The 267519-nt window shown below is 46.4% G+C and overlaps 4 protein-coding genes, 1 long non-coding RNA gene and 1 pseudogene across 8 annotated transcripts; 3 read left to right on the forward strand and 3 right to left on the reverse strand.

Moving 5' to 3' along the window:
* Positions 1-36356: 36356 nt before the first annotated feature.
* Positions 36357-79652, reverse strand: SLC25A17 (solute carrier family 25 member 17). Of its 2 annotated transcripts, none has more exons than XM_043968962.1 (9): positions 79439-79652; positions 60046-60106; positions 57527-57593; positions 56655-56806; positions 43135-43251; positions 42189-42334; positions 41926-42021; positions 38569-38651; positions 36357-37408 (listed from the first exon to the last, which is right to left on the reverse strand). In XM_043968962.1, the coding sequence occupies exons 1-9, from the start codon at positions 79490-79492 to the stop codon at positions 37261-37263; spliced, it is 924 nt and encodes a 307-aa protein (XP_043824897.1). In that variant the 5' UTR covers positions 79493-79652; the 3' UTR covers positions 36357-37260. The 2 variants fall into 2 exon arrangements, with proteins under 2 accessions (XP_043824897.1, XP_043824896.1); XM_043968961.1 differs by having other exon boundaries at positions 42177-42334.
* Positions 79653-86689: 7037 nt separating this feature from the next.
* On the reverse strand, positions 86690-114564 carry ST13 (ST13 Hsp70 interacting protein). Of its 2 annotated transcripts, none has more exons than XM_043969333.1 (12): positions 114154-114564; positions 100386-100443; positions 98019-98094; positions 97850-97920; positions 96277-96343; positions 95534-95618; positions 95186-95296; positions 93956-94058; positions 93278-93394; positions 91529-91577; positions 89358-89491; positions 86690-88082 (listed from the first exon to the last, which is right to left on the reverse strand). In XM_043969333.1, the coding sequence occupies exons 1-12, from the start codon at positions 114261-114263 to the stop codon at positions 87954-87956; spliced, it is 1110 nt and encodes a 369-aa protein (XP_043825268.1). In that variant the 5' UTR covers positions 114264-114564; the 3' UTR covers positions 86690-87953. The 2 variants fall into 2 exon arrangements, with proteins under 2 accessions (XP_043825268.1, XP_043825269.1); XM_043969334.1 differs by lacking the exon at positions 114154-114564 and adding an exon at positions 113371-113460.
* A 288-nt stretch (positions 114565-114852) lies between these two features.
* Positions 114853-153538, forward strand: XPNPEP3 (X-prolyl aminopeptidase 3). Of its 2 annotated transcripts, XM_043969335.1 has the most exons (10): positions 114855-115081; positions 123005-123121; positions 132394-132801; positions 133982-134184; positions 136787-136849; positions 138163-138276; positions 139976-140061; positions 140811-140991; positions 143587-143707; positions 150444-153538. In XM_043969335.1, exons 1-10 carry the CDS (start codon positions 115018-115020, stop codon positions 150608-150610), a joined length of 1524 nt encoding a protein of 507 aa, XP_043825270.1. In that variant the 5' UTR covers positions 114855-115017; the 3' UTR covers positions 150611-153538. The 2 variants fall into 2 exon arrangements, with proteins under 2 accessions (XP_043825271.1, XP_043825270.1); XM_043969336.1 differs by lacking the exon at positions 123005-123121 and having other exon boundaries at positions 114853-115081.
* Positions 153539-158938: 5400 nt separating this feature from the next.
* Positions 158939-170511, forward strand: RBX1 (ring-box 1). The gene is made up of 5 exons (XM_043969158.1): positions 158939-159074; positions 160691-160769; positions 165357-165427; positions 167828-167913; positions 170327-170511. The coding sequence occupies exons 1-5, from the start codon at positions 158997-158999 to the stop codon at positions 170337-170339; spliced, it is 327 nt and encodes a 108-aa protein (XP_043825093.1). The 5' UTR covers positions 158939-158996; the 3' UTR covers positions 170340-170511.
* Positions 170512-170593: 82 nt separating this feature from the next.
* On the reverse strand, positions 170594-171049 carry LOC122729986 (annotated as a pseudogene).
* A 36706-nt stretch (positions 171050-207755) lies between these two features.
* Positions 207756-247079, forward strand: LOC122729383. The gene is made up of 3 exons (XR_006353323.1): positions 207756-207843; positions 213733-213926; positions 246689-247079. It is a non-coding gene; the product is annotated as an uncharacterized LOC122729383 (long non-coding RNA).
* Positions 247080-267519: the final 20440 nt, after the last annotated feature.

Consider the following 267519-nt stretch of genomic DNA (forward strand, 5'->3'; position numbering starts at 1 on the left):
AAGGCTGGATTTGAACTCAGGTCCTCCTGGCTCCAGGGCTGGTGCTCTATCTACTGTGCCACCTAGCTGCCCCAAATTGGAGATTTAGTGGTGGGGTTGGAAGTCAGACTGCCCAGGGAGTTAGTAGGTGGGGAGGAAGAGGAAGCAACAAATGCAGCCAATTCTTTCTAGGAGTCTTAGCGGTAAAAGAGAAGAAAGACATGAATATCATTTGAGGAGTTGGCAGGGTCATGTGACAGTTTTTGTTCCTTTGATTCTCTTTCCATATCTTCTTGTCACAAGCTGACATTTTTGTTTTGTTTTGTTTTTTGCGGGGCAATGAGGGTTAAGTGACTTGCCCAGGGTCACACAGCTAGTAAGTATCAAGTGTCTGAGGCTGGATTTGAACTCAGGTCCTCCTGATTCTAAGGCTGGTGCTTTATCCATTATGCCACCTAGCTGCCCCTACAAGCTGACATTTTAAACAAACAGAAGTGGAGACCATGGCTAGGCCTCTGATGTTTTCGCATTATACTAACATTAGCTCTTGGTCTCCAATAAATACTTCATTTTCATATTTCCATTTGGAGAGAGCAGAAGCAGCACTGCCTGATGCTAGAGAAAATGGTCCCTGGATGCTGCTCCCTAGCTCCTTTCTGACTGGGGGAGGGTTCAGGCACATCCCACTATACTCAGGCTTTCTTCTGCCCATCATGCACTCTCTCCCCTCCTCCAAAGGATGTGTCCTTGATAGATCCCTGTGACTTACCAAACCAAAACCTACTTGTTCACTCCTTTCCCAGCCTCTGATTCTCTCCACCCTCCCTCAGAGGCCTTCTCACCCTGGAAAGTCCCCAGGGCCCCCTTCTCCCAGAACCCCCATTGAGGAGGGCCAGCCATTCTCTCAACTTGTCTGCTCCCAACTCTGCTTTACTGTGCTCCCAAGTGACCCCTTTCTCCCTGCAGCCCCTCTTGGCTGTGGTCCTGACTCTCTCTGGACCTTGAGTCAGCTGCCCCCTCACGCTGAAACATCCCTCTGCCCTGTCAGTCTCCCTCCCTACTGGAGAGCTCCTTCCAGGGCCTCCATTATGAGGTATAGGCCAGGCCAGCTTGGCACCAGCCCCTCCTGGCTGTCCTGCTCACTGTGACCCCATGTAGATACCTTCTCCTGCCTTCTCTGTCCCCCCCCCTCCTTTTCATTCTCCTCTTATGGGTTTCTTCCCCCATTCAAAATTAAGTTACTTTAAGACAGAGTCCATCTTTTTCTCAGCTTCTTTTCATATTTTCATCCCTTAACATATTGCCTGGTACACAGTAAACACTTAATAAATTCTCCTGGACCAAAACACAACTCTCTTATAAACTCTCTCCCTATTAGAATGTAACCTCCTTGGGGGCAGCTAGGTGGCGCAGTAGATAAAGGACAGGCCCTGGATTCAGGAGGATCTGAGTTCAAATGTGACCTCAGACACTTGACACTAGCTGTGTGACCCTGGGAAAGTCACTTAACCCTCATTGCCCTGCAAAAAATTTAAATTAAATTAAATTAAAAATTAAAAAAAAAAAGAACATAACCTCCTTGAAGGTAGGGGCTGTCTTGCTTTTTGTATATATATCCCTAGGGCTTAAATGTTCATTCATCAATTCAGGAAAAATCCTCCTATTCCTGTACATCTTAAAATTTTAAACAACCATGGATGTTACATTTGATTCAAACATCTACCGATGTAATTAATGGCCCTGGCAGCGAGGTGGGCACCCACTTGTTGACCATCGCGGCTTGTGGTCATCTTCCACTGTCTATGTGATCAAGGCCTAAGAGCCCTTCTCCACAGAGCCAAATGCCTGCCCCAGGCACCTGACGATGCCATCTCTCCCCTCCACCCCCCCCCCAACCTTATCCCAATCCCATCAACATGGAATGCGATATTTTCCACTCCAGGTGTGAAAGGTAGCAATGAATTTCATAGGCCCGGAGGGACCCACCCTCCTCCAGAAAATAGAGATAATAATAACACCTCCCTCCCGGGATTCTTGTTAAGTTCCAATGAGATAATATTTGTAAAGTGCTTAACTTAGAACCTGCTATTTTGATTATGAGCCAACATTTAAACATATAAATAAATGCTGCTGAGGTTGCACAGAAATAATCTACTCTTCTTTTTATAATTTCTCCATTAGCTCAAGCACTGGTTAATTAATCTTTTTAAAATGTACAAGTAAACCCATATCTCCGATTCTTCTGATTTTCTTCTGATTTTATTGTATTCATCAATCAAAATAAGCATTTATTAAGTGCCTACTTCAATGACCCCAGTACTGTGCTGGAAGCTGGGGCTACCAGTATAGAAATGAAAAGCCTCTGCTTTCCAGGCATCAATTCAAAGTAAATGGAGTCTGTACAATTTCTGCCCTTCTAAATTTCCCTGGAGCTTCTCTATACACAGGAATATGATCAATTTCTGTGAACATTTCAAGGGCATTTAAAAAAATTGCTGGGGAACTGGAGAAGACTTGCGAGGATGGGGGGGGGGCATCTGTCCCATATATGTGTGGTCTCCACCTTCAGAACAGAAGACCCTTAGGGGCAAAGACTATCTTTGTTTGGTTTTTGTATTCCCATCACTTAGAATGGGGCATAATATATGCTTTTTCATTCATCATTTAATGCACTCAGCCTTGACCACTGGAAGAGGGAACAGTCATATTCTGCTCAGCCCCAGAAGGTACAACCAAGAGTAATTGGGAGAGGGCAGCTAGGTGGCACAATGGATAGAGCACCTGCCCTGGAGTCAGGAGTACCTGAGTTCAAAGCCAGCCTCAGACACTTGACACTTACTAGCTGTGTGACCCTAGGCAAGTCACTTAACCCCAATTGCCTCACCAAAAAAAAAAAAAGAGTAATTGGGGGTGGGGTAGGGAAACAGATTTAGGTTTGAGGTCAGGAAGAACTTCCTGAGCAGGATAGCTCTCCCAGAGGGGGGTGGTAGGGGGTGTTTGAGAGGATACAGTCTTCCCCACTCTGCCCCTGGAGGTCTTCATGCAAAGACTGAATGACCACAGGCAGGGCCAGTGCACTGGAGTGGGAACTGGTGTGCAGGTGTGTACCTTGGGGGCCAGCTGATCTAACCCCTTCATTTTGCAGGAAAGGAAACTGAAACGCTGGGATGTCAGAGGCAGGATGTGAACACTGGTCATCTTCTGATTAACAGGGCTCCCATAAGGAATAGCAATCAGTCATTCAGTGAGTATATATACTTTTATTAAGTACTCACTCTTTGCCAGGCCTATGTGCTCTGAAATTCTCCAAGAGCTGCAAAAAGTTGGCATGTATATATGTCTGTGTGTATGTATGTATGTGTGTATGTGTATGTATATATAATGTGTATATAAGCAAACACATATACGTATTCATATGTCTGTGTTGTTTACTTAGACACACATGCACACCCATGTATGAAAGAACTTTGATTTGGCCAACACAGGGAACCACAAGTGTGGGAATTCCCTCTGCCTACACAGATTGCTGCACATATACGACTTGGCAGGGAGCCCTGTTGAGTTATCAGAAACACTCAGAGGGGGGCAGCTAGATGGCGCAGTGGATAGAGCACCGGCCCTGGATTCAGGAGTACCTGAGTTCAAATCCAGCCTCAGACACTTAACACTTACTAGCTGTGTGACCCTGGGCAAGTCACTTAACCCCAACTGCCCCACAAAGGGAAAAAAAAAAAAAGAAACACTCAGAGGATCAGAACTTGCCCTGGGGTCACTGGCTCTTAGGGGGAGCTTAGCAGAGCACTTGGATCCATGTCTTCCTGTTTTCAAGTCCAGCACTCTCCACTCTAGTCCCTGTGGTGCCTTGAGGTATATGCCTATGCCTATACATATACACACACATATATGCATATGTGTGGAGATATGTGCATGTATACTTGTTGTTACTGCTTAGTCCTTCAGTCATGTCCGACTCTGTGACCTCATGGACTACAGCACGCCAGGCCTTTCTATCCTCCATGATCTCTCCACAGCTATCCCAGCTCTTGTTCATTATCTCTCCATCTCATCCTCTGCTGTCCCCCTCTCCTTCTGCCCTCAATCTTTCCCAACATCAAGGTCTTCTCCAAAGAGTGCCAGCTTCTCATTATTTGCACTTCAGCTTCAGTATCTGACCTTCCAGTGAAGGGCCTGAATGAAATCCTTTAAGTATTGACTGATCTGATCTCCTTGCTGTCCAAGGGGCTCTCAAAAGCATCACGATTTGAAAGCATCAATTCTGCGGGGTTCAGCTTTCCTTACAGCCCACCTCTCACAGCCATGAATTGCTACTGGAAAAGGCATGGCTTTGACTATACAGACCTCTGTCAGCAGGGTGATGTCTCTGCTTTAGTCTGCTGTCCAGATTTGCCATAGCTTTCTTTCCAAGGAGCAAACGTCTTTTAATTTCATGGCTGCAGTCAACACCCACAATGATCTTTGAGCCCAAGAATATAAAATCTGACACTACTTCCATTTATTCTCCCTCTATTTGCCAGGAAGTGATGAAACTGATTGCCAAGATCTTGGGGGGTTTTTGTGTTAAGCTTCAAACCAACTTTCACACTCTTCCTTTTCACTCCCATCAAGAAGTCTCTAAATTCTTCTTCACTTTCCTCCATCAGAGGTAGCATCTGCAGATCTGACATTGCTGATATTTCTTCCAACAAGCTTAATTCTGGCTTTTGATTCATCCAGCCTGGTATTTCCCATAATGTACTCTGCATCTAAGTTAAATAAATAAGGGAACAATATGCAGCCTTGTCTTACTCCTTTTCCAACATGAATCCAGTCAGCTGTTCTGTGTTGGGTTCTAATTGTTGCTTCCTAGCCTGCATACAGGTTTCTCAGGAGACAAGCAAGCTGATCTGGTCCTCCTATCTCTTGGAGGACTTGCCATATTTTGTTGTGATCCACACAGTCAAAGGCTTTAGTGTGGTCAATGAAGCAGAAGTAGATGCTTTTCTGGAACTCCCTTGCTTTCTCCATAATCTGGAAAATGTTGGCAATTTGGTCTATACATGTGTATATACACAGACCTAAATGTGTACATCTTACATATGTGTATATATATATATGTATATGTGTGTATATTCAAAATATACACCTACACACATATAGACATACATATAGTCTACACATGTGATTGGATAACTCCACTAATATAATTGGTTTTTTCTCTCTTAGCTTAGAGCCTTAGATGGTTACTTGGGGCCCTAAGAAATTAAATGACCTACCCAGGGTCACACAGCCAGTCTGTATCAGAGTGACATTTGAACTCAGTTCTCCCTGATTCTGAGGGCACCTCTCTATTCACTCTCCTGGGTTAATGTGACAGGTAAACAGATCAGTGGCCATGTGATGGGATCTGAGGAAGGAGAGAATGATAACAGATGGGGGAGGGGGGATCATGCCAGGGTGCCTGGACAAGCTGGCACATGAACAGAGTTTTGAAGGTTTCCAAGAATTGACCCTAAAAGGAAGAGGGAGGATGTCGCAGGCAAGGTGTGGGGGGAGGAAATGCCATCTGCTCTGGGGCTGGGGGCTTTCGTGTCTCACCCACCAGCCGAGCCACTTACAACAAAAACCATGATCTCTGTGACGAGCTTCTTACCAACGGCAGCTGGATGCTTCCCTCAGTAAAAGGAGGCACTGATATTTCCAAAGCAGCATTGGGGAAAAAGAAGCTCATGCCAGGCAGAGAAGAAAGAAATTAACAGGGGCTCTCCTCAGCAGGAGGGCCAGGTTGCCACAGCAACCAGCTACCTCCCAAGTCCACTCATTTAGGGCTTTTGAATTAGGTTTCCTCGTGTGTACAACTTGCAGCATCCCTGGTTCCTCCATTCACCAGCCAGCCCACCAGCCTGCCCTTCTTCTGGCGGGGGTGGGGGATTCAGAGAATGCCCCCTCCAGTCTACCTTCATCCTTCCCTTGGTTGTTTGGTACTACATTTATATTCTTTTGATAGCGAGGAAGCAAGATGGGGCAGCATTCCACCCCTGAGCCAGTTAAGCAAAAGCTGGAAAACTACATGAGGTTCCAGATCTAGTGTTGGAAGGGGCCTCAGGGGCCACCCATTCCAACTCCCTCACTTTACAAGTGGGGAAACTGAGGCACGATGACCTGCCCAAAGTCACACAGGCAGCAGGTGGCAGAGGCAGGTTTTGAACCCAGATCCTCTGATTCCAGAGGCAGCCTGGTGCTTTATGCCATCTAGCCTCCTTTAAAAGCAGGTACAGGGTGGAGAGGGTGGTAAGGGAGAGGATCCCTAGTCAGTAAATATGATGAGAAGCCTGTTAGTGCAGTGAGGGTTGGGAGATCTGGGCTTAAATCTAAACCTGGGCACCCACTAAGTGTGTGACCCTGGGCAAATCATTTCACCCTGTCTGCCTCAGTATCCCCATCTGTAAAATGAACTGGAGAAGGGAACAGCAAACCCCTCCAGCATCTCTGCTCAGAAAATCCCCAATGGGGCCACAACTGAAACAGGACTGAACACAGAAGTACTGGGAAGGCATGTTTCATTAGTTTGTTGGCATTTCCCGCTGAGTGCCTGGTGAGTCATTTTGCCTTTCCCACCCCCACCAATACAGCAGGGGCTGTATTCTAGCTCAAGCTAGAAGACCATCTTCCTGGTCACCCTTTGACCCTGCAAAGTCTCCCTCCTTGGCATTTCCTTCTTTCAAGTCAACCGCTCAATAAGTATTGATGTCATTGATTTCCCCTTCTATCCTCGCTTGCAGGGCAGTAACTCCTGAAATAGTAAAGTCAGACACAAGCTAGAACTTATTTCCCAGGGCATAGGGAAGGTGCCAAATGCGAGAGCTTTCTCTCCACACCCTCCTAGTGGGTCTTAGGATGCTGGCCACCTACATGGGGGAGGGCAGGGCCTGCCGCCCCCCACCCAATGCCGTCACTACCCCAAGAGTGATAGCTGGCATGGTGGCCTAGGAGCTGTTCCCACAGCAGTGGCTCTGTGACCTCCATGAAGTGCGCAATCTGCCCCCGGGGCACTTACATCTCTACTCCATGAGGGTCCTGAGGGGAAAAGGGGGCTCAGGGACCATCTGGTCCAACCCCCTCATTTTATCAGTGGGGAAACGGGTTATGGGGGAGAAATGACTTGTCCAGAGTCATACAAGGAGAAACTATGGAGGCTAGAGCTGAACTGGGGCTCCCTGACTCCACATCCGCCACACTACTGCCTCTCTCTGTCTCTGATCCGTCTTCATTCAGCACTTGAACATTTGCATACAAGATTCTTTATCTCATCTGATCCTTAGGAGCTGTTAGTATCCCCATTCAACAGATGAGGAAACTGAGGCCCTGGGACAGGGAATAACTTGCTTCTCCTTGTTAGATAGCCTTCTGGTCATCACTACCCACGAGCACTAATACAGGGACACATATGTTCCTCAGAGGTTTCACTGCTACCAGGGAAGAGATCCAAAGAGGAGCATGAGGGGAAGAGAGTGTCCCCAGAGTTCATGGGGTCCTCCTGATGCGCCTGTTTATAGACAACATTGTACAGATTGTATTGTCCTGCATGAGATCCTTAATCATCCACAGAGGAAAAACCAAGTGGATGAGAATATTCTGTGTCTAGTCATTTATGTGCAGTCAGAGGGATAATCTGGCCTGACCATCAGTGTGTGTATGTATGGTATATATACACACATATATGAGTTAACAAAGATAAAGTGCTTTGTAAAACAGAAAGCACTATATAAATATGAGTGAAGACAACAAAGACAACGATGTCAATGACGACGACGATGATTGATGGCTCGCTTTATGTAGCATTTACCATGTGTCAGGCACTGTGCTAAGCAATGTACAATCATTATCTCATTTGATCTTCATAACAACTGGCAAGGTAGATGTTATTATGATCTCCATTTTACAAATGAGGAAATTGAGGCAGAGGTTAAGTGACTTGCCAACGGTCACACAGCCAGTACAGGTCAGAAGCAGGGGCTTAATACATTTTTATTGAAATGAATGGGGTCAGGAGCAGCTAGGTGGCGCAGTAGATAGAGCACTGGCCCTGGAGTCAGGAGGACCTGAGTTCAAATCAGGTCTCAGACACTTAACACTTACTAGCTGTGTGACCCTGGGCAAGTCACTTAACCCCAATTGCCTCACCAAAAAAAAAAAAAAAAAAAGAATAAATGAATGGGGTCATAGGGTCATAGATCTAGGAGAAGAAGGGACCTCAAAGGCTGTCTAGTCCAACCCCTTTATTTTCTTGAGCTGAAGTATTTTACCCAAGTTCACACAGGAAATTTTGAAGGTAAAATTTGAACCCAGGTCCTCGGACTACAGAGTCAGGGCTCTTTCCACTGTACCTCATTGATCTTTGTGCTTTAGGGTCCCTCATATGAAGCCCACTGACAATGTGTAGCATTAATGATGCCACACCAGACAATCAACAGCGAGTGCAGAGCACACTCTGGATTCCTGATTGCATCCCAGAGACCTAACAGTTCTTAATTCCCAGGCCTCCGGGTCTAACAAGAACTCTGTCCATATACACACCACATGTGCACATACATTCACACGTGTGCAATGCACACACCCCATATACACACTCACATCCACACTCATGCACCCACACACCCCTCATACTGTTCACATAGCATCCATATACAAACATGTATACACTTACACACACATACTCATACATATAACATACACACTCACAGTGTGTATTCACAAATATCCACATATTCACACACATGCACAGCCACATATCCCCCACACGCATACAATCAGTGAGAATCCAGAGCTGAGTCTCTTGAATTTCATCTTCTGACAGAGGCCAGCATCCGGCCTGCTACAGCCTCAGCCCCTGCCCCCTTCCCTCCCTCCCCTCCCTCCCCCAATCCCCCCTCCCCACTGGCTGATGTGATCAGTTTTCTGGAATGTTCTTCTCTCACGTCCCCAAGCTTACGTAGCCCTGAGCTCATTCCAGGAAACATTTAGGTCACTTGGTGACGCTCCCTCACCTCCATCCACCCCCACAAAACAGCAGAATCATCCAAGCTATTTTTAGGCATTTCCCTGCTTCCTTTCCATCCTCTGGGGCCTTAGATCTCATCCTTTGTCAGGGCTTGGCAAGGTATCAAATGCCCCTGAGAGATGTTCCAGGAAGCAGGTCTTTCCCATTTCCGTGGGATCCCCAGGGCTGGACGACCGGTCAGTTCTGGGGCTGGCAAAGACATCTGACTTCTCTCAGATCACCGTAATATTCTAACTAAAGCTCAGGTCCTGCTGACCGCATCGCCTGCGTCTGCCCAGCAAACTCCAGCTGCTCCCTAGAGCCTCCAAGATCAAATATAAAATGCCCTGCCAACCTTTCTGATCTTATTACCTTCTCCCCACCACCCACTCTCCGATCCAACCATAAGGGCCTGCTTGCTGTTCTGTATACAGCACACCCCATATTTCCAGCCTTTGCATTGGCTCTGCCCCACACCTGGAGGGCTGGCCTTCTCATCTCTGCCTTTAGGAATCCCTAGTTTCTGTCTTCTTTCTTGGTTTCACCAACTGCTCAGGCACTCCCTCTCAAAACCACCTTTCATTTATTTGGGATATAGTGATGTGTATGTATGCTAATGTATATGTATATATGTACACACATATACACACATACACACACACACACACACACCCCAACATCCCATTAGAACATAACCTCTCTGAGGGCAAGAACTGTTTCTTTTTTCTCTGTGTCCCCAATCATCTAGCATAATGCCTGCAACACATGATTAGAAGGCTGGCTCAGCCTCGGTCCCCTTAGGTCCACCCAGAGTTGACCTCTGCAGCTAGACCAGAATTCTCTAGCCCACAGGAGCTGACGGAGGAGGTGACACTGACCCAAGCCTGAGTCTAAGGCCTTCCTCAGAAACTTCAAAACATAACAAGTTGATACTCCTTCCTCTAACCCAAGGAAAGGCGATACTAAGAAAATATGTTTTCAGGGAGATCTCTCCCTTTCACCCCCTCTCATGAGGCAGTGCCAAGTCTAGAGATGCAGGACCTGGGTTTGAATGCTTGCCTTTGTTGCTTACTATATGTCAGAGCCATAACCAGCATTTTTTCTGCCTAGGGCAGGCAGCACCAAATGTGTCCATTGGTCATTTGGGATGGAAGATGGTGAAGTGTGACCTCTGGGCTACCAGCAGGCCATTACTGGAGAGGCTGCCCATGGGGACTGGAGGAACTCACCTGGATGGAGAAGCATCTGAGAGCTTCCTATTTTAACGAATGATTATTGGTATCTGGGCACTAAGTCTGGTCCAGTCCCACTCTGCTGAGGTGCTATGAGCGCCCACCACATTCCGGCTCTCCAGTTCTTCCTCTGACTTGGAAGGGGAGGAACATGGCTTTCAACTGCCACCTTACCATTCATTACCTGAATGACCTTGGGCAAGTCATTACCTGTTTTGGGCCTCAGAGGCCTTTGAGGTTCCCCAAGCTCCAAATCTAGGATCCTGTGATTCTCCATCCTTCCCTTCTCTCTGTCTCTTACTTCTTGCCTTCCTTTTTCCCTCTCTTTTTCCCTTGTTTCCCTCCCTTCCCTCTCTCCTTCCTTCCTCCCCACCTTCATGTCCTTTCTTCTCTCCCTTTTTCTCTCCCTCCTTTCCTCTCTTCCCTCCCTTCTTCCCTTCTCTCCCTTCCTTCTTTTTTATTTATTTATTTATTTTGTTGGTGAGGCAATTGGGGTTAAGTGACTTGCCCAGGGTCTCACAGCTAGTAAGTGTCAAGTGTCTGAGGACAGATTTGAACTCAGGTCCTCCTGACTCCAGGGCCGGTGCGTTATCCACTGCGCCACCTAGTTGCCCTCCTCTTCCTTCTTGCCTTTCTTTCTCCCTCCCTCCCTTTTTCCCTTGCTTCCTTCCCTTCCTTCCTCCTTTCTCTCATTTCTTCCTTCCTTCTTCCTTCTCTCCCTCCTTTCCCCCCTCCCCTCTCCACCTCTTCCTTCTTTCTCTACACGTGTCCAATGCTTGGGGGTCCTATAGCTAAAGCAAGTCAAGTAGCAAATGCAATCCTGTACTTGATTGAAATCCATGGTTCAATCTCAGGAGACGAGGGCCAGGTTGAGAGGCAAAGATTCTGTGGAGCCCCAATGGATGCCAGGCCCATTCAATGAAACACTTAGTGAAATCCCCCTCATTGTCTGGTTGAGAGGCAATCACGAGGGAGAAGAAAAGCCCCATCTTTCTGCATCAAAAGCATAATCCTGATCAAAGAGATTGTTGAGGGAAAGCCAAGGTCGACATGGTATTTCCTTTGAGGAAAGGAAGATGGAGAGTCGTTCTCTTCTTTTAATGAAAAGCCTCAGAGAAATTTGTGAAATTAGGATGAAGCATCACAAGCATTCTCCTTCAAAAACCATCAAGGCCACTGATGGCACAGTGAATAGAGCTCTGGCACTGGAGTCAGGAAAATCTGAGGTTCAACCAGGCCTTGGGCACTCCTTGGAATCCTGGGTAAGTCAATTACTTCTCTTTGCCTCAGTTTCCTCGTCTGTAAAATTGGGGTAATAATGGCACCTACCTCTCAGGGTTGTTGTGAGGATCAAGTGAGATAATGTTGGTAAAGCACTTAGCTCTATGTAAATGCTTATTCTCCTATTAAGTGAGCAGGTTACCAAGGTGGTGGTACTGGGTGTAGAATGAGGCATACACAGTCAGAGTCTGGTTTTGGGGGTTTTTTACCTTTTTTGTTAGGAAGAAAGGTTCTTTGGGGGTATGAAGTTATTGGGATGTAAACAAGATGTTTAAAAATGAGTGTGTGGGGGCAGCTAGGTGGCGCAGTGGATAGAGCACTGGCCCTGGAGTCAGGAGTACCTGAGTTCAAATCCAGCCTCAGACACTTAACATGTACTAGCTGTGTGACCCTGGGCAAGTCACTTAACCCCAATTGCCTCACTAAAAGAAAAAAAGAAAAGAAAAGAAAAAACAAAAAATGAGTGTGGGGGGGGCATCTAGGTGACGCTGTGGGTAAAGCACTGGCCCTGGATTCAGGAGGACCTGAGTTCAAATCCAGCCTCAGACACTTGACACTTACTAGCTGTGTGACCGTGGGCAAGTCACTGAACCCCAATTGCCTCACCTCCCCCCCCCAAAAATGAATGTGTGTGTGTGTGCTGACTACTTTGAAATTCTACTTGCTTCTGCTTCCCTTCCCCAAGGCACATATTCCTTTCATCTAAAAACAAATAAATGAAACTCAAACCCCACCCAAGAAAGTCTGGAGAAAAGAAGATGCGTTTGCAGACAGAGTTCAGCCTGCTCCTTATGGGAATTGGCTTCATTGCCCTTTTCCTCTGAGTCAGTCACTAATGGAGCCGTTTGCTAATAGCCAGGAAAGTCTGAGGTCTATTTAACGAGATCCCAGCGGCCCATTTTTTTCATCTTTTTCCCTTTTTCCTAGAGGCATTCTCCTGCTTTAACGACCCAAAAGCATAATGAAGGGAGTGATTCACACCAGGGTAAAGAAACTTGGAAGGAAGCAGACTGGAGTCCTCTCCACAAAGCAGCCTCAAACCCAAGAGAGTGAGAGAAGAGATCAGACAGAAGAAGGGAGGACAGGGGCGAGGTGGGAAGGGGAGCTCAGAGCCATTTTAGGCTTTCCTGGCTGTGTCTACACCTTCCCACCCCCTCATCCTCATAGCAAAATGGAAGGAACTCAGAAAACAGAGAAAACGATCTTGGGAACTTGGAGCCCCAGAGCCATTCGGTAGTTGTTGGGTACAAGGAGGAGTTCTGGGGAACACTCATCATAAACTAGGGTATTGAGACCACGGTGCTGTGATCACATTGCAGACTACTCCAGGCATCGAAGCTCATGTTTCCATGAAGACTGAAGGTTTCCAAAGCACTTCCCCCAAAACGCTGAGAGGTGGGGAGTGCAAGCATCATTGTCTCCATCTTGTAGATCCGGAGACTGAGGCACAGATAGATGAACCTTGACCAGGAGCATATATTAAGGAAGTGTCAGAGCCAGACTTGGGCCCCAGGTCTCCTGTATACAAACCCAGCTTGGAAGATGTCCAGGGCTTCCAGACGGTCACTCTTGATTAGCTGAGCAGTCAGCTCTCTGGAGGATACTGCCCGTCGGTCACAAGGGGGTCTCAGAAAGTGAAGAGAAGGCTACTAGGACAGTCTCTCGCCCCTGCTGCAAACCTCTGAAAGGCCCAGCCTGCCGAGGCAGTAATCACACACTGTAGATGTGAGAAAGGTGCCCTGTTGAATCAGAGAGAGGGTAGGCCTCGGTCCGTTAGACTCGGATGGAACACATCCTGGCCGTGTGACCATGCACCCTGGCCTGCTCGTTGTGTCTTGGTAGAGGGAACGTCCTTACTGGACGGACTCTATGCCAATGACCCCAGATCAAATCTCCATACATGATTTCATCTGAGCTACACAACAATACTGGGAAGCCAAGAGTACAAAGGTAATAATTTCCATTTCACAGATTTGGTAACTGAGGCTCAGAGAGATTCCATGAATTGCTCATTGCTCACAACATTAGAGCTGGTTTGGAACCTGGGGCTTCTAGATGCCGGTGTCGGCTTCTTTCCCCTGTACTTATATGGAAGGATCCTGGGATGTAGATACTGGAGGCTCTTCAAAGACCATCGAGTCTTTGTTGTTCAGTTGTTCGTTTTCAGTTGTGTCTGACTCTTTGTGACCCCATTTGGGGTTTTCTTGGTAGAGATACCAGAGTGGTTTGCCATTTCCTCCTCCAGCTCATTTTACAGACAAGGAAACTGAGGCAGACAGGGTGAAGTGACTTGCTCAGGGTCATACAGCTAGTAAGTGTCTAAGGCCTGATTTGAACTCAGGAAGATGAGTCTTCCTGACTCCAGGCCTGGCGCTCAATCCACAGCATCACCTGGCTGCATCTAGTCTAACTCCCTCTATTTATGGATAGGAAGACAGAAGCCAAGAAAGGGAAGCAATTAGCCCAAAGTCACACAGGCAGTCACTTCAGAGAGGGGCTTTGTCATAACATGGTATAAACAGAACATTAAAAAAAAAAAAAACAATCATGGGGCAGCTAAGTGGCACAGTGGATAAAGCACTAGCCCTGGAGTCAGGAGTACCTGAGTTCAAATCCGGCTTCAGACACTTAACACTTACTAGCTGTGTGACCCTGGGCAAGTCACTTAACCCCAACTGCCTCACTAAAAAACAAAACAAAACAAAACAAAACAACAATATTGAAAATATCGATGGCATGAGAATCTTGGTCCAAACATGCTGTATGTTTGTATGCTGGATGTCCTCCTCCAATGGCTCATCATGGCGGCGTGGCGGCCTCGAGTTCTGGAAGGCAATGCCAATGGCTTCAAAGCTCTGACAGGTCCTGCCAAGCATGGCAACATCGTGTACCAGGAAAGGGGGTAATGGAATGGAACACCAGATCTGGAATCAGTTCAATTCAATTTGACAAGAAGTTATTAAGCGCCTACTGTGTGTTTTATATTCTGGGGATGTAAGGAGAAAACTGAACGAGTCCTCATTCCCACGGATCTTCCATTCTAAGTGCCAATTGATTGATTATTGTTGGTGTTGCTCTTGTTCATGGAAAGAGCCTTTTGACATAGGGCCAGGGACCCTAACTTGTTTTTGCCTCCTGGACCCCTCTGGCAGTTTTGTAAATCCCTCAGATCCCTTCTTAGAATCATGTTTGTTTTTCTTTTTTAATTCATTACATAGGAAATCAATTATTCTGAAATGCAGTTATCAAAAACATTGATTTTTCCAAGTTTACAGACCCCAGATTAAGAACGCCTGCGTGAGGGCAAAAGTCCTGAGAAGCCTGTCCCGGGCGTCTCCGTGCATCCAGGCATGAAGCATGACGACACACAACTTGGGAGCTGGGAATTTTAAAAGACATGTTGGGGAATTTGAGAAGATTTAGAACTGGGAGGGATCTTGTCCCATGCCCTCATCTGACAGCTGGAGGCCCAGAGAGGTGAATTCTCTCAGCCAAGGCCACACAGACAGCAAAAGGGGGGGGGGGCACTCAGGCCCTCTCCTCACAGGGCCCAGGATTTTTTCCTCGGTCTATGATGCTGTGACTGCCCCAGGAGCTTCCACAACTCTTGCTGACCTTGGGCGTTGATTTGATAGGCCTGTGTCTTGACAGGCCCCTTCTCCAGCAGACTCAGCATTCCTACAGAAATGTGGTTTGGGGAGGGAGAGGCATTTCTGCAGCCCTGGGAGATTTTCTGACATCATTTCCCATCCCCTAGATTGAAGGCACTCAAGATGCAGCAGCAGGGCCAAGGCTGGTCCTGGGCCGGCCTTGTAACCTTCCGGCCCTCATCATCCCCTTTCAGCTCAGGAAGAGGTTGCTTGGGGTGACACTCATTCTGCTCTAAGTAAATGGTCCCTTTTCACCATGATAATGCTTGCAATGGGATGAAGACTGGGGATTGCGCCAATCCTGCAAGGTCACTGCGTGGATCAAATGAGGTAATAGCTAGAAAGCACTTGGTGAACTTATTGGTCTGAGTATAGTTCTCCACAATCCAGAGATCCAGGGAGCAGAAAAATGGGGGCTCAGAGCAGTAAGTCTAGAGTAGAAATGAACCCAGAGCCAGGCACAAAATCACTAAGGGGCAGAAAGGACATGTGGCAGCCTGGGAGAGTAGATGGAGGAGCACTCATCTCAGCGTTGGGGAGGTCTAAGTTCAAGACTGGGCATTGAAGCATCCTGTGTCATCCTGGGCAAGTCAACACAACCTCGCAGGCCCTGTCTGAGCACCAAGGCACTGAGAGGTATCATTTCCTGCCCTTGGGTAGCTTACATTCCAACCGAGTCCTGAGACTCATTCCTCTTTCCCCCAGAACATGCCTCTCCAGTGATGGTGACATGTCTTCTATCACCAGGCTTAGCAACAGAAAGGCAAAGTGTAAGAAGGAAAAAACCCAAACAAAACCAAGAGCACAGTTAATCCCTCCACTGTCCCTGCAGGCTTTAAAGCCCATCACCAAGAAAAGAGAAATTAAAGTTACAAATGTCCCTGAATGAGGCCGGCAAAGGCTTTGGTTGCTATGACTACCGGCCAGTGTCTAAGGGAGCCCTCCAGGTCCCATGCGCTGGGTCTGTCTCTGAAAAGGCCACCTGTGTCACCCTGTGTCTGGGAGCTCCCGGGCTGGATGCCTGCATCTCAGCCTCATGCAAGGATGCTCCCCCTACCCCCTTGAAATGTAATTAATAACATGCCAATGGAAAATATGGGAATGACAGCCCTGGGAGTAATCAAAATAATGGGACCATTTCACTCTGTTATAAATCAATCAGGTGAGCTCATTAGATGAGGGGAATAAACACCTCCCTCCCCCCCACACACACCCCTGACACTCATCCAGTAATTATCTGGTGAGCAGCAACCTCAGTGATTAATCGCAGGCCAGACAGAGGAGCCCCCTCAGACATTTGCCAGGAGAGGCCCTGGCTCTGGTGGCAAACAAGACCTGCTTTGTTCAGATGTCTCTAATCCAATAGCAGTCAGGAAGGAGCATGAAGCCTTTTCATCCTACAAGTGACATAAATGACTTCAGGCGGCCCAGCTGCAGTGGGAAGAGAAGGGAAGTAAATGTGGAGGCAGATGACCCAGAGGGATTTGAGGGTGCTACTGCTAGAGATAAAGAGACCTAAGAGGCTACGAAATACAATACTCCCATTTTACAGATGAGAAAAATGAACTCGAGAGGGGAAGGGACTTGTCACATGGTCGTAGTGTCAGAACCCAAGTTAGAGGGTTTAGAGCTGAAAGGGATTTCGGAGGCTATTTCATCTACCCTTTCACTTTACAGAGAGGGAAACTGAGGCCCAGGAATGGGACCAGACAGCAGGTGCAGTGGGTATGGTGCTGGCTTTGGTGTCTGAAGACCATTTCCACCCCTTCCACCTACACTGTGGCCATCTTCACCTCCCTTCCACCAGAGCCCTGACCTCCACCCCTGGGATGCTTGTCTCTGAGAACCCTCACCACATCCTTTCTAGAGCCAGGTCTCTCGGTCACTTCCATCCACGTCTACACCATGTTACCCCATGCCTACTCCTCTGCCCCCACTTCCCAGCTCCTCTATGTGAGCCATCCTTCCCCAATCAAATGTAAGCTCCTGGAAAGCAGGGACTCCCTTACTGGCTTCCATCTCTATCTTATCCCCAGCACTTAGCCTGGTGACTGGCACACAGAAAACAATAACTAGATCCGTCTGATTGATTTATACCAGAGTGAAATGGTCCCATTATTTTGATTACTCCCAGGGCTGTCTGTCTCTCTCTAAATATATATACCTTTCTTTTAATCTGTCTTTCCATCTATATCTATGTCTGTCCATCTACCTATTTGTCTGTCTATCGGCCTATCTTTCTATCTATCATCTCAAATGAGGGAAGTGGGAGGAGCAGAATGACAGACAGTTCAGCCTGGCTCTCTCCCACCACTTTTCCCACAAAGATTAAGAAGGGCCCCAGGGGGGCAGCTAGGTGGCTAAAGCACTGGCCCTGGATTCAGGAGGACCCGAGTTCAAATCCGACCTCAGACACTTGACACTTACTAGCTGTGTGACCCTGGGAAAGTCACTTAACCCTCACTGCCCCACAAAATAAATAAATAAATAAATAAATTAATTAATTAATAAAACAAAGGGCTCAAATTAGATGGTCTTTTAGTTACCTTCAAGCTTGATGTCTATAAATGATTTGTGCCCTACCATCTAACCACACCTAGACAGCACAGTAGATATAGTGTTGGACCTTGAGGCAGGTAGACCTGAATTCAAATCCAGCCTAAGACACTAGTTGTATAACCCTCAGTAAGTCAATTGGTCAGTAAGCATATATCAGGCACCCAATATGTATCCACACTAGAGAGTCAAAAACAAAAGACAGGGGAGCAGCTAGGTGTCATAGTGGATAGAGCACCGGCCCTGGATTCAAGAGTACCTGAGTTCAAATCCGGCCTCAGACACTTGACACTTACTAGCTGTGTGACCCTGGGCAAGTCACTTAACCCCCATTGTCCCACACACACACAAAAAAAGACAATGGTTGCCCTCAAGGAGGGTAATCTAAGTGGGGAGACAACGTGCAAATGTTCAAGCTAAAGACAGGATAAATAGGAAGTAACCAAAGAAGACCCTCGAATTGAGAGGGATCAGGAAAGGCTGCCTGGAAAATGTAGGATTGGGGCTAGGACCTGAAAGAAGCCGAGTTGAAGAGGGAGAGCACTCCAGGTAGCAGGTATAGCCAGAGAGAATGCCTGGAGCTGAGGGAGGGAGCCTCTTGTTTATGGAACAGCTGGAGGCCAGGGTCACCGGATCTGATCGAAGGGTGCACGGTGGGAAGGAAGACTAGAAAGGGAGGGAGGGGCAGCTAGGTGGCGCAGTGGATAGAGCACCGGCCCTGGAATCAGGAGTACCTGAGTTCAAATCCGGCCTCAGACGCTTGACACTTACTAGCTGTGGGACCCTGGGCAAGTCACTTAACCCCAATTGCCTCACCAAAAAAAAAAAAAAGAAAGGGAGGGGGGGGGGCTAGGTTCTGAAGGGCTTTGAATGCCAAACCAGAGCATTTTATATTTGATTCTAGAGGCAATAGAGAGCCACTGGAGAATATTGGCTTAATGGAAGATGGGCTGGAGTGGGGAGAGCCTCAAGTCAGGCAAATCCCCGGCAGTGGCTGCAATAACCCAGATGTGAGATGGCGAGGGCCCACACCGGGACGGGGCAGATTCTAGAGCTCCTACAAAGGTGAAATCAATAGGCCTTGGCAAGTCACTCAATCCCTGTCTGCCTCCGTGACCTCACTTGTAAAACAGGGGTCTTGTTAGAACACACCTCCCAGAGTTATCGTGAGGTTAAAATGGGATAATATTTGCAAAGTGCTTCGCAAACCTCAAAGTGGTAGAGAAATGCTCAGTTCTTCCATCATAGATTTGGAGCTGAAAGGAAGGTCCCGGAGCCCCACCCTCTCATTTTACAGGTGAACAAAGTCCAGGGAGGTTAAGGGGCTTCCTCTGGATCCCACACACAGCCCAGGTCAGGGGCCTGGGTGTTCTGTAGGCATTGTTTCTCCCTGTTGTATTTTAATTCCTCGAGAGCTTTTCTATTAGTCTCCCTGTTGTTTAATTCTTGGCATATAATAAGCACTTGATAAATGTTTCATTCATTCATTCATTCACTCATTCTCCATGGTTCATGTCTCAGCTCTGCTATCTGGCTGGGCCTCAATTCCCTCTTTTATAAAATGGAGTTGTTGGGCTAGGTGTCCTCGAAGGTTCCCCCCAGCTCTAAATCCTGGTCAGAAGGGTGAGAAGCCCGTCTCACAGGCCTGGCCAGTGGAAATAGAGAGAAGGGGAAGGGGAGGGCCTTGGTCGTGGCTCTGTTGCTTCTCCCTGTGTGAGCCTGGGCAGTGGAGGGCTCTTCCCCTGGCTGGCTGGCCTTGTAAAGTGAGGGGAGTGGAAGACATTCTCTCCAAGGCCCTGCCAGCTTCAGATATTCTAATCTAATTATGCTGTGGCTCAGAGGATGTTAGGATGGGGGGGCAGACCTTGGAGACCACCCGGACCCAGGTTTTTCACAGCCCTGCTTGGGTTCTGGAGCTGGCTTGTCAGGCCTTGGGGAAATTATTGATTTGTTTTCCATGCCTTCGGTCTCTGTGAGCACGCTTGCTAATTCAGTTCGATCTCTCTTTGATTCTGGCTCTGTCTAAGGACACCTAAAATGTATCCTGTAGCAGCATGTTTGTCTCCAAGTGTAAAATCGGACCTTGCTAGAAAGCGGGGAGAGCACCGCTTTGGAGTCACGGGACCTGGGTTTGAATCTCACCTCTGCCTCTTTATATTTAGCAGCAGTGGTAGTGGGTGAGTCACTTCCCCTCTGAGGTCAGTTTCCTTCACCATACAATGATGGGGTTGGACTAGACCTCTAAGGTCCTTTCCGGCTCTGATATCCTAAGACTTTTCTTCAGTGCCTGCTGTATACATGAGGTACCGTGCTTGACCCAGAGGATGTGTGTGTGTGTGGGGGGGGTACTCGAAAGTCTGCTGGATTTAGCAATGGTAGTTTCCTAGCCGAGTGATGCTGGACAAAGCACTTCTCTTGTCTGGGCCTATGACGTGAGGAGATTGGAACTGAAGCCATCCACCTTTCCTTCCAGTTCTAAATGACCCATCCTGATGCTTGGAGTTTACCTTCCTTTCCCAGGGTTACTGACAGAGCAGCGCTAAGCACTAAGGACATGGACATTTTCCCTCCTTTTCTTCCCTTCCTTCTTCTCCACGTGACGTTCCCCTACCCTCCAACTCTCCTGCCAAGATTTGCAGTCTTCTTTGCCTAGCAGACCAGCAACACTTTTGGCCTTGGAATCAGAGTATCTGGGTTCATCTATGGCAGCACTTCTTATAGCATCAAAAAATGGAATTAAAATAATAATACTGAGAGTGGCTAATATTTATATAGCACCTACAATGGACCAGGCACTGTGCTGAGTGCTTTACAATTATTATTATCATTTGATTCTCACAACAACTCTGGGAGAGAGGTGCTATTATTAACCTTGTTTTACAAATGAGGAAACTGAGGGAAGCAAGGGTTAAGTGACTTGCCCGGGGTCATATAGCTAGTAAGTGTCTGAGGCTGGATTTGAACTCAGGTCTTTCTGTGTTAAAAGTAAAAAGTAAAAAGTCAGTCAGCAATCAAAAACTAAGCACTTCCTTAGGTTGCAAACACTGTTGTTGTTAGTCCTTAACTCTCAAAGAGGACCAAGATTGTGGTTGTGTTTGGTCCTTCATTCTTTTTTTTTCTTTTTTGGTGAGGCATTTGGGGTTAAGTGACTTGCTCAGGGTCACACAGCTAGTAAGTGTCAAGTGTCTGAGGCTGGATTTGAACTCAGGTCTTCCTGAATCCAGGGCTAGTGCTCTATCCATTGTGCCATCTAGCTGCCCTGGTCCTTCATTCTTGAAGAGGATCATGACATTGGGGGACGTCCTCACACTGAATTGGATTTAAGTGAGAGAGAGCTCCACAAGGTCACCAACCTCACTCTCTCCTCCAGAGCCCTCTGTGTCCAGTGGCAAAAAATACATCAGGATGACTGGAGATGGCTCCGGATGTTTAAGGCAATTGGGGTTAAGTAACTTGCCCAGCGTCACACAGCTAGTAAGTATCTGAAGGTGAGATCTGAACTCAGGTCCTCTTGACTCCTGGGCCCATGTTCTATCCAGTGTGCCACCTAGGTGCCCCACTGTGCTAAGCACTGAGGGAACAAAAGAAAGACAAAAATAGGTGACCATAAGTTGGGGAACAGCTAAACAAACTTCGGTCAGTGAATGCAATGGAATATTACTGTGCAGTAAGAATATGATGAATGGGGGGAGTCCAGAGAAGCACAGGAAAACTCCTATGAACTGATGCAAAGTAAAGAAAGCAGAGCCAGGAAAACAACAGGCTCGGTGACTACAACCACATAAATGGAAAGAACAATAAAACAATGGAGTCTGAGTCATAATGGCCAAGCTCAGCCCCAGAGAAGAGAAGGGAGGTCCTCCTTCCCACCCCCTTTTTTGTTTGTTTTTGTGGGGCAAAGTGACTTGCCCAGGGTCACACAGCTAGTAAGTGTCAAGTGCCTGAGGCAGGATTTGAACTCAAGTCCTCCTGAATCCAGGGCCAATGCTTTATCCACTGAGCCACCTAGCTCCCCCACCCCCTTTTTTACAGAGGTAGGGATGGCAGGTGCAGAACTCTGCATTCAAGGCTGAAATTGCTAGATTCATTGGTTAGTATTGCCGAGCTGCTTTTAAAATTCTCTTCTAAGGGATGGCTGCCCAGAATGGAATTGGGGATGAATATGGTCATATAAAAAGGACATCAATAAAAATAGTTTTTTAAAAGAAGACCCAAGGATAAGCCCTGGCTCAGGATCCTGGTGACCTTAGGTGACTGTCTTCACTTCTCTGAATCTCCATTTCGTCATCTGCAACAAGGCAACTATACTGCTTGTACTCACTAATTTTCACAGGGGTTGGGAAGAAAATTCTCTTTCAACCGTAAAGCCTGATTGACGTGTAAGCAGCTGCTGTTTTTCCCTGGAAGCATTTCTTGCAGTTTTTAAAAAGGAACGCTTCTGGTTTATCAAGGAAAAGAGAACGAGCCCTTCCCTCCTTCTACCTTCCCTTCCTCCTTCTTTCCCCTCAGAGAGAGGTAGAGACCAGGCTGCATTTTTGCCCTCTGCTTGTAATCTGCTCTTAGCTTCCTCTTTCATAGTCCAGGACATCCCCCTATTTCTGCTTCTCCCATTCCTGAGAGTTATACCTTCTGGAAGTCGCAATGATAAATTAGGGACAGTTAATCCTGCAACTGAAGGAATGATCCCAGGGAGAAAATGTACTTCCTCTTCACCTCAGAGGTGGGGGGGATATGGGTTTGGAACATTCCATATTACCGTCAGACCTGGTTGGCACAGAGGATGCCTGCCTGGTGCTCTTCCCCATGTTGTCTTTGATGTGATCCCCTGGTCCCTGGGGACCCATCAGGAGTTCTCTGTGTCATGCTAGCAATAAGGAATGAGAGTGCAAGCCCAGCAGATGTCCCAGTCCTTCACACGAGGGCCTCCCCATCACCCCTCTTATTTTTTTTTGGCGGAGCAATGAGGCTTAAGTGACTTGCCCAGGGTCACACAGCTAGCAAGTGACAAGTGGCTGAGGCCGGATTTGAACTCAGGTCCTCCTGAATCTAGGGCCGGTGCTTTATCCACTGTGCCACCTAGCTGCCTCCCATCACCCCTCTTATAAAGAGAAAACACAGACTCAAGAATTCAAAGATTAGGCAACTTAACAGATCCCTCCACCACAGCATGGCAGAGTCAGAACAGACCTTGGAACAATGGCCAGGCACCGAGAGAAGGTTTAGCTCAATCGTTCTGAGACAACACTCACTGTCCCTGTGATTCCCCGGCCAGAACACCGCTCCCTGCCCACTGCTGTGTTGTCTTCACCGTTAAAATGGAAGTGCCCTGCGGGCAAGAACGATCTTACCTCCTCTGCTTATATCCCCTGCACTAACCAGAGTGTCTGTATCCAGCAAGAGCTCAATAAATGCTTTTTCATTCATTCACTCATTCCACCATGTCTACCAGAGCAAGTTTAAGAGAGAGTTTTTGTTGCACATGGTTAAAACAAAAGCGAGGTCTGTGAGGCAGGTATCTGGAACATTTGCCTGAGCAAGAAAATTCTGATGCTTAGGATATCCAGCAAACAAGACACTGTCATCCCATCTGGCCATGTCTGGACCTGGCACGTGATGTCAGCGAACTGAAAGAGGAGAAAGAATAATACCAGTGGACACTGCCGTCAGATGTCAGAGGGCACCAGCCCAAGGCCAGCCTCAAGCTGGACTTCAGCTCAGAGGGGATGATTAGAGATAGTAGAGCCAGGGGAAACACAAAGCACAAAAGCAGGAACGGGCACAGGGCACGATGTAGAGGAAAGAGTGAGCCTGGGGAAGCCCAGCTGGCCGCTGCCTCCAGGGCAGCCACCGAGGTCCAGCAAACTACAGATGGGATTAGAGATCCAGACCCAGAAAGGAACTCAAAGGCCATCTAATCTGGCTGCTTCATTTTACAGAGAAGGAAACTGAGGCCCACAGGAAGGGAATGACCTGCCCAAGGCCTTAGAATCATAACTACAGAGCAGGGAAGAACCTTAGACTCCAGTCTAAACCAACCTTTACTGACAAGGAAACTGAAGCTGATAAAGGTTAAGTGACTTGCCCAGGGCTATCCCGCTAAAATGTGGCTGAGGCAGGATTTGAATTCAGGTCTTTCTGTCTCCAAATCTAGCATTCTGCTAGCTGCCTATAGCTAGGACCTAATCTAGAATTTAATCACCATCTCAGAAAGAGACAAAGATACAGACCAAGATCAAAATATAGTGACAGAAACAGAATGAAAGGAGGGATGGAGGAAGGGAGGGAGGGAGACAGAGAGACAGAGAGACAGACAGAGACAGACAGACAGAGAGGAGGGAGGGGCAGAGGAGGAGAGCACCTTGCCTGAAAGGATGACAAGCGAACACCAGAGACAAACAAAAGGACTGGGGATATGTGATCAGGAAAAGGAGCAGCATCACACGTCAGCCTGCCTCTATAAGGAGACAAAACAGGTTTTAACTAAGTGGCTGATAAGGACAATCTTGTGCATACCTAAGCAGGAGAGCAGGTGTGTTTTACATGCTACAAACACCAGCTGGGTCGATGCCACTTCAGGTCCAGAGCTCGATCAGGCCCAGGTGTCTGCTGCAGCTAGGCCAAAAGCTCCTCCCCATGGACCACACTATGCCCCCACTGGTTCTCTCTGCTGCTCTGGGCTCCCCAATTCTCCTCCTTTACCTGTCTCCATCACCCTGGGAGCTGGGAGGCTTCCAGGCCTAGGCAGGCCAGTAGAGCCACAACTTGACTTGGCCAGAGATGCTGTAAGTAAGCTCTTTGAGCACAGGGACTGAGTGGAATTCCATCTTGTTCCCAGGAGGCTCTCCAACAATATTCTCTGAATTGAAATGAATCTGCTGGGAGCTGTGGGAATGAAGCTCTGGCTCACAGAAAACAGGAAGAGACCTTAAGACCAGGATCATACAGCTAGGAATTGTCTAAGGCTGGATTTGAACTCAGGTCCTCCTCAGTTAAAAGTGGAAAGTCATTCAACAAGCATATTCTATGCACTTACTAGGTACCAGGCACCTACTAGCCACTGGGGATACCAAGGAAAAACATGAACTTGGGGTCTAGTCCCTGCCCCGGCCCCAACCCAGGATGAGGGACATGGGCAGATTTCAAGGAGTCTGTGAACTCGGATGGGAAAATAACATCTTTATGGTGATGATGACAGTGATGGGGGTGAGAATGACGAGGACCATGATGGTGATGGTGGCTTACAACCGTTTAACCCTTAATGGTTTACAAAGTGCTCCGCAGAGATTATCTTATTTGCCCTTCACACTAATTCCAAAGCTAAGCACTATTATTATTCCAGTTTTACAGAAGAGGAAACTGAGGCTCAGAGAGATCACAGATGCAGAGCTGGCAGGGGCCTCACAGGCACCGGACGGCCTCCCATCAGGTGATTTGCCCAGGGTCCCGTGATTAGAATTGTGGAACCCCGGATGCAGAAGCGGCTTCAGAGACCATGTAGTCTAACCACCTCATTCTACTGACAAGGAAATTCAGGCCCAAGGACTGATTCAAGGTTAAATAGTTCATAAGTGTAAGAGGACCCTGGGCCCAGGTCCTTTGACTTCAGAGTCAGGGGGGAGGACTTGGGCCCCTGATTCCAAATCTCACCTCCTTTCTCCTGCCCCAGGCCCCATAGCACACTTCAGTAAGCCCTTGTGGAAACGGCCAGAGGAGGTGCGTGGTGCCTAAGCTCGCTCACCAGTGCACTGCAGAGGCATCTGCCTAATCATCACATGTGTCAGGTGACCGTTCTTCCCCAAGCCGTGCCCATGCTGAAGGACTCCAGTGACAACAGCGGCTCTGCAGAGGAGGACTGATTTGGACCTTGCCAAGGCTGGATGAAGGAGAGGCAACTGGGCAGATGCCCTCTGAAGAAGCTATGGGGGGGGGCAGCTAGATGGTGCAGTGGATAGAGCACCGGCCCTGGATTCAGGAGGACCTGAGTTCAAATATGGCCTCAGACACTTAACACTTACTAGCTGTGTGACCCTGGGCAAGTCACTTAACCCCAATTGCCCCGCAAAAAAAAAAAAAAAAAAAAAAAAAAGAAGCTATGGGGGGATGTGGATGAAGGGCAATAGGAGGGAGGGGGAGGCAGGAACAAATATTTATTAAGTGCCCCCTACTATATGCAAGGCCTGATTGATCTTTGTTAAATGACTGGACAATCCTGGTGTTTGTGGGAATCTTTCATTTTGTTTTGTCTTTCTGCTCTCCAAGGCTTAGGGGCACCTAAGTGTCCCGGTGAATAGAGAGCTGGGCCTGGATTCAGGAAAATCTGAGGTCAAATTCAGCCTCAAACAGTTACTAGCTGTGTGACCCTAGGCAAGTCACTTAACTTGTCTGCCTCAGTTTCCTCCAGTGTAAAATGGGGGTAATACTTGACGCACAGTAGGTGCTTAATAAGTGTTTGTTCCTTTCTTCACTTGTTACAGAGCCTGGTACATAATAGGCATTTAATAGATGCTTTTTTGGTTGGCTGACTGACAGGACTGGGTAACTGATTAGATCTGTAGCAGTAACACTAAGTTTCTCTAATGCAGTCAGTAGCCTTCCCAGCCTGCCATTCACTTGGCAAACAACCATTTATTAAGCACCTACTGTATACCAGGGTCCAGACTAAGGGGACACTGAGGATACAAAGAAAGGCGAAGACAGTCCCTGCCCTCAAGGAGCTCTCAGTCTGATGGATGAGACTACATGTCAATAACTAGGTACACACAAGATACAGACAAAACAGGTGAAAGGTCATCTGGGGAGGGGGGACCAGGAAAGGAAACCCTTCTGCAGAAGGTGAGATCTGAGCTGCAGGAACCACCTACTTCTTCTTTCTCACCTCTAAATCCTTTCAGGAATGACTCGACTCCTCGTGGGCTCTTCCTTGGATCCAAAGGACACATTACCCCTAGAGATGCTCCTGATGCATGTCAACATGGTCCAATTGGGAACAGCCATGAAGGGGCTTTGGACAGCACCCGGGATATAGTAGGCACTTAACAATAAGAGCTTGTTGACCAATGACTGGCCCTGGAAGTTTCAACAATCCCATAACCTGACTCTCCTTGGAGGGAAAAGAAGGGGGGCAAGGTCTATCGACACCCACATGAGCTACTGGTGATGGAAATTGGGCTCTGGGAAATTTCTAGATGGTTCAGACCTGTCTAGTTTCATCTGCTCTCTGCCTTTTCATCATCTCTCTCCACATAAAATAGCTTCTCCCAGAGGGTAAGAAGGCAGGAAGGCAGCTGACAGTAAATCAGTCAATTTAGCAACTTGTCAGTAGCTAACAGTAGCTGGGAAGCGGGGGAAATGGACTAAAATGAACTTCTTGAAACAATTTACGCTCAGTCCCTGTCTCCAAAATCCCTAGAAACTGGGCGATGCCAGAGGCAGACAGACGCATCTTCTCCATCAGCCTGTGTTTGGGTGAGGGAGCATTCCCTTCTCTGGCTTTTATGTAGGAGCTGAATTGAGTAAATGTTGTCACTTCGATGGCTCCCTGGACTCTTTCAAAGTCACTTTTCAAGCCAGAAGATCTTTTTCTCCCGCCTAATTGGGGAAGACTTGTCCCTTCTCCCACTCTGGGCATCTAGACCTGAATAAAGCATCCTGTACAGAGAGCAGGCTCCAACTGCCCCCTGGTGGCTTCAAGGTTCACCTGTCCCTAGGTCAGCAAAAACCAGGGGAGCATCCATTCCCCCAAGGAAAACAGGGAGCTGGGTTCTTGCCACCTTTAAAATGAAAATGTTTTCTGGGATGGAAAAGTTCTCCTGGGATAACTTGGGGAAGCTTCCTTTGACCTCTATAATCATTCCCATCAAGATATAAGATTTAGAAATGGGAGGGACACTTACGGACATCCAGTTCTGCTGAGCAAACAGGCCTGAAGAGGTTCCTGGGGTCAGAGAGTAGGAGATTTGGAGCCAGAAGAGGTCTCAGAGGTCATCTACTCCAACTGAGGCCCAGAGACATGAGGTGACTTGCCCAAGGTCACTCAGGGAACAGTAGCTGAGCCAGCTATCTATCATTCTTTCCCCTGCACAGAGAGAAATGCTCCTTAACACAGTCACTGAGGCTTGGTACTTTGCGTTATAGGGGAGCAAAGGCAATGATGATGGGGTCTCTACCCTCCTGGAGCTGACCATCGTCAATGACCACAGCTAGAATGCAGGTGCTCAAAGACGCAGCCTAATATCAACCCAATGGGCACGGAGCCCAGGTCCCAGTGTTCACCACTCTGACGGCCCCAGCTCACCCAGAGCCCCTCCTGCCCATGTCAATGAGACAAACTTGAAAGGTTTTTCTAAAAGGCAGATGCTATTACTGTTTGCTGTCACTAAAACTGCAGACCCCGGATATTCTATTTTCACTTGCCTCTGTCTTATCAATAAGGCTGTCGGTTCATTGACCGAGTCTGGACTGTCTAGCCCTCAGAGACCATGTAGTCCTGGGTCCTTGACCCCTCTGGTGGTTACATCTGATGAAGTGACAGAGCCTTTTTCCAGGTCATGTTTTAGAATGCAAGAAATAAAATCCATAGGACTACAAGGAAAACCAATGATACTGAATTACAGTTATCAAAATTTAAAAAAAAAGTTTTTTGGTGAGGCAATTGGGGTTAAGTGACTTTCCCAGGGTCACACAGCTATAAGTGTCAAGTGTCTGAGGCTGGATTTGAACTCAGGTCCTCCTGAATCCAGGGCCAGTGCTTTATCTACTGCACCACCTAGCTGCCCCCTATCAAAATATTTTTTAAAGAAAGCTCAAAAACTCCATATTAAGAACCCTTAATTCTGATCTAACCTCCTCAAATGACAGAGGAAGAAATGGAGGTCCCCAGTGACTCATCTGAGGCACTGGAAGACCTGAGTTCAAATCCTGCCTCACACACTTACCAGATGTGGGACCGTGGGCAAGTCATGGTGCCACTATCTGCCTCCATTTCCTCAACTGTTAAATGAGAATCATAACAGCACCTGCCTCCCAGGGTGGTTGTAAGAAGCAAATGAGAGAATACTTTTAAGTGCTTAGCAGATCTACTGGAACAGAGTTGGCTGCATGTAAATGTTGATTTCCTTTCTTCCTTCCTTCCCAGGTCACACAGCTACTAAACAGTAGAGCCAGGATTCGAGCCCAAGTCCTCCGACTACACAAGTACAAGGAGGGGCAGCCACATCCAAGGCCATTCATCTGAGTAGGGAGGAATGATGGCACCACTGAAAGATCCCAGGCTGAAGAGTCTGGGGATCAGGGGGCTGACCTTGCCTGACAGCTACCTAGGGGACTCTGGGCAAACCACTTAACCTCTACTGGCCTGAGCTTCCTCCTCTATAAAAGATAGGGGAAGATTACACGGCCTCTAAGGCTCCTTTCAGCCCTAGATCTAAAATCCTATGATAATCTGGATATTTGATTCATGTTAAAGAGGGGCCTCACTGACACAGTGGATAAGGTACTGGGCCTAGAGGCAAGAAGATGAGTTCAAATCCTGCCTCAGACATTTACCAGTTGTATGACCCTGGACAGGTCACTTAACCTCAGTCTTCCTCAGTTTCCTTGACTGTTTGTTGTTGTTTTGACTGTTTGTTGTTGTTGTTGTTGTTTTGTTTTTTGGTGGGACAATGGGGTTTAAGTGACTTTCCCAGGGTCACACGGCTAGTAAGTGTCAAGTGTCTGAGGCTGGATTTGAACTCAGGTCTTCTTGAATCCAGGGCTGGTGCTTTATCCATTATGCCACCTAGCTGCCCCTCCTTGACTGTTAAATGAGGAAAAGAACAGTATCTACCTCCCTGGGTCATTGGGAACATCAGATGAGATAACATTTGTAAGAATTTAGCACATAGTGAGTGGCTAGGTGGTGCAGTAGATAAAGCACTGGCCCTGGATTCAGGAGGACCTGAGTTCAAATCTGGCCTCAGACACTTGACACTAGCTGTGTGACCCTGGGCAAGTCACTTAACCCCCATTGTCCCACAAAAAAAAAAAGGAATTTAACACATAGAACGTGCTAAATAAATGCTGCTGCTGCTACTACTACTACTATCCTACTATTTCTAATACTATACCACTACTACTACTACAACTACACTATATACTACTATACTATTACAATACTACAACTATTATACTGCTATGTCACTACTATACTATACTACTATCACACTAAATACTACTACTAAACTATATATTACTCTTATACTATTATAATACTACAACTACTATACCACTACTATACTATACCATCACACTATATACTACTACTATACTATTACAATACTACAACTACTATACTGCTATGCTACTATACTACTATCATACTATATACTACTACACTACATACTTCTTTTTTTTGTTTTGTTTTTGTGAGGCAATTGGGGTTAAGTGACTTGCCCAGGGTCACACAGCTAGTAAGTGTTAAAGTGTCTGAGGCTGGATTTGAACTCAGGTACTCCTGACTCCAGGGCCGGTGCTCTATCCACTGCGCCACCTAGCTGCCCACTATATACTTCTTTATACTATTATAATACAACTACTATACTGCTACTATACCTTACAATACTATTATATCACTACTACTACTGCTATAATACTACTATACCACTACTATTATATACTACTACAAGGGGCAGCTAGGTGGCACAGTGGATAAAGCACTGGCCTTGGATTCAGGAGGACCTGAGTTCAAATCCAGCCTCAGGCACTTGACACTAGCTGTGTGACCCTGGGCAAGTCATGTAACCCTCATTGCCCCACAAAACAAAAACAAAAAACCAAAACAAAACATACTACTACAGTACTATTATACTACTATAGTACTACTATTATACTACTATATCACCATCACTACTACTACTACACTACAACTGCACCACTACTACACTACATACTTCTATACCACCACCACCACTAGTACTACACACTCCTCCTCCTCTTCCCCTTCTCAAACCTGATTTGTAGGATACCAGGCATCCTTCTATACATCTCTCCCCACATTAACAGGTAGTATTGTATAATTGATGTTATATTGGTTTCCTTTGGAGGGAAGGAGAGAATTTGGAATTCAAAAAAAAATTTTAAATGAATGGCAAAAATGTTTTAATATTGGGAAATATTTAATGAATAAAATATATATTTAAAAACAGATAGCTTTGAGGGGAGGGAGTACTGAAGCTAAAACTGGGGTAGGGGATGAGGACAGTCAGCCCACAGCCAGTCCATAAGCAACTATTTAGTGCTTACTACATGCCAGGCATTTTGCTAGGTGCCGGGCATCCAAAGAACGGCGAGAGCTCTGGCCACAAAAAGGGAAAGTCCATGGGCAAACCTGCTCTTGCTGCAACCCCCTGAGGGCCTCCCAGGCCTGGTAAAGACCTACTGTTTTTTCATCACATTTCTCTCCTTTCAGACAAACCTATTCAACTTAGGTTGGAGAGGATCCCATGGAAAGGCTGAAATGGAATGCTAAGAAACCAACCAACAAAAAGGAGATGAGAAGATACCTGTCTCTGTGCTTCTTGGCAGCCGAGGTGGGGGCCTATGGGTATGGAACAGTGCATATAAGGCTCAACTATTCCATGTATCCTCTGTGTGTCTGTGCTGTCTCTCATGAACTCACATAGGGGATACACGATGTTAACAAAAGCCACAGATGATACTGGGAAGCTGGAAGATTTCACTGGCACCAATTAGAGGCAGAGAAACAACTAACTCCCCAAACAAAGCAGGCATGACAACAAACATTCTTGGAACAAGTGTGAAAGAGTTCATCTGGCAAAAAGTAATGTGGAGGCCCTTGAAGGGCTTATTCCTGGGGGATGAGGAAGGGGCAATGGCCCTCCCCCAACCCCTGGGCTGCTTAGGACCACCTCTGTCCACCCCACCCCACCCCCATTGACTTGTGAGGCCTCCATGATGTAGGCCCCACTGTACCTCTCAGAAGAACAGAAGAGGCTGGAGGGCAGTCCTGGTTTCATTGTTGCCTCTGGCCCATCTGGCTCCAAGTGACCATTTCACTGGTGTCAGGAACTCTGGGTGGGGAAATTCTCTCTACTAATGGAACAGGTGACTGTTTTTTACTTCCAGCCTCTGAGCTGCCTGGCAGCCACACCCAGCCAGCATGTGTCAGAGTTAAGACTCAAACCCAGGTCTTCCTGCCGCCAAGGCTGGCTCCTTACCCCTAGGCCGGGCTGACTGACACATCTGTCAAACTGAACTGATGCTGAATCCCAGCTGGAGGCTGATTCACCTAACGTCTCTCAGATGTCTGCGAGGGCAATCATTCCTCATCGTGCTTTCTATCACTCCTCTTGCTCTGTTTTTGCACCAATTTCTCCTGGTCACACCAAATACAGAACAACTGTCTAAGGACCTTTCCCCTCCCCTGCCCCAGCCTACCAACAGGTGACCTGCTCACTGAGCAGACCAGAAAGGGGCCTTTTCCTCACCTCATTGCCTAATTCTCTTGGGGCCCAAGATGCTCTGACCCCACATCCCCACTTCTGCTGGAGGTGATCTGAGCCCCCTCTCACTCTGAACTTTGAACCCCCTGGCTCTACCCTTGCCCCCCAAGGACCCTGGGGCCTTGCTCTCTGCCCTAAACTGAAATGTGAGCCTGCACCCCACCCCCCGCACTGGAATGTGAGGGCCTGAGAGCAGGAACTGTCTCGATTTTCGCTTAGCACACAGTAAGCACTGAATAAATGCATCTCTGTGCCACTCCATCTTCTCAATTCCAGCTCTCTGTCCTGTCACTTCTCCAGTTCCCTTGGCTCTTCCCATGCCTCCTAACTTGCTTCTCCCCCCCCCCCCATGTTCCGCTGAGCACGCCTTTGGGGGCCAAGATGGATTGCTCTTCTGTGGGTCAGGCACGAGTTAGTCCTGCCATAAAACCAGGCTCTTCTTCTTTACTGAAATCCTGACTGGGCTGGCTGTGGCAGCCAGCATCCTTGTACTACCTACCCATGAATGCCCGGAGCGACACAACCCATCCCTACCCAAGGCATCTCTCAGACCTTCTGATGGGAATAACTTAGATGGAGCAGGGCCGGAGAAGGAGGAGAGAAGAGGGGAGGCCTCAGCTGGGAGTCAACAGTTGTATGCCTCGGCCCCAGGTGGCTGGCTGACCACCACGGGGAACTCTGAGTCACTGGTCCAGCTGGGGACAAACGGCTCTGTTTGCTTTATTGCAAAACCAGTTTATTTTTCACTGACTTGAGTTAAATGTGGTGTACTTAGGGTTTTATGTGAATATTAAATAAAACCAGCTTCCTGGTAATAGAATTGGAGGAATGCCAGGATGAGGAGAAAGCCAAGATTAGACCAACCGGGAAACAGGGACTTGGGGCCTGACTGGCCCTCTCCATAGGTGGGTGCCCTCATCAGCTCATCACTGCCTATCCACCCTCCATTCAGTCAGTAAAGGGATCTTCCCTCATGACCTCTCCCCTCCCCCTTTTACCTTACTCCCCAACCCATATTTTTCTTTTTCTTTTTTGTGGGGCAATGAGGGTTAAGTGACTTGCCCAAGGTCACAAAGCTAGTTAGTGTCAAGTGTCTGAGGCTGCATTTGAACTCAGGTCCTCCTAAATCCAGGGCTGGTGCTTTATTCACTGCGCCACCTAGCTGTGCCCCCAACCTGTATTTTTCAATCCAATGACACGGGCCTCCTGGTTATTACACAAACGAGACCCTCCATGTCTCAGCTTGGGGCATTTTTTCTGGCTGTCCCCGGTACTTAGAACTCTCCCCTGCTTCATCTCGGCCTCTTGGCTTCCTTTCAGTCTATACTAAGATCCCACCTTCTACAGGAAGCCTCCCCTAACTCCCCTTAACTCTAGGGCCTTCCCTCTGTTCATTATTTCCTACGTATCCTAAAGCTTGCCTGTATATATTTGTTCTTTCCCCCATAAGATTGTGAGCTTCTTGAGGGGAGAAACCGTCTTTTGCCTCTTTGCATCCTCGGTGCTTAGCACAGTGCCTAGCACATGGTAGGCACAATGTTTATCACTGACGGACAGACTGGGAGTTCAGAAATTCAGCTCGTCATCAATCTGCCAATTAAAAGCAGGGTGGTGTCACCTGCTTCCCTACATCAGAAAGAGGTTGAAACCTTAGGGTCAGATCATGTGCAAATTCTACAAAGAAAAACCTGTTCTCCCTGCCCAAGCCTGGGTTCTTGTCTGCACTCAGCACAAAACTTCGGCCCAGGGAGGGTGAGATAGTGATCGCCCGGGGCACAAAACCCAGAGTCTCCAAAGCCGCCTCCTCCGGTTCTCAGAGTAAAATCATTCTCTCCCTTTCAAATTGAACAGATCAGAACATACGATCCACAGAGAGTAGCTCTCAAGACAGGCAATGAATACAAAGAAGATGAATTTCCATCTAGCGATGCCGTCATTTCCAAGGCTATCAGTCCTCTCTTCAGGGGAGATGTCTGTCACCAGACAGGGCCTGGAAGAAATTGTTTTCGCCACCTCGGCCCATTGATGGGCAGCCGACAGGTTCCGACTCACCCAAATATCTCATTACTGATTCTAGCCTGCACCTTGTCAGAGCCAGCTGTCCGCTGTGGCCCAGCCATTCCTGTAAATGATGGTGGAAATATCGCCCTTGATAAAACAGGCAGAAAAGAGAGCAGGGAACAAGTGATTTGGGAGGAAGCCCAGAGCTGTGCCCAACCTGCAGGCCTAAGGCGGGATTCCAAAATGGCTTAAGCTTCTCTCCAAGAACTCAGCATCAGGAAAGCCCTGAGGGAGGAGAAACAGCAGTGGGGGGAGAAAAGGAAGGGAGAGAAGGAAAAAGGGAGGAAGGAAAGAAAAATGCAGGAAGACAGTAAGGAGAGATGGAAGGGGAAAGGGAGAAGAAAAGAAGGGAAGGAGGTAAAACACACAGGGAGAGGGGGGAAGGAAGAATAACGCCAAAAACACTTTTATGCATATATATTTTGGTTCCATTAAGGAACCAAAGAAATCAAGTCTGTAAACAATAGGAAGTAAGGGAGGGGGCTTCCTTTTCAGCGTCAGTTTGTGTGGGAGCTTGTGTTTTTGCTCAGTCCAAGATCACTCATTTTGCCTAACTGCAATTTTCTGGAAAATTTAATAATTTGGAGCCCATTCTTAGCCTGATAATTGCTTCTGTTCCAATTACCACAGGAACTAAAGCAGAGAGAAAGAGAAAAATGTCCACCCCCAGACTGAGGCCAAACACTGGGGCCCACTAGTGGCCTCATTATCCTCTGGCTAACTCCCACAGAGGGTCACAGGCTTATCAGAAACAATCAGAACACACAGTGACTGGAAATCACGGGCCACGTTCTGGGAACAGGAACATGAAAACATGGGGTGCATTCCGCCAAGCCCCAGAATGTAGGGAGAGGAGCCAGCATCCAAGCACCAGACACTCCAGGTCTGCTGCTGAGAAGGTGCTTGTTAGTGATTGAGGATGCTTAACCTGCTTCACAGACGGCTAGCCTGGGCACAGCCTGGCCTTCATGCGGCGTGCTGGGAGCCAATGGGGCCGCTGCAGGTGGGGCCCCTCCTCTTCTCCAAACTCTCTGATGTATCCGTCACCCTCTCCCCAGGCTCCTTGGGAGGTGATGCTGTTCTGGGAGAAGCGGCACACTTTGGCTGCTGGAGTGAGGTCTCCAAAATGGCACCGGGAATCAGATGGAGGTTTGCTTCCAAGACGTCCTAAGTTTACGAAGGAGCCCAGGGCTCAGGGTTGAAATCACGTCAACACCAGCTGCTGGGAGTCAGAGACCATGGATTCACGGCCTGGCTCTGCTACTTACCACCTAGGGCAGCTAGGGAGCACCATAGTGCATAGAGCTGTGGGCCTGGAATCAGAAAGACTCATCATCTTCCTGAATTCGAATCTGACCTCAGATACTTCCTAGCTGTGTGAGCCTGGGTAAGTCACTTAACCCTGTCTGCCTCAGTTTCATCTGTAAAATGGATGAGGACAAGGCCCCTTCCAGCTCTAAGATCACTTAGGCACGATCTCACATGGTGTAGCGGAAGCCTTTCTTTGGTCTTACCCAGCCAGGGGGTGACAGCAGCCAATTAGAACAGCATCACTGTGGTACTTTCTATGAAGTTGGACCCCGCAAGCCAGAAGCTTTTGGCAACCTGATTCTAGATGAAGATCTTGGAGGTGAACACCACCAATGAACAAGCCATGTTTCTACACTGACTGGAGCTGGAGGAGATGAACAAAGACCCCAGGCCTGCCCACCTGGACACCAAGAGCCTCCCCAGAGGTGCCCTCACCTCCACTCTCTTCACTCCACACACCTTAGGGCTGCCTGAAGCCCTTCCACAGCCCAGGGCAGCCCCATCTTGTGCCAGCACCCACCCTGCTCTCTAGGCTCTGGCCAAGCTGGACATGTCCTTCAGTGTCCTCCCTCCTTTGCTTCCTTCCGCATCCAATCTCCATCCCTCATGGTGCTGCCCACTGCCCGGGAACTTTCTGCTGCCTTTACTATGAAAAGAGAGCAGACACCACAGCCACATGGGCAGGCATCTCGACCTGACCTAACTACTGGCACTGTATCTTCCTCCCAGGGATCAGTCTGCACACAGGACATGTTGGGTAAGACTTTATTGGAAAATCATAAAGTGCCATATCAATATGCCCCATTCGATGGCTCCCCCTGCTGTCACACGGAGCTGCCGTGTGGCTGGATGCGCTTAAAAGCTTCTCTGTCCTAAGGTCTAGCAGAGACAGCTGGCCTTGGAGCCAGAAGACCTTGGACATAGATCGCCCGAAGGACCCTGGGTAGGCTAGTTCTGGGCCCGGGGCTCTAGGTAGCCTGTGAGCACAGCAAGCCACGGAGGTGCTGACTCACACTGGCAGAGGGAGGGTCCTCACTTGGGAGCTCCCCATATGAATCGGGGGCCAGTCCAGGTCTTCTCCCCAAGGAAAACCTCTCGGGGGGGCTGGGGAATCGGGGAGCATGGGAAGAATGGCCATGGGGTCAGAAGGAAAGACCACAACAAGCGAAGCTTAGATGAGAGCCCAACGAAGGCCCCGTATCCTCAAGGCGTGGGGGGAGGGCGGCGGGATGGGAGGGGGCTGCGGCCACGGCCCTATGAGGGGCACCCTGGGAGCAGCAGGGGGAGGGGGAAAGGACCTGTCCCAGAGACGGCAACAAGGCCATGGAATGAGCCCAGCCAGAGACCACGGAGGAACCTGGGAAGAAAGTCTAGAGCCCAAGGGGACAACCGTGCCACCCTACTAAAGAACCCACCTAACTTGTAAGAAATGACTGTTTTCACTTGCAGATTTTTAATACAGTTTGCTATTTCTTAGAGACCCTCAGTCCAAAAAATCAAACCAACCACAACAAAAGTTGGTAGCAGTCCGGCAGGCCTCAGGCCACGTGTCATCTCAGCCGCTTCCAGAGCCAGGGATGGGGGGCAGCAGGTGTTGGAGGGGACATCCCCATCCATGGAGGAGACCCCAGCCTCAGCCCTCCTGCTATCCCCTCTCAGTGCCTGTGACTACTCTTCAGCCCCATGACTGTGAAGGTGGCCGCGGTCAGCTTCTCATAGACTAGGAACATTAGGGCAGCGGTGAGCACGGTCTGTAGCAGCTTGGCCTCCAGGCCTTTGTAAAGACCCATTACTCCAAAGCGCCTAGGAGGAAACAGGGGGTAGGGTGATGCAAAAGCAGCCTTTGGAAGGACACATTTCTGAGAAGAGGGTGGGACGGATGGTGCCAGAGCGCAGAGCCCTACATTTGCCCCCAGGTCAGGAACAGCCACAGAGAGCCGGCCCATCCAGCTCAGGCTCTACCGCTGAAACCTCGGCGCCTACTTCCAATCTCTCTAGAACGTGGGACACCGGCTGGGGGGATGACTGGCCATTCTAAAACTATGAATGGAGGAGACAGTGGGGCCCTGACAGGGCCATATTGAAAGGGATTCAGACTGTTAGAGGCAGAAGGCCACAGTGATGCCCAAAGCAGAGCTGCCTTCTCCACCTGCCAACAACGGCAGAAAGGGGACAAAGCTTCCAGCAGAGCAGAGTTCTGTCTCACCTCCCTGGCCCCTCTGGGCGCCACACAACCCGACCTGGGCCAAGACTGGCTGCCAGAATCCAGGGCTGAAGAGCTAAGCCATCTGTGAAGAGACTTGGCAGCAGCTGGGGGCCACTGCTGGCCCGTGGCCAGAGGTTTGAGAGGACGGCCACACTGGCCACCAGGCCCCAAACTGGGTTTCCTGGGACAAATCACGTGGCCTTGGTGAATCCGTGCTACCCCCAACTGTCCAGTCTACTGAGGCACAGCGCCCAATGACACTCTACTGAAAAGGAAGAGAGGCACCAAGGGGAGAGGCGGCTTCATTAGACCGCCATCTGTTTTCTGTTGGCTGGGGAGGCCAGACGAATGAACGCATCGTTCAATGCTTCCTTGTGCAGGCTCGGCGGCAGGGCTCCAATGGACAGCCTTGGCTTCTATGGAGACCCTATGCTTCTGTTCTCACTTTTATGGCTGGGGGGGAGGAGGGGAGGGAAGGAAGAGATGGCCTAGTTAGATGCCTCTGCCCAGGAGAAGTCAGGGTGAGAAGACCCATGGAGGCCTGGGAGAGCAGCAGAGATTTCGATATGGACAGTAAGGAGCACTCTCACAGAGTTCTCTCTTTTTTGGGGGGGTGGGGGGGCAAGGGGGCCCACATTTAAGCCTATTTTGGTACATAATAAATTTGGAGTTTGTGAAGGAAGAGAAGCCAAGGGATGCAGCACGTCCCTGCCCCCCAAACACAAGAGAAGGCTGGGAGGGGCAGGGAAGGACTCACCTCACTCGCTGGTGAAGAAGGTAAAGAACATTCCGAAGGCTCCCTAATCTTCTGTTTTCAGGGTTCAGCCTGTGACGTCCAAACTGGGGAAAGGATGCAGAGAGAGAGGCCCAAGGAGTTATTTTTGAGCTGCATTCACCTTCGTGTCTACAGAGGGAGGAGTTGGAGGCTAACACAGTGACAGCGTGCAGTAACGAAGATGATGGCGAGGGGCGCATCTCCTCCGTGAAGTGGGTCAGAGAAAGCTGGGAGAGTCTCTCCCCAGCCCTGGCTACGAATCCTGCCATGATCATTCCTCCTTTTTTTCCTGTTCTTTCACCTGAGGCTAATCGACAGAGAGCTGGAGAAGTGGTCCCTAAAGTGGTGCCAACTGTGACTCGGGGAGCCACTGGACCGACGGCTTCCATCTTCCCAGGGCCCATGGGCCCTGATAAAAGAATGGGATCTGGCAGACGCCCAGGGGCCCCACCTGAAGACTGATTTGGAATTGATTGAATTGGGTGAGACTGAGAGACTGACTGAGAACCTACTTAAGCTTGATAAAAGTGAGACCGTGCCTTGCTGACCCTGAGTGGGATTGTAGTTCTCAGAGACTGTGGACTACGACATCATCAGGAGAACACCCTCACCCAATCAGTTTGAAGGACTTCCCCTTTCAGGGAGGGAGACAGGAAGTAGGAAGGTGAGGGCGGCTCTCTGGATCATTCTCTTTTTCATCTGAGACTTTGGCTTGGCAGCAGAGAGAGAGAGAGAAAAATAGAGGGCTCTTTTCATCTGGGACATTGGTTTGGCAGCAGAACTTCACGTGGGCTGCTAGGAAAAGCAAGGGTTTCTCTCTGGCTATCCCGCATAGATCTAAGCTAGGGTTTTCCATTCTTTCTCTTCACTGACTTCTTTTTTTGTTGTTGTTTTGTTTTTGGTGAGGCAGTTGGGGTTAAGTGACTTGCCCAGGGTCACACACAGTTAGTAAGTGTTAAGTGTCTGAGGCCGGATTTGAACTCAGGTCCTCCTGACTCCAGGGCCAGTGCTCTATCCACTGTGCCACCTAGCTGTCCCTTCTTCACTAACTTCTAATACACTTTAATAAATACTTAAGGGGCAGCTAGGTGGTGCAGTGGTGCAGCACCGGCCCTGGAGTCAGGAGGACCTGAGTTCAAATCTGGCCTCAGACACTTAACACTTACTGTGTGTGACCCTGGGCAAGTCACTTAACCTCAACTGCCTCACCAAAAACAAAACAAAATAAAACAAAAAACCAATAAACACTTAAAAGCCTAAAATCTTGCTGAATTTATCAGTAATCTTAGCCAGTTTCCCCCCCCCAAAACTGGGGGGGGGGGCAGGTTAGGAGCCACATTAGATTTTAAACATCACATGAGCCAGAGGGCAGGCCCGGCAGATGTTCTCTGAGCAGCATCCCCTAGCAAACAGTGCCAGGCTTGTCCTTAGCTGGGGACCACATGGCTGGTCCTCTCCAAGTACGGGCTCCACTGGCACTGACTGGGAGAAGTCCAGGCCACCAAGGGCCAGAGGAGGACCGCTAGCAGGCACAAACATTTCTGTTAAGTGGCCATTTGGAAAGCTGTGTCATCCATCCATGTTCCACTTCTCCCACATGGAACTCAAAATGAACCTACTTCATTCAGCCCCTGGCTAAGCTGGAGAGACTGCTGGAGCCTCAGCTCCTGTCCAGTGCCCAGAACTGCTGACACCCAGCTCATAGATCACCTGCTGTGTTGGGATGGAGGAGAGCAGTCGGCCTCATCTCAGTTTTCTTTTGCAATTTCATTAGTGGGTCCTTCCTCCACCATTACCAGCTATCACAGCTCATCTGTGCCTTGGCAGGTGCCCCCCACCAATTCATCTCCCTGGGGCCAACATGTTGAGACCCTCTGCCCATGGCGCCAGGCACAAAGGCCATCAGGGTACCAGACTGTTCAGATCTGCTGAAGCCTGCCCTGGCATGTCCTTGGAGAAGTCAGAAGAAAAGGTGGCACGGGAGCAGGACATGAGGGCAGAGAGGGGATTATTTTTCTTTTACTTTGATAACCAATTATTAAATTAGGATTAAGGGTTTTCCTTTCTATTTCCTCATTCAGGGATCAGCCCCTATAGGTCATTCGGCGAGTCCCAATCCTGGGGGTACTGCGTGATGTTGGGGAGGACCCCACCCAACGGGATGTATAAACAGGATCTAATGTAGGTGAAGCACAAGCCCAGTGTCCTTGCACCCCTTCTGCTGGAGTTGAGGGTATCCTGGCCCATGAAAGAGACAATAGGCCAGAGTGGTTGGGTAGAGATGGATTCCTTGGTCCAGACTCCTGGAGGCAGCTGAGTCTCATGACCAAGCCACGTTTTCAGCAGGAGGGGCTGAGGGCTTTGTGCCCACCTCCTCATCTGAAAGTCCACCCCTTCATTAAGCATTCCCCAGTCAGGGCTGATTTTTAGCTTTCAGGGGCACCCCCTTTTCTAAAGGTATTTAAATATTCAGTGATCTCCAGTTTTGTCTTTCCTTACCAAGAGAGACCATGGACCATCAATCTACTGATTATCAGCCAGCCTAATTATTAACTACCCAGAAACTCGGTCTCTCGGGCTTTCCATTCTCAGGGCGACACTGGGAGGTCTGAGAACTCTCTGTCCTCAAAATGTAAAGCTATCTCCTGCTCAAGTCTTCTGAATCTGGGATTTCTAAAACCCCAAAGCAAGGCTCCATCTGACTCAAAGGGAACCTGAGCAGTGAAGAGCACCAAGAGAGGAGGCACAGACTGGACATGGGACACGTGTCTGTCCTGTTGCCCCCAGCCACACCTGCCCTCCAGTGTTTCTGGGGAGGGTAGGCGGGGCCTAAACCCCTGTCAAGATCGAGGACACGGATTTGACCTATGCCAATTTCCCCCCAGTCAACTGTTTCCCTTCTCATTTATTTTTTGGGCAGGGCAATGAGGGTTAAGTGACTTGCCCAGGGTCATACAGCTAATAAGTGTCAAGTGTGTGAGGCTGAATTTGAACTCAGGTCCTCCTGAATCTAGGGCCGGTGCTGTATCCATTGTGCCACCTAGCTGCCCCTCCCTTCTCATTTTAACTGTACTGATTTTCATTCTACAAAACCCTTCCAATCTTGTGGCATTCAGTCTGTTTCATCATCCACGTTCTTCTCTATCCCTTGTGTGGCATGAACTCCTCCCCCCCTTTCTCTCCTTTGTTGATGGTGTGATCTTTTTATGCCTCTGCCCAGTTTCCATCTGGACATGGTGGGACATGGAAGGCAAAGCTTTCTTATTTTCCCTGCAGTTCTTGTCAAATGCCAAGGCCTTACGCCCTGTAGTTGGGGCTGCTGCCCCAAGCCATACTCACCCTCAAGATGGACTGCACTGTCTGCATTGGGTAGGTGACCGTGGTGGCGATGGCCTTGGCAATGGCCCCGATGACAAACACGTTCAAAGAGGAAAGCTGCCCAGCAGAGGGAAGAAAACTGAGTTGAGCCACAAGGGCCAGGACCAAAAGCCTACCCCCCCCCACTGGCTCAAACCAGAGCCCCCTGTGTCCTCTGGCTTAGAGGGAGAAGACCTCACAAGGGAGGCCTGGCTCCCACATGTGGTCCATACCTGTGCCCGTACCTGCCCCTGTCTCTTCAAGAGCTGCCTCTTGAGCCCTTCATAAAACATGAACTGGATGGCCGGATTGAAGACCAGCAGAAGGGAGGGAAGCGTGCCATTCCACAGAGCCAGGATCCCTTCGTCTCGCGTGATCTGGTGGAAGGCATCTGAAGAAGAGGAGACAGGAAGCTCCGGCACCAATGGGCAAAGGGCAGAACCGCTCCTCGCCAGCAGCCTGGGGACCAGCTGATCAGAGAGGCCCAGGCAGGCCCCTGACATGGGAACCAGAGATCGGGAGACAAGAAGACTCCCACTGGCTGTGTGACCCTGGGCATGTCCCAGCTCTGTTCAGGGCCCAAGGCAGCTCTCTGGGGCTCTGAGGTATGGGGAAGGTGCCGACCTGCACTGGAGAAGGGCCCTCCTACTAAGGAGGTCACAGGCCCCTCCTTATCCCTGCCTTGGCCCTGGAGCTTTAGGTGATACAAAGGGGCTGGCAAAGCCTGTCTGAGATGCTTGCCCAGGGGCCACCATTTCCTAGCCAGAAGGTGTGGCTGGTGCCCCTTCCCACATGGGGCAAGCACGCTTAATTCCAGCACAAGTCCAAAGTAATGTGCCAAGCAAGCCCTTGGGAGAGGTCTGACCAGTGCACAAAGAGCCCGCTCCTGCTCTCCGCTGGCCGTGCCCCTCAGGGCAAACACTCAGGGACTAGAAGTACAGGACAGACAGACAGACAGCTACCCCGGGGAACAATACCTACATCCACAAAAGGAGTGTGAAGGGGGCAGCTAGGTGGTGCATGGATAGAGCACCGGCCCTGGATTCAGGAGCACCTGAGTTCAAATCCAGCCTCAGACACTTGACACTTACTAGCTGTGTGACCCTGGCCAAGTCACTTCACCCCAACTGCCTCACCAAAAAAAAAAAAGAGGTAAAATGAATGTGAAGCCGCCACCTGGAAGATGCTCACCTAAGATGCCCTTGTAGTTGGTAGGAACAATGTCTTCATTTCTGAACTTGGCCCCCTGCAGCTTCAGCCGTGTGTTTACCACCCACAGTGGGGTGGTCAGGAGCACGTTGACCACACCTGCATCGGGAAAGCAAACAGAGGCGGGATAAGGGAAGTGTCTCTGCTCACGCAACCACCGCAGACAGAGACCAACATGAAAGCCGTGACTGTGGCCTGTGTCTCACTGGGCTGGGCTGCGGGGTGGGCAGGCGGGCAGGACACACAAGCCTCTACTGTTAGAAGCGAATCAGGAGGGAACATGGCTAGTGGGAGATAGAGAGACCCAGAGAGATGGAGAGACACAAAGATACAGACACAAAGATACAGACAGATGGAGAGACACAGAGAAAGATACAGAAACAGAGAGACACAAGCACATGCATAGACAAAAAAAAAGATGGAGAGACAGAGAAAGACACAGAGACACAGAAACAAAAAGACAGAAATAGATGCATACAAAGTCCCAAAGATCAGAGAGAGACACAGAGACATAGAGATAGACACATGCAGAGACAAAGATGATACGGAGAAAGAGACAAGACACACAGAAACAGACACAGACAAAGTCACAAAGACAAGAGAGAGACAGAGAAAGAGAAAGACAAAACACATGCAGAGACAAAAAGAGATGGAGAGAAAGAGACAGAGAGAGGACAATTAATAGCACTCTGTCCTCAATGGCAAAGCAGGGCACAACCTACGTCCCTCCCACAGGCGCAGGAGCACCCACACTGCTCTGGATGCTGGCCATGATGCACTTGGGCATCTTGACTTGGGGCTGTTTCAGAGAAAAACCTCTTCCACTTAGAAAAGAGGAACGTGAGGACAGGCAAGAGTGGCTTGCTGGCCGTGCAGTAGCAGCAACACAATAGCGTGCAGACGCTTTCATGGCTATGCCCCTGATCTGAGTGAGAGTCAAGTCTTCACCAAGACAAAAGGGAGATGAAGTGAGACACGAGGAGGGCACAGTAGGCAGAAGCCCTGGCTCTCCACAGAGCGCCCTGCCACACATTCTCACGCCCATTCGGCCAGGCAGGCAGCAAGCACTGGGGCCAGTTGTCACGGGCAACACGCTCTACTTGCTCCTTACAAGATTCGGGAGGGGCAGGGACCCGGGTCCTACAGGGAGGCCTTGGGCTGGAACAACACAGTGAGGTCAGGTGCTTCTCTTTTAGAAACACACCATCCCAATTTAACATCATCTTGAGACTTTACCATATTCTTTTAAAGGATGATCCTGAAATAATTAACAAAAGGAGAGTGACATTTACTAGGGCCCCAAAGGCAAGACATATCCAGCTGGCTAGCTTAATGCCAATGAGCCAGCACCAGGCAGCAGGACCCCAGAGAGCAGCAGAGTCGCTGAAGCCGCAGGATATGAGAGCGGGTGCACAGGGAGAGGGGCTTCCTCAAAGAACCCCACAGAAAAAAAGAAAAAAAAAAGCCCTGGAGACTCTGATGCACAGAATTACAATGACAAGGCCGCTGACCCAATCCCTAAGAGCATCCGATGACGACTGAAAACACTGGTAAAGTGGCAGAGTCCTGGTGCACTCTGGGTTTGCTGGGGCTCTGCCGAGAGAGTGCAGGCCTCCCTCAAACTCCCCTTGCTCGACGTTGTCACAGTGGCCTGGGCGTGACCCTAGGTCCTCAATACAAGTCCTGGCCAGCCCACCCACCTGGCAAGGGCTTCGAGCATGGACCAGTCCTGGGCCTGTCTTTGAAAGACCAGCCCCACTGTCTTCGCAGAGGTTCAAGCACCAGGCGATGAGTTGTTACTATAGCAACTCTTCTGCCAGCTGCCTCAGAGAGATGTGCACACATGCCCTCCTCAGCAGACCAGAAGCTCCTGGAGGACAGGGGCCATTTCCCTTGTGTCTTTGGGCCTGGAATGCTTGGGAAATGTAGGCAAGGGCACAGGCCCAGCAGTGAGTGCCTCATTAGACAACACACACGACCTTCTGGCCTCACAGCCTCCCAGCTCTACACAGATTCAATCAGGCTTTATCATATGTCCGGCAGGGGCTGAAGTCCAGCCAGGGCCTTCTGCTGAGCAGTGTATCTCATGGTCCTGGAAAAATAAAAGCTAACAGAAATATACCTCACTCCCCTCAGGAGAGAGGTGGGGGCTAAGGGGTCAGAGCACTGTGTACACTGTGAAGTGAAGAGCTGTATTTGCTATGAGGGAGGGTTTGATTCCTGGGCAGGGGGAAGGGACCAACAAGCTGATTTTTTAACAAAAAGTAAACATGAATCTAAGGCTGGGGGTCCACCCCACCCCAAATGGACATGGAAAGACCAAACTCCTCCCCTGAATCACTCAATCAACAGCCAAGTCACTGAGATCCAATAACCTGGGGCTGGAGAAGGCAGCGCTGCCTGCCCCAGCCCCCAAATCTCAAAGCGGGGCGAGGGGGGGGGGGCTGGACTTCTCCCGGAGCCAGGAGCAGTGTCCTGGGGGCACCAGTGACCCAAGGATAAGCCAGACACCCTGGGGAAAGGCAGCTGGGGCCTCTAGAAGGAGCCTAGCACAAAGTGACACCGAATGAAAAGAGAGAAGAGCTTCCAGCAGCAGGAGCCACATGGGCTCTAAGCGCCATCTCGCATTTCCCCTGGATTCCGGATGTAATTGCAGACCCCAGACTCTCAACTGCTCTGGCCTCTTTAACAAACGTTCTTAACAAAAAGCTAATTCACTCCATCCCACAGACAATTAATGGGGAGCACACCAATGGGGGCTTGTGCGCAATAGTGCTAGGAACCAGCCACCCTGTGGGCCAGGCCCCAGCTCGCCAATGCCAGGGGGAGCTGGGGAAAGTAGCGGAGGAGGGAGCACTACACAGATCATCAGTGCATCTCCCTGGATCTCTGGAATCGTGCCCACAAGTTGTCTGCTCTGCCTTAAGCTTTCCCGGCTACAGGAGAAGGAACCACAGGAAAGGCAGGCAGTGCCTCAAGGCCAGGGCACTTGTCCCTGAGGTACAGAGTGAACCCCCAGGGCCGGGCAGCACCACAAGGCAGCTGCAACGTTCTGCTCCGGAGGGCTGACTGCAGAGTTTGAACAATAGCTGTTCTTTGAAGAGAACAATGCTTGGTTCTCACACTGCCTATTATACCATGATGAGGCTCCCAGCAGGAAAAGCAACATTTTCTCTAATTACTTTGAGAAGATATTGGCAATAAGATTAAAAAACCCCAAACAACAGTTATTATGAGAGAGAAAAAGGCCTAAAGCAAAGAACAGTCTTCCACTTCAACAACTCCACCCCCTCACTAGCCCCCTTCAGTTAGCTCATTTGTATAAGGAGGTGCTTGCATCAGCTGACCTGCCAGCTCCCCAGAATTCTATGGCCTTGGTGTGCACAAGCCACTGTGGCCGGCAAAGGGAGAGAAGGCCGGCCCTGGGGAAGTCCAATCTTACGGGGCAAGGTGAAAAAGGGTCAAGTTGACAAAGCGAGGTGGCTGGACTGAAAATCTAATGTCATTGTTTCACTTGCATCTAGTCTGTGAATCAACATCGGGATAATCTCCAAGACAGCACTCGCCTAGCAGTAAGGCTCAGTTTCTACAAACACACAGGGGTTCACAGCAGGGCTTAAGGCCCAAACGGTGCGAGTGGGTAAAAGGGTTCAGAGACTCCATGATCAGAGGGAAGGCGGAGGAGTGAATACAGAGTCAGGAATACCTGGGGCAGAACCCTGCCTCCGACACAGTGAGGTGTGAGACACTTAGCGGCCCTGTGCCTTGGTTTCCCCAAACTTACCTCATAATACTTTTGTGAAGCTTGTTGAGGTTTAAGCCTCTCCTAACCTTAGGGTGCTGGAGAAAGGCCAGTTATTATCATTAGAGTAAAAGAAGCATTTCATTGCAAGTTAATTCCCTACTTTACCTCTATGGAGGAGAATTTATGACCAAACAAGAGATACAGAATATCATGAAATGCAAAGCAGATGATTTTTATTACATTAAATTAAAAAAAGGTTTTGCACAAACAGAAGTAATGTAGCCAAAATTAGAGGGAGGCAGAACTGGAAAACAATTTTTAGAGGCAGTGTTTTTGAAAAAGGCCTCATTTCTAAAATACATAGGGAACTAAATCAAATTTATAAGAATGCAAAAAAAAGGGGGGGGCAGCTAGGTGGCACAGTGGATAAAGCACCGGCTCTGGATTCAGGAGGACCCGAGTTCAAATCCAGCTTCAGACACTTGACACGTACTAGCTGTGTGACCTTGGGCAAGTCACTTAACCCTCGCTGCCCCTCCACCCCAAATTTATAAGAATGCAAGTCATTCCCCAATTGAGGAATGGTCAAAGAATATGAACAAGCAAGTTTCAGATGAAGAAATCAAAGCTATTACCATATGAAAAAATGTTCTAAGTCACTATTAATTAGAGAAATGCAAATTAAAACTACTCTGAGGTACCACCTGACACCTATCAGACTGGCTAAAAAGGAAAATAATAAATGCCGGAGAAGCTGTAGAAAAAATGGAACACTAGTGCATTGCTGGTGGAATTGTGAACTGATCCAACCATTCCGGAGAGCAATTTGGAACTATGCCCAAAGGGCTATAAAACTGTGCATACCCTTTGACCCAGTAATACTACTAGCAGGTATAAATCCCAAAGAGATCATAAAAAAGGGTAAAGAACCTACATGTACAAAAATATTTATAGCGGCTCTCTTTGTTGTGGCAAAGAATTGGAAATTGAGGGGATGCCCATCAATTGGGGAATTGCCCGAACAAGTTGTGGTATAAAAATGTAATGGAATACTATTGAGCTATAAGAAAAGACAAGCAGGGGGGCAGCTAGGTGGTACAGTGGATAAAGCACCGGCCCTGGATTCAGGAGGACCTGAGTTCAAATCTGGCCTCAGATACTTGACACTTACTAGCTGTGTGACCCTGGGCAAGTCACTTAACTCTCACTGCCCCTCAAAAAAAAAAAAAAGAAAGAAAGAAAGAAAAGAAAAAGAAAGAAAAGAAAAGCAGGTAGATTTCAGGAAAAACCTGGAAAGACTTAAGTGGACTGATGCTGAGTGAAGTGAGCAGAGAACCAGGAGAACATTGCATGCAGTAACAGCAACATTGTGTGATGATCAACTGTAATAGACTTAACTCTTCTCAACAATACAATGGCCCAAGACAATTCCAAAGGACTCATGATAGAAAATGTTCTCCACATCCAGAAAAAAGAACTGTGGAATCTGAATGCAGATTGAACCATACTGTTTCTACTTTTTTTGGTTGTTTTTTTTTTTTGAGGTTTTTCCCTTTTGTTCTGATTCTTCTTTCACAACGTGACTAATGTAGAAATAGGTTTAATGTAATTATACATATATAACCTATTTCAGATTGCTTTCTGTCTTGGGGAGGGTGGAGGGAAGGGAGGGAGAAAGAAAAATTTGGAACTCAAAATCTTATAAAAACAAATGTGGAGGAAAAGACATTAAATGCACAGAGCTCCTGATACAATTACCCCCAAAACAGCAATAAAAGAACCCCTGGAGCAGAAAAACCCACAAAAATACAGGCTGAGATTATTTCCCAGCCATAGACAGATTAAAGGGGGCCGTGCTGAGCTACCGGTAAATTCTAACCCTGCGATCTCGCCGACAGAGACCCCAGTGGTTGGGTGAGAGGGCTGAATGGCTGGCTGGGGAGGAAAGTGCAGGGGTGTCAAGCAGGATCCAGGGAGGAATTCAGCTGTCCCACCCCAGGGGGGAACCAGGAAGAAATCCTGAGCATCGGGAGGCCCAGGTGGGGGAGGGGCGCAGGCTCGTCCAAGCTAAAAACCACACCACAGAAAGCTTTGCTGGTTGGTTGTTTAGTATGTTGGCTTGAGGTTATCTTCAGACCAGAGAACAGGCCAGGCAAGAGAAAAACCTGCCCTCCCTCAAACCAAAACACCTGGGACCCTCTGAAGCTGGGGACAGTAGTGTAGCCTAGAATCAGGGCCCCCCCCAGTGGGGAGTTAAAAGTCAAGTAAAAGAGGGCAAGATGAGCAAGCAAAGAAAGTTCAGAACTATAGAAAGTTTCTTCAGCAACAAGGAAGATCAAGGTGTACCCTCAGAAGAGGACAACAACATCAGGGCCCCTACATCCAAAGTTTCTAAGAAAAATATGAACTGGTCTCAGGCCATGGAAGCTCTCAAAAGGGACTTTGAAGAGAAAGTAGGAGAGATAGAAGGAATATTTAGAGAGAGAGAGGAAAGAATGGAAAGAGAAATGAGAGTGATGCATGAAAGTCATGAGAAAAAAGTTAATAGCTTAAAAAGTCAAATGGAAAAGGAGATAAAAAAGCTGTCAGAAGAAAATAATTGCCTAAGAATTAGGATTGAACGAATGGAAGCTAGTGACCTTATGAGAAATCAAGATACAATAAAACAAATCCAATTGAATGAAAAAAAGAGGACAATATGAAATATCTCCTTGGAAAAACAGCTGACCTGAAAAATAAATCCAGGAGAGATAATTTGAAAATAATTGAACTACCTAAAACCAGGACCAAAATAAGAGCCTAGACATCATCTTCCAAGAAACTGTAAAGGAAAATTGCCCTGATATTCTAGAAGCAGAAGCTAAAATAAAAATTGAAAGAATCCATAGATCACCTCCTGAAAGAGATCCCAAAGGGAAAACCTCCAGGAATGTTATATTCCAGAGCTCCCAAGTCAAGAAGAAAATATTACGAGCAGCTAGAAAAAAGGAATTCAAATACTGTGGAGCTCCAATAAGGATAAAACAAGATCTAGCAGCATCTACATTAAAGGACCAGAGGGCATGGAATATGATATTCCAGAGGGCAAAGGAACTGTGACTACAGCCAAGAATCACGTACCCAGAAAAACTGTTATAATCTTTCAGAGGAAAAAATGGGATTTCAATGAAAAAGAGGACTTTCAGGCATTTGTTATTAAAAGACCTGAAGTGAATAGAAAATTTGACTTTCAAATACAAGACCCTGGAGAAACATAAAAAGGTAAACAGGAAAAAGAAACCATGAGGGACATTAAAAGGTTAAACTGTTTACATTCTTACATGAGAAGATAATACTTCCAACTCATAAGAACTTTCTCAGTAAGGAATACACAGAGGACACAGATCTGAACTGAATAGGAAAGGATGATATCTGTAAAGCATTCATTTTTTGTTTATCCTTGTTCTTTGTGGGGCAAACAGGTTGGGGTGTCTTATGTCTGGGGCCAGATTTGGGCTTGGGGCCTCCTGAGTCCAGGGCTGGTACCTTGCCCACTATGCCACCTAGCTAACCCATGATGACATCTTTAAAATAGGGTAGAGGGGTAGGAGGAATAGACTGGGGGAGGGGGAAGAGAAGAGGTGGACTGGGAAGAGGTAGCTCACATGAAGGAAACAAGAAAAAAGCTTGTAGAGGGGAGGGGAAGAGGGGGAAGGAATAGGACAGTGAGTGAACCTTACTAACACCAGAACTGGCTCAAAGCAGGAATAACATACATACTCAAGTGGGTATGGTAATATATTTTTGCCCTGTGGAAAAGTGGGTGGAGGAGATAAGGGGGGGATGGGAGAAGAGGGAAAGGAGGGAAGGGAAGTTGCCGGGAGGGAGCTGTAAAAAGCAAAACACTTTCGAAGAAGGTGAAGATGTTCTGCATAACAGCACATGTATGATATATATTGAATTGCTTGATTTCATAGGGAGAGTTGAGGAGGAAGAAAAATTCAAGAAAACAGAACTAGTTCAAAGACCTTAACCTCATCAGAGTGGGCTCTCAAGGAAGGAATAACATACACACCCAATTGGGAGGAGTAATCTATTTAACCCTACAGGAAAGTAGGAGGGGAAGAGGATAAGGAGGGAAGGATTGAATGAAGGGAGGGTAGAGCAGGGGAGGGGGCAGTCAGTAGCAAAATACTTTTGAGGAGGAATAGGGCATAATAAGATAGAAAATAGAGTAAATATCATTGGAAAGGAATAGGATGGAGGGAGACAGTTATGATGATTGACTACAATGGCAAAACATATGGTACCCACTCTGCTGGGGTATTGTGAAGAAAATTCTTGATCAAATTTAAGGTACTATATAAAAGTTATGATGAACAGGATGCTATCAGAAAAACCTGGAAAGACCCACATGAACTGAGGCAGAGAGAAATGTACTGTATACAAAATAACAGCAACAGTGTAAAGATGATCTGCTAGGAAGTACATGGTTATTTCCAGCAAGGCAATATACCTACAGAGAAAGAACTGATGGTATCTGAAAACAGACTGAAACACATTTTTTTTGACAACTCCTTAATCTGAAGTTTTGTTTTTAATCTGTTTTCTCTCACAACCTAGCTAATAATGTAGAGATGTTTTCCATGACTACTCATGTATAACTTACAGTGAATTGCTTGAGTTCTTGGGGTAGAGGGTGGGAAGGGAGGGAGGAAAAAAAATAAAAACAAAAAACAAATGTTGAAAACTGTCTTTACATATAACTGGAAAATAATAAAAGACTTAAGATTTTTTAAAAAGTTCATCAATAAATGTATATTAGGCACCTTAAAAAAAAAAGGAGGGGGGGCTAGATGGCATGGTGGATAAAGCACTGGCCCTGGATTCAGGAGGACCTGAGTTCAAATCTGACCTCAGACACTTGAAGCTTACTAGCTGTGTGACCCTAAGCAAGTAAGTCATTTAACCCTCATCGCCCTGCCAAAAAAAAAAAAGTTTATTTCCCAAGATGTCAGAGAGAAGCCAGGAAGTTGCCAACCCTCTCCCGAGTTTCCCTCAGAAACAACATAAAATCGAGCCTCCAAATGAATTCTTGAGCTACTTACAAAAAGACAGAGATGCAATCTTCCAACCTGAGATAACTTAAAAGACTTCAGGAATAGTCTACCTATCAGATCTTTGGAAAGGAAAACAGTTTTTGACCAAACAAGAGATAGAGTATATTATAAAATGCAAAATGGATGATTTTGATTACATTAAATTAAAAAGGTTTTGTACAAACAGAAGCAATGCATCCAAAATTAGAAGGGAGGCAGAAAGCTGGGAAACAATTTTTGAGGCCAGTACTTCTGATAAAGGCCTCATCTCTAAAATATATAGGGAATTAAATCAAATTTATAAGAATCCAAGTCATTCCCCAATTGAGAAATGGTCAAAGGATATGAACAGGCAGTTTTCTGATGAAGAAACCAAAGCTATCTATTCCCATATGAAAAAATGCTCTAAATCTCTAATGATTAGAGAGATGCAAATTAAAACAACTCTGAGGTACCACCTGACACCTATCAGATTGGCTAAAATGACAAAAAAGGAAGATAATAAATGTTGGAGAAGCTGTGGGAAAATTGGAACATTAATGCATTGTTGGTGGAGCTGTGAACTGATCCAACCATTCTGGAGAGCAATTTGGAATTATGGCCAAAGGGCGATAAAGCTGTGCATGCCCTTTGACCCAGCGATTCCACTTTTAGGTCTTTTTCCCAAAGAGATCATGGAGGGGGGAAAGGGACCCACATGTACAAAAATATTTATAGCTGCTCTTTACGTGGTAGCAAGGAATTGGAAGTTGAGGGGGTGCCCATCAATTAGGGAATGGCTGGACAAGTTGTGGTATATGAATACAATGGAATACTATTGTGCTGTAAGAAATGATGAGCAGGAGGAGTTAAGAGAAACCTGGAGGGCCTTACGTGAGCTGATGATGAGTAAGATGAGCAGAACCAGAAGAACATTGTACACAGTATCATCAACATTGAGTGTTGACCTACTGTGATGGACTATATTCTTCTCACCAATGCAATGGTACAGAAGAGTTCCAGGGAACTCATGATAGAAGAGGATCTCCAAATCCAAGAAAAAAAAAAAAAGAACTGTGGAGTATAGATGCTGATTGAACCATACTATTTCTTTTGTTTTGGGTGCTGTTGTTTTTTTTTTTTCTATTTTGAGGTTTTACATCACTGCTCTGATTCTTTCTCTTGTAATAGGATTAATGCAGAAATAGGATTAATGTTATTATGTGCATATATATGTGTGTGTATATATATATGTATGTATATGTATATAGATATATAGATATAACCTATATCAGATTACCTGCTGTCTAGGGGAGGGGGGAGGGAGGGGAGGGAGGGAGAAAAATCTGAAATTGTAAAGCTTGTATAAACAAAAGTTGAGAACTATCTTTACATGTAACGGAAAAAATAAAATACCTTATATGTAAGATAAAAAAAAAAAGACTTCAGGAAGAGTATGTCTCACTTGGGCTAAAGGGGAGCACAGTGCAGCTCAACAGTGCAGAGGATGTCTGAGCAAGTCAGCAGGAGGTTCTTGGCCACAGCACAGATCAACAGCTGAAGCCCCTTCATCCTGGCTCAGCAGGTTGGTGGCACAGCAGGCCAGTTGTGAGACTCCCCCCCCTCCCCCCAGCCCTGGCTGAGAGGGCAAACTGCCAGATAGAGAACCACCCACAAGACAGGAACAACTAGGTCAAGCCATCCCAGAGCAAGAACCAATCCCAGAGTGGTGAGGAATTTGAAAGTCCCATAGGCCTCAGAGCAGAAAGCCAGTGATCAGGCCCCTATCACTCAGCACAAGAGGCTTGCAACAGTGGCCCCTGTGCCCCAGGAGCAGATATCAACTTTAAAAGTCACAAAACAGGCTAAAATATGAGTAAAAAATAAAGACCCTTACCATAGAGAGCTTCTATGGTGACAGGGAAGACCAAAACACAAACTCAGATGAGGACAACACAGTCAAAATGCCTACATGTGAAGCCTTAAGGGGGAAGATGAATTGGTTTCAAGACCAAAAAGTTTTCTTGGAAGAGCTCAAAAAGGATTTTAAAAATCAACTAAGAGAGGTAGAAGAAAAAATGGGAAAAGAAATGAGAGAAATGAGAGCTATGCAAGAAAATTATGAAAAAAGAGTCAACAGTTTGGAAAGCACAAAAAATTGAATGAAGAAATCAATTCCTTAAAGAATACAATTAGCCAAATGGTAAAAAAAAAAAAAAATTCCACTGAAGAAATCAACTCCTTCAAAAGTAAAATTAGACAAATGGAAAAGGAGGTAAAAGCTTACTGAAGAAAATAATGCCTTAAAAATTAGAATTGGGCAGATGGAAGCTAATAACTCCATGAGATCAGTCAAACAGAATCAAAAGAATGAAAAAATAGAAGAAAATTTGAAATATCTCACTGGAAAGAAAATAGATCCAGGAGAGATAATCTAAGAATTATTGGATTACCTGAAAGCCATAATCAAAAAAAGTCAACACCATTTTCCAGGAAATTATCAAGAACTACCCTAATATCCTAGAACCAGAGGGTAAAATAGTCATTGAAAGAATACACCGGAGGCAGCTAGGCATTGCAGTGGATAAAGCACCAGCCATGGATTCAGGGGACCTGAGTTCAAATCTGACCTCAGACACTTGACACTAACTAGCTGTGTGACCCTGAGCAAGTCACTTAAGTGACCCTGACTGCCCACAAAAAAAAAAAAGAAAGAAAGAATACACCAATCACCTCCTGAAAGAGACCCCAAAAGGAAAACTCCAGGAAATATTATAGCCAAATTCCAGAATGATCAGGTGAAGGAGAAAATACTACAAGCAGCCAAAAAGAAACAATTTAAATATCATGGAGCCACAGTCAGGATTACACAGGACTTGGCAGCTTCAACATTAAAGGATCAGAGGGCTTGGAATAGGATATTCCAGAAGGCAAAGGAGCTTGGATTACAACCAAGAATCGACTACAGGGGAAATGACGGACATTCAATGAAATAGGGGACTTTTAAACTTTCCTGATGAAAAGACCAGAACTGAACAGAAAATCTGATCTTCAAATACAAGATTCAAGAGAAGTATAAAAAGGTAAACAAAAAAAAAGTTATTCAATAAGGTTAAACTGTTTACATCCCTACGTGGGAAAACAATACTTGTAACTCTTGAGAACCATATCTCTATCTGGGCAGCCAGAAGAAGTATCCATAGAGGGTATAGGTATAAATCGACTTTGATGCGATGATATTAAAAAAAAACTAAGGAGAAAAGAAAGTTGATTCCCAACACCCTCTGGGCCTGATGTCTGGGCCGAGATGCTAGAGAAGGGCCACCACACGGCCATCTAAGAGTCTTCCAAGCCCTTGGGCTCCCCAGTGCTCACAGGAAAGGGCACAACTCCAGCCAGACAATTGAAGGGCCTCCACGGATCAACTCTACACATGCTGACTGTGGTCCAAGACCACAAGGAGCACAGAGACAGGAGAGGAGGTAGATGGGGCTGAGTGTGACCTTGGTGGTACTGTGAGAAGCCAAGAAATCTGGGAGAGTCCCGGAAGAGGGCCACCACTGATTAAGGACAGCAGAAACAGGATTCTTGGCCTGTCGTATTCTCTCGTGCTTCTGAAACTTGACATTGATGCAAACAATTCTGGGTAGATGAGATATTGTCCCCCTAAGGGATGACAGAAAAGTGTTTTCCCAGGGAAACCTTTGCTATCTTTAGGCAGAAAAACATAATCCATTCTCCATTCAGAAGCAAGTATTATTGTTATTCAAATTTTACAACAGAGAAAACTGAGGCAGTCAAAGGTGAAGTGACTTGTCCAGGGTCATGCAGCTAGTAAATGTCTGAGGCCAAATTTGAACTCAGGTCTTTTCTGACTCCAGGCCAGGTGCTCTGTGCACTCCTTGAGGGTCTGAATTCTCCTCATCATTTGTTCCTTTACCACCTCTCACCAAGTCTAGCACAGTGCCCAACACACAGTCCATCCTCATAAGCCTTTGTTAACTACAGTAATCGTAATGGGGATGGGGACAATGATGGAGATGGGGGTGGGGTCCCCATAGCTATCCCTGAACTTTCCCTGCAATTGACAGGATGCCCCTGGCTCTGCTCCAAGAAAGGGGAGATTAATACTAATAGTTTAAGGGGCTGTCATGAAAAGAAGAGCAGATGAGAAAACATCCTGGGCTCCAAAGACTAGAGGGCACAGGCTTGGAGACCCCCTGGATCAGTGTAAAGAGCCAAAGCTCTGTCTCCTGACTGTGCCTTTCCTCCGGCCGTGCCCCAGGCCTAGACTTCTCTCCACTCTGGACTTTCCTGGTCTAAGCCCTCCCATCTGCAGGCAGCCTGTCCCAGGCCACTTCCATGTGAGCTCCTTCCCCAGGCCGATTCCTCCATTGATCCCACCTAGCTCTGTGCACCTCGATGCTTGCTGGTGGCCTCTCTCATTAGACTGTGAGCTCCTGGAGGGCAGGCCTGGCTTTGGGGCTTCTTTCTATCCCCAACGCTTTGCATTGTGCCTGGCACACAGCAGGCACTTAATAAAGGTCTGCTGACTTGGCCAGCCAAGTGGAAGCCACAACCCCTTGTGTAGCGGTAATCCGTGTGACAATCTCTCTTCCGGAGGCCCACACAGAACAGAACAGAACAGGACAGAACAGCCAATGCTTAAAAATACACATTTCCCTCAGAAATCCGGTTACCTGCAACAAATCCAACCACCAAGTCCTTTCCAGTAGTAGAATGTTGACCTTTGACCCAGACGGCCTTGAGGCTGTTGAAAGTGTAGAAATAGACAAAATTGGAGCAGCAAAGGCTGGAGATAACTGGAAACCACCCTCGGTACGGTGCCAGGCTAGGAGAAAACACAAAGCTAATGTCAGGAACAATGAGTATCAGAAATTGGCCCAGATCGTCTCTCTCCCCACCCGACCCCTGAGCTAGACAGAAGGTGTATATTCCTTTTTTGGTATTTTTTTAGGGGGAGGCAAACAGGGTTAAGTGACTTGCCCAGGGTCACACAGCTAGTACATTTCTGAGGCTGGATTTCCATTTAGGTCCTCCTGACTCCAGGGCTGGTGCTCTATCTACTGCACCACCTAGCTGCCCCCAGAAGCCCTATATTCTAAAAGAGCCCAAGTGCTTGGGGCATTGGGCAGGAGGGTGGCGAGGGGGCTCCATAAACCAAGGCGACAGAGTCTGTTTCACTCAGTGACTGCCACTGACCAGGCTAGGATGGATGCCATGGGAGGCCCCACAATGGATGGCTAAGCTGGAATCGCTATTTCCCAAACAACTGATCCTGGTTTTAGGCTAGAATAAGAACATGAACAATGCAATACACAAAATGACCACTTGCTGAATGGATCTGGCAAGGGCAATGTGCACAGTAACCCCACTGCGGAGATTCGGCCTCACCTGACAGAAGCCAGGTTTTGATTTTGTCAGCTGCAGATCGGCATCCCAAGGAAGCCCCTAGTCCCAAAGGGACCTCTGCTGAGGACAGTCAGGGAACAATCTCCCCCCGTCCCCCCAGGCTTGGCCGACTGCAGCACATACAAGGACGACCACTTACAGGCCTTCCTCTTTAATGATCTCCATCAGGACCATGTGCGTTGTCTTGGATTTCCGCTTCTCATCAACTAGCAGATCAAAGAAGAGAGTGTCAGAACCCCTCCCTCACTTGTCCCTTGCCCCATCTTCACCCAGGTCCCAGGGCCAAGTGGCAGCTCCCCCCCAGCAGCCTCCAAGCATCTTAATGACAAAACTACTACACTATGCACAGGCTACCCCAAGGGTGGGGTCCTCAGCACCTTCTCTTGGAGCTCTCACATTTCATGGTACCCCACAGTCTCTGAGGAATTAGAAATAAAAGCCACTCCGAGGGCAATAGAGAGGCACAGGATGTAGGCCACAGCCCATGGCAAAGGAGGGATGGGAGACTCCAAATGAAGGGGGCAAATAGGAAGCAGCTCACGGGCTTCCCCGGCATCCCTACAATCTCAGCACAGAGGGCAGGAGGCCCCCCACAGGTTGGTTGAGTTGACCAAGATTAACACAGGGGAGAGAAGGACACGGACCAGAGCAGAACTGAGTGGATAGGCATAACTGAACTATGACCTGCATGGTTGGAGGGAATACTATCAGAGATGGAGAAATCACAGATCCATGGGAATACAGCAAGTGAAATTTAAGAAGTAAGAAGGTACCACAGTAGAAAGAGAGAACACCGGGCCTGGAGTCAGAAAGACCCGAGTTCAAATCCAGTCTCAGCCACTTCCTAGATGTGTGAACCTGCTCCAGTCATTTAACCTGTTTACCTCAGTTTCCTCAACTGTAAAAAGGGGGTGATAAATATAGTACCCACTTCCCAGGGTTCTTGTAAAGATCAATAATGAACAGTGTAGAAGGCCTGCTTTTCAGTGCTGTGGTCACTGTACTAACTATTGTCCTGCTCTGCTCACTTCATTCTGCATCAAATCAATCAAGTCTTTTCAGGTTTTTCTAAATTCATCCTTTCTTGTCCATTCCATTCATATTTCATAATTCATTAAGCCCTGACCCAAATGATGGGCAATCAACCAAGCGACAAGTTACCAAGGAAAAGCCAAAACAAGTCCTGTTCTCAGGAGGCTGACATTCTGATGGGGGGGGAACATGCATGCACACATATATGTATGTATCAGCACATACTCCCTTTTTGCTATATCAGAAAGTGCTGCCAGTAACATTTCGGTAGAGTCAGGTCTTTTCCTTCTTTCTGCCATCTGCTCAGGGCATATCCCTGCCTAGTATGCCATCCATGGGTCAAAGGGCATGTACAGGTTAGGGGCTTTGGGCACAGAGTTCCAAATTACTTTCCACCTTTTTCAAAGCAGATAATATGAAAGCATTCAAAGCCCCAAACCTGCCAATTTTCTGAGAATTAAAGTGGCATTACTGTGAGGTAGGAAGAATTGATCATTTCAGAGCTAAATTCTCCTCCTCTTCCTTGGCTGTCTTCTAGCAACTGGAAGGAAGGGTGGAGAACAAAAAGGGCAGGGATGATGGCTGATTCCAGAGATCTTTCCCAGCAGTAATTGGGCAGCTGCGTCCAGACCAGCAGAGGCAGAGGAGTGGGCTTGTGGTTCTGTCTCCCCTTGGTGTGTCCCCCCTGGACTCTATGCTGATTTTGCTCCTAGAGGTTTTCTGATGGTGCAAGGAGTTCAGAAGTGACCGCAAAAACCAAAGGCATCAACCCACTCGCTTCTTTTCCAACAAGCACCTGCCGGAAGGGTCGATTCAGCAGAGAAGAAGCCTGATGGGCCTCCTTCTGCTCCAAGAGCCAGGGATGCAAAGTACTTGGTGACTCTGTATTTCTGAATGTGCCTCAAAACACTTTTCACAAATTCAAAAATCACTCATGTAAGAAAGAAAACAAGTGAGAGTGAGAAGAAGAAAGGAGAGCAGGGAAGGCAAAGAACCCCCCGCCCAAAGTAACCTGCTCAGCCCCAAGCACCACACTTGGGGGATGCTGACAAACCATGAAGATGAGGAGTCTGTGAAGGAAAGGGAGATAGGAAGACTGAGGGGGGCCAAGAGGGCAGAAGGGCTAGACTTCTGCCCAGCCCTGGGGAAGACCTCGCGCTGAAGGACTTTGGAAGCTGTAGAGACCCATGTCAGCATGATGGGAATACTTCCCAACAATGGGAGCTGGCAGAAGTTGGAATGTGCCAGCATCTCTGGTGCCTAGAGGACCCAGAGTTGAGGCTGGCTGCCCACTGGTGTGCACACTGTAGTGGGGATTCCTGTTCACTTGTGGGCCGGCCTCAGGGACCTGGGAAGCCCAACACCTCCCTCAGAGGCAGCAATCCCATCTCATTCACCTTCTTTCTCCCAGATTCCAAAATGGCCACAGCTATGAATCCTCCAGGAATGGCCCTTCCTGCTCATTGGCCAAGGGCCCTGACCACTAATGTCTTGGCTGGTAGAAAAGGGTGATGGCTGGCTCGAGTAGGCCTGTCAGCTTGGTGCTGCTCACCCAAGAAGGGCGCATGGGCAACCACCTACCATCTGGCAGAGAGCACGCTCACCCCAAAGGAGAGGTTTACTCACCCTGAAGTCGAAGCCTGGCGGTATCCAAAGGAAAAAACACCGTCATGGCGGTCACACTTCCCTGCAAAAGTGGAAAGAACACGTAGTGAGCAACCTCACGCAGAAGAGTCCCAAGTCAGGGCTGAGCAAGAGCCGCTCCCTCACCAACAAGGCGGCCATCACTAGCTGGCCTCCCTGGCCCAAGAAACCCAGTCTGTAGGAGCCTTTTAGCACCTCTGGGCATCATGTCACACTTCTGCTAAGAATAATAATAGTAATAACAACATTTCTATAGTGTTTTAAAGATTCAGACGAGGGAAGTGAAATCCATAACCAAAAGGAATCCATGATCATGTGTTTATCAAAAGAGGCTCTCAAAATGCTGGGGTGAATCGAGGAGACCCCTGGGGAAGATCTTCATGCAGGGGCTGGCAACCTAACCCACAAGTGCCACTGGAAGACAGGCACCAAGCAAGAGCTGATGGGAAGAAAACCTAACTTCTCACATTCTTATTACTTATTCAGTCAATGCTTTCTCTCTTGCCCTCCTCAAATGGGAATAACTCAGGATTATAGAATTTAGAGCTAAAAGGAGCCTTAGGGCCATCTAGTCCATCCCCCCCCACCCCCCTCATTTTACAGATAAGGAAACCAAGGCCCAGAAAGGGAAAATTGGCTTGCCCAAGGTCACATGGCAGAGTAAGGATGAAAAGCCAAGTCTTTTCCTATTCAGTTTATGTAATTTAATTGCTCAGCATGATTTTCCGTAACAAACCTGGACGTCTTGTCTAAGATTTGAAGTTATCATTTGATGTTGCAAATAAAACCACAAACAAAACCCCACAAATCTTTTAAAGAATAAAATGTATCCCAATAAACATATCAAAAGACAACTGTGCAAAGCTCTGTGTGAGGCATTGATGGTGGTCCTGTTGTTATTTCATATCCTACTTTCATGACCCCATGGGCCTGTCTGTGGGATTTTCTTGGCAAAAATGCTGAAGGGGTTTGCCATTTCCTTCTCCAGTGGGGTAAGGTAAACAGCAGTGAAGTGACTTGGCCAGGGTCACCTAGCTAGAAAGTGTCTGAGGTCACATTTGACTCTTCCTGTCTCCCTGACTCCAAGTGCTCTATCCACTGAGACACCTAGCTGCCCCAAGTGTTGATAAGGGGATTAAAAAAAAAAAAAGACATTGTGTCTGTGCTCAAGGAAATGAGATATGTACAAAGATAAAAGAATCCAATGCACAATGGGGTAAAGAAGAGATGGGAACCAAGAGGCATAAGGAAATTCAAAGATGCCACTTTCAGTAGGGGACATCAGGAAAGTCTTCCCCAAAGCAGCCCCTGAGCTGGGTCTTGAAGGAAAAGGAGGCGTTTTGGGGGTGGGGGTAGGGGGCTGAGAGTCACTGAGGATGGGCTGAATGACTGCAGGATGGCAGAAGGTGGCAGGTGACATTCAGAGAACAGCTAGCAAGCCAATTTGGCTGGAATGTGAAAGAAAAGGCTTCACGGCTCAGTTGGAGCCAGGACGTGGGGGGCTAAAAACAAAGCCAGTTTTAGGTCACAGATTTGATACGAAACCAGAATATTAAATGTACCGTCAAGGTTAGGCAAGTCAATAAACCTTTATGGAGTGCATGCCTTGTATGTGTCAGGCACCAGGCTGGAGATACAAAGCCCAAGAGTCGCTGGCATCAAGAAGCTTGTACTCCACTGACAGAAAAGAAGATGGGCCCAGGCATGTGTGGGCAGTGGGGCTGGTATCAGACGATGACGGGCTTTAAATGCAGGGCACAGAAGTATGCTAAGCTTGCAAAAAGGCCAAGTCCTTCTCCGGCATGTGAGGTATGAACCAAAGGGTCCAGAATTTAGAGGAAGAAGACGTAGGTTCCCACCCTCGCATCCATGACTCTTCCCTAGTTCTGTCTGATCCTGGACAAGTCATAAAAACGCTGTGCCCTTGGTTTCTCCATCTGTCAAATGAAAGGAACAACTCACAGGGCTGTTTCCAGGATCAAATGAGGCCAAAGCCCTGCCCTTAGTGTCTTCACTTGTCAACTAAGACTTAGAATCTTTATACAACCTCGAGGTCATTACAAAATTCAAAGGAGACTCTGATGCTTTGTGATCATAAAATGTGAACCAAGCTAATTCAACTGTAATTGAGTTTAGAGATCACCAGTTATTTATGAGAAATCTGAGGCCAGGTCCCACACCAAGGCCATGAGGAAACAGCTGGATCATTTCCTGGCGGCAAATTCCTAGCTGGAGTTCTCTGTCCTTCCTTCATGAACCAGGAGGCCAGCAGAACCCCTGTTCATTTCTCATATGACCCCCCACCCCACCAAGTCTGAGCTGAGCCAGCCTGCCTGCCTGCCTGCCACACAATGGCCCTCAAACCAGAGTATTAAAGAAGGGTATATTTACTAAAAGGGAACACGTGATGGCTGTATGGTTAGGCTTGTACACTTGTGTACCTTAGACAGACACACACATACACACAATCAACTCTTACACACAGGGTGCAATCTATACAGTCAGGCGGGGAACCAACAAGCATTTATTAAGTGCTACAGATACAAATACAAGCAAAAAAAAAAAGTAGTGCCTGCCCTCCAGGGGCTTACATTCTAATGGATGAAAGAGACTAATGCCCAAAATGGAGCTGAAAAGGAAGTGATGGTAGAGGCTGAGGGCTCAGAAGGCACATGAGTCTGGGGAGTCAGAAGCTCAGCTGAGAAGGAATGAAAGGCGGCCAGCCTGGGGGCCCTTCTCCAAACACACCAGAGGGAGGTGGGGGCTGGCATGGCCAAAAGATGTCCCACCATATAAATACAGGCACGTACAAAAGCCAGCTATACATATTCCACACAGAGACACACTACATATAGGCACGTGCGTGTGCGTGTGCACACACACACACACACACACACACACACCGTCTAACACAGCTTCACAGATCACCCCCAAGCCAGCCCACAGGCACAATCTGCTCCCACAGAAATGTCTAGTCTTCTCCCAACAAAAACAAAAGTCAGGCAGGCAAGCAGAGACAATCTGTTTACTCATCCACACAACAACACTACGGACACACAAACACGAGCTCATCAAGGTCACATAGTTACTGGGATTGTTAGCATTTGGAGACTGAAGGCAACTAAGAAAGACACAGTCTGGTCCAGGCTGGGACCTTTCCAGAGGAAGCTGCTGATACCCAGGGAGGCGAAGTGAATGGGTCCCAGTTGGGGCTCGGTCCTCATACCCAGAGCTCTCTGATCCTTGCCACATGCTTTTCAGAACCCTTCATTTTACTGTTGATGAGACTGAGTCCAGGAGGCCCATGATCCAACCTGTGCTGGCCTAGAAAGCTTCCACAACCTGTTATACTGATGTTCCAAGTGAGAACTGGAACGTGTCACCTCCCTCTCTCTAATTCAATCAACTCCAGTGTCTGCCCGCTTACTTCAGGAACAAATCTAAAGTTCTCCGTTTGGCATCCAAGCCCTGCTCTTATTACCCTCACACCCCTCGCCCCACTCTGATCCAGTGACCCAGGCCTCCTGGCTGTTCCACGAACAAGAACTTCCATCTCCAGACTCTGGGCATTTCCGCTGGCTGGGCACCATGCCTGGTATGCCCTCCTTCATCTCCATCTCTTGGCCTTTCCCAATCCCTCTCAAACACACATATGGACTTACAGGAGCACAGAATTTAGAGCTCAAAGGGACCTTAGGAACCCTCTTAGTCCAATATCCTCTTGCTTACAGATGAGAAAATTGAAGCCTAGAGAAGGGATTCAACCTGTTAGAATATAAACTTCTTGAGGGCAGGTACTGTTTTTTGTTCACCCTAGCTTCTAGCCTAATCCCAGCCAAATAACAGTTACTTAATGTTTGTTGAGCTGCACTGTACAGTGATGGATGGAAAGTATTCTGCAAACACACAGAAATGTCAGTTCTGACACTGAAGGGGGACAATCTATAGCACTCATCATCCATCAGTATTTCTATCTCCAACAAACACTGCATTCGGAAAGGATAACAAGCTGGAGCCAGCCATCTGGTGAATGGGAAGAGAGTGGGTGGGATTGCCTTTGGGAAATGACAAATGACAAAGCTCCTTTAATAAAGACCCCGTACTTCTCTAAGAAACAGAACCATCTTTTAAAATACCAATATTCCGCCAGCGTTAATGTACGGTCATGAGTCATGGAATACAAAAGTCTCCCAGGAATTGAGCATGAATATCACCTAGAGGGCAATGGTGGGTGTTTGAGCAATTGCAACACAGAACAAGAGAATTATGAACAAGAGCAGGAGCAAAGGATGATGGAAAAAGAAGTAGGCTGGTCCCAGGGCAAAAAAGGGCAATAGGTTAGCTGGTATGCTATGCTAGTATGCTCAAGCGGTGCAGGGGAATCAAGGAAGGGCCCTGGACAGGTACAGGTAGTCTGCGATCTGTACTGCTGAAGGGACTGGCCACACTGATTGGCATTTGAGTATTCTACTGGTACCCAAGTAAGCATAGTCACAACCCGTTCCTAATTCCAAACAACTTACACAGAACATTTCAAACACTCCTGGTTGGAGCTGGAGGGGAGGGGGGAGCTAGTCTGTTTCTAAGGCACCAGTTCAAGAGCATCTGAGCTTTCTACAGCCAAAGTAGCTGGTTTAAGGAAGGGATACAATGGGCGGGCACCAAACCTGGGGAACCCCTGTGTGGTAATCACCTGCAAAAACCTGAGCTGAGAATGTTGGCTTTCTTCTGCCATAGATCCAAGGGTGTCCTAAAACTCAGGCCCAGGGAGAGAAGAATGGTATAAATATCAATGCAACAAGTATTTGAAATTCTGAGGATGGTCAGCCAGGGCCCAGAGGGACAAAGATTTGTCCCAACTGGCCATCTCTTCTCTTCCATCCTCAGCACGAATAGCTTTGTACAGCACTATGACTTCGATGTGGCACTGGGGAGAGCGCACTAGATTTGGGATGGGAATTCCTGAAGGTAAAAAGAAGTTCTGAGTCATCTGGGTGCGTCAGGTGTCCACCTCTCAGCCTCAGTTTCATCGTCTACTGCTCTTTGCAAGCCTACGATCCTACAATAAAATGTCCACTGGGGGGGCAGCTAGGTGGCACAGTGGATAGAGCACCGGCTCTGGAGTCAGGAGTACCTGGGTTCAAATCCGGCCTCAGACACTTAACACTTACTAGCTGTGTGACCCTGGGCAAGTCACTTAATCCCAATTGCCTCACTAAAAATAAATAAAAGTACACTGGGCATGCCCATTTTTTTTATAAGGAGTTTAGTCAGATTCATTATGTCGTGTCACTTTTTTCTGAGAATCATGTGTGCCAATTTGCGAAATGGTTACTCTTATATACAGAAGATAAAGCACAGGGTAATAGGATCCCACCAGTTATGAATAAAAGAAATTCATCATTTTCTGTCCTCCAGTTTTAACTACCTGAGTAAGATTTCTGGGGCTGTCTGTGAGGGAACAACCCGAAAGCACCAAGTATCCAGAAAGACACTTTCTTTTGCCCAGGAAAGATACTTTTTCATCACCAAGCTGATCACTGCCCCCACCCCAGGGTGACACTTCATAATAAAACCCCATCCCTGCCAATGCTGAGAATGTCACTGGACTATCTCCATTAGGATCTGTGGAAGAAGCCATTGTCCTAAGCCCCAAAGGCAGCTGGCACCATCAGTTCAGATATGAAATGGAATCTGAACATCCTGTGAATTAGCCTGGGGTGGGGGTAGGGGTAGGGGTGGAGAACAGACAAAGCCTTGACATTTTAAACTATTTTAAGAGCTGGCTTGGCAGTGAAACCTTAAAGACATCTTCGGGAACCTTTGGCTGCATGAACAAGTTAAACTCTTAGGACTATATTTGGTTATTTTGGCTGCATGTTCTTTCTAAATGGGGCGGGAAATGACAAACTTGTGCCATCTAATGCCACAAACAAGTTCCCCCTGTGGGACCTGGCATCCTTTCTAGCTCTCCCAGAGCTCAGGCCATGTTCTAAGAAATGGTCTCAAGGCCCAATTGTCAGCAAAGATCAGTGAAATGAACAGAGCCAAAAACCAGGCCCCTGGAATGTTACATCCTAGGCACAAGGAACAGAAAAAAAGCCAAACACGTGAGGCTGAAAACAGGCAGCAGGAGGCAGCTGCTCCCTGCATAAACTTCTGATTGCAGTGAAGCTCGGGGTTCAGGGGTCGGTGCCAGGCTTCTTTCTGAGGGTGCTCAGAGCACTGATGCTGCTGCTGCAGAACAAAGGCCAGAACACCCACAAGGCCCTGGAGAAGCTGAATGACCCATCACTGCTGGACTGGACTGGCAGGCCTACTATGTGCAGGGCACTGTGCTCAGTGCATTAACAGCCTCATTCCTCAAGGACAATAGATTCCAGGACATGATGACAATCTGTGCAATCTATTCACAGAGAACAGTGAATCAGTGAATAAGGGAGAGAACCCTGACAGCTGCGGGGAGGGAAGCTGGGCTCTGGAAGGAGAATCAGGGCAGGTTTTCAGAGCCATCAGCCCCTAAGCTGAATATGCCCAAAGGTGGAGTTGAGGAAGGGCAGCACACCAAGCCTGGGACTTGGCCTGATGGATGCAGAGACACAGGGTACATGAAGGGGAGTCATGTGAAATCAGTCTAAAAGGTTAGGTGAGAGAGTGACTGTAGAGAGCCTTTGATTCCAGTCTGAGGAGGCTGTATTTTACCCAAGGGGCAGGAGGGAGACATGGATCTGTGAGCAGGTGTGACGAAGGACAACCTGGACCCTGGAAGGATTATTTTAACTGCTAGGTGTGGGATGGATTGGAAAGAGGAGTGACTGGAAGCCAAGAGGAAAGTGTAGGAAAAAGGTGAGATAGTAGCCGGGAGAGGAAGGATGTGAGAGAGGCTGTAGAGACAGAACCGATTGGTCTTGGTCTCTGGCAGAGGGAAGTGTCAAGGGTAACCCTGAAGTTGTGTGGCTGGGGGAATGGAAGGGTGGGGTACCTGAAAGAAACAGGGATTCTACATACAGCTGCACTTCCGGGGTAAAGAATTAATAGACCCCCAAAATGCCACAGGCCTTTAGGGGAAGGAGAGCTCTCTGTGGGCTGGGGATAATTAATAATAATATCCATCAATAAGCATTTCTGAAGCTCTTAGAACGTGCCAGGCACTGTGCCATTACATTAGATACTGAGAAAAAGCAAGAATAGGCCTGGCCTTAAAGGATCTGATATTCTAATGATCATGTTGAAGAGCTGGGGCCAGCTGAGGGGTCCAGCAGGCCGAGCCCAGACAACAGAGTCCAAGGACCTAGGTTCCAATCCTGCCTCTGATGCTTGCTCCCTTTGTGACCCAAGGCAGGAGATTTGACCTGTGTGGGCCTCAAGTGTCTTCACCTGTATTAGATCAGGCAGCCTTCCAGGTCTGCTAGCTCTGAAGCTATGACCTTCTAATGCTCGAAAAGCCATTTGGGCTTTGGTAGCAAGAAAGGGAAAACAAACTAGATTCCACTGACTGGGATATGGTTGGTGTTTAGAAGAATATAACAGAATAATCACTGTGCCAAACCAAACCACAAATAAAAGGAGTCGGGGCAGCTAGGTGGCACAGTGCATAGAGTACCGGCCCTGGAGTCAGGAGGACCTGAGTTCAAATCTGGCCTCAGACACTTAACACTTACTAGCTGTGTGACCCTGGGCAAGTCACTTAACCCCAATTGCCTCACTTAAAAAAACAAAACAAAAAAAACAAATATAAGGAGTCCAGGAAAACTTGGGAAGACCCTTATGAACTGATGCTGAGCCAAGCTGCAGAACCAAGAGAATTCCCTCAACAACCACAATACTGTACAAGAAAACAACAGTAAGAGACCTCAGGATGCTGCTCAATGCAATGAGCAATCCTGACTCCAGAGGATTGAGGATAGGTGACTAGATGTGCTTTTTTTTTTTTAAAGTGAGGCAATTGGGGTTAAGTGACTTGCCGAGGATCACACAGCTAGTAAGTGTTAAGTGTCTGAGGCCAGATTTGAACTCAGGTACTCCTGACTCCAGGGCCGGTACTCTATCCACTGCACCATCTAGCTGCCCCATGATGTGCTTTTTTTTTTAAAGAGTTATAAAGCCACACTGGTAACTTCATTGGCTCAGGAGATTAAGAACTGGGCTAGCCTCCTGGACTAAATGTGACAAAGCCAGCCCATGAAGAGGTGGCAGCACTCACTGGACTTCAGGTCTGACCACAAGCTTGAAGGTCCAATGGAGGCTGGCATGGGAAGCTGGGCTTGACTGAATCCAGGATGTCGCCTCACTGAGTGTCTTTTCTAGGCTACTAAATCTCCCCATTAAGAATGACGTGGAGGGATAGGGTCAAACATGCACTTTAGGATGTGGACAACGGATAAGAATGGGGAGAGTGATGAAGAAGGGAAGCTAAACAGGAGGAAAGTGCCCAGGTCCAGACAAGATTCAATGAGAGCCACAACCAGAGTGGTGAAGGAGGGATGAATACACGAGGTACTGTAAAGGCCAGAAACTACTAGACATAGCAACAACTGGGAGTGAGACAGAGAACCTCAGGATGGAACAGAAAGGAAAGTGCTCTGGAGACGCAGACAGAAAAAACGAGATGGTCCTTATCCTCAGGAGAGAATGTGCTGATGGGAGAAATTCTGCCATCAGACAGAGTGAAAGACCCAGGGGTCCAAACAGCAGATCAAACATCAAGGCCATTTGGGGGGCTGTAGGATAACAGACAGCAGGGCACACCTATGGAAGGCTTGGCCCCACCTTGCCAGAAGCGCTAGAATTAGTGACTCCCTGCTCATCCAGGCAGGGGGAACAAGGTCTCTAAGGAAAGGTCCCCAGCAGCCTTCCCAATGTGTCTGGTCCAGCCCGACTCACCAGGTGGGATGTGGTGTGACATGAAAGGATGGAGGGGTCTTTGATGTTCAAAGGAAGGGCAGACTAACAGAAAAAGACCTGCTCAATCTGAAGTAAGCAGCTTACAGTTAAAACACTGAAGCATCCCTAGAACGTGCCTCACCCTCTCCTTTATCTCCCAATTTCTTTACCTCAGGATGAGCTACTGCACAACACTCAGACTCGTCTGAATCCTTCCCTGAGAGTTCGTGTCTTGGGCAAGCACAAAACGAAGAGCACTTGGGATAAGAGTTCTGCTTTTCACATGTTGAATCGGAAATGCCCACAGCCCATCTAGGTGCAGCTATGTGACAGCCGGCTGGTGAAGCCTACAGCAGCTCAGAAGAGACATCTGGGAGTCATCGATAAGAGGTCACAACTGCACCCAACATAGTTGATAAGATTACTGAGCATAGAGGGAGAAGGAAAAGGGGCTCAGAACAAAAACTGAGGGGCCAACTAGGGTTGTAGGTGGAACAGAGAAAGCATTGGTTGTCTCAGACACTGGCGGTGTGACCTGAGGCAAGTCACTGAGCCTCAGTCTCAGTTTTCACCTCTCTTAAATGGGGTTGCTGTATGTAAAGCGCTTATCGAGCCACAAGGTGCTCTACAAATGCTAGTGATGAATTGTTTCTTTTCTCAGGTTGGATCCAGCCAAGGATATTAACAAGGAAGAGCTGGACAGGAGAGAAGTGTCAGGGAGGCCTAGGCAAGAAAGAGTATCTGAGTGAAGGGAGCGGTGAGGGGCATCACAGGGGCAGACAGAGAAGCTGGAGGGTGAGCGTGGAGAGGGTGAACACCGGCCATAACTGTAGAGTCACCAGTGACCCTGAAGAAGCCAGCTTATGCCCATTAACAGAAAGAGCATCTGTGCTCGGAGGGCCTGTGCTGCCTCTCCAGCCTGGATGCTTTCTAGTTATCACGAGCTCATCCAAGCCTGAGGCTCCTCACCTGGGACCTGGTAATAACATGAGCCTTCTGTCATAGGTCTGTGAATACCAAATGAGAGACTGCCTGCAAAGTGCCTCTTTGGAGGCCATGATGCAAACCATCCTCATCTTGTACCAGAATGTTAGGAAATGTTGCTACGATGTCCTCATCGTCCCATAAACTCAAATTCTCGGACTGGGACAACTGAGAAGGAAACGCTCCCTTCCTCCCTCATCTTAACAGAGGTGGGGGCCGGCAGGCGGGCTCCAAATGCCCCATGTGCTACCTACTGGCTGTATAACATAGTCAAGTTGTTTCGGGGTGAATGTTTTTCTATGTTATAAGGGAAGATTTGGTTGGGTGAGGAGGCAGTCAAGAAAGAGCCTGTGACTTCAGTGTCAAAACAAAAGGGAACTTCAGACACTTGACACTAGCTGTGTGGCCTTGGGCAAGTCACTTAATCCTCACTGCCCCATAAATAAATAAATGAACAAATAAATGGGTAAGTAAAAAAGTGAAAACAAAAAGGAACAATAAAACATTAAAAAAAGAGGGGGGGCAGCTAGGTGGTGCAGTGGATAAAGCACTGGCCTTGGATTCAAGAGGTCCTGAGTTCAAAGCTAGCCTCAGACACTTGACACTAGCTGTGTGACCCTGGGCAAGTCACTTAAACCTCATTGCCCCCCGCCAAAACAAACAAACAAACAAAAAAACAAAGGCAAAGAGAGACCTTCCTATCAGCGAGAAGGCTGGCCAGCTTGCCAGGGCTAATCCACCTTGCTTCCCTCCTCAGTGGGGAATTGCAGGAGGGTTGGTTGGAAGTGATTTTGTGTGAAAACAAAATGGAACACACTTAATAATAACAACATGGACCTTTAGTCTAGGAAGAAGCCTGGAGTCACTGACTAGGCCATCTTCCAAAGACTGATCCAACTGGCTCTGTGGCTCAATCCTGGGCTTAGCTCACTGCCCCACCAGCCCCACCCCCAGGCCATTCAGCCCATCACCTGTCACAGCACAGACACTGGCCAAGCTTTGCCAAGTGATTCCCCATCAGATCCAGAAATAAGGGTCTACAATGTTTCTGGCTCTGCCCAGAAGAGCCTCTGTGACAACCGTCTTCCTTCCTCATTGAATGCTTCACTGGTAGCAATGATGAAGGGGTCAAAGTCGTCTCCACTGTTACAACTTTAAAGGAATCATCTATGCTTGTGACACATACAAAGGAGACATCTTGTTAGAAGTGGGCCTTTACGACATGTCTCCCCTTGTTAGAATGTGAGCCCCTTAAGGGTCTCCCGAGGACAGAGATCAGCAGAGCGGACTCTTCTCTTCTGAACTCTCTCTGACCATTAAGACGGTCAAAGCTGACGTCAGTTGTTCAGTTTATTACTGAGCTTCTGATCCATAACCCTCACCCTTACTGCTCCTTTTTACATGAGCTATGGTCTAGCTGGGTCCCTACTCACTGGGTAACTATGTAACCCTTATAATATCCCTATCTCAATTTCCCTACCTGGAAGCTGGAATGTCACCAACTTGATCCACTACAATGTTGTTTTGAGGATTCTAGGTGCTACACTAAATTAACTAGCAAACTTATGTATAACAAAAAACTGCAAACACACAGCAGGGAGCAACATAATGACACAGAACTGAAAGAACCGTGAACTTGGAATCCAGAGACCTGGGGCCTAATTTGGGCATCGTTACTATTTCCCTTTCTGGAATGGGGGTGTGGTGGTGGTGGTAGGTGCTTGTAAGTACCTAATAGCTCTCAGTTTGATCATTTTTGAAATGAACTTGGGGGGGGGGGAAGAGTCCCTTGGGTTTAAGTAACTTGCCCAGGGTCACACAGCTAGTGACTGAGGCCAAATTTGAACTCAGATCCTCCTGAATAGCTGTCCCAAACACCAACACCTTATCTACCCCCAAAGAGTCCCCTGAAAATCAAGAAATAATGTGCTTTCCCTCTAGGGTTACCCTTTTCTCCTCTGCTTCTTGTCATTACCTAGTGGTTTGCATTACCATTAAAACCTAAGTTCCTTGAGGAAGAGATTGGGTTTTGCCTGGCACAAAACACGCACACAGTATGTGCTAACTGATTGATAATGGACACAAAAGCACTTTGCGAAGTTAAAATGGGTCCGTTTCAGACCAATTCCAAAGCACAGCAAAAGTTCTGTCATACATACAGCCTTTACCCAGCATGGGAAAGTGAAAAATAGGTTTATTCACCTGACATTCTTTACCCACTATCTGACCAAGAGGGGCCCATGCCCTCCCTCAAGAGGCTGACAATCTAACAGGACAGGGCAAGGCAGGGCAAAGGGGCATAAGCAACTGTCACATGACCTACTATGTGAAAAAGCAGAGCCTAGGTAAAACTCAAATGCTGATGTTTTGGAATTTCCCAAGTGGCTTAAGGCTTTTGTGCAAGGGCTGAAACAAGAGTTGGACCTCTGGGAAAGGCCAGGGACTTCTAAAGGCAGACCCCGGGAGGGCTTTCTTTGCAGGTGACAGAAGGGCCTGAGCAAAAGGGATGAGATGTATTGGCTGTGTGACCCTGGGCAAGTCACTTGACCTTCATTGCCCTGTGTATTTAAAAAAAAAAAAAAAAAAGGGATGAGATGGCAAAAGACAAGTTCAAGAACTGGGGAGTCATCCAGTCTGGCTAGGTCACAAATTACAGACAGGAAGAGGAAGCTGGGCACACTCAGCCCCAAACTGCCTGCCCCAACTGGTGCCAGACAATGACATCATTCATTATTCAGTGGCATTTCCGACTTGCCCATGAACACAAGCCAGGTGCTATGCTGGGTATCATGAAGGCCTAGCTCTAAAGGAGCTTTCAATCTAATGGGGTTGGGAATCAAAGAGGTGCAAAATGCTAGTAGAAATCTGAGAAAGTACAGTTTACCTTCGTCTGGGGATGAGAGGGGCACACGAGGGAGATGGTACCTAAGAAGGGAGATGTCCCAACAGAGATGGCAGTGGGCTGGGAGGGGACAATGTGAATGTGACAAGACACAGGCTAGACCGGGCAGGGAGAGAGGAGGAAGGGAAGAGAGGTATAGCTCAGCTGGCAAGCTGGAGATGGGGAGGACACATGTATGAAGCTGAACAGGCCAGTGTGTCACCAGTTAACAGGGCTGATCAGGAAGCCCCCAAAGTTTTTGAGTATGAGGAGGGCAAAGGTTCTTTTTGACCTTGCAGCCCCAAAGTAGAGCAAAGGGCTTTCTGAGAAGGGCTTAAAATCTTTTGAGTCAAACTGAGTCACAATCAGAGGAACCTCCATGGTCTGAGCCAATATTTGAAGTGTGGTGGAATCAGCAATTACCTGGGGCAACAGGGATTACTGTGATGTTTGTTTCCTCCAATGGGCTCTGCCCTAGGAACTGTTTTGCTTCAAATCCACTATTCACAGCTCAGCTGACAGCAGCATTAGGCATCCATCTGTCCATCCGTAAGTACCAGGGCAAATGAGATTTTACTTGGTAGGCAGGGCAGAAGTCGGCATGGTCTGGGGACAGCAGTGACATGAACAAAGACCAGGGGCAAAGACCAGGGCAGCAGCACACAGGAAGAATGACTGGAAGGCTGGAGACCTGCTGGATGGCCACTGCTGTGAAATGGGGAGAAGCTACGCTGCTGCATCACGTAGAAGGTCCTTGCTTTGGGAGCACATTCCTGACTCCATTACTAGAGAGGCAGAAGCTAAGGCCTGCAGAGGCTTAGAACCGGCCCTCAGCTTCACAGTAAAGGTGCCAGGAGAAATGGCATCAAGGCAGACGGGGCAGAGGCTGGATGCCAGCTGGAGGGAGGAGGTGAGGAAGCGGAAGGACAGCTGGGTGACCTTAGCAGCTGTACTCTCCCATTTTACAGATGAGCAAGTGAGGAGCCAGGGGAATGGTGACTTGCCTCAGATCCACAGGCGGTACATAAACACCAGAAGCCAGATTAGAACCCAGGTCCTGTCTCCAGAGCCAACGTTTCCCTTCCACTCTACTATGCTGACTCCCACACATGGGGCAAGAGTAAGGGAAAGGATTAATTCAGTTCTGGCCACATGAAGCACATTCAGGTGGAGAAGTATGACAGAGACAGAAAGCTGTGGGCCTTTAGTTCAGGGCGAAAGATGAAGGCCAGACACAGCACAAGCCTCCTCTGTGAAAGGCCCCTGGCATGGGTATTTTTTTCAGCAGTGAATGGCACAATGGGAAGGGGACTGGACTTAGAGCCAGAGGGCCTGAGTTCAAATTTCCAAGCTTACCCTCATTACACCGAGCAATCACTTAATTTCTCAGGCCCTCAGTTTTTGCATCTGTAAAAGGAAAGAGGAGGGGGCGGCTCTGGTGACCCCAAAGGTTCCTTTCAGCTCTAAATCTGACTTCCTGGAGGCTGCCTGGTGGTGAGAGGCAGGATCCTGGGACAAGAGTAGAGGAAATCATGCCCCTTTCATGCCCAGAGGCCTGGGTCTCCACGGGCCAGAGCCAAGCTGTACCCAGAAAATTACTGATTAACATCATCATTATCATTCCAAAGTCCGCTTTGATGTCGAAAGCAAGGATTTCTCAATCTTCTTGGACAAAGCAAACAAAATAAGGCTCTTGTGGCATTATGGGGTATTAGAACCTAGTTTGACCAAAGGAAAAAAAACTCATCTAGGTAAAATTCCTTTCAGATTTCACATTTCTACCTCCAGGAATTATGAGTCTTCTAGTCAAGACAAGAGACCCAAACAGGTAAGGACAGGCCTGTCTGCAGCGATGGCTTCCCTGAAGTCTTACAGACACGAGGCTACGTGGCCAAGGGATTTCAGCCCAGTGTCCTCAGCCTCTAAGTTGGCTCCTGATAAAAAGCTATTCTCCCTAAAAAAAATTCTCAATCTCTGCTCTGCAACATCCCAAGCTGCCAACCAAATATTGGTGGGTGTCACAAAACTCAAAATAAAACTCATACAGCAACAGAACTGCCATCCATTTTACATAGTTGTGTTTACAAGATGGACCCTTCCCTAACGTCGGTGATTGATTCTGCAAAAATAGAGCAGTGAGGATTCCGTCAAAACGGGCGGGGCCTGCCAGTGTCGCCCTGGCTGCTTTGTTTTTCGGAGCATGTTTGAGGATGAGGCTGATGAGCATTAACAAGACTTGTGGCTGTAATGGGTGCCTGCACCTGTAATAACTATACCCAACCAGCTAGGGCACGGGTCCCACACTGCTCTCAACATGGGGCGTGCTTTTCCTCAAACTCATCTAATGTGTACAAAGCCTGAGAGAAGCCCAGAATTGTACTTGGGAATTCTTTGTCAGTACACACCCACATGGTTTTTTTCTTTTCAGAAAGACAGCACTTGAGAAAACTGCTCTCTACTAAGACCAATGTGGTGTAAATATAGGGGGCCCAGGACAGCTGTCTTTAAATGTCTGAAAGGCTGTCACAGAGAAGAAATGGCCTCGGCCCCAGAGGGCGGAACCAAGAGAAACAGGCAGACAAGATGGTCCCGGGGCAGCATCGGGCTTGAGCTAAGAACAAGCCTCCCAATACCCATGGCAACCAGAAAGTGCTTGGGCTGCCTTGGGAGGTAGCAAGTGCCTCTTAGGACGTCTTCAAGCAAAGGCTGAAGGGCCACGGTCAGGGAGGTAACGAGAATTCATGATCTGATGGAGCTGGACTAGATGACCTCTGTTACCCCTTCCCAAAGATTCTGGGGCCTACATCTGTGGGCATCTGCCAAGAGACAGTGCAGAATAAAAGGGCAGAATTGTCCACTTTTCCAACTGTATCCTGGCCCAGGGTGTTTAATAAATGCTTGTTTATTCGTGCATGCATGCATTCATTCAACAGTCCAAACCAAGCCACAATGCCCAAGAAGGCCCACTTCCCAGGCTGGCAAGTTGACCTGATACTCAGAATTACACAATGGCCCCCTTGAGGCTTTCAAGATCACAAGCTTATGATAAAAGCCCAGCTACTGTCTCATGGGAGTCCCATCCCACTTGGCAACAGCTTTAGTTGGGATGTTGCTAAGGAATGGATGTGGTCCATGTCGACTTTGCTTATGACATGAAAAAGTGGGCGAAGAGGCCTTCTACATGAGAGCTTACAGGAGAAAAGAGGCAAAGCCACTTCTCACTGAGGGAGGTGTGTTCTGGGGCCAGGTAGGGCTGCCTGGGGGCAGAAAGGAAGCTAAAGCAAAGCACTTTATTATACGTACACATATGTGGTTTGGGAGTCTTAATTTTTTTATAGGGGAAATACAAAAACACAGCAACACTGATGGTGTGAATCATGCAAAGCTAAAGTGTTACAAAAGGAGGCAGGGATTATATTAGAAGATGCCACATTATGAAATGGGCACCTGGAGGGAGTAACAAGGGAAATCTTGTTCCAGGCAGAGCTGCAGAAGCCCCTGCCCCACAATATGCCCTTAGTCCACACTCAGAGCCCAGGAGGAGCTGCAGCCGTCATCCCCAGCCCACCCGAGAAGCACCGTCCAGGGGAGCAGGCCTTATGAAAACCCAGCTGGCACCTGCCTCTGGGGGCACTGCAGCCAGAAGCAATAAAGGGAGGCCAGAAAAAAAGGTCTTACCCTCCAAGTGACAGTCAAAGGGTTCAGAAATGGAAATGGCATAAAAGAAAATGTGTCACTATTTGCCTTGCTGCTGCCCTGAAGGTCCACTGGGATCCTCTATCCACCCTGCAGCTGAACCCTCCTCCCTGCACTCAAAGGTGGACTCCTAGAGGGCAGGAACCCCAGCTCTTACCATAGTGCACATTCACTCACCCTCATTCATTCATTCATTTGTGAAGTCATATCATTAGGATCCTCTCCTCCCCCAAGGTCTGCATTTTCCCACCTCCCATCCTTTACTCACCCAGTCTCTCCCCTCAATTCCCAGAGTCTACCCTTCTTCTAGAAGGGGCTCAAATGCCACCTTCCTCATCAGATGGCCTTCTGTCGCCTCCCACAAATGAGTTCTTTCTTCTTCCTGTGAAATCCCAGAGCTCCTGGGGCCCCTCTTGACAGCACTCATGCTTCTGAATATACCTCAACTCCTCTACCAGGCTTCTCCATCGAAGCAGAGGCTTTTTAGGGGTCCCCACCGTGTCGAGCCAGTACAGTGCACTACAGAGAGCAGGTGCCCAGTGTGTGGTTACTGAAGAATTCTCAATTGTGATTTGGACAGAGATTGCTTTGTATAACCCCCGATGGCTCTTCCAGTTTAAAAGTCTGATTTCCAGAAACTCGAAATTTAATTCTATGTAGAATTAATAGGGACATAAGAGGCCTGCTTCCTCAGCCTGATACAGCCAAAGAATTTAAGTGAGTCTGTCCATTTTGAAGGCAGAGGCTAGGAATGCAAAAGAAACAAAAACAGCGACCCCAGAACTTTCGTTCAAGTACATGCACACATGATCAAAGTAAATTTTATATCACTACACAAACACACCCAGGAGAAATGATTGTCTGTCTGTCTGTGAGTCCAGAACTGCTGAGGGGGTGGGGCTGTATGAATAATCAGAGTATGTTCAATCATGGAATGCTTCTTTTGAGCCAAGTTTTGAAGGAGAGGAGCAACAGGGATTGGCGAGGAAGAGGGGAGCACTCCAGGGGGGAGAAAATGAGGTTAATGAGATTTGAGGAGAAAGAGCAGAAGTCAGCCCTCAGCAGATAATCAGGAAGATTCCTAAGGGGGTGGCCTGACAAACAGTGTTTGAAAAACGCCAGTTATGTTTGTAGCAGTTACACAGGGAAGAGAGGAGCTTCAGGGAGTAGCAGAACTCAGGAGTACGGACAGACAGCTTTGGGGGGGGGGGAAGAGCAGAACCAAGCCACAGCTGAGAGAATTGTGGTAAAGTGAAGAGGGAGGGACCAGAGATGCTCACAAACCTGGGGAACCAGAAAAACATGGCAATGCCTGGGGGGTGGAGAGCTAAGGGCTGTGGGTCTGGCAGAGCCTGAGAGCTGGTTAGCAGCCATCCCAATACAGGTCTGACTTGAAGCTTGTGAGCACCCTATAGAGAATGTGAGGTGACAGGGCCTGGGGAGTTGGCCGGAGCCCAGGGACCACAACTAGCACTGCTGCTGGTACAATCCCATCATTAAGGCTGTCCCCAAATGGCAGCCCAGCCTGGAAGTCACCTCCTTCAAGAAGGGTCTGCAGAGCAGCTGCTCCCTTACTTTCTGGCACCCCTATTTTCTGTGCTCCATGCTCCCCCACGCTCCTCCAGGGAGCTGTCCTGATCGCCAATGCTTAGGATGAGACCTGCCATATAAAAGATACTTAATTGTCCTTCATATAACTTCTGGCGAATACTTTTGGGTTGAATTTAATGGTGGGTGGGGAAAGGGGCTGGGGGTACGGTTCCAAAGACCCCAAATTCAAAGCTGGCAGGGGCCTGAGGCCAGCAAGTCCAATCCCTTCATTTTACAGAGGAGGAAACAGAGACTGGAGACACAACGGCAAGGTTAAGTGACTTGCCCAAGACCACTGATGTGGCCCAAAGAAAGCCCCAACAGGCCCCGGAGCTTGTAAAGAAGATACATGCGCCGTCAGGTAACCGGGCTCCTTCCTCCCCAGTTGCCCCACTGGCAATGTCCATTTGCCTCAGGGGCATCCGAACTAAACAGGGAGGAGGCACAACAGAAAAGCCCCTTTCAGGGAGATGCCAGGGAGCCGCCCCGGGCAGCCTTCAAAGGCAACCACACCCACCGCTCACATCTGGATCAGGTTACCATTCACCCCCCCAGCCCCTGCTCATGCTGGCAAGTGGCCTGTTTCTCCAGCGTGGGGAAAGGCTGCAGCAGCTCAGGGGGTCACCCCGCGCCCCTCGGGCAGGGCCCCGGAGATAAGGAACCCCCTCAGTCCACCAAGCGGAGCCAAAGGCCCTTCCTCTGTCCCTGCACCCGGGGGAGCCTCCCTCCGGCTCAGGCTCAGGCTCAGGCCCCGGGCTGGTCCTGCTTTCCGGGAGGCGGGGGGGCAAAGGCTCTGCAGGACCCTCGCTCCTGACTCCCGTCCCCGCCGTTTACTGGCCGGAGGAACCCTAGGCAAGTCCTTTCCCCCCCGCTTCCTTTTCTGTAAAATGGGGGGGGTGGTTGGGGCTGGATCCCCGGCGATGTTCTCGGCCCTGCCCCACCCCCCGGGCAGTCCCTTTCCCGGGACCGCCACGGCCACGTTCGCTTCACTGACAGCCTAGTGGAAATGACGGGTCGTGGGTGTCCAGCCCAGTCCACGGACTCCCCTCCCCCCTTAGGGACAAGGACCACGGACTCAAAGGCCCTTTTCGGACCTAAACCCCGGGATCTCGAAGGTCCTTGTCCGAAACTTATCCGCACGTGCCCGAGGAGGACCCCCCCCCCCCCAAGCAGCCTCCAGGGGGCCCCTCCTCCGGCTCGGACATCCGGGTGCCCGGGCTCGAGCCCTCCACATCCGGGTCCCCCGGGTTCGCGCCCTCACATCCGGGTACCCCCAGCCCCGGTCTGCTCCCCCCACATCCGGGCGCCCCCGGCCGCCCGCGCGCCCCGCCCCCTCCTCACCACGGCGCCGGCCACAGCGTGGACCAGGCTCTCGTACGATAGCACGGTGGCCATGGGCTCGACTCCCGTCCGACCCCGGGGGACGCTTCGGCCGCAGCTGTCCCAGCGGGTGGAGCGAGAGGAGGGCGCGCTGTGGGCAGAGGCAGCGAGGCGGCGACAAGCCCAGCGTCGGACTCCCTGCGTCCGCAGGCCCCGCCCTCGCTGCCAGCCTCCGCCATGGCAACCACTTCCGGGTCGTCCGGTGCTAGGAGCCCCCGACGCCTCGGAGAGGGAAGGCGGAGCCCGAGGGGGCGGAGCCTCAAGGAAGCCAATCAGAGGGCGGCGACGGGGAGCGGTCAATGGACACCCGGCAGAGTGCAGGCGCAGTAGGCGACTCTCCCTTCGTGGTGCTTTTTTCCTTTGAATGGGTTTTTGGCCCCCCTCACCTTCCTAAAATCACCCCCCCACCCCCTCGGTAACAGCGAAGGGCGGTCACAGAAAATCAATCAATCAGTGCCTTAGCCGCTTACAAAGTACGCCTCATTCCGCACCTGCAGCCCCCCACCTTTTCGAGGTATCCCCAAAGTCATAGTGCAGTTTCGAGGCCCTTCACAGCTCAGTATTTATTAAACACCAGCAGGGCTCAGGGGCAAAGGAGGACTGGCAGCCTCGCTAGCACAGAGCCCCGCGGGTATCCTTCAGCTAGGTCCCTGCCCTCCAGGAACTTGCATCAAACGTCGGTGTACAGGACGACCGCGTGTAGTGCAAGACGAATGTGGAGTGGATCAAAGGTCGTCTCGAGGGGGAAGCACTTTCCATTGATAACCTTGGGGGCTTTTGTTGTGGTTGTTCCCGTCGTGTCCGACTCTTCCTGACCCTATGTAGGGTTTTCGTGGCAAAAACACTGGAGGGGTTTGCTTTTCCCTTCTGCAGCTCATTTTACAGATGAGGAAACTGAGGCAGGCAGGGTGAAGTGACCCTGAAGTCACACAGCTAGGAAGTATCTGAGGCCAGATTGGAACTCAGGTCCTCCTGACCTCCAGTCCTGGAACACAGTACTTAATAAAACGTTTATTGTTTCCCCCCAGTTCACAGAAACCTCAGGTTTCTCCAAGTTCATTGTATTAAAGGTTTCCCAGAGCAGGGATTCCATTACATTCACATACCGCACCTTACTGAGGGACGTGCCTGTCAATGGGCATCTCCACCAGAAGTACTCTGTGATTGTCAAGTCTCCAAAGCCTCTGGGGTCTGGCTACCTTGATGTACTGTGGCCGGCTCCCATCCACCACAGGGCTGAACTCTTCCAACACACTGTGGCACTCAGTGAGACTGACATTCTGTGCCACCACAGGAAGTGTGCAATTAGGAAGGTGGGCATATTCCAGGGAGAAGTTATGTGACTTGCCCTGAGTCACTTAGATGAGTCAGGATTTGAACCTGGATCCTGCCTCCAAAGCTGTGCCACAGACATCTCAAATGCAACGTGGCTGAGAGCAGTATTCGTTAGTTTTCCCCTTTTCCCCAGCATCTCAGTCATACTCTCTCCCCTTATCCTGCACAAATCACGCCGATCTCTACCAAACACCCTTCCCTATGGCTCTGTTCATACAACACCCACTCTGGCTCCGGCCCATGACCTCTGGCAGCCTCCCAGCGATAGTCATTCAGCCACTGTCCTATGTGACTAAAACAGCTCCCCAGCTCACAACTGCAGCTAGCTAGTCTGTTCTCTCCACCCTGGCCCACAACTGACCTTCTGAAGCACGGAGTCATCAGCAGGTGTTGCAGGACTAGCAAAGACCTTCACAATTACAACTACTCCTCTCGTACATTCCACAGCCCTCCTGCTGCAGCTGGGATCCAGCATCCCACTACCAGGAGCTTTCGCCCTGTCTTTCGTCCATCTTGTGAAACCCTTCACAGCTCAGGTCAAGTGCCATCTTGGCAGTTGCCACACCCTTGTTAAACCTCTCCCCCATTCTGCTTGCCCCCTCATCCTCTGGAACCCCCTCCATCTAAACTTTCTCTGCTTTGCTAGAAACCTCAATTTTCCTAGTGCATTGTTGCTAGACCTGTGGAAGAGGAAACGAATTAGAACCTTTTGAGAGGGACTCCTCCCTCTAAACCTTTTTGAGGTGCCCTGAAGCTTGAAGGATGCCCCCAGGAGACTAAGCTTGGGATAACCATGGCCTGAGGATCCCTGACAATATCCCTTTCCTGGCCCCTATAGGAAGGAGGGAGGGAAGGGGAGGTGGCCCTGGTCCTTCTCTGCTTGTGATGACCCCAGGGAAACCATGCAGCCTTTCCTCAAATGACTCAAAAAAGGACCTATTTACTTTAAGCATTGACCTAAGGCTTCTCTGCTGCTTCTGCAGAGCCCCTGAAGTCAGAAATAAGGTTTAGATCAGTATTTTACACCAGACTCAACACATTTAAAATGGACACATGGACTGCATGTTGAAGATCATAGTAAGAAAATTAAAAGAGAAGCCTTCATCCATCCACCTGCCTTCCACAGCTATGGATAGGGAATAAACTCCTAACCAAACAAGGGAGAGGCAATTGCTACAGATTAAATACATAATTGTGATTATATGAAATAAAAATGCTCAGGAAAAAGACTGCAACCAGGATGAGTAGTGGCAGACTAGAAAAAAAGCTCTCTCAAATATCTGATAAATGTCTGATATCGAGACAACAGGAAAAAAAAAAAAACAGGCCAAAAGCCATTTCCTCAGTAAGTTTAATGGTCAAAGGAAAAGAAGTTTTCAAAAGAATTGCAAACGATTAACAACCCTATGAAAGACTGCTCCAAATGATCAAAAAATGCAAAACAAACTTGAGGTTTCACCTCAGATGGGCCAAAGAACAAGAATGACTGGATAATGGACATGGTCAACTCAGAGGGGTTTGAAAGACCAGCTAGCCACTATTCTGAACAGCAAATCCTACCATCCCTCAAGTTCCTGGCTTGTGTTTTTCCTCTTTGATCAGCTGACGTCCTAGAAAAAGCAGTCCCCACTGCTTCACCCCTCATTCCTCTGCCCACATTTTTGTAACCTAGTTTCAAGGGTCAACTGAAACACTCTCTCTCCAGATACCAGTGGCCTCTTAGCAGATTTATCTAGGTGGCACAATGGGTAGACTTGGGAGTCAGGAAGATTCAAATTCAAATTCTGCCTCAACCATTAAGGAGCTGCGTGACCCTGGGCAAGTCACAATCTCTCTCAGCCTATTTTTCTCATCTATAAAAGGGGGATAAATCTCCCAGGACTAAGAGGATAAAATCAAGGCATTTTTAAAGCACTTTGCAGACTTTAAAAAATCCAGCTGCTGTTATTGTTATACCCGGGGCTTGCCTTTTCTTCAATCCCACATAACCAACTGCCTATTGGACATTTCAAACTGGACTTATCTTCCACCGCATCCCCCAGGCTTTCCTGGCCTGCTGCCACTGCTCACCCCAATTTACCTTGGGATTTAACCCTGCCTCTAATCAGTACTTATCTCCATAGTCCTTGAGTGTAGGGATTACTACTTTACTCTTTGACGCTATATTCCCATCACCTACAAGGTAGTCACTTAATAGCTACCTACCTATTGATTGATTGAAAGCATGTTTAAACCCTTTGATCCAGATTCCACAGCCACATGGATTATACCTCCAGGGTATTTTGTCTTTGACAAAAATTAAGACCCCAGGTATGTGCAAATATTTGTAAGCTGCACTTTTGGTGGAAGCGAAGAACTGCAATACAAAAGTAGATGCCCATCCATTGGGAAACGGATCAATGTATTGTGGTGCATGAAATGTCTTTTTTTTTTTTTCCCTTCCTTTTTTTTTTTTTTTTTTTAGTGAGGTAATTGGGGTTAAGTGACTTGTCCAGGGTCACACAGCTAGTAAGTGTTAAGTGTCTGAGGCCAGATTTGAACTCAGGTACTCCTGACTCCAGGGCCAGTGCTCTATCCACTGCACCACCTAGCTGCCCCTCATGAAATGTCATGTATTGTAAGCAACAGAGCCAGGAAAACAACATCCACTACAATGACAATGGAAACGAAAAGAACAGAAAACAGTAGAAACCGAACATTGGGTAGACAAAGAAGGAAGATCCCTCCCCCTTCACCCCTTTTCGAGGTGGAGGGTGGCCAAGTCACATCCAATTTTGTGAATTTGGCTACTTTGCAGATCTTTTTGTTTTCTTTCTTTGTCCTAGAAGGATGACTCTGGGAAGGGGAGGGGACCCAAAGGAGATGTGTAGGTGATGTGAAAGCGCAAACATCAATAAGGAGCCCTCGATTGTGGCGTTCCCAGTGGCCCCATCATTCCTGACTTCGATTCCTGTCTCCTTCTGTGCTACCCATTCTGATCCAGGGTCTGCCAGCCACATCTACTATGGGCTAACCAACCTTGCCACCAGGCACCTGCCTCTCCTGGCAAAGATAGGATGCCCACGGGCAAAAAAAGACCTTAGGAAAAATGCCACAGGAGCCTGGCTCTCTTTGACCCTTTATTTCTCGGCCTCCAGCTGCACTCTCAAATCTCCTCGTTATTGACTCAATCCTCCAAATAGGGCAGCCTCCTTTCACTTATTTCTTCTTCGCTGCTCAGACCCTCCAATTCCTCAATCCTCACTTTCTTCCGTCCCCATCGCTTCACCTGTCCAGGTTTGTATTTGCTAGAGAAAGTGCCCTTGTTCTTGCGGACAAAACTGCCAGGAACGGGCTTCTGTCCCGTGATCCAAATCTCGTCCTCAGTTGAAGCGTCCAGCATCTCTAAGCTATCTTCACTGGGCACTTCGTCAAACCCGTCACTCGTCCTCTCCACACCGGGCTGATCTAGCTTCTCACTAGGCTGCGGCTCCTCATGGGTCACCTCACCGACTCCTGGTAGGGCAAAATGCTCACCACATTAATGACCACATTGATCAGCTCACGCTACTTAACGCTAAGCTCCCTAGCTGCCCCTCCTCAGGGCCTCGTGGCCCCCACTATTCAGTCCTTTTCCCCTACAGATTTCTTTAGTGGGGTCAGTTTTTAAAATTTTCCTCAGGGAAAGAGAAAAACAATGGATCCTTTGGGCACTGGGAGATAAAATTTAAATGAGTGATCATAAATTTCATGTGCTTAATATTAAACAGTATTTAATCTAAAATGCAAATGATCTCCAAGCTTCCCCAGCCCTGTATCCTCTTTTCAAAAGAGGGAGAGGCACACCATATACTTTTTTTTTTTTAGTGAGGCAATTGGGGTTAAGTGACTTGCCCAGGGTCACACAGCTAGTGTTAAGTGTCTGAGGTCGGATTTGAACTCAGGTACTCCTGACTCCAGGGCCGGGGCTCTATCCACTGCGCCACCTAGCTGCCCCCACCATATACTTTTGAATCAATTTTGAAAATTGTATTTGGGAAGGGCTCTTCCCTCCACGAGGCAGAGGTTGTGCCAATACCACACAAAGTAATTTGACCCATATTGCAGTCGAATGGATGACCAAACTATGCCTCATCTATATTACTGGGAAAGAAATCTACTGGTCCTTTACCCCCCAGGAAGAGGAGATATTTTAATCACGTTTTAAAATTAAAATTATACATTTGGTCAACATCTATCACTTATCTTTTATATCAATGTTGCCTTTTAAATCTAAAAATACTTTGAGAGCACAGTCCACACTAGACCCACAATCAAAAATCCATGTTCTACCTTGTCCAATGTTTATCAGCTGCCAGTCGCTAACTTGGTTGCTAAATTCTTAGAGTCTATAAAAGCCATTTTAGGAGACAAACTTCATAGACATGAATAATGTCAAACTTGGCTATGTCTGTCCTGTTTTCAAATTCAGATGGTATTCCTCTCCAGAGAACAGATCTTTTTTATTTGGGGTTTGCTTCCTCCCTCCCTCCTGGCTAATTCTCTCTGCACTCATTGGACCCCTCTTTAGGGCCTTTCTTTCATTTCCTCTAGTCCCTGACCAACCCAGTTCAGAGCAGGCAACTTGGCGGATAAACGTACGTTTAGGACTGACCCCAGTAACATCTTTCTCACACTTTTCACCCACTTCGTCCACAACAGGCACTTGTTCTCAAACCCTAATGTGAAATTAAACCTATACTTTACACATTTATGTGATGCCAAAGCTGCCCCAAACATGATGGAGTCTGAATGCAGTGGTGGGTGGGCCAATGGCAGTGTCCACAAGACCTCCTCCAAGACTGACAGGTTTTCTGGCCTAACTTTCAAGGCTGCCCATCTCTGACTCACAGTGGGGGTTTTCTTCTCCACCTTCCCAGAGACACACACCATTGACACCAGTGGTCCCCCTGTGCTGGGTAAAAAGATTTGGGATATCCCTCATCTTTTACGCCAGTCTGGCTGATCAAGTGAGACAGTACAAAAGTTTCCGGTTTGAAAACCACACTTTATTTGTGAAGGCGACTAGAAATATCTGATAACTTCTATTTTTAAGCTAAAACAAAAAACAAACAAAAAATCCTCCTTTCACATTTTTCTTTCTTTCTTGTAGGGTTGTTAGTACAAGAAAAAAAATGTCAGGCTTGGCTATTATGTTGCATTCATAGACAAATGGAGAATAAGCTTTGTATCTGCAAACCAGATGGGCCCAACACACTCTGAACACAGGTCATTTCCTTAAGATCAAGATGGCTTACCCAGACTCAACTGTGACAAGCTTTTTGCACTGCTTAACTGTAGGAAGGTTTGGTAAATCAAGTGAAAAAGCGAGGACGGTGGGAGGATGCATTGTGTCACACTGGGGGCTGTAAAGAGTCCTAGCATACCAACAGGGAAGAGCCCGGGAGTCTGCCTGAGCAAGAGCATGCCCAATCCCTATGCCAGCTGCCCTCTACACCACATGCCCCTTTCTGCCCAGTGGCCTGGGGTGGTGGGTGGGGCAAAGTAAGTGTCAGCAGCTTATCAATGACTTATTTCCAGGCTGTTCACTGTTCATTCTACTGCCACAGCCACCCCTGTTCTTAAAACACAGGCAGGGCACAGGTAATACGATGCCCTTCAGCATGTCTTCAGCTGGGAGGCCTTGTCCACGCAGGCAGAGCCAGAGCTATTTTCTAGACTGTGCCCGGCTTACCGTTATTCAAAAGCCAAAGGAAGATGACTGTCAATTGAGGAAAGGAAGTCAGAGGCAGCAGCAACAGCTAGCACCTGCCATAAGGAACAGCTCCCTACCAGAAAGCAGCGATGAGATGTCTCAAAATAAACAATCCTACAATGCAAAAAGAATCACAAATCTAATCTAGTCATAAATCACGTGTTTAATATTGAATCATATAGCCACATTCACCTACATGTTTATTATGTATCCACTAATGCAATCCTCATGCCCTCCTTCCCCAAAATGGAAAGATTAATGCAAATGTAATTGTCAAGGGATATTTCCCAAGTAAAAGAAAGAAAACCAGGAACTTCCTCCTTCTGGGTAGAGAAAAATAAGTAATGCTGGGGTGCTCAGGGTCCCACTGAATAAAAATGAAATTTCTTGGCCAAATGAGCATTGGCCTATATGGAGAAACACAGTTTTGCATTTTACATTAAACCAAGCATTCAGCGATGCTTGCACAATTAAGTATAATATGAATGGTGGCCTTCAGAAATACTGACTGTATGAGGGCTATTTTTGCCTAATAAAATGAGGGCAAAATAAGACCGGAAAACAAATGAAAGCACAGACCCAAGAGGGGGCCAGGTGTCTTGTTAAGGAAAGGAGAACAATTCACATCCAAGAAGAAAAGGACCCTTCTTCTTCCTTTCCTAAACACAAATACCAACTATAACGGTGACGTGCTGGACAGAGAAATCAAGATTCCAAGGTGGGGAGCCAGTCTCCCAGAAGCATTCCCAAAACGCATGCCCTCATCACAATGCAGGGTCTGACTGTTTCATTCCTTTCCACAAGGACATAGGAGAGAACACCTGGCAACACCGCTGCCAGCCCTCACTGGCTCTGACCAAGTATCATCGGTGGTCCCACATTTGGTTTTACCATGAAAAGAAGCATTTTTTAAAAAGTGTGTCAGAATTAAAAAAAGATCCCAATAGGCATGAACCCACTTCAAACTTTACAGTTAAATGCAGAATATTCACCTCTCTCTGACTGGACCAATTTTCTACCATAACTGGGTCAGAAACATTTAATATAAGTCTCTTTTTCCTCACCCTGAAATCTAATCAAGTCCAAGGGAAAGCCAAAAGTGATCAGTGAAGAAAATAACTTTATGCACTATCTTTCCTTTCTCCTTTAAGTAATTTTAACGTTTTGGAAAATGCTTTTGTTTAAGTTTGTGACTCAGAGTAGGACAACATCTGACAGACTAATGGCCAACCAATCACTGTAAAATGCTCCTGTTGCATGGGGGGGGGGGGGTGGATTATCTTCCAGGCCCCCCCAGTTTTCTTCATCAGAAGGTCAGAGGTACATTTGGTTTATATTATTGCGAGGTCCATTAAGTGATCTGGGTTGTTTTTCCGTCAGTAAGGGCTTTATTTGTTAAAAGGACATTTATGCTTGACCTCCAAATTTGGCTGACAATTTGCTGATGAGATTCATAACCTTTGGGTTACTCTGATATTTGGACATGTTCGCGGGATTCTGTGCCACATCCTGGAACGCCACCATTACCTCTGGGTCCTGCAAACAAAGTCGTACCACACGTTAGATGCATTAGCCTGGAATAAAGTCCCCAATGAGCCCATCTATCCGTCTAGATCCTGCTGCCTTTTCATCCTGTCAGACTGTGGCCAGCTGGCCCCTCTGTTTTCAGTTGGGTTCAAAAATCAGCTTCTCCTTACAGGTGACAAAGAACAAATGATCCCACAAGAAACAGGTGCCGTCCACCTCCAAGTACAACCACTGGGTTGAGTGCTCCCCTTCTGTCTCCCCCCACACTAAGCTTTCGTTTGCTGGCCTCTTTTAGGAGCTGTTTCCTGTCAACCCATCTTGTAGACTTTGGTTCCAAGGTTTCCTTCATCTCAATCATGCCACACGACCAGAACACCGTGATTGCAAAGGACAAGTACAGAAAACCTCAACATTCCCTCATGTGAGCCAAGACGTTTACAATGTAGCTGACACCTTATTCTGTCACCCACCATTTGTGAAGCTGCTTAAATAATTGTAGAACATATAAGGAACACAAAGAGAAAAGTGGGTATTCCTAACCCACAATGAGTTTAGAAGGGAACGAGCTAAAGAGCTCTGTGCCAACCGACACCCTTTTCCAGAAGGGCTCTGATTTATCCAGGGTCCTTCCTTCTTCCCTACCCTGACCACTCAGTCCCTCCACCCCCCAGGAAAACAGCTTAGAATGAGGCAGGGCGGCCAACCTTCTGGTGATGGATGGATGTCTCCAGGCTAGGCTAGGCTGAACGTAACATGAGACACCTCTGCCCACTGGGAAGCAGCGGAGGACAGCTTCAGTAACACACTGTGTACACAGGGCCTAGAAGCCATGCTACCTCTGCATGCTAGTCTTTGATGGGTAAGATCCTTAGTCATAGTCAAGGGGGGGTGGGGGTGGGGGGTGGAGGCAGGCACCTGCAGGGAAAGAACAGCCTTAAACTATAAAATTCTCTATCTTGAGGGCAGCTAGGTGGTGCAGTGGATAGAGCACTGGCCCTGGGTTCAGGAGGACCTGAGTTCAAATTTGGTCTCAGACACATGACACTCACTAGCTGTGTGACCCTGGGCAAGTCACTTAACCCTCATTGCCCTGCACCAAAAAAATAAAATTTCAAAAAAATCACCCCCATGCACAGTGGGGGACTTTGTGGGTTCCTTGAATGATAAATTAGCCATTCAACAGGAAAAGCAAAATTCCTAGAATGGTTTAGTTGTTAATGTGAACAAGTAAAACTGATCTACCTACACCTAGTGGGGTAGATGGCCTGTTTTTATAAGTCTTACCTGCATGGCTGCAAGCACTTCAGGGTCACTAAGAATCTCATTGAGCCCAGGCATTCCTGCCATACCAGGCATGGCCCCTCCCATGCCAGGCATGCCACCTCCTCCAAAGTTCCCTGGCATGCCTCCAGGGAAACCTGCAAAATGAGAAGAAAACAAAACAAAAAAGAATCACATAACAGTGGCCGTGCTTTTAAAGAGAGGAATGCTCGCCCTCCCCCCAACTGACCATATCCAAGGCTGCTACTCAGAAATGACTAGGCCTTCAGTTTATGGGTCTCTCCCATACTCTCTTGATCACAGGCCTTTATCCTGAGGCCTTGGCCTGGGGCATCTGACTCACAGAAAGACCATACACAAGGATCCCTATGTGTTGCATACTAACTCAGCTATAAAAAGTCATCGTTAAGGGGCAGCTAGGTGACTCTGGGCAAGTCACTTAACCCTCATTGCCCCACCCAAAAAAAAAAAAAAAAAGGCATCATGACCTATGCTGCACTGACTTCCCAGTCCCATTTAAACCTGGTTCAGGCCACACTCAAGAGGGAAGGTTCTGGGGCAAGTGTGCCCTCAGATTCGCCCTGCTGGCCTAGACATTCAGAACAAGGACAAGAGACTTGGACTTTCCAAGTAATTTGATTGATACTGATTGTTTCAGACAGATTTTTCTCTGCTCAAGTTTCTACAACAAAATATTCACCAGAATTCTACCTTATGATTCAACAAATCACAACTCAAGGCACCTTAAGTAGCTCCACAGTTCCTATGAACATAGAAGCCAAGAAGCCTACTGAATGAGTCCCCACTGTCTCTTTATTCACCATCTTTTCCTTATACTCTCATCTTTCCTCAACACACGGAAGCTCACCCAGCTAGATGGCGGCTCACACCACATGGCACATCTTCCACTAATGTTAGATTCTTCGTTCACATTTTAGGTCTTCTGTTTCAATGCTACCATCTACTTCCCCCCACCCTCCCAGGGCAATGAGGGTTAAGTGACTTGCCCAGGGTCACACAGCTCGTAAGTGTCAAGTGTCTGATGCCAGATTTGAATTCAGGTCCTCCTGAATCCAGGGCCGGTGCTTTATCCGCTGAGCCACCTAGCTGTCCCCTTCAATGCTACCATCAATTAGGAACTGCTCCTTATGCACTCTATCACTACTAATCCAAATTGCAGAAGGCCAGTGGAATTTCATACAATCTCAATCCATGGGGCTTTAATGCTTCCTTTAAGTTATAGAAGCAACCCGGCACAAGGGAAACAGCATGGAATGTGAAGGGGAGGAAAGAGACCAAAGCTCCAATCCTGGTTCTGAACTTTACTCCATCCACATGACCCTGCACTTATTGCTTTCTTTCTCTGGGTGTCACTTTGCTCCTCTGTCTGTGAGGGACTGAGGGGGTCACATGATCTAAAGCCCTTCCCAGCTCTGGAGCCTCTGACAGGAGGTGCAGAAGTTGGTTATCTTTGTCTCTGCCTCTGAGAAACCCTGGCCTGGCCTCAGCAAGACATAAGGTAGGTCACTGAAATACCCAGGGAAAATATCAGATTCACTTCAAGACTTTCTCTGCTCAGAAAAAATTAACCTGGCTATCATTTAAGCTTTCTGGGCTCCCCCCCCAAATTCAAGCTGGGCTTTCTGCCCTCTTTTCCTGAGATGTAAGACTACATAACTGGCACATTCTGGCACAACTGTCTCTTCTCTAAATCCTATAAACTTAGCCCATGCTCTCCAGTGATACATACACAAGAAAATTCCACTGCAACAACCTGAAGGTTTCTTGGAGTTCACAAAAACTGGCATTTTCATAATGTCTACTTATTGATCCCTGGCAAACCCAGTAATAAGAATTCAGTACTGGAAGTCACAAACTCTCATCACTACCATGAGCTGTGTGACTTCTGATTTCATTTCTCTCTGGGCACCCATTTCTTCATTTGTCATGAGAGGATCAGACGAGGTGACCCAAAGGTCCTTAAAATTCAAAAATTGTATGACACTTTTACAGAATTTAAGAATATAAATGTTGGAAAGGACACAGTGAGAGTGAAATCTTTGTGAAAAAAATTACAATAATGGAGATTAATATTCTTCCACAAGTGGCCAAGAAACAAAATACACTTCCACAATTCAAAACACTGGCATTTAAAATTTTTTATCGGGTGGTACCTGGAAAAGAGCCAAATTGGGCTCCTGAAGTTCGCCGGGCTTCTTCCTCCTGTGAAAAGAAAAAAAGAAAAAGTTCATCATTCCAGAAAAATTACCTTAACATTACTCACTTGCCTCAACTGGGGAGAGAGCTCAGGTAACACTTCACTAGGAAGCTGGTCCTTCCCTTAACATCCAAACCACCTTGTATTGAACCATTCTGTATTTATTCTTTAATATACTCAAAGTGCTGCTGCCTCTCCCAGTAGAATATAAGCTATACTGGGGCTGGAGCTCTTTTTTTGGTCTTTGTATACCCAGGCACTCAGCAGAGTCCTTGGTACACAGTAGGTGCTAAATTGCTAGTTCATGGATTTTTAAATGCCTCCAAACTCCCCTTTTAAAAACCTACCTAAGGGGGGACAGCTAGGTGGTGCAATGGATAAAGCACCAGCCCTGGATTCAGGAGTACCTGAGTTCAAAATCTGGCCTCAGACACTTGACACTTACTAGCTGTGTGACCCTGGGCAAGTCACTTAACCCCCATTCCGCCCCCCCCCCAAAACCTACCTAAGGGGACAGCTAGGTGGTGCAGTGGATAAAGCACTGACCCTGGATTCAGGAGTACCTGAGTTCAAATCTGACCTCAGACACTTGACACTTACTAGCTGTGTGACCCTGGGCAAGTCACTTAACCCTCATTGCCCCGCAAAAGAAGAAAACAATAAAAACCTATCTAACAGCAGAATTTCCAAGAGGCCAGTGTAAAGACCAGAAAAAGAAAAATAACTGAAGCAAAAGCCACCAAAAAATGTCACCACTGCATATATATGTTCAACTGAATTTTTTTTTGTTTGGTTTTGGTGAGGCAATTGGGGTTAAGTGACTTGCCCAGGGTCACACAGCTAGTAAGTGTTAAGTGTCTGAAGTCAAATTTGAACTCAGGTCCTCCTGACTCCAGGGCTGGTGCTTCATCCACTGCGCCACCGAGCTGCCCCTCAACTGAATTTTAAACATAAGCCTGGGCAACAAACATTTGGCAAAACTTATCTGTGCTTCTAAGAGACCCAAATTTCTTCAACGTCAGCAGAGCATGATGCCCCATGCCGGTGTCAGGCTCTCTGTGGCCCCTGGTTCTCCACATAAAGAGGCAGTGGGAGATTCAGGGAGGAGCACTTAGAAACTAGTGACACAGTTAGGATTCTTTCTAATGGCAAAAGTGAAGCATGAGACAAACAAGGGGAAAAACACCTTCTGGGATGAAAAACTTTAACTTGGTGGGCAGTAAGTTTTGAGGTTTTCTGCTCTGGAATTAAGTGATCATCCTACACTACTGCCCGGAACAGATACTGGTCCAACAGTGGGCAGAAAATCACTGTCTTGGAAAGATATCAATAAGCTGCCCCACATGGGAAGAGGTTGATTAAGCTTCCTTCTCCTCTAAGGTGGGAGCCACCCACTCACTAAGGAAGTTCTGTAGACATAAACCACACCCACTCAGGTTAATAATTCTTTACGGCAGGGGCAGCTAAGTGGCGCAGTGGATAGAGCACCGGCCCTGGAGTCAGGAGTACCTGAGTTCAAATCCAGCCTCAGACACTTAACACTTACTAGCTGTGTGACCCTGGGCAAGTCACTTAACCCCAATTGCCTCACCAAAAAAAAAAAAAAAAAAATTCTTTACAGCATCACTATGGTCCTGTGGACCTATGTGGAGGACCAACATCAATGACAGGGCCTGATCTCAAAACTTTGGTTCAAAGACTTTACCCTTTGGGCTCGCTCATGTTCCTCCCGGGCCTTCTTCACCCTTTCTAGCCTCTCTTTGATCTCTCGCTCCTCACGTTTTCGTTCATATTTTCGCCGATGCTCAGCAATCTTCTGGGCCTGACAAAATGAATGGAAAGAGAAATATATTTTTCTCCCACAAATGAAGTCAATATTATATTGGCCATCTGTATAAGCTATTTATGAGAAAGCTACTATCGCTGGGAGAAACTGCAGTCACAAGCTCATGTTAGTCACACTTGAACCTCTACAAGCTGGCAGCCCAGGGTCACCTTGGTCCTTGGTTTGCCCCATCAGCCATATTTGCAGGAACTCTCACCAGGGGAGTCACAAACACCCCAGCCTCCTAAATCTAACAACCCAAACCTAATCTGGTTTTGAGGCACATGCCAACACCCCACTGGTGATCATTTCAATGTGGGGCACCACCCGTCCCGTCCCCCTGGGCAGGATGGATGTCCCATTGAGTCGCCCATCACCTAGCTCTTGGATCATTCCTGCTTCTTCTAATCTTGCCGCAGGCATGTGGGTATCCAGCTCCTTCACTCCCCCTCCAAGGGAGATCTGGTTGCTACCCGAACTAGCCTCCCTTGAGCTGCTTCTGCTTCTAGCAAATGGGATGTGGTAGACCGTTGCCCAGCCACACCAGTCTTCACTCACCCTCGGCTGAACTTCTTTCAGCATAGCACTGGCATCTTCATCATAGTCCAGTTTGCAAGCCATGGCAAGATCACGGGCTGACTCCTCCCAGTGGCCAAGGAGTCTACAATGGATTGAACAATTGAGAAATTCTTCCCATTTTCTCTCTGCAATCTCTTCCCCCCCTTCCCCCAAACACTGGGCCACCCCACCTGCTTTTCAGTCCAAAACAAACCAAGAGGATAAACCTGATGACCTAAATGAGCCAGGTAAGAATCAAAAGCACAGCTCGTTTGTGTCTCTGGGTGGTCTTTACCCCTCACATTAACTACATTGTTGGATTCAAGTTTTGACGTAACTGAAAAATAACTGGTGTTATTTCTGGTCTCAGTAGTGTCTACTGTTTAAAGGGAAAACTAAACAAGAAAAATTATTTCTTATTATTTCAGGTTTTCATGAATAAAATAGAGCAGAGATCGGGGTTATGAAAAAAAACATGAGATGGTTTTAATCTTCCCAGCCAGAGTGATTTTCAGGGAACTGACAATGAAAACTTATTTTTCAGTTTTTTTTTTAATGTGATTGGTACCAGCGTCAGTTCTTTCTCAAGCTTATCATAACAAACCAATCCAAAGGAAATATGCTTTCTGTAAGCAAAGGGGTTTTTGCATTAAAAATAGACATCAGGGGGCAGCTAGATGGCGCAGTGGATAAAGCACCGGCCCTGGATTCAGGAGGACCTGAGTTCAAATCCGGCCTCAGACACTTGACACTTACTAGCTGTGTGACCCTGGGCAAGTCACTTAACCCTCATTGCCCAGCAAAATAACAACAACAAAAAAAATAGACATCAGCCTCATCGAGCCTCAGAGGCGGAAGAGTCACAAAACTGAGAAGCCCTTTGGCCTTGGATGCTCTACTACTACTGGGGAGATGCCCCAACACGAGTCAAACAAAAGAGACCTCAGAGCCAAGGCTGGGGCCGAATTCTTCACCATCAATGTACCACATTGTAGGTGCAGAATGTGTGGAACTGGGTTAAGTGGGTACGGCTAGTTTACTGAAAAAGCCTCTAGCACCCATCTCCTAGAAGGGTGAGATAAATGGGTGAAGCCGAGATGAAGGGTCCCAGGTGGCTTCTGGCTGTGGTGAGCCTCTTCCTCCTCCTTCTCCACGGGTCTATCCAACTATGCAATGAGACTAAGTTACAGAGGTTGTAACACACCAGCCCAGAGTGACTCCCACTCTCACCTGTGGGCTTTTCCTCGCCATTTGTAGGGCTGGGCGGAGTCTGGGTTTATCTCAATCGCTCTGTCACAATCTCTAATAGCAGCATTGGGCTTTTGCAGTTTTATAAAGATACTAAGAGGAGAGATGTGGCATTAGAAAGCATTCTTCTCAGATAAAACTTCTAGACATTTTCAAACACAATTCCACAAAAGCTTGATACAATAGTCACTACCACAAGAGGAAAAGCTTACAAAGAAGAGCCCATTTGGAACTTCCTCCTCCCAATGCAAGGCAAACTAGAAAAGGAAAGCCCCAACCTCGGCCCCCCCCTGCCCCTCCCCCACTACTTCATGTCCTGGGGCTCCATACCTGGCTCTCTTAGCATATAAAATGGCCAAACGGGGATTCAGTTTGATGGCCTCCGTGAATAACTGAATGGCGGTCTTAAGGTCACCTGAAGTAATCATCAAGGGGAAAAGCAAAAATCAAACATAAAAACCAGGTTAGTCAAAACAAAACAAAATAAAAACCACGTTAGTGTTTCTGTCATATGAATTTGCCAGCATCTAGAATCGTCATTTACACTCTTTTTATGCCCAGCAAAAAGGCTACTGGTTCCTTAGAGCAATGTGCAAAATGGGCTATTAGAAAAGGAGACAGGTCTGCTTCAGGGTCTCCTGAACTGGTACATCTAAAGCCCCCATGGGGCGAATACTTGTGATTGTCCATTTCCCTCCCCAAAAAAGGCTGCTGGAAACTAGGCAGATATACCATTAAGGGAATCTGGGAAAGGACACAGAGTTTTAAACTACCCAGCCCTGGATAGGGCGGTGCAGGGGGAGTGAAGATGGAAAAGAGGCCTATATTCAAACATCATCGCCCTCTGTCCAGAAGTATCACCACCATCTTGAAAAAAAGAAAGCCCGCCAATGTGCCTCCAAACACAGGATTTCCTCCCTCTGGTGGCTTCAGAGATTCACTCACACACCAAATTGCCAGATCTCTCCCAAAAGTACTGGGAGGGGAAAAGACCTGACATTTTTCTTCCTGTGCACCTGCATAAGTCTGGGCCAGGTACCTCTAGGAGGATCTGAGAAGCCCCCACTACTCACCACTGTTGAGGGCATCAATGGCCGCCACTTTCTTTTCATTGGCCTCATCCATCATCTCATCTGTTATCTAGAGAAAGATAAGAGAATCAATCATCTCTGGTCTGGAGCAGAGAAGAGGGGACTTCAAGCCCGACCTCTACTTTCACCTGGGCCAGACTTAGAGAACAAACTACTTGAAGTGTTTATGAGTGAGTAAATGGGAAGTCCTTCTGAAAAGGGAGAAAAAGTAACTAACTGCTAAATGGAAAGGAGAGAATCAAAACTTAGATATACATGCTCCACAACTGATCATTTCTGCCCATGAAAAAAGTCACAAACTTACGGAAAAGTAAAGGGCCCCACCACGTCCCCCAACTGTCATGCTTTCAGGCAGCAGAGAGTAAGGTTCTGTAATGTCTGCCCTGCATGAGCTTTTTGCTCGGTGCTTTGTTTTCCCCACCAGGGTTTTAAAAAATTTCCCTGTCAGTATCCAAGTCTTTCTCCTTTTGCCATTAAGAACAAAATCTATGAGAAGTACCAGTTACACTAGCCTTTTCTTCTTCTTACCAGATTTAAAAGCGTGTTCTTTAATCATTAGGACCTTTCTTGACCCATCTCAAAATGCTTTAGATTTTTGGCTTATGCAGTAAAAAATCCTCTCCAGTTTACTTGGTTGGTTTATCATATCTTCCCTATGGACAGGTGTGCTGTGCCACCCTCTGACTTCCAGGACATCACCCACTGCCCATGGGATATATTGCAACAAGATGTCCCAGAAGCACTTCAAACCTCATGTCCAAAACAGAGTTCAGGATGGTTTTCCTTGACACCCTCGTTTCTCGAAGGGACAGTAGCCCTCCCTATCTAGGTTCATTTGAAACCTTGGTGTAATACTTCATCCCTCATTCTCCTGCATCCAAAACCGGGCTGCTGCCAAATCTTGCCCAATTTTCTGCCTCCACAATACTCTTTGAATCTGATCCCTTCTCTCTATTCCCACAGCTACCGTCTTAGCTCAGGCTGAAGGCCTTCACCTCTCCCCTAGACTACTGCAATGATTCTCCCGATCGGTTTCCCTTTCTTCACATCTCTCCCTACTCTAGTCTGATGTGAACATGTCACTCGGGAACTCCAGACTCCCCATCATCTCAAGAGTAAAACGACAAATTCCTGCTTGACTGCACAGCAGGGTCCCACCTCTCTTCAGAGCCTAGTTCTAGATGACTCTACCAGCCACTCTCCCCTCTATTCTTCACACGTTACCCCAGACTCCCATGTCTGCTGTCACAAAGGCCTGGGTATCCCTACTCCCTCCAACCCTGTTCCACACCTTCGACACAAAGTCTTTCCTGCCCCATAGTTATCACCCCGTACTTATTCTGAGGCTACTCAGATGGGCACTTGCTCTTTCCCTGACAGAACAGGCATCCCCCCTCCCCCACCTCATTGGTCCTTATATCCGAGCACAGTGCCTAACATACAGTAAGTGCTTGATGCTCATCCCACCTATCTTTCAGAACCAGAGAAAAGACAGGGAAGTAGTGACACTACGACCAGCCATGGAGAAATAATCTCGGGATGCTCTTGAACTCACCTCGGCAGTTTCATCTCCCATTTCCTGAGGGGAATCTGTATCTGCTTCAATCACTCCTTCATTATCGATCTCTGCAGGCAAAAGAAAAGACAAGCTATCAGCCACCTGGCAGATGCTTTTATGGGTTCCCACCACCACCTCGTGAACCCTGTGACTACACCCTCCTCACCTACGTCACTTTCTTCACTCTCTAGCTCTTCTAGTTTGGGGGATTCCTCGGGCTGCTTACTTTCAGTTTTTTCCTCCTGACAAAAGAAGGGTCAACAAAGTTAGACTGTACCCAGTAACTTTCAAAGTTCACAGACTCTTCACACAACTTGAAAGTAGGTGCTAGGAGGCAGGGGCAACACTTCATAGTGGGAAGAATCCTGGCTGGTCATTTAAAAGAAGTAGCACTAAAAAGTCACTGAAGCAGAAAATTTGTTCAACTCAATCTTTGAAGACTCTCCTTCTTTAATTCCAAAATGCTCTATGATTCCAGTTTAACAAGCCCAGGATTTAACACTGGGCCCAGAAATTATCCACAGGCTATGAAGCCTTCATGTAGTCTCAGCAAAGGAGATACTTGTAATGTGCTCAGTACAGTGGCTATTGCCGAAGTACTTATCCTCCCTCTCATAAATGCCAGATGTCAAGTCAGAATTTTTCATAACAATTTTTTTCTCATTTTAAAAAACTGGTAGAAGTTTTAGATTCAACACACCGGCAATTTTAGGACTGTAAGGAGGGGGAGATAAACAGATCCAAAAGAAACCCAAAGAGGGTAGAACAGAAAGGAAGCTGAGCTCCTGTCCACAATTCTTCCAGAACGAGCCAGAAAATACAACAGAAGTGAATGAATCCTAATGAAGAAATCCAGAGTGTCCCTGTGAGTCCTTTGTCTGGTCCAGGCTGGCAAAGGGAGACAGGCCTGAAGACATTGGGAACAGTGTCAGGCAGGAGCGCCTGGGACACAGGAAGGTTATGCAATACCACCGTGATGATAAAATATGAAAGATTTAACTACTCGAATCAACACAATGATCAAGGATCCATGATGAAAAAAGCTACCTATGTCCAAAGAGAGAACCGATGAACTCTTGAATGCAGACTGAAGTAGACTTTTTACTCGTTTGTTTTGCAACATGGCTAACATGGAATTCTTTTGTATGACATCATGTATAAATGATATATTGCTTGCCTTATCAATGGCTGGAGAAGGAGCTGGGAGGGAATTTTGAACTCAAAATTTTAAAAAATGAATGTTAATAAAAAGAAAACTGCCCAGACCAAAGGACCAAGTAGAAAAAGAATCTACAAGTCACCTTCCTCAAAAAAACAAAAAAACCAAACCCTCAAAAAAGGGGGAAGCTAGGTGGTACAGTGGATAGAGCACTGGCCCTGGATTCAGGAGGACCTGAGTTCAAATCCAGCCTCAGACACTTGACACTTACTAGCTGTGTGACCCTGGGCAAGTCACTTAACCCTCATTGCACCCCCTCTCAAAAATCACTGCCAAAATCCAGAGCTTTCATGTCAAAGAAAAATTAATGCAAGCAGCCAGAAAGAAAAGAATTCAAGTATAGAGGATCACAGTCAAGACTGCATATGATTTAGCAGCCACACTATAAAGGAGCAGAGAACCTGGAATATGACATTCCAAAAGGCAAAGGAAATGGGCATTAGCTACGAATAACAGACCCAGCAAAACTGAGTATCATCTTATGGGGGAAAGCTGGACCTTTTAATACAACAGAGTACTTCCAAGTCCTCCTGATAGAAAGACCATAGCTGCAGAGAAACTGAGATTCACATACACAACTGAAGAGTAACACAACAAGGTCAACATGAACAAACAAACAAGGATAGAGGGAGAGGATACATGGGTCCCTGTGAACCCCATAATCATCAGGGCTCACAGAGGGAGTCCAATGAGCCAGGGTCTAGGAGTGGTTCTGTTATGTCTTGATGATCTTGAAGGGAGGATAAGAGAGGCTAGGAAAAACCATCTCACACAGCAAGGGTACACAAGTGCCATCCACACAAGGGGGTGGGGAAAGGTGGGCTGACACTTGAACTTCACTTCATTCATCTGAACTGGTCAAATTCTAAGGCTGGACAAAAACACTTCTAACTCTGTTTGAGGTGGCAATCTGAGGGGGCGCCCATAAACTGAAGAGCAGATAAACAAATGATGATCTCTAAGTAGGAAGGAATAACAAGTACTGGGCAGAACTCTACAGCCTGACGCCCAACCAGGATTCCAGGAATAATGAAGAATAGTCTACCCGCCCCAGCAGAGAGAACCGAAGGACTGAGCATGTGACATGAGACAAATATCTTCAGGATGTGGCTAAATAGAAATCTGTTTTCACTGACCATACATGTGTACAATGAGTTTGGGGTTGGGTTCTCAATTTAGGGGAGGGGGTGCTGGGGAGGCAGATCTTGATGGAATAAAACATTTTTTCAAAAATAAGAAACCAACAGCAACAAAAAAAGAATGCCAGAGTTAGCTGTACTCACAGTGATCAAAGTAGAATTAATCTGTACATACCTTGATTTTTTCTTCTGATTTTGCCTTATGTGGAGCAGGTGGAATTTTACCACCCATACTGGAGAAAAAAAGAAAGAAAATTCGAATTTTAGTAAAATATTCATTAAATATCTTAACACAAATAGTTGTATTATGCTATTATAGTTGACAACAAGCAGCTATGGGTGCAGCTAGGTGACACAGTGGATAAAACACTGGCCCTGGATTTAGGAGGACCTGAGTTCAAATCTAGCCTCAGACACTTGGCATTTACTAGCTGTGTGAGCCTGGGCAAGTCACTTAGCCCTCACTGCTCCAACAACGACAACAAAAAAAACAAAAACAAAAAGACAAGAAGCAGCTCCGTACTACGAAGGAACTGGATACCTGGGAGGAATCACAGCCAGATGGGATGGCTCAGAAAGTCACACTGGGAGTGTTTATATACTTGAAAGTCAAGCTGTGCAAAAAGAGCCCAAGTTCCCTGTGCAATCACGGTTTTCTATTCTACTATGCAGATGGCAGTTGTTTCCGTTGGCATTTTGTTAATGCCATAAAACCCCCTTTTATCATGGGTGTACCCCCAAAGCTAAATATCATTGTGTGTGTGTGGGGGGGGAAGGTTACCCTTGCAGAAACACACGCACTGTAAAACCTAAACTAAATGAAACACTTGTGCGTCATACACATTTAGCTTTTCCCTGATTACCCCACAGAGAAGCAAAAAGCTTCAACCATTTCCCCCACACTTTTTAGTCTTATTGCTGACATATCTAAAACAGAATAAGAACTTCTGGCAAGGTGGCTAAATGGGTAGGGACTCAGGACTGAGACTCATCTTCCTGAGTTCAAATCCAGCCTCAATCATTTTCTAGCTGTTGTGACCCCTAAGCAAGTCATTTTACCCCGTTTGCCTCAGTTTTCTCATCTGTACAATGAGCTAGGGAAGGAAATGGCAAACCACTCTAGTATCTTTGCCAAGAAAAAAAATGCAGTCATGGAAAGTTGGACATGACTGAAAATGGATTAAACGGCGACAAAAATAACTTATTTTGTATACTGAACAGAGCTTCTTTATCGATTTAGGCTCCTATAACTTGGGGTGGGGGGAGGAGAATCTGCCTTGACCTTTGTTATCCCTTCAAACAATCAAAATATCAAGCTATTCAGAATTAAGGACCATCTGATATATTGGGAGAGGAAATGGGATCCAAAAGAAGTAAAATTTCCTTAATACAAAATTAAGAGCCACCCAAAATGCAGTAAGTTGTCTTAGTCAGGTTCATACTTTATGCAGGGGTTGGAGTGGATGACCTCCTAAGGTCCAATGTAGAGTTTTAAATTCTACCCCAGCCCAGCCCAATGTAGCATTCTATGCTACCAAATTTCTTAAACACTTATTTTTCAACTTGTTAAGAACAGGGTCTAATCCATCCCCCAAGGTCATTTCTAATTATTTCAGTTGTTTTTCAGTCACATCTGACTCTCCTTGACCCCATTTAGGGTTTTCTTGGCAAAGAATGGTTTGCTATTTCCTTCTCCCACTCATTGTACAGGTGAGGAAACCGAGGCAAACAGTGAAGTGACTTGCCTAGGGTCACACAGCCAGGAAGTGTCTGAGGCCATATTTGAACTCGGGTCTTCCTGACTCCAGGTCCAGTGCTCTATCCACTGTGCCACCTAACTGCACAGGTCATTTCTAGAAGGTTCTCCAACTGTCTTCCCCCTTCCACCTCCAAGTATTTATCTCCATTGACCTCTGTAGGATTTGACAGGATTGACCATTTCATTCCTTCTTCATCCTATTTCTTTCTGCATAACCATACTCTTCCCACCACTCCAACAAGACGTGGGACATACTTGGAAAAACCACTGAATTTGGAGCCCAAAGGCTCAGGGTGGAGTTAGGGGATCAGTGCTATGAAAGGAGAAGGGATTCCAAGTACCTTTTATCTTGGCCAACCCCTTTAATTTACAGATGAGCCAACTGAGCCCCTGAGAGTGTACACAGGACTACCCAAGAACACACAGCGGAAGTATGAAGTGCCAGATGTGAACCCAGGTCCTTGCTGTGAGGTCCTGGGAAGCTGAGTCTTCTACTTAATCTCTAAAACTGCAAGAAATTGATTCCATTATCTTTACCTTATGAAATCTTTTGAGGATCAAAGAAAATAAAATTCTTTGTACCCCTTAAACATGACACGAAAGGTCAGGTTTTCTATGATGAGCATCTCTTCAAAGTCCTTCTGATCATGGCACAAATTTATGCCAATGCAGTCAAACCAACTCGAGTCCTCCATGAAGTCCTCCCTGGTTTGTAACCAACCCAGCCACCAGCAGAAGTGATCGAGCCCTCCAGGGAGATGTCCCTCTCAGAATTTTCTGGGTGAGGGCATCTAATCTGGTAGTCATTGATCTGTTTTTTATCTCTCCTATTAAAGTAAGCCCTTGGAGGGAAAGGAAGTTTTTCATTTCCAGAGCTGTTGTGGAGGGAGAAGGGTTTTGTCAACCTAAAGGAATTACATAGAAGTGATCTGCATTTCACCTCTGAATCCCCAGTGCTTTGCAATAGGTCACAGCAGGGATTTAGTAAATAAACATTCCCTGACATCAGGACCCCAAAAGAGTAGATAAAATGCCATGCACAGCCAGCATGGCCCCTTCCTTCTCTGCACAGGCCAGCAGGGGAGGCCCTGGAACACCTGAGACATTATTCGATGTTTAGTTTGGCTGACCCCAGCCCCTGGCTTCCTTTCCTTTTTATTCTTTGTTACAAAGGACAGCTCTCTGGAAAGGAGAGAGAGGGATGCATTTGAAAAGGAAGGTAACATTAAAATCAGAAAATATGAATAAAAATATTGTTAAATCATAGCATCCAGGAATCATCACTTGACCATTCCTTTATGATTGGATAATCATCAGCACGAACATGTCAAGTGACAAAGGATTTCAAACATGACTGCAGGCCAGCATATTCTGCAGTATACAACAAAAGGGAATGGCCACCAACCTCTGGGGTGTGAGAGGGCTTGTGATGTCAGGAAGAAGAGCATCCAGATTGAAGGCAGCCTAGTCTAATTTCCTCAAGGCCAAATGTGGTCTTCTCCAAATAGGTGAAGACTCATGGCCAGAACCATCCCAATTTCTCAATCCCTCCCTAAAGAGGCAGCCCTGACTGAATGGAAAATTTCATGTGTGATCTGTCCCCAGCTGTGAATCACTTCTTAGTTTTGTTTTCATGAGCACCTGACAGCAGGCCATGCACACAGCTGGCGCTTTATAAATGCCTATGAAATTGAAGAAGAAAAAAAAGCAAGCAGAGAAGGATGCTAGCCAGATGTCTCAGGCGATTCCATCCCAAGGACCCAATGTGACTGTTTCATGAACTCCTTCCACTAGTACCATTTTCCTTCTGGTCCTAGCTCAGCAAACTGTGCAAAGACAACACCATGGACACACAGAGAGACAAGATAGATGAGGCAAGTCAAAGGGCCACCACCTTGCCATGGGCTCTGAAGATGCTAAGAGCCCAGGGGCCAGGGGGCGGTTAGGTGGCCCAGTGGATAAGGCACCAGCCCTAGATTCAGGAGGACCTGAGTCCAAATCCGGCCTCAGACACTTGACACTTACTAGCTGTGTGACCCTGGGCAAGTCACTTAACCCGCATGCCTCGCAAAAACAAAAAAACCAACCCCCCCAAAAGAGCCCAGGGGCCTGTACCAACGCACCCCACTTCCTGAACCATCTACTCCTTCCAGTCCAGCCCCCCCTCAATCACTAAGAGGAAACATCATTACAGAGAAAGAAGCTACCTTCCTCACCACTAGCAGCAATAATCTGAGGGACACACGAGGTCCACAAACTGCAGCCCTCCCCACCCTCCTCCGACCACCTCCCTGCGAAGCACCTTCCCTGTGGAGAAAGGGCCAGCCAGCCTCACTGAAGCAGCAGGGCATGCCGGAGGAAAGGAAAGAGGCTAGAGTTCAGGCTACCCTCTTCCCCTCCCAACTTGACCATCATCCCCTCTCGGAACCTAATGGAAACAGCCCAGGCACCTGAGCCAAGAGCCTTGGGAATAGCCACACTACCAACCAGTGCCATCCACCAGCATCCTGGGAAGCCACCCCTGGGGAGATGGAGCCTGGGGGTGATTCCTTCCTGCGGGGGCTGCAGTCACAGCTCCAGAACACCCAGAAAGGAGGGTTCTTATCACCAATGTCCTTGGCCCACAGTCCAATACCAGAAAGTACCATGATTTCATCATTGGCAATGACATTAAGGATAAGGCCTGACCATCTGCTTTGTGCATGCACCCCAAGGACCATGGGACATGCCCAGCTGACTGGCAGCTGAAACCTTCCTTATGTGTTGTCTCTCCCATTAGAATGTGTGTTCCCTGAGGCCAGGGGCCGTTACTGGTCTATGAAGCTGTAGCCCAGGCACTCAGCACAATAAGTAAGGACTTCCTATTTTTCATTTGAGTGACTTAGGTCCTATCCAACAGCTTTCCTTCATGTTACTCTGTACTTTTTCCAGTCTGGGAAAAGGAGACTGGCAAAGGCTTCCAGTAGAAGGGATGGAGGGGGATGGGAGTGGGGGCTGTTCTGTAATAGGTCAGAGCTGTTCCAGCCAAGCAGTAGGGTTGGGCTGTGAGGAGGTGGTGAAAGAGTGAAAACAATGTTTTCTAGAGGGTTTGAGGTGAAAGGGAAGAGACCTCAAGGCATCTAGAAGTCAAGTTAAGGTTTCTTAAAGTTAAGCAACAGGAAAAATGTCCATAGAAATGAGGATGCTGTAGAGCAACATCTCACAGACTACACAAAAATAAGGTCAAAATGGGTGATACCATAAGCAAATTAGAAAAGGAAAGAACAGTTTACCTGTCAGATCCATAGAGAGGGGAAAAATTTATGACCAAACAAGAGATAGAAAACATTATGAAATGCAAAATGGGTCAATTTGATTACATTAAAAAGTTTTTGCACAAACAAAACCAATGCAACCAAGATTAGAAGGAAAACAGAAAGCTGGGAAACAATTGTTACAGTCAGTGCTTCTGATAAAGGCCTCATTTCTCAAACACATATAGAAATGAATCAAATGTATAAGGATACAAGTCTTTCCCCAATTAAGAAATGGTCAAAGGATATGAGTTTTCAGATGAAGAAATTAAACCTATCTTTAGTCCTATGGGAAAATGCTGTCGATCACTATTGATTAGAGAAACGCAAATTAAAACAACTCTGGTACTACATCATACCTATCAGATTGGCTAATATGACAAAAATGGAAAATGATTGATGTTAGCAGGGACCCGGGAAAATTGGAACACTAATGCACTGTTGGTAGAGTTGTGAACTGATCCATTCTGGAAAGCAATTTGGAACTATGCTCAGAGGGCAAACTGCATTTGACCCAGAAATACCACTACCAAGTCTGTATCCCAAAGAGATCATAAAAAAGGGAAAAGGATCCACATGTGTACAAAAATATTTATAGCAGCTCTATTTGTGGTGGCAAAGAATTGGAAACTGAGGGGAGCCCATTGATTAGGGTATGGCTGAACAAGTTATGGTCTGTGAATGTGATGGAATACTATTGTGCTATAAGAAATGATGAGCAGGCTGACTTCTGAAAAACCTGGCAAGACTTATATGAACTGATGAAATGAGCAGAACGAGGAGAACACTGAATAATGTTCACAGTAACAGCAACATTGTGTGATGATCTGCTGTTATAAGACTTAACTCTTCTTAACAATACAATGATCCAAGACAATGCCAAATTCTCATAATGGAAAACACTATCTACATCCAGAGAAAGAACTATGGAGCTTCAATGTAGATGGAGACACACTATCTTTCACTTTTTTTGTTTTCTCTTTCTTGTGGTTTTTCCCGTTTTTCTGATTTTTCTTTCACAACATGACTAATGTGGAAATGTGTTTAACATGATTGTAATCCATATCAGATTGCTTGCTGTCTTTGGGAGGAGAGAGGAACGGGAGGGAGGGAGAAACTTCTAAAACTCAAAATCTTACAAAAATGAATGCTGAAAACTGTCTTTACATGTAATTGGTAAAAATAGTATTAACTGATAAAAAAAGAAAAGAAAAGAAAAAGGATGCTGGATGGCACAGATTCCCAGAGGAGAGCCACCTGCTCCTCAGAGCTAGAAACAAGGCAAGGATACAGAGGAAGAAGTTAACTGAGAAGGAAGATGACAATGATGGGGGGGCTGCAGGATCTGTGCTGTGGCCCAGCCTTTGACAGTGACACCACTGCTAGGCCTGTCCTCAAGACACCAGAGCAAGAGGAAAAGGGCTGTGCGCACAAAAATACGCCAGCAGCGCTTTAGATGGGAGGTGCCCATCCATGGGGAAGAATTGAATAAATGATGTCGTCTGAACGAATGGAATACTACTGCGCTCTAAGGAAAACCTGTAGGAAGTGAGCAGGAAAATAAAGGCAAACAACCAAATGACTGAAGAGCCCATCTCGACCTCAGAAGGCTGATGATGAAGACGAGGAGCCCCCTCCATCCTGCCAGGGAGGAAGACACTCAAAAATGCAGACTGTGACCTACATAGTTTTGGATGTGGCCAATGCAAGAATTTGTTTTGCTCGACTAAGCTTACAATAAAGGGGTTTTGTTCTTCCTTTTTTCCTCTATTTGGGGGAGGGAGAGAAAATAGATGCCTGTCAATTGAAACAAATGACGCGCTTTAGTGTACCTTGAGGGAAATGAATACAGAGGGGTCATAGAGGGAAAGTGGGTCTGGCCCTAGATGTGCCAGTGTCTTCAATGCTCCGTACCTCAGTTTCCTCATCTGCAAAAGACCATAAACACCTGCCTCACAAGACTGTTAGGGGCTAAAGGGGACACCCTTAATAGAGTGTTTTACAAGTCTTAAATGCCGATCTGAACCCTACTAGTAATATTATCAGCTCCACTTTCTCAGGGCTGGAAGAGGTACGGTTAGCTGATGAATGGGGCGGAGGGCTAAGGGGAGAGGGGAATTGGAGGGGAAGAACGAAAGACTCTTGTATTGTATCCAGGGTCCAGCTGACGTGATCAGGCGGAAGGAACAACAGCCGGGACAGGATTTTTAAACAAGCTCCAGCATGTTCTTGCTCTTCGGCCTCGTGCCCTCTACCTCTTCCTCTGAAGGGCTGCTGCTTCTCAGAAGCTACACCTCCAAGATGTTGCACAGGCCCGCCTGCTGCCTCCCTGGGCTTTTTCTAGCATGAGCTAGCTGGGACCCCCTTTGGGTGCCATCTTCCCATTAGGCTTAAGCTTCTCAAGGCTGGAGTCTGTCTTTCTTTCTGATAGGATCTGCATTTCCAGTGCTTAGAGTGCTTGCTGACTGATGAAAAATAATCACACAGAAGTCCAGGAGATCCTGGAAGATGCAGTGACTGAGGAGAAAATGACTTCCTCAAGTGCAGGTCTACACAGCTCGCTTCTCTACCCAAATTCCCTATGCTTTTAAAGGATCCGTATTAACTCTTCCCAGTGGCAACAGTGGTGTGTGATTGAGAAGGGGGGGGGGGCAGCAGCTAGGTGGCACAGTGGGTAGAGCACTGGCCCTGGAGTCAGGAGTACCTGAGTTCAAATCCAGCCTCAAACACTTGACACTTACTAGCTGTGTGACCTTGGGCAAGTCCCTTAACCCCAACTGCCTCACTTTAAAAAAAAAAGAAAAAAGAGGAGAGAGAGGGCAGCTAGGTGGCACAGTGGATAGCCTTGGATCCATGAGGACCTGAGTTCAAATCTGACCTCAGACACTTGACACATACTAGCTGTGTGACCCTGGGCAAGTCATTTAACCCTCATTGCCCCACCAAAAAAAAAGAAAAAGAAAAAAAGAGGGAGAGAGGGAGAGCACTCCAGCATGAGACATAGCTTGAGCACATTGACCGTGAAGTTATAAGGACCTGGGTTCAAGTTCCACCTGACTGTGTGTGTGTGTGTGTGTGTGTGTGTGTGTGTGTGTGTGTGTGTGTGAGAGAGAGAGAGAGAGAGAGAGAGAGAGAGAGACAGAGAGAGAGAGACAGAGAGAGAGAGAAGGAGAGAGAAGGAGAGAGGAGGGAGGTGAGAGGGAAGTGGGATGGAGAGGGAGGGACAGTGAGACTGACTGACACTCTAGGGAAGTCTCTTCATCTCCCAAGCCCCTAAACAACTCTTGAAGCTACATGGAAAGTGCTGGCATGCACTGAGAGGAAGTTTCCTCATTTGGGAGTCCACTCAATCAATGACATCAAATGTCCAGTTCCCATCTTCCTGACAAAGATTATCCAGTGTATGGATTATTTAAAAAAAAAAAAAAAGAATATGGGGAGGCAGCTAGGTGGCACGGTGGATAAAGCACCAGCCCTGGATTCAGGAGGATCTAATCCAGCCTCAGACATTTGACACTTACTAGTTGTGTGACCCTGGGCAAATCACTTAACCCTCATTGCCCACTGGCTCCCTTGAAATAACAGAGGGCTCCTACCCAAAGGCCTACTGTCCCTAGGCTGGGGCCCACTGCTGGTATTCAAGCCCGTACCTAGCACCTGTTAAGTGCTTAACATGTTTGTGGCCTAAACTACTAAAAATTAAGCCATACTCCCCAAATACTGCTTGGAGAGGCAACACCAGGAGTCCGAATAGCAGGTTTTATTGCACACTCAAAAGCAACAAGAATTTGTGGTCATCAAACACTGCAGCACTAACAAGAGGTGTCTGCAAAATGGTCACCAGGACAACCAATGCAGCCGATGTGCCAACATCAGCTGCTGAAGATGAAGTGGTAGAATGATTGGAATACTTCAGGGCTTCCTTGCATAAAGGTGAGGAGTGGGAGAAGTACATAGGAAAGCATGGTTTAGGAGAAAGAAATGAGAGAGCCAAAACCACACAATCTGTCTAATTTGTATAGAAGAAGCTTCATCCTTCATGCTTTCTTCAAAAAAAGAACTGTGCCCAGCAAAGATCCTCAAAACAAAACCACCATTTTAATAGGCAAAAAGACAATTGAGAAAAAGGGAATTATCCTTGACGTCTCTGGAAAGATGAACCATTAACTCACCAGAACTAAAATCAGACTTTAACAACAAATACAATTATGAGAAAAATAATAACAAAATAAGACATACAAAATTATGAAGAAATATTTCAACAAGCTACTGAAAATTCAAATATGGTCAATGGACAACAGAAGTGACAGCAAAACTGACTCTTTCATCCAGAAACTAAACTAATGTATATCAGTTGCTACAATTAGACCAGAAGAGATCAGAAAGCCCTTTAGCCGGCAATAATGTGAGTGGGTTCAAATATAAACTTGTTAAACCTTACAAATCTTACAAAGAATGACAGGTGATTGATTACAAGCTCACAGGGGTTTACCCTGTTTGTCCACACAGGAAAAGATCAAATGGGTAAAGAAAGTCTATTGCCCAGAGTTCAGCAGGCCTCTAACCTTGTAGAATTGGAATGCAGTGTCTCTAGATCTGGGGCAGACACTAGAGATGGACAATGAATGAGCTGAGCCAAAGTGAAAATGAAGAGGGGCTGTTTTACTTCCAGTAAGTTGTAAAACCCTTTTACTTATTCCAAGTTTCCCATAACAGCAAAAGCCTATCTTTAAAAATTAATCACTAGAACAGGGCTGTTGCACGGAAACGGGACGTGGGCCATCACCACCTCTGAAGAACGAAAGATAAACATACCACACAGAGAAGGATGGAAAGGTACTCGCCTGGATGAGCAGGCTATCTTATGTACCCAACTAGCAACTCCACAGGATGTCAGCAGAAAACAAAAGGCTTCTAGCACCTTGAGGGAGCTTCCTTTGCCTAATTTCCGGAAGGATATGGACAAGGCTCAGGTGGGTTGGGCAGGGATGAATGAGTTGTCACCTGCATCTCTGAAAAGACCCTAAGTGAAGAGATCACAAATCCATTTAAGTATCTGAATAAAAAAAAAAGTCTCTTCAAATTTTGAACTCTTAAAAATTTCAAAATCCATAGAAAGTCAGGTTGGTTGTTACTGAAACAACAAATGGTAGTGTCTATTGTTTCCCTGTTCCTTAATATGTGGGGAATTTGTAAAATATTTGGATATTTCTGAAGAATGAAAAATGGAAATAATCTTTTTCAGAATGTTAAAAGAACATGCGCAGAATCTCACGATAAGTTAAATTACAGACAAAAGCTTCCTTGTGAAAATATCAGAGACTAATTTTAGCATAAAAAAACTGTAGACTGGGGAAATTGTTGGAAAGTGATAGCACTATTTTTGTAAAAGCATCAATAAAAATGTGGTTTAAAAATTTTACTACAGCTTGTGCTAAGAGCCAAAAATTGTACATGCCCCATGTCCTTTCAGTAACTAACTTCCTTTTGCTGGTCTTACATTCCTGGGTTCATCTTCCTCTTTAAAAATACCAGGTTTGGGGGCAGCTAGGTGGCACAGTGGATAGAGCATTGGCCCTGGAGTCAGGAGGACCTGAGTTCAAATCCGAACTCAGACACTTAATACTTACTAGCTGTGTGACCCTGGGCAAGTCGCTTAACCCCAATTGCCTCACTAAAATAAATAAATAAATAAATAAATAAATAATACCAGGTTTTGCAATCTCCGTGTAGTCTCTGTGTCTTTCTTTGCTAAGTAGAATTGGAGGATCTTTCAAGTGGATTAAAAGACTCTGCCTGAGACTTCTGGGAAAGACCCAAGGCATGAAGGGAATAGCCAGAAATAGAAGCCAGAGAGCTAAGGGTACAAGTGGTCAACAGACATGAACAAGGTTTTGTTGTTAACTATCAACAGGCACAAGAAAAATGCTCCCAGTTACTACTAAGAGACACAACAGAAGGGCTCCCAATATCTTTCCAACCCAAGTTTATCTAGAGAGACCTCAAAAAGTTCTCTGGAGAGATGACAGTTCAAGCCATGGGAGCTGGTGAGAGCCCCAAAGCTCAAGCAGAGAAGAAGTCTACAGACAGAGGGGGGCATGATTTGGAGGCACAATGGGGAAAGAAGCAGAGCCAGAAGAACCAACATACAGATTTACAATAACGTAAATGGAAACCCAATACCCAAAGGCCACCGAGCTCAGCTTAACTGCAAGGACCAATCCTGGTGCTATAAAACATTAGTTCTCGTTAACATCAGAAACTGCTACCATTTTACCAGTGCAAACAGGGTTGCAGAAGAAGCCTTGCCATATGCATTGCAGCTGCACCCCAAGGACCTCGAAGTGGGACAGAGAATGGGGCTGTCAGACAGCAGAGGCTAAGTGTTTGTGTACTGCAGTGTGTGGCACAGCCTTGGGCACACTGTAAGCACTTGTTTCTTCAAGCAGTCACTCCTCTCAGCAGACTGAGGGGGAGACGACAGAGACAGGGTTATTTTGTTGATGATGCTTAGCTGTCCCTTTTGTTGTTGGTGCTGCTACAAGGAATGGCTCAAATGACGCTGGATGACAGAGCAGAAAACTATGGAGCAATAAAAATAGTTAAAAGACAATAACTTCCCATGACCAACAGGCGCTTAAAACTTCTTACAGCTATCGAATGCTATATCCTGGAAGTATCAAGCTTCCTAAACATGAAATCAAACCACATGGGTCTCTGAAATGTTAGAGATGTGATGAACCTTACACATTAAGTATGCTGTTCAACCCCTTCGTTTTGCTGAAAGGGAAACCAATGTCCAGAAAGCCAGTGTTTGACAAAAGACCACAAATCTGGGCTCTAAAGTGGCAGCCAGGGTCTCTGGTCCCTCCCTGGCCCAGTATTGTTTACCCTGAACAATTAAAAAAAATTTACTAAGCCCGATACTAGACACTGAAGACAAAAATAAAATAAAATAAAATCATCCCTTCCTTCAAAGAATTCACAATTATACTCAATACAAAATTACAGATCAAAGAAACACAAAAGAAGAGAGGAGAGGACGGAAGTTTCCCCAGGAATCCCATGGAGTCTTGAAGGGAAGCTGGGGAGAGCTACCTGGCCAGCACATCTGTTTGGAGAGTAATGTCAAATCCCTCTGGAAAGGGAGTCCTTCAGTATGATTGTGAAAGACTTTAGCTGCCAAAGAGAAAAGTTGCTATTTTTCCCTAGAAATGACAGTGTTCAACATCCTCACAGAGAGAGAGAGGAGAGGGTCAGACATGCTTCAGGTCTGAACTCTGTCCAGTGGCCTAAAATCAGCTGCCACCAAGCTTGCAGGGCAGCAGCCAATGACACGATGACTCTCACACCCCAAAACAGTTTGGGCTCCTTAAGGACAAGCATCTTGCTATCATACTCAGCTTGGGCAAGAAATGCAACCTAACCTTGGGAAAGGCTGAGTGAGTGACCAAGGACACTTTGCTACCCTACTATCATAGCTAAATCACAGTTGTGCACATAAAGTGCAGCTTCATAGTGCTGTCAACAGGCCCCAAGTCAAAAAGAACTGAGTTCAGGGGCAGCTAGGGGGTGCAGTGGATAAAGCACCTGCCCTGGATTCAAGAGGACCTGAATTCAAATCCGGCCTCAGGCACTTGACACTAGCTGTGTGACCCTGGGCAAGTCACTTAACCTCAGCTTCAATTTCCTCCAACTGCAAAATACGGATAATAAGACTGACTTCTCAGGATTGTTGTGAGGAGCAAATGAGATATTTGTAAAATGCTGAGCACTGTGACTGGCTCACAACCACCGTTCTAGCAATCCTTTTGAAAGAAAAAAGTCCTTTACAAGCACCTCCAGTGCTCCTTAAATGTTCATTCGCAACAATTCATTAAGGCAATACTAAATGCTAAGAAAAAAGCAAAAGCAAACGCTAGACCCATGCTAGATGCTGGGATATAAAGTCCCCAAAGTCATCAAGGCAACCTCAAGTTCAATGCTGAGCAATAAAGAAATGCAAAACATTGGCAATAGTTGGATGCCAAGGCTGCCTCAGGGTAGAGGAGAAAGCAGGCCTGGTGCCAGGAAGACCAGGGTTCAATGCCCAGTCCTAACACACACACCTGCCTGGATGGAGGGAGATCGCGGAGAAATGCTAGGTCCAGGCCCTAGCCCTTATATTGTGTGGCCGCTGTAGCTGAAGGGTCCGGGGGGGGGAGTAAATAGACGAGGGAGACTGGAAGCCGGGGCGCTCCAAAGACTCAGGCGGGTTCCCCCCCGGGTGACCTTGGTTAAGGCCCTCGCCCTCGCGGTTACCTCCCGCGAAAAACGGGAGCACGTGACCTGCAAGAGCCCGACTCCCCACAAGCGGGTCCGCAGGGCCCCTTGCCCCGCCCACCTCGCCCGCGGATCCTCCCCTCCTGCCCAAATCCTGCGGGGCAGCCGACCCCACCCTCGGAGGGGGGGGGGGCACTTAAAGCCGGAGAGAACAAGACGTGCCCGGAAATAACCGGACCTGGCCCGGAGGCCCCCTTCAGGAGAGAAAGAAGTGGCCGCCCCTCCCCCCTGCGCAGGGCGGGCGCGCGCGCCCCTCCCCCTCGCGCGTTCAGGGTCTTTTCCCTCCTCGAGGCCAGGGCACGCGCCCCCCCCCCCGCTCCATCGGGCACGCGCGCCCCTCCCCCTCGCGCGTTCAGGGTCTTTTCCCTCCTCGAGGCCAGGGCGCCCCCCCCCCCCCCGCTCCATCGGGCACGCGCGCCCCTGCCCCCGGGCTAGGGGCATCCTTCCAGGCCGAGGCGGAGCGGTTGTTCGTCGCCCCCCCCCCGGCCCCCTCGCGCCCCGCACGCACTTCCGCCCCGACGCCCCCTCCGCTCTCCAACGGTCCCCTCCCCGCCACAGTCGCGCCTCACCTCTCTACCCAGTCCCGGAGAAACCGCAGCTCGTCGGTGTGCAGAAGGCCCGGGTCCTGCTGGCAGAGCCTGATGAAGGCCTGGAGCTCGCTGAGCTTGCGGCTGTCCATGTTGGGCGGAGTCGGGGCTGGGGCTGGGGCCGGGGCTGGGGCCGGGGCCGGGGCCGGAGCCGGGGCCGGGGCGGCAGGGACCGGAGCAGCGGGCTCTGGAGCGGCGGCGGCGGGCTCGGGCTCGCGCGCGGGCTCGGACTCGGGCTCGGGCTCGCGCTCGGGCTCGGGCTCGGGCTCGCGCTCGCGCGACACGAAGCCGGCGTTGGCGGAGACGGAGGAAGCGGAGGAGGTGGGCAGACGGACGCGCGACGTGGGAGCGGACTGGGTCCGGGACGGCAGGTGGCTCCGCCCCCCGACCAGTCTCGTGGGGCCCTGGGGTCCTGGCCGCGGCTCCTCCCCCGAGCCCCGCCCCGCCGCACCTGCGCACGAACCTTCTAGAAGCCCCCCAGGCGTGCTCGTCGCCTGCCCGAAGGCGCAGCCGTGCTTGACGCACACGCCTCCGCTTCCCCCCATGCTGCTGCTGACTCCCGGGACTGGTGGACGCCGGTGGGCTGGCGGCGGGCGGCAGGTGGATGGGCCGGGACTCAGGCGCTCTCGGAAGGCAGCTCTGGAGTGGCGCAGGGCGGGGCCGGGCCCCGGGACGCCACAGGGACGGACGCCTGTGACGCCATCGTCCCGCGCCGCGCGCCGCCCCGACCGAAAGCCCCGGCCGGCCCAGTGCGCCTGCGCGGCCGGAAGCGCCCCGGTCTCCCAGCGACACGGCGCCCGCCTGCTCTAGCGGCTCCTCTCCCGCACGCGTGAGGGGCTGGCGGCGATGCCCTGGCTGCTCTCGGCCCCCCGGCTCGGGTCCGCCACCAGGAGCGCCCGCGGCCTCGCAGGTTAGAGCCGAGTCTTCCCGGGCTCCCGGCTGGGGGGTTCCGGGGGGGAGCACCGAGGGAGAAACCGAGGCTCGGAGGGGTGGGGAGCAGGCCTCCCCCGTCCCCGGCTCCAGCTCCCAGAGTGTCAAGAGAGGAGAGGAGCTGGGCTAGTCCTGATGCACCCCAGAGGCCAGGACTCGGAGCTTTGGGGGCGGGAAAAGAGAGACCGAAAGTGCTTTCCAAAGTCACAGGCACGGAATAAACGTGCTTGGTTCGTGGGGTGACGGGGGCCCATGCAGCCCCCCCCCCCCCGCATCGTTACTTGCGTCTAGATAAGGGTGGCTGAAATCCCCCGAGGATGCCGAGGCCGGGACAAAAGGCCGGCCAGGTCTGGAGGCAGGGCCGTTAGGGGAGGGGGCTCGGCTCTCAAAGCAGGAAAGCGGAGCCGTCGCGGCCTCTGAAGCGGGGGTGTCGGGTTGGGGAGGACCTGCCCTGCTGAGGCTTCCCAGCGGGATACAGGCCTTTGAAGCCTCGATGCCTGTGCTGTTAATGGATCGATGGGATGAATGCTAGAGCCCAAGGGTCCGACCTTCTGGTCCCGTTCTCTTGTTTCCAAAGACGAGGACATTGAGGCTCAGAGGTCAGTGACTGGCCCGCGGTGGTGGTTTCTTCTCTCGGTGGTTGTGCCACGTTGACAGGTCGGTCTCGTGAGTGTGGGCACTGCCTTCTTCCCTCTGGGTGACCCTCCACATCTATCAATCATGTCCATCCACAGATCCGTTTTGCTGTAGGTCATCCTCAAGTTGGGTTATTCAGCAGACATTCAGTACCTAGTGAGTGCTAAAAGTGAGACAACGATGAAATAAATAGTCGCTGTCAGCGGTCAGCTCATATCCTGTGTTGGGGACGTGTGTACATATGAATGGGGGAAACTGGAGGAGTGGAGCGGGGCCCAGGGTGTAGAGATGAGGATCAGTGGGAGAGGATGGAGAGGCCTGTGCTGGGAGTGAGCAGGCAGCAATATAAGCGTTTAGGAACTTTGGAGAACAGGAGTAAAGAAACACCAAGGAACCTTGTACAGGCGGCCAGAGGAGAAGGCCTGGTCACCTGGCAAGAATGAATAGAGGCGGGATTTGAACCCAGGTCCTCTGACCTCAGCCCTTTCCAGTGTATCAGGTTTTTTAGACCATTTTTCCCCCCTGGGAAAACTGGCTTCTTTTTTAAAAAAATAAACATTTTTATTTAAAGTTTCAAGTTCCAAATTTTATCCCTCCTTTCCTCCCTCTCCTCCTCTCTCCCTGAGGCAGTAAGCAATCAGATATAGGTTATACATGTGCTCTGACACTTACCTCCTGTGTGACCATGGGAAACGTCATTTAACCTTGCTAGGCCTCAAAATCCTCATATGTAAAATGAGGGTTTAGACGAGATGACTTCTCAGGTCCTTACAATGCTATGATCCCATCAACTAAAACTTAATAAACCAGTTGTACTGTGCCTTCAAAAAAATGAATACAAAGGTGGACAGCAAAACAGCTACTGGTATGGTTCAGCAGGAGAAAGCGAGGCGGCCTGTTCATAGGGAAGGCCAGATAAGAGTTGCAGAATGGGCAGAGGTGGGCAGGTGGTTTTCTCTATTCTTGGAGGAAGCTTCTGAATTAAAGAGATCTCTCTGAGTATCTTATCAGCCTTGGTCTCCCTGTCAGAGCTTCTTCCCTTCTATCCCAAAGAAAGTTACATAACTATCTTCTCTGGAAGACCAGGGTTGGGTGTAGACCCCCTCTAAGGTCCCTCCTGGCTTAAACTATTATCTTTCCTTTCCAAACTGCCCCACCACCAGACTTTTTGTCCCAACCCTACCCAGGGCTCACCACGATTTCATTCGACTTTGTGGATGTCCTTTTACTTGGAGGATTTGGGGAAGCCAGACTTTGTCTGCTGGTTGGTATTGTGTTTATCATTATGATTTAACAGAAATTAGCAGTAAACTCATTTCTGTGGTACTTTAAGAAAGGTAAAAGACATTCCTTAGCTGACCAGTGAGTTAAGGCTCCTGAGGTCTCATAGCTTACAGTGAATGACAGTCTCCTCACTCCTAGCCTAGGGCTGTTCTGTGTCAGAAGAATGTCTCCATCCTGGTACCAGGCCTCTCTGAACTGGGACAGGCTGGTTCTGAGACTATAGGCATTCAAGCTGTAAGCAGGCCCTTACCTGAAGCCTTTCCACATGGGGGTGGGGGTGATGAGGGCCTGCCCCAACTCTACAATATCTTTGCCCACATATTACTGCTGTACTTGGAAGGTTTTCAAAGCACTTTGGAATACAAGCTAATAAAAGTGTAGGCCCCATTTGGTAAGTGAGAAAGTCAAGAAATAAAGTGACTTAACCCGGAATTCCACAATCAAAGATGGAATCCATTTGAATTTTGGTCTTGTGACTCCAAGACTCTGGGTTCTGTTCACCCTCTATCCCCGTAGCTGCTGTTCTGGAACAGGGCTTCTTAAACTTTTTCCACTCGCTTTTTACAGCATCCCAGGTATACCGGTATACATAATCTTATACTGTAGCCAAATTTTTGTGACTCTCACGTTGTTGCACAGTCCACAATTTAAGAAGCTTTGCTCTAGAAGAACTTACTTTGCATTTCAATAGCCTTTTGGGTTACAAAGTCCTTTCTTCTACCGCTTTGTGAGGTAGCTGGGGGTTGGGTTTGGCAGTGGGGGGCACGGTCTATAGAGACCTTCACTCTTGCACCCCAAATTCTCTATCTACAAATTCAGAGTGGGAGGGTGAGGTACCTATTGTGTTCCTTAGAAGTCAATGCCTTAGACTAAAGACTCTTACCTGCTCCTGTACCTGGTAACCTTGGTCAAGCACAGCAGTCTCTGAGTGGTGTTTCTCTAAGTTGAAAGTCATAGTTTTCTGATTTGGCTCAGGATGAGCATTGTGAAGGGTTTTTACAGAGATGTACAAAATACCAAAAGCTGCTAAATGAGAAAGTACAGTACAGATTAGGGCAGAAGAAAAATGGAGTCAAAAATTAGGGGGGAGGGGTATGTATCTTAAATAAAGCATTTCTGTAAGTAATGGGCAAGCTCTGTGTGTAATGACACCCCTCCCGTTTCTGCTGCAGATGCTATGGCCCACATAGGAAATGCCTGCTCAACTTAGGGCATCTCAGTGACCAGTGGGATATATCTGCCTGCAGCCACCAAGTGACTCCTCCTTTCCTAGCCCTGTCCATGCTTTGGAAGGGAGCTGAGGAGAGGATAAGGCCTGCCTGCAGAGAGATGGGGTGGGGTTGGGGGTTAGATCTGACCCAACCAGGGGAAAGAGAGTCCAGCTCTTGGCCTTTTCCATGGGTTTCAGGGCAGGTAAGATCTTACTCCACAAAACGTTCACAAGTGTCAAAAGTTCACTATTGGGAATGAGCCATTGAGCATTGGTACCACCTAGAGCACATCTTGTTGACCTCACGAGTTCTCTCAGGTAAACTGGGACAGGAGGAGAAACTAAGGCTGAATGAGTGTCTCTGGTGTCCTGAGAAGACCAAGGAGCGCACAGAGACCCATGTCTATTGATGCCACAGGAGAAGTGTTCACAGTGATTGGTGAGCAAAGGGTGGATCCAAGCCCTGCCAGCCCAAGGGCTCTTTCACAGCAGGGATTCCTTCAAACCGGTGGAGGCTTTCACAGCCCAGAGAAGCAGCCCAAAGTCAGGGCTGGGATTCACTTGTTGAGGTGGCATCCATGACCTCCTCTGTGACTGTGGACCAGCCAACCCCTTCTCCTGGGCCTCAGATGAGGTTTCTGATGGTCCTCTTCACAGTATATTCTGTGCAATTGAAATTCACTCCAGAGGTTGAGGGAGACTGGGGGGGTGCAAGTTTTCACAGTGGTAGGCCGTGGGATTTGTGCCATAGCTGCACCTCCCAGATGTGTTCTTTGCTGGCTAGCAGGCCTGAACACAAAGGGATCTTTGCACGATACAAATCTTCCCTTTTTGAGCAGTGGGTGGAGTCTGGAAGATCTGGGTTTGAATCCAGAGCCTCTGTGCACTTAATAGCTGTGTGACCCTAGACAAGTCACTTAATTTCTCTCAGCCTCAGTTTCCTCCTCCAATAGCACTTACTTTGTAGAGTTGTTAGGATCAAATGAGATAATCCTTGTAAAGGGCCGTACAAACCCAAATCACTAGGAAATGTTGCTGTCGTCATTGTTGCTACTGTTGATGTGGCGTGGTCTTGTTGCTAGAAACAGCCCCCCATTTGCTCTGCCCTTGTTACCATTTAGATTGAGAGGCTTCTCCAGGATCCCACCCTCTCTGAGCCCTGGATGGAGACCAGGCTTTTGGGCCTATGACTGGGCCATTCTGGCCTTAGGCCCTGCCTTCTCTGGGCCCCAGCCCTGGCCTCCCCATCCCCACCCCCTCTCACTCCAAATGTCAGGAGTTAGGAAATCAAAACCCAACTGGGTCAAAGGGCACCATTCCCCACCCCAGGCTAGATTGGCAACAACTCTTCTTTTGCAGTTGTGAAGTGGGTCACAAAGTTTGAGAGTCCCTTTTCTGGATTAATAAAGCCAATAGGCTCCCCAATCGTTTACCAAAGTGAGTTTTACCTACTGGGAAATGTGTGGTATAGTGCAAAGAGCCCTAGATTTGGCCCTTTCTCATTGTCCCAGTGATGATGAGCAAGGCACTTGCCTTACTTTCCTTATATGGGGGGGTGGGTTAGCTGATCTGTAAATCCGCCAGGTCCCTGGTGTCTAATCTGTGTCCATATCTGGCCTGAAGTTTAATCTGCATGTAGTTGGCACTTCAGTGTTGGTAGGTCAGTGTTTATGTGCTGTTCACCCTCTGCAGATACCAGTCATTTAAAGAGTATTAAAAGGGCATAGTTCCTGCCCTTGAGGAGTTACCAATCTAGTAGAAGAATATACCATATGCAAACCAATGGTGCCAGTGACATTGTGATAACAGCAAATGAAAAGTCTAGAAGTACTTCTTGGGAAGCTGAGGAGGAAGAGGGATTGCTTTCAGATGGACAACTACAGACCTGGAAGGAATAGAAGGATCTAACTGGTCAAGAGTGGGAGGGAATGAATTATTATTATTATGATGATTATTATGAATTATTCTGAGCCTAAGAAAAGGCCAAAAGGCTGGAGAGTGAAGGGTGAGTCTAGGAAGTTCCTGCATCAAGTGCAGCCGGAACCAACCAAGGCTGTACTTAGCCTTCAGGGAGGCCACATCAGAATATCGATGACAGCGTTGTTTTGTGCTAGCACAGAATTGGGAACAAAATAGATGCCCATAAATCAGAGCATGCCTGAACAAATTGTGGCACCAGATGGAATAGATTGCCTTGCTTTAAGAAATAACAAACACAAAGAATCTAAAGAAGTGTGGGAAGAGCCCCATAAAAGGATGTACAAGGAGGCAAGGAATTGGAAATTGAGGGGTTGCCCATCAATTGGGGAATGGCTGAACAAGTTGTGGCATATGAATGTAATGGAATACTATTGTGCTATAAGAAATGATGAACAGGCAGATTTCAGAGAAACCTGGAAGGATTTGCATGAATTGATGATGAGTGAGATGAGCAGAACCAGGAGAACATTGTATCAGCTGTGTTGATCAACTGTGATAGACTTGACTCTTCTCAGCAGTACAATGGTCCAAGATAGTTTCAAAGGACTCATGATAGAAAATGCTCTCCACATCCAGAAAAAAAAAAAGAACTGTGGAATCTAGATGCAGATCGAACCATACTATTTCTATTGTTTTTTGTTGTTGTTTTTCTTCTTTGAGGTTTTTTTCTCTTTGCTCTGATTCTTCTCTCATAACATGACTAATGCAGAAATATGTTTAATGTGATTGTACATAGATAGCCTATATCAGATTACTTGCTGCCTTGGGACGAGGTGGGGGGGCGAAGAAAAATTTGAAACTAGAAATCTTATAAAAATGTTGAAAACTATCTCTAAATGTAACTGGAAAATAATAAAATATATGGGGGGGGAGGAAAGGATGCACAAGGAAACAGCTGACATGAGGATAACAGGAAGATCGAAGGAAAGTTACCTTACCAAGGTGCTGCCAACAAACATTTAAGAGCAAGCTCAGCTAGAGAGAAGAGATCCTTGGTGATACCCACAGGTGTCATGCATTGCTCAGTGAGGGGTCTGTTGTGCTGGGATTTTGCCTCTTTGCTTTTTTCTTTCTTTTAAAAAAAAATACTTTTGGCAAAGAATTGGAAATTGAGGGAATGCCCCTAAATTGGGGAATGACTGAACAAGTTGTGGTATATGAATGTAATGAAATACTATTGTGCTGTAAGAAATGATGAGCAGGCAGATTTCAGAAAAACCTGGAAAAACTTAAGTGGACTGATGCTGAGTGAAGTGAGCAGAACCAGGAGAACGTTGTACACAGTAACAGCAACATTGCATGATAATCAGCTGTGGTAGACTTGGCTTTTCTCAGCAGTGCAATGATCCAAGACAGTTCCAAAGAACTCGTGATAGAAAATGTTCTCCACATCCAGAAAAAACTGTGGATTCTGACTGCAGATTGAACCATACTGTTTCTACTCTTTGGCTGGTTTTTGTTTTGGATTTTTGTTGGTTTGTTTGGTTGGTTTTTTGGTTTGGGTTTTGTGGGCAACGGGGTTAAGTGACTTGCCCAAGGTCACACCTTGCACCACCTAGCTGTCCCCTTGTTTTGTTTTTGTTTTTTTAAGTTTTTCCCTTTTGTTCTGATTCTTTTTTCACAACATGACTAATGCAGAAATGTGTTTAATGTGATTGTACATAGAAAGCCTGTATCAGAGTGCTTTATGTCTTGGGGAGAAGGGAGGGAAGGAAGGATGGGAGAAAAATTTGGAACTAAAAATCTTATGAAAACAAAAAAACAACGAAAAAGAAAACTATTTTTACATGTAACTGGAAAATAATAATACTCTTATGAAAAAAATTTTTTAAAAAGAAAATGTCTCAAAAAATAAAAAATAAAGTCTTTTAAAAGAGAAAAAATACTTTTTATTATGTGGGCTGACTCTGGGAGGGAGAGACAGAAGAATACTGGGGGAAACTCCAGTAATATAAAGAAAACCAAAGACATGAATCTAAAAACTCATTTGGAGGGGTAGGTAGGTGGCACAGTGGATAAAGCACAGGCCCTGGATTCAGGAGTACCTGAGTTCAAATCCAGCCTCAGACACTTGACACTTAGTAGCTGTGTGACCCTGGGCAAGTCACTTAACCCTCATTGCCCCGCCAAAAAAAAAAATTTGGAAAACCAAAAACCCAAGATGTACCATGAAATAAGGCCAGACTGGGAGGTTAGAACCAAATCAAGTCAGACTTCGAGTGCCCAGGCTATGAGCAGTGGTGACATTGGTAGGCTTACCAACTGGGAGCCAAGTTTTCTTCTTTCAACAGCCTTGAAATTCATTTCCATGAGACCATTCAGCATCTAATCAGCTTTAAAGGCCATGCCCTTTCTCACCTAAAGCCCCACCTGCTCAATTTAATTCTGGAAACATTAAGTGCCTTTTGTATGCAGTGCTCTAGAATCAAGCCTGTGTGTGTGTGTGTGTGTGAGAGACACAGGTAAGAGCTGACTTTCTCAAAGTCTTGCCAATCTACCACAGTCTGTGGTCACCCGTATTATATGGTACTTTTTGTACTGCTGCCCTTGTTGTTGGCATTGTTACTGATCTGTTTGTTTTCATCTAAAGAGAATTAAGAAACTCTTGGTCTAAGAATAGGGGAGAAAGCCTACTGAACAACTTGGCTTTTGAGTGAAGTACATACAGCTTGGGGTGTATGTGGATAGAATACAAGCTTAAGAGTAGGGCTTGCTTCATATCCCAAGGCCTGTCCAGTCTTAGGCGATCCATAAATGCTCGTTGATTAACTGTCTCCTCTCCACTCTCCTTAGGATGCACACCCAGTTTACAGAGGAGGTTCTCCCTCCAGCCCGTTGCAGAGAGGAAGATTCCCAGCCGCTATCTAGGCCAGCCCAGCCCCTTTACACACCCGCACCTTCTCAGACCAGGTAAGGACAACACCTCTGCAGAGGAGTGGGCTCCCCAAATGGGAATTTACTCTAGAGCCCAATAGAGGAAAACCTCATGAACTCACACTGATGGATGATGGAGGGTAAGATTTTGTGAAAAGGATAAATTACATCAGACATTGAGGGGCAGCTAGGTGGCGCAGTGGATAGAGCACTGACCCTGGAGTCGGGAGTACCTGAGTTCAAATCCGACCTCAGACACTTAACACTTGCTAGCTGTGTGACCCTGGGCAAGTCACTTAACCCCAATTGCCTCACTAAAAAATAAAAAAAAAAAAAAAAAAAAAAAACATCAGACATTGAAAGGGAGCAGATGTTTCCACTAAGGTTAGTCACAGCTCAGTAGGAGCATTTCCCAGTCGAGGCCCTTCTTGTCCAGCAGAAGTTCACAAAAGCCCTAGGAGGGGTGCCTGTCTAACATAGGAGGAGGGGTGGGACACAGAGCAGGCTGACAGGCCAAAAGGGGGCCAGGTTGCTTGGCTCTCGATCCACAGCTCTTTCTCCAGCACCACAACATCTGTCCAGTCATCATTTGCTAAGCACCTGTCGAGTCTTAGGCCCTGGGCATTCGGAGTCCAAGCTGAAACAATCTGACCTCAAGGGGAAAGCCGACAAATGGGGACCCAGAGCCAGGCCTCCAGAGGCTTCCAGCTGAACGTGACAGGAAGGAAGTTGCCTCCTCTCCCCTCCTGCCCCCTGCACACCCTGGTTTTTTCCAGGTCTGGGGACAAAGGAGCAGAGGCCAGAGATTAGAAGCAGAATGTGCTGTGGGCAACACCTTGTGATCTTGTCACTCTAGTGAGTTCGGTGGCCAGGTTGATGTCATCTGCTTTGTGTGGCCTCAGAGAGTGGATGTTGATTTGAACGAGCCGAGGGTCACTGTTCTCAAGGGGCTTCCGTTGTATCGGCTAGAGGGCTTGTCCTGTTTCCCGAGCACGGGCAGGAGGGGGCTGCCCTGGACTCTGGAGGAGAGGGCTTCAAAGTGCTGGTAGAGGATGAGCCCTGGCAGCTAATTCTGGTCCCACCTCGGGACATCGTGTGTCTTGCCCCAAAGGGACCCTCCAGTAATGATGTTTGACATTCTGAAGGGCTTTTGTAGGGAGGTTTTGTTCTTGCAATTGACATCATCCCCAGCACAGAAACCTTGCTCATCCATTTTCTCTAGTCCTGTCTTTGACAGCCAGTTTATGTTTGTTGTCTCCCCGTTAGAACTTAAGTTCCTTTAGGCCCAGGAATATTTTCTGCCTTTCTTGGCATTCTCAGCACCGAGTCCAGTACCTGGCACATGGTAGGTGTTTCATAAATGCTCGTTGATTGGCATTAGACAGCTCTTTGTTACTCACTCGAGTCCTTTCTCTACCATCTGGCCTGATTGTCCAAAATTCTGTTCACTAGCGGGGTCCCTGGGAAGGAGCTTGGGCTGGCTGTGGCCTCCCTTTGCTGCTGCCACCACCGCCTGCAGCCTCTCCTCCACTGTTGCATGTTAAAAGTATCCGGGTAGGGGGCAGCTAGGTGGCACAGCGGATAAAGCACCGGCCCTGGATTCAGGAGGACCTGAGTTCAAATCCAGCCTCAGAAACTTGATACTAGCGGTGGGACCCTGGGCAAGTCACTTAACCCTCATTGCCCCTCCAAAAAATCAAGACAATAAAATAAAAGTATCCCGGTACATAGTTTCCAGACTGGTAGCTGACCCCCAGCTAGGTTGGATTTCACACGTCCTCTTGAGCAAATGTATGAGCAGATGAATGAAGTTAGCCCCTCTAGAGTCGCATGTTTCTCTCTCTAACTGGCTCCACTCAGAGGATGGCACCAGGGTGTCTCCCAGGGATGCCCGGCCCATTGCTGATTGTTACTCCATCAGACTGGAAGTCATCTGAGACTCAGGAATTGCAGCTCACCACCCAAGAAAACAGAGGTTTTTAAAGCTGGAGGGTAAGGTGAGCAGTCATTGAGCTGCTCTCAAGTTAACTGTTCCCCTTTCAAAAAAAATTGGAGATGCTTTGAAAATCATTGATTTCTTGTGGCAAATGACCTTCAGGTGATGAGCTGCATTTCCTGGACCCTTTAGCTTATAATAAGTAGTATTGTCAAGGCGACAGGTGTGATTTACACATCTGTACTTTAGAATAAGACAGTGCACTTATGGGGAATCCCCCAAAGCAGGGGTGTGGTGTGACTCAGTGTCAGCTGCAGGCTAAAAGGCAGGAGGCCCCAAGGATGTTGGAGCCTGGGAAAGTCATCCAGCTTAAGAGTATTGCAGAGGTAAGGGGCAGCTAGGTGGCACATGGATAGAGCACCTGCCCTGGAGTCAGGAGGCCCTGAGTTCAAATTCAGCCTCAGACACTTGACACTTACTAGCCCTGTGACCTTGGGCAAGTCACTTAACCCTAATTGCCTCACCAAAAAAAAGGAAGTATTGCAGAGGTAGAAATCTCAGGCCCACCCCCCAACCCCCTCTCCCGGCCTGCCAGCTCTTGACTTGTTTTCTGCCTTGCCTCAGAGAAGTACAATTTCCAGACACTTTGAATCCATTGTGGGGAAGGGATTTTGGAAAAAATGAAAGTAGCAAACCTGTTAAGTGGCCTTCCCAGATTTAAAGTCGCCTCATTACTTTGGATGTAGAGACTGTAGATTGGGGTGGAATGCTGTTTGGGGGTAACAGCTATCTTTACCTATCTATGTCTCCCTGTAATCAGCTCCAGTGGCTTCCTGTTGCCTCCGTAAAGTCCGGTTTGGCTTGTAAAGCCTTTCATGACCCAGGGGCCCCCTATCTCCCTTCTGTCTGCCTCTTCCTCAGCCCAGACTTTCCAATCCAGGGACACCTGGCTCCTTGCTCATCCCTGACTGGGACATTCCACTCCAAGCATTTCCTTTGGCTGTCCCTCCCCATCTCTCCTTCCTGACTTCTCCAGCTTCCTTCAAGTCTCACCTATTGGAAGCCTGAGCCCCCTTAATGCCAGCACTTTTCTTCTGCTGATTTTCTCCAGTTTACTCTGTACATGTCATTTGCATGTTTTCACCCCCAGTACACTATAAACTTTCTAAGAGCAGGGACTGTCTTTGACCTGTTTTATTTTCCCAGCATGGCCCATAGGAGATGCATAACAAATGATGATTGACTGACATATGCTACTAAACCGGATTTGTGTTGGCAAATATGAATAATTACTAGAAGCAGTCGAGGTGAATTCAGAGGTTAAACCCAGTGCCGTGGGCCAGCTAGATGGCGCAGTGGATAGAGCATCAGCCCTGGAGTCAGGAGTACCTGAGTTCAAATCCAGCCTCAGACACTTAACACTTACTAGCTGTGTTACCCTGGGCAAGTCACTTAACCCCAAATTGCCTCACCAAAAAAAAAAAAAAAAAGAATTACAACCAAATGCAGTGCTATAGGTCGCCTTTGAGATGCTTTGGGTTCAGAGGGCAGAGGGGTGTGTGCTGTTCACCCAGCCCCTCTCTGGGGGAGGGCCTCACATACCTCCTGAGTCTAAAATGCTCCTGGGAGAGGGTAGGAGGGGCCAGGGAAGACCCAGGAAAAGCTTCCAGAGCCATTCTCTCAGACAGACTCCACTTTGCACAAATGGTGAATGGAATTGGACCCAATCTAAGAATCAATGGTAACAAGGTTTCATCGTGACATCTTCAGAGACCCCCATGTCAGGTTTGCGAACACAGTGATCAGCACGCACATGAAGGCCAGGAAGGAAGCTCAGCTAAGCTCCCCTTTGAACTCTAGCTGTGTCACGGCACAGTAGTGCCTTAGTGAGAGTGACTGCATTTGCTTGCTTGGACTTGAGGAGAGAGACCATAGGCATCCTCTGCTGCTCAGGAAGCCCCTGTTGGCCAGATCGTGGCCATGGAAATTGTAGAGATTCCATTTCCCTAGATATTAGGGGAAACTAGAGACTTACATGACAAAATCCTCCTTTTTTAGGTCTCTTAAATATCAGAATTTTAAAGTTAGATGATTCCCCCTCCACTTTTTCTGCCTCACTTTGTAGCAGAGATGATGAGAATCAGGTTCAGAATTTTTAACTTTCTCAAGGACTCTCTAAAGATCATAAATAATAAAAAATAAAGACTTTTGGAAATCTTATCTAAACAAATGTTGAAAACTTAAATTAATTAATTAATTAATTTTTAAAAATAAAGACTTTTGTCACTTGAAAAATCCTTAACCTTTTTTAGATGCCAGAAGAGAAAAATGAAGTCAACGCCTGGCTATAAACCCATAGGCCACTAGGGGGCACAGTGGAGTCAGGAAGAGCCAGGGCCAGGCTAGGATACTTGTGAACTTTGGGACACCAACAAATGACTTAACCTCAATTTCATCTATAAAATGGCGAGAGCTCCCACAAAACCAGCTCTTCTTAGTGGGGGAATTGTGCATCTTTCCTCCTCTCCTGACTTTGAATGGCCAGCTTCAAGCAAGGATTGTTATTCTCCTGGGCAGGCAAAAATGTACCAATTCCCTCTGTAAAGAGAAGTGGAAATCCTTTTTCTACCAGATTTTTCCCTGAACCGAAAAGAGGAATTTTTATCAAGAGAGTTTTCTTGAAAATGAATAGTAATACTGAGAAAAAGACTCCTGTGGGTTAAATGGAATCTTTTTTTTTTTTTTAACGTATTATATGTTTCATTATTACATTTTCAGGCAGCTCTTTTTTCTTGGTAAAAGAAACCTTGATGGTTTTTTTCGCCTCTCCACTGTGGTAGTTTTATGATAAATTAAGCACATTGTAACTACTTCCATAAGCAGATATGGCAAAAGTTTGAATATGCAAAATGAATTAAGAAAAGCTTTAAAAAAACACCACCACCTAACATTAAGGAGAGTACCTTTTGCACCATCTCCCTGATCCAGACACAGAGCCATTAAGCAGAAGAGTTTAACAACACTCTTGGCCCAACTTGCTTCGGAACACACTAGCAGGAAGCAACTGTTCAGAGTGGCCCTTACCTTTGAACCTGTTTTCAGACATCTCTTCTCTGGAAAATCGTTCCTCATTTGAAATCAGGAGAAATTCTTTTCTTGCTCTCATTATGTGACTGAGAATCCTAGAGGAGCCCACAGCTGACTTGTAAGCTCCCCACCCTCTGCTGGATAGGCTTCACAAGAAAGCACTTGGATTGGTTAAACAAGCGTGCTAATAGTCTTCTTCACCTGCTTGCCCCTACCTGCTCCCCTGACTTTGCTTTCTTTACACTTTAGAGCTCATTTATGATTTGATAAGGCGGGAGAATGCCTGCTCAGCTACAGAATTCTTATCAGCTGGAATTCATCCAAGAACAGCATGACTTTCCACTGTCCAGAGTGTAAAAATGGACAAATTTGCCAGTGAGGTTCAAGTTACTTGTCGCCTATTTTCTCCTTTTCCCCCTAAATGAGAAGAGCCAGGGTCCTTTGCCTTTTATTGTTTTGTGATTACCTGAACTTCCTTTACTTGGGGTTTTGGGTTTTTTATGTGAAGTACACAGCTAGTAATTTATACCTTTGAGCTGTAGCAGCTAGCCTCAGTATGAGCCCACGCTAAGGGTCTGCGCTACACTAGAAGATTTTAGCTGGGCTCTGCTCTGCCGCTGATCTGCTTGGGGAGTTTGGGTGGGTCGCCCTCACTAAACCTCAATTTCCTCTTGGGTGATGTTCAGTGACCCTTTCTGGACATGCACATGTGCTTACAGTCAGTGTAAGGTCATTAAAAACATATCTCTGACCTTCCCTTGGATTTGGCTTTCCATCTTCTGACCCCTGCCTTTTCCTTGGCTCTCCCCTGTGCCTTGCCATCTCTCCTTCTTCTCTGCTGCCTCCTGACTCCCATGGCTTCCTTCCGTCTCAGCTAAAACCTCACCTTCTGTGAGGAGCCTTTCTTCGACCTTCCCCGGAGACTGCTTTCCATTGTCTATATCTTGTTGTTTTCCCATGGTCTCCTGCTAGATTTTAAGTGTCTGGAGGGCAGGGACTATTTTCTTCCTTCCTCTCCCTAGAACTTAGCTAGTGGCTGAACATAAGAAGTGCCTAATTAATGCTTTGTAGCTTATATGGTGAGTTCTGTTGTCATTGACCACCTTAAGGAAAGTGCACAGATAAATGAAATTCACAGCCACATTCTCCAAGGGGACTCTTCTCTTACAAGCGCTTGGTTCACTCCAGGTCCCAGGATAGAAAAGATCAATGAAATGATCAGAAGGTAAATTGGGATGAGAAGAAAAAGAAGAAAAACCAAATGTCCAGACAAGCCACCAAGTGCAGAACCACTATCTGCATTAAGAACACTGGGCGGGGAGATGGGGGGGGGGGGCAGCTAGATGGCGAAGTGGATAGAGCACTGGCCCTGGAGTCAGGAGGACCTGAGTTCAAATCCGGCCTCAGACACTTAACACTTACTAGCTGTGTGACCCTGGGCAAGTCACTTAACCCCAATTGCCTCACTTTAAAAAAAAAAGAACACTGGGCGGGCCAGTGTGGAGCCCTGCTTTCTGTGGTGCAAAGTCCTCCTCCTCTTGCAGTGACAAAGTTCATCCTTTGGAACCAGATGTTGTGATTGGGGGGGGGGGGGGCGGGGAGAAAAGTCGCATTCTTCAGCTTCAGAGCAAGAAAGATGTCTGGAGCCCAAGATCTCCAGGTGGACTCTTTTTTTTAATATATTTTTTGTTTTTTGTTTTCCCTTTGGTGAAGCAATTGGGGTTAAGTGACTTGCCCAGGGTCACACAGCTAGTAAGTGTTAAGTGTCTGAGGTCAGATTTGAACTCGGGTACTCCTGAATCCAGGGTTGGTGCTTTATCCACTACACCACCTAGCTGCCCCTTCAGACTCTTAATAAAGCCCATCCCAAGCGGGGAGAAAGACCTCTCACCCCTCCTAGCCCATGTTCTTCAGCCCAGCCTGGCTTTCGAGGCTCCTTATCCAGTTGCCTCAGCCCCATATTCCAACAGTCTCTTCTGAGGTGTGCAAGCAGGTGTGTTTTCTTTGCCTGCTGGGAGCCTGCTTGTTCCCATCTCTGTGAGAACACATCCACTTTCTTTCTTCTCTGTCTCAGGAGATACTTACCAGGGAGAACACCAGCAACCAACACGTGCCTGGCACGCTGCTATGTACTGGGAAGTTCAAATGAAGCAATTCTGGGCATCAGAGATTTTAGAGACTGCGGAGGCCCCCTACCTCCTTTTGCAGATGAGGAAACTGAGTCACAGCCGGGCCGACTCGCAGAGTCACCCAGTAAGGCTGGAAAGAGGATTCACACCCTGGTTTTCTTGGCTCCGCATCCTGGGCCCCATTCACTCCACTATGCTGCCTCAAGGGACAACTAGTCTATGCTACATTCCTTCTCTGGGGTAATGGTAACTCAGATTTCTCTGATGCTTTACTCATGACGACTCTGAAGTATATTGTTCAGAGTCAGGCATTATCATCATTTTTTGATGAGCAAAAAGAAAACAGAGGTCTGGGAGGTGAATAGAGTCCCCAGAGTCCCGTGGTTAAGGAAGTGCCCCAGCCAGGATTCAAAGCCACAGTCCTGTGTCTTCTGGAACCCCAGGCCAGTTCACTTTCTATTGCACTGTCTTGCTGTAGACGGCACCACAGTGTATAGCATGCTGGTCCTGCTGTGTGACCCTGGGAGAGTCACTTCACCCATCTGCCTCCATCTTCTCTGTAGAGTTGGGGATGTTGTGAAGATCAGATGAGATGACCTGTCAAAGGCTTTGCGAGCTGTCTCCCTAGTGGACCTCCTCTTCCACATCACACTGGGCCTTGGACCGTACAGCCCAGTACCCCCATCTAGGATTTGTTTCCCTCAGTGCATCCCCCTACCGTAGTGAGACGGCCGTCATCCCAGTAGGACACAGATTTTGGCTACCGTCAGTCAGAGTCTCTGTAGGGAGGAGGTGGTGCTACCAGTTGAAGGTCATTTCACCTCATAGCAGTGGGATTGTAGTGGCCGAGAGAGAGAGAGAGAGATGGTCGTGGATGTGAAGGAGGAACACAGGAGGCAGTCAGCCAGCCACCAGGAGATGGCAGGTGCAGGAAAGCAGGCGTGAAACCCAGGACAGAGAAGTGACAGCAGTCCCAGGGAAGGCCTCTGTTTTGGAAGGAGATGATGGAAGAGATTTAGCAAGGCAGAGGGGAGAGAGTTAGACATTGGGACCCAGTAGAATAAAGGGCATGTCCGTCATCTGCAGGGGCATGAAGGTGGGGTGGAGACACCTCCACGCAGGCTTTAGTAATTCACTCACCTAATGTTTCCATAGTAAGGCATTGTGCCTAGGAATGCATAGGGCAGAACAAAATTAGTGCACTGGAGAAATCCAGGAAGAAAAGATGACCAGGGTGCAGGAGAAAGGGAAGTACAATCAGCCTTGGGACCCCCTTAGGGGACAGCATGAAGTCAGAGTGCTTGGGTTCATTGTCGGCCTGTGGCCTGATATGCCAGGCCTCCTCCCTGGGCCTGTTGTGTCTCCTGAAAATGAAGAGGTGGCTGGTTTCTGGGGCCCCTCCCTACTCTAGGCCTTGGGTGCTAAGTCACTGTCCACTCTGGGTCTGGTAGCTGGTCATGTGGCCCCTTGTCCTCTAGGCCGGTGGAGACTCGATTCTGGGTCTCATTACACAAGAGGAGGTGTGGGTGTGTGAATGACTCAGCAGAAACCCACATCACTTTGGGGCAAGTCACCTGAAGTCTCAATGCCTCAGCTCCCTCATCTCTGAGTTGATGGGCTTAAACCCATTCATTGACGGGAGAGGCTCCTTCTCTGTCTTGTGCTTTATTTCTCTGACTCATGAAGGAGACATCAGCCAGAAGTGTGAGATAGCAGAAAGAGGAGGAAGGAGTGGAGCAATGATATTAATAATTCTGATAACGGCACTCGGTGCTCTGCCTGGATTAGCTCACGTGAGCCTCCCAGCCCTGGGAAATGCAAGTGAACAAGCTGAGGGAACTGATTTCTGGGTAAGGTCCCGGGAGGAGCTCAGCTTTGATGGCTTCATGGAGGGTCTGAGGCCTGGAGGGCCTCTCCTGGACCCTTCCAAGCTTGGGACCCTGCTAACTGCTCTGAGCCTGGTTCTTTATAGAACAGAGGCTTAGTGGCCTCAGAGACCCCTTAAAGAGAGAAAGCCCGGGCTCCCCAGCCTCGAGGAGGGCGGGCTGACCCAAATGTGAACACCTGAGCTCTTCCCCCGGCTTCTCTGGTGTTGGCATCCCCTGAGAGCAGACAGGGCATAAACACAGACTTACACTGTTGTTTGTCATCCTTAGGCGAGGTGACTCCAGGACTGTCCCAGGTGGAATATGCTCTCCGCAGATACAAACTGATGGCTTTGATCCAGAAGGAAGCCCGAGGCCTAGGTGGCACAGACCAAGCCGTGGTCATGCTCTCCAACCCCACGTTCTACATGAGCAATGACATCCCCTACACCTTCCACCAAGACAATAACTTCCTGTACCTCTGTGGATTCCAGGAGCCCGACAGCATTCTGGTCCTGCAGAGCCTCCCGGGCAAGGAGCTCCCTGCTCACAAAGCCACGCTCTTTGTTCCCCAGAGGGATCCGAGCCGGGAGCTCTGGGACGGGCCACGGTCAGGAGCTGATGGAGCCGTGGCTCTCACTGGTGTGGACGAAGCTTTCCCTCTGGAGGACTTCAAGCATCTGGTCCCCAAACTGAAAGGTACCAGAGGGCAAGGGAGCTGGCCCCAGGACAGTGGATGCTAGAGCTCCTCATGCCACCAGGTCTTTTGTGATCCCACTGGATCCCTCACCACCTCAAGTCCAGCTCCTAGCAGGTCTTCTTTGGCCCACAGGACCCAGACTGTGCTGGGGACTTGGTAGATGGTGTTTATTATCCACGAAGTCCTTGACCCTTCCAAGTAGGAGACAGAAAGAGACAGGATTTCCCCCTTTTTCCCCTTGAGAGTAGGGAAGGGATTGGTCTATTATCTGAGAGAGCAAGTAACAAAATGAGAGGTGGATCCAATAGAACTCTGACGTGTGCTGCCTGCAGGCTCTAAATGCCATGTTAACTGAGCAGCATTTGGGGCCCTGAGCCTTGGCGGTAGCAGCCAAAGAGAAGGCCAGGCTTGTTTCACTTTGTCTGCCAATGTGAGCATCCCTGGGACCTCTGCTGCAGAGCCTTCTTCCTCCTGACTCTGCATCAGGTGGGTGTGCATTATATGAGTCACGTGCCCCCAAGCCATCTGAGTAGAAGCTCATCAGGTTGGGGCAGCCAAATTCCCTGGCCTTCTCTGGATGGGAAAAGCTGGCCCTGGCCCTGCTTCTTGTCCCAGGAGCCTAGTTCTTCAGGGGCCAGTGATACCAGTGTGTACCAAAGGCAGACTGACCCGGGGCCTTCCTGACACTCCAAGGCCAGAACTATCTCTTCCTTGGCCTTGGCTCCTCCCTCTCTCAGGTCTGACTGCAGGCCGTGCCTGAGGCCTGCAGGATCATCTTATAAGGGAAGAGTTGGTGTCCCACTCTTATAATCTGCCAGAGCACCACCAGAAGATCCATCCAGAATAAGAAGAAAGGCCCCTCCCTCTAGCACAGAAAGCCCCTTGCGGAGGGTGTGGCCCACTTCTCGTCCTCACTGACACCAGCCTCACCACTACCACCAGTTTAGCTGTGTGGCCGACACAAGTTTGGGCAGGGATTCCTCGTTCTAGAGCACGTGACCCAAACCCTCGTTCTTTGCCCCGACTGTCACCTTTACAAAGACCCCAGTGGTGTCTTGGGGAGTGAGCTATGTCCCAGTCCCAGGGGAGTTTTATGTCATTCGACCCTTTGTAATTCTGCCATCTTTTTGTTTGTGACTTTCTCTCTGCCTCTGGTTTTCTTTGGTTTCCTGTGGGAAGCGGAGACAAGCACAGTCTGGTATGACTGGACCAAGCCCTGTCACGCACACTTGCATTCTGACTACATGAGCCCTGTGACCGAGACCAAAGCCAGAAGCAGGAACAGAGTGCGAGCCGTCCGGCACCTGGTACAGCGCCTCCGGCTCATCAAATCCCCTGCTGAGATAGCGCTCCTGCAGGGTGCTGGCCAGCTGACGTCACAGGTACACGGCACACCCAGAGGAATTCTGCCCCATAGGGTCTTCATTGCTTCTGGGACAGTGTCTCCCACACCAAGGGAGCTCATGATCCCAGAGGCCCTTGGGGGGGTTGGACAGCCTGAGTGTCCTAGACCTCTGGGTGATCGGCGGAAACCTGCCTTCTCTGATTTCCTTCTGGTTTGCCCTCTTCCATACGCTGACTCTCCCCATATCCACAGACAGTTAATTCTAGAATCACAAAATTGCAGTCAAGAAGCTGAAACTTTCCCCATAGCATGAATCTCAACCCCCAAATCCCTTATCCAAGAAAGGTCAGAGTTCCCAGGATTGAGAGATGGGACCTTGGAGCTCAGCCAGTCTGGCCCCCACTCTGCCCCCTTTATTTTTGGTGAGGCAATTGGGGTTAACTGACTTGCCCTGGGTCACACAGCTAGTAAGTGTTAAGTGTCTGAGGTCAGATTTGAACTCAGGTCCTCCTGACTCCAGGACCGGTGCTCTATCCACTGTGCCATCTAGCTGCCCCCCATCCCCCTTTTTTTACAAAAAAGGAAACTAAAGCCTAGAGAGGGAAGCTCCTACAGCTAGAAAACAGCAGAGCTAGGAAAGGAATCCATGACAGATAACCTGCACACGAAGGCCTCTCCCAATTGCTTGTGCACTGACTGTGACCCAAGAGATGAAATGGAGATACATTTGAAAAGAATATTGGGGGAAAATTTTTTTTAATAATAATAATTTTTAAAATAATATTGATGGGGCAGCTAGGTGGCACAGTGGATAAAGCACCAGCCCTGGATTCAGGGGGACCTGAGTTGAAATCCAGCCTCAGACACTTGACACTTACTAGCCTTGTGACCTTGGGCAAGTCACTTAACCCCAAATGTGCCCACCCCCCCAAGAATATTGGAGATGTATCTGGCACCTAGTCAGGTACCAAGGACAGGGCTTGGGATGAGGAAAACAAAGGACAGCAGTGCATGCCAAAGTGTAGTATTGGTAAGAAATTGAGCTTTCCCTTCATTGTTGTGTCTTTTTATTTTTTATTTTTTGGTGGGGCAATGAGGGTCAAGTGACTTGCCCACAGTCACACAGCTAGCTAATAAGTGTCAAGTGTCTGAGGCCGGATTTGAACTCAGGTCCTCCTGAAGCGTGGGCTGGTGCTTTATCCACTGTGCCACCTAGCTGCCCCCATTGAGTATCATTAATGGGAGAAAATGCCATTGTTCTTAGGGCATGTTGTCTCTGAGTCACCTCTCATACCAGGCATCTTATAGAAATAATGGGCACGGTTCCTATTGAAAACAAACAAGATGAAGGGCGAGCCTTCTGCTACCAGGATGTGAGGGGCTCCCCCTCCCCCACTCCCCTTTGGGCATTGAAGTAAAGGGGTCAGCTTTCCTGTACACATCCACCATAGCTTCAGAGCTCCTGCCATCTCCCTCTGCCGTCCAGTTTGGATTGGCACAGACCCACCGCCTCTTCCCCCCCCCCCCCCCCCCCCCCCGTACTCTCCAGCATCCATCTCTGCCCCAGCCTTGGCAGTTGTATCAGTGTCTATCCCTGTGACAGGAATGACTGTCGAGACAAGATGGAGTGCGCAGGCCAGGCACAGACTCTGCCTCCCCATTACACGGTGGCCCCAGCCTCTGTGGCACCTGCCTTTGTAGCAAGGGCTCTGTTCTGGAATCCCCAGAATGACTGTCTGCACCAGGAGCGTAACGTTAGGAAAGAGGTCTCTGCATCCTCCCATGGTTCTGGTCATCCTTCCCGCCATCACAGCTTGCCTGACCTTGGCAGGACCCTTGCTGTTTGTCCACACGTACTCCTCTGCACCAAAGGCTTCATGTAGGATCCAGTGGTAGCATTCGAGGCCTTCCCCAGGCTGAGCCCGACCCTGTTTCTCATCCTTCCTCCCACATCCCCCCGGGCTCCAGCCCCACAGGACAGCCTGTTCCTGAACTTGGCGAGCTCTTCCCCATATCTGCATTCTCATGAGCCGGGCCTCCCCCGCCAGCCCTTCCTCTCAGATTCTCAGAGCTCCCCTCTTCAAGGCCCCATTCAAGGCACCTTCTTCCTGGAAGCCCCTCTTCTGTACTGGTGCCCCCTTGGTGATCTGTCTGGAGCTCTCCTTTGTCAGCATCATGCCTGGTGGTGGGTCCTCTAAGGTCCTTGAGGGCAGGGATGGTGCTCCCCACCACCCATATATTCCACGAACCATGGTGACTGCTTGTGAAATAATTGTTTAAGTGCCTTGTGGATCATTCGATCCACACTCTCCCTGTGAAAGGCTATCAGTACAACAGATGTGAAAAGATGAGGCATCATCTTTTAACCCCTCACAGATGAGAAAACTGAGGTTTAGAGACTCGGTTTTAGATCAGGTTTTAGCAGTTAACTGGTAAAGTAAGGCCAGAATCCAGTTTTCTGACTCCAGGCCCACTGCTTGTTCTGTCACTATGCTTCTGGACTGGCTCAGCAGCCTGTGGCTGATTCACTGTGTCCCTTCTGGGCCCATGGAGAATGGAAGGGCTAGCTTTTGTTATGCCAGATATCATGGACAAGAAGCAACATATTGGATAAAATAAGACTCTTTTTCCCTTGGCAGGCTTTTGTTGAGACCATGTTTGCTAGCAAAGCCCCAGTGGATGAAGCATTTCTTTATGCAAAGGTGGGTATTTGATTGAGAAGGGATTGTTGAAGAGGAAGGCTTTCTTTTTTGGTGAGGCAATTGGGGTTAAGTGACTTGCCCGGGGTCACACAGCTAGTAAGTGTCAAGGGTCTGAGGTCGGATTTGAACTCAGGTCCTCCTGAATCCAGGGCCAGTGCTCTATCCACTGCGCCACCTAGCTGCCCCGAGGAAGGCTTTCTTAAGGAGTTTGCAGATAACTTTAAGCTGCGGGGAATCCTTAGAACAGGGAATATTGAAATAGAGAGAGACCTTGGAACCAAGAAAATCAGAATTGTCAGGGGCCTTAGAACCAGGATCTTCCTCCTTTTTACAGGTAAGGAAATAACACCTCCGAACGTAGGAAGTTACACACATCCTGAGAACCAAAGAGTATGGTGGAATTAACATAAGTGGCCAGTTGTGTATTTGGAAAAGAAGAAAACGTGTTCTGACAAATGCCAAATGAAGGACTGCCAGGCCAGCCCGGGGCGGGGGGTGCCAAGAGCAGCACTTTGTTCCCCCAGCCCCAGCTTCCTGGGAACAGCTTTAATGAAATCCGTGCCCTTGGTGACTCACTTGCCCAGCATCGGCTTTTACTCCCCCGAAAAGAGTAGGCTGGTGACCATTGAAAGGCTGAAAAGGTCACAAGGCATGTGTGCGTCAGTAGTCCTCACCACACTGTTGTTTAAGAAGTAAGCCCGGGGAGTACTGAGCTACCTGAATAGGAGTGCAACCTCTCCCCTGAGGTCCCTAATTGCTCTCATTACGCCCTGGATGGAGTCGGGGCTACTTCTGGCCCTCCCAGAACAAGGACCACAGAAAGAAGGCATAGAGGGTTATGGGGAAGGGAGCCAGGCTGATTATGGGTCTGGTAAAGGGGCTATTAGAGTCAAGTTCTAGGGCCTGGAGAATAGAACACCAGGAGGGAGGCCGCTAATGACCTCTTAAAGAAGAATACCAACGCTAAGAAAGCCCGCACCTGCCGGGGACAGCTGGCCATTCTTGCCGTTTGCTGAGGCCTGAAACAAGCGTGGGCAATCTAGGCTGGCAAGAGCACGCCTCCCTCCTTCACTTAGCAAGGCACATCACAACCCCTCTCCCTTTTAGTTTTTGAAGAGTGACCAGGGCCAAAATATTTATCCCACGGCTGCAGCCCCTGTACTGGTCAGCCCATCCAGGCCAGATCCTTGCCATGGAGGCTTCATTTGAGGGGAGGTCCAAGAGTTCTCCCATGTGATATTCTGGTAGTAAATGGTAGAAGGGTCAGAAGAACCAAGGTCCCTTTCTTCATTCTATGTCTGTGACTTTTGCAGTTTGAATTTGCCTGCCGGTCTCGGGGTGCAGACATCTTGGCCTACCCGCCTGTGGTAGCTGGGGGTAACCGGTCTAATACTTTGCACTATGTAAAGAACAACCAGATTATTAAGGTAAGTAGGACCTCCCCTTCTGGACCCACGTATGCCACCAAGGAGGACACACACACTTGACCCACTAGCCCGTGAGAAGGTGGTTCAGACCCAGTGCCCCCGAAGCCCCCGCCCACTGGCCCCCAGTGCCCTGGGAGTGAGGAGGCAGCTGGAGTTTGAGACACCCCTGCATCTCCCAGCTGGGGAGGCTCTAACCTGGGGCTCCAGACTCAGCCCTTGATGCTCAGATCAGACCACACCCATCACCTAGAACTGGGCCTGCAGGATCCCTGAGCCACCTTCACTTGTGACCATCTTACTTGACCATTGCCCTTTTGGCACACTCAGCACTTGCACCTGGGAGGCAGTGGCTGCTGATGGGCAAAGGTCCCCTCACACCTCCCTCTGGGTAACCTCACTTGAACCCCGCCTTGTCTCCTGCCCATGGAAGAACTGAGATGCCACGAAGCTTTGGTAGCTGATAAGAGCGCTGCTTAGCATTCATGGCGTTTGGGGGCTCTGTGGGTCAAGGATGGATGAGATGGCTCCACCCCAGGGCAGGTCCCAGGCTGGTGAGGAGGCTTCCCTGCCATCTCCTCCAATCCTGCCCAGGAGAGTCGCCACAATAACAAACAGACATTCAACCTTTGCCTCAGCACCTCTCCTAAGGCCTGTCTAGGCAGCGCTTCACTCCGATGGCCAGGACGCTTTTCCTGACCTCGAGCCTAACTGTGCCTCTCTGTACCTTCTGTGCTTTGCTCCTGCTGCTTCTTTCTGTGGTCACACAGAACAAATCTAATCCCTGTTTGCTGTAGCCACTGGGTCCCCTCTGAGTCTTTTCCTGACCTCTCTTGATGGCCAGCCCTTCATCCAGCTCTGGTGGTGAAGGGGTAAGGGACAGAGTGGGCAGCAGGTCCAGAAGAGTGGAGACCTGTTGGGTGAGGACCTTTCCAGATAGAGGTGTGGGCTTGCTTTTCCTTCTGTCCTTTCCCACTGCTCAGATCTGAGTTATGGACACCAAAGTCACCTCACAGGGTTTTCTCAAGGGGTGACGTCATCACAGTTGGCACCAAGTGACTCCATCACGTAGGTTCACAAAGAAAGATGAGAAGACTCATCTTTGAGTCTGGAGTCACAGGCTTGGGCCAGTGTCACCGTTCTGTTACTTCACCTCTCCCTACCTGCTTAGGTTGGGATAAGGAAACACATACAAAGAAGAGTGTGGAGTAAAGTGGATAGGAAAGGGAAAGACAAGCTCTGTATGTGTGACAGGAAGCACTGGACAAAGGGTCAATCACAGCCTGTGTGAGCGACATGGTTTTGGAGAAGCCAGAGGGTCCAGAGAAGGGCTGGAGATGTGCTAATTTAGGCAGAATGGAAGCAGCAGAAAACTCAGCAGAGCATGTATAACTGGCATCTGATTGCTCACCCCCTTGAAAAGGGGGAGGGAAGGAGGGATAGAATGTGGAACTCAAAGCTTTAAATAAAAGTGCTTATTACTTAAAAAATAAAAAACCAGAAGGAGGCTTAGATTCTTGGACATGGCCAATAATTGGATTTAAGTTGATCAACCATGCCAAAAAAACCAACTCAGCAGAATGTGTCTGTTTTTGGTCGGGCCCAGAAGAGATTCTCCTTCCTTTAGTTGAATAAGCTACTGTCCCGGTCCTGCCTAAACCCCACCTTCCCATACTCTGTCTTATTTTCTTGCCTGCTGCAGGATGGGGAGATGGTGCTGCTAGATGGAGGCTGTGAGTCTTCAGGCTACGTGAGTGACATCACCCGAACCTGGCCTGTCAATGGGAGGTAGGCTCCTTGAAGGTGCCCCCCAAAGGGGGCGACTGGCAGCATTGGGGCACATGGGCTGGTGGGAATGGAGCAGAACCGGCCTGCCCAGCCCCCTTATTCCAGACAAAGTTAGGAGACCGAAGCACGTGGGCCATTGTCCCCTTCCCCTGGTAGGCCTGGCAGCGAGGCCAGGGTTGCCCTGTTTGTTGGAGCCATTTGTCCTTACTCGCAGCTTTCTGTGACTCGGATTCCCCCCTCACTTTGGGAGTGTCAGGGACACGGAGCACAGAGGGACGTTCCCAGGGTTGGCCCTGTAGAAGTTGGTCCCTAACTTTCCTGGTGGCGAGACCTTAAAAACAGACCTTTCTTCCCAGGATGACTCAGCAGGCATGCATTAAGCACCTCCTGTGTGCTGTGTACTGTGCTGGGTGGGGGAGATTCAGAACCGTGAGTGAAAGGTTTCTGGCCTCCAGGAGCGCACATCCCGCTAGCGCCTGGCTTGGGGTCATCTAGTGTGACGCTCCTTTCACAGAGGGGGCAGGTGAGGGGATTTGCCTGGGGCCTCATAGGTGGTCACTTGGGGCCATGCTGAGAGGCCCAGTTTTCTGGCCCCGAATCCAGGATCCTTGGCTCGGCCACCACAGCAGCAGCCATCGCGGGCGTTCCGGCCGGCATCGGCCCTCTTCGGGCTTGAAAGCTACTTCCTGCCGAGCCGGGACTCCCCGCCATGTTCCTGAGAAACGACCCTCCCTCCCCGGTCTGCGCAGGTTCTCTGCGGCCCAGGCAGAGCTCTACGAAGCTGTGCTGGACACCCAGAAGGCCTGCCTGGCCCTCTGCCGCCCTGGGACGAGCCTGGAGAACATCTACAACCACATGCTGGCTCTGATAGGGCAGAAGCTGCAGGAACTTGGGCTGGTGACCGGCCTCAGGGCCGATGGCATCATGAAGGTACGCCCACCCCCCACCCCGCTCCTTCCTGTGCCGCCCACCTGGGAGAGGCGGCACGGCCTGGAGCCGGGCCTCTGGAACCAAGTCCTCATCACAGACTGGCCTGGCCGGGCTCCTTGGGGATGAGCACAGAGAAAGTACTTGGGTCTGCCAGCAGGGGGCAGCCCCGTCTACCATGAACCCTTCATCCCTTACCAAGATGGCGGTTTATGGGCACCTAGCAGAGGGCTAGGAAAGGGCCAGATTCTTTTGTGGGGAAACCGGTCAGGGGACCTTGTCGCTTCGACTGGTTAATGTTCTGCCAGAGAGAGACGGCTCACGAGAGAGCAAGCACGTGCATTTATTAAGCACCATAAATACTACCCACCGTGCTGACAGCTAGCAGGATTAACATCGTCCTTTTCTTTGAAAGAGTTTGTCAAGATCTCAAACGAATAGAAGTTATTGAAAACCAAAAGGCTCTACTCTGGGGACCCCAAACAGATGTTTAGAGATGGAATATCTCCCTGTGCCCTGAAAATGTTCAGCTTCCCTGAGCCATTTTTATCTGAAGGCAAAAGGCTCAAATTCCTCCTGGTTCAGGCAACTTAGTAAATAGCCAGTTCTTAACTGCCCATGCCAGAGACCGTCTGATTTGCTAGGAGACGCTTAACATGAGAGCCAGAAGAGTGATTCCAACACTAACAACACCCTCCTTCCTCGGGCTGACGCTTGGGCAGGTATGAGATTTTAACTCATTTCCTGGACTAGGAAGGATCTGCACTCACTACAGTCTTTGTGCAGCAGTGAAGGCCCAGAGCTGCCTGGAAATCACCTGTAGACTTCCACCCAGGGGACCAGTCTGGCCACTGGGCCTGAAAGAGATGGCACAGATTAAGTGGCTGGGGGTTGAGGGGGAGGTGTCTCCATTTTACCTGAGTTTCAAATGAGCGAGGACTCCTTGTCAGGAAGTGCTGAAGGTGGGGAAGAGTTTAGCCCCCAGGACAAGACGCAAAAGATAAGTAATCTATCCTTAGAACTAAATCCTGTACAGGATTTCACAGTAAAGGTTGGAGCCATGTGGCAGCCCAGGGCCACCAGGAGAGAAAGAAAGCTCTGGAGGGAGGGGGGCACAAGGGCATCTGATCACCTGGGGAAACTTGGCCACCTGATACTACATCCTTTATGCATACCTTTACTTTGCTGGGTTTTTTCCTGTCAGTCTGGAATACCTGGTCCTTTGAGGGGTTTTATTTTGTTGGAGGTTTTTTGGCTCCAAACTTTCTCCCTCCTAACCCCTCCCCTAATGAGAAGGCAAGCAGTATGATATCCATTGTACGTGTGAAATCAGGCAAAACATTTCTACATTAGCCATGTTGGGGGAAAAAGGTAAGGAAAATCAGTAGATCAGTTCATTAAAAGATGCTTCTATCTGCACTCAGAGTTCATTAGTTCTGTCTCTGGAGGTAGGTAGCATTTTCCAACATAGATCCTTTGGAATTATCTTAGATGACTACTGATCCAAATAATTAAGTGATTCACAGTTGATCATCATATAATATTGCTGTTACTGTGCACTATGTTCTCCTGGTTCTGCTCACTTCACTCAGCATCATGTAAGTCTGCCCAGGTTTTTCTGAAACCATCCTGTTTGTCCTTTCTTATAGCACAATAATATTCCATCACAATCATTTGCAACAACTTGTTCAGCCATTCACCAATGAATGGGCATCCCCTCAATTTCCATTTCTTTGCCACCACAAAAAGAGCAGGTACAAATGTTTTTGTATGTGTGGGTCCCTTTTTTATGATCTCTTTGGGATACAGACCTAGTAGTAGTATTGCTGGGTCAAAGGGTAGGCTCAGTTTTATAGTCCTTTGGGGATAGTTCCAAATTGGTCTCCAGAGTGGTTGGATCAGTTCACAACTCTACCAACAATGTGTTAGTATTCCAGTTTTCCCACATCCCTGCCAACATTTATCATTTTCCATTTTTGTCATATTAATCAATCTGATAAGTGTGAGGTAGTACCTCAGAGTTGTTTTAATTGGCATTTCTCTCATCCATAGTGATTTAAAGCTTTTTTTCATATTGATGGCCTTGATTTTTCCTTCTGAAAACTGCCTGTTCATATTCTTTGGTCATTTATCATTGGGAAATGGTTCATTTTACTTTACTCTAAGCCATAATTCCTAAGGAAGGCTTTTTAAAAAATCCTATAGTACCTTCACTGAGTGAATGAAAGTCAAGTGTTTCTTGGGGTGGGGTTAAGCTGGTGGGAGTGACAAAGCCCAGATTCGCTCTGGGAATGGGACAAAAAGCTGTTGGTGGCCAGCCAGGCTCTCCCTCCCCAGGGAGCTCGAGTGGAGTGGGCATACTGACTTAAATCTGGTGGGAGCCCCAGGACTCCAGCTGGTCAGCTTGAAGAGGTTCTGGAGAGATGAGGGGAGCTGTTGCCCACCCAGCAAGCTCAATGTTTTCCCCAGAGTCAGCTCACCTAACAGGAGCCGTCGTGTGAATTCCAGGTCTAAGCCTTAGGCCCTATTGTGAGGACAGAGGCCCTTTCACTGCTGATGTCACTTTTGTGGTGATGACCCAAGACTTTGCTTTTCTAGGCAGCTCGGAAATACTGCCCCCACCACGTCGGCCATTACCTTGGCATGGATGTCCATGACACGCCAGACATGTCCCGCTCACTGCCCCTCCAGCCCGGCATGGTGGTCACTATCGAGCCAGGTAAGAGTGCCGGCCGTGTCCCCATCATTTCAGGAAGCTCCAAACTTAAGCAGACTCAGAGAAGGAGAAGCTTAGAAAGTGTCTGCACAGTGTAGGAGAAGAAGCATCCTTTCTAAAATAGTTATCCATCTGTTTGCATTGGTCCAGTTCTGGACCGCAAGGAACAGAAACCCAGACAGACAGACGGACTCTCCTCCCTCTCTCTTGAAGTCTCTCTAGAATTCACACATTTGTTGAGGCCAGACCAGTGACTTGATGGGTCCAGGGAATGCCTGGCAAGGGCCTTCTCCCAGTACAGGCTGGCACCTTGTCTGTACATTGTGGCAGGTCCTAAAGGGCTGGTGGCCTGTGACCCTTGAAGGGCACCTCTCTGGCCTCTGCCTGTAAAGATCTCTTGATTACATACAACTGTGGGATGCAAACATGGTATGTGTCTAGTGACACCTGCTCTTTTTTTTTTTAATTTACCTTGAATTTATTTTGTTTGGATAGATACCTGTTGTTTCCTTGTTAGAATATGAGCTCTTTTTTTTGTGGGGCAATGAGGGTGCAGTGACTTGCCCAGGGTCACACAGCTAGTAAGTGTCAAGTGTCTGAGGTGGGATTTGAACTCAGGTCCTCCTGACTCCAGGGCTGGTGCTCTATCCACTGGGCCACCTAGCTGCCCCGACACCTACTCTTGAGTCGCTCCCTCTGGGGCATTGAGCAGGTCACCTCACCCCCGGGGCTTTTCTCAAATTCAGAGGTTAGACTAGACCTCTGCAGTCTCTCCTTGTTGTGGTACCTGTGACCTGATTCTCTTTGCCAGCCACCCACTTTGTCGGCCGTTACCTCTGGTCTCAGAGAGGGGAAGTGATACAGTGCTGCTCTTGGCCCCAGGAAAACCAAAGGACAGAGCTGGTATGAGTGGCCATAGCAGTCAGGACTACACGTGTCTATCTTAAAGAGGGCAAAGGGCACTGATAGGGGGTGAGCAGACCCCAGTCCTGCTGACTGCACCCCTTAAGAGATCGTTAAAAAGCCAGGGTGGCCTTCAGTAAGAGGGCTGTCACTCACTGGCTGATGGCCAGTTCTGTTCTGGCTCTTCCTGTCCAGCTGTTCCCTCCCTTCCTGCTATGGAACTCAAGGACCAGTGTCTTCCCACCACTTGCCTGAAGCTCTGGAGAAGGAGCAGCCCCTGTAGACCCTGCCCAGCTTCTTAGCCAGGCCCAAGGAAAGGTGCTGGAGATACCTGTTAGCAGCAGCTCTTGTCTCTAGTACAGCAAGGATTCCCATGGAGATGAGGAGCCAGAAGTCAGTCATCATTCTGGCTTGTCTGGGACACATTCTTGACACCCTCCAAGGAGAAGGGATGCTTGCCGAGATTCCTCATGGGGGGGAGAGCTGTGACTCCTCCTCCAGCCCTGTTTGTTGTCTGACTTGCATAATGTTCTACAGATGAGGCTCTCCCCAGTGAAACCCTGGGCCCCAGAAAAGCTGGGCCAGTGACTGCTGAAGTGAACCACAAACAGCTGTGTTCCACCTCCCTTTTGGGGCCTGTCGTCCCCCCATGAGGGTCCTCTGTTCCTGGAGTGTCCCCCTGGTAAGGCGTGGGTCCTTGCCATGGGGCATCATGGCTCCTCACAGGGAAAGGGCCTCCAGAAGAGGCCTCAGCACCTGCTTTTGTGTACAGGGGAGCAGCTGACGCTTGGGCTTTCCACACATTTTTCTCAGTGGCATTGGAGGGAGGCAGGAATCTGCAGCCCCTTAGATCATGTCATGGGGCACGGGCAGACTCCAGGAGGTAGGCCTAGGCAAGTTAGTAGGCTCGGCGCAACTCTCTCTTGGGCAACACTCAGCCCCTCTGCCAGGATCTTCATCCTGGTGGGTGCCCATCCTCTGCTTTCTCTCCCTCAGTCTAATAGCTGCTGGATGTGGAGATAAGAGTCAGGATTTCAGGAGTGAAGAACGAACCCAGCCAGACTAGTGAGCAAGGATGCACGCTGCTGTCTGGGAACCCCCCGTTCATCCTTGCCTGGCCCTCTCTGCGGCAACAGTTTGGCCAGATTGATCGTGATGAGGTCATCACCTGGCCTGGCAGCCCCTTGGCCCCTTGCCAGCCTGCAGGCCAGCCTACACTGTAGGCCACCCCAAGTCAGCACTGTTCATCTTGGAAGTAACTGACCCCCTTCCAAGTTAGCTCTATAAGTGGTCACACAGGCCCTGGCTGCTTCTCCACCTCAGACCCCTCAGAGCGAGAGCTAACTCCCAGGGGCAGCAGGAAGCTGTCAAAACAAAAATGCCTCTTGACTAATATTTGAGTGCGGAGGTGGTCCCAAAAAAAAAAAAAAAAGATAAGGATGCTAGCTGAAATAGAGCTTAAAATTCCTTCCTCCCCTTCTTTACCCGACTCCTTCCCCACCTGACTGGACAAAGCAACAAGGAGGTCCTCTATTCAGCTGAGAGACGGTGGATACTCGTAGGTGTGTTTTTTCCCAGCTAGGTCTGAGGATGCCATAGTAATCTTCAGTATTTTCCCAGGCCTGGTTTCCTTTCAGACCTTTTTATCTTCTGATCCTGGATAAAGTTGGGTTCCATTGTTGTCAGTTCATGGATTTAAGGGTTCGAGTCCGGCCTGTAACTAGCCAGGTGGAAGGAGGAGCAGAGCACATTGTGAGAGACAGAAGCAGGAAGAGACCTGAAATTTCCTGCCCTCCCCTTCCCTGACCCTTCGCACTTGTCCTGTTTGCCCACCAAAGCTGTCCTTGGTGTTAGGCCCTTCGTGATCCCTCCCCCAGCCTTACTGACATTTCCCCCTGTTGTTTGATGGTGTTCTGATTCACCAGAATGTCTGCCAAGTGAATAATAATAAGCTCTAGCGCCACTTTGGTGTTCCCACTTAGCTCTGCTAACATAGACATGTTCAGTGACATCTACACACACGTACTTAGAGACAGACCTGTTCCCCAGCCACACACCAGAAAACTTGTAAAGGTTCATTTGCTTCCAGAAAGATCCCTGAGACATCATAGGAGCCAAGTCGTCATTGAATTCACTTTGGCTGGGCTGACTCCCTTCCCTTCTCCGTCTGGCTCGGCGGGCTGCTTGTGTTTCTCCTTCTCTTTGGCCACCACAGGCTAAAATGTTAGCCCTTGACTTTTAGATCACCTTTGTATACTCTATTTATTTATTTAGCAGGGCCAATGAGGGTTAAGTGACTTGCCCAGAGTCACACAACTAGTAAATGTCAAGTGTCTGAGGTCGGATTTGAACTCGGGTCCTCCTGACTCCAGGACCAGTGCTTTATCCACTGTACCACCTAGCTGCCCCACTGTATACTCTTTTTCTTTTTTTTTCTTTTTTTGGTGAGGCAGTTGGGGTTAAGTGACTTGCCCAAGGTCACACAGCTAGTAAGTGTTAAGTGTCTGAGATTTGACCTCAGGTCCTCCTGACTCCAGGGCTGGCGTTCTATCCACTGCACCACCTAGCCGCCCCTGTATACTCTTAATTACGTGATTTCTCATGCTTCTTGGAGGAGGAAGAGGCTGTGGGTGCAATGAGTCATTTCTCCAGCACCCCAAAGTCCTGGAGTTCTGTCCATGGCTGCATTGGACTTCACTGCCAGCTTGTGTCATGGCTAAAAACACAGATCTGCAATCCTGATCAAGCATTCTCAGTGTTTACTGTAGGTTTTCCTCCAGATTGGACCCCCCCTCCCCCAACAGTAGGTCATTCCAGCATGAAGCTCTGCTTAGCCCCAGTGAACACAGGCCCAGGTGCCTCACACCCTAGCCCAGGAGGCCCCTTCCCCTGAAGAGAAGCCATCTCCTGAACGGATTCCCTGAGAGCCTTGCCTTCCTTGCTAAATAAGCTATTCTGGTTCCAGGAATAGAAGTAGCCCCCACATTCCTTAAATCCAGACTCATTACTTATTGATCAGGCATAAGACCCAAGCGGCACATCCCTCAGCTCTCCATTCTGCTCTGGGAGAGGCAGAGTAAGTCATGGGGGAGCCCATGGGCCTGCAGTCCTGCCTGCTTTCACTTGGTCCTCTCAATACCTCTCAGAGGTAAACACTATTATTATCCCCACTTTACTATTAAGAAAACCAGGGTAGGGGGCAGCTAGGTGGCACAGTGGATAGAGCACCGGCCCTGGAGTCAGGAGTACCTGAGTTCAAATCTGGCCTCAGACACTTAACACTTACTAGCTGTGTGACCCTGGGCAAGTCACTTAACCCCAATTGCCTCACTAAAAAAAAAAAAAAAAAGAAAGAAAGAAAACCAGGGTAGGGGCAGCTAGGTGGCGCAGTGGATAAAGCACTGGCCCCGGATTCAGGAGTACCTGAGTTCAAATCCAGCCCTGGACACTTGACACTAGCTGTATGACCCTGGGCAAGTCACTTAACCCCCATTGCCCCGCAAAAAAAAAAAGAGAGAAAACCAGGGTAGACAGAGGTGAAGTGACTTGTCCAGTCACACAGCTGATAAGTGTCTAAGGCTGGATTTAAACTCAGGTCTTCCTGATGCCAGCCTCACGCTCTGTCCTCTGGGTCATCTAGCCAAAAAAGGGAGCCTGGTCTATCCAGCCGAGACTGAGACTGAGTCACTCCTATTCTCTTGTTAACACAATATAATTCTTTTGCTTGACTTCTTCCTTCACTGTTCAACAATAGGTATCTTCTTTTATTGGGGTTTTCATTGTCATCTTCAGTCGTGTCCAACTCTTTGTGACCCCAGTTGAGGTTTTCTTGGCAAAGATCCTGTAGTGGTTTACCCTTTCCTTCTCCAGATCATTTTCCAGATGAGGAAACTGAGGCAAGCAGGGTTACGTGACTTGCCCAGGATCGTAGAACTCGTCTACAATGACTAATTGGACTCGGGTCCTCCTGACTCCAGGCCCCTGTGCCAGCAGCTGCCTCTTATTGTGCTCGGCTTAAAGATATTTCTACCACCCTGTCAATTTGATAATAAGCTGAAAATCTCAGTAAAATCTTCCATTTTCTGTCAGTCTCAGAAAATGCTATGACAGAGCCACGGGATCAGATGGCCGGAGATTGAGGTTGTCCTTCTTTTGGCCAGCCCAGCCCTGAGGCTGCCCTCACTTTTCAGAGGCTCCCGGGCCATTCAGGCAGAGGCTTGTTTGACATTTTCTCAGATACAGCATCTCCTCAGGACACCCCGCAGGACTGCCCAGCTCCATGCTGCCTCTTGCCATTTCCATGGGCTTTCTCCTAGGCCTCCAAGAAAGGTGTGACTGTCTCATGGGTCACCTGATGTGGCTGGTGCTGTGATGTTGGGAGTGAAATCTGGGGTGCTGCTGCCCTGCCTGCAGATGCTGCCTGAAGCTCAGGGACCAGTGGCCCCCACCTCCAGCTTCCCTCGTCTTAGACTCCAGATGCGTCAGTTCTGAAATCACAGAGACTGGAGCTGGAAAGGCATGCGATCCCAGTGGATCCAGCCTTGTGCTGCCTTCTTAGCCTCATACCACTGCACTCCAGTCTTGTTTGTGTCATTTCAGAAGCCAGGCTCCCCCCGCAGGGCCTGGCCTGGCCTTTACCATGCCTCACAGCATGGATAAGAGGGGCTGGCCTTCAGGGAGATGCTCTGTGGAATTGACTTTTGCTTTGTTATTGCCTGGTTCTTCCGTTGAGCACATCCCTTTGAGGCTATGGGGGGGAAATTTTTGAAACTGTCTCCCATGGAAAGTTTTCTGTCACTTGCCTCCTCTGTGGCAGGGTCGAGCTCAGACCCTGTGCTAGACCCTCCCTCGCTCTCTTCTCCCATCTAGCCCATTGAAACATTGTTTGAAAGGTAAAGTGAAGTTCTTGGTCCCTGGTTGTGCCGCCTCACCCTCAGATTCTCCCCCTCAGCGACTTCCTCACATGTGCCCACTGCTCAGGACCTGGTGAGCTGGTTTAATGGGCAGCAATGAGGAGCACAGTAGAGAAGAGAGACACGGAAAGCAGGACTGTCTTTTCTTGGCCTCTTTGCTTCCATGCTGACAATCTGGGTCACAAGGGGCATATATACCTAAGCCCAGCGGAAGTGGCAGGCAAGCCTGGGGGGCAGCATCCCTTTTGTTTTCCCTCCCTCTGTCCCTTCCCCAGTGAAAAAGAAGAAAACCAGCCATTGGAAGAAGCCAGCACAGGCCAGCCAAATGCTTTCCGTGTTGGCCACGTCCCATGGTTCAATCCTGAGTTCAGCTGTCCGTCAGGCATGGGGAACGTGTTTCATCATGAGACCCCTGAAATTGAGGTTGGAGTGGGGGGTCCTTCCAAATGGTTCATTTTGACAGAAGGAGGTTGTGTGGGCTGCCTGCCTCTGCAGCCGTCCATGCAAGCCTTCCCACTGGGATACAGGAGCAACCGTGTTCACAAAGAGGTCATTTGTCCTGCTTCGCCCATGGCACATCAGCCCATGCTGAGGCTCCCTATCTTTGTGCGTCGAGGATGTTTTCTTCTTTGTTTGGTCTCTTTGGTCTCTACCTTCAAGTGATACTGCTGGGCCAGAGGGTGTGCAGTCTAGAAAGTTGGGGGCCCACTTCTAAATTGCTTTCCCTTACAGCTCCACCAACAGCACATTTAATGTACCAGTCCAACGGGTATGACATTGGTGGAAGCTCAGAGCGGCTTGAATTTGCATTTCACTCATTTTTAGTGACTCGGAGCATTTCTTCATAGAACTATAAGTAGCTTGAATTTCTTCTAGCTAGACACTGAAAAGCTGTCTTGTCCTTCCTTTTCTTCTGTCCACAGGCATCTATGTTCCTGAAGATGACTATGGCGCCTCAGAGAGATTCCGAGGTCTTGGCGTGCGCATTGAAGACGATGTGGTGGTGACTGAGGACTCGCCGCTTATCCTGTCTGCAGATTGCCCTAAAGAGATGCACCACGTGGAGCAGATCTGTGACCGGGGCTCGTGACCTGCGGGCCAGGCTCCTGGGCAGAGCTGGGTACCAGCGTCCACACACACACCTCGAGGGTCCTCCATGGATGGGTACATGCATATATTCTCGTGTATATGTTTGTGCATGTCTATGTATAGGCACATATGGATAGATGTGTGTGTATAGAGAGAGAGAGGTCGATACTTCCTCATTTGGGAGTTGGGGAGAATCTTTATGTGGAAGTTTTCCTTTATCCTTGGGGAGCCTGAGGAGGGAATTATTCAGCTACAGGTGACCACAGCTCTGGAAAGAGGAGCTGTCTCCACGCCAGTAGTGACTTAGGCCAGCACAGAGTTTAAAGGCGAAGGGTGAGCAAGGTACCCGTCTCCCCTTGGCTTTTGTTAGTAAGTCTTTGATTGGCCCATCTCCTGCCCACCCCATCAGGCCCCGCGTACCTGCTTCCAGGGACGCTTCCCTATAAGGTGGCATCGACCTGGCCACCAGGCATTCGGCTCAGCTTCTCCTTCCTCTCTCCTCTTCCTCTTTCCCAAGGGTGTTCAGCAGAGGGAATGGGGCCTGACAACTCTTGTTGCCCAGAACCCCCAGATGCCCCTTTGTTTCCATGACTTTGGTTGACTCTGGCTGCTAAGGCTGCAGCCTCGGTGCATGTGAAGGCTCAGAGGCCATTCTATCTGCCCTTGTGGCTTAGAGGGCAGAATAGGCCCCGGAAAAGCCGGACCCTCCCTCGCCTTCTCGCAGCTTCCTGCAGCGAATCCTGCCCTAATGGTTGCCATTCCTTGGTCAGGTTGCCCCTCCTCTCTGTCTGACTAACAGTGATGCGACCAGCCCAGCCCACCTTAGCCTCCTGCTGGAGGCTGAAACCTACACTGAGCAAGGCAGACTTGCTGTCTTTTCCACCGTTTGCTACAGGTGGTACCGATGCTGGTAAAGCCTCTGATGAGCCTTGTCTTTAGCAGTCCCTCCCAGCTCTGGCCTTGGTGCTGGGGCCTGCAGGGGAGGAAGCATTAGCAAAGAGTTAAGAGTCAGTGCAAAAATCAAAGCCCAGGCTTCACAAAGCACCAGTAAAAGGGCTGTGGGTTGTTTAATAAACACGTCAGGGAAACAAGCTTGAGAAATGACACCCTTCATGGAGAGCTGGAAGTATGCCTATCTGATAGGAAAACTGGAGAAAGATACAGAGGAAGCCAAGGGCGGGCAGACAGGCGCTCCATCAGGAGGCAAGGATAATGTTACAAAGCCAAAGTGTTACAAATTATATCCGGGCCCCCCTCCCCCCCCCCCCACACACACAAATGGGGCCCACGGCGGCTGGACGGCTGGAGCAGGTGTCTATGAGGCGGCTCAGTGTCCAAGAGCCAAGATGTCCCTTTACGGCCCTGACACCCCCACACACACACAAACACACACACTCCCTCACCCAGGCCCCAACTCTGGCCTACCTACCATTCCCCACTTTAAATGGAGAACTTGAGACAAGCAAGGCAGAAGAGCTTTTTGACTCGGGGTCCTCCAATAAAAGCTTGCCTTTTCTTTCTCCGTGCCATTCCTTGTGAAAGAACCCACAGTAACAAGGCTTAGACTTTCTAGCTAAGAAAACAGCCAGTCTTGGGCAGAATGCTCACGTGCATTTGATACTTATCTCCTCCTTCACCCAGAAAGAAACTTTCAAGTCACTGGGGACTTGGTTCTGGGCCTTAGAGCCCCGAGTGTGCCTTTTAGCAGAATTGCAGTGGATTGCTGCTCTGGTCTTTGGCCAGTCTCTTCTGGTGGGTCGGTCACTGTCCGAGTCCCAACATCCCAAGCGGATCCTCCTGGATACTTGAACTGAACAACTGGTGCTCCCAAGCACAGTCACCTTGAAGCCAGTGTTGTATGAGGTGTCTGGCTTTGCTAAATTTGGGAATTGGAGAGCAGAGAGTTGTTCTACCCAGGCTCTATCCTAGGTGCATCCCATCAAGATTCATCCACCCACACTCCCGAGCCAAAACTTCATTGGGCAGTGACAGCAAACAGACTTTCTGCTCTCTCTTTCCTCTCTGGGGGTTGGAGGAAACTTTGAGGAACAATACATTGACACATTAATAGTGAAGTCGTTATTTCAAAGTCGCTATTGCTAATTGTATTTATGTTTATATCAAGAAAGAATCGGTTTTTTTCCTCGGTTTCTGGGTAAAGAGAAGAGAATGAAGCAGCCTCATTGTTGAGGTGTCACTTTTGGGTGGGTGCCCTTTGCCACCAGTATTGTCATTTATTCTAGAAAGTGCTGAAAGGAAAACCTCCCCTCTTAATTGATAGCAAGGGTCCTTTTGAGATGTATCACAATCTATCCTCAAAGCAACTTGGGGGTGGTGGCAGAAAGAAGATCCAGCAGTAATAAAGAGGAAATATAATTTTGTTTTTGAGGAGAGGGGTTGGGGGGAGGGGAGCTTTTTGATTTTGGGGCTTCATTTTTGCCATTTAGTTAAACAGTGTTAAAGTCAGACTGGAGCTGACAATGGCTTTGTCTTGACGGTGCTGTCCCTTTAAGCTTGCTCGGGAACTGTGCTAGGCCCATTCTTAACTGGAACAGCAGGAGAGTAAGGTCAGATCACAACATACCTCACGGATCCCTTGGGGAAAGACTCTGTCTCTTGTCTCATTCCAAGGCCTTTCCCAAGTTCACAGAACAGCTGGGTGTTCCTGACCGCCCTCTGCTTCCTGTACCCATGGGGAAATCGTAGCCAATTCATGGAGGGAATAGCCATGGTCTCTTCATAGGGTAGCTGATCTCAACCAGCATCGACAGTTGTATGAACTTTGTATACACACTGTGAATATTGAATCTGGACAAAATGCTGTTACTTTGTCAAGACCCGCCCACCAAGGCATCAGGTATCATTTCCCTATAAGGGAAAAGATATGTCAGCAGTGTTTAAAAAATAAACTGCAATATACTGTACATTGCTTCTGGCCCCACTGTCATGTTTTAGAAGTCAAAGGTTTCTTCTGGGATTAAAGGGGTAAGTAACCTTTTTCACAAAGCACTCATTAGCTCAAGAATCCATTGAACAACAAGCAACCATCATTTAACTGCTCTTTGGCCCGTGCTGTTCTAGGCACAACACAGACCCGATCCTCGGGCTAATGGGGGAGAGGGGAGACATGAGTAAGTGATAGAAGTGGAGGGTGGCAGGGCTGGAGCTGTGTCTGAAGGCAGTACCTATGCTGTAAAGAATGCCGGTGCTGGGCTCAGGAGCCACGCTTAAGTCCTGGCCCTGTCACTTGCCTGGGTGACCCCCCCCCCAGGCAAGCTGCTTCTCATCCCTAGGCTCCAGATTCCTCCTATATAAATTTGGGGTTTGGATGAGATGATCTCAGAGGTTCCTTCCAACTCTGATTCTATAGTCTGAAAAAAACTGGCCACTGGGAAGATCATTTTCACTTGGGAGGATGGAGTCAGAGAAGGTTTCTGAATGAGGGGGCTTCTGATTTAGGCACTGAAGAAGGGAGAAGGGATGTCAAAATAATGGGCTGACAAAGACATCTCCAAAAAGAAAAAAGACCTACAAAAATCTTGATAGCTTTTTGTGGTGGCCAAGAATTGGAACTCAAAGGAATGCCCATCAGTTGGGGAATGGCTAAACAAGCTGTGGCATAGGATGGTGATGGAATATTACTATGCTAGAAGAAAAGTCAAGCAGGATGATTTCAGAGAGGCCTAGAAAGACTTGTATGAACTGATGTAGAGTAAAGTGAGCAGAACCAGGAGAATGTTGTGTGCAATAATAGCAATACTGTTTGATGAAGAACCGTGAAAGACTTAAGTATTCTCAACAATACAATGATCCAAGACAATCCCAAAAGACTTGATGAAACATACTCTCCACCTCCAAAGAAAGAATTGATATTGATGGAACACAGACTGAAGCAGGCTATTTTTCACTTTCATTTTTTTTCTTTTATTCAAGTTTTCTTATACAAAATGACTAATGTGGTCATGTTTTACATAGTCGTACATGTATAACCCATATTGCTTACCACCTCAGGGAGGGGAGAGGGAATGAGGGGTAAAAATTGGAACCCAAAACTATAAAAATGTTTATTACTTTAAAAAAGTTAATTTTTTTAGTTTGGAGGGGAAAAACCATAGTGAGCTGAGGGATAGTCCTTTCCAGACCTGAGAGAGGGAGTTAGCAGCTGCATGGAAGCAGGAAGCAGGCAGGTAGACAGACAAGGATTCCCATTCGGCTGGAATATAGAGCATGTGTCATCAGGTTTTCCAGGAAAAGTCCTTTTAGAGGCGAAGGCAAGATCTCTAAGCTAACAATTGACAAGAGGCACCCTGCCATAGTAGATAGCAAGCCAGCCTTTCAATCAGGGAGACACCAGGCTCGGGTCTCAGTGCCCAAGGCCACACTGGATGATGTATGTCACATAATGTACATGGCAGGACCAAAATGAGAAAGAGGAGAATGCAGGGGCTCTCTCCAACCTTCATTCTTAGTTATAAAATCGTGGAAAGCATGAAATTGTCAGGGGCAGCTATTTCCAATCACCCCCAAACATGTCTCCAAAAGGAAGGTGGAGAATGTCAAGTCCCGTAGGCTTTGAGCAAGGAGTCAGAAGAACTGGGTTTAGGGCCAGGCACTGTGTGACCAGCACTTTTTCCTGGACCTATGCACCCAGAGGGCAGTGGACAAAGGGATCTCGAAGGCTCCTTCCCATCCCAACACTCCTTGATAACATGAAATGCCTCTGCTCCTTTGCTTCATGATGGAGTGGAGCTATCTAATCTGCCTGCTCACCTCTGAATGACTCGACTCCACAAAAGCCCCATTCAACATATGGCCCTCCAAAGAGGAAGAATCCATTGTTTCCCAAAGCAGCCCCCTCTCCTTTTGCCACACTCTCATCCCAGAGTTTCCCTTGATGCAGAGCCAGAACCTGCCTCTGTAACAACTCCCCAGGGCCCCAAATGCTCCAACGACAACTCTGGGGCCAACCAGAACAAACTTAATCCTTCTTCCTAAATTAAACACTTGAAGACAAGGAGCCTTTATCTTCTGCAGACCAAAAATGGCCAGTTCCTTCAATGATGCTCTAATGGCTCAACCTGGACACCTTGTTAACCCATTCTAAAAGGTGGCCCCGTTCCCACCCTACCCACCTACTGAACAAAGTAGTCCAGGTATGGCCTGACCAGTGCAGGCTGCAAGAAGATCTGACTTTCCCTCATTCCAACCTTTGACTCTTAGTTGGTCCTGAGAGGAAATAAGCTGTCTGTGCTGTGATTTTAGCTCCTATTTAGGTAAGGAATAATTATCTTAAAGATTGGACCGGGGGCAGCTAGGTGGTGCAGTGGATAAAGCACTGGCCTTGGATTCAGGAGGACCTGAGTTCAAATCCCACCTCAGACACTTGACACTTAACTAGCTGTGTGACCCTGGGCAAGTCACTTAACTCTCATTGCCCTGCAAAATAAATAAATAAGATTGGACCAACAGGGGCAGCTAAGTGTTGCAGTGGATAGAACACCAGCCCTGGAATCAGGAGGACCTGAGTTCAAATCCAGCCTCAGATACTTAACACTTACTAGCTGTGTAGCTGTGTGACCCTGGGCAAGTCACTTAACCCCAACTGACTCACTAAAAATAAATAAATAAATAAAAGATTGGGCCAACAAAAGCTTGTTGGATCAGTACAGCATATGTATTACAGGCTCAGTATCTCTACAAGGCTGGGCTTACCCCATGACAACTCTGTTTTTATCCAATGCTGGCACCAGGGCAATGAGTAAGACAAGGAAACGAGTAGCAGGTGGCCTCTCAGGGAGCAGCAAGGCCTGTGGTTGGTCTGTACCCTTTTGGTCACAGTCCACTGCTGTCCCATTTTCTTGAGAACAGATTCCAATCTATGAAAGCCACTCACTGGAGAGGGAGGCTGATGACTCCTGTGCCTCTGAGGACTGCCTTCAAACCCCTACTCTAACCTCTCTGGAACTCAGTTCCTTCATCTGTAAAATGAGGGGGCCAGACAAGGGAAGGCCAATGAAACATACGTTTACCATCAGGGCTCAATAGAGTTAGTTGAGTCTTGTCAAGGTGGAACCTGCAAAACACTCAGAGATGGCCAGGATGAGAAAGGCAAATAGATTCAACTGCAAATAAGAAATTTAAGAAATACAGTGATTGTAGGTTAGCTGGTTAAGGTGGCTCTCCTGGAGTAAGGAGGAAAGAAGGAATGAAGTATTTATTAAAGACTTATGTTGTGCAAAGCACTGTGCTAAGTAAGCTCTGGGAATACAAAGAACACCCAAGCATGGAAACCTGTCAGGAACTACAAGAAAATTGAAATATGCCTTATATGAAAAAAAATTTAAGAAAGAAAACTATCATGTCACAGGTCCAATGGCATTTTGGGAGGGCATAAAGATTGAACTTTGCCTTGCACACTTTCACTCCATTACCGGCTGTATCAGCCCACCTACCTATTTCTGGAAAAGACCTGCTCTGCTTAGTCTCTGAAAGGTTTTAGATCTCATTTCTCAACACCAAGACTCTGAATGTCTGAAAAACAGAGAAAAACAGGCATCCAGGGAGGGGACCTGGCTTCCCCTTGGCCTCCAGCCTGCTGGGAGTAGGAGGTTGTGTTGGGTGCCTGGCAGGTGAGGAAGGTGGTGACTGTTAACCAAAAGCAGCCATTTCCAGGACTAAGGAAAGAATGGAGCCCTGGGAGAAAGGCTGCCTTTGGAATTAGAAAAGGGGCAATTTAGATTTATTCTGCTACCCTTCCTTCTCTGGGCCTCAATTTCCTCTGTAAAACTTAAGGCGGGCAGTGAGCCAGATTGTCTCACGAAGGGGTCACAGATTCAGAGCCTCAGATTTCAAAGAATCAGTTTCTGGGTTGGAAGGGACCTCAGAGCCAGCTAGACAGTGAACAGAGATTCCCTCCTCTCCACAAAGGGCCCCTTCCTGCACTGCCTTTGCCTGAAGACCTCTGGGGAGGAATGGGAGGGAGCGGGGCTCTGAAGCAGGGTCCGTGCTCAGGCCCATCGCCTCTAACTAACTCTAAACGAAAAAGCCTACAAAGCCTATAGAGGAAGAGGAAGGGCCAGTTGTCAAGCAATAGGTTTTTGTATCCGGAAGAATGGAGTGGGGGTGTGTGTGACAAAGCTGTTGGCTCTTGTGGAAGATGTGAAAGAGAAATTGTTGAGATGTGGGCACCCCCGAGGGATATCAGGGCTTTGTGAAGATTGTCAGGGGTGGGGGGGGTCCACAAGAAACAATGAGGAGATTCAAGGACCCTGAGAAGGCACTTGAGGGTTGTGAGACAGTGGGAGAAGCTTCGGGAAATGTAGCGGGGTCCCCAAAATGAGGCAGGATCTTGGACATATTGGTGGAGAGTCTCAGGGGGAGTGCTGGAAGATTTGGAGATCAGAGGGGTGACGGGAGGGTCCTTTGGAATGAGTAGAGCAGGGACCCAGGACGGAGACATGATCTTCGGGGTTGGGAGTGTATGGGGGGAACGGGGTACACTGATGAGATTTGGGGCCCCTGAGGGGAACTGGAGGGTTCTTTGGGAATTTAGTGAGGATTCCTCTCACCAGAGCCCCAGGAAGACATGATCTGGGAGAATGGGGAGATGGGGGGGGGCGTCGGGGGACACTGAACATTCAGGGACCCAGAGAGCGAGCACATGAGGGCCCTGTGGGGATCTCGATGGATTGCCGACGTGGGGGGATAGCTGGGGAATGCGGGGGATCAGAGGGATGCTGGCGATTCGAAGAGCCCTGGAGAGAACCCCAGGCTCCCGCGGTGGGGGGCTAGAGGGATGCATTGCGTAGGTGAAGGTGTCTTACGTGTGCACGTGCGTGGGTACGTGTCTGCAAGTGCGTATTCGGGCCTGGGCGGGGAGGGGGGGAAGAGGGGGAGAGGGAGAGGGGGGCACAGGCCGGGAGGCCCCCCCTCAACCTCACGCCAGGCTCTGGGGCTGTGGCGCAGCACACCCGTGGGGACCCTGGGGCTCCCGGGGATGAGAGGCTGTGTATGACGGGGGGGGAAGGGGGGGGACCTGGAGACTCTTCGGGCTGTGCGCGGGGGGGGGGGGGGAGAAAGATGGCCCGAGGGGGGGGGGGGCGTCTTTTTAGTTTCAGCTGGGCTCACTCGGCCCCTCCCTGTCCGGCCCCGCCCCCTCTGGGGGTTGAGCAACCCCACTGACAACTAGGGAAGACCAGGGCGGGGGGGGGGGGGGAGAAGAGCCTGACCAGCGCCTTTAAGGGGCGTGGCTTCTTGCCACGCCCCGGAGCCTCCGTACGCCGAGAGGGGCGGGGCTGAAGAGGGGGGAGGTCGGAGGCGGGAGGGGGGAGGAGGCATGCGCCGCCGCGCAGGCGCAGTGAGCGCGCGACGGGCACTCGCTTTCCAAAATGGCGGCGGCGATGGATGTGGACACCCCCAGTGGCACCAACAGCGGCGCCGGCAAGAAGCGCTTTGAAGTGAAAAAGGTCTGGCCTGCCCGGTGCCTCCCTCAGAGGGGCCGGCGGGGTGCGGGTCCGCTTGCAGGGCCGAGCGGGGGACGGCTGGGCTGGGGGCCCTGCTCCCCGGCGTTGCTGGGGTACCCGGTTCTCCACAGGAGGACGGAAGTGGGCGGGATTTCGGCGGGGATGGACGCGGACACCACCCAATGGGCGTAGGCGAGGCTGCCCGGCGAGGAAGCGGAACGGGCCAATGGGCGCGGCCGTTGTTGAGAGGCCGGCGGGCTGCGGCTCCTGCGCCCCTGCCGAGAACCTGAGCTGTCATTGGGGGAGGCGGTGGCGGCGCGGCCGGGAGGGGCGGGGGTGGGGTCGGATCTGCCCCGCCCAGACCGGCCCCGCCCCGCTGCCGGAGCTGAGCCCGGGGTCTCGTGACGCCTCGGGGGCTGCCCCGCCCGTTCCTCTGCTCCCTCCCCTGGGCCTGGGACAGCCGGCCGGCTTCTCCCCCACACACACCCCCGCCCCTGCCCCTGCCATCGCTTTGTCCCGCGGCTCCTCCCAGGCCCCTTGTTCCGGTCACGTCTGGAGCCCATGGGCTTCCCCCTAAAAACTCGGGCCCAACCCCTTGAAGTTTAAATGGGGGGACGTGGAGAAGAGAGTGGCGGTCGCAGTGGTCCTCAGGGCATTTACTCCTAAATGAATCTCTAGGGGGGAGGGGCGGTATTGAGGTTTTGAAAAAACAAATCTTAGAGACCTGGTGGGGGGGGGAGGGCTTTATAAAGTGCAATAAATGAGGACGTCAGAAATGAGGGGAATGGAGCGACTCCCTTCGGGAGCCCCTGCCTTTGCGCTACCTGCTGCTGCGGGGCCCCTTTATAAGCCGCAGCCATATTGAACAGAATTGGGGCCCCCTACCCCCTTTGGATGGGAGGAGAGGGGAGGAGGGAGTGGTCCCCGGGTTATTTGGGAGGGGGCTGGGGGGCAGCTGGGCGAGCCAGTGAGGAATTGCTTGCACACACACCCCCCTTGTGACCCCGGTATCGGTGCCAGCTAACATGGTGCGTTCCTTGAGACTTAGGAGATTTAGAAACGATGACCTGGTCAGTTCCCAAGCCCCGCTTATCCCAGGATTTTATCCCAGGATTACCCATTTTGTGAGCCCGTGGTCATTGAAGTTCGTGCTCTGCTTGGCAGTTTCTATAGATGGCCTCTCGGCCTTGTCACTGGGGGAGAAGGCTGCTCAAACTATCCCTTGGGACATCCATTCCCGGGGGATTTGGAGCCCCCCCCCCCCATCCAGGCACTAACTATAGCTCAAATAGACACCTGACTTCGGCTCCTCTGCTGACTTGCAGTGAGAGGCAAGGCTGCCCATCACGAAGCTCACTCTAGGCACTTGGGAAAGTTAATTGAGAAATGGTTCATTATTCTTTGGCTTAGCCTGTTTCAGCCTTTTGGAGAGTTGGCAGGGGATAGGCGTGTCCAAATGGAGCCCGTTGATTTAACTTTTGTCACATAGAGACTCGTCCCACTTCATGATCCCTTTGACTGAAGAAATGATAGGTGCACTTTGGTACAGTAAGATGGATGTTTAGTTTATAAGAATTCTGCAGCAAGCCTGCATTGTTCTCTCCTTTTTCTCTTTGCAGTGGAATGCAGTGGCCCTCTGGGCCTGGGATATTGTGGTTGACAACTGTGCCATCTGCAGGAACCACATTATGGACCTTTGTAAGTCATTGGGGGAGGGGATCGAGAGAAGAAGGTGGCCCCCTTTTCTTCCCAATGATTTAAAGGGAAGAGTTTGGCATCTAGGCTGTGCCTCTTTTGGATGATTTTTACATCGCCTTGGATGGAGGCAGAGCTGACTGAAAATAAATTTGCTCACATCTAAGGATGGGCAGGCCACACTTCCTAATGAATGGTAGAAAGAGAGACACTTTTGACTCTTTATAATCTCTGCCTCTCCTGCCCAGGCACAAAAAGGCAGAAAGAAAAAGTGAAAGGAAAAATAAACAGTCACAAAATGCTCCTTCAGGGCCAGTATTTGCTGGGCACAGGTTTTAGGGAAGGAAGGTCAGAAGACTAAAGGAAAACCCTTTGCTTGCTGTATCTCTGTCATGATGGAGAATTACCGGAAACTTCAGATTCCCAATCAGATAGCTCAAAGGGAATTTTATTTACATCTTTATGTGCCACATGGGACATAGTGGCTGTTTAACACATGCTGTTGAATGGCTATCCTTTTAGTAGTAAGGATAAGGAAATAAACCAGGAACACTTTAAAAAGTGGATCTTGAGGAGTTAATGTGAAAAAATGGTTTGTTTTGTAGTTGGCAGTTAGGCCAAGAAACCTTGCAAACACCCAAATTTAGTTCTTTATTTTTGAAATAGCTTCAGGGAACTGTGTTATGTTTTCATGATTAAATTATCAGCCAGGGGGAATAGTCTGTAATCATAGCTACATTTTCTAAATTAAAAAATAAAACTCATTAGTTGCTGTTGGGAAGCAATTCCAACTCTTACGATTCTGTAGTGTATTGATTGGTGGTTGGGTAGGCTGGTTTTGTTTTAGGTGGGGCCTTTTTATTTTTCTGCGGGTTTGAGGCTTTTGTAAGGGGAGAAAGGAAGCAGGCTGTTTTTCTCTTTCACACATAGACAAATCTACATCTTCCAAGAAATCCCAAAGACATACATATATGTGTGTGTCTCTTGTGTATTTGAAAGATGCCAATCACATAAGAACATATGTACAGCTCTAAATATGTGTGGGTGTGGTCTTTGATTACAGCCCTGCCAGTATCTATGCCTTCATAATTTGTTTTCATTGGTCCTTGCCCAGAAGTAAGAGCATCTAACTTGGGCTTGGTCTCATGTAAAGGTTGTAATTTAAAATTTTATGCACATTTCCCATTTTTGCCCCAAATAACTATGCATTTTAAAAATTAGTGTTAATTCCTATTAGAGAGCCAGCCTAGCAGTACTCCTTACTGTCTCAGGGGGAAACGTAAGTCCATGTCTGCTCTCTTTTTCTTGGGTTTTCTCTTAGACCTTGTTGAGTGAATATAGGCCTTTAAGGATGCTGCTTCTCCCAAGATTCTCATGAATGTGTATTCATTGCCAGTTTTGATACTGTATAGAAGTTACATAATAATGGGTTCTAAAGCGCTTCCATGCCAATATCAGATCTTCTGAGGTTCTCAGGAAAGCACCAGCTGTCAAGATTGCCCTCACTTTTCAAAAGTAAGGATTCCAGTTTGACCAACCCATCCGCCTCTAAAAAAACATCTCCATTCACTTTATGAAGCCTCTGAAGCCTCTCCCTCCTCAGATTAGCATGCACACTGCCAAACAGAAGCAGTCACTGTTAGTGCAGACAGGCTTAGACGGAAGGGTGCTAGAAATGGGATGCTGATCCAGAACTTTCTGGCATCGGTTTTTAGTATGTAATGTGCTGGGCAGCACCTGTTGAGAATGCATGGGGCATTGTTCCCCAAACCTGATCACCATGACGAAAGGCCTTACCAAAGATTCCTACCAGCCTCTTGTTCTGTCAGCCCCAATTGGTCTCTTGCTGAAATCAGTGGACATTTTATGCACCCTGAATTTGATAGGTGAATTCACATCAGGCAGAGCCATCTGCCTTCACTGTACTAATAGCCAGATAACTCAATCCAGATTTTACATGGCCTCCACTGCCCCCTTCCAATTTAAATTCCCTTTACATTTTTTCATTTTTAAAAATTTTTTATTTTTCAGGGCAGTGAGGGTTAAGTGACTTGCCCAGGGTCACACAGCTAGTAAGTGTCAAGTGTCTGAGGCTGGATTTGAACTCAGGTCCTCCTGAATCCAAGGCTGGTGCTTTATCCACTGCACCACCTAGCTGCCCCCCCGCCCCCAATTTAAGTTCAGTTGGGCCCACAGGAAGCAAAATTCTGTTGTCTCCCTTTTGGCCTCCACCTCTCTCTGCCACGTTCCCACTTCCTTGGTGGCCTCTCTTCAGCCGCCTGCACTGATAGCCACCCTCTCCTCTTTAGTAAAATAAAAGAGCTCTTTTCTCATTTACACATCACTGTACCCTGATTCTAGCAGGGCCTTGATAAACACTTGTTGACTGACTCTACTGAATATACTTCCCTGGAATCCATCCTGCGGGGTTGTTCTCCAGCCAGCCGTTTTTAGTCTTCTCTCCAGAGCTGTCCCCTGCCTTTTGAGTCCTTCTCTTGACTCCAACGCTTAGCTGAGAGGCCCCCCTCTCTGGAGCCCTTCCCTTTCCGGATTCCTCCCCATTCTCCCCAGCATTACCTCGCGAATTCAGCCGGATCCCTATTTGGCCCCCTTTCTTTCCTGTGTTATAATGTCTACATTTGGGTTGTATGACCTAGTAGAATGTAAGGTCCTTGAAAGCAGGGACTTTTGGATTTGGGCTTTTTATCCAACAGTAGCTTATTAACCAGCATGGTCCATGCAGTTGGCAAGTGCTGGCTGAACTTGAATTGGCTCATGAGTTGTGAAATGAAGGACTTTTGCCTCATTGAAGGAATTTCAAGCTTGAACCAGAAGAAGGGGGAGAGTTGATGTAGGGGGGAGACAGGCAGGGAGCCCCCGAAATCACACAAGGACAACCTGGCCGACACTAACGGTAAATGTGATGGCTTGTTCAAGTGATTTGGGGAGGGGGAAGGAACTAGCAGGAGGCAGGGTCTGCTCCCTCCCAACCAGGTGCTCTCCTATTCCCCAGGAGAGGACTGACCTGACCAAGGCTGGTAAGTGCCTCATCCTGCTAGTTTCTGGGGGCCAAGCCATCTTTTTTGACTGACTGACAGAGGTTTAATTTCATAACCCATTTCATCTGACATCCTGGTGCTCAGCTCTGTTATTTCTCTCAGGAAGTTTCTGACCAAGAAAGGGCATCATTGTAATGAGACCTTTCATAAGTAATGATGATTGTACTTAACCAGTGTATTTCTACAAATATTTAGTGAGTCTCTGTTCTGTACTGATCTGTGCTAGATCCTAGCCGAATTAAAAAGCTCAGCACCTTTGGAGAAAAGCCAATGAGATCCCAGTCATCGCTCCTGGGTTCTGAAATTGTTAGCATAACTCATAACTTCTCTCCTTTGGCTAGATTTTTATTCTCCTTTAATTTTAGTCCCTCCCTGGTCCTTGAGAACCTGTGTGGTCATTTGCACTGCCCAGCAGACACAATAAATCCAGTAGCTGTAGACCTTCATTTGCGTAAGGCCTTGGAAATGAGTGCTGGACAAAGAGTGAGTCCAAAAGGGGGAACTAACACACTGCTTTAGGTGGGGGCCCTCTATTAAACAGACTCAAGGAACTTCTGGAGGCCTCTTGTCTGTGGTCACTAGCCTGCCTGCCTGGGCTCTTTGACCCACCTTTCTGATCAGCATATGGTTATAACTTTTTTTCTGTAGTTTTCTGTTTTTGAAGGACAAAAGTTACTCCTAAGTTCACATGTAAAACAGTTGAATTCTACAAACATTAACTAAGTGCTTCTGGGTAAAGCAGTGTTCACAGGAGAAGATAATATTCAGACTCTGACCTTAAGAAATTTGTGCTCTCAGGGACCCAAAGACATATACTCAAATAGCTAGAATACAAATTATGACATGACAAGGCCGAAGAAAGCCTTGGGATGCTACAAGAAATCTGAGGGAAAGAGATGGCTTCTAGCTGGGAAGGGTTAGACAACTCTATTGATTCAGCAAGTCAAGGGCAAGGGTCAGGCAGCTTGCAAAGGGATCCCTGTTCAAGTATAGCTTGCAGTCAGTGGGGGAGTCTCAAGTCTGAGATTCTGTGATTCAGAGAGGGCTTCATTGGGCCCCAAAAGGAGAGAAGGGTGTCAGTGGTGGGGAGGGCAGATAGGAGAGGCAAAGGCATGGAAAGAGGACCTGAGCCATCAGTCTGGTGTGGCTGAAGCATTGATCAATAGAAGGGCAGGAGTGTGGTGATGGAAGGAAACATAAGTTTCCCTAAGTGTAAGGACACTAAATGCCAGGGATTTGGACTCCTGTAGGAACCCATTTGAGCAGGAGCATTGTGAGAGCAGTACCTTCAGAAGCTTAGGCCAGTGGTGATGCAGGGGGTGTGCTCAGGAAGGGAGGCAGAAGAGTTCATTGCAGAGTGGAGGGAAGAGGGGAAGGGGATTGCAGGGTTTCAAGCCTGGCCAAGGGGGCCACATGCTGGTGGTACTTAGCTTTGGGCCCCATCAGTCATTGTCAAAGTGCATAGGCAGTTGCTGTTACAGGCAGGTGGAAGGGTTCCTACTCCTGAGATTGTGTGATTTTGTTTCAACAGGTATAGAATGCCAAGCCAACCAGGCATCTGCCACCTCTGAAGAATGTACGGTCGCATGGGGAGTCTGCAATGTAAGAGAAATACCTTTATGTGCTGTTAGACAAATTATGCTCGTCTCCTCTGTCAGGTTTGCATTCCCACACAGAGCTCTACCTAAGGGGCACACAGGCAGTAAAGTTTGTAAGAGTCCTTCCCCTGGCTTTGCTTAGTGCATCTCTGGGCCAGTCACTATTTGCAAGGTGCATCATACAGCCCTGCTGTCAACAGCGCTCCCGTTGGCCCTTCCTTGCCCGTGCTGTCCTCTTCCCAAAGGCTCCTCACTCATTTGTGTCAGTCACAGTGGAAAGTGAAAGGAATGTCAAGGCCAACACAGAGCAGATAGTGCAGCCCTGCCCCTGGGCACAAGGCACTAGCAAGGCTGACTTTTTAGCAAACGTGCCATAGAGAATCCTCTCACTGAGCCATATATTTATTCCAATACCATTTAGAATGCTTCAGTCACTCTTCCCTGGAAATGGCCTTCAGGCCTCTGGAACATTTGTTTTCTCTCCCTCTCACTTGTCCCTTCCCTGCTGGGAAAAAGGAAAGATAAATAAAGCTCTCATAACAAATGTGCATAGTCAAGCCAAACAAAAGTCCCCTCTTGGCCACATTCAGAAATGTATGTCTCGTTGGGCCTGTTTTGTCTGTCATCTTTCTGTCAGGAGGGGGTTTGCTTTACTGGTCTTGATGGTCCTAGATCAAATCTTTCTGTTTTGGACCCAGCCAAGAGCCATCTGGAGTAAAGTCTGGGGAATGGCCCAGCAGACATGGGTGCCAAGCCCGTTTTGCTCTTTCACTAATGCTGGCTGACCAACTCGAGGCCATTCCCAGGGAAGTGTCCAAGGCCACGTTGCTGACCTGTGTGCAGGCGGCTCCCAGGGTGGAGGAGCACACTCTTGGACGAGTAAATTCTGGTCTTTTGTCATGGCTCCATGCTCATGATCACATGATGTCAACTCATCACCTTCTCTGTGCTCCCCACATTCCCCACTTTGTGGCCGGAACACGGGTGGCTTCCTCCAGATGCCCAGGAGCTCCCCACTGGGCTGAGGAAGTCACTATGACCCCACTGGCCACAAGCAGGCTGCTTGTGGGACCTTGGACAAGTCACAGCCTCTCTGGGCCCAGCTTTCCTTCCAGGTCTGACTCCCCCTCCCTTGGAGCATTCTTCCCAGTCTGTTGCCCAGCTGCATGGGGTGCAGAAGGACACAGTGCTTTGAGCCTCTGCTCCCCTGGAGTCTCTTCTCAGGCCAAGGTTACAGGGAAGTAGCTCAGTGGTGGCTGTCCTGCCCCTGGGCTATATGGCTGCTGCCAGGTCTGTGCCAGCCAACCTGCCAGGCCTAGCTGGGGCAGGGTGGGGGAGGTGCTGGTATGGGCCAGGGCAACTCCACAGGGGCACAGACCTGTGCTCAGGGTTTGGGGTTATAAAGGTCAAAGACGTTGGCTTAGCATATCTGGGTACTTACTGGTGCCAGTGAGCTCTTGTGACTATGTCCAGGACTGGCTTCTGCCAGGCTCACCGTGTGGTCGTGTCTCCTCCTACTACATACCCACAGTGCAGTAGTTCTGGTCTCTAAAACCAGTCCCTCCACTGCTCGCTAAGATGCTCCTTGTTCTTCAAGACCTGCTGCTTCCCCTGAGTTCAAGGCTGTACTGGAAGCCACAAAGTGAGCGTGCTCGAACAGCCACTCAGAGAGCAGCTTTTCTCCTCTGGCCACATGTCCTGAGCTGGGGGAGGCAGCCAGCAGCTGCTTGCAGATTATCCTCCATAACAAGTTGTGTTGGGTGGGAACCCCCAACGTCACTGAGCCACAGCGGCAAGCCTGCTCCTCTGCTCTTCCATCAGAAAGCAGACTCTGCGAGCTCCCTCTGACCTACCTGGGGAGGAGGCTCACTCTCTGCTCCTCCTTCCCTTTACCTCCTGCCTATCCTCTCGGTCCCCTCGCCCCAATTCAAGTTTTGTCCTTTTCCGTGTCCGGGTCACAAAGAAGCACGACGCTTGACTGGCCTGACCGTAGTCTGCCCTGTGAATTTAAAATGACTCTTGGTATCTACCAAAGCCAGCCTTTGCCATCGTAGGGGCAGTGGAGGGCGTTCTGGGCTCCTTAGCACTGGCCCACCCTCAGGGCTCCGAGAGCAGAGGGTCAGCTTGGGCAGCAGAGCAGGGAGAGACACATTCTCGCCATCTCTGCTGCAGATAGGCAGGCTGTGATAGGAGCCCCCATCCCATAATGTCTCCCACTGGGTATCCTGGCTTTTTTGTTTCTTGTAATGAAATTTCTGAGAAGGAATCTCTCCTTACGTGGATTTGTTGGTTCCCTCTTGCCTTCCCTTGTCTTTCTCCATCCCTCTGCCCTGCTCTGCTCATGAGGTAATGATGGAGATGGTGGATGAGATTCTCCTCAATGTTCTTTGCTTTCTTTTTTCAGCATGCTTTCCACTTCCACTGCATCTCCCGCTGGCTCAAAACCAGGCAGGTGTGCCCGCTGGACAACAGAGAGTGGGAGTTTCAAAAGTAGGTGCTCCGAGCAGTTTGGTGTGTGGTATGAGACAGACCGACTGGGTGGGGGATGGGGGTTAGAGACAAGGAGAGGGGCTCAGTAAGCTCAAGGGGTCCTTCAGATTTAGACGTGGACACCTGGAGAGGCCTGAAGAGGGGCTCTGCCCTGGGCCAGCAGTTGGTCAGATTCCTTTAATAAGAATGTAAAGAGGATCTGCCCTGGAGTCAGGGGACTCATCCAAGGACCCTTCCTGACTGTGTGACATCTCATCTCATCTGTAAAATAAGCTGAAGGACACTCACTCTGCTTCCCATCTGTGAGGAAGGAGCCTTGGAAGCATTGCTGTAGCCCTTTCTCACTAGAAATCTAAGGCCCATCACTTTTTGTGTGCCTGGAGAACAGATACAAAAGAAAGCTAAGTTCCTGCCCTGACATGCAGCCAGAGAGGAACCTAGAGGGTCAGTTGTCTTTGGTCTGTGAGAAGATCTGCCCCTGGTTCCAAACACCTCCCAGCCTCCGCGGGTGGGGGTGGGGGGTGGCCGGCAGGCAGGGGGGCTGGCTTTTGGCCCTGTAGGCTGCCTTTCCGTGAGCATGAGCTGCGGGGTTCCCACCCTTAGGCCTGGATCCCAGAGGTTATGGGGCAGAGGCCAAGCTAAAGGGGCTCTAGGTTATCCAGTCTGCTCGTGCAAAGTGGGGAGGCAGCACAATAGGGTTTTTTGGCTTTGGAGCCAGAGGCCCTGGGTTCAGATTCTGGCTGTGCTGTTTCGGACCTGTGTGATCTCACATCACGGAACCTCCTCGGGCTGTGGTTAAATTCAGTGTTCTCTAAGACCCAGTTCTGTTCCGTGTTCTAGCTCTCTAAGCACATGGATCCGAACTAGACTGAAAGCACTCTTCCTGACATTGAGCACTGCTTTATCCAATGACGTGGTCCTGGAGCATGAACCCCAGACCAACTTCTTTATTGGAACCTAGCTAATAAAAGCAGATCGGGACTAGGACTGAAGATGAGGATGCCCAAGAGACAAGGGCTTGCGTTGGCGCAGGCCCTGCTTGGCCATGCAGCCTGAAGTGGAGGAAGCTCTGGGCCAACGTGAACGTGTGTAGGGTCTCACTACAGTCCTCTGAACGGGCCTGCTGCTGCAGCCTGGTGCTTAGCACATACGGTTTAAGGAAGCTCTGGGCTAGGGTTAGAGGGTGGAGGACAGAACATGGGCCTGCCCCACACTTCTCCCAAATTCCCCCAAGAACAAATGAGGTCAGCTGCAGAATTGGGAGTGTGGAGACTAGACATCTGGTCCCAGCCTTTCCCCCACCTGGAGTCCTCAGGAGATCCATGATCTCATCTGTAAAAGGAAGGAATTTCAGGTGACTCCTACAGCTCCGACTCCGGCCCTCAGCCTTCTTCCCTTAGCAGCTGCCCATGGGGCACTCCTGGGCATCCCACACTCCACCTGGGTCCATCTTTCCAGTCAGGCAGGTTTTCGAAAGCTCTCAGCTGCCCTGGGCTCTTCCCTCTCCCTCATCCCCTAGAGTTAATCGGTTGCCAAGTCTTGCTGATCCTCCCCCCAGCCCATCTCTCCTGCCCCTCCCCTTCAGTCTTAGCAGCCACCCCAGAGTAGGCCCTGGCCTGGACTACGGCTTAAGAAGTTTCCCTGCTCCTGTCCATTCTCTACTGAAGCGAGATTGAGCCAAGCCCCTACCAGTGACTCCAAGATAAAATACACATTTAACAGTTGTGCATTTAAGCCAGTCTTTCTCAATGTGTTTCATAGGACTCCCTTCACACCCTGTCCTGCATTCTAACCAAAGTGGCCTGATTGTTCCTATATACAACAATTCCCCACCCATTCACCCCCTCCCAAGGGCCTTGCCTCAGGTTGAAAGCCAGAGCCTCATTCCAGGCTCAACTGAAGGGCACCCGATGCCCCCCCTTTCTATAGACTCTCTAATAACGACTTGATCTGTGTTGTTACTTGGCAATGGAATTTAAGTGTCTTAAGGGTAGTTTGCTTCTTGTGAGTGTCCCCAAAGCTCACCATGTGCCTGGGATACATGTTTGGGTGCTTAAGAAATGATTGTTTTAATTGAATTGAATAATTGAATGACCTATGACTGTCTGCCCTCAGCTGGGGCAAGGGAGGCTGCTTTGAAAGGAGGGAAGCCTGAGGACCAAGCTGAGCCAGAGCTGGAAAGGCTGGCCCTTCCTCAGATCCAGGAAACTCACTTGTGTCTCCTGTGGAAATGACCAGCCTTTGACAGGTGACTGGGGAGGAAGAGGCCAAGCTCAGGGAAGTCACTGAGGAGAACCAGCAAGGGAGGGGTCACAGAGCAGGGCGTGGCAACAGGCCAGAGTCTTAACCTGGTCCAAGGAGCTGATCTGGAGGAAATGGCCGTGGAGATAACGCACTCCCTTTTCTTTTTCAGGTATGGGCATTAGAAAGAGCACCTTCTTCCTCAAGATTATCACTTTTGTTCGCTACTTGGTGACTTGGGTCCTGTTGCCTAATTATACATGAGTTAAAGCCAGTCTTGCGTCTTGTGGTTGGTCTTTTGAGTTTGGTTTGCCTCCGTATTGTATTCTGTGTGAAATAAAGCCCTGTCGAATCCAAGGAACTGGCAGTCTCTCCTCTGTGTAACTAGCGCGACTACAATGCATGGATCTTCCCAGACTAGCAAGCCGGCATTCTGGGTTTTGTTTTTGGTGTTTGTTTTTTTTTAATGAAAAAATTTATTGTACAAGTCACTTTATGATCTTGGTCTCTCTTTCTTGCCTTTGTACAAAGCCAGAAGAGAAACATTGGCTACTTTGACAACTTTGAATCGGACTCCTGAAATGTCACCAACAGCATGGCCCTTTCGGCCAAAGCCAGCCACTAACACTTCATCATTTTCCTCAATAAAGTTCAAACAGCCATCATTTGGAACAAAGGCGGTGATTTTCTTGCCGTTTTTGATCAGTTGGACTCTCACACACTTCCTGATGGCAGAATTGGTCTGCTTAGCCTCTACACCCACTTTCTCCAGGACGAGATGCCCTTGGCATGCGAAGTGCCCCCGAAGGGATTGGCCTTGAGCGCCGTGCCACTTCTGGTCCCGCCAGTGGCTGCGTAGCTTCCGGGCCGTGTGGACCCCGCGGCACTTTCCCATCTTGCTCGGTTTTTTTTGTTTTTGCAGGGCAATGAGGGTTAAGTGACTTGCCCAGGGTCACATAGCTAGTTAAGTGTCAAGTGTCTGAGGCTGGATTTGAACTGAGGTCCTCCTGAATCCAAGGCCAGTGCTTTATCCACTGCGCCACCTAGCTGCCCCCTAAGCCAGCATCCTGAATTTAAATCCTTGAAAAGAGGAGAGAAGGATGTTGCATTGGTATGAACACTAAATCATGTAGGCAGAGGCCGAATGAGTTTGCAGGTGAATGCCCTGGGTACACGGCTTGTTCTTCCTCATTGTCAGACCAATCCTGCCGTTAACTGGGCAGTTTGTTATCCATCCCCGCCCCTGTCATTTAGCAGACTCCCATGCTCAGTTGTCCTGGGTCTTCTCCTCTTTTTACATTCTCTCTGTGATTTCACAAGTTCCCATGAATTCATCTGGCATATTTAGATAGATGACCCTCCAGCCTCCATGTCCAAGCCCGATCCTACCCGTGTTCCATAACTGCATTTCATGGACTTTTACACTAGGATGTCTTCAGGCCTTCAAAGCTCAACGTATCCAGAGCCCAACTCATCTTCTTTCCCCCTAAACCCACTCCTCCCCCTAACTTCCTTATTTCTGTCAGAACCATTGTTCCAGCCGCCCAGGTTTGCAGTCTAGGAGACCCCTCAACTCTTCGTTCTCTCTTCCTCCCCCCTCCTCCCATTTCTAAACATTTGACAAGTCTCATCGATAGTACTTCGACGACATCACATGGGTACTGCTGCTGAGTTGTTTGCCCAACCTTTGGATTCCAAGAGCAATCCATTGCAGACTCTGCCTTTTTGGCTTTTTTCCCATTTGGGGCTCAGGCTAGAACCACAGTGTTGAGCAGATTAGGGTCCTGTGGTGGGGTTTTCTCCCCACTTGTGAAGCCATTTCAGTCATGTGTGACTGTAACCCCATTTGGGGTTTTCTTGGCAAAAATACTGGAGTGGTTTGCCATTTTCTTCTCCGGTTCATCTTACAGATGAGGAAACTGAGGCAAATAGGGTTAAGTGACTTGGCCAGAGTCACACAGCTAGTATGTGTCTGAGGCTGGATTTGAACTCAAGTCTTCCTGACTCCAGACCCGACACTATCCACTGTACTACCTAGCTGCTCCAGAAGGGAAGGCGTAGGGGAAGAGAGAGTGAGTTCTGTTTTGAACGTATTGAATTTAAGATGTCTATCAGACACCTAGTTTGAGATGTCAGAAAGGCAGTTGGAGATTCAAGAGGTCAGAGTTTGGAGCAGGCTAGGTGAACATGAGAATTGTCATCATGCCCATGGTCATTAAATCTTTGGGAGCACTGGACCTGTGGTCCTCATGCTGTTACTCCCAGAGCTCCCATCCCACAATTTCTAGGGCACAAGATCCCAGAATCTAGGCTTCCAGAGAGAGGTGGGGCACGCCCGGGCTGCCACAACCTTTGCCTCAAACTTGATAGACAAATGGAGGCTGTGGGCAAAGCCAGCCTCTTAGAGGTGATCACACATACGGTCCCGACAACTAGAAGAGCAGCAGAGGAGTCTGGCTCAAGGTGCTGTGTCTGGGGGGAGAAGACTGAACTTTGTCCTCTGTTAATTCCCTGAGTTACCCAGACAGTGCAGGAGCAGGTGCAGGTCTGCCTGGGGTAGGAGGGCCTTTCAAGCAGCTGCAAGTGTACGCCCCTGGTCAGAGGCTAAGCTGAATGCGTCACAGTCCCTGCTATTCCTTCGCCTTCCCGATGGAAGCTGAGGTCTACCAAAAGGTGGGGCGTCCCTTTGGATCTTTGGAAAGGAAGCAGTGTTCACCGGAACAGCAGTAGCTTGCACTCCCAAGGGGAATCCTTTGGGGAAGAGGTGCGTGGCAAACAAGCCAAAGAGAGTGTGAGTCCCAGGCTCAACTGTTCCCCATGTCTGCTGGTCCAGGGGGCAACAAGGGAGACTCACCAAAAGTAGCAGGAGGGTTGTCCAAATCCTGGGCAGGAAACTGAGGGACTTTGGGACACAGATGTGGCCATCATCTCTTCCCTGGCTGAGGACCTTGCTCAGACACCTCCAGGAGAAGGAAACACCTTCCACTTCCCAGCTGGGAAAGTCATCTGACCTTTTGATGTTCTAGGTAACTCAAACCACCAACATTTAGTAAGCCCCAACTCTGTTGATTGCTGTGGACACAAAGACAGCTAGCCAGGCATTTATTGAGCGCTTGAAGGTTTGCGAAGTATATTACAAATGGAATCTCATTTCATGCCCATAGCAACCCTGGCAGGGAGGTGCTGTTGTCCATTTCATAGAAAAGGAAACTGAGGCTGCAGCTTAGGTGACAAATAGATGCTGAAAAAATGAGAGAGGATCAACTTGGTGCCAGGCACTGTGCTAGGCAAAGACCAGGAACAAGAATGAGGCATCCTCCCCTCTCAGAGAGCTTATGTTCTATTGGAGGAGACGATATGTATATAAACATGTGCAGACAGAACACGAAACAGAAAATAATGATAACAAACAGCATTTAAGGTTTTCAAAGCACTATATGTGTGTATGTATATGTGTGTATATACACATATATATAGTATATATATGTGTGTGTGTGTATGTGTATATTGTGTATATACCCCAATATTTATAATATACACCCCAATACACATATATAATACACAACCCAATACTTATTTTATATATATATATATATATATATATATATATATATTTACCTCATTTGATCCTCACAACAACCCAAGGAGCTATTCCCATTTTACAGTTGAGGAAACTGAGGCAAACAAAAGTAACTTGCCCAGGGTCACACAGCTCATAAGTGTTTGAGGTAAAATTCAAACTCGGGCTATCAACTGCACTAGTGGCTTCAGGAGTCAGAGGGCTATCTAATTGCTAACTAGGGGCCTTACCAAGTTGCTAACCTACAACAGTGGAGGGACTTGTCTGCACTTGGTGTTCCCAAACCAAATTCTGACCCTTCAAGTTCACAGAGCACTTTGCTGACATCCACAACAACCTTGCGAGGAACAAACACGGTTATGCCCAATGTACAGATAAGGAAATGAGGTGAAGTGATTTACCCATAGTCATACAGATGGGAAGTGTTAGGATTTGGGATGTGAACCCAGGTCTCCTCAGCTCCAAGTTCTTTTCACTAGAAAGTCGGCTGCTTTTTTAGCAAATGGTAAAATGCTTCACAAATGTTGTGGAAACTCAGAAACTAGAAAGGGGCAGGGGCTGCCTGGAAGGCACCTGGAGGGGTGGGCAGCCCTCAAAGAGGCCTCCTGGGACAGTCCCAGAGGCTACTTTTCAGGTGACCAGAAGGGTCCTTCAGGTGCTGGGATGCACCAGATGCCTCTGCCTCTTTCTGACACATCTCAGAGTTCAAAAGAATTACCTCGGGGCGGCTAGATGGCGCAGTGGATAAAGCACCAGCCCTGGAGTCAGGAGTACCTGAGTTCAAATCCGGCCTCAGACACTTAACACTTACTAGCTGTGTGACCCTGGGCAAGTCACTTAACCCCAATTGCCTCACTAAAAACAAACAAAAACAAACAAACAAACAAAAAAAAACAAAAACAAAAAGAATTACCTCCATTTGAGCCTCATGTCCTCAGGCCTTGCTGGCCAGGAAGTTGTCCCAGAACCAGCCAGTACCAGAGTCTTTTTTTTTTTTTTTTAGTGAGGCAATTGGGGTTAAGTGACTTGCCCAGGGTCACACAGCTAGTAAGTGTTAAGTGTCTGAGGCTGGATTTGAACTCAGGTACTCCTGAATCCAGGGCCAGTGCTCTATCCACTGTGCCACCTAGCTGCCCCAGTACCAGAGTCTTTAAACCCATTGCTCTATCCACCCCAGGGCCAGCCAAACTAATCACATCCACTGTAAGTCCTCCCCATTTCCTTAAGCTGATCCCCATGTGCTGTGTTCTCCAGTCACTGCCCCATCCTGGGCAGCCTCTGTTAGCCATCCCTACCCCCTTGTCAATGCCTTTCCCAAATGGAACCTATGAGCCCTGATTCAAGCAAGAAGGCAGGAGGAAGGTGCTCATCCTTTTTCTTATGGTGATTCTGATTCTGATATTTCCATTCATCTAACCATCCTAAAATCTGGGAAGTCTCTAGAGAATATAGAATGTCTTACTTGGGAGATTTATCCATCTCCATGTGGCCTTCCTCATCTAACATCCTATATTCCAACATTCCAAGTTCTAAAGTTCCTCCCAGGTCTGACATTCTAGGTTTTCATTCCCTCTCAACCTGTCATTTCACATTCTACTTCACCTTCCAGTGCTGATACCCTGCTATCTAAGGCCCCTCCCAGCTCTAATATTTCCAAATTCTAAGACCTCACCCAGCTGTGACATCTCCAGTTCTAGGCTCCCTACCAGCTGTGACATCCCTAGTTCTAAGCTCCCTCCCAGCTCAGATTTTCCCTGTTCTAAGCTCCTTCCCATTTCTGGCACTGGCTGATTCTCCTGCAGTTAGTAGCTTTCAGTATGCTTGTAGGTTCTGAGGCTCGGTTTCAGTAAAGTGGGGCCTAAGCATTCCTCCCCCACTCATCCCTCCCTGGGGTGTTGTGGAGACCGGATGAGGGGACTGATCTTGAAGCCCTAGACAATCTGCAAAGGGCCCTCTCAGGCCCTGTAGCATCATCCTAGGCCAAGATGGCAGCCCAGCCTGAGGAGGAGGGGGGCTGCTCTCCCTGCTTTTGGTATTTCAGTCCTTCCAGCTCTAGCTAACCGCCCCCACGTCCTCTCTCACTCATTGTTTACACTGCCTGGGTGCTGGGAGGTGTCCGTGACTCACTGCCTCCCTTACAAACAAGCTTGTTTTTGATTGCAATGAGAAGCTCTCAGGAACCTTCACCAACTGGTATAGACACAGCCTCCTGTAAGCCCCTTGGTCCCTGCAGAGCTCCCCGGCACCAGGCAGTGGTGAGCCTTGCAAAGAAACAGTGCTCAGTTCTCATCTGCTACTGGAAGCCTGCATGGGGAAGGCCTTCCATCAGTCAGCCCAGCCAAGGTCTCTGGAGCCTGATTCTCTGGCAGCCGGGCGGTTTGTTATTCTGTTGCTATGGCAACTGAGGGATGCTGATACAGGTGGGTGAGAAGGAAGCCCATAGAGCATCTTGTTCATTCAGCACTGGAGTCACTCATTCACTCATTCAGTTGTTCAACAAATATTTCCTGAGGGCCTGCTTCATTCAGGGCCCTGACTTGGGGGACAGGGGACCCAAGAGGACCCAAAGGCATCAGGGCTTAGGAAAAAGAGACCTAGTAACAAGGAAAACTGGGTTCTTGTCCAGAATGACACTTAGTAGGGATGCGGCCTTAGGTAAATCCCCTAACTTCTCTGGGCCTCTGATTTCCTCTATAAAATGGAAACTTGCTCTGTCTACCTTGCAGAGTCGTTGTATGGATTGAATGGAATAACGTGTAAGATGCGTCATGAACCTAAACATGCTAAAGAAAGGTAAGCTCTATTTGTTATTGGAGTATTTATCTGTATCTGGCTGCCCCGGTGGAAGTCAGATGCCTCAGGCTGCCCTCCCCACAAAACCTTGGTGCCAGCCCAGGGACTAGAGGCTCTCTCCTGGAAGGAAAGGAATTTGGGGGAGGGTGTCAGCGTCCAGCCTGAAGGGAAAAGTGTTCCTAACTGCCTTGCCATTAGGCCCCCCACATCCCTGTACATTGCCATCTAACTGATCAACAAAACCTAAGCATGCCTAGGCCTTGCTGCCTGCCCTACAACTGCACCTTTGGGAGCACCAGGCCCTTTCATTCACCTCACAGCCAAACCCTCCTATATGTACTCTCTCACCACTCCCTAGGCAGTGAACTTCATCCGATAAGATCTCTTCTTAATAGATTTCTTCTTATGATCTCTACTTTGGATGTAGTATTTTGGGGGTGGCAATGAGGGTCAAGTGACTTGCCCAGGGTCACATAGCCAGTGTCAAGTGTCTGAGGCCAGATTTGAACTCAGGCCTTCCTGAATCCAGGGCTGCACCACCTAGCTGCCCCTAAATCTGTTTTTAAAAGAGCAAATCAAAGAGAAGTTCCCTATGGATAGAGAGGCCCTCCTCACAGTCCTCTTTGAAAATGGTTGCAAAAGAGGGGAAGCTCTATAGTGGATAGAGCATAGGCCCTGGAATCAGGAGGACCCGAATTCAAATCTAGCCTCAGATACTTACTAGCTGTGTGACCCTGGGCAAGTCATTTAACCCCCACTGCCTAAAAAAAAAAAAAAAAAAAAAAAGGAGGAAAAGGAGAATATGGTTGCAGAGAGATTCTCTCTGGAAAGATACTGAGTCCCTCCCTCACACACCTTCTCCTGTTCCCTCTTGAGGCTTCACAAAATAATACTAGCGTTGTACTTTAGTGTGATGTCCTTGGTCTAATCTGAGTAAAAAATCCTTAGCAGTCTTTAACTCTCAATTCCAAACAATGTCTTTTTATATCATGCTTATATTTATATCATTTATATCATTTTTGTATCATTCTTATCAAAGGCCTAAATAGTTTCTAAATCAGAGGCTTAACCTGACATCTATAAATGTGGGGGTTTTATTTTTAAAAATTAGATAACTATGTTTCAATTGAACTGGCTTCCTTTGTAATCTGACATATTTAAAAATATTATTCTGAGGAGTCCATATGCTCTAAAGAGAAGACATGGTCAACCAGGGAAGGCTTCCTCCCTGGAGAGATCAGCCTAAGAGAAGAAGGAAGCTCATTTTCTGAATTAACAGAAGTCTCCCTTGAGTTCACTTTTGACCAGGTGGGAAGAAGGCTTCTTAGGGTGGCTAAAGCGGGGGTGAATGGCCTTTGGAAAGTCATTCTCCAGGGTGTGCCAAGAATGAAACAAAAAGAAGTTTGTTTATGAATCAAAAAGATTGTCTAGACTTTGTCCTGTTCCTGCTTGATATTTAAATGTGTCTTTATTCTTGAAACCTATAAATCATAACTCAGAAATGGCTGGGGTAGAGAGATTTCCAAAGGTAGAATGCATTTCTGTCCCTTTGGATTTCCTTTCTCTAAGCAAATCTTCTTAGAATAAGATAAATTTAATAAATTCATCCTTGGCAGGTTTAGACCTAAAATGAAGAGTATCAAATTTCTCTTCCATATATTTACACAAAGAAAGTCAAGTGGATGGTAAGTGCCTATTGTCCGGGCAATGACAGGCAGTTGGACATAGAACTTGTCCCTGAGTACCAATATCTCAAACTGAGACTTCAAAAGTCAGTTAACTGGTCAATAAACATATATTAGGCACCTACTATATAGCAGGCCCTGTGCTGGGGATACAAAGAAAGGCAAATGACAGTCCCAAGTCCCAAGAAGCTCGCAATCAAGTAGACAATGAGCTGGGCCAGGCATCAAATGGAGGTGCCCAGGGCTCCTTTAGGAAATCGCTCAGGGGTTTAGTGGCCCAAATCTGATTCTGATATATATATATATATATATATATATGAGTATGTGCATGTCTGTATGGATGTGTGTACATATGCACATATAAATTTATATTTCTATATAAAACATGCACACATATACACATGTATTGCATGTGTCCATGCATACCTATGTACACACATGTATGTGTGTAAATAGATTTTTTATAAACTACATGTTGTAATGTGTTCTATATGTACAATCATGTGTGTGATCTAAACATGACCCACATGGCTTATACTATACACACATGTACATGCACACATACACATAAGGCAGGGAAGAGATTTGCTTTTCCCCCACCAACTCAGCTGATATAATTTCTCACAGGGTGCAATCATCATAGATTAGGATGTCATAAAGGGTTAACCCTTGGTTTTTCATTTATGAAAGGGGAACACTTTCCTTTGATAGACTTAAAGAGAGCCTGGCATTGGACTAATAATGCACATTGGCCACAGCCTTTGGGGGTTGAAATAGCTAAGCCCTGAAGATAGTTGAATGACTCAACATATGGAGAGTTTATTCAGTTGGAGAGCTGGGAAATAGCCAGCTCTTCCCTTCTTTGGTGGGGAGGACAGGAAGAGAGTTTCTCTCCTCCCCAACCTTCCAGTTTTCCATGGTGTCTAACATCTGAACTACTCACCGCTACATCAGGCAGCTGGGAAATCAGCTCACAAGAGTTTCTGGCCACTTTAAGTGAGCATGGACAGACTCCTGATAGACACAGTGACAGAGAATCACTCAAGACCAGAAGGACCTTTGTGGATCTCTGGCAGCAAAGAAGAGAGCTAGCTATGGAATCAAGATCTAGATCATAGGGGCCAGCTAGGTGACGCAGTGGATAGAGCAGCAGACCCAGATTCAGAAAGACCTGAGTTCAAACCCAGCCTCAGACACTACACTTACTAGCTGCATGACCCTGGGCAAGTCACTTAACCCCCACTGCTTGCAAAAAAAAAAAAAAAATCCTGAAGATCCAGATCATATTGGAGAGCCCATCGTTGGTTTTGTGTGAGCATTTATACTTCCAAAATTGGTAAATGCTACAATCAGGGCTTGATTTATTGTTTTCTTGATTGGCTGGTCTTAAGAAAGCAAGTGATGAAATATTATCAATACAGATTAAACGTGAAAGTCTTCCTGCATGCATTTACTTTTTCTGGAGAGCTGGTTATGAAACATTTACCAGCACATTTCCCTGGCATCTAAGAGTTAGGCTGCAAAGAAGAGAACAGGTGGGGCAGCTAGGTGGCACAATGGATAGAGCACCGGCCCTGGAGTCAGGAGGACCTGAGTTCAAATCTGGCCTCAGACACTTGACACTTACTAGCTGTATGACCCTGGGCAAGTCACTTAACCCCAAATTGACTCACAAAAAAAAAAAAGAGAGAGAGAGAAGAAGAAAAGAACAGGTGCCCTTAGGTACTGGAGGGATGAACCCAGAAAAGTTAAATGACTTGCCCGTGGTCACCCAGGCAGTAAATGTCCGAGGCAGGGTTTGAACTGAGGGCCTCTGATCTAGAGCCAGGCTAGTGTTTAGGTCAGGTGACAGTGCCTAGATCTGCAAGGACTGTGTAGATGTCTGTGTATACTCACAAACAAGCCATTTAGGAAACTAGCCTGGGGGTTGTGCATGTGGTAACAAGAGCTGCCTGGCTGGGGCCTGAGAGCTTTGATGACTGGCCCAGGTCAAACAGCCATTGGGTCTCAGAGACAGGATTTGAACACAGGGCTGGCTCTCCATCCACTTGCACCAGCTTACCCCTCAGAGCTGGGTGTTCTAACCATGACATTCACCAAAAAAGCAGGAAGCATTTGGTGATCTGCCAGCACTGGGCTGGGCCCACCTCTCCCCCTTCTCCTTCAACCCTGGCTTAGAACCCTTCTGGGCCACATTACTGTTCATATGACTTGAGCAACATGGCAGTCACCAACTCTACTCGATAGGGTGAAATGGAAGACTGCTAGACCATGCTATCTCCCCTATCTCCCCTGCCACCCCCTCGCAAGAGCCTCCAGGCCTCACCATCCACCCGGTCTACATGTCCGCCAGACCCCAGGCATCACCAGTGGCCCTGCTCTTGTGCTTGCTTTTTTTTGGTGAGGCAATTGGGGTTAAGTGACTTGCCCAGGGTCACACAGCTAGTAAGTGTTAAATGTCTGAGGCCGGACCCAAACTCAGGTACTCCTGACTCCAGGGCCAGTACTTTATCCACTGCGCCATCTAGCTGCCCCTTGTGCTTGCTTTTTGATGTGTAAGAAAGTAACTTCCTTAAGAGGAGGTGCGGCTTTGCCGTTTTGTATTTGTAGGCCCAATGCTTGGCACCAAGGAGACGCCCGATAAATTATTTTTCATTTATTCATTCATCTAATAGCATAGTCTTTTTTGTTGGCACGATTGTAGAATCACAGACAGAGCTATAGAGGCCACTGAGGCTGCCTTGTCCAACTCTCGCATTTTAGAGTCAATTAATAAATGTTTATGAAGTGCCTACTCTGTCCCAGGTGCTGTGCTAAGCACCAGGACCACAAAAGAGGCAAAAAAGACAGTTCCTGCCCTCAAGGAGCTTATAATCTAATGGGGGAAACATGCAAACAAAAGGGGCATGCTATATGCAGGATAAAGAGGAAAGAACTTAAGTAGGGGGGCAACTAGGTGGTGAAGTCAGGTTCATCTTCCTAAATTAAAATCCAGCCTCAAGGGGCAGCTAGGTGGCGCAGTGGAGAGAGCACCAGCCCTGGAGTCAGGAGGACCTAAGTTCAAATCCGGCCTCAGACACTTAACACTTACTAGCTGTGTGACCCTGGGCAAGTCATTTAACCCCAATTGCCTCACCAAAAAAAAAAAAGAAAAAAGAAAGAAAGAAAGAAAAATCCAGCCTCAGATACTTCCTAGCTGGGTGACCCTGGGTAAGTCACTTCACCCTGTTGGCCTCAGTTTTCTCATCTGTAAAATGAGCTGGAGAAGGAAATGGCAAACTGCTCCAGTATCTTTGCCAAGGAAACCCCAAATGGGGTCAGAAAGAGTTGGACATGACCAATCAACAACAGTTAAGAGAGGGAAGGCACTAGAATTGGGAAAGTTTTCTTATAGAAGATGAGATTCAGTTGGGACTTGAAGGAAGTCAGGGAGGTCAGCAGTTGGAATAGAGGAGGGAAGAGTGTGCTGTGTGTGGCGGGGAATAGAGACATAGGGGGAGGGAGGCAGACAGGTTAACTGATACTGTGTTAAAGGGCATGTTCACACTCATGGAGTGAGTCTGAGGTAGAATTCGAATCAAGGTCTTTCTGACTCCAAGTTCAGAACTCTGCCCAATGAGCCATGCTGTTTTTGCTGGGGGACAGAATATTGGTGGAACTGGGGTACCATGAGTTCACCCCTATGCTTCTACTCTCCCCAAAGAGGACGAAGGAGCAAAATTAGGGCAGTTTGAGTTGGTGTTCAACGTCTCAATCTCAGGGGTAGGAAGGATGGGAAAACAATGTCAGGATTTTGTCCCTGAACTCAAGCCCCTGAGCACTTCCTGCCAAGGGCTGCTATCTGCTTCTAGGATCCTGAGGACTACCTATCACCTGGGGGGCTGCTTGAACCTAGGGGTTCCTGAATCGTTGTGTTGTTTGTCCTTCATTCTGGACCAAAGCATTGGGAGGTGATGTCATGACTTGCAATGAATTGGATTTAAGTGCGGGAGAGCTGGGCAAGGTCACTAATCTTACTACTTTCCCCTTCAGAACCATCTGGGTCCAGTGGCAAATTATACAGCAGAGCAACAGGAGATGGTCCCGGACGTTTGAGATAGTCGAGATTAAGTGACTTGCCCAGGGTTCCTGAATAGGGTTTTTTGTTTGTTTGTTTGTTTTTGCAGGGCAATGAGGGTTAAGTGACTTACCCAGCGTCACGCAGCTAGTTAAGTGTCAAGTGTCTGAGGCTGGATTCGAACTCAGGTACTCCTGACTCCAGGGCCGGTGCTCTATCCACTGCACCACCTAGCTGCCCCCCCCCCCAATAGGTTTTTAATCACAACCAGCAGTGTGTGTGTTCTGAACACTGTGGCTTTGAACAAGTCTCTTCCTCTCTAAGCCTCAGTTGTACCTTCTGAAAAATGGGGGTAATAATACCTAGGGCAAGATACTGTCCCCTCTCTGTCCCCAATTTCCTCAAATGTAAAATAGATAAACAGCTACAGCATTTAATGCAGTACAGGGGAGAAGGTCCTCAAATCTTAAAGGAATGTACAGAGATTTCATTATTTCCCTTTTTGCTATAATCTATGATGCTAAATTGTTGGCCTCCCCTCCCCGCTTTCCTCCGTCTTGAACATCTGTGGAGGGAGAAAGTCTTTCCTCGGTTCGGTTTCTTGTCTTTGCTTTTATCGCTATTTCAATAAACTTAACCAGTGCCTCCTGAACAAGAAGGAATAATGGCTGATGAAGGACTTGCTATTTCTGCTTCCCTCTTCCTCTCCGTTATCATCCTTTTTCCATTTCCCTTTCCATTCGCAATCTGCATCTCCCCTCCCCCATCACCTGGCCAGGAGGAGGGAGGGAGGCACACTCTAGAAAGGATCTTTGCTCCCCCTCCCCCTTCTCAGCTCTCACTCTAAGATCTCCAGCTCTCTCCCTCTCTCCCTTCCTCCTCCCTCCACCCTCCTCCCTCCTCTCTCTCTCTCTCTCTCAAACACACACACACACACACACACACACACACACACACACACGCATTTAAAAACCTTCCTGATCTGTTTGCTTCCATGAAAATGCCTGCTAGCTTTTGAATCTTTTCTGATGCTGAATTCCTTCTCTGGTGCCCCTCTAACGTGCTTTCGAGAACCTGTTGTAGAAAACAAAAAATAATTATAATAATGATACTAATAGTCATTGACATTGCTGGAGCGTATTTTTTGCTCTAATGAAGTAGTGTTAACAAAAACCAATATCACAAGTTTGTACTAATGTCCTCTTCCTCCTCATCACATGAAGAGAACTGCACACAGTGCCTGGCACGTAGAGGACGCTGAGTAAATGCTTCCTGACTGGTTAAGTGGTTAAGTGATTTTGCTAGAATTAACATGGCTAGTGTCAGATGCAGGATTAGAACCCAAGTCTTCCTGCCCCCATACTATACCCTCTCATTTAGATTAGTCTTTGATTAACCTCTTCAGAGGATCATAGATTTAGATGAGTTCAAAGGCCATTGAGTCCACCACTGCCCCCACTGTACAGATGAAGAAACTGAGGCACACAGCTCAGTTAAGTAGTTCATCTAGGATCATTTGGTAAGTGTCTGAGAAGGGATCTGAACCCAAGTCTGCTTGCTCTAAGTTCAGGGTTCTAGACACTACTTCACCATGCTTAGTCACTTCAAAGGTCCTTTCCTTTATAGCCCTCACACACCTGAGAAGCAGTGAGCCTCAGAGTCAGGGAGAAAGACCTGGCTTCTACTCGAGTCTGTCCCATTGGAGCTTGTGACTACAGGCAATAGTGTTACCCCTAGACAACTCTCCAGGCCTGAGCAGGTGTCCTTCAGCTTTGCTAGAGGACAAATGCTCCGTATCAAGATCTCCCATCACAGATGAAATCACAGGACCACTAAAAAACATATGACAAAGAACCGTGCCACCTGAGAGAAGCAATAGGCTCAGTGCGGGGTAAGACATATACACCTACACCTACGATTGCTATTGTTTGTCCTTCATTCTTTTTTTTTTTGGAGGGCAATGGGGGTTAGGTGACTTGCCCAAGGTCACACAGCTAGTAAGTGTCAAGTGTCTGAGGCCAGATTTGAACTCAGGTACTCCTGAATCCAGGGCCAGTGCTTTATCCACTGTGCCACCTAGCTGCCCCTTGTCCTTCATTGGTTTTTTTTGTTTGTTTCTGTGGGGCAGTGGGGGTTAAGTGACTTGCCCAGGGTCACACAGTTAGTAAGTGTCAAGTGTCTGAGGCTGAATTTGAACTCAGGTCCTCCTGAATCCAGGGCAGGTGCTTTATCCACTGTGCCACCTAGCTGTCCCCTCCTTGTCCTTCACTCTTGAAGAGGACTGTGACATCGAGGTGGTGTCATGATTTACACTGAATTGGATTTAAGTGAGGGAAGGCTGTGCAAGGTCACTAACCTCACTCTCCTCCAGAGCCATCTGGGTCCAGTGGCAAGATATACATCAGGATGACTGGAGATGGCCCTGGATGTTTGAGGGAATTGAGGTTAAGTGACTTGCCCAGGGTCACACAGGCACTAAGTGTCTGAGGTGAGATTTGAACTCAGGTTCTCCCAACTTCAGGGCCAGTGCTCTATCTATCCACTGCACCGCAAGGCTGTCCTGATTTATCTACATATATGTGTGTTATGTATATATGTGTGTACATATACAATATACAGACAGACAGATATTGGGGAAGCTAAGTGGTGCAGTGAATAGAGGCTGGTGACTTTGCACAACCCTCCCTCACTTAACTTCAATTCAGTGCAAGTCATGACATATGTCATAGTCCTCTTCTTGAATGAAGGACAAACAACAATATAGATATTATGTACATATGTGTATGTGTATGGACATATGCATGGACACCTACATATGTGTTTGAGACACAGCCAATGGGTGAATTTGCTTTCACATTTGTTGCAAGGGTTTTTTGTTTTTGTTTCTTTGGTTTTTTCTTTTCTAATGAGGGGAAGTGGGAGAGAAAGAAAACGGATTTTTGTTCATCCAAAAAATGTAATTAAAAATTTAAAAATAGACTAATCAAGTATTTAATGAAAACACCTGACACATATTTGAAACTTGGGGGAAGGGGGGTATAGAATTATTTTTATCATCTCATATCATCCTATTATGATAGCCCTCTGGGTTTGCTGATGAAAATTTTGTTGTTGTGCAGTTGTTTTCAGTCATGTCTTACTCTTTGTGACCCCATTTGGGGTTTTCTCAGCAAAGATGATAAAGTGGACTGTCATTTCCTTCTCCAGATCATTTTACACATGAGGAAACTGAGGCAAACAGGATGACATGAACTCACCAGGGTCATATAATTAGCAAATGCCTGAAGCCAAATTTAAATTCAGGTCTTCCTGACTCTAGGCCTTGAGCTCTATCCAGCTCAATCAGTTGCCCTTAGGCCCATTTTACAGATGAGGAATTTGAGGGTTAGATATATGAACTGAATTGTACAAACTGGCTCTAGTGATCTATTTCATTCCAACCTCACTTCCCTTCATAAGTTTCAGTTTCCTCCTCAAGAAAAAGAGGGAATGTTATTATAATCTCTAAGATTATTTTTTCCCCTAGGCACTGACTTGTTTACTGTGCCTTAGACAAGTCATTTTGACTAAGTGAGCCTTAGTTTCCTTATCTGTAAAATGAAGTTGACTTAGCTGGCCTTCCTAGCTGTCCTGCTGGACAGGTCTGTGACTTCCCATTGTAGAGTGCTCCTATCTATGTGTTGTGATAAAATAATGGAATTTAGCAAATGCCCAGGGGCCCCACCTGATTGATTTAGTATTGTTTGAATTGGGTGAGAATGAGAAACTGACTAAAGTACCTACTTGGGGATGATTATATTGTAGCCACACCTGGCCAGCCCTGAGTGATGTGTTGGTGTACTACTGAAGTCAGCAGGGGACCACTCTTAGCCAACCAACTTGAAGGACCTCCCCTTTGGGGGAGGGAGAAAGAAAGTAAGAGGGGGAACGCTGGCTCTAGCAAGGTTTCTTGCCCTTTCATAAGCTTTAGGAGCATACTGGAGAGGGACTGCACAACTGACTCCATTGAAACTATGGACCCCAGGTGGTGAGTTATTAGAAGTGGGGCCAGCTCTTCAAGCTAGCTGAACTGGAAGCAAGTTTGGGGTTTGAGTCAGTCTTTGCCAGAGCCAGGAAGCTTATCCGTTTTTCTCTTCCCCTTTTTCCTTGTCCCTGGCTTTATTAACTTCACCTTTGTTGTAAATTTTATTCCCATTAATAAAACCTGGTTTGTTTGCGGAAAAGAGGCTGTTAATCTCCTTTCTTATTAGCCTGGGAGAAATAACTAAAAAAGGCACTTTGGAAGGGAGGAAACTTTAGACCTAGAGGTCTCTCACTATTTTCTGAACCCCAATATTATGGTGAGCCACCCAATTAACTCTCCCCATAATAAATTTGGCCCCTACAGTGTGCACTCCAATGTCAGTGCTGTCCAGTAGCAGGGGGTCATTTCTGGACACCCCAGGATAGGAGGGAGCATCAGGAGAGTGGGGCAGCAGGCATAATGGCTGGGGTGGGTAATTTCCTTCCACCTGGCTCTCATTGGCATATCCTAATTAGCTTCCCAGCTAACAGCTGACAACCCCCATCCCCAGGCTCTGGGAGTGCTGCTGGCAAAAGCCAAGGAATGGGACCCCAAAGTGGCAGCCCAGGGCACTGCATCACAATGCCAGATGTCACAGTGTGTACAGTGAAAGGAGGACCTGTATTCAAATCTCATCTCTGCACTTACTATGTGGGTGACTTTGAGTAAGTACAATATAAGGAAACTCTCCCTCTATTAAATTAGGGGGGTCAGACTTGATAGCCTTTGGGGTCCCATCCAGCTTTAACTCTATAGTCATGTGTGACCCTGGGAAAATAACTTTACTGTTGGGGGGCTGGAAGAGGCCATCTTATTGTGATGAAAAGCATTGGAAAAAGGAAACCTATGTCTGAATTTCAACTCAGATATTACTGCCTAGGTTACCTTGGGTGAATCACTTCACTCTCTGACTCTAGATTTCTTCCTCTGTTAAAATGAGGGGTTTGGGGTGGGGCAGCTAGGTGGCACAGTGGATAGAGCACCAGCCCTGGAGTCAGGAGTACCTGAGTTCAAAATCTGGCTTCAGACACTTAACACTTACTAGCTGTGTGACCCTGGGCAAGTCACTTAACCCCCATGGCCCTGCAAAAAAAACAAACAAACAAAAAAAGATATGATTTTTTTTTTTAATTTCTGGCCACATTCCCATATCCCTAGGTTAAGAAGCTGAGGAGTATATGAGTCCTCTGGTCTCCTCCGAACTCTAAAATATGACCCCTGACCTTATATGACTGCCTGGAAGCAGCTTAGATTGCTCTTCCTAGGTAGTTCTGGGCCCCAAATAACCTTTCTAAGGCACAGGCCAAACCCAGATACTCCCCTGCTCTATAATTTCCAGGAGATCCCTAGTGTGGCTAGGGTCAAATAGATTCCCTCATCTAAATCTGGATGTAGAAGCACAGAGAAGATTGATTACAGCTTCTGGGGCCCAGAGAGGTTCAGGGACTCAGCCAAAGCAGGATCGGAACCCCCCCCCCTCTCATTGGTCCTTTGCTCCTCCCCCTACACTGCAGAAGCTCCCCAGCTCTGCACGTGAAGCCTTCCCTAGCCTGGCTCCAACCTCTCGATTTCACGGTACTCCCTTTCATGAACTCGGTGTCCCAGCCAAACTGACGTTCTCTCTCTCTGTCCCCCGAACGAACGTGACATTCTGACTCCCTCTGCACAGGCTGTCCCTGATCCCTGGAACATGCTGCTCCCCCACCACCACCCCAGGGCCTCAGAATGCTTCCTTCAAGGTTCCTTGGTCCAGGTGGGTCCTTGGGGAGGGCTTTCTGAGGCTTCCCACCCCCCACTTGAGAATGCTCCCCCGCCCCCTGCTCTCCCCTGCTGGGGTGGGAGGGGACACTACTCACCCCTCCCCTGCCCCCCTGGAAGCCAGAGAGGGAAGCTTCCAAGCTCTGCACTCTAGAGAGAGAGGAAGGAAGAGAATTAGCCAGGAGACAGTCACTTTTCAAGTCCCCTGGGGAGGCAGTTCCTGCTGCTTCGGTGGCCAATGATGAAGCTTTGATGGGGTGTTCCCCTAACTCCACCCCACCCCCACCCTGCAGCCACAGGGGGAGGTGTGAGAATCCGGGGACCACTCAGAGTTGGCTCCATCATCTTAAAGCTGGGGGCATATGGTCAGCACATGCTCCATGGCTTGGTGCCTGTGGACCCATCCTCACTTAGGCTATACAGTATTAAGGTAGGAGCCAGACTAGATGACCGCCGAAGACGAAGACGTTCTTTCTCTGTCTCTGTCTGTCTCTGTCTCTATCTAGCTTTCTAGCTCCCCAGTTCCACAGTCCAGCTCCCCCCAGGTTTAATTTCCCAGGCAAGATAAGGTAGAACATGTGGGGTTCTCTATCTTTTCCTTGATGAGATGAAAGCCAACCAAGCAGAGTCCTTGTACCATGGATGACACCATCTTTCCCCTCCCTTCTTCCAGACTCCATTAATGCCCCAAACCACCTTCTGGCCTGTGAATGGCATTCTCCAAGCAGCAGATGGGGAGGAGAAGGTCACAGCAAAACTCTGTGCTCACGGGTAGCCCTTCTGCCAGGGATCTCCCATGGCACAAAGGCCCAGGTCACTTGGGAGGAAGATTTTTCTGCTTTATGGGTAAGGCCCCCACTGGGATCCTGGGGAAATCTCTGAAGTGGGGTCTTACCCTACCCTTGCAAAGTCAGATTGCCTGGCATCCCTACCCTCCCCCCAGTGCCCTTCTCTAGGGACAGGAAACCGGAAACAGGCTTAGTTGGTGCAATTCAGATAGACGGCGCAAGACCTGGTCAGACCACAACCCTCATCACTGGCTGCTTCCCCAATTCTCTTATGCACTGACTGGATGGAGCACCAGAGAGGCCAGACTTGAGCTCAGGACCCATGATTAAGACCCGGGGGAAAGGAGGTGGAGACCAGGGGACAAGCAGATCCCCACATGCTGTGCCCACACCAGGCTGCTCTCTCCCACAGGAGGCTGAATGAAGGGGGAGATAGTGTGACACCATGCAGAGAGCCCTAGGAGTAAGAAGACCTGGATTCCAATCCTTCCTCTGACCCACTGTGTCAAAAGGCCTTTTGGCCTCCCTTGACACAGCAGGTTCATCATCTATAAAATGGCTAGTCCTAGGGGCTGATGAGCCCTAGCCATATAAAGCCTCCAGCTTTAGATCTAGGATCCCTGAGCCTCAGTTTCCCCATCTGTAAAATGAGGGAGTTTGACTAGCAGGCCTCCAAGGTTCCTTGCAGCTCTAGAGCCATGACCCTGATTCTCTCTAATGTCCTAACACCACATAATTATTCACATCGAGTATTAGCTTTTCTCTGTCACCACCAATGCCCCAGCTCCCTGCCTGACCTAACTCCCATTTCTCCAGCCCTCCACAGTTTGCAAAATGCTTTCCTCGTAGCCTTTTTGTGATATAAATAGTGCAAATGTTATTATTTCCTCATTAACCAATGAGGAAGTTGAGGTACTAGGATAAAGAGGGGCAACACAGCACAGCGGAAGCAGTGCTAGACTGGGACTTGGGAGGCCTGGGTCCAAACCCAAGCCCTGTAAACCCCAGGCTCATCGCTTGACCCTTGGAGCCTTAGTTTGCTTATTTATAAGATGTCAATGGCCAGACTTCCCTTCCCATGACTGCTACTGAAAAGTGCTTTGCAAACCTTAAGATGCTGTAGAAATGTGAGTCATGGGAGACCCATTCTCCTGATGTGAAAGTGTGAAGCCCACAAAGAAGCAGAGGCTTACTACACGAACCACTGAGAAAGGGGAGAAAACTAAGCCTACGGAAGTGTTCTAGGACAGATCTCCAATCCACAGGATCTTCAGGTCTATGGACTAGCCAATGGCTAGTTCTAGTGACTGAGGAGCCCTAGACTTAAATGGGGCAGCTCAGTTCTTCTCCCATCTCAGAGCGGTCCCCTTTCTCTAGCCTCCTAAAGCAACTTGGGGCTCCAAAATCTCTTTCTCTTTGGTGTTTAATCTCTGTAGTGCAGGGCTTCTTAAAATTTTTCCACTCCTCTTTTTCATCCAAGAAATTTTTACACAACCCCAGGTATATTGGCATATAAAATAAGTATACATAACCTTTTACTGTTGCCAGATTTTTCTTGACCCCCACATTCAGTTGCATGACCTCCCCCTCCATGGAGTCTCAACCCACAGTTTAAGAAGCTTTGCTGTACAGGACCTCTCATAGGCACAAAGTAATCACTTTAATAAGCACCTTTCCGGGCAGCTAGGTGGCACAATGGATAAAGCACCAGCCCTGGATTCAGGAGGACCTGAGTTTAAATCCGGCCTCAGACATTTGACACTTACTAGCTATGTGACCCTGGGCAAGTCACTTAACCCTCACTGCCCCACAAAAACAAACAAACAAAAAATAAGTACCTTTCATTCATTCATTTTCTTTTATTCACTAATCTTTCTTCCTTCTTCTTCTTTCTCTCCTTCCTTCTCTTTTATTTCTTCCTTTCTTCTTTTGCTTCTTCCCTTTTCTTTCCTTCCTTCCTCTTGTTTCTTTCTTCCTTCCTGTCTTTTCTTTCTTCCTTTCTTCCTCTCTTCCTTCCCTTTCTTCCTTCATGCTGGCCATCAGTCAATAAACATTTAACAAATACCTCTGTGCGAGGCACTGGGTATACAGAGACAAATAAAAAACAAAACAAAACAAAACGTGAAACAGGCCCTATACTGTTCAAGGGATTTCCATGAAGTCACGCAAGAATACACAACATAAATTCAAGGTAACTACTGGGGGGACTTGCCCAGAGTCGCACAGCCAGAAAGTTGTTGTTCAGTTGTGTACTACTCTTTCCAGCCCAATTTGGCAGCTGGGAAAGCTCAAGGGAAGTTTGCATGTAGAAGGTGTCATTTGCCCAGAGTATGGAAGGAAATAAGATGGTGGACAGGAGTGGAGTCACATGTGAGGAACAGTAGAATGGACTGTTTGGCTGAAAGGTTGGAGGGGAGTAACATCTAATTGGGTGGAAAGTTAGGTTGGCACCAGGTTATTAAGACTTTCAGTACCTCAAAGAGGAGATGGTATTTTATCCTAGAGATAATAGGGAGCCACTAGAATTTGTTGAGTAGGGGAGTGACTCCGTGTCCTTTCTCCTCAGTAAGATTTCTTTGTTTTCCACACTGAAGGAGAGCTCCCCCTAACATACATCTAGATAAATCTTCCCTCCAGTACAGATAGTACATGGTCCACCCAGAACTTCCCAGTCTGGGCCATTCTTGTCCATGTTTTCCCATAAATCTCCCGTAGAAAGTCTGCCCAACATGTTGGAGACCTTCCTCTCTTGGGCTCTTTCAATCTTTCATGAATGCCAACGTATCACCTGGGCCATGTAGCAGCTGCTCCTGACTGTTGCTCCAAGCCTGCCCTCCTCATTTTCTGGTCAGACACATCCCTGCTGATGCTCCTTGCTGCATTTCTAGTATTGGGTTATTATTGGTAATATGTAGCAGCCAACTTAACCCACAAGACGTCTCTGCTTGCCCTTTGAACTGGGCTATTTGGGCTCTTCGAAGATGCTAGCATTCCATGGCTCAGACACAGGGCATCCCTAGAAGGATGCATTGCTGGGACCATTCCCATTCGTGAAACTCACCCAATCCATCTCTTGGGGCCTCAGTTTCTTTACCTGCAAAAATGGGGAGAAGACAAGCTATCAGGGCAGCTAGGTAGTGCAGTAGATAAAGCACCAGCCCTGGATTCAGGAGGACCTGAGTTCAAATCCGGCCGCAGACACTTGACACTTACTAGCTGTGTGACCCTGGGCAAGTCACTTAACCCTCATTGCTCCATCAAAAAAAAAAAAAGACAAGCTATCAACTTTGCTCTGAGGATTTGCTTCATAAATCACAAAGTGATTATGTAAAATCAAATCAAATCAATAAAATCCCCACTGGGAGAGGCTTAGAAAGTTCCCTAGAGCACAGAAATTAAGTGACTTGTCCCCAGTCCAGGAATGTATACCAGTCAGCTGGTAGAACTTGAACCCAGGTCTTGTTGGTGTAAGGAAAGTTCTTTGTCCACTGCACCGGCTATCTATTGTTCAGAATGTAATCCAAAGGCTGTGTATGCATATCTGAGATTGAAACCTTACAGATGGTTTAGGAGGGAAAAAAGATAGGCCCAATGAGGTACTATGAGAAGGCATTTTCCCCCTACTTATTTGCACAGGTGTCAGACCATGAGGGTGGACCACTGTGGAAAATGTCAGACTTTTTCAATATGTTGGTTAGTTTTCTTGAATTTTTCCTCTTCTTTTTTATTTATCATAAGGAATGACTCTCTGGGAAGGGAGAACATGAGACACATTCAAATATTTAGAAATATTTAGGGCCTAGAAGCTGCCCAGGGATATACAATCTCAGTTGTGGGCGTACTCTATCGGTCTTGTGCTCAACACTCAAAGACTCACCGGGTAGGCAAAATCTGATCCAGGATCATCTGCCAGAAGAGTCCATCTTTTAAGAAATAAATTTTAATGAATATTTTTTTAACAACACTCACATTTCTCAATGTGTTCTCCCCATCCCTTCTTTTTTTTGTGTGGGGCAATGAGGGTTAAGTGACTTGCCCAGGGTCACACAGCTAGTAAGTGTCAAGTGTCTGAGGCCAGATTTTAACTCGGGTCCTCCTGAATCCAGGTCTGGTGCTTTATCTACTGCACCACCTAGCTGCCCCCTCATCAAACACTCTTGGAACAGGGTGTGAGACATGATGAAAGCAGGTATGTGCAGGGCAGATCTTGGAGGGGGTAAAGACTAGATAGTGGCAAAACCCACATAGCAAGCTGTGGAATGAACCTAGGCACATAGGGTTCTTAACCCAAACTGGAAAGGGGATGGGGGGTGGCAGATGTACAGTATTGTTGTTGTTGTTGTTTGTCCGTTCTCCAAGAGGACCATGACATCAGGGTGATATCAAAGTGCTAGGGAGGCCTGAACTTGAGATAAGGCCAAAATTGGTCACCAGTCCCTGGGCAGGGGTAATATAGTAGCCAACCCTGATATCTGCCTCAGGGCCCAATGCTCACAGCAGCTTGCTGAGACCCAAAGTGCTCAGGGAAGGGGTTTTTAAACTACATTTCGGGAAATGAAGGAAGGAATGGAAAAGCATTTATTAAGGACCTCCTATTTGATCAGTCACCAGGCTGAGTGCTAAGAATACAAACACAAGCCCGGAAGACCATGCCTGCCTTCAGGGAGGTTACATTCTAAAAGAGGAAACAGCCTTGGAGGGTGGCAACCAGGGAATGGAGTTTTGGTCTGGGAAGTCACATGGACAGGGGGCAGAGGCAGGCAGCAGCCTGTTGATAATCTTTCCCAAACAGTAGGATTGATTTGACTATTGTTCCCTGAGCAAAAGATAGAAATGGGGGCAGCTAGGTGGCGCAGTGGATACAGCACCGGCCCTGGATTCAGGAGTACCTGAGTTCAAATCCGGCCGCAGACACTTAACACTTACTAGCTGTGTGACCCTGGGCAAGTCACTTAACCCCAATTGCCTCACTAAAAAAAACCCAAAAAACAAAAGATAGAAATGGAACCAGGAGGGGAGGGATGGGAGTGGCATCCATGGAACACTGTCCCCTACCCCCTCCATTTCACTCAGTGCTCAGCTCAGGTGCCATCTTCTATCCCATCTCTCCCAATTTCTACCTGCCCTCCCCCCCCCCAGCCCCACTACCTTGAATTGGATTGATTTTGCTTGAATGTGTGTGGTTTCCCTAGAAAAGAATATAAGCTCCCTGCAGGCAGGCACTTCATTTTTGTCTGTGAATCTCCAGAACCCAGCACCCCCTTCTCCTTCCACATACTCTTTCCTTCTCCTCCCACCTCTCTGATCCCCATGTATTCTCAGCAGCCTTTGCTGGCTCTTCATCCAGGTCACACTTACTGTGGACATCTTCCCAGGTTCTGTCCAGGGCCCTTTACAATCTCACTAGGTGACCTCACAGCGCCCAAGACTTCAAACATCACACCTATGGAGATGCATATGCTTCCCAGATCTATGCACCCAGTCCCAGTCTCTCTCCCAAGCTCCAGACTCTCATCTTCAGCTGCCTTTTGGAAGTCTCAACTTGGTCCCGTGGGCATCTCAAACTCAACATGTCCCAAACACAACTCATTATCTTCCCCCAAACCTTCCCTCTTCCCACTTTTCCCATGGCTGGTGAAGACGCCACCACCATCCTCCCAGTCACTTGGGCTCAGGACCTCCAAATTACTGCCAAATCTTGTCATTTCCAAGTCCATAATGTCTCTCGATTGTGCCTCCCTCTCTCCATGTAGAGCCACAGTCCTAGAGTGCAGGTCCTCTTCACTGCTCCTCACCTCTCCCAACACTAATACTACCCCCTTTTACTTTTCTCCTTGCCTCAGGTCTCTCCCCATACCAATCCATTGCCCACTCAGCTGGCAGTGATTTTCCTAAAGCTTAGTTCTGAATAAATTACCCCCCCCTCACTTAACAAACTCTACTAGCTCCCTATTACCTCCTGGACCAAATATCCTGTCCTTTGCTGGGCATTTAAAACTCTTCATGGGGGGCAGCTAGGTGGTGCAGTGGATAAAGCACCAGCCTTGGATTCAACAGGACCTGAGTTCAAATCCAGATTCAGACACTTGACACTTATTAGCTGTCACTTAACCCTCATTGCTGAGCGCAAAAACCCCAAACAAACAACAAACCTCTTCGTAAGCTGTCCTCATTCCATTTTTCCAGTCTTCTTAGGCCTTACCTTCTTCTAATAACGCCTTGATACAGACCTAACCACACTGGTGTTCCGACTTCCTGACTGGCAACACTCATCTCGTGCCTGGGACTGACTGTTCTCCAAGCCTGGAAGGCTCTTCCTCCCCACTGTACCTTCTAGCGGCCTTCAAGACTGAACTCGAATGTTATGTTTTGCGGGAGGCCTCTCCTGCGCCGCCCCCCCCCCCCCCCCCCCCGTTAGTGACTCCAATTGCTAACGTTTCCTGCCACATCTCCTCTGTGTTCCTGGTTATTTCCATGTCTCCTCCATTAGATTGGGAGCTCCCTGTAGAACAAGGACTGTTTTGGCCATTCTTTGTATTGGCGTAGTTTAGCACAGTGCCTGACTCACGAAAGTTCCTGCTTAATACATGTTGGATGTTGGTGGATAGAGAAAGAACCAGCAGCTGGGGGGCAGGGCAGGGCAGGGAAGCCCTGGACCAGCCTTCTGCATAGGGTGATGTTGAGGAGTGGCCTTTGGGATGGACCTTTGGGATTTTAAGAGGTGTAGATAGATAAGGAGGGAGGACATTCCAGGAGATTGACAACCTGTGTCTCAGGCAAGCCTCGGTGCCTTTCCTCATGTGTAAAACGAAGGGGTTTTACTACGTGCCTGAGGTCCCTTGCAGTTCTGATTCTGCAATCCTGCGATTGCAGCTCTAGCCACCAAGGCTATGGGGGAAACGGGCTTTTCGAACTACCAGCTCTGCCTGTGGCCATGATACAATAACCTGAAGAGTCCGCGGTCGCTGATAAGTGAGGCGTGGCATCTGGGGACTGGGGTGGAGGCTGCTAAGGCCTGGATCGAGAGCAGAACAGTAAGAGGTGGGGAGAGGATGGGGGGATGCTAAAGAGGTGGGAGAAGTGAGTCTCACAGGGAGATTGCCCCCACTCTTCCGTTTGGGCCTGAAGCATCCCCCTCCAAGTTCTTCCTAGCAGAGAGGACCGCTCGGTCTACCCCTTTGTGGCGGTGGGCTCAAGCCTCAAACCTGGCCTCCTTTGCCAGAACTACCACCGTGGGGCCGGGGTCCCCAAAGGAGCTGGGGGCAGGGGAGGCTGGGAACATCTCGCTTCTGCTTTTCCCCCCTCTGTCTCCAGGCGAGGGTTTTCTGCTAGGGAGGGGGACTGGCTCCCCTGGGCCCCGTCCTCCACGGGAGAAGCCGGCAGGCAGCCTGCAACCTGCAATTAACCAGCCCCCGACTGCAACAGAGCACGCAGAGGTTGGGGCCCGCGCCCCATTGGCTGGGCCTGAGCTCAGCCGAGCGTCCATTGGCTGGAATGGGGCTCTGTGGAACGACGATTGGGCGGCCAGGAGCTAGGTAGAGAAGGCGGAGGAGCTAGTGAGGCTAACCCTGACTCCGGGAATCACACTCCCTCCCCCTCCCTTGCTCTTCCCCTCCCCCTTCTCCTCCTCCTCCCTCCCTCCTTCCCTTCTTTTTGCTCTCCTCCCCCACCTCCTGCTTCCCTCCCCCTCCTCCCCCTTTTTTCTTTATTTTTTGCTTTACAGAGAAAAAAGCCTGTGGATAACGCAGCCACATCTGCTGCTTCCTCCTCCACCCAGAGAACGGAGGAGAATGGGGATGAGCGGAGCGAGAAAGACCAGCTCTGAATGGCTGGCGGCTCTGATCCACTTGGGACCTGGGGGAGCACTTTCCCCAAGACCAAGCCAGTGTAGACGGAAGAATTAGAACCAAAGGACCACAGGGCCAAAGATGTAGATTTAGAAGAGACCTTAGAAGCCACCCAAATCACCCCCCCCCTCCTTTTACAGCTAAGTACACCGAGGCCCGGAGGTTAAAAGACTTGTCTAAGGTCCCGCAGCTCAGTAGCAAAGATGCAAACCCAAGTCAAGTCCAGAAGCATCTATTAAAACACCTACTATGATAGCCCCAGCTTTCAAGGATCTCACCTACCAATACAGAAGAAAGCCTGCAAACAATTATATTGACCCAAGTCCAGGTGTTAGGATCAAAGATTGAGAGCTGGAAGGGGCCTTCTCTGACTCAAAACTGGTCAACTGGGTCAGTCAATTATCGTTTATTTAGAAGGACCAGGCCCATCAATTGTGGGAAAAGTGCTTGGTCCTTTGAGGTATTCTTAAATACTGGATTGTAAAGGGCCTACTATGTGCCAGACACTAAGCCAAATTCAGCCCTTTTCCCACTGATGATTATTCACATTTTACAGATAAAGAAACTGAGGGCCAAAGGAGGGAAGTGATTTTAAGTTTATAGTATTCAGAGTGGAGGAGACACTGGAATTCACCCAGTCTGTTCTCCTAATTTTAATTTAATCCTAATTTAAGAGAAGGCTAGGCCCAAGGTTAAGGTCACAATAAATCGCAGAGCCTGGACTCCAACTTTTGACTCTGAACCCAATAGAATGTAAGCTCCTTGAGGCCAGGGATTGTATCAAGCTTTTTTTAGTATCTCTGGTGCACTGGATAGAACTCTGGGCTTGGATTCAGGAATATACCACAAATATGTTTAGCTATTCCCGGGTAAGACAAGCTGTCTTACTTGACAAGCTCCTTAGTTTCCAAATTGTGGTTACTCTGAAGGGAAGTGCTATAAATATTTTTGTATATATAGGTCCTTTTCTTCTTTGTTTGATCACTTTGGGGGTGTAGGCCTAGATATACCTGGGTGAAAGAGTAGTTACAGTTTAGGAACTCCTTTGGTCTTGTTCCAAATTGCATTCCAGAATGTGCATTAATGTGCCTGTTTTCCTAAAGAACCTCCAACACTTGTCAGTCAGTCAAAAACATTTATTAAGTGATTACTATGTGTCAGCCACTGTGTTAAGGTGCAGGATGCAAAGAAAGGCAAAAGACAGTCCCTGCTCTTGAGAAGCTCATAGTCTAATTGGAAAGACCGCATGCAAATAACCATCAACACACAAAATATGTACAGGATAAACTGAAAATAATTGAGGGAATTAAGACTGGAATTAAGGCAAAATGGGGGGGGGCAATGAGGGTTAAGTGACTATTTGGACAGAAACTGCTGGGGGGAAAGGACTCTGAGCCCCATTTTTTTTGTGGGGCAATGGGGGTTAAGTGACTTGCCCAGGGTCACACAGCTAGTAAGTGTCAAGTGTCTGAGGCTGGATTTGAACTCAGGACCTCCTAAATCCAGGGCCAGTGTTTTACTACATCACCTAGCTGCCCCCTGAATTAAGGGGAATTTGGAAAAGCTTCCTGGAGAAGGCAGGATTTTATCTGGAAAGCCAAGAGGCATTGATGAAGAAGGAGAACATTCCATCTATAGTGCATAGTCAGGGAAAATGTGGAACTGGAATATCATGTACAAGGAACAGCAGGGAGGCCATTGCCATTGGATCACAGTATGAGGGTAAAAAGTTAGAGCTGGGGGCAGCTAGGTGGCGCAGTAGATAGAGCACGGGCCCTAGATTCAGGAGGACCTGAGTTCAAATCCGGCCTCAGACACTTGACACTTACTAGCTGTGTGACCCTGGGCAAGTCACTTAACCCTCATTTGCCAGTCTGGTGGGTATTAGCAGAAACCTCAATGTTGCTTTAATTTGCATTTCTCTAATTATTCATGATTTAAAGTGTTTTTAAATGGCTGTTGATCATTTGTATTTCTTCCTCTGAAAACTGTCTATTGATAATCTTTAAACATTTATCTCTTGGGGAATGGCTCTTAGTTTTATAAATTTGAATTGGTTCTTTATATATTTTGGATATGAGACTGTTAAGGGCTAAAATTCTAGCTAGTCTGTCTAAAATATTTAATGAGTGGTTGCCAATAAATTATAAGCTTTAGCAAGAGTTAGACTTTTAAGCATTTATTAAGGAGAATAAGAATTTGGTAAAGAGAGAGAAAGGCCTAGATTCCTATCTATTAAAGAGAGAGCACATTTCTAGCTCCGCTCTCCACCCGAGTCCAGAGGAAAAGAGCCCGCGAGACTGAGCGCCAGTCTCTTCCTTCCTCCTCCCACTAGCCTGCGTCACTTCCTGACTCCTGGTCTTGCCCTCAAAGACCTTCGCTTCATGGGCAGAACTCTTCTACAGTAAGTCTCCAGCAGGTGGCGTCATTCCAATCGTTACAAGACATTTATCAGATAATCTTACTGCAAAAATTTTTGTTTACCTCTTTCTATTTTCATTTTGACTACATATATTGGTTTATGCAAAAGCTTTTACATTTTAGATAATCAAAACTACCCATTTTCTCTTATGTGATCATCTCTATCACTCGTTTTAGTTATGACCTGTGCCCCATTCATGTACCTGAAAGGTCATTTCTTCTTTGTTCCTCTAATTTTTTTATGATGGTACCTTTCATATCTAGTTTATGTGTTCATTGGGAGTTTATCTTGGTATATGGTGTGAGATGCTGGTCTAAAACTAATTTCTGCCAGACTACTGTATAGTTTTTTCCCCCCAGCAGTTTCTGTCCAAATAGTGAGTCCCCCCTAAATAACTGGGGTCTTTGAATTTATTGAAGACTATGTCTATGTTTGTTTACTTCTGTCAATTCTGTAAAATACAAACATTTTAACAAATTAATTTAACACATTCCTCCATCCCTATCAGGAGCAGTCAATGTTCAGTCCCTTTCATGTTTCCTCTTAAAAGAGGTAGTGATTGGGACAGCTAGGTGGCACAGTGGATGGGGGCATTGGCCCTGGATTCAGGAGTACCTGAGTTCAAGTCCGGCCTCAGACCCTTGACACTTGCTGGCTGTGTGACCCTGGGCAAGTCACTTGACCTCCATTGCCCCACAAAAAGTAAAAACAAAACAAAGCAAAACAAAAACCAGAAAAGGAGGTAGTGATTAAGGTGTACTTATGCTGGTTTCCTCTTCTCATTTGGCACAATTTCCTAAAAATCTTTCTAGTATTCTATTTCTCACATTTGTCTGCCTTAATCTGTATGCACATTAACTCCTCCATAGAACTTAAGTTCCTTAAGGTTTGAGGCTATTCAGTTATTGAGTTTTAATTTTTGTCTTTTTGGTCTTTGTAGTTCCAGCACTTAGTAAATAGCATATGATGGGTACTTAATAAGTATTTGTTTGAGGTCCGATCAGATTTATTACAGATTTATTTAACCATCTACCTATTGTTGGAATATAGAATTTTAGATCTACCTGAAGGGACTTTAAAGGCCATTTATGGAACCCTTTCACTTTAAAGATGAGGAAACTGGGGGCAGCGAGGTGGCACAGTAGATAAAAGCACCAGCCCTGGATTCAGGAGGACCTGAGTTCAAATCCGACCTCAGACACAACATTTACTAGCTGTGTGACCCCTGTCACATAAATCACTTAATCCTCATTGCCCCGAAAAAAAAATTAAAGAAAGATGAGGAAATTGAGGTAAACAGGGTTAAGTGATTCACACAAGGCCCCACACCTAGTTAGTGTCTGAGGCAGGATTTGAGCTCAGGAAGATGAATATTTCTGACTCTAGACCCCTGACTTGGCAAATCACTTCCCCTGAGCCTCAGTTTCCCCATCTGTAAAATAGAGGTAATCATAACATCTATCTGGCAAGACTGTTGAGAGATTTGAAAGAGAAAACGTATGTAAGGAACTCTGAAAGCCTGGTGGACATGTGAACTGATTGTTATTAGAGGCAGTAGAAGGTGAGAGCCCTGGAATCAGAGGATATGGGGTGGAATCCTAAATGTGGGACTGGTGGGGAGATCACTTTTCTCTGGGCCTCAGCTCCTCGTCTAGAAAATGAGGAGGGTGCGCTAAGGTAGGGCCAAAGTCTCCCCTGTCGCTGAGAGGTCGTCATTCTAATGTTCATCTCATCTGTTAAGAACACAGGAGGGGGTGCGGCTAGGTGGCACAGTGGATAAAGCACCGGCCCTGGATTCAGGAGGACCTGAGTTCAAATCCAGCCTCAGACACTTGACACTTACTAGCTATGTGACCCTGGGCAAGTCACTTAACCCCCATTGTCCTGCAAAAAAAAAAAAAAAAGAACACAGGAGGAGGGCACCTAAGTGGTGCAGTGGATAAAGCACCGGCCCTGGATTCAGGAGGACCTAAGTTCAAATCCAGCCTCAGACATTTGACACTAGTTGTGTGGCCCTGGGCAAGTCATTTAACCGCCATTGCCCTGCAAAAATAAAGAACACAGGAGGAGTCAGAAGCTGTAGCTTCCATAATCCAGGTCCTCGGTCACTTCTTCTGAAAATGAAAGGGTTGGACTGGACAGCCTTTGATGTTCAGTCTCAATAGAAAACTACGACCCTGTGATTGTTAGCCTGTAATTTGGTACTAGAAGAGGCCTTCAAAGCCTCATTTTACAGCACAGGAAACTGAGGCCTGGAGATGGGAAGGAATTTGTTCAATTTTGCAAATTTGTTTAAGAAGCAGAGGCAGGATTTGAACTCAGGATCATCAGATGCCAAATCCAGTGGTTGTTGCATTGAGAACTATTTCCTCTGGGTAGACTGGGTACTTTTTCTTTCTTTCGTTCTTTTGGACAAATGAAAGTTTATCCTGTTCTTTATGAAGCAGCTGAGACCCATCACCCACCAGGCTGAAATCCTCTGCTGTTGCACAGGATGAAGGGAGGGTAATCCCAGATTAAAGGCTTCTTGAGATTTAGCACTACCTGTCAACAGTCCTTGACTGCCAAACTTGGAGATAGAGGAAAGAAAAAAGATTCCACCCAGAGGCAGTCCTGACTTCTGAGAGCCCGGCCCCTGTAGCTGTTATAATCATGACAATTCGAGATTGTATAATGGTGATTTGAAGGTTCCTAAATCCAAGGACTCTGAGCCCCAATTTTTTTGTGTGGGGTAATGGGGGTTAAGTGACTTGCCCAGGGTCACACAGCTAGTAAGTGTCAAGCGTCTGAGGCTTGATTTGAACTCAGGTCCTCCTGAATCCAGGGCCAGTGCTTTACCCACTGTGCCACCTAGCTGAGCCCCATTTTACAGATGGGGGAACAGAGGCTCGGAGGTTATGCAGCTGTAAGTGTTTGTCATGCAGCTGTAAGTGTTTGAAGCTGGATTTGAACTCAGGTCTTCCTGACTCCAGGCCCAGAGCTCCATCCACTGCACCCAAGTGTCAGAGGAAGGCTTTGGATCTGGATCTGTCCAGGCTTGAAGTCCAACACAGGATCTCTCACTGAAGTGGAGGCGGGGGGGGGGGGGAGTTCCCCTCTAGGGAAATCCCTGGGGTGTTAGAATCTAGTCAGGACTCTGCCACAAAATCACTGTGTGACCTTGGACAAATTGCTTCCTCCCTCTGGGCTGCAGTTTCTTCATTTATAAAGTAAGGAGGATGGAAGAGATGGTCTCTGAGCTACCTATTCATTTGAAAATTGCACCATTTTATTGTTCAATTAAACATGAATTAAAGGTATACTGGGTACCAGCTCCTATTCTTGCTACTAGGTGTACAAAGACACAATCAGAATGGTCCCTGCCCTCATAGAGCCACTATTCTGCTTAGGGAATGTAATCTCAAGGCTCTGATGAAAGGAAATGTTTCTAAGAGAAAAGATATTTTTGGAGGGGGAGGATCTTTATTTAAGTCAATGAAAGGCAAGAAAAGATGAGGAATTTAAAATATAATTTAAAGCTGGGAGAACTGATGGAAGTTGGCTAATCTATCCCTCCTAAACAGGATAGAAATTGCCTCAATATCATCTGTGACTGGTGTTCATCCGACTTCTGCTTGAACCCCTCCATTGATGGAGAACTCACTACCTCTTAGAACAGGCCATCCCGTTTCTGGATAGCTCTAATTGGTTAGAAAGTTCTTCTGCAAGGGGCAGCTAGGTGGTGCAGTGGATAGAGCATCAGCCCTGGAATCAGGAGTACCTGAGTTCAAATCCGACCTCAGACACTTAACACTAGCTGTGTGACCCTGGGCAAGTCACTTAACCCCAATTGCCTCATGAAAAAAAAAAAAAGTTCTTCTGCAGATTGAGCTGATTCCTGCCTTCCTGTGCCTTTCGCCCCCCTCCCTGTGATTCTGGTTCTACTCTCCTTCACATGAGAGAGCCTTTCCGTACTGGAAGAATGTTATCCTGTCATTTCCCACTCTTTCTCCCAATCTTCCTTTCCCCAGGTTCCCATTTCCTCCAGCCTGTTCTTGTCTAACATGGTTTCAGTCCTTCTCCCTACCCTGATCTCCATCTTCCAGGCCTGTGGTCACCTCCTCAAATACTTAGTATTACTTTGTATTTGCTCATCTGTGTCCACATTGTCTCCCAAGAGCTGAGCAGACTGAAGTCGTTTGGGGTTTGGCTTTGTTCTCCCCATCCATAGCCAGTGCCCTACACAACTAGGTAGGAGATACTTTATTACTGTTTGCTCAATGGAGGTCTTGGCTGTACCTGCCTAAGGAAGAGCTTCAACCACCTTGACTTTGTGCCACGTTATTGAGGGAATGGAAGGAGAAACCCCAGGCTCCAGAACCCTGGGTGTATGAATCCAGGGATGCCTCCTGGATCATCCTCTTCTCTTCACCCTCTACACTATTTTCTTTGGTAAACTTTTTAGCTCATTTATCACTTCTATGCAAATGAATCTCAAATCTACTTATTGATCCTAACCTTTCTTCTGGCCTCATTCTTCAGTCACCAACTGCCTACTGGACAGCTCCAACTGAATAGCCAATCTCCCCAGGTCCAAAACTGAGCTCATTCATCATCTCACCTTCTAAACTACCCCTCTCTTCCTAGCTTCCCTGTTGGAAGCCAAGGGGCAGCTAGGCAGTGGAGTGGATAGAGTACCTGGTCTGGAGTCAGGAAGATTCATCTTTGTGAGTTCAAATCTGGCCTCAGACACTTATTAGCTGTGTGACCCTGGGCAAGTCACTGCACTGTGATTGTTTGCCTTAGTTTCCTCATCTGTTAAATAAGAGAAGGCAATGGCAAACCGCTCCAGTATCTCTGCCAAGAAAACCCCAAATGGGGTCATGGAGAGTTGGGCTGAACAACAACAGCAAAGTAGGAAGTCTTTCCCCATGCCCTCCACTACTTTCCCTCTGAGATTACCTCCCATTTACCCTGATAATATCTTGTTCATACATAGTTGTCTTCCCCATTAGAAGGTGAACTCCTTGAGGACAGGGACCCTATTTTCATCTTTCTTTGTATTCCTGGCATTTAACACAGTGCCTGGAACATAGTAAACATTTAATCAATGGTCATTGACTGACTGATGGACCTCAAGGAGCCTAAATTTTTGTTTTGTTTTTTTGTTTTTGCAGGCAATGGGGGTTAAGCGACTTGCCCAGGGTCACACAGGTAGTAAGTGTCAAGTGCCTGAGGCTGGATTTGAACTCAGGTACTCCTGCATCCAGGGCCGGTGCTTTAACCACTGCACCATCTAGGTGCCCCAAGGAGCCTAAATTTTTTTTTTTTTTTGCGGGGCAATCAGGGTTAAGTGACTTGCCCAGGGTCACACAGCTAGTAAGTGTCAAGTGTCTGAGGCTGGATTTGAACTCAGATCCTCCTGAATCCAGGGCCGGTGCTTTATCCACTGTGCCACCTAGCCGCCCTTGGAGCCTAAATTTTAATGGAAGGACATGAGATATATGGGATTGGTGGCCAGAAAGGAATAGTTTGGTTGGAAAGTTTGAGATGCTCACTGGAGCATTAGTAAAGTAGGTTTGCCATGCCCTTTCCAGTATCAGCACAATGTTGATTTGATTATGGTGGAATTAAATGAGACTTGGGTGGGAGCAGCTTTGCTACTGGGGAGGACATTCCCATCAATCAGGACCTGTGGCCCCCAGGGATGAGAATCAGGAGTCAAAAGGGTCTGGTCCTTCAGGGCCTGGTCTCTGGTGCTGGGGTCCAGGAAGCCCTGGAAGATGGAAAGGGAGTAAAGTGAAGGGTGGCCAGATCTATGAGCCTCCACTGCTGACTTACTGGGTGACCTTGTTCAAGTCATTTTCCTTGTCTAGGCCCCAGTTCCTTATGAATAAAATGGAAGTATTGGATGAGTTTGACTTTAGACTCCCTTCCAGCTCTGAGTTATGACCTTTCAAAGTGACTTGAGGGGCGGCTAGGTGGCGCAGTGGATAGAGCACCGGCCCTGGATTCAGGAGGACCTGAGTTCAAATCTGGCCTCAGACACTTGACACTTACTAGCTGTGTGACCCTGGGCAAGTCACTTAACCCCATCGCCCTGCAAAAACAAAAACAAAAACAAAGTGACTTGGGAGCTTCAAGGGAAAAATGAGAGTAGGTTGTCATTCCAGAGTATCTGGACACACTTCCTCACCATTCTCCCCTCCTCCACTTCCCATCTGTTAAGGCCTCACTCTACCAGTTTCCTTGACCTTCCCCTTCTTTCCCATGGTACTTAGCAGCAGGATTCAGGACTTGCCAACTTCAATTCCACAATCAATCACTGAGCACTCACTTTGTGCCAGGCATTAGCCTTAAAAACAGATCAGTCAGGGAAGCGTGGTGGCACAGTGGATAAAGCAACAGCCCTACAGTCAGGAAGACCCGAGTTCAATATTTTCCAGCCTCAGACACTTGACACTTACTAGCTGTGTGACCCTGGACAAGTCACTTGACCCTTCTTGCCTCAAAAACAAACAAATAAAAAACAAATCAGCTCCTGCTCTCAAGGAACCAAAGGGATGGGGGAGGGGAAGGAGGAAGGGAAGAATACAACAGTACCTGCACAGGTGATATGTGTACAGGGGACAAGTACCAAATAGATGATTGGACAGATAGAAGTTGGGACAGACAGCCTCTGAGGTCCTTCCAACCCTGAGATTTTGTAGAAATAAAATAAATTCAGGTAATTGCAGGGAAGCCCTTATAACTGGGGGATCAGATAGGTTTTTTTCTTAGCATCTGAGCCTTCAAGGGAAGCACAGGCTCCCAGGTGGAGGGTGGGGGTTGGGAGGAGAGCAAGGTTAAGAGAATATCTATCACTTTGGCCCCATTGGTGTGCCATTGCATCGCTGGAAGGAAGTTGACCAATAGAATATTCCGTTGCTAGGTAACAGACTCTCGAGAAGGCTGGGGATGGGCAGATGGAAGGTGCCCCCCCCCCATTATATGTGAGGGAGAATAAGCACATTACTAAGCTGTAAACAACTTGCCAGAGAATGTACCTTGGGTGTTCAATATTGCGCTAGTCAAAGGCGATCACAAGGATGTGCTGGAAGCCATCTTCCCTACAGGAAGAGCCCTCCTGAGCTGGTCATTTTGAGACGGTCATTGACAAAGACAGACAGCATGATGTAATAGTGGTGGTGGTAGTAGTAACAATGATTGTTATTAACAATAATAAGTATGTAAAAAAGCAATAGCTAACATTTAGATGCTGCTTTAGGATTTGCAAAGCACTTTACAGATATTATTTCATTTGATCCTCATAATTACCCTGGGAGATGCTATTCTCATTTTATAGATGAGTAAACCGAGGCCTGGAGACTTGACCTGACTTCCCCAGAGTCACATGGCTAGTAAGCCCTTGAACTCCAAGTCCAACATTCTATCCACTATGCACCACCTCTTAGCATAGTAGCTGGTATACAGTCAATGCTTAATAAATGCTTATGGGGGGCAGCTAGTTGGCACAGTGGATAAAGCACTGGCCCTGGACTCAGGAGGACATGAGTTCCAATCTGGTCTCAGACACTTAACACTTACTAGCTGTGTGACCCTGGGCAAGTCACTTAACCCCCATTGCCTCTCAAAAAATAAAAAAAAAAATGCTGATGAATTGTTTAACACCCACCTCCCGCCAGTTCCTAGTAGAATGGAGAGAGAGCTGACTTTGGAGCCAGGAAGGCTCTGGGACATACTGACCCTGGGGCAGCTAGGGGGCACAGTGGATAAAGCACTGGCCCTGGATTCAGGAGGACCTGAGATCAAATGCAATCTCAGACACTCGACACTTACTAGCTGTGTGACCCTGGGCAAGTCACTTAACCCCAATTGCCTCACCAAAAAAAAAAAAAGTAACCTAGAAAAAAAAAAGGTTTATAAGGACATACTGACCCTGAGAAAAGGCCCTCTCAGCTCTCTAGGGGACTCTCCCAGACTGTCAGTCACTAAGAGGGTGTGCTAATCTGTAGTGACACTGACAGTTCCTATCCAAATGAAATCATAGTCACTTCTCTCTAAGCCTCAGTTTCCTCATCTGTAAAATGGGGGTAATAATAGCATCTCCCTCCCAGGGCTGTTGTGAGGATCAGGCAACACAATAGTTGCAAGCTTCCAAATGCCAAAGAAATAGAGTTCTTCTTATTATAAATGAGATTAATATTTGTAAAGAGCTCTTTAAACCTTCAAGTGCTGCATAATATGTTCACTATTATTAGCTATCATGGCGTGGAGCCACAAAGGAGGGACCAGAATGGCAGGGACAGTATATGCATGGGAGGAACCAATGGAATTTTAAATATGCAAAGGAAGGGACATTAGGGAAGTAACAGGGATGTTTTAGCTTGGAAAAAGTCATTTAAAGGCAGATACAATAGTTGTCTTTCAATATTTGGAAGACTTCCCTTTGAAGGAGGACTTGTTATACAAAAGGGGCATTCAATGATGAACAAGAAAGAGGCTCGGCTTCGCACCAGGCAGGGTCTGGACCCACCAGGCCCGGGATGATGGCAAGTTTTGAGGATGAGGAGGAGCCATCGCCTCCCCAGGGGAGGAGGGAAAGGGCTCTAATCGAGATCCAAGCAGGAAAGAAAGCAGGCCAGGTTGGTGTCGGGCTTCTTGAGAGCACCCAAATCCAAGGGTTTGAGAGAAACGCGGGAAGCTCATCTCCAGAGGTCAGTACCAGAGCAGGAGGTAGAGGCCAGATAGTCATATGGGGAGGATCGGGGAGCAAACCCTTTGTGTGACTCAACCTGTCACCCCCAAGGCTTTGGCCTTTTCTGGAGATTCACCAAACCGTTCTGGAGTTAAGGGGTTAGGGGGGCCCCAGGCCAGGTGGCACTCATTCCCAAGAACACAGAGGATTCAATCACATTGGAAGTAGGTACTTTGGAAAATCGAGGTCTAGTTGCCAGGGAGACAATGGGAATTTGAAAGAATTTACTCATCCCAACCCAAATATGAGGGAGGCTGGAATAGGTGGGCATTGGCAACCTAAGGAAGAGACTTTAATCATGAACATTTCAGTTTATTTGGTAAAAATCTTGGGGTTTGGTGACCAAAAGGGTGGCCTCATGGGAATCCTTGGTTATACACTAACACCAGCCCAAGACTTCCCCTGCCCCACCATTCATGTTACTCCTTTATATTATTAGAAAGTTGGGATGGTTGAGGAAGGCTGCCTCTATCTATCTACAGTTGATCTATCATTTATCTATCGCTCTGTCATCTCTTTATCTAGCTCTGTCTATCTCTCCAGCTCTCATCTCTCTCTCTGTAGCTAGCTGTCTTTTATCTTTCATCTATCTATAGCTATTTCTATCATTTATCTAGCTATCTATTTCTCCTTCTCCTTACCTCTTTTTCTTCCTTCTTTCCTTGCTTCCTTCCTTCCTCCCTCCTTCCCTCCCTTCCTTCCATTTTTGAACACACATACATATGTGAATATACTAGGAAATTGAAACCCAGAGATAAGTGTATATTAAAAGTGGGTCTATATGTGTTTGTGTATGTATATAAATACCCATGTATGTTTATTTAGTATGACCGTACACACACGAAATATACATGTGAATATAGGACATTGTGAATAATACACACAAATGTATACTCACACACATACACATATACACGTGCGTACACGTGTGCTTGTATTTATACACATACACGTATGTGCTTATATGTATACCTACATATACACATACACACAATTTTAATTTGCTTGGAAAGAACCTGGATGTGGAGTCAGGGCCTGATTTCAAAGGCCCTGCCCCTGGCTCTATGACCCTGGATGAGCTTACTTCCTTCTCTTGCCTTCAGTCTCTTATGTTCTAAATTGAAGGTGGGGACCAAAAAGCCTTGGGAGTTCCTTCCAGCCCCAATCCAGGATCCTTTGTTCCTATGAAGTCAGGAATAAATGGACGCATAGCCTGACTCTAATACTTACTAGCATGTGACGCTGGGTGAATCACTTTCCTCTCTGGACCTCAGTTTCCTCATCTGTAAAATGAGCATAATGGCACCTTCGGTACTTACCACGTAGTCAGTCAGCAAACATTTATTAAGTGCCTACTATACGACATGCACTGTGCTGAGCACTGGGTATTCAAAGAAAGGCAAAAGACAGACCATTGTTCTCCAGGAGCCCACAGGGTTGTCGTGAGACTAATATTTATACAGTGCTTTGAGGTTTGCAAAGAGCCTTATAACTATTATCTAATTTTATCCTTGCAATAATCATGGGAGGTAAGTCCTATCAATATCTCCATTTTGGCGGGGGGTGGGGGGGGTGGGGGGGTGTGTGTGCGGGGCAATGAGGGTTAAGTGACTTGCCCAAGGTCACATAGCTAGTAAGTGTCAAGTGTCTGAGGCTGGATTTGAACTCAGGTCCTCATGAATCCAGGGCCAGTGCTCTATCCACCGCACCACCTAGTTGCCCCCTAATATCTCCATTTTACAGAAAAGGGGACTGAGGCTGACCTGTCCAGGATCATACACCTAGTAAATATCTGAGACAAGATTTGAACTCAGGTCTTCCTGACTCCAACCAGGGTTCTAAGGTCCATGGATTTAGTCAAAAAGGACCTATGAGGTCCTAAGCCCTAAACCCAGTGCCTGGTGCATAGGAGCCACTTAATAATATTTACTGACATTTAGTCCAGTACCCTCATTAAAAAAAAAAATGCCTTGGTCAGCAGTTTCATAGTCACCATTGACTACAAATGCTCAGAGTAGATCCATGCTCCCCTGCTCCTACTGCTGCTATTTTTAAAATGTTTCCTTTTTATTAGTATATTAGAGCTCACTAAATATCAGCATACATGAACATTTTCCTGTACAGAGAACAGAAAAAGGAGGAGGACTGCTTATGAAGCCATGTATAACATGGTTGGATTTTTTTGTGTATTTCAAATTCCCAACCCCTTCATTTTACAGAGAAGGAAACCAAGTCCCTGAGAGGGGAGGTGGTGTCTTGGCAATTTGAATCGACAGACATTGGTTATTATGATTATAATTATTGCTATTTTTAATGGAGCTGTGCTTTGTGGGCAGTCGAAGGGAAAGGAACAAGCATTTATCAAGCACTGGACACTGTGCTAAGCACTTGTGAGAAAGTTACTAATAATGGGGTGTTTGGGGGACTCAGAGACACCCCCCCATACACACACACACACACACACACACACGCACACGCACACACACGCACACGCACACGCAGGAACTCTAGCTGGTTTTGCAGGGCCAGCCCAGAGTCAGTAGAATTGCAAAAGAAATGTAGATTGGGGCAGCTAGGTGGCACAGTGGATAAAACACAGGCCCTGGATTCAGGAGTACTTGAGTTCAAATTCGGCCTCAGACACTTGACACTTACTAGCTGTGTGACCCTGGGCAAGTCACTTAACCCTCATTGCCCTGAAAAAGAAAAGAAAAATGTAGATTGACCTTCCTGACTACCTAAAGGAAGTTACCTAACTACTTAAAGTTTCTCGACAACCTAAAGGAAGCAAGTCACCTAGACCACCTTCAAGTCATGCCAATCAATAGACTTGAATGTTACTGGCCAATTAGCTTGGGTCAAGGTGCAGTGACCCACCTCAGCCTGAGAGAGGATAAAATCTTTGGGGAAAGGAGGGCCCGCCTCTTATCTCCCCTGCTCTTCTCATTGAGCCTCTCCCCAGCCTGGAATTTTATGCTGGGCCTGGGATACTGGAAGTGGTAGCTACAAGGTCCCCACTCCATCTCTCATTTCTAGCTAAGTATGCAGGGCTTCTGAACTTTCTGAGCAGTGTGCTTTCTTTCTCTTTACTAACATTTAATATGCTTTAATAAATGCTGAATGCCCCAAACTGGTGCAGTAACCTCTAATTTCTAAGTAGCAATATATTAGAAACCCCAGCTTAAGTTTCCTAAAACCTAGAACAGGGACAGGCAACTCCCATATAATTTCAAACGACACACACTTTACATATATTATTTCATTTGATACTCCTACCAACCCTAGAAGTGGGAGAACATGGAAAGGTGTTATTATATCCATTTACATCTCAGGAAACTGAGGCAGGTGGAAGCTAAATGATTAGTGTGACAGAGACACACAGCTAGTGAGTGTCTAAAGCTGGATTTGAAATTGTCTTCCTGACTCCTGGCTCAGTGCACCATCCACTGAGTTACCAGATGCCAATTCATGTGGATACAGCCAAGTCCAGAACTCCTGTTAAGAATTGGAACCCATGGCACAAGCAGGTACAGATTTTGAGCAAACATTACACTTTCCTCTTGAGAAAAATGGAAAAATGGGGGCAGCTAGGTGGCGCAGTGGATAAAGCACTGGCCTTGGATTCAGGAGGACCTGAATTCAAATCCAGCCTCAGACACTTGAGACTTACTAGCTGTGTGACCCTGGGCAAGTCACTTAACCTTCATTGCCCTGGAAAAAAAGAGAGAGAGAACAATGGGAAAGCTCCCAGTATAATATCCGTTTAGCTCTTTTTGGATTAACATTAATTAATGATTGTTTATTCTAAGCAACCAAAGTTGACAACTGCTCTCCATTTGGCAGAGTCAACATCAGAGCCCCTTCCTTGTTCCTTCTCAGCCATTTTTTGGGAGTGTCTGATTTACCTACTGAATCTGATGGCTTCAGCTTAAGAAAATCCTTTTAGCTTGGAATTGATTAGGTCAGAAACTCCACCAGTTTCCTAATGGAAAGCCCCTCTGGGCTTGTTAGGGGCATTGTGGACTGGCTGCATGAGAGAGAGGCTTGAATCAGACTGTAACTTGGTTGTGTGTGACCTTGTACAAGTCCTCTCCTTCCTCTGTCTGGACCTCGGACTCCCCTTCTGTTAAATGAGAGAATCAAACCATATGAACTCTTGGGTCCCTTCCAGATCTAATTAGTCTCTGATTCAGGACAGCTCTGTGGACAAAAATGAATCATAGATTTAAAGCTAGAAGAGACCTCAGATCATCTAACACCACCATACACACACACACACACACACACACACACACACACACACACACACACACCTCTCCCATTTTAGAGATCAGGATACTGAGGCCCAGAGAGGGGAAGGGATGTGTGCCTCAGGTCATATGGGTAGTAATTGGTAGACCCAAGTCTTTTCCTCTTCAGGTGAGCTGTTACTGTGGGGCTGTTGGGTGTCTTTGGGTCTTTCCAGCTCCTATGAAGATGGAGAAGGAAAACATTCATTTTTTCACTCATTCATATTTATAGTTTCTTCTTTCCTTCAACACTTTTTTTTTTTAGTGAGGCAATTGGGGTTAAGTGACTTGCCCAGGGTCACACAGCTAGTAAGTGTTATGTGTCTGAGGCTGGATTTGAACTCAGGTACTCCTGACTCCAGGGCCGGTGCTCTATCCACTGAGCCACCTAGCTGCCCCTTCAACACATTTTTATTATGGACCTACTGTGTGCAAAGCATTATGCTTATGCCAGGCCTGAGGGGACAGCAAAGTTTAGGGAGAGCACAGCCCCAGGCCTTATGAAGCTTAGAAGTAAAGAAACACAAAGACCAGTGGGTGATAGTCCATCATTACCTGTTAACAAAGTGCAGTTGGGCCTTCGGAGCCATGCTGATGCTCCCTGGCTTGGTGGAAACCCAGAGGCCTGTCTGGAGGTGCTGTTTGAATTGAGTTCAGCAGATGAAGATGGGGAGCAAACATTACATTGTATTTCCCAACGCCTCTTAATTCCAGTACCTTCCCTCTCTTAATGATTTCCTATTTCTCTTGTATGTGGCTTGTGCTTGTTGGGATATATTTGTTTGCTTGTCTCCCACATTAGATCATATGCCCCTTGAGGGCAGGGACTTGCCTTTTGCCTCTTGTATCCCCAGCTGCTTAGCCCAGTGCCTGCCACATAGTAGATGCTTAATAAATATTTACTGACTTGACTGGAGGCACTGAATTGAGTAGTGAGCAAAGGCTCACTTGTGAGCTCAAGTAAGGGAGCAATACTTTGGCTTCTACCCATAGAGTAGGTAGTAGGAAGTAAGTCATATGAAATTAGGATGAGGCCTTGAATGCCAGGGAGAGAAAAGTTTGAACTTTCCTCCACAGACAAGAGAGTGATTGAAGACTGGGGTGAAGAACTGAGGGGCTTTTGCTTTGGCAGCCAACCCAGAGGTTCTTCCATGATAAGAGGGAAGCCACCAGAGTCACTCGAACATTCCTGGAGGTGGAGCCACCCACCATGCACCCCTCAGGGGCAGCCTCTTCAAGAATGCAAGCACATGGGGTTAGCTAGGTGGTGCAGTGGGTAAAGCACTGACCCTGGATTCAGGAGGACCCGAGTTCAAATCCGGCCTCGGACACTTGACACTTACTAGCTGTGTGACCCTGGGCAAGTCACTTAACCCCCTTTGCCCCCCCCAAAAAAGAAGTCAAAGAATGCAAGCACAGGTGAGCACGTAAATCACTGCAGCACCCTGTACATGCTCCTGAGAACTAGCTCCGCCCCCGTTGATCAGAACTTTTACACTTCAAAAAAAATTTTTTTAATTATTGAGATCCTTTGATTTTGACATCATCTTTCTTTCCAGATACATTCCTCCTCTTGGACAATCTAGAGAGCCACCCCTTGTAACAAAGAATAGAAAATAAAGAAGAAGGAAAGAAAGCAGTTCAAAACTGGCACATCACCTGCCTCTGCTGGTGTATGCAAGGAACCACACCCATAGACCCCTCCGAGGCAAATAAGGGGGCCATCTTTTCCTGTCCCTTCTCCTGGGACAAGGTGGGTCCTATTGCCTTCCACTTCTATAGCTCTCATGCTAAGTTTCTTCTTCTTCTTTTTTTCCTATAGGATTTATCATTTTCCTGATCCGCTTACTCTCTTTAGATCAGTTCAAACAAGTCTTCCGGTCTTTCTCTGTATTTTTCAATCACCATTCATTTTGGAATAGTAATGCAATATCCCGTGACATTTGGGAGCCCTAGCTCAGTCTTTCCTTAGTCCATTTCTTTGATGCTGCCAAAAGTCCAGCTCTGAATATTTTGGTGCCTAGTAATCAGCAAGCATTTATTAAAAACATTTCTAGGCACCAGGCGCTAGAAAGACGAAGACCAAAAAAAAAAAGAAAAGAAAAGAAAAAGAAACAGTGCCTGACCACTAGGAGCTTACAGTCTATTGATCTTTCTAGACTGGATCCTCTGTGTGCCTGTCGAATTTCTTGAATCAAAATATTTGGACATTTTAGAGAACTAGGGAAAATGGTTCTGACAAGGGAAGAAAGAAGGGGGGGAGGGGCAGAGGACTTTCCGTGTAGCTCGGGGCATATCCAAGTTTGAGAAGGTTTATGTAATCAGGGGGAGTGATCCAGTCATCTTTTCTCCCACACCCCCCACCCTTCAGTTACATATTCAGATATTGCCACCAATCCTTCAAGAGGTGAGCCCTATGCTATATGTGTGCATCTTAAAGGCTTTCACAGATCTTTATGTCCAGCTTAGCCCTGTAGACATTGAGAGAGAATGGGAGTGCAATGGGTGACCTCCAACTCCTGAGGTTCCTTTCACGGGAGGTCTCCAGGCTGGTCTGACATGCTGTATTGCGAATTCCTGCTTTGCATAGAGGTTGGACCAGATGGTCCCTCATGTTTTCCCAGAGCGGAGAGTTTATGATTCAGTGACACCAGATGCCCAGAATTATTCCAATGCCCCTTTATGGAGAAACAGCAGAGTGGTGGTATGGATTGGAAGAATGTTGGGGTTCAAGTCAGGAAATCAAGTTCAAACCAGGGCTTGAATGTTTGCTTGTTGTGTAATAATCATGGACAAATCACTTCCCCTTGATGAACCTCAGTTTTCTTGTGGTAAAATGGGGATAGAAATCCTTGCCCTTCCTACAACGGCATAATTGCCCTGTTGATGTAGGAGTGGGTTTAATTGATCGTGAGGCATCCCAAAGAATTAATTACAAGACTCGGTGACTCAGTTTCCCAAGTTTTATTGAAAGACTGCTGACCATAGGAAGAGCACCATGTTATTCCTTTTTTAAGTACTATTAATAAGGACTCAAGCCTCAGTTTATCCGTTAACCTCTTTTTGCCTCCTCCATCACTGTGAGCCTTGGGCCTAGAAATATGAGAGCTGTTGGCTTTGTACTGAGCTTAACAAGAGTCATGGATGTCTTTTTTTTGTTTTTGTTTTTTTTTGTTTTTTTTTGGTGAAGCAATTGGGGTTAAGTGATTTGCCTAAGGTCACACAGCTAGTAAGTGTTAAGTGTCTGAGGTCAGATTTGAACTCAGGTCCTCCTGACTCCAGGGCCAGTGCTTTATCCACTGCACCACCTAGCCGCCCCGAGAGTCATGGATGTCAATAGTGAGCCGGAATTCATTTCAATTCGATATAATTCCCAACAACACTTGTACAACGTAGCAACAATGTGTCAGGTACTGGGCTACAAAGACAGAAATGAAACCATTCCTGCCCTCAGGGAGCTTACATCTTTCACACTTACACGAGGGAGCAAATAGAAAATGTGAACAATGTAACACAGGCTACATTTAAGAGAGGGCAGCTGAGCTGAGCTTTATAGGAGCTGAAAGGCAGCTAGCTGAGCTAAGCCCTTCATTTTATAGAGAGGGAAGCTGAGGCCCAGGGAAGGTAAGTGACTCCCCCATGGGTTGGACTACAAGATAGTTCCAAAGGATTCATGATGAACTGTGGAATCTGGATGCAGATTGAACCATGCTATTTCCATTTTTTTGTTCTTATTTTTTGAGGTTTTTCCTTTTTCCTTTGATTCTTCTTTCACAGTATGACTGATGCAGAAATGTGTTTAATGTGGTTGTACATATATAACCTATTTCAGATTGCTTTCTGTCTTGGGGAGGGGAGAGGAAGGGGAGGGAGGGAGAACAATTTGAAACTAGAAATCTTATAAAAACAAATGTTGAAAACTATCTTTACATGTAACTGGAAAATAATAAAATATATTTTTAAAAAAGCTTTAGACTAGGGGCAGCTAGGTGGCACAGTGGATAGAACACTGGCCCTGGAGTCAGGAGTACCTGAGTTCAAATCCGGCCTCAGACACTTAACACTTACTAGCTGTGTGACCCTGGGCAAGTCACTTAACCCCAATTGCCTCACTAAAAAAAACAAAAAACAAAAAACAAAAAAACAAAAAGCTTTAGACTAGAAGGCATTTCCAGTTTAGTTCTATGAATCTGCGAACCCACCAGGTCCTCATTTTCCTCATCTGCCAAATGTGGAAAGGCCTTTCCTAACTGTCTATGTAAGAAAAACAAAACAAAACAATTCCTGCCCTCAAGTAACTTACAATATATCTGAAATGCCTCCAGAGTTTAGGGAGCATCTATTAGTCCCCACCTCGGTAGCTCTTTGGAGGCACAAGGATTAGACACAGTAGAAGGTGTGCCCAGGGAGGGAGAGTTAAAGCCAATAAGGTTTTGAGAAATTGGAGAAGTGGAGTAGTGCCCATGGGGTAGCTCCTCCCTTTTCGGGGCCTTTTTAAAAGGATTATTATTCCCATTTTCCTGATGAAAATACTTCAAAGTGAGAAAGCGGTTTGTTCAAGGCCACATAACACAAAGATTAGAACCCAACCTAGGCTTGGTTTGTTGTATGGACTGAAAGGATTAAGATATACTACTCCAATCTCCTCATTCTCAAAACTGAAAGTAAACTCCTTGAGGGCAGGGGCTTAAAAAAAACTTTTAAATGATATAGTTTGTTTTTATATAGTCTTCATTTCCAAGTAATACTCTTCCCATCCCTTGTTACAAGAAGGGGAAGAAGGGGGAAGGGGATTCACATTTATAGGCTTCCTCCCAGGTGCCAGGCACTGTGCTAGCGCTTTTTATAAATATTGTCTCCTCTGATCCTCACAAAAACCCTGTAAGGCAGATGTTATTATCATCCCCATTTCACAGTTGAGTGACTCACCCAGAGTCACACAGCTAAGCAACTGAGATCCAGATTTGAACTCGGGTCTTCCTGATTCTAGACCCAGTGCTGAAAATTAACAAAGACATAAGCTGAGTCTGGTACCTCAAGCAGGGACCTTGTTACTTTTGCATCCCTTGTTTCTGACACTTAGTAGGAGCTTAAACAAATTCTGGAAGGGCTGACTCTCAGGGGACATCTAGTTCAGGCATTTTGGACCTTTTTTTGTAGGTTCTAGACCTCTTTGGAAGCCTGGCTATGGATGGATCTTGTCAGAAATATGTTTTTAGATGCATAAAATAAATTACATGGGATTCTAAAGGAAATGAACTATCAAAATATTGAAAAAGTCAGTTCTCAGACCTCAGGTTAAGAACTCTTGGTGTAGACCAAACCCTTCTTTTTGCAGATGAGGAAACGGGCCCAGAGAGACAGATTTGAACTCTAGGCCTCTGCCTCCAGAGCCCCATCTGGTTTCTTGTGGCTATTGACACTCAGCTCCCCAAAAGGAAAATGACTTCCCTAAGGTCATACATCCAGTTAGGGATGGGGCTGAGACCTGAGGCCTAACCCTGCCCTCTCTTCTCCCTTGCTATGTTGTGCTGCCTTCTGACTCTTTCCTGAATGACTAGAAGGAAAGGACCACTTCTGAGCAGGTCTGGGAAAAGACAGAAAAGTTGTGTCTCATTTCAGCAAAGCAAGCTCTGGATCCCAGAGACCAGCAAAAGTACAGATTTAATGGGCAACCTGGGCAGGTGCACAGGAAGGCCCAGAGAGGGTTTGCTTCTGAAAATTGGGTTTTCTTCTGGCATGTTTCTGCATGCACTAGGACAGGACTATGGTGAGCTGGCCTTCTCTGCCTTCCCAGCCTTGCTGTGTTTCAATTTTCTCTCTCTGACTCCTTCTACTACCCCCTGCTTCACATGGCCGGGCTCCTGCCCAAACCAGGTTGAATTCAATTGAACAAACATTCAGAGGTTACAAGACTTAGAGCAGCCTCTAGGGCACTCCCACCCCTCGTTTTACAGGGCAAACTTTGGTCCAGAAAGGGGAAGGGACCTCAGACAGACAGACAGACAGACAGACAGAGAAGGGCAGGGGAGACACACACACATACACAGAGGGAGAGACAGAGAGAGACACAGACAAAGACAGAGAAGGGGGGGGGGGAAGAAACAGAGAGAGAGCCACACACAGAGAGACAGACACAGACACAGACACAGAGAGACAGAGGACAAAGAGACAAAGACAGACAGAGACAGAGAAGAGGGAGAGACACACACACAGAGGGAGAGATAGAGAGACAGACAAAGAGAAGGAGAGAAGGCGTGGGGAGAAACAGAAAGACACACACACAAACACACAGGGCGAGACAGACACAGAAAGGCAGAGAGAGACAGAGACAGAGGAGGGGGGAGAGAGACAGAGAAAGAGACACACAGAGAGAAAAACACAGAGAGACACAGAGACAGAGACAAAGACACACAGAAAGGCAGAGAGAGAGAGACAGACAAAGGAGGAGGGAGAGAGACAGAGAAAGAGACACAGAGAGAAAAACACAGAGAAACACAGAGACAGAGACAAAGAGACACAGAGAGACAGACAGAGACAGAGGAGGGGGGGAGAGAGACAGAGAAAGAGACACACAGAGAGACACAGAGACAGAGAGAAAGAGACAGAGGAGGGGGGAGAGAGACAGAAAGAGACACAGAGAGAGACACAGAGACAGAGAGACACAGAAAGAGACAGAGCCAATGACAGAGAGAATTTAAGTACTTTCCATGGGCTAGCCATGTAAGAAGTTCTAGGGATGCATAAACAAGCTAGCCAGTCCTTACCCTCTGGGAGTTTACATTTAAAGGGGAAGGAAGACAGAGAGAGTTGGGGATGAAGAGTCCAAAGTTGGGAGCAGGGGAGTGGGCAGAGAGGAGGAAGTTGGCCAGAATAGAGCCAGCAGAGAACAGCAACGGGCTGAGAGGGACATGGTGGACTGGTGCCCTGTCATCTCCATACCCTGCTGCCTCCCCTCTGGTCATCCTTCCCATCTCACCATCTTCAGAGCCCAAGCCCTAGAGAAAGTACCTCCTTCACTCCTCAGTTTGCTCATCTCTAAAACGATCTGGAGAAGGAAATGACAAACCATTCTAGTATCTTTGCAAGAAAGCCCCAAATGGAGTCTCAAAGAAGTTGGACAGGGATGAAAGATTGAACAATAGCCCTTCCTTACTTGGAGTGAGAGTGTGGCTATACAACACTGCACACCATACACTGTCAGACATACAATATATTGGTGGGTTTTGTTAAATTGATCCTTTATCTTTTTTTCTTCTTTTTCATAAGAGATGCCTCAAGGGTAGATATTTGGGGAAATGCTAAAGATAGCAGTAGAAGTTAATTTACCAAACAGAGTACTTTAGGTTAGTTGCCACCTTCAAAGAAAGGACAAAACTCAGAATAATGTGTAGAAATTGCACTGAGGGAAATTGAGGCTATTATTAAGAAGGACTGTCCCAATGATTGGAGCTGTCACAGCTAGATCTTGAACTGGAAGGGACTGCAGAGGACCATTGATTCCCGCCCCCCTGGTTTACTGAGAAAGAAACTGAGGTTAAGAGAGAAGTGAGTTGCCCAAGGTCAAATGCGTTGTGAGTGATAGGGCTGTCAGTGCCAATGATTTGATGCAGGATTTGAACCCAGATCCTTTGACTGCTACTTTCTTTGGAAGTACAGGACAATACTTGCAACGCAGAGGGCCAATTATTGTTCAGGTAGTGGGGAGGTCTAGTTGGCTCTGAGCTAAGAGCCATGACTCTGATCTTCATAACAATCTAAGGGAGGTAATGGCAGGTACTATTGTTCCAATTTACAGATGGCAATAAAGACTAAGATGGAATTGGAAATACTTGCTATAGGTCATAAAACTATTAAATATCAGAAGGAAGTTTCAAACCTAAATTTCTTTGTTTTTAATTAATTTTTTTTAATTTAAAAAAATTTTTTTAGTGAGGCAATTGGGGTTAAGTAACTTGCCCAGGGTCACACAGCTAGTAAGTGTTAAGTGTCTGAGGTCGGATTTTGAACTCAGGTACTCCTGACTCAGGGCCGGTGCTCTATCCACTGAGCCACCTAGCTGCCCTTCAATTTTAATATATTTTAATTTCCAAACTCTGTCCCTCCCTCCTTCTCAACACCACAATAGAAAAGGTCACCATTTGACACAGATATATGTTTATATTAATCGTTATATCATACATATATTGTGATTAATTATCTATTCATAATTATGTTATATACTGTATTATATGATATATATGTAAAACCATATGCAGACCTCTTTTTATTAGTTCTTTCCCTGGAGGTGGACAGCATCTTCCTTCACAGATCCTTTGTAATTGATTCGAATATTTATAATACTTAGAATAGCTTAGTCATTTACAGTTTATTCTTTGAACAATATTACTATCACCATATACAACATTCTCTTGGTTGTGCTTATTTCTTTTTTAAAAATAATAAACATTTTTATTTAAAGTTTTGAGTTCCAAATTCTATCCCTCCTTCCTTCCCTCCCTTCCTGCCTCCCTAAGTGGGGAAGCAATCAGATATAGGTTATACATGTGCAATTATGTAAAACATGACCATATTAGTCATTTTGCATAAGACAAACTTGAAAGAAAAAAATGAAGAAAGTGAAAAATAGCATGCTTCAGTCTGTTTTCCATCAATATCAGTTCTTTCTTTGGAGGTGGATAGTATGTTTCATCATTAGTCCTTTGGGATTGTCTTGGATCTTGTATTGTTGAGAATAGTTAAAGTCAGTCACAAGTTCTTCATCAAACAATATTGCTATTACTGTGTACAACATTCTACTGATTCTGCTCAGTTCACCATATATCAATTCATACAAGTCTTTCCAGGCCTTTCTGAAATCATCCTGCTTGTTATTTCTTATAGCATAATAATATTCCGTCACCATCATATACCACAGCTTGTTTAGCCATTCCCCAATTGATGAGCAGCATTCCTTTGATTTCCAATTCTTAGCTACCACAAAAAGAGCTGCTATAAAGACTTTTGTACACATAAGTCTTTTTCTCTTTTTTGGGATGTCTTTGTGATATAAACTAGCAGTGTATTTCTGGGTCAAAGGGTATTCACAGTTTATAGCCCTTTTTGCATGGTTCCAAATTGCCTCTCCAGGTTATGCTCACTTCACTCTTCATTATTTCATGCAAGTCTTTTTTTTTTAAATCATAAAAGTATTTTATTATTTTCCAGTTACACGTAAAGATAGTTTTCAACATTTGTTTTTCCATATGATTTTTAGTTCCAAATTTGTCCTCTTTCCCCTCTTCCCTCTCCCTTCCTCAAGACAGAAAGCAATCCGATATAGGTTTATATATGTACAATCATATCAAACATATTCTGCATTAGTCATGTTGTGAAAGAAGAATCAGAACACAAAGAAAAAATCTCAAAAAACAAAAAACAAAAACAAAAGTAGAAACAGTCTGGTTCAAACTACATTCAGAATCCACAGTTCTTTTTTCTGGATGTGAAGAACATTTTCTATCATGAGTTCTTTGGAATTGTCTTGATCACTGCACTGCTGAGAAGAGCTACGTCTATCACAGTTGATCATCACAGAATATTGTTACTGTGTACGATGTTCTCCTGGTCTGCTCACTTCACTTAGCATCAGTCCACTTAAGTCTTTCCAGGTTTTTTCTGAAATCTGCCAGCTCATCATTTCTTACAGCACAATAGTATTCCATTACATTCATATACCACAACTTGTTCAGCCATTCCCCAGTTGATGGGCATTCCGTTGATTTCAAATCTTTGCCACCACAAAGAGAGATCCTACAAATATTTTTGTACATTTGGTCTGGTTCCCCTTTTCTATGATCTCTTTAGGATATAGACATAGTAAGGGTGGGGGCAGCTAGGTGGCTCAGGGGATAAAGCACCGGCCCTGGAGTCAGGAGTACCTGAGTTCAAATTCGGCCTCAGAGACACTTGACACTTCTAGCTGTGTGACCCTGGGTAAGTCACTTAACTCCCATTGCCCTGCAAAAAACAAAAAACAACAAAAAAAGACATAGTAGGGGTATTACTGGATCAAAGGGTATGCACAGTCCCATAGCCCTTTGGGAATAGTTCCAAATTGCTCTCCAGAATGGTTGGATCAGTTCACAATTCCACCAACAATGCATTAATGTTCTGGTTTTTTTTTTTCAGTTTCTCCAACATTATTATTTTCCTTTTTTGTTATATTACCCAATCTGATAGGTGTGAGGTGGTACCTGAGAGTTGTTTTAATTTGCATTTCTCTAATCAATTAGTGATTTACAGAATTTTTTTCATATGACAATAGATAGCTTTGATTTTTTCTTCTGAAAACTGCCTGTTCATATCCTTTGACCATTTCTCAGTTGGGGAATGACTTGCATTCTTATAAATTTAATTTAAATTCCCTACATATTTTAGAAATGAGGCCTTTATCAGAAACATGGCTATAAAAAGTGTTTCCCATCTTCTGCCTCCCTTCTAATTTGGGTTTATGCAAGTCTATATATGTTTTTCAGAAGTCAGCCTGCTCATCATTTCTTACAGCACAGTAGTATTCCATCACAATCACACACCACGTTTATGTCAGCCATTCCCCAATTGATGGGCATGCCCTCAATTTTCAGTTCTTTGTTACCACAAGAAAGTAGCTATAAATATTTTGGAACATGTAGAATTCTTTTCCTTTTTCTTGATCATCTTGGGAAACAGACCTACTAGTGGTATTGCTGGGTCAAAGAGCATACACAGTTTTATAACTTTGGGCATAATTCCAGATTGCTCCCCAGATGGTTGGGTTAGTTCATAGTTCCACTAACAGTGTATTAATATCCCATTTTTTTGCATCCCCTCCAACATTTGTCTTTCCCCCGTCCATTATTTAGACAAACTGGTAAGTGTGAGATATCTCAAAAGTTTTAATTTGTATGTCTTTAATCAATAATGATTTAAGTGCATTTTTTTCATATGACTATATATAGATTTGATAATCTAAAAGGCTGCCTGCTCATCTGTCTTTGACCATTTATCATAGGCAAATGACTCATATTCTTATAAAATTTGACAAAGTTCTCTACATAGTTGAAATGTAAGACCTAGGTGGCACAGTGGATAGAGCACCGGCCCTGGAGTCAGGAGGACCTGAGTTCAAATCCGGCCTCAGACACTTAACACTTACTAGCTGTGTGACCTGGCAGTCACTTAACCCCAATTGCCTCACCAAAAAAAAAAAAAAAGGAAGAAACTGTCTAAAAAATCTCCCCCAACTTTCTGCTTTCCTTCTAATCTTGGCTACATTCATTTTATTTATACAAAAATCTTTTTAATTAAATGTAATCAAAATCATCCATTTCATACTTCATAATGCTCTCTATCTCTTGTTTATTCATAAATTCTTCTTTTATCCATAAGTCTGATAGGTAATATGTTACATGTTTTTCTAATTTACTTATGCTATGTTCCTTTATATCTAGTGCATGTATCCATTTTGACTTTATCTTGGTAAATGGTGTAAGATATTGGTCTATACCCAGTTTCTGCCAGCCTGCTTTCCAGTTTTCCCAACAATTTTGACCAAAGTGGATTCTTATCCCCAAAGCTTAAATCCTTACATTTGTCAAACACAAATTACTATAATAATTTAGTAAGATTCAGACATGAGGGGCAGCTAGGTGGCACAGTGCATAGAGCACCGGCCCTGGAGTCAGGAGGATCTGAGTTCAAATCCGGCCTCAGATACTTAACACTTACTAGCTGTGTGACCCTGGCCAAGTCACTTAACCCCAATTGCCTCACTAAAAAATAAATAAATAAATAAAGATTCAGACATGAGTGAACCAACTGAACAACAACAAAAATTATATTGTATGTCTACTCTGTTCCACTGAGCCACCTTTTTATTTCTTAGCCAGAATCATATAGTTTTGATAATTACAGCTTTATAATACAATTTAAGATCTCACATTGTTTAAAAATTTTAAAACAAAAAGCAAAAAAAAAGACATGCTAAAAAAAATTTGATATTGCTAAACCTCCTTCCTTTATATTTATTCATTTAGTCCTTTGATATTCTTGATCTTTTTTGTTCTTCCAGATGAATTTTGTTATTATTTATTTCTAGCTCAATAAATTTTTTTTTTGGCAATTTACTTAGGATAGTGCTGAATAAGTAGATTAGATACAATTGTCATTTTTATCATATTGGCTCTGCCCACCCATAAACAATGGCTATATCTCCAATTATTTAAATCTGACTTTATATAAAAAGTGTTTTACAATTATGTTCATGAAGTTCCTGGGTTTGTTTTGGCAGGTATGCACCCAGGTATTTTATGCTGTCTATTGTGATTTTAAATGGGGAATCTCTTATGATCTCTTCTTACAGGGTTTTATTGGTGATATATAGAAATGCTTGTGATTAATGTGGGTTTATTTTATATCCTGTTACTTTGCTAAAATTATTAATTGTTTCAACTAGTTTTTTAGTTGAATCTCTAGGATTTTCCAAGTATATCATCATATTTGCAAAAAGAGATAGTTTTATGATGCTGAGTGAGATGAGCAGAACCAGGAGAACATTGTACACAGTATCAACAACATTGTGTGTTGATCAGCCATGATAAACTTGACTCTTTTCAGAAATACAATGGTCCAAGATAGTTCCAGAGGACTCATCATGGAAAATGCTCTCTAAATCCAGAAAAAAGAGCTGTGGAATCTAGATGCAGATTGAACCATACTATTTCTACTTTTTTTTGTTTTCTTTTTTGAGATTTTTCCCTTTTGCTCTGATTCTTCTTTCACAGCATGACTAATGCAGAAATATGTTTAATGTGATTGTACATATATAACCTATATCAGATTGCTTGTTGTCTTGAGGAGGGGGGAGGAAGGAAGAAAAATTTGGAACTAGAAATCTTATAAAAACAAATGTTGAAAACTATCTCTACATGTAACTAGAAAATAATAAAATACTTTTATGATAAAAAGAAAGAAAATAAATTAAAATTTAAAAACTAGTCAAAACCAATTTTAAAGAGATAGTTTTATGATCTGATCGCTCATTCTGATTCCTTCAATTTCTTTTTCTCCTCTCATTGCTATTACTACCATTTCTAATACAATATTGAATATAGGTTATGATGGGCATCCTTGTTTCACTCCTTATCTTATCCCCATTGCAAATAATGCTTGCTGATGGTTTTAGGTAAATGCTTCTTATTATTTTGAGGAAAAATCCATTGATATTTATATTTTTGAGTGTTTGTAATAGAATGTTGTATTTTGTTAAAACCTTTTCCTCATCTATTGACATAATCATATGATCTTTGTTATTTTTTGTTAATGATAGAAATCAATTATGTTAACAGTTTTCCTTATGTTAAATCATTCCCAAACCCAGGTTTCTTGTGGCTCCAAGTCCGAGGCCTTTTTACTAGGCCATGCCACCTTGGTTTATTTCCTATCTTGTTATGTAAAAGACTGTGTACATAACACAGTGTTCCTTCTACTGTGCAAGTAAAACAACACAGTCCCTCACCTCAAGGAGATTACCACCTAAAAACAGGGATAAGACTTACACAGACACAAGTACAAAAAGAGAACTAGTGTGATAGGGGAAGGGGGCTGCAAAGGTGACTGAGGGATTATCTAAGGAGGGAGAGAACTCTTTCCACCAGAGCTGGATCAGCAAAGATTTCAAGGAAGAGGTAGCATCTGGAATGAGCCTTGAAGGATGAGAATTTCTGAGAGCTGAGCTGAGAGGTTGGCATTTTAGGCATGGGGGTGCCTGGGTAAATGCAGGGAAGTAGGAGAGGAAGGAAGGTAGCTGAGCTGGTGGCCCTAGCACCACAGCCTCATGGTTCCACAAGCAGGGCCTTGTTTATATCCTGGACTCTGGAGGCATGCCACCTGGTGAAGCCCAGGGGACTCTTTGTCAGGACCACATTTCTAAATGCATAAAATGACATACATGGCATTCCAAGGGGACCAAATTATATTGAAATACAATTATCAATAATATTTTTTCCAAGTCCACACACCCAAAGTGAAGAACCCCCACTCTAGAGGTACAAAAGGACCTAAGTATTTAATTTGGGGGGGAGGTGAGGCAATGGGGTTAAGTGACTTGCCCAGTGTCACACAACTAGTAACTATCACAGGTCAGATTTTATCTCAGGTCCTCCTGACTCTTGGACCTGTGCTTTATCCACTGAGCCACCTAGCTGCTCCAGTACAAGAGAACTTAGCAGCCCCCTGGGCTGACCTAGCCGTAGCTGGGGGAAACAGTGGACAAAGTCCTGCATTTGGAGTCAGGAAGATCTGACTGAATCCTGAATCTGATACTAGCTGTAAAATGAAGGGTTGCAGTCAATGGCCTCTGAGACTCCTCCCAGCTTTAATTCTGTGATCCTTTTATAAGATGAGGAAACAGGCCCAGAGAGGGAAAGGGACTTGCCCAAGGTCATACAGTTGGGAGGTGGCAAAGCCATGTTTCAGACTTAAGCCCAAATCCTCCACCTCCCGAGTCCCTTATTCTTTCCATTATAAACCAGACTGAATTCTGATTGCTCCAAAAAGAGGCGCAGTTTGTGCTGAGGTCCTCTGAGCTTTTGCCTTGTACTTACAATAGATTGTTAATGAAAAGCTCCACTGTGAAAATCACTTTCCCCCATGCAGTAGCCTTCACTTGCAATAACATACTTCCTGCAGTCCTATGTTCTGGGATGCCGAAAAAATCCCATTTCTATCTACTTCACAGGCAATGGGTCCTATTTTTCATCTTGAGGTCCCAAGAAGTTATCAGGCTGCAAGGTCTTCATTAAGTCTAAAAATTGTGTTTAATAGAAATCAAATCTTTGGGCCAAAGTATGGCCAGCAGAATTTCCTGACAACCATTTTACAATATTATTTATAATACAATAATATTATGCTGGTGCAGCTGTGGGCTGGTGGGAAACCCTGGGGGCCCAGCAGAGCCCTGGAGGGCCTTGGGCAAATCACTTGTCTCTAGATCCAGGAAAGGACTTTCTTTAGAAGTCATCAAGGGGGTGGCTAGGTGGCGCAGTGGATAAAGCACTGGCCCTGGATTCAGGAGTTCCTGAGTTCAAATCCGGCCTCAGACACTTGACACTTACTAGCTGTGTGACTGCGGGCAAGTCACTTAACCCCCACTGCCCCGCAAAAAAAAAAAGCAAAAAAAAAAAAAAAAAAGTCATCAAGACCAATGCCCTCATTTTACAGATCAGAAAACAGAGAAACACAGAGAGTGGAAAGTGATTTGCCCACATTGGGCAAATGACTTGTCATCTCTAGGCTCCGAACTCTGGAGCTAGAAGGACCTCAGAGGGAATCAAGGTCCATCACCCTATTTTTTTTTTTTTTTTTTTGGTGAGGCAATTGGGGTTAAGTGACTTGCCCGGGGTCACACAGCTAGTAAGTGTGTAAAGTGTCTGAGGTCAGATTTGAACTCAGGTCCTCCTGAATCCAGGGCTGGTGCTCTATCCACTGCGCCACCTAGCTGCCCCCCATCACCCTAATTTTACAAAGGAGGAAAATGAGGCCTCTCTCAAGAGGAGAAATTACTTGTTCAGGGTCACACAGGTAAGTGATAGAGGCAGATCCTCTTACTCCAAAGACAAGTGTACTTTCCATTGTCCCACAAAGTGGAAGACTTGGGTTCCTTGTCCATTATAAAAAGTGGTATTTCACTACCTTTCATTTGAAATGTGGTACTGATCACCTCAAAGGGTTGTTGTGAGGCTTTAATGAAATGTAAATGGCTTTTATTAACCTTAAAATACCACAGAAATGTCTCTAGCTGTTGTCATTGATGTATTTTAGGCATTAAGGCCTCTTCCTCCTGAAGTGGCAGAGTGTGGTAGAAACAATAATGGAGGGAGTTAAGATGGTGGAAGAGCAGAAAGAAGTGCAGCCCAACTTCTCTCTTCTACAAAGATCTAGAAAATGTACTTGGCTGAGTCCTGATCAGGAAATCTAAAAGAAAATCAGTGTGTCATTTTTTTTTCCAACTTAGCTCAGCATAGGGAGACAGAGAAACATGTGGGCACGGGGGTTGGAGTGTGGCCAGGCACACACCATGTACCTAGAGACTGAAAGAGGACTGAGGCCATGCACCAGGACAAGAAGAGAGCCAAGACCCATAAAAGAGAAGCTGGACCTTGTGCAAGGACCAGGAATAGGTGCCAGCTGGCAACTCTGTCCTTTATTATCCAGTTCTTTTTTTTTCTTTTTTTTTTAGTGAAGCAATTGGGGTTAAGTGACTTGCCCAGGGTCACACAGCTAGTAAGTGTTAAGCATCTGAAGCTGGATTTGAACTCAGGTCCTCCTGACTCCAGGGCCAGTGCTCTATCCACTGCGCCACCTAGCTGCCCCTCATTATCCAGTTCTAGGTCATAGATCCAGGGCAGACTGAGAAGTGGTATTCTAGAGTGAGAGCTCTAGGCTAAGTGAGGAACAAGTTCAGAAGCAAAGACTAGCTGTATGGTTCTGACTCCAGGAGCTGAGGCTGGAGTCTACAGTAAGAGAATCAGGGTAGGAATGCCAGACCAAAAGGGAGCCTATAATTCTGTCACTCAGAATAAGCAGACCTTTCTAGCTGGCTGACAGCAGCTAAGTCCAGCAGCAGTCTATTGGACTTTCTAACCAGGGACAAGCCAATAGGAATGGGCAGACCCAAACTCAGATCAGGAACTTGCAGAACTCAGACCAAGAAAGCAGTGATTAGATTTTATCCTGGATCACACCACTTAGGGAACGCTAAAACCCTGTAAGTCCCCAGCCTGAAATGTCCCTGAGCTCCTGAAATAACACAACACTCAATACCTCAAGAAAGCATCAGAAAGAACCAAGAGAATAAAATTTCAGTACAGACATTCCCTCTAGAAAAGCACAGAGTCCATCCCTAATATAAAGTGTAAAGTCAGGAAGTAGACTGGAAGAATGAGCAGGCAAAAAGAAGAACCCCACTATATAAAGTTATTATGCTGAAAAATTTCTCAAGATAAACCCAGTAGAAAAGAATGACTCCACAAAGTAAAGGTTCAAAGAAAAATACACCCTAAACACAAATTTATCTAGAATTCCTAGAAGAGATAAAGCAAGAATTTTTTAAAGGGACTAAAAATGATTTTTTACAAAGCAAATGAAAATATGAGAGGGAAAAATTGGAAAAGAAATGAGATATGGGGGGGTGGGGAGAAATTGGAAAGATAATTAATGTCTTGGAATGAGAAGTAGAAAACCTTATCCAAGAAAAAAATTCCCTGAAAATTATAATTAACCAAATAGAAGTTCATGATTTCATGAGACAGCAAGAAATACTACAACAAAGTCAAAAGACTGAAAAAAAAAAGTAGAAAAAAACTTAACATATAGCAAAAACAGGCCAAGATGGCGGAGAGGAAGCAGCAAACTGCCTGAGCTCTCCTTCTGTTCCCTCAAAAAGAACATTAAATCAAGCCTCTGGACGGATTCTGAAACTACAGAACCTACAAAGGGACAGAGAGACACAGTCCTCCAACCAGAGATAATTTAGAAGACTTCAGGAAAAGGTCAGTCTGACTCGGGCAAAAGGGAGGCCCAGCACAGGGCAGCAACCCAGCGTGGAGGGGGTCAGGGCAAGTCAGCAGGAGCTGCGGGCCACAGCCGAACAACTGAGGGCCCTGGAACCTGGTTCAAAAATCTGGTGGCCAAGAAGGACAGTGGAAAAACCTACCTGCACCAGCCAGGAGGGCGACAAACGGGTCAGGCGGGAACGGACACCAGGAGCGGGCGCCTGGCTGGCCAAGCGCACCCAGACAGGAAGTGCAGGGCGAGGGATCTCCACACACCATAAAGGCCTCAGAGTAAAAAGCCGGTCATACAGCACCTATTCCCCTGCACAAGAAGCCCAAAACAGGGACTCTGGTGCCCCGAGAGCAGACCTCAACTTAAAAAATAAATAAATAAGCTGCAATAATGAGTAAGAAGCAAAAAAGAGCCCTCTCCATTGAGAGCTTCTGTATCAATAGGGAAGAAGCCAACACAAACTCAGATGAGGACAATACCCTCAAATTGCCTACATGTGAAGCCTCATGAGGGAAGGTGAATTGGAATCAAGAACAAAAAGCCTTCCTGGAAGAGCTCAAAAAGGATTTTAAAAATCAATTGAGAGAGGTAGAAGAAAAAATGGGGAGAGAAATGAAAGCAAAACAAGAAAACTATGAAAAAAGAATCAGCAGCTTGGAAAAGGAAGCACAAAGATTGACTGGCCAAATGGAAAAAAAAAAGTGCATAATCTCATTGAAGAAAACAATGCCTTAAAAAATTCATCTGGCCAAATGGAAAAAAAGGTGCATAATCTTACTGAAGAAAACAATGCTTTAAAAATTAAAATTGGACAGTTGGAAGATAAGGAATCCATGAGACACCAGGAATCAGTCAAGCAGAATCAAAAGAATGAAAAAATAGAAGAAAATGTGAAATACCTCATTGGAAAGACAACTGATCTGGAAAACAGATCGAGGAGAGACAATTTGAGAATCATTGGACTGCCTGAAAGCCATGACCAGAAAAAGAATCTAGACACCATATTCCAGGAAATTATTAAGGAGAACTACCCTGATATCATAGAATCAGAGGATAAAATCATCATTGAAAGAATCTACCGATCACCTCCTGAAAGAGACCCCAAAAGGAAAACTCCAAGGAATATTGTAGCCAAATTCCAGAATTATCAGGTGAAGGAGAAAATACTCCAAGCAGCCAGAAAGAAGCAATTTAAATATCATGGAGCCACAGTCAGGATTACTCAGGACCTGGCAGCTTCAACATTAAAGGACCGCAAGGCTTGGAATATGATATTCCGGAAGGCAAAGGAGCTTGGATTGCAGGCAAGAATCTATTACCCAGCAAAAATGTGCATTTTCTTTCAGGGGAAAAGATGGACATTTAATGACATTGGGGACTTTCAATCTTTCCTGGTGAAAAGACCAGAACTGAATAAAAAATTTGATCTCAACATACAAGACTCAAGAGAAGTTTAAAAAGGTAAACAGAGGGGGAGGAAAAAAAAAAAGGTTACCCTATTAGGTTAAACTGTTTATATCCCTACATGGGAAGATAATACTCATAACTCTTAAGAATTGTAAATGTATTTGGGCAGAGAGAAGGACTTTACACAGAGGGTATAAATATAAATTGTCTTTGATGTGATGATACAAAAAAAATTTTTAAGGGGTTAAAAAGGGAGTCTATGGGGAGGAGAGGAAAGGGGAGGTGGAAGGGGATGAATTATATCATATGAAGAGGTGAAAAAAATAACTATTACAATAGAGGGAAAGAAAGGAGGGGTGAACATTGTTTCAACCCTATTCTCATTAGATTTGATTCAAAGAGGGAATAACATATACATTCATTGGGATAAAGAAACTTAACTCATTCTTTAGGGAATCAAAAGGGGAAGGGAAAGGGGGGACTGATAGAAGGGAGGACAAAAGCAAGGGAGAAAAGGGTAAAGAAAAGAGAGGGGGGGTGATAAAAAGGGAGGGCAGATTGGGGGAGGCAGGGGTAAGAAGTAAAACGTCGGTGAGGAGGAATAGGGTGAAAGAAGGGGGGGAAAGTACAAAGGGGGTAAATAGAATGGAGGGGAATAGACAGTCAGTAATAATAACTGTGAATGTGAATGGGATGAACTCTGCTATAAAACGGAAGCGAATTGCAGAGTGGATTAAAAACCAGAATCCTACAATGTGCTGTTTACAAGAAACACATTTGAAGCAGAGAGATACACACAGAGTAAAGGTAAAAGGCTGGAGTAGAATATATTATGCTTCAGCTAAAGTAAAAAAAGCAGGGGTAGCAATCCTTATCTCAGACAAAGTGCAGGCAAAAATAGATCTCATTAAAAGAGATAAGTAGGGGCGGCTAGGTGGCACAGTGGATAAAGCACCAGCCCTGGATTCAGGAGTACCTGAGTTCAAATCCAGCCTCAGACACTTGACACTTACTAGCTGTGTGACCCTGGGCAAGTCACTTAACCCCCATTGCCCTGCAAAAAAAAAAAAAAGAGAGAGAAAGATAAGGAAGGAAATTACATCTTGCTTAAAGGTACTATAGATAATGAAGTAATATCAATATTGAATATGTATGCGCCAAGTGGCATAGCATCCAAGTTCTTAAAGGAGACGTTAAATGAGTTACAAGAGGAATTAGACAGTAATACTATACTAGTGGGGGATCTGAATCTCCCCCTCTCAGAATTAGATAAATCTAGCCAAAAAATAAATAAGAAAGAAGTGAAAGAGGTGAATAGATTACTAGAAAAGTTAGACATGATAGATGTCTGGAGAAAATTGAATGGGGATATAAAGGAATATACCTTTTCTCAGCAGTACATGGCACATTTTCAAAAATTGACCATGTATTAGGGCACAAAAACATCATAGTTAAATGTAGAAAGGCAGAAATAGTAAATGCATCCTTTTCAGATCATGATGCAATAAAAATTACATGTAAGAAAGAGCCAGGGAAAAGTAGAATGAAAATCAATTGGAAACTAAATAATTTCATTCTAAAGAATGAATGGAGGGCAGCTAGGTGGCGCAGTGGATAGAGCACCGGCCCTGGAGTCAGGAGTTCCTGAGTTCAAATCCGGCCTCAGACACTTAACACTTAACTAGCTGTGTGACCCTGGGCAAGTCACTTAACCCTAATTGCCTCACTAAAAAAAAAAAAAAGAAAAGAATGAATGGGCCAAACAAGAAATCATAGAAACAATCAATAACTATATCCAAGAAAATGACAATAATGAGACAACATACCAAAATCTATGGGATGCAGCCAAAGCAGTGCTTAGGGGAAAATTTATAGCTCTAAATGCTTACATGAATAAAAAAGAGAAAGAAGAGATTAATGAATTGGGCATGCAACTTAAAAAGCTAGAAAAAGAACAAATTAGAAATCCCCAATTAGATACTAAATTAGAGATCCTGAAAATCAAAGGAGAAATTAATAAGATTGAAAGCAAAAAAACTATAGAATTAATCAATAAAACTAAGAGCTGGTTTTTTGAAAAAAACAATAAAATAGATAAAATATTGATTAATTTGATTAAAAAAAAGAAAGAAGAAAACCAAATTACCAGTATCAAAAACAAAAAAGGGGATGTTACCACCAATGAAGTGGAAATTAAATCAATAATTAGGAATTATTTTGCCCAACTGTATGCCAATAAATTTGACAATCTAAATGAAATGGATGAATATTTACAAAAATACAAACTGCCCAGGTTGACTGAAGAAGAAATAAAATCCTTAAATAAACCCATATTAGAAAAATAAATTGAACAAGCCATTAATGAACTCCCTAAGAAAAAATCCCCAGGGCCAGATGGGTTTACAGGTGAATTTTACCAAACATTTAAAGAACAATTAATTCCAATATTATACAAATTATTTGGAAAAATAGGTGAAGAAGGAGTTCTACCAAATTCATTTTATGACACAAATATGGTGGTGATACCAAAACCAGGCAAAGCAAAAACAGAGAAAGAAAATTATAGACCAATTTCCCTAATGAATATTGATGCTAAAATCTTAAATAAGATATTAGCAAGGAGATTACAGCAAGTGATCACCAGGATAATACACTATGACCAGGTGGGATTTATACCAGGAATGCAGGGCTGGTTCAACATTAGGAAAACTATTAACATAATCAACCACATCAATAAGAAAACCAACCAAAATCATATGATTATCTCAATAGATGCAGAGAAAGCTTTTGACAAAATACAACACCCATTCCTAATAAAAACAATGGAGAGTTTAGGAATAGGGGGAGCTTTCCTTAAAATAATAAACAGTATCTACCTAAAGCCATCAGCAAGTATTATATGCAATAGAGATAAATTAGAGGCCTTCCCAATAAGATCAGGGGTGAAACAGGGATGTCCATTATCACCCCTATTATTTAATATTGTACTAGAAACATTAGCTTTAGCAATCAGAGAAGAGAAAGGAATTAAAGGAATTAGAATAGGCAAGGAGGAAACAAAACTATCACTCTTTGCAGATGATATGATGGTATACTTAAGGAATCCTAGAGAATCAACTCAAAAATTACTTGAAACAATTAACAACTTTAGCAAAGTAGCAGGATATAAAATAAATCCACATAAATCATCAGCATTTCTCTACATGACCAACAAAGTCCAGCAGCAAGAGATAGAAAGAGAAATTCCATTTAAAGTAGCGGTAGATAATATAAAATACTTGGGAGTCTACTTGCCAAGACAAACCCAGGAACTCTAGGAACACAACTACCAAACACTCTTCACACCAATCCGATCAGATCTAAATCGTTGGATGGATATCAATTGCTCATGGATAGGCAGAGCTAATATAGCCAAAATGACCATACTTCCTAAATTAATTGACTTCTTCAGTGCCATACCAATCAGACGACCTAAAAATTATTTTCTAGAGCTAGAAAAAATACTAACCAAATTCCTCTGGAAAAACAAAAAATCAAGAATATCCAGGGAAATCATGAAAAAAAAAATTCACAGGAAGGTGGGTTAGCGGTACCAAACCTGGAGCTTGACTATAAAACGGCAGTCATCCAAACTATCTGGTACTGGCTAAAAAGTAGAGCGGGTAGATCAATGGAATAGGCCAGGCACAGGAAATGCAGTAGTCAATGACACCAGTAATGTAGTGTTTGATAAACCCCAAAGACTCCAGCTTCTGGGATAGGAACTCAGTATTTGACAAAAACTGCTGGGAAAAGGGGAAGATAGTATGGCAGAAATTAGGCATAGACCCACATCTTACACCTTATACTAAAATAAGGTCAAAATGGATACACGATTTAGACATAAGAGGTGATACCATAGGTAAATTAGGAGAGAAAGGAATAGTCTACCTATCAGATCTTTGGAAAGGAAAACAGTTGATGACCAAACAAGAGATAGAGTCTATTCTTTTCTTTTCTTTTTTTTTTTTTTTCCCCCCTGGCGGGGCCATGGGGGTTAAGTGACTTGCCCAGGGTCACACAGCTAGTAAGTGTCAAGTGTCTGAGGCCGGATTTGAACTCGGGTACTCCCGAATCCAGGGCCGGTGCTTTATCCACTGTGCCACCTAGCTGCCCAGAGTATATTCTAAAATGCAAAATGGATGATTTCGATGACGTTCAATGAAAAAACATGTGTACAAACAGAAGCAATGCGTCTAAAATCAGAAGGGAGGCCGAAAGCTGGGAAACCGTTTTTGTGGCCAGTACTTCTGATAAAGGCCTCATTTCTAAAATAGATAGGGAACTCAATCAAATGGATAAGAATCCAAGTTATTCCCCAATTGAGAAATGGTCAAAGGATAGGAACAGGCAGTTTTCCGATGAAGAAACCAAAGCTATCTGTTCCCCTATGAAAAAATGCTCTAAATCACTATGGATTAGAGAAATGCAAATGAAAGCCACTCCGAGGTACCACCTGACACCTATCCGATTGGCTAAAATGACCAAAAAGGAAAATCATCCGTGTTGGAGAAGCTGTGGGAAAATTGGAACACTAACGCATCGTCGGTGGAGCTGTGAACCGATCCAACCATTCTGGAGAGCAATTTGGAATTATGCCCAAAGGGCGATAAAGCTGTCCATACCCTTTGACCCGGCCATACCGCTTTGGGGTCTTTTTCCCAAAGAAATCTTGGAAAGGGGAAAGGGACCCACATGTACAAAAATATCGATAGCTGCTCTGTATGTGGTGGCAAGGAACTGGAAGTCGAAGAAGGATGCCCATCCATTGGGGAACGGCTGGACAAGTTGTGATATAGGAATACGATGGAATACTATTGTGCTGTAAGAAACGATGAGCCGGAGGAGTTCAGAGAAACCTGGAGGGTCTTGCATGGGCTGATGATGAGCGAGTTGAGCAGAACCAGAAGAACATCGTACACAGCATCATCAACATCGAGTGTTGATCTACTGTGATGGACTATATTCTTCTCACCAATGCAATGGTACAGAAGAGTTCCAGGCAACTCATGATAGAAGAAGATCGCCCAATCCAAGAAAATAAAAAAAGAACCGTGGAGTATAGATGCTGGATGAACCATACGATTTCTTTTGTTTTTCGTGCTGTTGTTTTTCCTATTTTGAGGTTTTTCATCATTGCTCTGATTCTTCTCTTATAACATGACTAATGCAGAAATAGGATTAATGTTATTGTGTGTGTGTGTGTGTGTGTGTGTGTGTGTGTGTGTGTGTGTGTATACACAAAACCTATATCAGATTACCTGCTGTCGAGGGGAGGGGAGGGAGGGAGGGAGGGGGAGAGAAATCTGAAACAAAAGTTGAGAACTATGTTTACATGTAACGGGGGAAAAAATAAAATACTTTATTAATTACCCCCCCCCCCCATATAGCAAAAACAACTGACCTAGAAAACAGTTTGAGCAGGCATTATTTGAGAGTCATTGGACTGCCTGAATGTCATGGCCAAAACAAGAGCCTAAACATTATGTTTCAAGAAATCATAAAAGAAAATTACCCAGATGTCTTATAACGATAGAGCAAAGTAGAAATAGAAAGAATGTACCATCCTGAAAGAATTCCCCCAAATGTAAGCTCCCAGGAACATCTTGGCCAAAATCCAGAGCTTAAAGTCAAAGCTACTATAAGCAGCCAGAAATAAAGAATTTTAGTAGCAAGGAGCCAAAGTCTGGATCACACATAATTTAGCGACCATGACCATAAAGAGGCAGGGAGCTTGGAATGTGATATTTCAGAAGACAAAGGATATAGACTTACAGCCAAGAATAACTTACCTGGAAAAACTGAGCATAATTCTAAAAGGTAAAAAACAACAACAACAACAACAACAAAACCCAGATCTTTAATAAAATAGAGGATTTCTAAGCATTGCTGATAAAAAGATTAGATCTTAGTAGAAATTTGAAGTACGAACACAAGAGTCAAAAGAGACATTTTAAAAAGTAACCACACTAGCTGTGTGACCCTGGGCAAGTCACTTAACCCCCATTGCCCTGCAAAAAAATTTTTTTAAAAAAAGTAACCACAAATAAGCAATCATGCAGGACAAAACAAGGATAAACTATTTATACCCTAATATCAGAATTGTAGAATCATCAGAGATCATGGGAAAAGTCATATTAGACAGAAGGCCTGAGAGTGTTTCTGTTTATATTTGAAGATCTTAAAAGAAGAATGCAAAGGGGGGAAGAAAAATACACTAGAGAGGGGTAAGGAGGAGAAAGGTTGGAGAAAATGATCTCACAAAATTGGGGTTTTCAAGTAGAAAACAATTCAAACAAGGAGGAATAGATGGGGGTGGTGATATTTGAACCCCACTCATTTGAATTGTTCAAAGGAGGGAAGAACACACACAAATATATAGAGTTAGGTACAGAAATACATTTCACTAAACAAGGAATCAGAAGGGGAATAATAAGAAGGAGGGAAGGTTAAGGCAGGGATTGGTATTAAGCAAAATAAACTCTAACTAAAGAGGGTCAAATTTGAAAGGAGACTTAAGAGGAAAAATAGAAAAGATAAGAATCTGTCATTGGGCTCTGGGTGAGGAGAAAAGAAGAGAAACAGGAAAGGAGAAGCAGATTATACAAGATCCATGGTGCTGAGCACACTTTTCTCTAACCACTCTCTTCTTTATAAAAAGGAGATGGGGAAAAAAGAGAGAAGAAAATGTATAAGAGAATAGGATGGGGCAGCTAGATGGCGCAGTGGATAGAGCACCGGCCCTGGATTCAGGAGGTCCTGAGTTCAAATCCGGCCTCAGACACTTAACACTTACTAGCTGTGTGACCCTGGGCAAGTCACTTAACCCCAATTGCCTCACTAAAAAAAAAAAAAAGAGAGAGAATAGGATGGAGGGAAATACACCATTAACAATCATAACTGTGCATATGAATCACCTCAGTACCTCATGCCTGAACAATTGCAATGGCTGCTGGGGGGGGGGGGCGGGGTCTGCCTGCCTCAAATCTCTCCCCACTCCAACCCCTCTTCCATTCAGTCATGAAAGTGATTTTCCTAAAGGACAGATTCGATCATGTCACCTCCCTACTCAGTAAACTCCTAGTTGCTGCCTATTTCCTCTGGGAGCAAATACAAAATCCTCTGTTGGGAATTCAAAGGCTTTCATAACCTCCCACCGTTCCAGTGGTCTCATACCATACTCTCCAACACATACTCTTTGATCCAATGACAATGGCCTTTGGCTGTTCCACACACATTTTCTCTGGCTGTCCCTCATGCCTGGAATATTCTTCATCCTTCTCTCTGACTACTGACTTCCCTGGTTTCCTTTAAGTCGCAACTAAAATCCTGTCTATCCCATCCACCTCCACCCCCAATTCTAATGACACTTGTTTCTGACTCTTTCATGTCCCCATTTGGGATTTTCCAGCTCACTTTACAGATGAAGAAACTGAGACAAACAGGATTAAGTAACTTGCACAGGGTCACACAGCTAGTAACTGTCTGAGGCTGGATTCGAACTCACAAAGATGATCTTCCTGACTTCAGGCCCAGTGTGTTCTATCCACTGTGCCATCTAGCTGCCTAGCTGCCCAATATTAGGCACTTCATAAATGTTTATTGATTGATTGCTTCAGTTGAAGTAAACAAGACAAGCACGGCAATCATGTTCTCAGACAAAGCAATAGGAAAACAAATAAACATAATTAAAGGAGATAAACAGAGAAACTACATTTTGCTGAAAGGTACCATGACCTTGAATTAAAACCAATATTATTCAGGACAATTCTGAAGGACTTATGATGAAAAATGCTCTTCACCTCCAGAGAAAGAACTGATGTAGTCTAAATGCAAATTGTAGTATACTTTTAAAACTTTATTATTCTTGTCTTTTTTTGGACTCTTTTCTTTTGCAACTTGGCTAATATGGAAATGTTTTGCCTGACTACACATGTATAGTCTATATCAAGTTGCTTGCCTTCTCGGGGAGGAAGGGAGGGAGAGAATTTAGAACTCAAAATTTTAAAGAACAAATGTTAAAAATTGTTTTTTGCTTACATGTAATTGAGAAAAAAAGTTAAAAAATAACTAAACATATCTTTATCAAATTACATAGTGTCTAAATACTTAAAGGAAAAGTTAAATGAGTTATAGATAGAATAGAACAGTAAAATTATAATGGTGGGAGACCTCAATTTTCCACTCTGAGATGAAGATAAATCTAACAAAACAAAAAAAGATCTATATAGAATTTTTGAAAAGTTAGCTATGATAGACTGTGAATGAGAAGCAACATATCTATTTCTCAACTTTGCATGACACTTTCACAGAAATTGACCATATATTAAAGCATGAAAACCTCATGAACAAGTGCAGAAAATAAGAAATATTAAATTACTCTTTTATGGATGATAATATAATAAAAATATATTCAATAAAGGGCTGCTACAAAAACAAATACAGATTAATTGTAGACTAAATAACTTAGCCCTAAAGAATGGGTGGATCAAAGAATAAATAATAAAAACAATCAGTAATTTGGTTAAAGAGAATGGCAATGATGAGGTGTTACACCAGAATTTTGGGGATGTAGCCAAAACAATACTTAGGAGAAAATTTACATCTCTAGACACTTTCATCAATAAAAAAGAGAAAGAATAGGTCAAAGAATTGGTCATACAATTGTTAAAAACCCGGAAAACCAACAAATTAACCCCCCCCCAACCAAATTAAATACCAAAATAGAAAACCAAGAAAAAGAAACCAATGAAGAGATTGACAAAACTGAAAGAAAAAAAAAAGATTAACAAGTAAGACTAGGGGCTAATTTGCTAAGGGGAAAAAATCAACAAAATAAATAAATCATTACGTAACAATTTTACAAAAGGAAGGAGAAAACCAAATTATCAGTCTCAAAACTGAAAAAGGTGCAAAAAAAAAAAAAGGGGGGCAGCTAGGTGGTGCAGCGAATAAAGCACAGCCTTGTTTTCAGGAGGACCTGAGTTCAAATCCGGCCTCGGACACTTGACACTATGTGACCCTGGGCAAGTCACTTAACCCTCATTGCCCCATCAAAAAAAAAAGAAAAACCAACCCAACAACTGAAAAAGGTGAATTCACAACCAATTAAGAAGAAATAAAGGAAAAATTTAGGAACTATTTTAATCAATTGTGTAACATTATAATTACAATCTAACCAAAATGAATGAATTTTAAAACAATAAAACAGCCAGATTAACAAACAAACAAAAAAGAAATAGAGGACTTACATAACCAATATCAGAAAATGAAAATGCACAAGCCATAAGGGCCCTCCAAAAGAAAAAAGTACTCATGGATTTTAAAGCAATGCATATCAAACTATTCAAGAATATTTGATTCTAATATTATATAATTTGTTTGAAAAAATAGGAAAAGAAGAGGTCCTGAAAATTTTTTTCTACAATACAAATGTGGTCTTGATATCAGAACCAGGGAGAGTCAAAACAGAAAGAAAACTCTAGTTCAATTTCCCTAATTAAGATAGATACAAAAGTTTTAAATAAAGTATTAGCAAGGAGACTATAGCAATAGATCACAAAGACACTATTACCAGGTTGAATTAATACTAGGAATTTCAGGTGGTTCAATATTAGGAAAATGAAAACTATAATTAGTCTAATTAATGACAAAACCAACAAAAATGATATTATTTTATCAGTAGATGCAGAAAGAGCTTTTGATGAAATACAATATCCCTTCTTTCTATTAAAGACACTAGAAAGCATAGGGATAAATGGAACTTTCCTTAATATGATAAGTAGCATCTATGTAAAGCCAAGAACCAGTATTATCTCTGATGGAGATAAACTAGAAGCATTTTCAATAAGATTGGGGTAAAGCAAGAATGTACATTATCACTATTACTATTCAATATAGTGCTACAAATGCTTGCTATAGATTTGACCCTTTTTTTTTTTTTGGTGAGGCAATTGGGGTTAAGTGACTGGCCCAGGGTCACACAACTAGTAAGTGTCAAGTGTCTGAGGTCGGATTTGAACTCAGGTCCTCCTGACTCCAGGGCTGGTGCTCTATTGACTGTGCCACCTAGCTGCCCCAAATGCTTGCTATAGAAACACAACAATGAAAAAGAAATGGAAGGAATAAGCATAGGCAAAGAGGAAACAAGATTATCACTTTTCGCAGATGATAAAAGGGTTTACCTAGGGAACACTAAATCAGCAATTCTCAAATTTTTTGGTCTTAGGTGCCCTTTATACTTTTTTTTTGAGGCAATTGGGGTTAAGTGACTTGCCCAGGGTCGCACAGCTAATGTCAAGTGTCTGAGACTGAATTTGAACTCAGGTCTTCCTGAATCCAGGGCCAGTGCTTTATCCACTGTGCCCCCTAGCTGCCCCACCCCTTTATACTTTTAAAATTGAGTATCCCACAAAGAATTAAATTTGTCAATATCTACTATCACCTCTCATATCTATGGATACGGAAGAATTCTAGACAAATAAGATACAGAGAGGATCATAGAAGGTAAAATGAACAATTTTGATGATATAAAACTAAAAAGGGGCAGCTTGGTGGTGCAGTGGATAGAGCACTGGCCCTGGAGTCAGGAGGACCTGAGTTCAAATCCGGCCTCAGACACAACACTTACTTACTAGCTGTGTGACCCTAGGCAAGTCACTTAATCCCAATTGCCTCACTAAAAACAAAAAACAAAAAAACAAAAAAACCCCAAACAAACAAAAAAGTAAATGATATAAAACTAAAAAGGTTTTGCACAAGAAGCTTTTGTATAATATTTGTCTGCATGTTGTCTCTCCCTTTAGATTGTAAGATCCCTGAGAGTAGGAACTATCTTTTGTCCCTTTTTTCTATCTTCATTGCTTAGCACAGTGCCTGGAATATAGTAAATTCTTGATAAATGTTTATTCATCGATTGATTAATACACCTAAAATTAGAAGAGAAGCAGATAAGTAGGGGGAAAAATTTTAGTGCAAATTTCTCTGATGAAGCTCTCAGTTCTAAGATATATAAAGAACTGATACAAACTTATGAAATAAGGGCAATTCCTTAATTGATAAATGGTCCAAAAGGATATGAATAGTCAGTGTTCAGAGGAAGGAATCTAAGCTATTACTATCTAGGTAGCATAGTGGATAGAGCACTGAACCTGAAGTCAGAAAGACTTGAGTTCAAATGTAACCTAAGACATTTACTAGTTGCGTGATCCTGTTTATCTCCATTTCCTCAATTGTAAAATAAGGATAATAATAGCATACCTCACTGCGTTGTGAGGATCAAATGAGAAAATATTTGTAAGGTGTTTAGCACATAGTAGAAATGGTATATCTGTTTATTCACTTCCCCTCCTATATGAAAAAAGTGCAAAACCAGCAATAATTAGAGAAATGCATATTAAAATAACTGTAGTTTTCTAACTTATGCCCTTCAAATTGGCAAAGTTGATCCCCCCCCAAAAAAAAAGAGAGAGAGAAATGACAAATGTTGGAGGTGTTGTGGGAACACCAGCACACTAATACAGCTAGTCCACTCATTTTGGAAAGCAACTTGGAACTCTGCCCAAAGGGCTTTAAAACTGTGCATGCCCTTTGATCCAGTAACACTGCTACTAGGTCTATACCCCAAGGGGATCAAGAAAAAGGACAAAGACTCATGAACAAAAATATTTATAGTAGCTCTTTTTGTGTTGGCAAAGAATTGGAAATTGAGGGGGTGCCCATCAATTGGAGAGTGTTTAAACAAGTTATAGTAAGTTAATGTAATGGAAAACTATTGTATTATAAGAAATGATGAAGGGGAAGGTTTTAGAGAAACCTGGAAAGATTTATATGAACTGATGCAAAGTGACATCAGCAGAACAAGGAAAATTATTTATACAATGACAATATTATGAAGTCAGATAACTTCAAAAAACTTAGGAACTCTGATTATCACAATGACTACAACTCCAGAAGATTTGTGATGAAACAGGATATCCCACTTTTGATAGAGAGTGGACAAACCCAGAGTACAGATGGACGCATAATTTTTTAGACATGGCCACATTTAAGAATTTGTTTTGCTGCTCTGTACATGTTTGTTAACAGGGTTGGTTTGGGTTGTTTTGTTTTGGTTTTTGCTTTCTAAATTGGGGAGGGAGCGAGTTGGAAAAGAAAGTGACTCTTCATTCAAAAAAGTTAATTAAAAAATTGTTTTTAAAAATAAAAACTTAACAACAGAAAAGTATTGAACTTAGAAGAGGTGGGTTCCAGTACCAGCTAATCCTAACCCATTTCTGACATTTCCTGTTCTAAGGCCCCTCTCTTATCTGATATTTCCTGTTCTAAGGCTCCTCCCTGATCTGACATTCTCTGTTCTAAGGACCCTCCCAGATCTGACCTTCCCTGGTCTGAGGTCCCTCCCAACTCTGACATTCTCTGTTTTAAAGCTTCTATGATCCCAGATAAGCTATGATTCTCATTTCTTTTCTTCTTTTCTTTCTTTTCTTTTCTTTTTTTTTTTGGTGGGGCAATGAGGGTTATGTGACTTGCTCAGGGTCAGACAGCTAGTAAGTGTCAGGTGTCTGAGGTCAAATTTGAACTCAGGTTCTCCTGAATCCAGGGCCAGTGCTTTATCCACTGTGCCACCTAGCTGCCCCCAGCTATGATTTTCTAATCACAGAATTACTAGTCCATTAAATTGCTCAATATTATTTAATATGTGAAAATGTGAAGGAAATTTCTAGATTGTATGTGGTGGAAAACATACCTGAAATTTACTACCCAATGAGATAAGAGAATCCCCTCTGCTCCCATGCCAGCCATTTAAGCATCTCTTCCGATTCTGTCACCGGCCTCCACCAAGCTCCACCTGTGATTTCTCATCTTCATCAAAAGACCTCAATTTTTTCAAAGGCTTTGTCAGAGAAGCACAAACTCCGGAAGGTCTGATGAGGTTGGGAAGGCTTCCAATCCAGACCCCATGATGGCCTTTGTGTCTTCTGTCTGAGAGTCAGCCCACATCACATGGAGATGCCCATTGATAGAGCATCATCAACCCCAGGAATGAATGTTTTTGGCTGAGGCAAGTCACAAAGATGTTGTTGCCTATTTTTCTGAGACCTCAATTCAAGGAGAACATCATGAATCACAGAACCTCATTGTTGGTGGGGACAGCATTCATTCGACAAGCATTCCTTAAGCACCTCCTGTGTGCGCAGCACTGGAGATAGAAAGAAAAAAAATATGAAGTAACCTCTGCCCTCAAGAAGCCTACATTTTACTACTTTTTTTTTTTTGGTGGGGCAATGAGGGTTAAGTGACTTGCCCAGGGTCACACAGCTAGTAAGTGTCAAGTGTCTCAGGCTGGATTTGAACTCAGGTCCTCCTGAATTCACTGCACCACCTAGCTGCCTCCATTGAAATAGGTTGGTGGCTCTGAGAGTGGAGAGTAAGTGATAGATGCTAGAAATGTGCTTGAAGTGAGAAAGTTAGAACTGACTATACCTCTAGACGTAGCAACTGATTAGGTATGGAGTAGGGGGAATGACTGGGAAAAGTCAGGGATGACTTCAAAATCATGAATCTGGGTGACTGGAAAGATGAAGCTGCCTTCAGAAAGAAATGGGGGGGGGGGCAGCTAAGTGGAGCAGAGGATAGAGCACCGGCCCTGGAGTCAGAAGTACCTGAGTTCAAATCCGACCTCAGACACTTAACACTTACTAGCTGTGTGACCCTGGGCAAGTCACTTAACCCCAATTGCCTCACTAAAAAATAAATAAATAAACAAACAAATAAATAAATAAAAGAAATGGGAAAATTAAGAAGAGGGAAAGGTTTTTGAGGGAGAGGATACAATAATATTTGAACCTGCTGAATCTGGGAGACCAGAGGGATCCATCCCATCCAATTACAGAGATGTCCAGCTGGCAGGTGAAGATGTAGGACCAGTCTCTGGGCAGATGTGAAAGGTAAGTAGGGAAAAGAGACTGGACTTGGTATCAGAGAACCTAGGTTCAAATGACACTTTTAATAATTACCTCCTGTGTAACTTTGAATAAGTCACTTTTCCAACTCTGGGCTTCACTTTTCTCATCTGTAAAATTCTAAATCTATAATCTTTTTGTGGTTGATCAACTTCAAATTGTGAGCTACCCCCCTTCCCCAGACCTGGAGACATGCAAGAATGACTGGTAAACAGTTCTTCTTGTCTGGTCTGGGGGCATTGATTTATTAAGGATTGGAAGCCAGCTGTTGGCTGTGAACACCAGCTGCTTAAGGTTAAGCTTTTCCTGCAGAGGGATGGGAATCATGGAATGGAGAAGGGTCAGTTGTTGCTTCTACTGATCCTAGGGCTGATCATGTTGCCTGTTGGAGTGACCCTAACAGGGGCCACCAGCCCAGACTCAGCCCCTATTAATGGCTGGAAGCTGTTGTACTCAGTCAGAAACCATCAGAGGCTGATACATTTATGAAGAGCCCCAGGGAACATGGTGCTCTGTGCTGATTGAGATGCGAGATCAGACAAGACAAGTAGATGGGGTTTCAGCTCCAGCACATATTGGACGGGATCCCCTCTGAAGATTCCCCTCAAACTCTGAGAATTTGTGATTCTGAGATTTGTGAAAAACAAGCCATCAGTTCACCATCAGTTGGCGAACGACTGAACAAATTGTGGTATATGAAAAAACTGGAATATTACTGAGCAGTAAGATATGGATGAAAGGAGGAATTCAGAAAAACATGGAAAGACTTCTATGAAATGATGTAGAACTAAGTGAGAAGAACTGGGAGACCAGTGACAATAATGTAAATCGCTAAAAGGAAGGAGTAATTTTAATGACCAATTTTGGTTTGGGAAAAGAAGAACAAAGGAAGAAATATACTTTCTTCCTCTCAGGGGACTGTGAAGGCAGAAGTAATGACTGCATCAGACATTTTTGCTCAACAATTTTTAACTTTGCTACAAAGGAATTAGGGCATTAGGGTGGAGACCTTGATATCCAGAAATCATTGTGATATAAAAGCAAATGATATTGGTAAAACTTATTTGTAAAAAAAAATTTTTTAACTCTAGTCCAGTTATTTTAAAGTTTTTTAAATTAATATATTTTATCTTGGCTTAATGTTAATTACTTCCTAGTAAACAATATCCCTCCTCTTATCCACACCCCAAAGGCTGTTTCCCCATTAAAAAGCAGATGCCTGTAACCCAGGATCCCCCAAACTTTGGCTCACACAGACCAGGTTTAATCTTGGGGACTTTTCCAAAATGACTTTATTGACTTGTTATGGTCTCACTCTCCACCCTTGCATTTACTCTGGGAAAATCTCTGAATATAGCATTTGTCCTCTACCCAATATATGTTCATTACCTTTGGAGCTTACGTGGGAGCTGGGGACCCTGTGACTCATATCTCTGGACATCTAGACTTGTCCAATATATTGATTGCAGATGACAACACTTGTAACTTTCTGTTCTTCTGGTTGATCATTTTTTAACAGAAAAGAAGGAAGGAAGTTTTAACCTCAGCCAGCTGGAACCAACCATGACCAGAACTTCAGACAGACAGATATCTTTGGAGCAGAACAAACTACTTTGAACAGTGGTGATCAATTTTCCTCATGTTCCATTTATCCTTTCTCTTCTCTCCATTCCCACTTGTTACTTTCCAAGTTCAGATACTCATTATTTATTTAAGAAATGAGTGAAACAGTATTTATTAAACACTTACTGAATGCTGAAGCAAAGTTAGTCCTTCAACTCTATGCTGTTGGAGGAAATAATATGGGTGGGGCAGGGTTGCCAGCCTGGTACACTTGCATCAGGAAAGTTAGAGGGGTTAATGAGGGAGACCACTGGGAATAGCTAGACACATCCTATTCAGGAACAATAGCAGAGTTGGTTTGATGTTGATTCATTATTTCAGAAGAAGAGAGAGGTTAGGGGAAAGGGTCAGTCTAATCTATTACAACAAAACCCCCCCAACAGTTAGCTTCAGGAGGCTGGTATGTCTGTGGTGCAACAGAAAGAGTCCTGTACCTGGTTTCAATCCTAATTCTGCTCCTCACTGTCTGTGTGACCTTGGGCAAGTCACTCTTCCCACCCCAGCCTCAGTTTTTCCATCAGTAAAAAAAGCGAGGGAGTTGAATTAGATGATTCCCATTTCTTTCTGACTCTAAGTTCTGTTCCCTCTGCCTCCAGCTTCTCTCTCCTCTTGTCCAGCCTGCCAAGGCTGTCTTATTGATCTTGCTTTGGTTAATTCAACATACATGTAATTAAAGCATCTTAGTGCTGGTCCTGGATGGGGGGTTGGGATGGGGGAGGAGTGCAAAGAAATTCCCTCAAGAAGTTGCCGTTGTCGGGGCAGCTAGGTGGCGCAGTGGATAGAGCACCGGCCCTGGAGTCAGGAGGACCTGAGTTCAAATCTGGCCTCAGACACTTAACACTTAACTAGCTGTGTGACCCTGGGCAAGTCACTTAACCCCAATTGCCTCACTAAAAAAAAAACAAAAAACTTTGGAAAAAAAAAAAGAAGTTGACATTGTCCTGGTGGTGTCCAAGATATCCCTGTATTGATTAGCTAGCTCTAGAAATAGAGAGGAGAGAAGGGAGAAAAGGGGAGGAGAGAGAAGGATGACACAAGGTAGAATGAGATTGGGGAGGGGGGAAGAGCAAGACAAAATGCTCCAGGAGAACAGGAGGCCGGTGGGGTCCCCTCAGCTGGAGCTACCCTGTCTCTAATCGCTGTATTCCAAGGTGGGCTGCCTCACTCTCCCATTGTCCATACTCCCATCAGACACTGCAGCTGCGTTGTTCTCCAGATGCCTTAGACCGTTCTCTCCCTGCTCAAATTTCTCCCTGCCTTTGCCTGGAATTTTTTTTACCTATTGTGCTTACTCTCCATTATATTGTTTAGAAGAGATTTCTCAAACATTTGTTGAGAACTATTAGATGCCAGGCCTTAATGAGGCTCTGTTTAGGCAAAGACTAAAACAAACAGCCCTTTCCCTCCAGGAGCTTACATTCCACTGGGTGCATGCTGCAACTATTTGGTTAAGTAAAGGCAACTAATTTGAACTCAGGGGATACCTGGGGTTGAAGTCCATTGCCAATACTTAGCAGCTCTGTGGGCAGGGTTACCCTCTCCCCGCTCTCCACAGCCAAACAATTGCCTTTTTTTTGTTTTCTTTGGATTTCTTTTCCTCTGGTTTTCTTTTCCTTTTCCTTTTCCTTTTTCCTTTCCTTTCCTTTCCTTTCCCTTTCCCTTTCCCTTTCCCCTTTCCTTTCCTTTCCTTTCCTTTCCTTTCCTTTCCTTTCCTTTCCTTTCCTTTCCTTTCCTTTCCTTTCCTTTCCTTTCCTTTCCTTTCCTTTCCTTTCCTTTCCTTTCCTTTCCTTTCCTTTCCTTTCCTTTCCTTTCCTTTCCTTTCCTTTCCTTTCCTTTCCTTTCCTTTCCTTTCCTTTCCTTTCCTTTCCTTTCCTTTCCTTTCCTTTCCTTCCCTTTCCCTTTCCCTTTCCCTTCCTTTCCTTTCCTTTCCTTTCCTTTCCTTTCCTTTCCTTTCCTTTCCTTTCCTTTCCTTTCCTTTCCTTTCCTTTCCTTTCCTTTCCTTTCCTTTCCTTTCCTTTCCTTTCCTTTCCTTTCCTTTCCTTTCCTTTCCTTTCCTTTCCTTTCCTTTCCTTTCCTTTCCTTTCCTTTCCTTTCCTTTCCCTTTCCCTTTCCCTTTCCCTTTCCCTTTCCCTTTCCCTTTTCCACCAGACCTATGCTTCCATTGGTGCAAAGAACTCATTCCTCAGGAGGAAATTCTCTCCCCTAATAGAGATCAGTCCCTGCTCTGAAATTGATCGTCTTAGCCCACCACCCTGGTTCAAGCCTTCATCACCTCTTGCAGAGACTGTCGCAACAACCTTCTCGTAGGACCCCAACTGCCTATTGGCATCTCCAAGCCATCCTCCACCCACCTGCCCAAATCAGCTCCCTCCCGCAGATCTGACCCCACTGCTTCCCTGCTCAATGACCCTTGAGGGACTCCCTCTGGGATCAAATACAAACTCTGCAGCCTGGCTTTTCAAGCCCTTCATAACCTGTCTCCAGCCAACCTTCCAGGGTGCTTGCCCATGCTTGCACAAACTCATTCTGTTTCAGTCTGCCATGGTGCCTTGGCCTGATCTATCCCTTATACCTGGAATAGATTCTGTCCTCCTCCCCTGCCTCTTGGACCGCCTAGCTTTGTTCACCTCCTACAGGAAGTCTTTGCTGATCCCCTCTAGTTATTAGTGTTTCCTTCCTCCTCCTCCTCCTCCTCCTCCTCTTCCTCCTCTAATTTTGACAAGTAGACTAATCTGTTTACATGAGATATTCCCCCCCATCTGCCCATAGAATGGAATCTCCATGAAAACAGAGACAGCCTTGTACCTGAATGCCTAGTGTCACCTCCTCCCTTCTCTCTAGCTGGATGATAAGCTCCCTGAGAGCAGGCTCCCGTGGATCTCTCAGTTATTTCCAGAGCCTTGTGCACAGAAGGTTCAGTTGAATTGAACTAGATAGGCACACCCTTACTTTCATGTTAGATTGGCTTCACACGAGGGGAAATGATGCTTGGGAAATAACACCAAGAGGAGAATGGTTATTACTCCCAATCATGCCCCTCCCCCCCTTTTTTTTTGGCTTAATCATGTTAGACAGTGTTTGTGCTATTAAAAAATACTTGCTGGGGGGCAGCTAGGTGGCGCAGTGAATAGAGCACCAGCCCCGGAGTCAGGAGAAACTGAGTTCAAATCTAGCCTCAGACACTAAACACTTACTAGTTTTGTGACCTTGGGCAAGTCACTTAACCCCAATTGGTTCACCAAAAATAAATTTATTAATTAATACTTGCTGGGGCAGCTAAGTGGTGCAGTGGATAGAGCACCAGCCCTGGAGTCAGGAGGACCTGAGTTCAAATCTGACCTCAGACACTTGACACTAGCCATGTGACCCTGGGCAAGTCACTTAACCCCAATTGCCTCACCCCCCCCCCAAAATACTTGCTGACTAAAATTTCACATGTTTACAGACAGAAGGGCCTAACAAGTGATTTCAAGGACCCAGAAGTTATTTGCTGAACTGGCATATGTGGATCAAAGATACTCTAGGAAAGGGAAATAAAAGCCTTAGTGAGTATTTTTTGAATGAATGAATGGCCCCTATTTGTATAGTGTTTTATGGTTTATAAAGAGTGCTTTGCACTTGTAACCTCTGTGTGTGTCAAGTGGACCTTGGCCCCTGACTTGACAAATCCAAGCGTAATTTTGGTGGGAGCAGGGGTGGAGGGAATAAGGTCTCCCACAAAAATCTCTCTGCACTCCCACCTGGAGAAACCCAAGGAACATTAGTATCTGATTCATGTCTCTCACAAAAACTATTTGGCTTTTATTTCTCACAAAAAAATTATTTGACTCATGCCCCGATCTGTGAATGTCAGCATCTGATAGCTTCTCTTCAAGCGCTTAGGACAAGAAGGTATAAAATAGTGGAAGGGTTTTATTTAACTCAACCAAAAAAACCCACACACACAACAACAACAACAAACAAAACAACCCAACCCAACCCAACAAAATAAAGCAAAATTGGTTTCTTTGAGAACCTATCAACCATCAAGAGAGTTCTACTCCCTATGGTAGCCAAGGAAAAGCAGACAGTGATTCCATTAAGAGAGGCATGGGGGAGGGGGGGGTGCTCAGCTAGGTGGTGCAATGGATAAAACACTAGCCTTGGATTCAGGAGGACCTGAGTTCAAATTTGACCTCAGACTCTTGACACTTACTAGCTATGTGACCCTGGGCAAGTCACTTAACCCTCAAACAAAAAGAGAAGCATAGGTTAGAATAAGGAAGAAGTAGTCCCACTCTGGCCTGCCCTTGTCTGACTGCCTTTGGAGTGCTGTGTTCAGATTTTGGCCCCATTAAAGCCATTGATAATCATGACAGTATCCAGGGAAGGACAACCAAGGCTGATGAAGGCCCTTGAGTCTGTGCCTTAGTTGAAACAAAAATTGCTACAGGGAACTCCAAGGGAAGGGAAGAGGCATTTATATAGCCCCTGCTATGTACTAGGTATTGTGCTAAGCTCCCTGCAAATATTTTCTCATTTGAGTACCTTCAAGTATCTGAAAGGCTGGAATCAATAAATCACAAAGCATTTATTAAATGCCTACTATATTCCAGGTAATGTACTAGGTGCTGGAGATATAAAATTGTCAGTCAGTCAATGGGCATAGTTAAGGACTTACTATGCACGAGGCTCGGGAAGCTGGATAGACTGCCAGATGTGGAGTTAGGAAGACCCACATCTTTGAGGGTTCAAATCCAGCCTCAGACACTTACAGTTGTGCAACCCTGGCAACTCATTTACCTCTGTTTGCCTCAGTTTCCTCATATGTAAAATAAGAACACCAACCTCCCAAGGTTGTTTTGCAGATCAAATGAGATATTTGTAAAAAAAAAAAAAAACCCCAAAACCAAAAACTTAGCTCAATATCTGCCAGGTGGTGGGTGCCTAATAAATGCTGATTCCCTTCCCATTTGCCCCCCATCCACCACTCCTATCTCTCCTCCATTTTATGGCAATCTACAGCAGATACCTCCACTTCCTTCCTACTCTCTACATACAGTCTGGCTTCCAACCTCCCCATCCAACTGACAGTGCTCTATGCAAAGTTCCTAAGAATCTGCTAATTGCTAAATCCAATGGCCTTTTCTCAATCCCATTTCCCTTTTCTCATATTCCTGATTTTTTTCTCCTAATATAACTAAGAAGCCCTCCTTTATAGCTTTCCTAGCAAGCCTCAGATCATTCTGAGCATTAGCATTTCTGGTATACCTTCTTCAGGGCAGGCCCAGGCTTATATTCACTTTCTCTTGTTCAGTCGTTTCGGTGGCCTACCACTCTTCATGAGCCCATTTGGGGTTTTCTTGGCAAAGATACTGGAGTGGTTTGCTATTTCCTTCACCAGCTCATTTTACATTTGAGGAAACTGAGGCAAACAGGTTTAAGTAACTTGCCCAGGGTCACACAGCTAGTAAATGTCAAGTGTTTGAGGCCAGATTTGAACTCAGGTTCTCCTGAATCCAGGGCATGTGTTTTATCTACTGTGCCACCTAGTCACCCCAAAACATCTTAATAATGCATGGGATCCTACCTGTCTCTCCTCTGAACTCCTTGAAATCTGCTATTGCAAAATGTGGGGTACTTTTCCGACTCTGCCCAGATTTCTTCTCCTTTATCACAAACTCTAGGAAAGAGAGGTCATTTCCCCATAACCACCACCCCAGCAACCAGTTCCTCTCTCCTAGTGAGAATCAAACCCAAATAGAATTTCCCTTTGTGGTTTCCTTCACCCTTTGAAAGGATAAAATGATCACTAAGTCAAGTCACACAGTTATTTGCTCTTCTGCTTTTGTCGGAGAGAGTTCCCAGAGCTATATGAATAACTGAAATCCACTACTCTATTCTACTTCTCTGCTAGGCCTTGTGATCTGTTTCTCATCAATTTCCTTCATTAATAACATCTAGCATTTATCTGGCACATTCAGATTTGCAAACATTATCTCACTTGAGCCTCACCACAACCTTGGGAGGAAGGTGCCATTATTATCCCCATTCTCCAGATGACGAAACCAAAGCAGACAGAGGTTATGTGACTTGCTAAAGATCACAGAGCTAGGAACCCCAATTGCCTCACTAAAAAAAGAAGAAGAAGAAGAAGAAGAAGAAGAAGAAGAAGAAGAAGAAGAAGAAGAAGGCGGCAGAGGTTTAGGAGTAAAGAGGATGAAACTCTAACTTTGGCATTTGTTTTTGTTTTTATTATTTTATTTGGGGGGGGGAGCAATGAAGGTTAAGTGACTTGCCCAGGGTCACACAGCTATTAAGTGTCAAATGTCTGAAGCCAGATTTGAACTCAGGTCCTCCTGAATCCAGGCCCGGTGCTTTATCTACTGTGCCACCTAGCTGCCCCCTAATTTTGTTATTTGTAACAGAGTGGGGTATTAGTGCATAGAGGAGAAAGATTCAGGGGGCATGTCAAACCCTAAGAACTGGAGGAAGGCCTACATTTCTACTCTAGGCCAAGTCAGTGAGCATTAATGAAGTACCTCCTAAGGCTAGGAACTGTGCTAAGGTTTAGGGATACAAGTACAAGCAAAAAGAAAACTAGGCCTTGCCTTCCAGGAGCTTACATTCTAATGGGGGGGAGACACTGCATAAAAGGAAGCTGAAAGGGGAGGTGTATCCACCTGTGGGGATATAAAGGCTCAAGAAATCAGGAGTAGGCACTTAGAGTTGTTGCTTGTCCTTCATTCCCGAAAAAGACCAGGACATCTGGGTGATGTTGTGATTTGCACTGATTTGGATTTAAGTGAGAGAGGGCTGTGCAAAGTCACCAACCTCACTCTCCTCTAGAGCCATCTGGGTCCATCAGGATGACTAGAGACAGAGGTAGAAAGGATATTTACTTCATTTTAACAACAATTTTTTGGGAATTACATTGTTTAGGTATGTAGTTGCATTTGTTTTTGTTTTTGTTTTGGGGGCGATGAGTGTTAAGTGACTTGCCCAGGGTCACACAGCTAGTAAGTGTCAAGTGTCTGAGGTCGGATTTGAACTCAGGTCCTCCTGAATCCAGGGCCAGTGCTCTATCCATTGCGCCACCTAGCTGCCCCCATAAAAGACTATTTTTAATGAGCATTTATTATTTTATTTGTCAGATTGTTTGTAAAGCTATTGCTATCTACCTGCCTACTCTCTAGTGATGATTCATCTCTGCAGGATTTCAAAACTTTTTCCACTCGTGACCCCTTTTTGACAAGAAATTTTTATGTGATCCTGGGCATATAGGTATATAAAATAGGTATACATAATCTTTTACTGTTGCCAAATTTTTCACAACCCCCACATTAAGTTATACGACCCCATATAGGGTCACAATCCAAAGTTTAAGAAGCTGGGATCTAGAGCTTATCTGGTGCATCAGCCAGCCCACAGACAATCCCCCAGAACCATGTTTCTAAATGTATAAAATAAAATACAAAGGACTACGAAGGAAACTAAATATATTGAAACGCAGTTATCCAAAAAAACCTTTTTTTTAAAGTTCAGAGCCCCCAGGTTAAGAACTCTTGATGGATGTAGTTGGCTTAGAATTTATTAATGATTTCAAGTTTCTTTAGTAATTGACCCTCTGAGGATGTGATCCTAATGATAATCATAACTCATTCCTATTGCACTTCTCCTCACGATTCCTTCCCATGTGGTAGTCAATATGAGAATTATTACCCCCTTTTTATAGACGAAGATACCTTGCATGTGTATACATATAGATGGATAGATATATACACCCAAACCCACACCATATGTCTATATGACTATTGGGTCTATCCACATATGAACACAAACACATACACAAAGATACGTATATGGTGTACCAAATATCTTATTGCAATTTTAATATGTTAAAACTAAGACTTTGGTATATGTGTGTTATATTGATTTATATGTGCATATGTCTATATAGTATATATGTGCATTTATGTACATACACATAGTGTATGTAAATGTATATGATGTATATGAATGTGTATGTGTATATATCTATGTGTATAATATGTATATTTATATGTAGGTATAAATAGTTAACATGTGTATATACGGTATATATTCATATGTGTATACATAGTGCATATGTATATGTATGCACAATATGTTTGTGTTGCATATATTATATATGTATTTTATATATACACCTGCATATATAGTGTATATATGTACATATGTATATATTTTAATGTGTATACGAATGCATAAATAGTATACATGCATAGTGTGTATATGTGCATGTATACAGTGTATATTTTATATGTATATCTCTTAATGTATGCATACATGTGTGCATAGTATATGTGTGTATATGTATAAACAGTGTATATGTCTGTGTGTGTATACACACAGACACATATATATGTCCACACATACTGTTAATCTTTTGCATAATGTGTCCCCCATTTGAATATGAGCTCCTTGAGGACTGGGGCAATAATGTTTCTGTCTTTCTTTATGTCCCCAGCACTCACACAATGCCTGGCACATCATTAGTGCACTGATGCTTGTCAATTGAAATTGATGCAGAAGTTTCTTTAGGGCAGCTAGGTGACACAGTGAATAAAGCACCGGCCCTGGATTCAGGAGGACCTGAATTCAAATCCAGCCTCAGACACTTGACACGTACTATGTGACCCTGGACAAGTCACTTAACTCTCATTGCCCCACCAAAAAAAAAAAAAGTTTCTTTAGACACTTCAAATTTGAAGAGGCTTGGGTATATCTACTTCATACTTGATGGATTTTCCTATTTTTTGTTATCAGTATTTCTTAGCATTCTAAATACTTCAAGTAACAAAAGAAATAAAACCTATAGTTCTACTTATAAGGACCAGTTTCTCAGATCATACACATGCTAAAACATGTTATGTTTTTATTGTAAATAAGCAGACATACTCCTACATTTATTTTGTAAATAAGAGGAAATACTCCTACATTTATTCTTATTGACTCATATCTTTGCCCATATTAGTCTTTTCCCTTTTGAAGCATCAATAGATTTTGTCAAATGTTTGTAAAATTTTGTGACTAATGTATCTATAGAGTAAAAAATAATAAATTTTTATCTCTGCATGTAGTTTCCACTATTTTAAATTTTTTTCTGATTTTATCAGATTTTTAGAGTTTATAGTTTGTCGTGATATGTCTTTACTTCCTTCCTTCCTGATAAAATGTCTGACTCTCTGATGAAGAGATTTTAAAACAAATAAGAAATATCCCACCCAATTAATCTGATGTTGAACATAAATGCTACAATTCCAATATATGAATCAGAAAAACAATATTCCTCAACCAACTCTGGTGACAATGGGTTCATCAGTGAAGTTTTTTCTTTAGCTCACAATCAGGTAATGAGCACCATGGTTCTTGCTTGAGCCAGGTTCATAACAAAAGAGATAACAATAACAATGTCTGAAGGTTAAAGCAGACCTGGGCTGCTGCTTGTCAAGCTGCATGAGGATGCTCGCAACCCCTGAATATGGTTACACTTCCATCCAGCACGACTGTGTATTCTGCAACCCATGTCGTTGAGAACAGTACCATTTCTTCTTACTGAATTTCATTTAATGAGTCATTTCTTAGAAACATTCAGGAATGTCCAAATGTTAGGGGCCAACAAAAAACAGGCAATGCTAACTGATCCATTACATGAGATGAATTAGAAAAGATTATTGGTCTTATTGTTGTTCGTGTCATTATTGATAGAAGAAACCTGAACATAAAAAATATAAGGAATAGCTCTTGAGGGTATTCTTTGTTCAACAAAACTGTGTCACTTAATCAATCCCTATAGATAATTAAATACCTTTGCTTTCTCCTGAAAACCAAAAGCCAAGTCTATTTCAGGACAAGTTTTATCTAACATTCTCACGGTGGAATCCTTTTATTGAAAATTGTCAGAAGGCATTAATTCCTGATGTATATATAATGGTCAATGAGCAATAATTGCCTTGTAAGGCATGCTCTGAATTTCTTTAACATATGTCAAACATGGCAGATAAATTTGGTCTGAAATTTTGGTTGGCTGTAGATATGGAAAACAAATATTTAACAGAGTACCATGTTTGGGAAAAGATGATACTGGAACCAATGATACCAGTGTATCCACATACATAGTATTGAAGAATATGAAACAACTATTCAACAAAGGCTACAATGTAAACTGTGATGATTACTTTATATCCCTTGATCTTTTTCCTCCAGACATGTAATAGTTGGGACTGCTTGTTAGAATTATAGAAAACTTGCAGAAGTAAAAGAGACATGTGAATGGAACTTTGGTTCTGCTATCTACAGAGAAACCTACACAGACACTAACTTGTTCCAAGTCTGTAATTGTCAGCAGAAAGGGTGGGGGAGAATAAGTTCACCCTTCTCCAAGGGACACTTTGATTCCTGCCAGGAGGGGCAGCCAGAGCTTGGGGGCCAGAGGCTGGCTGCTCTGCTCTCCTCAGAGTCTGAGGCTGGAATCATATCTATCTGCTCCTTTAAATATTAATCTGCACAAATTTTTTTTTTAGGTTCAAGCTGAGCTCCTGATTGTTATCCCTTAACAGGGACAGAATGCCCCAAGTTATAGATCTAAGGCTTGACTCTTCCCAGAAGATGCCAGTTCACAATGAGCACACATAGCAAATAGTAAGCAAATCCATTTATCCAAGTCAATAACAAAACAGAAATCAGAAAAAGTATACATAGGAGGGGGCAGCTAGGTGGCATGGTAGAGCACTGGCCCTGAATTCAGGAGGACCTGAGTTCAAATCTGATCTCAGACACTTGACACTCACTAGCTGTGTGACCCTGGGCAAGTCATTTAACCCCTGTTGCCCCGCCAAAAAAAAAAAAGTATACATAGGAGAATGTATACCTGATAATACAGAGCAAATGAAATCTCCCATTGGGAGCAAGATACCTCAGAGATAGAATCTCAGATCTCACCAAGGGGAAATTCCCTGAAGTCTCTAGTGGAGCAAGTTGGGGATAAAGACATGATACAGATGGCTGGCTTCTATACATGTTGGTTTCCTGCCAGTATTCCTCACCCTTCAGGGACCTGAAGAGAGGTTGAAACCATATGTCTTTCTCTCAAAGCTAAAAGCCATAAGACTAGGTTCTCTCTTGTCTCTAACTCTTGTCAACTCCATATCTCACACAGGTATGGAACATTGTTTTACCAATGAGTAGAAGTTGAGCAAATATTCAAGAATTCCTGCATTCTCCTCACAGGAGATCAAGTCTAGTCTTTCTATGTAACCCCTTTCCTCTCTTAGGTGAGTCTAAATTCCTTGAGGCAGGCACTCCCTCCCTCCCTCCCTTTTCTTTTTTGTATTTCTATTGTCTAGCACAAGACTTCTTAAACTTTTCCCACTTGCAACCCCTTTTCTCCCAAGTAATTTTTACATGTCTCAGGGTATATAGGTATACAAAATAGGTAGTATATTTCATATTTCACATTCACATTCTCTGTCTCTGCATTTTGCCAACTCTTCTCCGAAGTCGAGATTGGTCATTGTAATTACTTAGTTTCATATTTAATTTTTTGTTCTTTTCATTTGCAGTGTTATAGTGTAGGGGCCAAATTTTAATTGGGGAGTGTTAGTTAGGCGGCTTGCCGCAATACTGGGGCAAGGAAGGAGATTAACAGCCTCTTTCAAAAACAGAACAGGGTTTATTAACAAGAACAAACTTAAAAACACAAGTAAGATTAGTAGAATTAAGGGGAAGGGGAAAAAAAGGAATGGGGAAAGGAAAACAATAAGACCTTAATCACACCACTGCCCAGCTCCAATGCCAGGACAGCGAATCTCCTCCCTTCTCCTTACCAGCAGTCCCGGGCTCCCAGGAACCAGGGTGGACAGACACAAAGCCCCAAGCTAATTGGCCGGCAGCCCTGATTGACAGAATTAACAAGCCACTCTACAACTGCCAGCCCCCCTTCAGCTTTGGGATGTCGGAGGTCACCTGAGCACCTTCACCTGGCTTCCAGTCATGGTGGGGCTGCCCTCATTATAATTTGGCCAGGCCCATGCAGGCAAGTGGGTGTGTGCTGGAGTGAGGTCAGGGAGCACAGGGTTTCTAATTTTATGTAAAGATGGGGCCATAGAAACCTCAAATCACAATTAATTCTTTACAATAGTCATCATGCATATTGCTTTCTAGGTTCTGTTTACTTCATTCTGTATTAGTTCATCTTAATCTTTTCATGTTTTCTTGAATTCTTCATGGTCACCCTTTCTTATGACACAGTCAAATCTCATTATATTTGTGTGCATAGTCTTCCACTAATCTAAGCTGGTATACCAGGACACACTTGCCCTGAGCACTATGTACTCCTGTGTTCACATATTACAACTTATTTTAGCCATTCCCCAATCAATGAACATCTGTTTTCAACTCTTTGCTACCAAAAAAAAAAAAAAAGGGCTGCTTTGAATATTTTGGTGTATATGATACTTTAAAAAATTCATGCCGGGGCAGCTAGGTGGCACAGTGGATAGAGCACCAGTCCTAGATTCAGGAGGACCTGAGTTCAAATCCGACCTCAGACACTTAACCATTACTAGCTGTGTGACCCTAGGCAAGTCACTTAATCCCAATTGCCTCACCAAAAAAACAAAAAACAAACAAACCAAAAAACTCTTTAACATTGGCAACCCATCAGACATAGAAAAAAACATTTTTTTTTAATTTCATGCCTAACAATGGGATCTCTGAGTCAGAGGTATAGATATTCTACTCACTTCCTTAGCATAATAACAAATTTCTTTCTAGAATGGTCAGGCCAATTTGCAGCTTTGCCCACAGGGTATTAGTGTGCCTATCTTTCCACAGCCCCTCCAACATTAGCTATTTCCAATATTTTGTCTGCCAGTTTGGTTGAGTGTGAGGTGATACCTCATTGTTCTTCATATATATATATATATTCCAATTTTTCTCAGTGATTTGGAGCAAACTTTCATATAGTTTTCAATTCTTCCTTTGATAAATTTTTATTTCTATCCTTTGTCCCTTCTTCCATTGAGCATCTGGCTTATTGTCAACTGTAAGGTGATATAGGTGGACAAAAGTATTCAAAACATGGAGGGTTCCTAGTCCATAGGAGACATCAAGCCAAGAATAGTCTCAGATGGAGCATTAGCTGGGATAATCACACCTTGTAGACTACATCTTTAGGGCCAGACTCAGTGATTGGTGAGTCCCAGCCAGGAACCACCAAGTCTTGAGAAAGCCCAATCATGCTCCTCAATTTCTGCTTCCAGCCTACCCTATCCTGCCCCACTGACTGCCTGAGTCTCATGTAGACACTCTCCTTCCCTCCCCCTCACCTTTCCAGCTCTCATTTATATCTGTCTTCCTTTATTAGAATGTAACATTCTCAAGTAGGGACTTTTGTGTTTTCTGGGTTTTGTATCACTAGTGTTTTGCATGTACATAGTAATAGTAAACAGTTAATGCCCACTCTATCCCTTGATTAACCTATCTCCCCCAGTCCCCCATCCATCCATCCAGATATCTATCTATCTATCTATCTATCTATCTATCTATCTATCTATCTATCTATCTATCTATCTATCTATCATCTATCTATCTATCTATCTATCTATCTATCTATCTATCTATCTATCTATCTATCTATCTGTCCGTCCATCCATCTATCTTTCGTTTTTCCTGTCTAAATCTATCATCTATTTAAATTCTATCTATCTATCTCTCATCTATTTCTCAAGACCCATTGGTTCAGCATATCCAACTGCTTCTTGGACAGCTTTAACATCTCATAGATACCTCAAAGTTAACATGTCCAAAATCAAACTCATTCTCTTTCCCTCTCAAACTCTTTATTCATTTCCAAACTTCCTTTTTGTTGTTAAGGGCACCTCCAATTCTCCCAGTCACCCAGGCTCACAATCTAGGAATCATTCTTTTTTTTTTTTTAATTTTGGCGAGGCAATTGGGGTTAAGTGACTTGCCCAGGGTCACACAGCTAGTAAGTGTCAATGTTCTGAGGCCGGATTTGAACTCAGGTACTCCTGACTCCAAGGCCGGTGCTCTATCCACTGCACCACCTAGCTGCCCCTCTAGGAGTCATTCTTGACTCTTCACTTTCACTCATCCCACAAGTCCATTTCTCCCTTCATAACACTTCTCATATCCATTTCTTTCTCTCCATCCAGACCACTCTAGGACAGGCCCTCAGTACCTCTTGCCCGAAATACCACAATCATCTTCTTCTTTTTTTTTTTTAATGTATGAGGTATTTTATTTTTTCCATTACATGTAAAGATAGTTCTCAACCTTTGTTTATACAAGCTTTACAATTTGAGATTTTTCTTCCTCCCACCCCTCCCTCCCCCCCTCCCCCTAGACAGCAGGTAATCTGATATAGGTTATATCTATATATCTCTATACATATACATATAGATAGATATAGATATATATACACATAATAACATTAATCCTATTTCTGCATTAATCCTGTTACAAGAGAAAGAATCAGAGCAGTGATGCAAAACCTCAAAATAGAAAGAAAAAAAAAACCAACAGCACCCAAAACAAAAGAAATAATATGGTTCAATCAGCATCTATACTCCACAGTTCTTTCTTTCTTTTTTTTTTCTTGGATTTGGAGATCCTCTTCCATCATGAGTTCCCTGGAACTCTTCTGTACCATTGCATTGGTGAGAAGAATATAGTCCATCACAGTAGGTCAACACTCAATGTTGATGATACTGTGTACAATGTTCTTCTGGTTCTGCTCATCTCACTCATCATCAGCTCACGTAAGACCCTCCAGGTTTCTCTGAACTCTTCCTGCTCATCATTTCTTACAGCACAATAGTATTCCATTGTATTCATATACCACAACTTGTCCAGCCATTCCCCAATTGATGGGCACCCCCTCAACTTCCAATTCCTTGCTACCACGTAAAGAGCAGCTATAAATATTTTTGTACATGTGGGTCCCTTTCCCCCTTCCATGATTTCTTTGGGCAAAAGACCTAAAAGTGGGATTGCTGGGTCAAAGGGTATGCACAGCTTTATCGCCCTTTGGGCATAATTCCAAATTGCTCTCCAGAATGGTTGGATCAGCTCACAGCTCCACCAACAATGCATTAGTGTTCCAATTTTCCCACAGCCTCTCCAACATTTATTATCTTCCTTTTTTGTCATTTTAGCCAATCTGATAGGTGTCAGGTGGTACCTCAGAGTTGTTTTAATTTGCATCTCTCTAATCATTAGAGATTTAGAGCATTTTTTCATATGGGAATAGATAGCTTTGGTTTCTTCATCAGAAAACTGCCTGTTCATATCCTTTGACCATTTCTCAATTGGGGAATGACTTGGATTCTTATAAATTTGATTTAATTCCCTATATATTTTAGAGATGAGGCCTTTATCAGAAGCACTGGCCTCAAAAATTGTTTCCCAGCTTTCTGCCTCCCTTCTAATTTTGGATGCATTGCTTCTGTTTGTACAAACATTTTTTAATTTAATATAATCAAAATCATCCACTTTGCATTTTATAATATACTCTATCTCTTGTTTGGTCAAAACACAATCATCTTCTAACTGGTCTCCCAGCCTCAATTCCCTCAACAACGCTCTAATCCATCCTCCCCGCACAGTCCACATGATTTTTCTCAAGTGTAGGTCTGACTATGTTCTCTTCCCCCATATCTCCTACCTCTCCCCTCCCTCCCTCCCTCCTCTCCCACTGAATACAGTCCAGTGACTCCTTTTGACCTCCAGGATCGAATATAAAGTCTTCTCTTTGGCGATTAAAGTTCTTGATAACCTGATCCCTTCCTTACACCTTGTTCCCACTCCAGGAAATTACACCATCTAGCCATGTTGTCCTATTGTCCCTTTTATCTGATGCCTCATCTCCCACCTCTATACTTTTGTACTGGCCATTCCCTGTGCCTGGTATGCTTAGCTCTCTCACTTCCATCTTTTAGTTTCCCTGGCTCAAATTGCACTCTCTGCAGAGGACCCTTCCTCATCCTCCACTCCACCCCACCCCCACCTCAGCCAATGTTTTCTCATTTCTCTTCATCTACTCTGTATACATGTTAAATATATCTAGTTACGTACATGTTGTCTCCCACCTTGGAATGGGAACTCCTTGATGGCAACTTCCATATTTTTGTCTTAATTAGTATCCCCAGTACTTAGCAGAGTGCCTGGCATGCAGTAGGTACTTAATAAATGCCTATTGACTGACTGTCAGAATGAAGAATTCGGTATAACTAACATATTGTTTCCTGAATTGGTCATTTCATATTCCAGCTCCTTAGCTTTGCCCAAGTTATCCCTTCTGCCTGGGGCAAATGCCCTCCTTATCTCAGCCCCTTAGAACCCCCCAACTCCTTTTCTGCCTCAGCCTACATGAGGTCCTCTCTGATTTCCCTAATCCCTGCAATTATTTTGTAGTCACTCAGTGTGTTTTCTATCTACTTATCTCTGTACAAATTGCTTCCCTCAATATAATAGCACGTAGGCTTTTAATAAAAGCATGGAGTTGTGGGTCTTGATTACTGCCAATGAGGAATTCTAGAGAAGTGGTCATATTATTTGAATTCACATTTCATATGTCCATTAGGCTGCAACCAATGACCATATTGTATATAACTATAACTTCCAACAGTGGGAATTCAAATGTACTCGAAGGCCCCAGGGGATTTTCTTATTTACACTAATCAGGACCTAGCTGTAGACATGGAAAGGAATTCAGGGCCACAGAACCTTGAGGCCACCTAGTCCAGAGGCCTCAACCTAGATGAGGAAAATGACATTCAGGGTGATCATGGGACTTGCCCAAGGTGACACACATAGGATAATAGGATTTTGACTCTTCATCCAGAAGGGAACTCTAAGATTATCCAGTCCAACTTCCTCATTAAAATGATGAGGAAATGGAGGTTAAGTGACTTACCCAAGGTCACAATAGGAGTGTCAGAGCTAAGATTTGAACCCAAGTCCTTTAACACCCCCACTTCTCTCCCAGTGTATCCTTTCAGGGAGCTAATAAATGTTTGAACTGAATCCTTCATAAATGTGATACACAATCTTCACTAGGCTTCTTTTTCATTTGGACCTCCCCTCTGCTTCTGGATCATGCGGCCCCTCAAACTATGGTCACCCCCAAAACACTTCTGTCCCATGGCCTCTTCCACCTGCCACAGAAACACAGCCAAAACCAGGTCTCCATGTGTGATTTAGCTGGCCAAGAAACCTGAGGAGAAATGTCCAAATAGGCTGAAATAACGAAAAAGGGAAGAGAGGAAAGAGGATGACTGAAAAAGAGAGAGCCGCTGATGGTTTACAGTTTGGTTGGAAAGAAGCACTTATACCTACAGCATAGGAGCAGGGACAGAAAAGTAATTTGGTAAGTGGGGAAAGCACTGGCTTTCTGGTTGGACTGAATTGCTGTTTTATTTATTTGTTTCTTTTTAATGAGGCAATTGGAGTTAAGTGACTTGCCCAGGCTCACACAGCCAGTGTCTGACAGTATTTAAATTCAGGTCCTCCTGATTCCTGAGCTAATGCCCTGTCCACTGTGCCACCTAGCTGCCCCTGAATCGCTGTTTTAAAACTGAACAGTGGGAGGCAGCTCCCTGACCCTGGAGTCAGGAGGACCTGAGTTCAAATCCAGCCTCAGACACTTAACACTTACTAGCTGTGTGACCCTGGGCGAGTCACTTAACCCCCATTGCCTCACTTAAAAAAGAAGAAGAAGAAGAAAACTGAACAGTGGGGTGACTTTGGGGTAAGTCACGGCCCCTTTCTGGGTCTCAGTTTCCTCCTCTGTCAAATAAGGGAATTAGACCAGACGGTTTTCTTCTCCTCGGTTCTGAGTCTGAAGTTTAGAAAAGTCAGGGTTTTCTGGCTTCCTAAAGCTCTCAGGGGAGCAGAAAACAAATCCGGGGGGGGTGAAGGCTTGGGAGCACCCAGGAAAGAAATGCCACATCTCAGAGAAACAAATTCTTTGCTTTCCCTTCTCTCCCCCTCTGTCTGCTCCTTCCTAGGGGTGATATGTGTTCTAGGGGAGTGGGGCCTGCAGTCAGGAAGACTGGAATTTAAATCTACATTTAGACAATCACTAACCCAACCCTGGACAAGTCACATGAGGATCACATGAGATCAATGTAAAGCACTTCACACAGTGCCTGACACATAGTAGGTGCTATATAAATGCTAGTTTTTACAATTATCTTTCCCTTGCAGTAAAGGATAATAGGAAGCACATTATTGGCATGGTAAAATGAACCTTAGATTTGGATTCAGGAGACCTGGGTTCTAATGCCAACACTTTTTTGGGGGGGACAGGGCAATGAGGGTTAAGTGACTTGCCCAGGGTCACACAGCTAGTAAGTGTCAAGTGTCTGAGGTCAGATTTGAACTCAGGTCCTCCTGACTCCAGGGCCAGTGCTTTATCCACTGCGCCACCTAGCTGCCCCTACCAACACTTTCCCAATAGCTATGTGACCAGACCTCAGCTTCCTCAATTGATCATGCAACAATAATTTATGAAGTGCTTACTAAGCATCGGTGAGGCAGGGCAGTTGCCAGGGTAGCTAGCTGGTACAAAGGATGCAATGCCAGGCCTGAAGTCAGGAAGTCCAAATCCAGCCTCAGACACTTAGCAGCTGCATGACCCTGGGCAAGTCATTTCACCCTGCTTACCTCAGTTTCCCCATCTGGAAAATGAGCTGGAGAAGGAAAGGGCAAACCACTCCAGGATCTTTGCTAAGAAAACCCCAAATGGGGTCATGAGGAGTCAGACAAGTCTGAAACAACCAAATAACATGTGCCAGGCCCAGTACTGAGTCCTTTTGGGGGGGGAGCCATGGGTGGGGAGACAACAAGCAAATATGTACAAAACAAGCTATATACAAGATAAATAGGAAATAATTAAAAGAAGGAAGGCACTAGAATTAAGAAGGATTGGGGAGGGGCAGCTAGGTGGCGCAGTGGATAGAGCACTGGCCCTGGAGTCAGGAGGACCTGAGTTCAAATCCAGCTTCAGACATTTAACACTTACTAGCTGTGTGACCCTGGGTAAGTCACTTAACCCCAATTGCCTTACCAAAAAAAAATTGGGGGCGTCTAGGTGGCACAGTAGATAAAGCACCAGCCCTGGATTCAGGAGTACCTGAGTTCAAATTCGGCCTCAGACACTTAAAACTTACTAGCTGTGTGACCTTGGGCTAGTAACTTAACCCCCATTGCCCTGCAAAAAAAAAAAAAAGAGGGGTTGGGGAATGCTTCCTGTAGAAGGCAGGATTTGAGACAGGGACTTAAATAAAGCCAGAAGATATTGTTAAAAGAGGCAAGGAAAAATGTTTCCCTTAGAGGAGAAGGCTCAGCCAGCAGCTATAATATGCTTAGTGGTTTCTGTTTTCCTTGCACAACAAATTTATGTCCATTATATCAGTTTATATCCATTATATCATTTGAACTCCTGACCACCTTGTGAGGCAGGTATGAACAAAGGAAGGAATGAAAAGCATTTATCCTGTACTGATCAATGGGGTTACAAATACAGGTACTTTCAGGAGACTGAGGCCAAACTCGTTCTAGAAGAGAAACATGACATCAGGATGTTGGCATTAGAACCCAGTTCCCTTGAATCCAAATCCAAGACTCTTTCTACCATGCCAGTTTGCTTCCTATTATCCTTTACTGCAAGGGAAAGATAATTGTAAAAGCTAGCATTTATATAGCACCTACTATGTGTAACGACTTGCAGTGAATTGGATTTAAGTGAAGGAGGGCTATGCAAGGTCACCAGCCTCACTCCTCCAAAGTCATCTGGGTCCAGTGGACTGGATACAGATCAGGCAGACAGGAGATGGCCCTGGATGTTTTTTGTTTTGTTTTGTTTGTGGGGCAGAGTTAAGTGACTTGCCCAAGGTCACACATCTAGTAAGTATCAAGTGTCTGAGGCAGGATTTGAACGGCCCTGGATGTTTTAAGGCCATTGGGGATCAGTGACTTGCTGAGGGTCACACAGTAAGTGTATGAGGTATGATTTGAACCCAGGCCATCCTGACTTCAGGGTCAGTGCTCTATCTAGTGTGCCACCTAGCTACCCCATGCTTATGAGCACACAACTAAGGGATGACAGGGACAAAATTTGAATCTTTGTTTTTCTGTATCTAAGCTCCAGGCTCTTTCCATTGTTGGAAAGCAGGTGGATAGTCCAAGGATTCTACACTTTGGAAGGGCCCTCTGATCTGGTGATAGCAAAGGATCTGCAGAGACCCCCCCTGGCCATCTTGGGCAGATCTCAGAATCGAATCCCCTCCATCTCTCACACATTTGACAGGTGGTCATCCTGCCTTTAATTAAAGACCTAAACAAGAGTGAGGAGGGAAGCCCACTAACTCCCTTTCAACCTCCATTTTGGAGAGCAGGAAACTGAGGGATCAGGCATAGAAAAGCTGGATCTTCAAAAGCCATCTTGTCCAACACCTTTGAGTTTTTTGTTCTTTCAAATGAGGGAACTGAAACTCACAGAGATGAGGGGCCAGAGAAAGGCCTTGATTTCTTGTCCTCTGACTCCGTGGGAGGCTCGTTTGTACCAGGGGGATGATGACTTGCCAAGCTCTGCCAAATAGTAAGAGCCAGGTTTTGAACCGATGTCTCAATCCCTAGTTACAAGTTCCTGTTTGTAAAGTACAGTGTACGGCACATAGT

This window comes from Dromiciops gliroides, chromosome 5 (genome assembly GCF_019393635.1).
Source record: "Dromiciops gliroides isolate mDroGli1 chromosome 5, mDroGli1.pri, whole genome shotgun sequence".
In the NCBI taxonomy this organism is placed as follows: Eukaryota; Metazoa; Chordata; class Mammalia; order Microbiotheria; family Microbiotheriidae; genus Dromiciops; species Dromiciops gliroides.

Coding starts and splice junctions, on each gene's coding strand:
- SLC25A17 (XM_043968961.1), bottom strand. CDS start 79,492: ATGGCCACCGTGCTATCGTACGAGAGCCTGGTCCACGCTGTGGCCGGC. Junction 60,107..79,438: donor ACGCTGTGGCCGGCGCCGTG/GTGAGGAGGGGG, acceptor CCACTTTTGCAG/GGAAGTGTGACCGCCATGAC. Junction 42,022..42,176: donor AGGGGCAGGTACGGGCACAG/GTATGGACCACA, acceptor TCTGCTGGGCAG/CTTTCCTCTTTGAACGTGTT.
- XPNPEP3 (XM_043969335.1), top strand. CDS start 115,018: ATGCCCTGGCTGCTCTCGGCCCCCCGGCTCGGGTCCGCCACCAGGAGC. Junction 123,122..132,393: donor CCCGCACCTTCTCAGACCAG/GTAAGGACAACA, acceptor TGTCATCCTTAG/GCGAGGTGACTCCAGGACTG. Junction 136,850..138,162: donor AAGCATTTCTTTATGCAAAG/GTGGGTATTTGA, acceptor TGACTTTTGCAG/TTTGAATTTGCCTGCCGGTC.
- ST13 (XM_043969333.1), bottom strand. CDS start 114,263: ATGGACAGCCGCAAGCTCAGCGAGCTCCAGGCCTTCATCAGGCTCTGC. Junction 95,297..95,533: donor TTATATGCTAAGAGAGCCAG/GTATGGAGCCCC, acceptor CTCTCCTCTTAG/TATCTTTATAAAACTGCAAA. Junction 94,059..95,185: donor TGGCGAGGAAAAGCCCACAG/GTGAGAGTGGGA, acceptor AATCCATTGTAG/ACTCCTTGGCCACTGGGAGG.
- RBX1 (XM_043969158.1), top strand. CDS start 158,997: ATGGCGGCGGCGATGGATGTGGACACCCCCAGTGGCACCAACAGCGGC. Junction 159,075..160,690: donor AGCGCTTTGAAGTGAAAAAG/GTCTGGCCTGCC, acceptor TTCTCTTTGCAG/TGGAATGCAGTGGCCCTCTG. Junction 165,428..167,827: donor TCGCATGGGGAGTCTGCAAT/GTAAGAGAAATA, acceptor TTCTTTTTTCAG/CATGCTTTCCACTTCCACTG.